Source organism: Tenrec ecaudatus, chromosome 14 (genome assembly GCF_050624435.1).
Source record: "Tenrec ecaudatus isolate mTenEca1 chromosome 14, mTenEca1.hap1, whole genome shotgun sequence".
NCBI classification, from domain to species: Eukaryota; Metazoa; Chordata; class Mammalia; order Afrosoricida; family Tenrecidae; genus Tenrec; species Tenrec ecaudatus.
Window position 1 is genome coordinate 10385632 of NC_134543.1, and position 288358 is coordinate 10673989.

The 288358-nt window shown below is 44.5% G+C and overlaps 1 protein-coding gene and 1 pseudogene across 3 annotated transcripts; one reads left to right on the plus strand and one right to left on the minus strand.

Annotated features, from left to right (window-relative positions):
* Positions 1–5974: 5974 nt before the first annotated feature.
* UNC79 (unc-79 subunit of NALCN channel complex) lies at positions 5975–240294 on the minus strand. Of its 3 annotated transcripts, XM_075531032.1 has the most exons (49): positions 240192–240294; positions 228478–228570; positions 221321–221376; positions 220291–220420; positions 182925–182989; positions 172459–172547; positions 171827–171867; positions 169535–169563; positions 155537–155769; positions 152630–152801; positions 150745–150975; positions 148625–148815; positions 147600–147723; positions 143578–143718; positions 140584–140805; positions 136643–136870; positions 132768–132909; positions 129300–129379; positions 129064–129212; positions 125566–125723; positions 121272–121453; positions 116812–117013; positions 116075–116254; positions 114584–114649; positions 104408–104694; positions 102301–102483; positions 101514–101676; positions 98892–99041; positions 97013–98200; positions 89101–89208; positions 84645–84761; positions 81264–81347; positions 76955–77057; positions 74285–74425; positions 70440–70478; positions 65473–65585; positions 65276–65361; positions 64073–64246; positions 61596–61664; positions 55164–55274; positions 45589–45693; positions 31821–31898; positions 27259–27348; positions 24805–24980; positions 23647–23833; positions 18274–18471; positions 16471–16548; positions 6915–6956; positions 5975–6402 (listed from the first exon to the last, which is right to left on the minus strand). In XM_075531032.1, exons 1-49 carry the CDS (start codon positions 240277–240279, stop codon positions 6202–6204), a joined length of 7563 nt encoding a protein of 2520 aa, XP_075387147.1. In that variant the 5' UTR covers positions 240280–240294; the 3' UTR covers positions 5975–6201. The 3 variants fall into 3 exon arrangements, with proteins under 3 accessions (XP_075387147.1, XP_075387148.1, XP_075387149.1); XM_075531033.1 differs by lacking the exon at positions 114584–114649; XM_075531034.1 differs by lacking the exons at positions 98892–99041; positions 114584–114649 and having other exon boundaries at positions 240192–240279.
* On the plus strand, positions 214079–214200 carry LOC142427128 (small nucleolar RNA SNORA42/SNORA80 family; annotated as a pseudogene).
* Positions 240295–288358: the final 48064 nt, after the last annotated feature.

Sequence of the window (288358 nt, forward strand, 5' to 3'; positions counted from 1 at the left end):
GTAAGTAGCAAATGACCAGGATTCGTGGCGCAGTGGGTAAGTGCTAGCTGCCAACCCAATGGTTGGATGTTCAAACCCATCAGCTCAGTGGGAGGAAAACGAGGCAGTCTGCTTCAGTCAAGGTGACGCTTTGGTGACCTCCCTCTCTCCATAACAGAGGGAGGGGAGGAGAGTGCACTGGGGAGATGGCCATAGAAGCCCAAAGGGATAAACCTGACTTGAATGGTCTAAATCTTGTCAGTTGATCCCCCCTCTGATGCATGCTGGACCTGATCTGGCTTTCAACATTTCCTGTAGTTTTGTGTTTTGTTTGTTCATATTGGGGTTTAAAATCTCAGATGTGTTACGTCATTGGGGGTCACTCTCTTAAATTTGTGTTATATGTTTTTCAGCATATGAAACCCAGGATTGATGAACCTAGAGGGGCAGCAAGTAGTAGAATAAGGGTTTCTGAAGGGGTACATGGGGGGGGGGGGAGCAAGGGGTGGTGGTGAAAGGGACCTGATGTCAAAGAGTCCAGGAAGGAAAACAATGTTTGAAAACAGATTGTGGTACCGACTAGACAATACTGCTTGATAAGATTGAACTAAGGAATAAAATGATATATGTATTAACTCTCTAAATAAATAAATAAATAATTTTAAAAAGATTATGCCTTGGAAAGCTCCTGGGGTGGTTCTGTCCTATAGGTTCTACTCCGTCCTGTACTCTGTCACTAGGAAGTTGAATCAACTTGTTGGTTGTGGAAATCTGTAATAGGAAGAACCTAGGCCAAACACATCTAGATTAAAGTAAGCATTCCTTCTTAGTCTCAGACCAGCTCGGGCTCAGTAGGTCCCAGTCTGATAGAGCTCATCATCAGTCTACAGTTCTTTTCCGTACAATTAGCAGATGAGATGGGTGTCAATCCCACAGATTCACACTATTATTTTATTATTGGCATATAAGTGCATTCCCAAATCCTGTCCTAACAAGAGTCCCTGGTGGGAAGGGCATTCAGGATCAGCCAACAGAGAGGCAAGACTGGGTTGCCAGGACTGGTCTCTCTCATTGCTCTTAGCACCTTCTAACCCAAAGCATGTTAACAGAAAGGGAGGAGGAGTGGACGTGTAGAGTGGAGCGCTGAAATGGAGTCCGAAGGTCTCTCGGCCCTACCTTTGCCTCACCATGGAGAACTTACCCAACCTTTGGGCCTCAGTTCTCACATGCAAAATGGGAATACTAATAATACCTGGCTCCCAGAAGGAGGTGAAAGGAGAAATGATAGCCTCTGAGAAGTGTCTAGGACCTAGTAGATGCTCACCAGTGGCGGCTACTGTAGTTTCTCCAGAATCCCCATCCCAGGATGTTCACTGCCTGCAAGAATTAGCCAGACTCTTAGGAACACCATCCCAGCCAGTGTTCCATGTCCTTGACTTGTAAAAAATCCCTTCCCCTACCATGACTGTCAGGATGCCCAGTGTGCCCAAGACACACACTATTTACAAATTCATGCTACGAAAGAGGTATGATACATGTCCCACAGTGTCCAGTGATGGCCAGAGACCCTGTGACCCATGAAAGTCCTCTTGGTGAATAAGCAATCTTCCTCAATCTCATCCAACGGGGCCTGAGCTTGCCAGGCAATGGAGATGGAGTTCATACAGCAAAGTGGCCTCCAATGAGACCCTCAGGGAGAGATTTGTTAAAAACATCCAGTGACAGGCAGAATGGCATGGCTTGTAAAGAGAAGGCAGACATTGGGGACTGGAAACCCTCTGTGACCAGGTTTGGGAAGCCAAGGCTCTCGTGGCTCTTGTCTCTGAAAGACTGACTGAAGTAAGCACCCAGCAAGCCTAGTGCAGAGAGCTCTCTTCTTGTGGGGTCTTTGGGAGGTGGCACCAGTCTTTCGAGAGGTCCACAGGCTATGCTTCAAGTTTCCCAAACTCCATCTCAGTCCTCAGCTCATTGAGCGCCCTCCATGTTACAGATAAGGAAAACCACAAGTGCGGAGAGGCTCCATCACTTGTCCAAGGTCACCCAACTAGAAAGAGGTGTGCACATTGTGGGGGGAAAAATTGGTCAGAAAGCAATCTATGCACCTGGTGCTATGGGCCCTTTCCACAGGTGGGGATCCCAGAAGGTGCTGTTCACACTTGGAAACCCTTAGGGCCCCAGGGGGAGGGACAGAGACTTTTTGTGGCCCTTTCCGGGCGGTCATTAGTGCTGGCCTCATGAGGCTCAGGCGGAGTGTCGACTGGACTCTGCGTTCTCTGTGCCACTGCCAGAGGCTGGTGTGTGGTTACAGGAGTGGAGATGGGCAGCGAATGGGAGTGGGCTCCTAGGTGTCAGGCCTCGTGGGCTCAAGCTTTGTTTGGCTCTGCTCTTCAGGAGTAGTAGTATGACCTTGGACAAGACCTTGGCTTCTCTGGGCTTTCAGGAGGCAATAAAATTCATGCTCGCTTGAATTGCTTGCTTACCATCTGCCAGGCCTTGCTTCCAGCACTTCTCTGAGTGACTTCCTTTGATGTTCCCATGAGACATAGTGTATCGCCATGGTCCCATCTTACAGAGGAGAGCGCACTAATCATGACACTGCAAACCCACCAAGCCACTGTTGTGTAGCAGAGATGGGTGGGTGTGGCTGTGTCCTGATAACACTTTACACAAGGCTGAGGCAGGGTGGGGTCGGGGCGGGGCGGGGGCAGGGCCTGTGGTTGGTTGACGCCTGGCCTAGTGACCACCTCTTGCTCCTGCTTGCCAAGGCCAATCCAGCCATACTTCTCTGCCCCTCGTTCCTTGACCCTCTTTCTTAGTGCCTGAGCCTGACTGGGAACCCTGGTGGTGTAGTGGTTATGCATTGGGCTGCGATTGACAGGGTCAGAAGTTCAAAACCACCGGCAACTCCTCAAGAGAAAGACTGGGCTTTCTACACCCGTAAACAGTTATAGTCTGGGGGTGCTGAGAGGAGGGCCGCTCCCTATGAGTCAGCATTGACTTGAAGACAGGGAGTTGAGTTTGCTGGGGCCTGATTTGCTGGAGAGGCTAGTGTGACATACACACGAGCAAGCCGAGGGCTCAGGACAAGTGAGTGAGCCCAGGAAGGGTTGGAGACACACTGGGTAAGCTGGTTTCTACTAGCCAGTGAAGTAGCATGGGTCAGCATGGCAGAAAAAGGGATCACCACTCCCAGGAGCATGGAGGAAGCCTTCCTTGAGCAGGTCAAAGATCCCAGGTTATGACTCAGGTCAAGGAAAGTTCTAGAAAGAAGAAAGCATGAACTCGGTGAAGGGCACATCTCCGGTCCATCCAACTAAAACCATCAAGTCTATTCCAACCCATAGCGACGCTATAGGACAGGGTAGAACTGCCCCTGTGGGTTTCTGAGACTGTGACTCCTTACAGGAGTAGAGCGTCTCAGCTTTCTCCCAATGAGAAGCCGGTGGTTTAGAACGGCTGACCTTGCAGTTAGCAGTTAGCAAATGCGTAACCAGGAGCATGTCGATACAAAGCCCTCTCAAAGAACGGAACTAAAGAGAAGGTGTTGAAGGTGTGGCCCTGGATACAGTCCACACTTCACCTCTGGAGAAGCAGGAGGTGGCTAACAAGGGCCTGGGTGCCAGGAGGGTAGGGGTGCAGGCCTGAGCCAGGAGAGGGAAGCCAGCTAGGCCTGCACAGCGAGGACTTCCTCCCCACTGGTTCCCGTACCCCTTCCCCTCCCCCCATAGGAATTCTCACCAGGAACAGGGATGTCATAGCTCAGTTCCTGCTGAGCCCAGGGGCTGGCTCCAGAAAGACCTGTTGCTTAATGGAATCCATTCCATTCCATAGCCACTAATTACACAGCGCTCCCTGCCGAAGCCTGGGGAGGCAGAGACAATCCGTACTCCCAGAGCTGTCACAGTTTACAAGGGAGGAAACCCAGAGCACCGCTCACCCCAAGACCAGGCCCAGGGAAGTGCAGCCAATCCTCCTCCCCCAAGCAGGAGAGGCCTGCTGCTTTCAGAAGAGGGGGTCCATGAAGGGGTGAATGTTTCTATCATAACACAGGGGCCCTCAGATGGAAAGCACCTGGAGAAGGGCGCCATGAGGGGCAGTGACAACACGGAAGTCTCACACACACACACACACACACACACACACACACACACACCGTGAGCTGGACTGGCACAGCAGGTGCAACAATCAGCTCAGACCCGGCACCGCTGAGAAGATGGTGCAGGAGTGGGTGGCTGTTCATTCCACTGCACACCAGGGCCGCTGTGATTTGAAGCTGACTCATGGACATCTCAGACAGCAATGCTGGTCCCCCGAAAGTGTTCATAAGGATGAAGTTCTGCCCCCTCCCACCCCACCTCTCATGTGAAACTCTGGCAGGGCTGAAGCCTGGTTTCCCTCCCAGAATCATTGTGGTAGTTACATCATCTGGTGTCAATTTGAGAGGATTCAGAGTGAAGGGGTGGAGTTTAGCATGTCAATCAAGTTGTAGCTTGGTAACCTCATTTGGAGGTGCTAAGGAGATCCATAGCTGACTGGAGACATTCCTGCTGAGAAGACACGTGGAGCTACACTAGGGCCCTGGAGCTGGAGGAGCCATGTGCAGATGCTGAGATGCTTCCCCTCTCCACTGGATCCACAAGAATTCCCACCCACTGGCCTGTGATCTTCCTGCATTCGGTATCCTTGCATGTGTTTCGTGAGTCTGAAGAGGGCTTTATAGACTGGTATGGGACTTGATCTGGACTGGGCTGGGATGTTTTCTTAATGTACAATTACTCTTGATATAAAGCTCTTTCTTATACATACATGTGTCTCCTAGGATTTTTTTCCCCCTAGTCTACCCGGCCTGACCCAACTTTAAGACGCTGACTCTCTGGGAAGGAAAGTGCAGCTTCTCCGTGAAGGCCAGAAAAAAGGGCCACACAAAGCAAACATCGGAATGCCTCAGCCCCTGACAGGGGACCCTCACCTGGAAACCAGCCTTTTCCTCTTAAATAACGGCCCTTGGCGTTCTCAGGGACCCGAGCGGTTTGAACAGTCCAGCCCCACTCTACTCTCACCCTCTAGCAACTGCTTGGTAAAAAATCCCCAGGCTCACAAAGAGGATACAAAATGTATTTAGTTTAATGGCATGTCCGTATGCAGCTTCGTTCAGTCTTCTGGTCAGTGTATTGCAGGGGGGCGGGCGGGGGGGGAGGGGAGAAATACTGTTGTGAATGGGTAAATGGTTCCAGAGAAGGGCCGAGGGCCCAGGCTGCTCTGCTCGCCCACTGTTCAAACTCACTGTCTGACACCCAAGCCCAGCTGCGGCGCCCAGTGCCCATGGCTTGTCGCTGCTGGGACTCCGGTGTCCAGTCTGTCGTCTGCAGTCGGACAGTGAGTTGTGTATACAAGTATTAACCAAAGACTAAATCGTATTATCCACAAAGTTCAAGTGGATATCGGAAAGCTGACAAGAGGGTACCGAACTCAGGAGGTTGGGGCGGGACAAAAGCGAACTAACCCCAACACGAAACGAAACGAAGAACACACCTTTGTCTTAAAAAGAATCAAACCCACTGGACAGTTTTGGGAAAGTGATTATAAAACAGTGATGACACAGGCAATCCTCCTCGGAGCTGGCCCAGGTTAACCCCTAATTCTAAGTGCACTTTGTAAGGTGTCGTGGGAGCTGCCCCTTTCCCAGGAGAATGACCAAAAAGTCTCAGGCGAGTGATGTTTTGTGTGTGTGTGTTTTATGTTTGTGTGAGTGTTCTGTGTTTCGTTTTATTGCACTGCCAAGAGTGGATTTTTAAGAAAAAACACTACAAAGGTTTCAAAAACCCTATTTATTCTCTATCATCAAAAATAGCAACAGGGGGGCTTATACAACTTTTCGGAGTACCCACCAGTCTATTTTGTTTTTGTTTGTTTTTTTTTCTGTTTTTTCTTAAAAAAAATAGAAGTTAGTTAAAGAAAAATGATCTGGTTTTTCTTTTGTTTGGTTGGTTTTTTGTTTTTCTTAAAAAATAATGTAAGGAAACACTTCATCAGAGAGCCAAGGATTCGTCAGAAATATGTGGAGCGAGAAAGCGTCTTGGGTGGCCTCTCCGGCCTTGGCACGTCTGTTACTAAACTAGAAAGAGACTATACAGTACCAGTGTGTTTCCCCCACCTGCGTGGATCCAAGTGTTAGTGTGAAACCCATTATTGCTAGACCAGAGGGCGGACACCGGATGCCGCTCACAGAGGGTAAAACTGAGAGGCGGCTTCTGAGGACTGAATCTCCACCTGGGCCATTTTGAACTGGGTGCAGCGTAGCCACTTGCGGAGGGCAGCCAGGCTGGCGCTGCTCTGTCCAGAGCCCGGCAGTGTCCTTAGGCTGTGCTGGTGCACGTTGTTCTGAATAGCCTGCAGGCGGAGCTGGAGCCCTGCGGAGAGGTGCTGTGAGGAAGAAGAGGCAGGGGTCAGGGGCTGTCTTCCCTCCCCCTGTCCCCACCCCCCTCCACCCCAGAAGCACCCACCCATGCTGCATCTGCTGGACCCAAAGGAGCCACACCCTCACCCCTGGCAGGGGAGGGGGGTGGGGTGACACACCAGCCCTGCCCCTTGGAGGATCACCTGTTCCGTGCCATTGAGTCAATGCTGACTCCTGGCCACCCTGTGGGGCTCAGAGGTGCTGCTGGGTGGGGAGCTTTTGGAAACAGATGGCCAGGTATCTGCCAAGGTGCCTCTGGGTGGGCTCCAGGCACCTCCCTGGGGACCAGCCACCTGATTTCAATCCTTCCAACTCTGGGGAGCATCTCCACCCGGCCTGCAGGTTGGAGTCCTCACACTCCACCCATGGGAGCACTCTCACCCCCTCTGACCTCTATGGCACCCTCTGAAGGAGGCTCAGCTGCCAGTTGGCCCCAGGGGGTGGGGTCAGGGGTGGGGGCTAGGGTGGGAAGCCTTACCTTGATGTTTGATTGAATCATTGGCAGCCACATGGGGATCAGCTGTGGGGAGAAACACAGAGACCCGGTTAATATTGCCGTCGGTGTCTCGCAGAAGCTGTGAGGAGACGCAGGGCAGCCCGAGTGCCTGGCACATCCTACCAGGAGCTCCTCCGGCAGAAATGCCTGCTGGGGGGCAAACCCTGCTCAGCTTGTGGCCTTTGGAGGTTCATCAGCGCCCCGTGAGGGCCTGAAACGCTCACTGTTGAGTGGGTGACAGGCTACTGGCGGTTCCCGAGCATGGGACATGACATGTGCGCTCAGCTAAGCAAACCCCGCTTTCTCCACGGGAGCGCTGGCTGGACCACCGGGGCCCTGAACGGAATGGAGACTCCATTTTCGGTGGTCATTCAGAAGCCATGATGGTCAGAGCGCCTCGGCCACAGGGAAGCACCAGTCCTGGTTGTGTTCGGCAGAAGCACAGCAAGGGCTGTCAGGTGGGTGAGGGGGTGGGGGTGGCACACCGACGGGCAGCAGGATCTGCTCCGGGGTGATTAAGGTGCTCAAATGCAAGGCATCTGGGTGGGGGTGTGGGGGGCTCCAATCAGGCCTCAGCCCCCTCTGAGACATGGGCCTTCCTGGGAAGCCACAGGTGGGTGCCTGTCAGCATGCCTCCAGCTGCCAGTCCACCTCTCTCGGTTCAGCATTCAAGGCTCTTGTACACCCCGCAGGCCAGGGCAGGGTGCAGGGCTCCCTACCGTGTGCTCTGCAGAGCTCCGACTTGACAGGGTTTGGGTGGGGTTGGGTATGTAAGCTTGAGAATGCTGGTTTCCCAATTCCATTTTGTCCCTTCCCAGACCACAAATATGTGGACGTGACCTCACACCATCCCCCTCGCGTGCCTGCCGACCCTCTGCACCATGAGCGGAGTCCTCCACTTTCCTCAAGACAATCCTACCCACGGGCATAACACGCAAAGACTGATGTCCTACCACGTGGAAGTGAGTCATCTGTGAGCAGTGACATGCACAGTCCTCTGCATGGGGCCGGGGGTGTCACTGAGATGGAGGCCACATGACCAGGCAGGAAAGGTAAATCCCTAAGCACACATATAAGAAGGTCGTGGAGGACCACAGAAATGACAGGATGTAAGTCCTCCCCCCAAAAAAAGATTTTCAGTTCTATTTTTAATTTTGAATACCATGTCCAAGGGAGAAGGGGAAGGGAGTGGAGAGACAGACACCAGCCATGTTAGTCTGGTTGAGCCAGATACTTGAGTGGTGGGTTTCATCTCCGAGATGGATGGGCCGAGTCTGGGCAGGAAGCGGCCCGGTAGACGGGCATGCCAAAGCTCCGTGGGAGGCCTTGGAGAGGGCCAAGGGAGCTGAAGGGGTTCACATGATGATGGCATTCTCTGGGGGGTCACGGGAAGAAAGTTCAGCCCTCTCCAGGCCACCCCAGAGGCTTGCCTGAGCCCCACCAGGAGACTGGGCTTGTGTTCCCAACTTAGCACAAGTTCTAAGGAGGGCAACGCTGTCCGTCATGAGCACAACTGTGCTCCCAGCAGACCACCGTGACTGCAGACTGGGCACCAGTGAAGGAGGGCGCTGCGGAGCATGTGACTGGCCTAGTGGGCAGGCTGCCTCAGGGGCCCGTGAGAGACCCGGGATGGAAAGGAACCTCTCCATCAGAGGCAACCGCTGCAGACGTGAGCAAGAGACAGCTCTGCAGGGGGGTCAGGGAAGAAGAAGTGGCGGAGAGGTCTGACCTGGGCCAGGCTAAGGGTGCCGTAGCAGAGGCCTTATGGGATGGGGTGGTTCCCTGGCTGGTCACAGTCTAGGCTGTTGACCTCACGGAATCCGTCAGCACATCATTGGTGCACCCGGCTGGTCACAGTCTAGGCTGTTGACCTCACGGGATCCGTCAGCACATCGTTGGTGCACCCGGCTGGTCACAGTCTAGGCTGTTGACCTCACGGGATCCGTCAGCACATCGTTGGTGCACCCGGGGACACAATACATTGTGTTTCTGTTCCTGTGCTTGTTTGCAAGGTGGGTCTGCTTTGAACATTCTGTTGGTGGCCCTGGCTTGTGGACTTGACCTCCCTGAGGGGTACACCTAAGCATTCCTAAACACAGCTCCCGAAGCAGCCAGCAAACGTGCTCCCTGGAACACAGACACTGTGTTTAGCTAGCTGGACCAAAACTCAAATCACCAGGAAATGACACTAGCCGAGAGGCAGGATGACAGTGGCTTGTGCCAGGGAAGGCCATGCTCTCTGGCCCGCAGGAGGACTGACTCATCTAGCCACTCTGCCTGGGAGCAAAGCCAAACTACGCCACTCTCCCCTGCTGCTAATGTCATGTCCCGCAAACAGCAAACCCGGGCGCCTCGGGCCTGCAGAGACCCACATTGACTGTTGATCTAGTGAACTTGGAAGCAGACGTACGTGCATCTTGACATGTGGGACTCTCCCGAACTAACCTCATACGAAGATTCCTGACAGGCCGAGGAAGGGAGGGGCTGGGAGCACTGAGCACTTGGGGCCTGTGCAGGGATACCATTTCCCAATGCGGTCTCTCGGCTTAGGGCCGATTTGAGGCAAGCAAAGGGAGCAACGATGTTGGTCTTCAAAGAGTTTGTGTGACTTCCCCATTGATGTACTGCCTGGCTATGTGATTCCAAAATACACCTGCCAGGGACTTTCTGGTTTGTGCTGCACAAATGACCTGACTGAAGACTTGAGGTTAATGTTCATTGTTATTGGATCCCGTTATGTAACCCAGCTGTCATCCTATTTTAGGACTGCTAGTTTGACTTATCGAATAACATTCATGCCAGGTCACTGTTGCTAGTGGCTCTACAAAGCTGTCATTAAGAATTAGATGTAATTTTGTTTGGGGCTTTGTGATAGATAATGAAGTTGGCTGGCATTCTTTCCTCTCCAGAAAAAAAAGATCCATAAAACTGCAGGATCTTAAAAAAATAAAATGAAATAGTTGTTTGTGTTTTACTAAAGTATGAGTGCCAGACTGTCCGTTGTCTTGTTTGTGATAGTTCAGGTTAAATGCCCTTCTGAGTAAACGGGATTCGTGCTTGCTTCAACCCTCAGATTAAAATTGGTTGTCAAACCTCCATTAGCTGTAATAACCACACATCTGGATAAATTGCATGAAACGATGGTTTTCAGACCAGGTGCAACAGGCAATGGAGGATAGAGACCAGTGAGGGAGAAGAAACGAAAGGTGGGCCCCACCATCCATGCCAGGAAAGTGTTTCCAGGTGGAGCCTGACAGTCTTTGTGAATTGAGGAGTGGGGGCTCAGCAGCCCAGGAGTCTAGAGCGTGCAAGGCAGGAAGCTGCAGAGGTGAGAGCTACATACAGAGAAAGGCCTCTGAAGGTCAGTCAAGGGCTTCTTGTGGGTCTTTGGCTGAGCACTGGCCAGGGCACATTTTTGAGAAGACCAAGAGCAAAGGAAAACCAACCAGAAAGATAGTAGGCACAATCCCTGGTGATCACGCAGGGCCAGGATGAGTTTCTGGTTCGACTGTGGGACTCTGTAATTCAGAGCGCATGCGGGTGAGCACCTGAAAGGATGCTGGCTCTGGAGTGAAGAAATCGCCCAGGACATCAAATGGTGCTACTAACCAAGTTTAATAGTCAAGGCTGAGAAGGATAACATGGTTTTTCAGTAACCGAACTATGTGACAGAATAATGTTTTAGAATCTTTACAGGAATACAAAAAACACCCAGCAGGCCAAAGAGTCACTTGCATAGTGTCAGGAATTCAATAATGAGGAAAAACATCCAATCAATAGAAGCAGACCCAAATGGACGCAGATGACAGAATTAGCAGAAAAGGCTATTACAAACACTTATATAATGACAGCCATTATGTAGTGATATTATATCATGATATATAATGGTGCTTCAAAAAGCTTGCAGGAAAACGACATTGTTCTTTACCTCCACTTCCCATGAGCTTTTGAAGCATCCACATATAGTTATTATTACTATATCATAGTTATAGTCTGCATAGCACTATAACCACATGAGAATTATCATAACTATAATTAAAGTCAAGAAGCTTGAGGAAATCTTGAGCGCAAGTTGGAGGCAAAGAAGATATTACTTGAAGCAAATATGAATGGTTCTCCAAATGTTATGAAAACTATAGACCCAGAGATGCAGCTTCAGCTAACCAAGAGCATGAAGCATGAAGAAAACTCCACCGAGCATCATCATCTGCACACCAGTGCTGAAGAACAACGATAAAGAAGCGAGCAAGAAGGCATTATGGAGACGAAACCTCTAGGCATGACACAGGTCTTGCTGGAAAGGAGGCGCACGAGCACACGGTGAGTCAGGAGCATCCTGAAATTACCAGCCTTTAATTCAGTACCCAGTGGAAAAATGCCTTTCAGAAAAACATGGCTGGCCCCACGATGAGACATGATGCCCCTCAGTGACCCATGGCGCTACAGGGGACAGCACCGGAGACACAGTGTGGGAATTGCACCTGACCTGATCCCACCACACCGAGGCAAAGCACTGGGGGAGTGCAGCGGAACAGCAAGGGAATGGAGTGGCAAGGTCCCCAGGGAATGCTGAAAGTGGACTTTGGGGCCAGGGCGGGGTGCCCCAACAGACTGGACTGGAAAATTCTCCTAAGGGCCAACAAACGATCCTTGAATTAACTTAAAAAAAATACCTTTCAAAATTGAACATGAAATGACAACTCGGTCAGATTCAGACAGACATACTGAGTGAATTCACTACCACTGAACTGATAGAAGAATTTTTACAAGTCCTTTGAGAAATTACAGATGACCCCTCATGTAGATGTAGATGTAGATCTACACAAAGGAGTGAAGGGCACTGGAGAGCTGCGAGTCCAAACATGGTGATAATGGCCAATCTGAGCAAAACCAGAGAGCTCGCTGCCAGTGAGTGGGTGGCAGCCCACAGCAAGCCTGTAGGACAGGAGAGCACTGCCCCTGCGATTCCAGGGGCGACAACGCTTTACTGGAGGAGAAAGTCTCATCTTTCTCCCAAATGGCAATCCAAAGGACATGTAATTTTTTAAAACTCTCTTTAAAAATAATTTCCTGCTTAAAGCAAAAATATGAACAATGTTTTGTAGAGTTTGTGATTTATTTGGAAGTAAATAACAATATTGCAAAGCCAGGGGGGGAAAGAAGTTGGCTACTAGAGGGTGCTTAGGCTCCGTAAGGAGCGGTTATTAAAAATAATAATTAAAAAGTGGCATATTATTTATTAAAGATAGATGGAAATATATAGTATATATATAAATATATAGTATAACATAGAAAGTAATGACTGAAACAATAAAATACTAAGATGTACATGCTAATAAGCCATATTTTTAAAAAGCACCCATTTCTAAACAACATAATAGTCAACATAATAGGATAAATCAAAGGGAAAGGTTAAAAGTCTTTTGAACTGAATGAAAATCATACTATATCAGAAGTTGGAGATATGTCTTATTGCTTCAAAGTAAGGCTTTGAAGGAAATACATAGCCCTAAACACCAAGACTAGAGAAGGAAGATTTCACACCAATGACCCAAGTTTCCATCTTAAAAATCTAGAAAAAAAGGAGGAAATTATATGTCAAACAGAATCATAAAAAATATTTAATTGACCCAAAATAATACAGAAAAGGAGAGAATAAGGAACAAAGACTACATGGGAAACAAGGAAAACAAGTAACATGTTGACAGATTTAAATAAAATAACACGTAAACCACATTAAGTAACAACGGTCTAAAATCCCCAAGAACACGGAAGGGGTCACCAGGTTGGATTCAGAAACAAAATATAACAACAGCAGAGCAATATATCAACTGGGGGTTGCCTAAAATATATATACGTTTTAAATATCAAGACACCAAGAAGTTAAAGATAAAAAGAGGGGTTGGGGAGAGGGGCACACTATCCTAACACTCATTTAAAGAAAACTTCCTACTCCCTAGAGCCGTGGATCTCAACCTTCCTCATGCCGTGACTCTTTCATACAGCTCCTCGTGTGGTGGGGACCCAACCTTCAAATGATTTTCATTGCTACTTCATCACTGTCATTTTGCTACTGTTAAGAATGGTAACCCTTTGAAAGGGTCATTGGACCCCAAAAGGGGTCACACGACCCACAGGTTGAGAACTGCTGCTCTGGAATGCTAGAATAAAAAGTCAGATACCAAAGGGCTGACAAGGAGATGGAGAAAATGCAATATCCCTACCTTGTTTGTAGAAATGCACAAGGGTACAGTCACCTGGTAAAACAGTCTGGCAATTCTTCAAAGCAACTAAGCCTAGAGTTACCATATGACCCAGAAATTACATTCCTAGGTTTCTATGCAAGAGAAATGAAAACATATGTATACATCGAGATCTGTTCATAAAAGCCTTACTCATAATAACTGAGGTGGGGGAAAACCCAAATAGCCATCAATAGATAAATGGATACTCCAAATGCAATACACTGATACAATGGAATATTTTTCATCTGTGAAAAAAAATAAGTGCTGTACATGCTACATCGTGGTCGAGCCTTGAAAAGAGGCGAAGTGAAAGATTTCAATGACCTACGGATTTGTTATTGCAAAGAATGGGAATTCCAGGAAGGCTCATGAACAACCTTCCATATGCAGATGACGCAACCTTGCTTGCTGAAAGTGAAGAGGACTGAAGCATTTACAGGATGAAGATCATAGACTACAGACGTCAGTATGGATTATAGCTCAATATAAAGAAATCCCAAATCCTCACAACTGTACCGATAGACAACAACAAAATAAACAGGGGAAAAAAACTGAAGTTGTAGAGGATTGAATTTTTCTTGGATCCACGATCAATGGCCGTGGAAGCAGCAATCGAGACATCACATGGTGTATTTCACTGGGCACATCTGTTCCCCGAGACCTCTCTTTAAAACGCTAAAGAGCCAAGATGTCACGTTCTGACCCAGAATGTGCCTGACACAGTGCATGATCTTTTCAGTGGTCTCACATGCATGTGAAAGTTGAGCAATCGATAAGGCAGCCCACAGACGAGCTGGTGCATTTGAACTCTGGTGATGGTCAGGTATGTAGACTTTAGCATGGGCTGCCAGAAGAGCAAATCTGTCTTGGCACAAGGACAGAAAGAATGCTCCTTAGAAGGAAAGGTACAGTGGAGACTTCTTCTTAAGTACGCTGGGCATGCTCATGGGAGAGAGCAATCCCTGGGAAAGCATGCTTGGTAAAGTAGAGGGTCAGCAGCAACAAAAAGGGAAAGGCTCCCGAGGAGATGAATTGATTGACACTGCGCTTTCGAGAATGGGCTCAAACACGAGGATTGTGAGGCTGGGGCAGGACCCAGCAGTGTTTTCTCTGCTGTACATAGGGGTGCTCACTTACCAAGAGAAAGGAGTCAATCACAAAAGGCTACGCGCTACATGAGTGCTATCATATGAAAGTCCAGGACAGGGAAATCATAGACATTAGTGATGGGTAAGGATCCCTGGTGGTGTCGGCAGTTACGTACTGGGGTGCTAACTGCCAGCATAGCAGTTAGAAACCACCAGCCTCTCCAAGGGAGAAAGGCGGGGCTTTCTACTCCCATAAAGATGTACGGTCTCAGAAACCCCCAGGGACCGTGCTACTCTGTCCTCTGAGGTTCACTCTCAGTTACTGAGTTCGGTTGGACTGAGTTGTGGTGGCAGATAGTGACCAAGACTGGAGAATCACCAACATTGGAAAAGGTACAAGGAGAGACAAGAAATAGACTCTGTGAGATGGAGAGGGAGGAGGTAAAAAGATAGAGAAACCAAGTGCTCATTTACTTATTGTTTTTTTAATTAATCTCACTGATAAGCAGAACCAACGGGGCAGTGTTTCATCATGTTGTAAGTCTACTCCCTCTTAGTTGGAAGCTACTCAATGATAACGAAAAGCAAGTATGTTTCTAACATCTCTGAGGAGATGACTCTTAGATTATTCGCAGACATTGTGTAATGATCTAGAACAGTAATGGTTGAAACAAAATTTAATTTCACCAGCGACCATGTCAATGACACAGCTTCTTACAACCTGCACTATGCAGATGACACAGCCTTGCTCGCTGACAGCAAAGAAGACTTGAAGCCATTGCTGGTGAAGATAAGAAAATGACAAGTGTTGAGTTTGGATTATAACTCACTGCGAAGAACACAGCTCACAACTGGACCCATAGACAGGGTCATGATGAATGGAGAAAGAATAGAAACTGTCCAGGACGTCGTTTTCCTTGCATTCACAAGCCAACACCCATGAAAGCAACAGTTAAGAAATCAAATGGTACACTACTGCCTTGGGCAAGTCTGCTGCAAAAGACCACTTCAAAATGTTAAACTTGTCCAGTTCTGCTTGGCGTGATTGAAATGTGGAATGATACGATATATGTATTAACTCCCAATGCGTAATAACAAAATTAAATAATATAAAAATAAGAAGTAAGAAAGAAATGACCACCAGCACTATTTAAAAGCAGGAGAAGGAGAAGGAGAAGGAGAAGGAGAGGGAGGAGGAGGAGGAGGAGGAGGAGGAGGAGGAGGAGGAGGAGGAGGAGGAGGAGGAGGAGGAGGAGGAGGAGGAGGAGGAGGAGAAGGAGAAGAAGAAGAAGAAGAAGAAGAAGAAGAAGAAGAAGAAGAAGAAGAAGAAGAAGAAGAAGAAGAAGAAGAAGAAGAAGAAGAAGAAGAAGAAGAAGAAGAAAGAAAGAAAGAAAGAAAGAAAGAAAGAAAGAAAGAAAGAAAGAAAGAAAGAAATGTTAAAAAGCAAGAAATGTCACTTGGAAGACTGTTATACCTGACCCAAGCCATGATATTTCCAATCAACTCATAAGCCTGAGAACCCCAGACAAGGAATAAGGAAGCGAGCAGAACAGATGCTTTGGAATGATGGTGTTGGTGAAGAGTACACTATGCACTTCCAGAACCAATCTGTCTCGAAAGAAATACAGCCAGGAGGCTCCTTCGCTGTTAGGATGGTGAGACTCTGACTCACCTACTGTGGACACATAATCAGGAGGGACCAGTTTCTGGCAAAGAACGTGTCATGTTTGGTAAAGCAGAGGGGGAGCCAAAATGGGAAATCCCTTCAAGGAGATGGAATGGCTCCATGGCTACCGCCATGGGCTGAAACACAGCAGTGGCGGTGAGGATGGGCAGACTCGACCCGGTGGCACCTTGCAATAGCCACCCCCTGCCAAGCCAATCATCTTCTTCTTCGGTTTTCTGGAGCTCTTTGGCAAGAGGGTGCACCAGATCACTTTCAATCCACTTTTCCTCGGCGATGATCTCATTACTTCTTGTGCAACATTTCCTCCCAGTTGGACATCTTTGACCCAAGTAAAGTTCACAGTGGGGGGAGCAAGGGTATAAAGCACCCAACAACTATTGGCCAAGTGTCGTTGTAGGAGCCTGAATTCTCCAGCCCCCCAAGTCAATTTAAAGCAGTCTGGTTTTTCCCCCTCAGCAAGTACGTGCCCCATTCGTTCCTAAGCAGTATGGCCTAGAAAAGCTGTAACATCTTCCTACCTTGACGAAAATGGTTGAATTGCATTCTTGCAATGCCTCCATTAAACTAATCACGTGGAGACACACCATCTCGACCATCTGAAACAACAAAGATGAAGATTCGTGTCACTCCCGGAAAACTGGAACCTTGGCCACTGAGCACCCAGGGCCTGTGTCCCGCCCAGCGCCAGTGAGGTCTTCCTGCGCCATGGCCAGAGGGGGACCACACATGGAGTGGGGTTTGCCTGTCTTAGAAGCTTTAACCCAGAAACAGAATTAGAAAGTTCCCGAGGCTCTGTAATCGGCATGCTTTGTTTGTCTGTCTCACTGGGAGTGGCTGGCGGCCCTGGGTATGGATCTCACTAATCTGCACTGCACACTGACTCACACCAGGGACTAAATGGCACCTGCAGCCTGGTTTCCGACTCCAGCTCCCTTAGAGCTCAAATCCTGTTTGCCTCCCGATCCTTGGGAGTGGCTGTGGAGTTTGTGGCAGACCTGCCTTCGTTGTTCTGCTCATTGTGGAGCAAGGCGGCCCTGCTTATGGCAGCTAACAGGTGCAACAGAAATGGCGTTGCTCTAAGAACATCCTATGGCTGGAATTAAGTCACCCCAACGGAAGCCCTGGTGACAGAGTGGGTTATGGTTTGGCCTGCTAACCACAAGGTCAGTGGTTTGAAACTGCCAGCTGCTCTGAGGGAAAAAAGACAAGGCTTTCCACTCCTGTAAAGAGTTACAGTCCTTGAAGCCCCTAAGGGCATGTCTACTCCGTCCCTCTGGGTTTCCTATGAATCAGAATGGACTCTGAGAGCAGTGGGTTTTCTGAGAGTTGAGGTTTTACCTGTCTGCTTCATATGGTTTAACAAGCTTCGCAGAATAAACCAAAATCAAGTTGTTGCTTTACCTGTACAAAATTCATTTGTGACACACTCGTGTGTGGCATCATGTTTTTACAAAGTTCGTGGACAACCAGCTCCTTTCTAACAGGCGACTGATCAGGAGAGATTTCGAGATGAGGCAGTATCGGTACCAACGAGTCAATGGTAATATAAGGAACTTCCTCTGTCTCGAGTCTAACTTTAGTATCTGAAGTTTCATCTTTAGATGGAAGTTCTTTAGTCCTGGAATCTAGGAGCCTGAAAATACAATGACCTCCACTGCAGAATGGCTTCCAACAAATCTTCACTTGCATTTCCCTCATGGCGAATTCTTTACATTCAGAGCTGCTTCACAACATCAGCACCAGGAAACATCAATAAACAACCAGCTTCGCTAAAGGGCTAGAGTCATAAGAAAAAACTTCTTAGACACATGGTCATTCGGTTCTTCCGGGTGGTCTGTTTCTCAAGGAGACCTGGAGGAGTCCCTCTCCGAAGGCCCTCATAAAACACCCAACTCACTGCCATTGAGTCGATTCCGACTCACAGGGACCCGACAGGACAGGGCAGCACTGCCCGGGAGTTCCTGAGACTGTCACTCTTTATGGGAGTAGAAAGCCTCATTTTTCTTCGAGAACTGCTCAGAAATGCCAAAAATCGTGTGAATCTCACTCCTACGCTTCTGACTTGAGCAAACCAAAGCAACACCTTCAAGACAGACATTTCGTTTCCCTTAGACCGGGGAAGCAAGATGATTTTTCCTGAATGTCCTGTCTACGTTGCTTCTCACTGAACGCCTATGACATGAGAACACACCATCAGTCTTGTAGCAATTCATCAATCCTATCTATAACATCCCAACAAAGGCCTTTACCAAGCAGACACGTCTTTGGCGATCCCACCCCCAGCCCCGCCGCTGCCCAGGAGAGGAGAGTCCTGCACTCACCACTTTGTTGTGGGCCATGAGTTGAAGGATGCTGGGAGTGACCCTGCTCCAGAACTCCAGCGCGGTCAGGATGGCCGTGAAGCTGAATTCGTTCTGATTCTGCACATTGGTAGCGACGGCGCTCTGCTCACAGTAGACCGTCCAGAGCTGAGCAAAGATGAAGGCGTGGAAGAGGGAGCACATGTGCAGTACCGAGGTCTGGGGGGGAAGAAGATGGGCAGCTGTGAAGCCCTCATGGGGGTGCGGGGGGGGGGGTGCAGCGCTTCATGGGGCGGCTGGGAGCCTCCCCTTCAAGTGGCCCAAGGCCGAGTTACCAACTCATGATTCATCACCTAAAAGCAATCTGCTCTCGGCTCCGGCAGTAGGTGTTGCTCTGAGAACAAAGCCTCTCTTCGAAGAGAAGGCACCTTCCATTGCAGAATAAATCTACCCACCCCCGGCCCTTTTAATGAAACTGACGTTCCCACTCCCAAACCGGATTCAGCAGACTAACCGTGGCACCGTTTTAGGGCGGTTCCTCATCTGGAGAATGGGGTGCCCTCCTCATAGAGCTGTGGCTCGGAGTCACCAGAGTGATGCAGGCGACAGGCTGGCCCAGCACTTCCTCACCAGCATCCTTTCCGATCAGCAGGGGCAACAGCACATCCTCTAGAATGAACTGAGTCGGCCCCAACCACGTGCCATACGTTCGCGGATCCCCTTTCGAGTCTCAAGGCATCCCATCTAGTTTAGTCATGAAAACAAAACTCGGCGAGGTCAAGTGACTTTCCTGTTGTTGGTGGTGTTAGATGCCTTATGGTTCATGTGGTTGCACTTTGAAGGCCTTGCGTACCTGCGCCCTCCTCACAATTGTGCTTAGGTTTGAGCCCACCGTTGCAGGCAGGGAGTCATCAATCCACTGCATCCAGAGCCTCCCTCTTTTTCACTGCTCCTCCACATAATTATGGTTACATAATCTCATGTCAACTTGATAAACAGAATGGAGGAGTGGAGGCGAGCCTGGCAATCAGGCCACGGCCTGATGATGCCACCTTGTGGGCGTGGCCTTCTCATGAGGATTCTGGGAACTTCCTCCCTTTCTCCCTGGAGGAGGGCCACACTCTCTCTCTGCTTCACCTTCCTGCTGTGCAGCCACACTCAGAGAGCTGGAGGAGCCAGCGCTGGATTGGATCCACAAGACTTTTCACCCACCAGCCTGTTGTCTTCCTGCATTCAGCATTATTGCAGGTGCAACGTGAGTCTGAAGAGGAATTTATGGACTGGTATCAGATGTATGGGCTGATATCGAACTTAAGGACTTGATCTGGACTGGGCCGAGCTGTTTACTTAATATACAATTGCTCTTTGATACAAAGCTCTCTCTTACACACAGGTGAGTGTTCCTAGTCAACCCAGACTAACACACCACACATGGTGTCCTCCAGGAACTGGTCACTCCTGATGACTTGCCCAAAGTACATGAGACAAAGTCTCACCATCCTTGCCTCTGGGGAGCATGCTGGCTGTAATTCTTCCAAGAAAATCTGTTTATTCTTTGGGCAGTCCGTGGCACTTTCAGTCTTCTTCGCTAGCACCACAATTCAGACGCATCAGCTTTTCTCCGGGGTTCCTTATTTAATGTCAGAGTTTCACATGGGTATGAAATGACTGAAAGTATCATGGCTTAGGTAGGCGCTCCTTGGTCCTCAAAGTGACGGAACGTCCTTGATTTTCAACACTTTAAAGAGGTCTTGTGTAGATAATCTATTAGCCAATGCAATGTATTGTTTACTCTTTTGACTGCTGCTTCCACGAGCATTGATTGTGGAGCCACACGAGATAAAATCCTTGACAACTTCGATCTTCTCTCGGTTTATCATGTTGCTATCACCCTATTGGTCCAATTGTGAGGATTTTGATCTGCTTTACAGTGAGTTATAATCCATACTGAGGGCTGCCATATTTGATCTTCATCAGCAAATACTTCAAGTCTTCCTCTCTTTCAGCAAGCAGAGTTGTGTCATCTGCATATCAAAGATTGTTAATAAGACTCCCTCCAATCCTGATGCCTCATTCTTCTTCATATAATCCAGCTTTGATTGTTTGGTCAGCATGCAGTTTGAACAAATACAGCGAGAGGATATAACCACGATGCACGCCTTCCCTCATTTTAGAGCATGCAGTATTCCCTTGTTCTGTTCACATAACTGTCTCGGTGCATGTACGGGGCCTGCAGGAGCACAATGAAGTGTTGTGGAATCCCCCTTCTTCTCAAGACTAGTCATAGTTTGTTGTGATCCACACGGTTGAATGCTCTGGTACAGTCAATGAAACACAAGTGAGCATCTTTCTGGTACTCTCTGCTTTCAGCCAAGACCCATCTGACATCATCAGTGATATCGCTTGCCCCATGTCCTCTTCTGAATCTGGCCTGCCCCTCTGGCAGCTGTCAATGTGCTGCTGTCATCATTGTTGGACGATCTTCAGCAAAAATTTACTTAGGTGTGATACCAATGCTATTGTTCTCTAATTTGTGCATTCTGTTGGGTTATCTTTCTTTGGAATGGGTGGGTACAAATATAAATCTCTTCCAGTCAGTTGGGCAAGGAGCTGCCTTCCAAATTTCTTGGCATAGGTGAGTGAGTGCTTCCAATACTTCATCAGCTTTTTGAAATATTTTCATTGGTATTGCACCAATTCCTGAAGACTTGTTTTTTTGCTAATGCTTTCAGTGCACGTTGGACTTCTTCCTTCTTGATCATATGCTACCTCTTGAAATGACAGAATATCAACGAATTTTGTGGGGTGCAGTGACTGTCTACCTATTCCATCTTCCCTTGATGCTTTCTGCATCCTGCAAGATTTTTCCCACAGAGTCTTTCAAGATGGCACTAAGGCCTAACACTTTCCTTTAGTTTCTTCAGTTTAAGATATGCTGGGAGTGCTTTTCCTTGTTGGTTTTCTAACTCTAGGTGTGCACGTTTCATTATATTTGACTTTGTCTTCTTGAACTACCCTTAAGAATTTTCTGTTCAGTTCTTTAACTTCATCATGTCTTCCATTTGCCTTATCTACTCTATAATGAAGAACAAGTTTCAGAGTCTAATGTTGCATCCAATTTCTTTATTTTTTCTTTATTTTTATAATCATTTGTTGGGAGAGCTTTTACAGATATAATATTTCCTAGTTCAATCACATCAAGCAATGCTGTACAATTGCTACCACAATCACTTTCAAAACATTGTCTTTCTTCTTGAACTCCTTGATATCAGCTCCCCTTTATCACCTCCCTCCCCCACCATTTCCCCCAGGAACCCTTATTTCTTTTTTATTTCTATAGTAGTTTTTTTTTGAGGGGTGGGATCGGTCATATCTTACACAATTCAACATATCCATTCGCATTCAATTCTGTTGTTTGATCCCATTGAGTGGGGTTATGTAGTCATCACTGCTATCAGCTCCCTATCCCCACCCCACCCCCACCATCTCTCTTCCTGTACCTTCAGGGACCCATTACTCTTGTTACTGCTTCTGATGGGTTGTCTATCTTGACTTTCAGGTACTGAACAATCTTAAACATACAAAGGAGCATTCACAAATCTAACATGATTAATGAGTAAACACCATAGTAGTAAGGGAAGGAAATATTAAATGACTAAATATTAAATGACCCTGGATTTATCATCCCTCCTGTGTGGCCCTTCTGAGAGGGACTGTCCAGTTATCTCATAGGAGGTGGGTTTGAGATCTCTACTACATCCATCGATTTGGTTGCTTGTTTTTGAACTTCGATACCTCTTCTTGTGGACACCTCATGATCACACAGGCTGGTGTGCTTTTTCAATGTGGGTTTTGTTGCTTCCCTGCTAGATGGCCGCTTGTTTAACTACAAGCCTTTAAGACTCCAGACACTGTATCTTTTAATAGCCGGGCACCATCAGCGTTCTTCATCACATGTGCTTCTGCACCCATTTTGTCTTCAGCGATCACTGATATCCACTTTCATCCTTTGTTTTTTTCTGTCTTTGGAATGACCTTTTGATTTCTTCATGTGTGATGTTCTTGATGCCATCCCACAGCTCATCAGGTCTTCTGTCATTAGTGCTCAATGTGACAAATCTGTTCTTGGGATGTACTTGAAATTCGAGTGGGATATAGTCAAAGTCACCTTTGGGGTCTCATGGACTGGTTTTCATTTACTTCAATTTCAACCAGAACTTGCATAGGAGCAATTTCTAGTCTGTCACACAGTCAACCCCTGGCCATTGTTTTAGCTGCTGATATTGTGCTTGACCATTGTTTCTTCCCACAGATGTGGGAAATTGGACCCATGTGTATCACATCTGGAGAAGTCCACATGTAAGTTGCCTTTTGTGTTGTTGGAAAAAGGTATTTGTAATGAAGTTGTTGATCTTGCAAAACTCCATCCGGTGATTCCCCAGCTTCATTTCTAGTGCCAACCATATTTTCTAACTACTTTTCCTTCCTTTCTGTTTGCAACTTTTGCATTTCAATCGACAACAACTATCAAGATTGCATGTTTGATCAATTTCAAACTTTCCAAAGGTCACACAAGGTTAGGGATCAAACACAGATCTGGGGCTGGGACTGCCCAATTCCTTCTTGCAAAAGCATCATTCAGTTCCCTTGGAAGTGTGTTCTATGTTAGCTCGCTGTTTACCCACCCTTTCTTACATCTCAACTGTCATCAAATCCACTGTGACCTCCCACTGTGACCTCTGGGAAGGGTCTGGGGCTCCTCTGGGCTGATCAGCACCCACGTGTCTGGCGTCCTGTGATGGCTCGTGAGTAATGCATGTCCTCGGTATACTTTATTGACTTAAGCATATCATCAGCGTCTACAATGTCCAAAAGGCTTCTATAGCGATAAATCCACCTTATCCTTCAGTGCGTCTCCCGAACGACTCTCTTGCTTTCATTTAGGGTATGCATGTATCTCTGGAGATTTGAGTTGATAAAAAATGAAGAATCGGAATAGCGATGTTCCCTCCACTTCCTCCCTGGTCCTAAAACCCAACTGACTGCAGATTTCTTGGGGTTTTATTCCAAATGATATGTCAAGCCTTTTATTTCTCTTCATTATTTTGAAACAGAAATGCCTAGGAAGCTAAGCCTTGCTGGTCTCCATCATTTATCTTCATCAAAGCAAGCCGTAAAACAATTTGGGGGTGGGGGTTGGAGTGGTGGAACTGAAGGTATCCTGGGAATTTAAACAACTTTAAATAAGGCATTAGCCCAGAGTTGCTTTCCTAACCTCCGCAGGAGGGCGAATGATAAGATGCTTTTTCTTCTCAGAAGAAACATAATTGGCTGATAAGGGTTTCCATTAGCAATTTCGATGCATATGGTCTTAATCCTGCAGGAATCACTTACCTTTGATTGCTCTGGAAATCCAATCAGGATGACGATGAGATGGTCTGCGATGTGGGAACCTGCATCCAGAGGTATGGGCAGGCAGGGGGAGGAGGCATTTGGACACACTGCATTATGAGTGAGGGAGCCCAGGAGCAGCCAAGACAACAGACGGATGTGGGAGACACACTCGATGAATTCTTTAGGCCTATTAGAGAAGAAAGAAGTTTCAAAGGGGATTTCGTGTTTCTTGTCTCATTGGGTACTCAGTAAATGCTCACTGAAGGAAGGGATTAAAGAGTGCTCCCGTGGGCAATGACAGAAAATAAAATGCCAAGGCAAGAGAGCGCCAACAAAAATTATGTTTGTGTTGTTTCTCATTTTAAGCCTGGGTTTCAGCTGCTTGAACAAATAGCAGCCTTTGGTGACATAAGCTGAAATATTCTGCCTCGTTCCCCCACACACCTGGGCGCCTCTCCCACTAGCTTCTCTTTCTAAATGCTTCAGCCTTTCCTCTTGTTAAAAAGTCCTCTGGCATCCCCGTGAGAGGAGAAAAAGAGGGACTATGTACAGCCCTCTGTGTCCCGGATCCCTGGTAAGTTTCTCCGCCTGACCTTCTCAACCCCAACCGCCAAACCTTGCCTCAACCAGGAAGGCCAACCACACAAAAGCAGAGGCTCAAGCCCCTTCTGAGTTGCCAACTGAACTATCTCCAGGTGGCTTTGGCTATCCCTCCCCTTCTTCAGCCTCACTTACAGAGAGGATCAGGGTATCTATCACACATCCTTGCAATCTAATGGTTTCACTCCTGCTTCTATTTGGTGCCGGCTAAACCCTAAGCTCCTTGAAGGCAGAGTCTGTGAAAGTGCTCAATAAAGGCCTGTTAATTTAACCAGTTGACATAAGAAATTAAAGCCACCATTCTAGGCTAGGGGGTTCATCATCCATTACAATGACTGAGGAGTTGATCCCAGACAAGTGTCTTCTGTTGGCCGTGTGACGCTGAGCACTTGTCGGCAGGAAAGTATGCAGAGGGACCTTGATTTCCATCTTCTTAAACAATCATATTCTACCTCCATATGCCTGATCTAGAGTCATCTGCTCTAGCTGAGCCCTGGGAAATTCCATGTCATGCCCTGCTTTATTTACACTCATTCTTGGGTGGTGGTGGTGTCTTACCCTTGCTGCATTGCAGACGGAGGATGATAGAGCCAGGGCAGATACCGAATCACAGCCTTATTATCTCTGTGGTTGCCCCTGGAGATCTCCATGGCTGCAATCTGGGCCAGCCCGACCTTGAGGTGCCCTCCAAACGTGTCTTCATGCAGCGGCTGCGAGCAGGTCTTCATGTGGCTCTGCAAAACCAAAGGGCATATTGCATTTTTCCAAAGTGCCTGGAGATGTTCCAGGTCACTCTTGGAGAAGACTAGGTTGCCATTTCCCCTGCATCACCACTCTTAGACACCCAGTGGTTTCTCGCAGCTCTTGGGATAAAGAAGGAAAAGGGGGGTGAGGGGGGAAAGCATCCTTAGCATTGTCTAGACTGCCCGGAACAAAGAAGCAGCTAGATTCTAGCTCCTATGGCCTCTGCCCTGAAGGCTTGCATCCCCACGGCTCAGCCACACCGGCTCGCCATGATCCCTCCCACCCCGGGCCATCCCTCATGTTGTTTTCTCCATCTAAATCCTCGCCAATAACTGCTTCCAATAACTATTCAAATGTCTTCACCCAGTAACTGCTCAAGCATCACTTCTGTGAGGATGCCTTCCCTAACCTCCTTGGATGGGTCAAATCTTCCGGTGAGAGGATTTGCATGTCAGGGTCAGAATCATACTTCTGCTTGCATGACATTTGGATCAAGTTTTGCCTCCCCTGCCAGGTGATATAGTAAAGAGGGCAGCCACTCGGTCTATTTTCTGTTCCGTGTTGTGTCCCTACAGTAGTGTCAGACACATCGTGGGTGCTCAGCGCATATTTATTAAATTAATTCACACCGATCTATTCGCTCAGGGTGACAGAGAAGGAAGAGCCTTGAACAAGGAGTGAAGAGACCGAGGTTCCAGACTCAGCTCCGCACTAACTAGTTTCCAGGCTTTGGACAAGCCACTTGCCTCTGTGCTTTGTCAGTCTGTTTCCAAAACCATGAGAGCATGGCTGGGTTTTCATTGCGTTCCCAACCCTGTGCTCATCGTGGGTCCCTTTGATGATCTTTTCCCGTGTTTTGAACGTGTCTCCGAAACAAGCTAACAACGTGAAGGATATAACTGTTTCTTCCTTTTGCATCAGCCTTGTCTAAGGACGGGTAGCCTGCTTCAGCAGTGAGTACCCAGTGTCCAATTCAAAGTGAGGGAGATCACTTACGAATTCTTTGAGCTAGACGTCATGAGAGAAGATCAGTTCCAATATCGGGTCTACTTGCTCCTTGACACTTGCAAATCTACCAAGCAACCGACACTCGGATCATCTGAGCAGAATCTGAAAGTAGGTCGGCAGGGAGGGGACCCTATCTGATGAGCTGACGGACTTCTAGGATCACTGGATCCCATGTGTCATAAAGAAATCAGTGAGGGCCAGGTTGCGATTTGGCTGCTCCTTGGGCCGGGTTGAGATTCGCTTCTGCCCTCTCTTGGGTCTGCTTCAAGTCTCTCAGATCATCGATCTCCAAGCTCCCTACTCAAGTCATGGCAGGACAGGTGACTTGCATCAGCACGTCAGTCCACCCTGCAAGGCAATCAATAAGCTCCTCTGCCTCACTTGGATTTTGCCCAGAGGCAAATCGAATTTTGTTCTCTCTCCTTTAAAAAAAAAATCTTTTGAAGATCACTTCAATGCAGAGTAAAGACAATAAAGGACTTGAGCCTGTGTAATAGGTCTTTTGACAGACCGAACACGCACTCCTCACTTAGCCACATGGTTAGGCTCCAAAGACCAAGTTGTTATGGGAGAATAGAGAATGACCTCATCAGATCACAACATAGAGGATGACGTCACCATTGCTGAACTGCGGAATTACATCCTGATCGTGGCCCAGCCAAGTTGACCCACAGCCCCAACCATCACAACCCGTCTTACTCTGGTCCAGCACCTTGGTGCATGTCATCCGTGCACAGACCAGTCAGGAACTGAGTTTTGTACTACCGTCATAAACGTGAAACGTCAGGGAATGAGATGGTTGATAAGGGAGGATTAGATGTGTTTCCCATCAAACCTAACAACGGGGTCTCTGTTAATAGATCTATTTTGCAAATGAGCAAATGGAGGCTCCGAGCAGCTAAGACGGCGCTGTGTGAATTAATGCGAAGGGAATGGGCTTGAAGCCGCTACAATCTTTAGCGGCTGACCTCACAGCCTTGGAGGGAGACTCGGGGTGCAAGGCTCGGCCACTGCAAGCCCGTGTCTGCCTTTGCAAGATGAGAAGCACACCTGCAGAGGGAGGCTGTGGGGTCTCCCTGTCTCCTTTCGCTCTTTGCTGAGCCAGGGCCCAGTTGGTTCAGACCCCCCATCTGGAGCTCATTCTGCAATGCCGGGTGCCTTCCCCGGGTGACAAGGGATGCCCCTACCATCTGCTTACTTCTCTATGGATGCCTCGGGGCCTTGTCAGCCTCAGACACGGAGGGGTGAAAGCCTTCTTACCTTCAGCTTGGTGAGCGTGTGCATGTCCGCCATGAAGTCCAGCACCTCACTGATGTACTGCCGCATGCACTCCATCGCCGCCGTCCCACACTGGAACACAGGGGACACTGCTGGGTCATCACGGGAGGGAAGCCTCCCCTCTCAGCCTCCCTCCAGGGATTGTCTCTCCGTGATGTCACGCTGCTGTCTACTGACTTGTTTCATTCCCTGAATCTCTCGCTCACGCGGTTCCCCTCAGCATTACTCTCTGATGGGGTTGGTTTGCACGGGCCAGTTTGGACAAAAGTCCCAGAAAGGTATGTGATGGAGGGCTGGGGACTAACGAAGGCCTAAAGGGAGGGGCGGAAAGATGCTTTTAGGCTTGTCTTTTTTTTCCTAGGTGGATAATCAGATAACCTGTTGGCTTGTTTTTAAACTGCTTGTCATTCACTGATGTCGTCGATGCAAAACCACTAGTAACAGAGATCGTAGAATTTGGGAGGGTTTTTACAAACTTGGTTATGCATTGTACTGCTAAGCACCAGGTGAGCAACTCCAAATCACCAGCTGCTCCATGGGAGACAGCCGAGGCGCCCCACTCCCCTAAAGAGCTACAGCCTCGGAAACTCATGGAGGTGAAGGGGGCGAGGACGGGGGGATTAGCTCTTCCCTGTCCTACGAGTTCTCCTCCATCAGTGTGCTGAGTCAGGGTCGACTCAATGCCAGTAAGCTGGGCTTGGCTTTTGACCACTTGGATCATCCCCAAACTCCCAGAATCCTTGATCACTCTAGGGAGTCTATGATGCACATAAAAGACCTGCCGCCAACGTCTCCCACCAGAGTCTGGAATCTTTTTCTACAGATGCAGATGTCATAAAAGTGTATGAACACCCCAGTGCTTGTAGATCCACTCACTCAGAACTTCGCCTCTAATACAGTGTCAGTTGACCACTGAGCAGACAGCGATAGTTCAATCTAGTTCTTGGAAGAGATTTCTAAAGGGGGTGGTGTGTTGAAGTAAAATGGCCATCTCTCCACACACACACTAGCAGCATGTTCGCAAAGTTCTAGAGAAAAGGAGCAACTACGTGCTTAAGAAAGCACACAAGCAAAAGAAGGCTTGTGAGGGCGGCTATGCGATGGCCTAAACCCACTGGCTCGGGCAATGCGGTGAATTTCGGATTATAAGTAAAGAAAAGGAAATGGCAGAGGTTGACTGCTGCCTCAGCGCATTGAGACAACACACCATCAGCCTGGGCCTAATGCGGATCAGGAGCAGGCTGGCTTTGGCCCCATCTGCAGACTGCTCCCGGCCCTCCCTAGCTGTATTTAGGAAAAGCTGGAACCGGCTCCACTTAACTCGCCCACCCAGTGGCTCCTCTCGTCCCACATTCATGGAACTCTGCAAGCACCCCTTCCAGCTCCCCTCCAATGTGACGCCTGTCACTTCCCGTGACAGGGGAACAAACGGCAAACGCAGGTGACGGGCAGCAGAGTGTTCCGAGCATGTCATCGGTCGCAAGGCTGCCTTCTTTTCATTTACATGGAAGGCAGGAATTATAAAAGGTTATTGTGTGCCTGCCCTTGGGATATCAGCCCTTCCGCTCAAGAAAGCAACTCCCCTCCGCTGCATCCCCTTCTCGCTGACCTTTCTCACATGTCTCGTCATGCCCACGGTCTGCGCTGGCATTTCTGGAAAGGGATTTGCTACTTTCCTAGCCAGGGCCTCTATGACTTCAACTAGGCAAATGCCACGGGGCCTAATTACCGTGGGCATTATTCAATATTTGGCTTTTCTGTTTGAATTCCCAGATATGAGAACGGGCAAGGTACTACCTGGTTACTACTGTGTAAGAGGCAGCAGCGGCGATGAATAAAAAGCCCCTCACCTCCCTCCCTTCCTGCCAGGATCATCTTGGGGAGACATTTACACTTAAAAGACAGAGAATGTAATTTCCAATCCTCCTTCTTTTCTTGTTGCTGCTCTGAATTTCGTTTCTTGCAAAGCATGAATCTTCTACCTTTGATGTTAAAATTTATCCATCATCCCTTTCAAGTTCTTTTAATGCATCTAACACACACATATGTATTTTTAATATGATCGAGACATTTTTCTAATCTACGTTTAAAATAAGTCCATCAAAAGCATTTTCCAAGCAAGGCTCTTAGGCAAAGCAGTCGCTGGAAGAACCCTCATCACTGGGGCTCCATCTGGAAGGCCCGCCCACATTCATCAGAATGCCCATCTGACCATCCACGAGCAGACAAGGAGCTTCTCTGTGCATTGTGTCGCTCGCTGTGTACTGGGATTTTTATCTCACTGCGTTCTTCATGGACCTCAAGTCAATCAAGATCCCTTAAGGATCCCAGAAATCTACCGTAAACCAGTCTGAAATCTAGACACAAACTTAAGAACCATAATAATGTTCATTACATATTCATTACAGTGGTAGACTACTAAAATCATTTAAATATTCAATGAGAAGCAGACTTTGTTGCTTTTTTGTTTTTAATAGCGGATGCTTCCTTGTCCCTTACCCTGTGACTGGCACGACGCTAATGCACTGAATCTGTATTCTTCTCTCATTTGATCCTCAGCCTATCCCTGACCATCAAAACAAAAAAAAACCCTGTTCCTGTGGAGTCCATTTCGACTCCCAGGCACCTCAGAGGGCAGAGTAGAATTGCCCATTTGGTCCCCAAGGTTGTAAATCTTTAAGGAAGCAGACTGCCACGTCTTTCTCTCCTAGGGAGCAAGATGTGGAACTGGTGGATTTGAACCTCTGCTCTCTTGGTGATCAGCTCAGTGCTTCCCCACGAGGCCACCAGTGCTCCAAACCCTGGTGGCTGTTGTTATGTGCCATGGAGTCAATTCTGGCCCAGAGCACCCTTAGAGAACACAGGAGGATAGTCACTGATCCAGGACCTGTACGGTCATCCATTCAAGCCCACCAGTCAGCAAGGAAGAAAGATGAGGCTGTCTGATCCTGTACAAATGTATAAACTTCAGAAGCCAGACATCGGGTCACAATGGGTCCCATTCAACTCGATGGCAGTGGGATCCAGTTTCCTCGGTTGTGAGTTTTACTAGAGTAGATCACCAGATCTCTTCTCCCATGGTGGGCTCCAACTGCCAGTTTGTGGGCTAAGGGTTCTACCAGGACTCCTTGGTATATGGTGAGTATACACGAGTGAGACAATTCTGGAGGATGGTGTGGCAGTCTGTGTGCGTAGATATTTACAGCCTTGAAAATCCTACAAGGCAATGCTGCTCTGTTCTACTGGGTCACTATGAGTCAGCATCAACTCAACGACAGTGGGTTTGGGAAGGCTTTCTATTCAAGGGGCCTTCAAAAGCGTTTGTGGAAAAATCATATTCTCCTTGGACTCATGCGTAGGCACAGGGAGCCCTCCCTGGTGGTGTCGTCGGGCTGCTGCTAATCGCAAGGCCAGCAGTTCAAATCCACCAGCCTCTATGGCAGAAAGATGAGACTTTCTCCTCCCGTAAAGATTTATGGTCTTAGAAACCGACAGAAGCTCTTCTTCGCTGCCCTGGAGGGTCACTACGAGTGGGAATCTTCTCAGTGGTAGTGAGTTTGATGCTTTACTTTGAGCAAAAGAACCGGAAAGTACACAACTGTCCAACTAGATGAGAAGAAGCAAACAAAATGCAAAACCATCCCAAAAAAAGAACAGACATTGAGAACAGATTTAATGAGAGTTTGTTTGTTTAGAAACAATTTTCTGATACTGGCTGGAGTTAACCAATTTGATTTAAAACAGAGAGGCTATACGTGTTTTTGTTTTGTTTTGTTTTGTTTTAAATTAAACTGTTTCCCTACTGAAAATTAAAGCAATTTCTTTTCAATTAACAAGGAATCTTTCAAAAGTTGCTGACTTGGTTGGTGTAAATTTGCCATCAATGAGCCATGATAGTTTCTTTATCTTAACCCTGCCCTGCGACTATGACTGGCACATTATACCAAACAGTTCACTAACTGGTCGATAATGAACTTTTTTTTTTTAATTCTTGAAAGGAAACAGTAAAAAGGAAAATAAAACACTGTGATGCTTATCTCCTTCTGGCTTTCATTAAATGTAATTGGTGAACTCCAGTCTGTATCAGGAAATCCTTTCTGGGGGGGACACTGATTTCATGAAATCTGCTCTCAATCTCTGGTCTTTGGAGGGTACGCTCTCTCTTCTTAACTGGCCATTTCTATTATATTCCTGTCCCCTGGAATTCAATGTTTCCAGTGGCAGGGATGAATTTAGGTCTTCCCTGGTGCTTTTTAAAATAAGATGCGAATGGGTTTTCGATCTGACAGTCTTTGTTCTATGGCTCGTTGGTGTATGATCCCACTTATAGGAAATAGGTGGATCAGGTGAGTGTCTAGGGACCACGGTTCACTGTGGTGACCCGGGGCGGGAGAGCAGGGTGGAGAAGGAGGTCTCACTGCTTCAGGAAACTGGTGGGAGCGGGGGAAAGAAGTGAATCAGGACACAGGCCCTAAAGACCTCTCTGCCAAGTGAGGCCGTAGAAAGGATGAGCGAGTGTGGACGACCGGAGGGCCAGGGCTTACCCCGGGAACGGAGGCGATCATCTGCTTGCTCAGGATGGTTGACTCCGCGAGTTTGGTTCCAGCGTCTGCACAAATGAACTAGTGAGAAATGGAAAGAATCGTTAGGTCTGAGAGCTTTGGGGGGGGGGGGGGTGGAGGGGTAGCAAATGCTTTACAGTGACATTAACTTGGCTTAAATCTGTTTGTGTTTACTTCCACGACACTCTGCCCTGGGGAGACGGGACTGGCTAATCACAACACAGCTCAGGCCTGTGAGGCATTCAGACTCATCACACGGGCATGACCACACAGGTCTCACAGTGCCCAGCAAGCTGAGCGGCATTGAGATGGACCCTGTAGTTAAAGAAGAGACAAATACACAAACCACAGCTCTGCATGGTCAGGTTTATTCTGAATTCACTCTCTTGCCAGTTCTCCTTGGCAATGACTATAAGGCCATACTTATGACAATTACTACCACAGACTACGGAGCCCTGGCGGCACAGTGGTGACGCGTTCGGGCTGCGATCCTCAAGGTCAGAAGCTCGAGCCACTCCTGAGAGAAAAACAGAGGCTTTCTACTCTCGTGACCAGGTGATGTCTTGGAAACCCGCAGGGGAAGTTCTACACTGTCCTACAGGGTCGCTGTGAGTTGGTCTCTGCTGCCATGCTGCCATGCAGAGTTCAGGGGCTCTGAGAGAAGCCCTCATCCATTCCACACCGCCCTCGTGCGGGAAGAGCACAGGGAAGCTGGGCAGGCTCGATCCCAGCCAAGTGAGGGGTGGGGTGGAGGTGTCATATGGGTTGGAGTAATCCAGAAAGCCCCAAGGAACCAGACAAGGAGCTGTGGGCCAAGGGACCGCTGCCGAGCTAGTCAGGGTTGTTGTGATGAGGCAGCCGTTTCTCGGAGCAGGTGGCTCTCTGTCATAAGGCTTCTGGGGGCCAGGAGTCCTTAGCCTTTTTGTTCAGGGCAAGAGCTGCCCTTCCAGCATGGGCAGCTCTGACCCTCCTTGCCAGACACGTGGGTGCTGGTGACTCCTGGGAGTGAAAGGGAAGCAGGCCCCACGGTCCTTCCACGCAGCACAATGGGCTGGGGCACCTCTCTCCGTTCTACCTTCACGTTCAGCTCCCTGCACCCCCCACGGCAGCTGCAGGGAGCTGATGAGTCTATCCCGCCGAGAACTCCGCATCCAGACGGTGCATCTAGCAAAGGAGGCACCAGATGCTCACATTCAGGGAGCCCGAAAGGTCCCCTGATTTCATTCAGACGAGCCCCCGTCTACTCATCTCGCACGGACCGGTTTCTAGCGCATGGAAAAGTCTCAACCTTGGCAAAGCCCAAGGGCGGAGGGAGAGAGAAAGATCCTTGATGAGACGGACGGGCACAGACGGCTGCAGCCCTGGGCTCCTGGTCTGTTCCGTTGTGACACAGGGTCCTCACGAGTTGGAAGAGACTTAGCAGCACCTAACAACAACAGCCATCTGACTCGGACTTATTTCCAACGTATGGAAAAGTGAGGCAAGAGGTTTGCCCAAGAGGAGGGAGAAGCAGCAGCAGGTGCTGCCATTTTCACCAACATCTCTCAGGAAAAGTTGCTAGGAGGAGAGGGGGGGGCAGGAAGAAGCCTCCCAGCCTCCCAGCAGAGACAGCTACTGAACATTGTTTCCCAAAGTTTGTCGTCAAAAGTGGTCGGAGTCTGCCTTCAAAGAGAAACTACGCTTCCCCCCTTTTCCTTATTTGTTTTTCACGGGTTTTGCTGAGCTGTCCCGAACACATCACACAGGTCCATTGCTCGATCCTATGAAGGAGGGTGTGCAATCGTCACCGCAAACAACATTGAAATAGTCCTTCTTCGTGTATCCACTGCTGTTGACGTCCCACTTCCTCCAAGCCCACCTGTTGTGCCCCCAGGTAAGTACTATGTCAGTTACTGTCTTCATCAACCCTGGCTTTCTGCTACAGAAGAACACACAAAACCCCAGTTCCCAGCCCATGCCCTCTTCTAACCTGCGCCCCCAGGTGGCTAGGCAGTGTGCCTACCTAGTGACCATAAACTGCATCATCCACCCATCAAAACATCTCAAAAACCATGGAGAGAGAGGTGGCCTCACTCCAGATGGGATCCGTTCCCCGTGTTGTGGGAAGAGTGAGAAGACCAAGTAATCTCTGCCATATCACAGTGCTTGGCATGCATCCCAGATCAACAGACAACCCTACCGGAGTTATTAGTGAGCCTTACTGGGGAATCGGATCAAGAGTGGGGTGCAAAGGGGAACATGTCTACATCAGAGAAAGAAATTATACATATTTTTCTTGGCAATTGTACTTCTGATGGGGGGTAAGACAAACCACTTTTAACTGAGTCCTCAAACCTCTGTCAGCTCATAGGACCCCCTATTTCTCATCCATTTATTTTGCACAGAACTCCGAGACTCCCCAGCTAAGACAGGCCACTGGGGACAATAAAGTGACCTAATGGTGAGAGAAGGCAAGCCCAGAGAACCCACACCCTTCACTTTAGTCGGATCTGCCCACGAAACCGTGACTGAAACCCCCAAGCCCCAAAGAGCCCTTGCAGGGCCTGGCTGGACCCTTGAGAGAAAGACAAGCCTTGTCAAGAAGAAAACACCCAGTGTCCCTGTCTGCCTTCAGCTGATGTCTGTCTACCTGCCATCTGCAGCGAAACAGCGACAAGTCTGCTGTCTGCATGGCTGGCAGTCGAGACGCGGGGTCAGATTCCAACGTCTGATTTGTGCTAACGCTCGCAAGTCAGAATTAATCAAAGCGTACCCTCAACGTCCTGGAGGTGCCTCAGACAGTCTGTTAGTATCAAAAGGCACAAAGGTACTTACTCTTCTAAACTCATCTATTATTTACGTTTCTTCATTGAATGTTTAACCCAGTGGAGCACATCCAATTCGCACCTTAAAAAGCCTGGCTATGCTCACTTCATCTCACCAATGACCATGAGCTGAAGAAAAAGAAATCCATTCTGATCTTATCACAATGTTCAAAACAAAGCCATTGCTGACACCGGCGGAGGAAATATTGACTGCCGTGTGGTGGGTGGTGGGTGCCACCAAGTGGGTACCTCCTCATAGTGACCCCAGGTCCACCCGAAGGAAACACTGCCCAGTCCTGCACTGGGCTCATCGTTGTTCTTATGCTTGAGCCGCTGTGTCAATCTGTCTCCCGGAGGGCCTTCCTCTTTATCTCCGCCCCTCCACTTTGCCAAGCACGACATCCTTCTCCAGGGATGGATCTCTCCCAATAACATATCTGAAATATGGAAGATGAAGTCTCCTATCCTTGACTCCAAAGAGCATTCTGGCTGTACTTCGTCCAAAACCGAGGTGTTTGTTTTTCACCGACACCATAGCATAAGTGAACTGATTTTTCTTCAGTCTTCCTTGTGCAATGTCTGACTTGCACGTGAATATGAGACCATTGAGAATACCATAGCTTGGTCAGGGGCGCCGTAATCCTCAAAGGAGCATCCTTGCATGTCAATACTGTCAGGAAGCCTTGCCCAGCAGATGCACCCAATGCAATGTGTTGTTTGACCTCTTGAGTGAAGCGTCCGTGAGCACTGACTGTGGAGCCAAGCAGGATGAAATCCTTGTCGACTTCAATATCCACTCTGTTGATCGTGATGCTAACTCCTGGTCCAGTTGTGAGGGTTTGGGTTTTCTTTACATTGAGTTTTCATCTATACTGAGGGGTGCGATTGTGGAGCTTCTCCACCAAGCCCTCCTCACTGTCAGCAGGCAAGGTTGTGTTGTCTGCATCCCGAGGGTTGTTAATACGACTTCCTCCAATCCTGATGCCTCTTTCTTCTTCAAATAATCTAGTTTCCCTGATTATTTGTTCAGCATACAAATTGAATAAGTATGGTAAGAGGATACAGTCCTGATGTGCATCTTTCCTGATTCCAAACCATGCAATTTTCCATTGCTCTGTTCACACAACTGCCTCTTAATTCATGTCCAGGTTCTGCATGAGCACCGTGAGGTGCTCTGGAATCCCGTTCTTCTCAAGGGGATCCATAGTTTGTTATGATCCACACAGTTGAATGCCTTGGGAAGTCACCTAAACATCTTTCTAATATTGTCTACCTTCATCCGAGATCCATCTGACAGCATCAATCATATCCTTTGTGCCATGTTCTCCTCTGAATCTGGCCTGAATCTCTGGCAGTTCCCCTAACAGGGTCCTGCTGCAGCCATTGTTGGATGACCTTCAGCAACATTTCACTCGCATGTGATATGAATGATATCATTCTATAATTTCCACAGTCTGTTTGGGTCACCTTTCATTAAAACGGGAGCAAATATGGATTTCTTGCAGTCAGCTGGCCAGGTAGCTTGTCTTCCAAATTCCTTGGCGTAGATGGGGAAGTGCTTCCAGTGCTTCATCAGCTTGTTGAAACTTTTCAATTGGTATTCCATGAATTCCTGGATCCTGGTTTTTGGTTAATGCATTCAGTGCAGCTTGACTTTCTTTCTTTAGCACCATGGGTTCCTGCTTGTGTTAGGCCAGGTGGACTAGAGAAACAAATCCAGGGACACTCAGATGTGTATAAGGGAGAGCTTTATATCAAAGAGCTGGTCTATATTAAGAAAACATCCCAGCCCCGTCCAGATCAAGTCCATACGTCCAATATTAGCCAATATGTTCTATACTAGTTCATAAATTCCTCTTCAGACTCACACAGCACATGCAATGATGCTGAATGCAGGAAGATCACAGGCCAGTGGGTGGAAAAGTCTTGTGGATCCAAGGGCGGGGGACACATCTCCAAGGCTCTGTCTGCCATCAGCGTGGCTCCATGTGGCTTGTCAACAGGAAGGAGAATCAGAGAGAAAGCGCGTTGCACCTCTAGGGAGGAAGAGACTAAGTTTCCAGAATCCTCAGGAGAAGGCCATGCCCACACAGAGGCATCACTGGCTGTGACCTGATTGACAGGCTAGACTCCACCCCTTCACTCATAATACCCTCAAGTTGACACGCGTTTATGTAACTACCACACTGTTCATACGCTACCTCCTCAAAAGTCGACTAGTTCTTCTGGTACATTGACTCTATTCTTTCCGTATCATTTAGACAGGAAAGAAAGAAAAGGTCAAAGTGGATGTCAGAAGAGACTGGAACTTGCTCTTAATCATAGATAAAACTCACTGCATCAATTTGATGCCCACTCACAGTGACCCTGTAGGAAAGCCTAGACCGTCCCTGTGGGTTTCTGAGACTGTGACTCATTTTGGGAGTAGAAAGCTGCATCATTTTCCCTCAGAGCAGTTAGTGGTTTCAAATGACTGGCCCTGCCGTTCACAGCGCAACTTGTGACCACTGTGCCACCCAGCCTCAAGTCCTAATCATAGATGTTTCCTGCCTCATTCCATATGTTGCCCATAGAATCTTTCAGTATTGCAACTCAAGGCTTGAATTTGTTCTTGAGTTCTTTCTACTTAAGATGTGCTGGGAGTCTTCTCCCTCGTTGGTTTTCCAACTCTAAGTCTTTGCACATTTCATTCTCATATTTGACTTTATCGTCTCAAGCTGCCCTTTGAAATTTTCTCTTCAGTTCTTGGAGTTCATTATTTCTTCCACTTGCCTAGGCTACTCTATGATTAGGACTTGAGACTGGGTGGCACAGTGGTCACAAGTTGCGCTGTGAACGGCAGGGCCAGTCATTTGAAACCACTAACTGCTCTGAGGGAAAATGATGCGGCTTTCTACTCCCAAAATGAGTCACAGTCTCAGAAACCCACAGGGACGGTCTAGGCTTTCCTACAGGGTCACTGTGAGTGGGCATCAAATTGATGCAGTGAGTTTTATCTATGATTAAGAGCAAGTTCCAGTCTCTTCTGACATCCACTTTGACCTTTTCTTTCTTTCCTGTCTAAAGACCTTTCGGTTCACATATGATGTTCTTGATGTCATCCCACAGTTCATCAAATGGTCTGTCAGTAGCATTCAATGAATCAAACCTGTACTTGAAATGTTCTTGAGTTTTGGGTGGGATATAGTCAAGGTGGTATTTTGGTTTCTCCAGGAGACTTGCTTCGATTTTCTTTCAACCTGAACTTACATATGACCAGTTGATCGTCTAGTCTGCTCCATAGTTATTCCCTGCCCTGGATTTTAGCTTCTGAGAATGATAGTGTCTTCTAAAAGATGTAGTCAATTTGATTTCTGTGTATTCCATCTGGAGAAGTCCACATGTAGAGTTGCCTTTTGTGTTGAAAACAGGTTATTTGTGTTGAACAAGTCCTTAGTCTTGTGAACGTCTATCATGTGACTCCCAGCTTCATTTCTAATCCCCAAAACCATATTTTCCAACTACCTTTCCTTCCTCTTTGCTTTCAACTTTTGCATTCCAATCACCAATAATGATCGGTGTATCTCGATTGTACGTCTGATTGATTTCAGACGGTAGGCATCGATTGTTGTGGCCATTAGGTATCATGGAGTCCATTCTGACCCGCAGCCACCCTATGTGCAACTGAAGGAAGCGCGGCCTGGTCCTCCATCATCCTCACAATTGTTCTTATGTTCGAGTCCACTGCTGGAGCCACTGTGTGAATCTATCTTGTTGAGAGCCTTCCTCTTTTTCGATCCCCTCTACTTTCCCAAACATGATGTCTTTCTTGCTGGAGAGGTTGGTTAAATTGTTTAATTTCTTCATCACCAGCTTTAGTGGTTGGTGCAGAAATTTAGTTGAGCTGATTGGATTTCTTGCATGTGGATAGTCATTATCCCACCACAGACAGCACTGTACTTCAAGACAGACCCTGGAATGTCCTTTCTGACAGTGAATGCAATCCCATGCCTCTTGATCCTGCCACTCCCTGCACAGTCTGCCACATGATTTTCTGCTTCAAATGGCCAACACCAGTCCATTTCAGCTCACTAACACCATTCATTTTTAATGACTTCCAATTCTCCTAGATTCATACTTTGTACATTCCAAGTTCCAATTATTGATGTCTGCAGCTGTTTCTTCTCCCTTGAGTCCTTCCCTAACAGCAAATACAAGTCCCAACGGCTTTCCTCCCACAGGCTTAACTCCATCGGAGTCAGTATGGTTGCCTCGACTTTGAGAAGGCAACACTTCCTCCATCATATTGCACGTGCCTTCTGTCCTGTGGGGTAATCTTCTGTGACGACGTTCTGCTTCTGTTCATGAAGGTTTCAATGACGATGTTTCCACGTTATCCACAGGGGCTAATTCCTCTGAAGTGAACAGTCTATTTGTTCTTTGTAGCCTGTTCTTAGTCTGTAAACTCTGCCCAAACCTGTTCACCTGTGTGTCAGTTTGTGGTGCGGCAGTGGCTTGCATGTTCCTTTGGGTCTTAAGGCTCTGTCGCTGGTGTTACAGTATCAACAGGGTCACTCAAAGTGAACGGATTCCAGCAAGACCTGCCTGCTGCAGAAGGAAGACTTCTTCTGTACTTTGAGAGCGACTGTGATAATGCCCTGAAAGAAGCACACCCCCGTGCATCTGAAAGAACAAGCGCGCTATCCATTATGTGTCATTACGTGATGAATTCATTATCGAAATGAAACCCAAAATAGTCTCTCCACCTCGCATTCCATAGAGTGATCGGATTATTACCAACTCAACTCATATTAATAGCCACATGTCAACAGTAACTCTGCAGATGAAAGAAAGCCAACAGCCATGTCTTTGTCCTCCAGCCCACCACTGCACCTACCTTTCAAAGAAAACCTTTCAGCAACACGATTCTCACCGTTTGAATAGACAGGCATGCCCCCACCAGGTGGGTGTGCTATATGTAAATTAGCAGAATGTCTACCCTTGACACTTAATAGGAACTTCGGGAATTCTTTTTGATTGGAGCTTAAGTATTCTCTATGGTTGATTTTAATGAGGATCACTCTATTATGAAGACTCTTTTAATTCACCCCAAGAAGATGATTAATAGCCAATTACACATAAAATTTCTTCAGCAAACTAGCAGAAAAGAACATGTTAAGAGATCTGCATTCCACCCATCCAAAGTGGAAAAGGGGAACCATATCTTGCAACTGGCCCTTTAAATTCCTAAGAATATAGAGTTTATCTATATATTGGCCAGTTCTTGTCTGTCTCCGTGTCCCTTTTTCTTTAAAAGCAAACAAAAGAAGAAAGACCACTCGAACGAGCCTTTGAGATGGCCAAAGTCGGGATCACCTGCAGGGCAGTGAGTTTGGTTTAGCGGGTGGGCTTTGTGTACGTGGAAACAAACTGGAATCCTGGCCGGGCAACCGGCCGGCCGCTGTGCTGTTGTTGTTTTTAGCCGGTTCTGACTCACAATGACCTTATGCTCAACAGAAAGCAACGCTGGCCACGCCTGCACCCGCCTCACAATGGTTGCGTTTGAGCCCCGAGTTGCAGTACGACAGGCTGGGAAATTCACCCTCGTGTCCGGCCTCCAGAAAGAATTCCCAGGAATTTAAAAATAGAGTGTTTGGCTCTGGTTCCTGCCTTGAAAGCCTGAGAACTTGGTGATGCCCCAGTTCCTTGAGAAAGCCTGTCATTGTGCTTGAAGAGGTTCTCTCTGGAGTATTTGATAGGAAACAAGCCGGCGTTTCTAAGTGAGAAGAGCAGACAGATTCCAACTCGGTGCGTCTACGACGAGCTCATCAAAGAAGTTAATAGAATACCATGGCTCCCACTGGGGTGAAAACAAATGAAGGCAAACCTAGTGTCTGAGCCACGGACTCGCTGCTCACAACAGGACTGGTGCCATTCACCACAGATCGCCTGGAGAGTTTTTCTTTCCGGATGTTTGCTTTCCTGTCCCGAGTTGCCTTTTCAGTGAAGCACATCCACCTCCACACCTCCACCGCTGTCAGATGGCACTTACTGACGTCTGTGAAGGAGGTCAGTATCTTCCTCCGACACACACCTGTCCATACCATACGCCTTCTCTCCCGGGTGCCAGGAGCTGAAATACCCTTCCGTGAAGAGAACAGCTTCCACGGTCCTCCAGGCTACACTCCTGGGCCTCAGAGAAGCTACCAGAGCCCAGGTTATAACTCCTCATCTACTGGGGATGACCTAGAAGACCAAGGTGATCAAGGACAAGAAAGGACCCAGAGCATGCTGCAGGAAGACGCACTCCTGTTGAGAGCAAGCATAAGGTGCTTCTTCTCACCCCAGGGGGGTGGGGGGGCCCCCCACACAGGACGTCTCTCCATGCGCAACAGCAGCAGTTCTCAACCTGCGGGTCCAACGACCCTTTCACAGGGTCGCCCGATTCATCACAGTAGCAAAATGACAGCGATGAAGTAGCAACGAAAATAGTCTTATGGTTGGGGAGTCACCACCACATGAGGAACTGTATGAAAGGGTCACGGCCTTAGGAAGGCTGAGAACTCCTTCTCTACGGGGAACTCCTGCTGCTTTGTAAGGTCTGTGCCCGTTCACTTCTCTCAGTCGTGTGAAGGGCCTCCTCCGAGGGCCTTTCTACAGCAGTGGGCTCGATGGCTCCTACTTTTTGAACTTGTGTGAACTTGGCTGTTTGCCCAACTGGAGAAGGCACAAACATTCACAGAGGGATCCATCCTGGGCAGGATCACAAGATACCCCCCAAATGAATCTTTCCAACCAAGATAACTTCACAACGTGTTTTTTGTTTTAAGTATGTCACTCGATTCCATGACAAATAGATATTTGCCCTAAAAAAAGGGGGGGGGTGAGGCATTTAAAATCACATAAAACACATTCAGAAGTATCTACTCTGGCCTTTTTTTTCTTCCTAAAGCTAATTTGTTTTTGTTATTTATTCACCTAACTGCAATAATCACTGTTTTCCTGGTTTCCCTGAGCCCTGGGTAATTTAAACTGTCAGTGTTCTCATGCTGACTTGTGACAAGTGCTTATTATGGTTGACTAATGTACTTCATAGAAAACCTGCCCCCAGCTGCAGCTCCAGCGTGGGGTGCTAGACCCCAAGAATATCAGCTACGTGGATCTGCTCTGCTCTCGAGGCACTGGGCAATTAAGGGGGACACTCCCTGGTACCCAGAGGGAAACACCAGCAGGACCCTGGGACCTAGTGTGCTTCCTGGTGGCACGACCCCAACTAAACCATGATCAGAAGCAAGAGACCCCAAGATGCATCAACCTGCTACACTACATCTCGCCAGGGCTGCTTCTCTGAGCCCACATCCCCTGCCCTCTCCTCCAAACCAGCGTCGATTCCATGCAGCGTGAAGGTCCAGGTCAAAGGTGCTTGTCCTCAAAGGTAGCGCTGCTGCTCGTGGGAGAGTGAGTCGGGGGATCAAAAGGCCCAGGGCATCCCCTGGGAGAATGTTAAACACTGTCTCTTCCATGAGCACAGGTCTTGTTCTTGGGACCGTGGGAGCCCTTTCATTCTGACTTCCTCCTGCCTGCCGTCCATGGCTGCGCGTCCCTGTCACGCTCGCTCTCAGAGAGCTTCCATACACACCCTGGGAAGCTCTTCTAAGGCGACGCAAGCTTCACCGACAACGCGCCAACCTCTTACTAAATCTTCAATCTGAGAAAACGAAATTCTAGCCCCAGTGATTTGTAGGAGACCGTGTGGGGTGGAGGCAGGAGGGGGAGGAAGGGGACACGTCAGTGGTGTGATTAAATAGTAAATAACAGGTGTTGTCCCGCCTCCGCCCTACTGAGTAAACTCTTGTCCTTCTGCACGTTCAAGGCCCACACATCCTCTAGTACATAAGCACGTCTTTACTTAGTACACTCCTCTCCTACTGTACACACTCTACCGGAGTGGGGTTTGTATGTTTATCAGTCAACTTCTCTGACCAGGCTGCAAACTCTTGGAGGCAAAGGGCCATGGTTTTGCCAGTTCCACTTCCCCAGCCCTCTGCACCACCCCTGGGCTTGGTCAGGAACTGCAATGGCTTCATGAGCTCCCTCCATCTCCCAGACTGAGTTAGCTACCTCCACCTGCTCAGGGCGGTACAGACAGCACAGGCTTTGACAGTTGTCCTTACACACCATCAGGACAGGGCCCATGCCCTTAGCATCTCGATAGACCCCAGACTTAGCCCAAGACCAATGCTCAAGAAATCCTTGCAGGGCTTGAAATGGTGCATAGGCGCTACAAGGTTGCTGTACATTTGTGACAAGGGAGGCAATTGGTAGAAAGTAGGATTATAGTAACATCTCCTCTGGGTCTCCTTAGGTCGAAAGATTAGAAGGGTGGAGAGAGATGGAGGCAGTGAGTGCGAGAAAAAAAAAACTCAGGAAAAACTGTTGGGCGAATCTGGACAAGTGGCACAAACAGCCCGATTAGGCTGCGATTCACGCTGAATACCGTAGGCTCTGGGTGCTAAGTCCCACTAGCAGATGCCGACTCAATCACTTACCCCAGCTGGGTGGCGGGGTCAGCCCCCTTAGGAGACCCACTGGACCTCCCTTCCTCTCAGCCACAGTCCAGAAGCAATGCCTCGTTATGGGCATTAAGTGAAGTGAATAGCTAAGTCAGCCTAGTGCCTGGCACATAGTAGATGCTCAGTTGATGCTCCCTTTACCTTCATCTCCCTGACTGGCACCCAAGTCACCCAAGACATCTGCTCCTTTCACTTAACCACAGCCACAGATGTAAGGCCTCCGAGCTGGGCCTTACTGTTCATCGGGGAGACCGGAAGAAGCTGTGACTCTGTTTACAAGGCTAGTCTGGCTGGTGCGCTCTCCCTGTTGGAGTTCCCAGCTCCCATCTCTAGATCCAGCCTCAACCCTGGGCTGGGTCCCAGGCGACCTAGCCCACTGCTGACTCCTCCGGCATTGTGAGCTTGCTTCGTCTCCACTCCGCCTTCAACCAATCATCATCCTGAAGTCCATTCTCTGTGGAGCTCCAGGCAAGGGCATCTGCCAGCACCCACTGCCCTTGTGACCCAGCTCAAACACCACAGCTTTCTCCCTCGCCTCTGGTGCCCCCTGTCCGCCCCGCCCCGCCGTCTCTCTCCTGTTCTCTCTCATGTAACTCACATAATAGCCCACCTCAGGTTATCCAAATCTGCTCACTCGCCTACGATGCTGAGCTAAGGATGCTGAGGCGGGAGAGCTTCAGTTCTCTGGAAGCAGCCCACGACCAATGACATCTTTGCAATTCTAGCCCCCAGGTCTCAAGCTCCCATGAATACTAATTCTCTGTCTCTCTCTCTCTCTCTCTCTCTCTCTCTCTCTCTCACACACACACACACACACCTAGCCCCCAGGCCTCGAGCTCCCATGGGTACTAATTCTCTGTCTCTGTCACACACACACACACACACACACACACACACACACACACACCTAGCCCCCAGGCCTCGAGCTCCCATGGGTACTAATTCTCTGTCTCTGTCACACACACACACACACACACACACACACACACACACACACACCTAGCCCCCAGGCCTCGAGCTCCCATGGGTACTAATTCTCTGTCTCTGTCACACACACACACACACACACACACACACACACACACACACACCCCTAGCCCCCAGGCCTCGAGCTCCCATGGGTACTAATTCTCTGTCTCTGTCACACACACACACACACACACACACACACACACACACACACACCCCTAGCCCCCAGGCCTCGAGCTCCCATGGGTACTAATTCTCTGTCTCTGTCACACACACACACACACACACACTCCTAGCCCCCAGGCCTCGAGCTCCCATGGGTACTAATTCTCTGTCTCTGTCACACACACACACACACACACACACACACACACACACACACACCCCTAGCCCCCAGGCCTCGAGCTCCCATGGGTACTAATTCTCTGTCTCTGTCACACACACACACACACACACACACACACACCCCTAGCCCCCAGGCCTCGAGCTCCCATGGGTACTAATTCTCTGTCTCTGTCACACACACACACACACACACACACACACACCCCTAGCCCCCAGGCCTCGAGCTCCCATGGGTACTAATTCTCTGTCTCTGTCACACACACACACACACACACACACACACCCCTAGCCCCCAGGCCTTGAGCTCCCATGGGTACTAATTCTCTGTCTCTGTCACACACACACACACACACACACACACACACACACACACACACACACCCCTAGCCCCCAGGCCTCGAGCTCCCATGGGTACTAATTCTCTGTCTCTGTCACACACACACACACACACACACACACACACACACCCCTAGCCCCCAGGCCTCGAGCTCCCATGGGTACTAATTCTCTGTCTCTGTCACACACACACACACACACACACACACCCCTAGCCCCCAGGCCTCGAGCTCCCATGGGTACTAATTCTCTGTCTCTGTCACACACACACACACACACACACACCCCGACTGGGCGCAATACAGCTGGCCTTTTGTCTGTCTGGGCTGGCGACCCTTTCCTTCTCTTCTGCTTCACCGAGATTTGACAGCCCACATCTGCTCACCCCACACTGAGGCCTTATTGCAGCCTTGACCCTGCCCCCAACTCCATATCTGCCCCCATATCAATCCAGCCCCACTAGTGTGAGGGGGCTGGTCGACCCACATACTGCATTGCGTATCTTTTAAAGACAGCCGGGAGGCTTCCTTCTTCTCCTTGTCCATCACAGAGTTAGGTCCCAAGAAGGAACAACCATAAATACAACTTTTCGGTTGGGCCAAGGGAAATGCCAGTGCGTTGTACTCATTAGCTCATGGCTCATAAGATAGTTCCTACCTTGGAGCTGAGACGGCTGGATGTATCCGTCTGCCCCCACCCCAAGGGGAGCCCCTGGGAGGGCTGAGAAGTGAGCGTGAAGCCTACCTGCACGAGCAGAAGGAGGTTGGTGTCTGGTAACGGAGACTTGAGCTTCAGGGCCTGCAGAAGTTCTAGCACGACACTCCGAGACAAGTAGGATTTATCCCGCTCCTGAAGAAAAAGAGAACACACGACGGCCAGTGGTCAGCACTTCAGTTAGGCTGGAGCGATGTCCAGAGGGCCCCCAAGAGCCCCAAGTCAGAAATCCACACCGAGACGTCAGAATAGACAGCAAGCTGTCCAAAAGACAGAAAACTGAAACTAGATCAACATTAAAAAGCATCGAGTGTGTGTGTGTGTGTGTGTGTGTGTGTGTGTGTGTGTGTGTGTGTGTTCGGAGACAGGGAGAACACCCATGGCTTAATGGGTAAGGCAAGCTGAGGCCGTGGTTAATTACAAGTTGATGTAGACGCATGGTGACCCCATGTGTGTAGGGCAGAACAGCACTCCTTGGATGGTCAAGGCTCGTGACCCTTCGGAAGGAAGCAGATGGCCAGGCTCTACTTCCTTGGTACCTCTGGGTGGGGTCCAACCAGCAACTTTCCAGTTAGCGGTCTAGCGATCAACCACGTGCACCGCCCAGCAACATCGAAATGGGGGCCCTCTGATGAGCTGCACTTATGGCTCAGCCTCCTAATAAGAGGAACGTGTTCGGTGACTGGTGGGGAGTTTGTTTGGGGGATTTTGAGCTCTTAAATATTAAAACCACAAGAGGTGCTTCTTACTCTCGTGGTGTCCCAGAAACTGCCCACATTAAACAAATGGAAAAGTATTGCTGTGAACACAACATGGTTTTAGAGCAGTGGGTCTCAACCTTCCCAATGCCGTGACCCTTTCACACTGTTCCTCATGTGGTGGTGACACCCCAACCATAACATTATTTTCGTTGCTACTTCATCGCTGCCATTTTGTTACTGTGATGAATCGGGCGACCCCTGTGAAAGGGTCATTCACGCCCCAAAGGGGTCCTGACCCACAGGTTGAGAACTGCTGGTTTAGCGGGTAATAGGAGTAGCTGTTTAAAGACCTGGCAGAGTAGGTTCCACATCGGGCTGCTAACTACAGGATCAGCAGTTCAAAACCACCGGCCGGTCTGAGGGAGAACTACCCGGCTTCCTACTCCTGGCAGGAGTTACACTCAAGGAGACCCACAGGGGTGGTTCGACTCTGTCCTGCAGGGTCCCTGTGAGCCTGCCAATGGCAGTGAGATCGTTTTGGTTTTGGTTTTTATTAGGGCATCCTCTCAAGCAGACTCACTTTGTAGATGGACTGTCTCAGCCATGCAGAGAAACAGGGAGATTGGAATCTATTCTGACCCAACCACCCTCTTTGTCACTTGTCACAGTTTGTCTTATTGGCTTCGCTCTTTGCACCACAAATAAACAGCTTCTCTCCCTTTCCTGAAAGTAGCCATGGCTTTAAACCCGATGCTTATGATTTCATGAACGTTTCTATCCTTTTACCCCTTCTGGGTACCTCCATTATAGGGCATATTGTTTTAACCAGGTTTCAAACTTCCTGAAAATGATACACCTTGTGCACTCCTTTCCTCGATGTGTGATTTTTCCCTACACTGTCTTTGCAGAATTGATCCCCATGGAGACAGGTAGCTCTAGTTCTCTCATCAACACTGTTGAATAATATTTCATTGTGAAATAGATCTCAACCTCTTGCTCTGTTCGCCCCTATGGACAGGATGTTAGAATGGTTTCCATTTTGTAAGCCTTTCGTTTGTTGATAAGCCTTCTTTTTATGGTGAAGCACTGCCTACTCTCGGAGAAGCATGTGAAATCGACATAGACAGTTAGATGGATGAATGGAAATTGAACACTCATGCCATCACCACCAAGGCAAGCACCTTCCGAAACGCCTGTGTGTCCTTTCCTGATGGGACTCCGTAACGGAGTCCCTGTGGGTCTGTTTCCTTTGTCTTGTCTCTCTGTTCATGCTTGTTCACAGTGTCTTGTCCCCTTGATGTGTCTAGTCCTTTGATTGGGGGCTGGAGGGCATGTTGGGAAATGCCTTCTAGAAATCAATCGGAGCTTGGAATGTTATCTGCCTTCAAAGAGCTTTCTGGGTTTTGCTTCCAGAGGTCTGAGGGCACTGAAGGGTCTTACTTTGTTTTCTCCACGTGACTTGACGCTGAGCTGTGTCCATGTGAGATCACATTAACTTCTGGGTGATCTTTACTTTGTGATGTGCCTGAGCCACGCCATGGGTGGAAACTGGCCATTGAATAAGAAAGGCTGAAGAAGAATCGATGCATTGACTTTGTGGTGCTAGAGAAGAACATTCCAAGTACCATGGACTTCTAAAAGGACAAACCGATATGTCTTGGAAGAAGACCAGCCAGAGTGCTCCCTTAGAGGTAAAGGTGGTGAGACTCTCTTACACACTTTGGACATGTTGTCAGAAGTGACCAGTGCCTGGAAGAGGACACCATGCTTGCTAACGAAGAGTGGCAGGGGAAAAAAAGAGGAAGGCCCTTGAGGTGATGGGTTGACCCAGTGGCTTTTTTTGTGGGCTCATGCACAGGAGTAGCTGTGAGGACAGCAAAGGACACAGGGCCACTGCGGGTGGGAACCAGCTCGGTGGCATTATCAGCAGCAACAACTCTTACTGAGCTCTCTTACATAAGTTCCAAAAACAAGTCCGAAGATGTTCTTGTAATCATGTCATCTATAAAAACGGAGAGTTTCATTCATCCTTTCTGATCTTTGTATCAGAAACCCTAGTGGCATGGTGGTTTGGTGCTAGGCTGCCAACGGAAAGGTTCAGTGGCTTGAACCCACCAGCCATTGCCAGGAGGAAGATGTGGGAGTCTGCTTCCAAAGAGACTCCAGCTCCAGAGCCCGAGAAGCGGTCCCACGGGGTCGCTATGAGTCGGAATCAAGTCAGTGGCAAGCAGTTCATCCTGGGTCCTTTTTCCTAAAGCTCCAGTACCCGGGTAAAGTGACAGTGATCATGGACATCCTTGACTTAGCCATGATTTCAAAGGGACAGCTGCTGGCATCTCACCATTAAATGCTAAACGTTTGGGGTGGATGCCTTTTACCAGGCTAAAGAAATTCCCTGCAATACCTTACTGGATTAGAAAGTAATCATAAATGGGTGGTGAATTACATAGAATACTTTTCCTGTATCTATTTAAATAAGGATATAAGGGTTTCTTTTTTTATTCTGGTAAGATAGTGACATTAACAGATATTCTAATATTTAAAACAACTCTTAATATTTTAGAAAATACCAATTGTATCTGATGCGTTATTTATGATGCACAAATTTAATATTATTCATTTGGACATTTTGCATCTATGAAATACAATTGACCTATAATTTTCCTTTCCTCTCTTGCCTTTCAAGATTCTTTGTACGCCTGTTGGATCTAATTTGCTTATTCTATTGCTGAAATGTTCTAAAGGCGTCTGAAGTTTCCATCTGCGTATTACAGGAATGATATGTCATAGCTGCTAATCCTATGAATACACAAATCTATCCACTGCTGGACCAGACAGCTTAAAACCTCCCTTGAGATTGCGACCATGTCGATGTGTCTTTGTCATTTTGTTCATTTGTGTGTGTGCAGTTGGGTAAACTCGGTGGCAGTGGGGATACAAAGTTTGAAAGAAACTATGTTACCAGACATATCCCTCAACAGTCTAAGAACTGCCAGATTTCCCAAGGGAGTTGTTTCCGGTGATTCTCGGCTTTTTTTTTAATGCACTTTCCTAAGATATCGTTGTAAGCCCCTCGTCTTTCAAACTTTCTGAATGTGTATGTGGTTTAGGTGCATTGCATAAATAACAAGGAGATGGATGTTTTTCCTAAATCCATGATGACAATTTCTGCCTTTTCAGTGGGGAGTCTAATTCGCTAATATTTATTGTGATTCCTGGAATAGCTCAGTATCTGACAATGTTTTGATTTTGTCCACAAGTTTAGATTCTCTGTGGCCAGTTCCTGGGGAGTGGCCAGCCTATTCCTTCGTAGTCCTGTCCTGTTCTTCGTCGGGGCGCTCTGCTGAGACCCATTCACTTTGGGTGGCCCTGCTGGCGTTTTCAATACCGGTGGCTTAGCTGTGAGTATCACAGTAACACCCCACAACATTCCACAGCAAGAGCCGCAATCCTGGGGATTTATTTCTATCGTCTTATTTGTGCTCATTCCAGCTCGTTCTAATGATTCTCTTTTGTCTTGACTTTTGTGTACTGATTTTCAGTCTACCTGTTTGAGACTTCTACATTCTCTTCCTGTTCTGTAGGGTCTGCACTTAAGTCCCTGGATGCACGGTCAAGACGTACTCATTTCCTCTGCTTTCCTTCTACAGTCGTGACCTTGTTTTACAAACACGTCAAATTGATCACTACTATTAATCCGACTTATCCTCTCAGTGATAACCTAGATTTCTATGTTTTGCCAATTTCTCTAAGACCATACTTTCATACATTTCACTCCTTCCTTATGAATTCAATAGTCGTCTTCCTATACTATATCTTTTTTTAAAAAATCATTTTATTGGGGGCTCATACAACTCTTATCACAATCCATCTATACATCCATTGTGTCAAGCACATTTGAACATTTGTTGCCATCATCATTTTCAAAACATTTTCTCTCTCCTTGAGCCCTTGGCATCAGCTTCTCATTTTTCCCCTCCCTCTCCCACCCTCCCTCACAAACTCTTGGTAATTTATATATTGTGATTTTTTTTCATGTCTTACACTGACCGATGTCTCCCTTCACCCACGTTTCTGTTGTCCATCCCTCTGGGAGGGGGTTATAGGTATACCATTATGATCACTTCCCCCTAATTGCCCTACCTTCCCCTTACCCTCCTGGTATGGCTACTCTCAATATTGATCCTGAGGGATTTATCTGTCCTGGATTCCCTGTGTTTCCAGGTCTTATCTGTACCAGTGCACATGCTCTGGTGTAGCCAGATTTGTAAGGTAAAATGGGGATCTTGATAATGGGGATGGGGTGGGGAGGAAGCATGAAAGAACTATAGGAAAGTTGCATGTTTCATAGGCACTATAATGCACCCTGATTAGCCTGTCTACTCCACCTATAGTATATCTTTTAAAAAACCCTATGGAGAGCACTATGGATTATTTGCTGGGCTGTTAACCAGAAGGTCAGCAGTTCAAATCCATGAGCAGCTCTCTGGTAGTTGAAGCTGTCTGCTCCCATCAAGATTTAATCTTTGAACCTCACATAGGGTTGCTATGAGCTGAAGCTGACCCAGTGACAATACATGTGGCTTTCTTGTGGTAATAGATCTTTAAGTAATAACCTATCAGGAACAAGTGTCCTTTCCTCCTAGGAGTATATTCATGAAGCGTTCACACTTAAAGGACAGTTTGTGGCTGCTAAAGAATTTCAGGTAGACAGTTAATATTTTTCCTTATAACTCTGAAGACATTTTACACGATGTTCTGGCTTCTGTTGTGCTGTTGAGGTTTTGTTGTCAGTCTGCAGTGTCTGTCCTCGTGGCTGCTCTTTGCACGTTTTGTTTTTGCTATCTCCCTTGAGAAGATACAGATTTCGGTTTCTTTTTAAGACTTTTAGGGGGTCACGGAGACTCACAAATCTGAGAATTAGTCATTTTCATCAATTCTGAAAATGAAAAAAATTCTACTCTTTCTTTTGCGATCCTTATCAGATTTATTCTCATTGTAGTCTTCATCTCTCTCGGCTGTATTCTAGACAGTTTCTTTAGATGTAATCTGCATTTCACCAAGTCTCTCTTTGGCTGTGTCCAATTTGCTACTTAACCTATCCCTTGAACTTTTTTTTTATCTCCCCATGGCTATTTTTGTTTCTAGGATTTCTACTTGTCCCAAACTTACTCGGCTCTTTGTTTTCAAATGACTAGAGCTAGTCTCACATTTTTGAGTCACTGTTGATATGCTTCTGTACAGTCATCTTTGTAGACTCTATTAGATTATTCTAATAATGGAACTCTCTAGGGGAATGATCTTGCTATTTCCTGACTCTGCTAATCTGCTTCACGGTGTATTGTTTCTGTATGTGCTTGATGACTTCAGATCACTTGCACTAGGGGAATGTTGTCGGGCCTAGGTCCAAGAGAGATCTCTCCACAGAGGTCAGAGGCTTGCTTTTGAGCTTGTCCTCCCAGACACGCGAAGGTCATTACTCACCACCAACACAGCTTTCTTTTGAGGTTGAAAGTTTCCAGAGCATGGAGGTGGAATCTAGCTCCAAAGCTTTTGAAGACAGGCCTGTGTCTACTAATCATCAAGGAAACCAAACATTTTTTTCTCCCTAGTTTACGAAGTGAGACAGACACTATTCTTCGTCACCTTCATACCATCCCCCCCCCCCAACCTCTCTTTTACCAAGCATATGACCATTCAGGGTTTCTGACATTATGCTGATGATAACTCACTTCCCACTCCCAATGGGAGCATTCTCAGCAGTTCAACTCTTTCTTCGGGTCTGGTCTTTAACGCTCAAGCCACCATGTCACCCAAACAAGCAGCTCTTCAGCCCCGGGCTGCTCCCCCATCTGACCCTCAGCTCACCACTCTGGTTCTCCCTTCCAGGCTTCGTTTTTATATCTTGCATTATTTTAAAATCATTTTATTGGGGGCTCATACAACGCATCACAATCCATCCATCCATCCATTGTGTCAAGCACATTTGTACATTTATTGCCATCATCATTCTCAAAACATTTGCTTTCTACTTCAGCCCTTGGTATCAGCTCATTTTTCCCCCTCACCTCCCCACTTCCCCCTCCCTCATGAACCCTTGATACTGTATAAATTATTATTATTTTGTCATATCTTACACTGTCCGATGTCTCCCTTCACCCACTTCTCTGTTGCCTATCCCCCAGGGAGGAGGTTATATGAAGATCCTTGTAATCAGTTTCCCCTTTCTATCCCACCTTCTCTCCACCCTCGGGTATCACCACTCTTACCAATGATCCTGAAGTGATCATCTGTCCTGGATTCCTTGTGTTTTCGATTCTTACCAGTACCAGTGTACATCCTGTGCTCTAACCAGATTTGTAAGGTAGAATTGGGATCATGGTAGTGGGCGGGGGGTGGGAGAAAGCATTTAGGAACTAGAGGAAAGTTGTATGTTTCATTGTTGCTACACTGCACCCTGACTGGCTTGTCTCTTCCCCACAACCCTTCTGTAAGGGAATGTTCAGTAACCTACAGATGGGCTTTGGCTCCCAATATGCACTCCCCCTCATTTACAATGATATAATTTTTTTGTTCTTTGATTCCTGATAACTGATTCCTTCAACACCTTGTGGTCACACAAGCTGGTGTGCTTCTTCCATGTGGGCTTTGTTGCTTCTGAGCTACATCAAGGCTGAGCATGATAGTGGGACAAGAGGAAAGTAAAAGGAAATAGAGGAAAGAACTAGGAGGCACAGAACATTTATAGAGGTCTAACTACAGGCATGTACATATGTAAATATATTTATATAGGATGATGGGGAAATAGATCTATGTGCATATGTTTATAGGTTTACTATTAAGGCAGAAGATGGACATTGGACCTCCACTCAAGTACTTACTCAATGCAAGACATTTTGTTCTATTAAATTGACATTCCATGATGCAAACCTTCCCTACACGATTGCTGAAGACAAATGTGTGCATAAGCAAATGTGGTGAAGAAAGCTGATGGTGCCCAGCTATCAAAAGATATAGCATCTGGGGTCATAAAGGATTGCAAATAAACAAGCGGCCATCTAGCCCAGAAGCAACAAATCCCACATGGAAGTAGCACACCAGCCTGTGTGACCACGAAGTGTCAAAGGAATGAGGTATCAGGCATCAAAGAATAAAAAAATCATATCATTGTGTGCCAACCTTCCCAATATGATCACTGAAGACAAATGTGTGCATAAGCAAACGTGGTGAAGAAAGCTGATGGTGCCCGGCTATCAAAAGATATAGCGTCTGGGGTCTTAAAGGCTTGAAGGTATACCTTGCATCTTTATTAAATTAGTTATCCATTTAAAACCATGTTTATTACATTTCAGCCAGCATTTCTGCTATCTGAAGTAGAACAGTTCTCAGGTTACCTTGCCTGCCTTGTGGCCAGAAGGGGGAAGTCACCAAAGCTCTTACTTTTTCAAATCTTTTCTTTGGATTCTATAAAGGAGGCAGCGCCATTAGATGACTCTTCTTTCTTACAGTTTCACACAATCTCTGAGGAAGGCTGGAACATGTGGATTGAAGCTTTCTTCAATAGTCATCTTGTGTTAGAGGAGTGAGGAAGGGAAGTGGGAAGCCACTAAAGTTATGATGGATTGGGAGGTGATATAATGAACGATGAATAATCAGAACTAGAAGTACTTGAATTGTGAATACTTTCAGTGTGCAATAGAGTAAGTGCAGACCAGCTGTGGTTTCTTTGCCTCCAAAAAATGTATAAACAAACATTAAGAAGATTAAGGGATTAAATTGACTTGTAAATATAGAACATATTTTCCCACTGTATTTGGCACAATCTCTTAGAGTTTTTTATTGCTGTTGCTGCTGTTTGCTTGTTTTTAATTTGAAAAAGAAAGGGTTAGTTTCTTAGGAAGGATTGATAAGGGTTAAAAAAATGTTAATGATCTTGGTAGTTAGAAGACAGACTGTCCCAGCTAGGGTAATCAATACGTAATAATCAGCAAGATCCAGGAAAAGTCTATCCTGGAGCACTGAACATGGCTGAACGGATGCAAGCTAATAAGAAAGTAGAAAAACGGTGTTTTCAGTAGAATGAAAGCCTTCTAGATTGAGACTTTTCTGAGGCAAATGAAGGATTTCTAGACGTGGACAACATGCACAAGAGAACATTGCGAACGTTTAACAGAGAACAACGGTTAAGAGCAACCCAGTTGGAAATCTAGAAGGTGGGAGGACAGTGTCTGCACATCGTTCTCTGGGGCAGCGACGCTAACTTGCCTCCTGCCTTCTGCTTTTCCAGAGGACAGTGTCTCCCAGCTCTGACCGAGCCACTGGGCAGGCTGCACTTCCCCACTTTCTCAGGCGAGGGGCGGGGGCTGACAAGATCGTGCAATAGGGAGACCATTATTAAGGCAAGATGACGGAAGATGTGATTACAATCTCAGAGGGCCAAGAGCCCAGAGGCGGGAGACAGACAGATGGCAAGAATTAAGGAACTCCCCACAGGCTTTCACAATTGAAGAACCATTATTTTTTCTACTTTGAGTAGAAAAATGATCGATGGTGGGTGGTGTGGGTGGGGGGTTGGGGAGGGAGTGTTGCCCACTAATCATGGCGTGGTGATCTTGAAAAGGCTCTGAAGTGGTCACGTCACCCATCATCTCCTTTCAGGTCGAAGACCTCAGCCCTTTGGAGCCCTCACCCACATGACCTTGGACGCTCAGAATGCACGCCTGTTGGCCATCACGTATGTTCTCATGGCTACAGAGTGTCTCTCTGATGAGATCCACCAGCCCTTAGTCGAATGGCTCCCTGTCCGGGCTTCGTGGACGCCATTCTCTGGCAGGGATCTGATCTGGCTTAGAGGGACTCTATTGGCCTTCCCAGTCTCCTGGGCCCCTCGCCGCACCCCCTCACCTTTGTGAAAGCTCGGTAGCACACGCCACACAGCTCCACCAGGTAGGCCAGCGTGAAGACGGCATTCTGAATCACGAAGCTGAGCAGTTTCGAAAACGGTTCCAACAAACTCTGAAATGAGAGCGGGGCCAAATGACAATCAGTCGCTGATTCCGCTGTGAAAGATGAATGAAGGAAGGGGCTAAAAGCCTGGTCAGACTTTCACCGAATGGGATCCTGCATTCATTCATTCATTAATTTTTGAGGACCGGTGGCCAGTGTTGTAACCCTGTGGGTTTAACGGAAGCAGAGCTGCATCTTCGTCAATGGGACAGCGAGCTGGAGTCCCTAGTTCTGTAGCCCGGGGTGGGAGGAGGACAGGGGGACAGGGCGCAGTCTGTTCTGCTGTATCATCATGTCATTTGCAAACCTACCTAACCTCAACCTACCCCATCGGTACAGCCACCCCCAAGAATCAAGACTGGGAGGTCTAAACCCATTTCTTAGGCCCTCAAAGCATCTCCAGGCCCATCAGATCCAGATCTTCCATATGCCATGGTGTTTCCATTGTGAGACAGGTAAAGGGTTTGTAGACATGGGACAACAGGAATAAGAGCATTTTGAATGTTGTCAAAGGAAAACAAACTCAATCTCAAACAGGCTGCCATCGGGTTGATTCCGACTCATAGGATTAGCTTACGTAGAACAATTCTCAAACTCCTCCTCAGGTGACTATGTCCAGGCGTGGTTGCCATCAGAATCCGTGTTAGCCCCTTGTGCTTCCTTAAGTCGTTTAAAAAGCACCTGCGATGTATCCGGCAGAAATAGATGCTTTCACGCAGTTTCTCTCATTGGAGTGTCTTACAGTCGTCCAAGGAAGACAGTGCGCTATGGTCGTTAAGGACACGGGCTCTAGAAGCTGGCACAGCTGCGCCCAAAGTCTTGCCTTTGAGATCTGGAGAAAGTTGTCCAGCCTCTCTGAGATTTCGTTTTCTCCTGTGTAAACTGAGGGCAAGAAGGGCTTCCATGCCATTCGAGGGGCTGGGGGACATAATGGCAGTCATGGGGGCAAAGTAATCGGCAAAAGGCTGTGCTCTGATAGTGTTTGCTACAACCTCCACGACTGAGCCTCTGAAACCGGTGTGTTCCTACACTGCAGGGAGGTGAGCAAGGAGGCCACTCGCAGAGCGGACAGCTGAAGACTGGCAGGCAAAGCTAAACGCCGAGACTTGTTCCCAGAGGTTGAACTGTTTTATGGAGAAGACAGAACTCTCAATTGGGCGCTGAAGACTCTGCATGGCCCATATCCCATGACTCCTCAAACTCTTTCGTCCTGATGGTCTGGATTACCAAAGGGATACCAGCTCCATGTGCAACTTGGGAAATGTAAGAGGATAAATCAGAAGCAATTACTTCTCAACATCTAAGTCTATACTCTTCCGAAGGCAGTGACCTAAATAATTTTTTAAATAATTAATTAAAGAAATAATTTTAAAAAAAAGATGAGGCTGGCTGCTCTGGTAAAGAGTTACAGTCTCAAGATCGTAAGGAGCGGTTCTACGCTGTGTTACACAAGGTCCATCCCAGGAGGAACCAGTGGGTTTAATACAGTTCCCAGGGAAGGGGCCGGTGGTGCGCTCACTGCTGGGGTGGGCCACGGCAACACAAATGTTGACTGCTCATTCCATCTCCGGACCTTTCCTGGGGCGCCATGGGGACATAGTGGATTATGAGTCGCACTGCTAGCTTCAAAGTCAGCTGTTTGAACCCATCAGCCGCTCTAAGGGAGAAAGATGAGGCTGGCTGCTCCTGTACTGATTCTCAGCCCCAGAAACTCGCCGAGGGCAGTCTGCCCTGTGCGGTGGAGGTGGAGTCACCATAGGCCCTCATGAACTCCGTGGCAGGGAGTTTGGTTTTTGGGTGAGCCCTTCCCTGAAGAAGTCAACAAGCTTGGCTGTACAGCACATCACAAAGGCGGTCTGGACAGTCTGAGGGGCTCGAATTGGGTTACTTTTCAACATTCTTTGAGGGAACAAAAGGAAGTGTGCAGGAAGAGGAGCAGGGCTTCAGGGTGGACAGAGTAAAGCTTCCTAAGGAACGTCCCAGGGGCCAGCCCATGCTTCTCTTAAAAAGGGAGCAAGTGCATTGTGGTGGGGATGGAAAATTCCTCAGGGCAAGGTTCCTGGACCTTTCCTCATGAATGCAGTGCTCGATTTTCTGGACAATTCCTCCTCATAATCCCTGTGCGTGTTCTGTGTCCACTAAGAAAATTTATCAAGATCACCCTTGGGGAACCGGCGCACAGTGGCCCTCATCTTCTGAGTTGGCCTCTCTGCCTCTAATGGAACAGGTCCAGCAGATCCCCTCAGAAACCACTATTTTGTCTGTACCTTTTTTTTGGGGGGTGTGTGGGGTAAGGCACCCAGAGGAGACGAAGGCAAGGTATGACCTTGTCTGCAGTACTTGTCTGCAGCCACCCACTGAGTCGTGCTTCAGAGAATTTTGTTTAGAATAAGTTCCTGTCTACATGAACTCTAGTAGCAGTACTACTGGAGTTGCCCTCACTCGGTGAAGTAAAAGTTACCCACAACTCCCCCTAGTGAAAATGTTTTGATGTATTTCTTTTTTTATGCACGCCACTTTCCTTAGTTGAAATCTGACACACACGCAATCTAGGTACACGTTTCCGCCATCGTCCCAAAGCAGAGCGTCCCAGTGAAACCTTTCCTATACCGAAAGGCAATTAGCAGGAATTTATATGGTAACTTTGAGCATTCCCAGACCCCAGAAATGACAACAACAAAAACAAATGAACAAGAGTGGCAATGCCTGGAGGGGGAGGGAACGTGGGATAGAAAGGGGGAACTGATTACAAAAATCTAAGTATAGCCTCCTCCCTAGGGGAGGGACAGCAGAGAAGAAGGTGGGGGGGGTTGGGAGATGTCAGACAGTGTAATATATGACAAAATAATAATAATTTATGAATGATGAAGGGTTCATGAGGGAGGGGGAGTGGGGAGGGAGGGGAAAATGAGCAGCAGATAGTAAGGGCTCAAGTAGAAGGTAAATGTTTTGAGAATGATGATGGCAACAAATGTACATATGTTCTTGACACAATGGATGGATGTATGGATTGTGATAAGAATTGTACGAGCCCCCAATAAAATGATTTTTTTAAGTTAAGGCAAACAAACAAACAAAAAAACAAATGAACACATAAAACCTAAAATAACACTAAAAAACCACCCAACTCACAGCCATTGAGTCAGTTTTGACTCTAGCGACCTTATAGGGCAGAACAGAACCGCTCCTGTGGGTTTCCGAGACTGGAACTCTTCACAGGAGGAGAAAGCTTTATTGTTCTCCCATGAAATAACAACACTAACACACAGGAAAGTAGGAACAGTGATAAATGCATACCTAAAGGAGAAATATATATATATATTAATATGAGGCTGGCTGCTCCTATAAAGAGCGACAGTCTCAATCCTTAAGGAGCAGCTCTGCTCTGCGTTGTACATGGGCCATCTGAGTGGGCACCGGCGGGATGGCAGTGGGTTTAGCAGAGTTCCCGGGGAAGGGACTCAGCCCCGGGTTCAGCCCCGGGCCGGCCCACAGCAACACAAACACCAACTGCTAATTTCACTTTTAGCCTTTTCCCGAAGAGCAAAAGTCCTCTTCGGATTCCCTTGGGTTAGTGCACGCAGGTGCTCAGGTGGATCCTTCCAGTGTGGGGTAACTGAATATGATGGTGGAGAAAGATTGGGGAGCAGTGAAAGGTTTCTGAACATGCAGCCACCAAAAAGGAATCCCAAACTGAATGCATCGGGAGTCCAAGGTGCTCTGGGCAGCACTGGGCCTTGTTGCAGAGTCCTCAAGCGCAAAGGGACCTCTGGAAAGCAGGCGGAGGGAAAAGCAGGAGGGGCCAGTCTTTTTATTAATCCACCAGCAAAATTTTCCAATATCAGTTAAATTTGGGGTAATCTCCCATGTTAATGGTCACAAAAGTAGATCAAACGTTACTATAGGGACATCTTAATAAGTACGTTTTGCATGACATTTGACTCTTCCTTACGGTCGAGTCCCAGGAAGGGCATGGTTAAATCTGAAGATGTGAGCATGTGTCAGCTTCCTTTTTTCTTGACTGATACGCAATGAAACTCATTACACGTCCCTTGCCCTTGAGGATAGGAATTACGTCTTGGACTTGTTCGAATCTCTCACAGACACCTGTGGGTTTTCCATCGGGACGGGACCCTTCGAAATGGTGCTGTCGACGTGGTATTCTTTGCTACCAGAGAATGCTGTTGGCTTGACACCCAGGCCCCGGGTATGTAATGCCTCCTTAGAGATGCAGTAAAGAGAGCCATGAGTTCACGCCGGTAGAAAGCCTTGTTCTTCTATCTGGGGAGCCGCGTGGTGCTGAGGCACACAGGAAGCCTAGCGGGTAAGCACACAGCTGTCACCCGAAAGGCTGGCAGCTTGGACCTGGCAGCTATGCAGCAGCAGAACGATGTGGCAATCTGCTCCCACAAAGGCTGCAGCCGTAGAAGCCCTCCGGGCCAGCTCTACCCTCTCTGTAGATTCACGAGGGTCGGCATCAACTCGCAGCAGTGGGGTTTGGGAGCACAGTGTTGGAGAATGGGGCACAATAAGGAAAAAACAAGGAGCTTAAAACCAAAGGTCCCTCTAAGGAAGTTTCAGATTTTCCACCAAGCAGCTCAAACGCTGTATGCCTCTGATCTTTATCCACCAATGAGCAGGGTAGACCAACGGAAGTCTATGCAACTTTCCAGAGTAAACATCTCATGAGTCTATGAAAGGGCAGTCGAGGAAAAGAGTTGCGAGAAACCACCTTTGTTAGTGAATTAACTAGTGCTATTAACTAGCTAGCAGTTATTAAATAATAATAATATTAATCGCCAGCACCACGTTCAAAGACATCGATTCTTCCTCAGTCTTCCTTACTCGGTGCCCCACTTTCACATGCATGCGAGACTACTGAAAATAGCCTGGCTCGGGTTAGGCATATCTTAATCCTCACAGAAACACCCTTGCTTTTAACACTTTAAGAAAGGCCTTCAGCAGCAGATTTACCCAATGCAATGAGTCGTTCGATCTCCTGACTGCTGCTTCCTTGAGCCTTGATTGTGGATCCAAACAAGGTGACATCGTTGGTAACTCCAACCTTGTCTCGGATTACGAGGTTGTCACCTAGTGCTCCAGTGGTGAGGGTCCCGGTCTTCTCGACACTGAGCTGCGATGCATGCCGAAGGCTGCGGCGATCCTGGGTCTTCATCAGCGAGTGCATCGAGTTCTCCCCACTTTCAACAAACAAGGCTGAGTCATCGGCACATCTCAGGCTGTGAGTAAGCCTTCCTCCGGTCCTGACACTACGTTCTTCTTCATAAAATCCGGCTTCATGATGAACTAGCAGCTGCCGTGGTCCCCGGAAAACCGGGGTGAATGAAACGTGGGGCTGGACTCGGTAAAGCGGAGGTTCACTTGGGGGTTCATCAGTGCAATTGCACATGTTAATTCTGAGGTCTCTGCCAGGCATCGTGAGATCTCCTACAGGAGGCAGCTGCTTTTTATTTAGGTGGAATCTTCGAGAAGGAGGTGTCTGCCACGCTGACCACCAGAGCATGAACCTTTTCGGGCGAAGTGCATGGCCTCCACAAAGGCACGGAGGTATGACCTTATCCAAGTGCATATATAAAGCACTTAAGACGGGGGCTGCCGCATGGGACATGTCCCACAAAGGGTGTCGGTGGCTTTTAATGATGACAGAGGTGATGATCCTAGAGGCGCACTGGGGACATGGAAATGGGAGGAGCCGACTGCACCCTGCACTGGAAAAGTCAGTGGTAGGACGTGACTTTCCCGTGCATCCTATTAAGGACGTCAGGCACTGCTGTGCAGAAAAATGAGAGTTACTCAAGATGTTTACAGTGAGGAATTTAACAAGATGGCTCGGTGGAGGGCAGAGGGGGCGATTAGGAAGCTCCCTTGTCTGGAGTCGGGAGGATGGACTGAGTGGCGGGACCCAGGCCTGGGACGTGGCGGTGGTCATGCCACCGAGTTGATTCAGACTCAAAGCTACCCTCTAGGCCGGCGAAGAGCTGGCCAGTTTCCTAGGCTGTAATCTGTATGGAAGCCTGTCTCCGGGTCTCTCCTGGGTGCATCTGAACCGCTGACCTTGAGGTTGGCAGTGGGGTGCTGACCTGTTACACCAACAAGCCGCCTTCTTTTTAAGGACTGGGACTTGGATTATTCAAAAGCGACAGTAGGAAGTCCCGGGCTCTTCTGCCTGGACACAGACCCACACAGGGGGTTGGAGGGAGGTTGAAAGCGCCCATGAGCATGCCAGACTGAGAAGGTCCCCTGGGTGGCCCGGTACCTGTGTTGGGTCAACTAACCCGCTAGATGTTGTTACCTGCAAAGCACACCTACCCTTGTGGCGTTCGCGGACGGTATCTTCAAGAGGCAAATCATAATCCTCAGACTGGAATCTAAAGAACACTGTAAACAAATGTAAAAAAAAAAAAAGCATGTCAGAGCGTTTCTGAAGACAACTTCAGCTTGATATGCTCCTCCAAACGTCTATTTTAAAGGAAAAAAGAACCTAGCACGTGACCGCCTCTCCACAACCATCCTGTGCCGTTTGCTCACATTGAAAAAAACCATTAGTCTCAGATTAAAAAATAATTCAATGGTTGCGCACTTAAATAATATTAGCCGATTCAATAGCCAACCATCGCTCCTCTGCTACCTTTTCCAAGACACAGATGTAAAATTAAACCAGACAGAAAGCTGAACAGATAATTGGATGAAGAGGTGGACACACAGGTGAATAGTTAAGATATTAATCATATCCGGCTCTAAAGAGGTACACTAGTTTGTGAAAGGCCTTGTTGAAAAAGCTTTTAAAAATTAGATCTATTGAGTACCATCTGACTTAGCAGCTTACATGGGGAATGGCTTCATCGGGCTATTCTCTATGTCTAACTGCTATGACAAGACCCGAGAGAAAGCAGGGGCATTTCCACACTAGACAATCATGCCTCCGAATCTAATAGAGTTCTAGTTTGACAAGCTGCCTTATCAAGATGTGTTTTTTAACGAGAGTATTGGGGATAAATGGTACAGCAAGAATTGGACATTCTTTAAAAGTCACCCTAGCAGGACGAAGTACCACCTCTGCGGCTGGATACTGCCTGAACCTCTTCACCATCACGCAAACTCAGTGCTTTCCAAGCAGCCACTGCTCTTCGAAACTTACCAGAAATGAATTTCGCAGGCTCCACTCAACTCGGCTAAAACAAGAACTTGGAGGGATTGAGCCCAGAAATCTGGGTTTTTATCAAGCCCCCTGGGGAACCTAAGATAAATGACAGTGTGAGAACTACTTCTCTGAATTGATAACTACAAAGAGCTATCATTGGCTTAGTATTAGTCCCAGAGTTTTTTTTTAAAGGGGGGTGGGGTGGATGGGGAGGAGATTAGAAGCAGTGCTCAGATACCGGATCCCACCGAACATGACTAATTCTCACATAAATGCTGAAAGTGTCCATCTCTCTCTTCTCTCTCTCTCTCTCTCTCTCTCTCTCTCTCTCTCTCTCTCTCTCTCTCTCTCTCTCTCTCTCTCTCTCTCTGTCACACACACACACACACACACACACACACACACACATGCTACTGCCACTGAATAGGCTCTGAGTCACAGCGACCCTGTATGGCATTTCCCAAACTGCCCATCTTTATGGGAGATGTTCGCACAGAGCGGTGCCACGTTCGAACTGCTGACCTTGCCACAACCCGCTACACCCTCACGACTCCCATTTCACAAGGCCCTTTGAAAGGGACCATTGGTCTATTTGATCTGCTGGTAACCCAGTGAACTGCTGAGACTTACTATACTGCAAATGGGGGGCTGTAACTCTCTCTGCCCACCAGGCCCCCGTAGTGTGATAAAAATCAGGAAACTTTGCCTTGAAAAGATGTGGTAAGACCTGACCACCCAGGCCTGCAATCCCCCAGAAGAACTATTAGCTGAGGCGGAGGGGCTGCTGACCCCCTTGGGGAAAGCACGGAGCTTTCCAGCAATCAAGGGTCTCCGTTCTCATTGTCACCTCACCTCACTCCACCTGACATGCAAGGTTGGGCTGGTTGCTACCACCTCTGCTTACAGCTGTTCACAGCTTGAAACCCTTCCAATGGGCCAGTGTCTGAGGTGAGTAAATACTGTGGGCCCTGGCACTTGCCTATAGGCATCTGGGCTTGCCACGTCTACCCCTCTCCTTGGCTTGCGGTGTGTTCCTACGGCAATCGTTGCCCTGGTTGGGTCCGATTGCGGTTCCATGGACCACCTGGAAATGTGGGCTCTGCGTTGCCCACAGGTGCATTTGCACAGCATGGTTTCAAATCAGCCCTCCTCGCTTGGCTCCAGAGACTCAGCTCTACAGGGAGAAGGGAAGCACAGTGTGGCAGGAGGACAGAGCGGAGCAGAGAGGTCACCTGGATCGTGCAGGCACTTTTATTTGCCAACACCAGCCATCGGTCCCCTTCAGATAAGTTCTCCAAGATTGACACGCTACCCTCTATGGAACACTAGGAGCAGATTCAAGTCATCCCCACCTGAGGGATAAGAACTTACTGCTGTCTTTCTGACTTTTTTTTTTAACCAATGGGAAGCATATTGTGAAGACTGAGCCCACACCGCTCATGGCACGTTGCTGTTCCGCCACACTTGGCGCGTTCTCTCGACTCAGTGGCTGTGATGGATGCCTGGAGCCCTTTAGAGTGCATCAAATCACCCAGCACCCTGCTTCTCGTCTTGGTCTCAGGACATCCATGGTCCCACGGGAACACCTGGAAACGTTAACACGGATCTGCCAAAGTGAGGACACAGGATCCTGGAATCATCTTACCTTCAGCGGTAAAACAGAAGGCAGCTTGGTAAAGAAGGTCTGAAACTGGTTGCTGATGGTGGTCCAGAGGCTACTAGGCGAATCCATGGGCAGAGCTTCCATGAAGGCGGCAATGTTTTCCAAACAGCGTATCATAGCACCCCCTGCTGGCAAATTCTTTTTGTTATTTAGACCCTAAAAACACAAAAGCATAAGCAATCAACTGCTGAGACCGCCTGAGAATTCGTGGAGCTACATGGCGAAGATCAGGGTCAAAATCACACGTTCATGCTGCTAACATTGTTCTGAGTGGGTGGCTCCCATTGGCCAGCCATACTAATGGACAGGAGGGACACTGAGGACATTTCAGACAAATTTAAGGCGGGGGAGATGAGTGATCTTTTGCTCAGGGAAGGAAGGAATGTGAGCAAGACATAAGAAGCATCTCCCAACAACCTACTATGCGCACCTTGGAGAAGGCGCAAGGATGTTTAAGATGCTCTGGAGAGAATCCCCATGGGGAGCCCTGGTGGCATCGTGGTTACGAGTTGGGCTGCTAACTCCAAGGTCTGCAGTTTGAAACCACCAGAGTGCTCCATGGGAGAAAGACTGGGCTTTCTACTTCCATAAAGTTACAGTGTCAGACACTCACAGGGGCAGCTCTACCCTGTCCCAGAGGGTCACTGTGAGTCGGCATCACTGGACAGCAGTGAGTTTGGAGGGATTTGGAGGGAGAGAATGTCCCAAACCGAAGACTGGAAGGAAGGTCTATGGGAGAAGCAGGTTCTCTGTCGTTCACCCCCAAGGTCGCAGAGAAAGCTAACCAGCAGTGCAAGTACAGAGGGGCTCCATCTCCTCCCCCAAACAATACCAAGTTTCAAAAGCCAACTGGTTCTGTGGAGGGGACACTTGCTCTCCCCACACCCACTGACTTGAAAGTGTCCAGCTTTGAATAAGAGCACCGGTGCTGGTGGTCTTTGATCAACTCCGACCCATAGAGACCATTCCGTACAAGATGTTGCCCCATCCTGGCTCCATCCTCACAATCTTTGGATGTTTGTGTTCCTTGTTCTGGAATAGGAATGCCTGACTGAAGTATTTCTATGCTTTGGTAATTTCCAAAGTAAATGACTTTCCATTTCTTTCTTGGCTACATGGAGTGGCAAGAAGAAATATGGCCCTTGAGCGCAACTGGGGCTCAGAATGTCGTTGAAGCAAACCTACCTCCAAGAGCTGGCTGAGTGCAGCGATTGAGCTCAGCTCATTGAAGTCCATCAGCGAGGTGGCTAAGGTCCGTAAAAAAGTCCCATCTGGAAAGTCAACAGGCAGATTTAGTAGAGGCTGGGGGTCCCCAGGCAGGGGCTGGGGGTCCCCAGGCAGAGCCAAGCCTGCAGGGACTGGCCCCACGGAGGGTGACTCACCTTTGATGGTGCTCTGGAACAGCTGTGGGAAGATGCCATTGGGCGCCAGTTGGTGGAAGATGCAGCGCAGGAACTGCTTGGCCACCCCTGCTGCGTTGCCAGGAACCATCATGCTGGGGTTGAGCAGGCACACACAAGACAGGAGATCATTTACTTCTCTCATTTTTTAGTTTGCACATCTCTATACCAATCGTCTCACAGAACGGCTCTTTGTCACTTTCATTGATACAGTGAAATGATATAGTCATCTCTAGTCTTCAGAAATGATACCTTTTTAGACAGAGAACCATGAAGTGCCAGCAATGTCCAGACTTACCCCAGAAAGGCCCACAGAGGAAGAAAAAAAAACAGCTCACCAAGCCCACAGGGCGAGAGAATGGCAGTCAGAACCAGAACACGAGGCGGGGGTCATCAGCCAGACCCCCGAGGAAAGTGCCTATGGCTGAGAGAGAGGGCTGTTCCGGGGGAAAGTGTGAGGAGAGAGATGTTCGTTCTTCCTACGAAAGTTGAGAAGATTTCTCGAGCGTGGGGCTGGCACTTGTAAAAGGACTTGATTTTGATAGATGCCGTTTCTCTTCTATCCCCAGGCCACCTCTGCATGTCAAAAATGGAGCCCTGAGATCTGTGTGTGGCCCTGGTCCTTACATGTATATGCCAGGAGAGATGTTCCCTGAGATGGTCAGGGGTTGGTACCCCAGGAAGAAGGACAAGGGAACCAACAGAGCCGAATGGGCACAGGGCGAGAAGTGCCCCTTAGCGACCTGTTGCTGCGTGAGCCCAGGTCTACACGGACATGCTGGTTCAAGCGTGTACGTAAAAATGTGCCCCGGGAAGATTGGCACAACCTCTGCCAGGGCTTCGACAAACTGAACAGAAAACTGAGGAGGAAGTTCTCACCGGTTTGTGATATGGGGCCAGCGAACCCCAAACCTCAAAGTAGCCGCTGTCCTTCAAAAAGAAAGGAAGGAGGAGAGGAAGAAAAGGGGGGCGGGGAGACCTCATGGCTGTGGAACCCAACTACAGAGAAAAGGATGGGCCATGGAAGTAGATGATGGCAAGCTAACACTACGGGGCATTTCTGATTAGGAACGTAAAATGAGAAGTTCCAAATTAAAAAAAAAAAGAAAGAAAAGTGTGGGACTGAACCTCATACTCTTGAGGTTCCAGATGTACTACAACTATTGAGTCTGGACAACTCCCAAGACTGTGAGCGTGAGCTGCTCTTCCAGCTGTGGCTGAATCCCCCGGAGGGCAGACCAAAGAGAGAGACTCACATTTGAGCACTACATGCCTTTAAAAATAAAAGAAGTATATAAGACCAAAAGGCCAACAGCTATTTCAAAGCATAGATGAGAATGTTTGGGTAGGGGAGTGGTGAGGAGAGCAAGAAGATGACGTAACCAGGACAGAAATAACAAGAATTTTGACACAGGGTAAAGGGTATAACTCCTATCATTGATCAGTATGGATCTGTGGAATGGGAGTGGGTTTCACTGTGTTTATCTTTCATCAAAATCAGAATTATCTTTTCAAGTAAAAAAGGATGCTGGACCACAAAGAGGCAGGGATCACCTCTAAGAAGATAGAATGGCTTCATGTTTAATCATCAGTTCATGGAACTCAGCAGATTAAAGGATGACAAGAGAAGACTAGCTAGGCGAAACAGTCGACAATCAATGGAGCAAATGCACTTGACTAAATTAAACACACATGCGTCATAAAAACTCAGCAAATTGGAGATCTAAGGACACATCTTCAGTCTAATAATAGGCTCCTACAGAGCGTCATCTGTAGAGAAGATAATCATCGTGAGAAAACAGTGGGGTCAGGAGCAAGCCAAGAGGACCCACTCTCACGCTCGTCTACTGGACCAAAGATGCAAGCCATGGCGGTGAGGCGATGATATAAAGATCAGAAGGGGAGAAGGCCAACGTCACCATGTACAGATGATGCCGGTTCTGAACATACAAAACCCACAGAAGTGTCCAAGCACCAACGAACACATTTCAAAGAACTAACGTGTGAACTTATCAAAGAGGCAACCCTCATCTGCATGGGGTTTTTTAAAGTTAGTGTGGAAATTCCATTATCTTTTAATACCCCTTTTGACCACAAACGTTTTGAAGCTCCCTCGGATATAAAATCCATTAAATATTTAGATACCAGCCACAAAACATGGAAAGTGAAATTGGTAAAAATTCCATTTGCATTAGCATTTTAAAAAACCCATAAATTTTCAATCCTGATAGAGTAGGAAGAAAATGTGAAACAGGATCTAGAATTTTTTTTTTTAATCCAGACTTACTGGACTGATTGAAAGAGACTCCCTTAGCCTATTTGAATCTAGCCCCTGAGGCCACCTTTCAGTGAAATAACAGATTAGCTTGCAAAAGAATGGACATCACTAGAAGACTGCTCCTTAAAACAGTCATTCAGATGAGCCAACAACTTTAGAATAAAAATGAGAAGGTAAGGAACCTGGAAAACTAGATTTATAGAAACAAGACAACCAGAGTGGAAATAATGAGTGGAAAAATGTCATTGAGCCATTTGTATTGAAATCAAGTGTTGACTAGAAACCTCTACAACTGTTGAGCCTAAAACAAAGTGAAAGTTGCTTCCTTTTTTTTTTTTAACCTCATCAAATTCTAGGGAATAAATTTAACCAAAGATGAGCAGGCTTTGACACTGACAACTACAACATGTTAGGAGAAAACTGTTCATTAACTAGAAAAGTCAATATTTTTAAGATTAAATTGACTTAGAGTTTTAATGTAATTCAAGCAGATTATTTGGGGGGCTTCAAAAACAAGATGGTTATTCCAAAATTTATATGGGAGCGATTTTAAAGATGGCCAAAGTCACACAGACTGATTTGAAGTCATCAAGACGGTGAATCAGGCTCAGGAAAGAGATCAACGGACCCATATGAGGCGCTCAGAAACAGACTTACATCCATACCTAGCATTAGAATGGTTATTTGCTTTTCAACGTGATCCAACAGGGAAAGAAGAAATTTTTTAACAGCGCTGAAATAATTGGATATCCACATGGATACAAAGAAATCCATCGAATCCCACTTCTGACACCAAAAAAGAAAGAAAGAAATCCAATTTCTGCTTCACACTATAAAATTCTTTTGTGATGATGGTTCACAGACCCCAACAGAAATGCTAAGGCCATAAGCCTTCTTGACTCTAGAGCAATCTAAAGGAAAAGCAGAAAAGACCTTGACAGCCTGGGAGTCGGCAAAGGATTCTTGAACAAACAATGCTCTCTCAGCAAAAGAAATAAAAGACTTGCTTACAAAAATACTTGTGGAAAATGCTCCGAACAGCTTTACGTACACTAGTCCCAAAGGAGAAACAACCCTGACGCTCATCAATAAAAGAATACACTATGGAACTACTCAGGTCTGGAAGGCTCTAGAAAAGAGAGGGGGTTCCTGGTGGTTTGCATGAATGAATTTCAAAAATATTATGCTTCACCAAAGAAGTCCTACACGAGAGGGTGTATCATGTCCAAAATCATTGATATGAACCTCTAGGGCTCCGCGCATATGAAGGTCTAGAGCAGACAAAACCGACGGTGGGAAAAACGGTCACAACCAGGTTCACTTCAGCAGGAGTGGAGATGGAATGGGGGTGTGTGTGTGCAAGGAGGGTTCTGGGAGTGTAGGCAGTGCCCTCGATCTGACAAGGCTCTGGGTTATACAGGGAATGTGTCCACATAAGATTTGTGTCCTCTCTTGGATGTAGATTTTACAGCGAAAGGAAAACTATCGATAAGAAATGGACCTTAACCTACCTGCAGTTAAGTTAAAATTTAGCGCTCTTATCATTTTATCTTCCTTCGGATCCATTTACATTTTTTAGCAGCTTCTGCTTCCTTTTCTATTGGGCTTTTATCTGGTTTACTTTGTTATTGCTGCTATTTTTAAATGCTTTTCTGCATTTGAAATCCAGGAGAGGTACATCGATAGACAGTTGCTAGAGTCAGGGTTCCTTGCGGGCATGGCAGGGGAGGTAGAGGGTAGATGGGAGCTATGAACAATGACTTCAAGAATGAAGAGAATGTTCTAAAACTGATTGTGGTGATGACGGCACACTTCTTCCTGATGAGACTGAACTATTGAATCGTATGATATGTAGATTATAAACCAATAAAAATCACTGGGGAAACATGGAATTTAGGTGAATGCTGACGTCTGTAAGGGAACGTACACGAATGTCCGCTGTCATGTTGGTCTTGTGGCTCCACTACTGGAGCATGATGCTGACATGAAGCTTTTGCCTTTCCTGTTCCCTGTGGAATGTTCTTTCCACGATTTCCCTCACTTTATTCAAATACCACTCCCTCGGAGAGGCCTTCTTTCCCATTACATCCCTCAAGCCACTCCCTAGCCCCTGATACGGCTGGATTATTTTCTTATCAGTTCACGTGAAGCGATAATAAATCAAATGGTTGGTTCTCCTGCTTGCTAATTTGCTTCTTGTCTACGTCCTCAACCAGGTGGTAAGTTTGTTGGGCTCTTTGTTAACACCCACCAGTCTAGCAGTCAGGAAACACTTGCTGAGGGAATGAATGTCAGCCAGGGCCTCCAGCACTCTGTATTTTCTTCACAGACTTAGCACAATTCACAATGATATATTTGTGTTCTCATTTTATTCGTCTTTGCCTCCCCGTGAAGGTAGTAGGCATCCTATCAGATCTTCCCCCTAATTCTGTCCCAAATACCTAGCACAGGGCCTGGCTCAGAGTGGGCTTAGAATTATTTGTGGCACAAGTAAAGGAAGGACGGAGGGCAGAACAGAAAATAAACACCTGAAGCCCCCCCCCCCCCATTCCTCTCTTCCTCCCTGAAATTCCGACTCAAGATCCAACTAGAACGAGCCCCGTTTCTTCCATTGGGTTAGAAATGAGCCGAACATGCGCAGGTGTCACATCAAGGTGAGGGGGGACCTTACCTTTCTGCTTGACTAGAAAAAGTAGTGCTGGATGCCAACCTAGGGAATAAGGTAAACAGAGTCAAAAGAACATCCCGGACTTTCATGAGGAGCTGAGTTTGCGCTCCTTCCTGCTAGGCTTGTGGCGGCTCAGGCTTAGATGTCTAATTGCTCGGACCAGGGACCAGGGCCCTCTCGGGAGTTCATCCCTGAAACCTACTCTCTGTACCCCGTCAGAAATTCCCAGGTCCACTTAGCATGAAGTTCAGTTGGTTTTCGGGCACCAGGAGAATCTACAAAAGGGCCTCTGCCATTTTGATCGAGGCTAGACTTTGGATCCACCTCTTCCCCAAACGATCTCCACTTAAAATCCACGACTTTGTACACGACTTCTAAAACCTAACTGCCAAGAAGCCATGAACTGTAACAATCTCTAATATAGTAAAAATAGGCCACAGATATTCACCTGCTGCTTGCTGGGTCGAATAATGAGAACACAAGTCCATTTTTATTGAACAATGTCCTTAAGTTATCATGATATAACATTTAAGTTTTTTATGTAAGTAGATGGCTGAATATGCTTGGAAACATTCTAGATATGAGATCATGTCGGCTTTGATGACTAAATTGGTGGATTTAGAAGAACGAGTTGGTAAGTGCAATCTGGAAGGAATAAACAAGGAGCACACTGCACATTTGCTTACTCCCTTAGGACTAGACACGTGAGTTAAACCAAGAGCCCGGTGGGAGAGGAATACAAGGCAAACAGCTCACTGCCACAGAGTCGATCTTGATGCACAGCAACCCCACAGGACAGAGTAGAACTGCCCTCTGGGTTTCTGAGACTATGACTCTTTATAGGCGTAGAAAGCCTCGTCTTTCTCCCTCAGAGCGGCCGAGGTGTCCAGCGGCCGGCCTTGGAGTTGGCAACAGAAATGCAGGCATGGCTTTCTTTTGCTTTGGTTATGGGGCTCTGTGCTGCTGATGACACAGCGACAACTGGATAAATGTTAGGAACTGAACTGAACCGCAAGGAGAACGTGAGGCTTTCTACTCCCAGAAAGAGTCGCAGTCGCAGAAACCCACAGGGGCAGTTCGACCCTGTCCTAGAGGGTCGCTATGAGTTGGTATTGACTCAGTGGCAGTGAGTTCGTTGTTGGTGTTTCAGTCTTTTAAATTTATTCCTCTCCAACTGAGTTCTTGGCTTCACTCATTCTTTCAATCCTTAAGAAAGTCTTAAGGGGTAAACAAATATCATCTTATTTCTAAGGAAATCTAGGGGTCCATTTCAAGAGGGATTTAAGTCAAGGCCAAGGTGCCTGGCGGCCCAGTGGGTGAGCTGCCAACTGAAAGTTCAGCAATTCAAACCCACCAGCTGCTCGGTGAAAGATGAGTCATTCTGCCTTCATAAAGATTTTAAACAAAAAAGCAAAAACCCTCATTGCCATTGAGTTGATTCTGACTCACGGTGACCCCATAGAACAGAACAGAACTTCCCTGTGGGTTTCCAAGACTGTCTTTTTAAATTCAAATAACTTTATTGGGGCCTCATTTTTCTACCATGGAGTGACTGGTAGTTTCGAACCGCTGACCTTGTGGTGAGCAGCCCAATGAGTAACCACTACACCACCAGGGCTCCGTCTTGGAAACCCTATGGAGGAAATGTACTCTGTCCTAAGTGTTGCTATCAAGTTGGTTTACGTAGAGAGTAGAATATGAACTCCCCTGGGAGACGTAGGCAGTCAACAGAAGGGTGGTGTGGAGCTCATGTACCCGTAGAACACAGTCAGGGGTGGGACCTGCCATCATGGGAGACTCACGTGAATAAAGGGTGTCTTCATGAGCCACTTTAACTCATCTGCTCTGTGTGGTGCAGTTCTTCCTTAAGGCACCCAGGGAAGGCGGGCCTTGGGGGCGGGGGCAGGCAGGCTCCATGCCTGGAAAGCTCTGATGATCAGACTTGGGTGCCTAGGAATTCCCGCCAAGGTGTTCCCTGCCCCCTTGTGAGTCGACCCAAACTCACTGCCATTGAGCAGTTTCCAAGATTTTAATAGATTTAAAAATTCAAACTAGAACCCAGTTACTGTTTTTCTCTTGCTTCTTAAACGCTGGGCTGTGACCCTCAAGGTGAGCAGTTCGAAACCACCACCAGCTCCTCGGGAGAAAAGTGAGGTTTTCGACTCCCGTAAAGAATTAGTCTTGGAAACTCACAGGGGCAGTTCTACCCTGTCCTAAAGGGTCGCTGTGAGTGGACATCAACTGATGGTAGGGAGTTTGTTCTGTTTTTCTCTTTCTTCAAACGTCATGTGTTTCCAGCTTAGCAGTTGACCAGGTTCAGACAAGGTGTACTCTTGCTATGTTAACACAAACTGAAACTAAGCCTTCTGCACATCTATTGTCGCAGAGATCGGCTTAGTTTTAGGAAATTATGACGAAGCAAAACAATAATGCTTTCTGTTTGAAAACGAAAATGGTTGAACCTGTAAACTGGCATTTGTTTTTTTTAAAAAGCCAAAAGCCACAAAAACCCTCAGCTCCACAAGTCGACAGCTGATCCAGCATGTGTTCTATAATTCTTAAAATGAGGTAAAAAAAAATCAAGGGCTTAAATGAAATGAGTCATCTTCTCTCACATATTAGTCACGGACTTGGATGAAATGATTTCTCTCTTCCCTACATGAGTCACTGACTTTGCACACTGGCTGTTTCTAAGAATCGGATGTGGGCTGGCTAGATTGGCCTTGACATCTTCTAGGGATAAAGCAGATTACAACAGGGGGGGGGGGGAAGAGGGAGATAACAGAGGCATGTGTTTGGGGGACAGGGGCTCGTTTTAAATGCTTGTCTGTTTGTCTTTCGTAAGTAATTAGCATTTCTTCATTAAGGGGGGAGGGAAAGGTTCCACTTTAGTGGTTGGTTTGGCTTGCAAGATTCCCTCTCCGTCTTTCCTTCAAGTACCAGGTATATGCAGCGGCCTCGTCTCACCTCCTCCCTGCAGGCCCTTTCCATCCTGAGCTTCCATACCCCTGACCCTGATTTCAGCCCTTAGCCATGCCCTGTCTCATAGGCTACTTCATGATCCCATACTAAACTGTGCTGTCCACAGCTGGGCCACCAAGTGCTTTCACACAACTGCTCCACCAGCATCAGCGAAATGCTTAGTGGACTCAGTTCACGTGGGACTGAATTCAGTCCTCTTCAAATGCCTGGACCACGGTTTGTTACAGAATTTAAACTCGTTTTCATGTCCATGAGACATATCCAATTCTAATTAGTGATCAACTACATGGAATTGCCTTAACACGAATGTCCTCAGAGCAGCAAAATGTACTTGTCACTCTGTAGGGCCGAAGGTCCCTTCCTCACACGTGGTCCTCACACGTGTTCATCATCCTTGGATCTAGGTCAGAGCTGGGCAGCCTGCTCTTGGTCCAGTTATCCCTGCCCATGGCAATGGCTGTAGTTTTAACAGCTCAGGAGGCATCCTCGAGATTAGAAGAATCGTCAGGGGCTAAGAGTGGGAAGAGCCGATGTGTATAAAGGCTTACTATTAACCAGGCGCTGTTCTAAGCACTTCTCCATTGTCTGGCTAGCTCATGTCCCAACTGGAAAAAAAAATAACAACAGCAGGTTTCTTAGAACAACTTTCTCTAGCTTCACTCTGTCCTGGACAGGACCTGCTGGGGATTCCAACCAAATGATTAACCCATTCCGTTTTCTGTGTTTTTGTTTTTTTAATCTAGTGTGTCCTACAAATCTCAAGCATGGAAAAAGGTGACTGGTGGTTCCCTTCTAAGATGGCAAGTTTGATCCCAAAATCTAGATGGCTCCTTTCTCCGAAGCAAACGAGGAAGCCAGGTAGTCACCTTCCCACAGACTGCATGATGTCCAGCAACAGCGGGGCCGCCAAGTCCGGGCTTAGGTGAGTGAAGGTGGACAGAACCACAATGGCCAGCCCAAGCGTTTCTTCATCGTATTCTTCCAGGATGGCCCCACAGTCGTGGCACCTGCACATGAAACACAGGGGGAGGGGGGTGCTTTCCATAAAAGCCAGCCAACGGTGTCAAGGCACAGCACACTGCCCACAGCCGTTTCTGGTGACTCTTGGAAGAGTTCTCAAAAGGAGGGAGGTCGCTCGTCGCTTTCTAAGAATAAAGAGGAGCCGCCAGTGCCACCAGCAGTCTAGACAAAGAAGCGGCATGAAGGCTCCTTTGATTACGGAAAACGCTCTTCCGACAAGCAGCTGGCCCGCTCAGGATGCATTACTCCCTCTGACAATCAGGGACAATTGACCTAACAGTTTGAGGCTTGTGGTCCAGGGCTCTGTGCGTGTGAAATGATTATTGGGAGTAATCAGGCACTGGGCTTTGTTTTTTTGCATTCGTCCAAATGTTTTGAAAAGAGCAGAAAAATGCCGGGGCACACACGGAAGTCTTTCAGATTTAAAAATGTCCCGTTTGAGAGGCGGGGTCGTGGCGTCCAGAGTACTCTAGAAGGCCCAGGGAGTCTGACTAGCCATCGCATCTCGACCTTTTCCTTCGATCCACTGGGCAAACTCCTCCTACCTAGTGACTTTCATCAGTAAGGCACAAATCATGCCACCCGCTCATAAGGACTCTGGTTTCTGATTGGCAGTGTCCTACTAGGAGCCCCGTGGTCCAGTCGGGCCACAGCGCTTGGCGGGCTGCTAGTCCCAGAGACGGTGCCACTAAAAGCATCAGCCACTCGGTAGAGACAGAGAAAGCTCCCTGCACCAGGAACAGGCTTCAGTCTTGGAAACGTGACGACATCGTTCTGCTCCGGATTGGATCACTAAGAGTGGGAATCAGCTCAGAGCAGTGAGTTTGACTGCAGTTTCCATTTAACTCCATCCAAGCCAAACCACCACTGCCAGTGAGCCCCCTGCCGCCAAGTCAGTTCCGACTCACAGCAGCTCCCTGGGTGAGAGAGCAGAACTGTCCCATCGTGGCTGTGATCTTTATGGAAGCCAACCACCAGCCTGTCTTCCCAACCTTTCTGGGTGAGTTCAAACCACCAACCTCTAGGTTAGTAGAAGAACACAAATGGAACCACCCAAGGACCTCCAACCAAAGCCAGAGCTCTTTCCCCCCACAGAGGGGCAGCTATCTCGAAGGCAGGGAGCGTCTCTTGGCCATCGCAAGGAAACCCAAGCTACGGTTGCTACCAGGATCTTCCATCGGAGACCCTCCGAGATATAGACAGAAAACAAGTATACACCTATAGATGAACTCTCTCTCCCAATAAATGTTTTAAAAAATAAGGACTGATAAACACAAAGAAGAAAAACAAGTGTGTACCAGGGCAACCAGGAAGTCGACTAGGAAGGACTGGGGCCTGAGGGGGGACACAACACGGGAAATTATACCACAGAAGGACCAAGAAGGGTCCTTCCCAGGCTCCTAAGTGCTGCTTGTGTGGACGTTCCAAGCAGCTGCAGCAGATGGACACTGAACATAGGAAGATGTATTCATTAATGACCTTTAACTGTGGGCAATCACCACGGGCACTCACATCAACCTTGTCCTCCTGTCCTCTTATCAGAAACCTACACAATTTGTCAACTGGCCATCTATACAGGAAGGCTTCTTGGTACAGGGGGATCCTTCCAAACGTAAAATCCTACCACTCTCCTGTTTCTCATACTCACGGGACACCCATCTATCTATGTGTTAGGCCATGTATCAAAAGCTAAGGGCTTCAAATGCAGAAGAAAGGGTCCCATTCCCCAAGGCTATCACAAGTTATTACAGAACATAAGTGTATAAACAAATAATGCTTTGGATATAATCGGAGGCATTCCAGCAGAGAGGAATGTACCGAGTGCTATAAAAACTCGGAGAATGGCATTCGTAATTCTACCACTTAAACTCTGCCTTAAGGTGGGTGGGTCTTGAAGCATGAATAGGAGTTCTCCAGGCAGGGAAAGCACAGAGAGGGCATGTATAAAATCAGAGAGGTGGGAACAGATCGGACATGGTCTGGAAACAGTGATGGGGCTGGGGGAAAGAGTTTCTAGTGAGGACTGATATGCCTTCCAAACTCAGGGGCCTTTTATAATAAGCTAAGGCATTTGGACTTTGGCCTATAAGAAATCTGGGGGGGTAGTAAAAATTAACAAGCTCAAGGGTGACAAAACTGGTCTGAGATTTAGAGAAGGACTTCTACTGGTAGGGTGGCATAAGAATCAAGTCTCATACTTATCCCCGCCCTAATATTTGGATGGATTTTATTCGCATGAAATTGTGTTTAGAGACCATCGATAAGTGGGTTTTTTTTTTTTGCACTTGCCCAAATTAAAAAAGGAAAATTCCTAGGTGGACGTAGAAGTTGCTGAAACAATATTGCGTTTCTAAAACCTTGGGCACTTAGGGCTACCCCCATCTGAAGGACAAATGAAGACTTGAAATCGAAGCCTGCCTTCTCTGGTGCTTCCTTAGGACCTGCGACCCAAGTCTAATTCCACGTCCAAGCCTAACTCGGCACAGGTGGTGGAGGAAATCATGACGTCAGCTTACTTGTCAGTCATCACTGTGGGCTGCTCGTCGGTGAACTCCTCAGGCGCCGGGACAAACATACTGACTATGCTGGGTGCTGACAGCAGGCTGGACTTAGTGGCTCCTGGGTAAGCAGCAAAGAGACAACTGGTGAATAGAGGTCTGTTTCCACGGGGACAGGAGAGGCCCAGTTCTCCTCTCCTAAACCTCCCAAGGCCACATGCAGAGGGGTATGAGCTTGCCATCCCAATTACATGGTAAAAAAAAAAACCCTCAATAATAAGCTAAGTTCAAGAAAGGTGCTGGCTGATTTGTTTCTGTGTGCATCTGATTTTAACAGGCCTACCTCCAGCACCCCTTTTACTTCTTGACTTTGAGAGAAATCAGAAAGTTCCAGTGTGCGAACAGGTACTAGGACAACGATGAAACATTTGGGGGGGGGGCAATCAGAAGGTTCCGGTGTGTGAACAAGGTACTAGGACAAAGATGGAACATGTGGGCGGGGGGGGGGTGGTAATCAATTCATGAATTACACCCTTTGATTGCTCCTTCTAAAAGATAACTAATTCGAGAAGGAAAGGTCCCAGAACTCCGTGCACCTAATCAAGAAGAGGTTGCGCTATGAAATATCAGTGCAGTTTTTTTCTTGGAGAAATAATATCATAAGCCCTTGGGTGGTTGGGGTGGGGGTAAGGCTTCTTCTTTTTTCCTTTCCAATTGAAGCATTCATGAATGAAATAGGAAGTGCTTTGAAGGAACCATCTAGTGACTCACTCCACTTTAGCGACTGATTTCATCCTGCATGGAACTTTGCCGTTTGGATGCCTTCAGAAACATCTGAATCAGGAGAAATCTGAATCGGAAATCAACACGCTGTAGCAATGAGGAAATGAGAAGGGTCTGGAGGCCATTCTCCATTGAAGAAAGCCACCAGCGCGGGGCAGATTCTCTGAGCGCCGTGGAAAGGAGGTGTTGGAGAAGAATCACGAGTGACTCTCTGTAATGGCACATGTCCTACCACGGAAGGACGGCCACTCTGTGTTCTTCAAAAGCAAAAGAAGGATGTAACTCTGAACAGCCATGAAAGAGCCTGTCCGTCAAGGAACCGGTACTTGATCACAAAAGGGCAAATATTATATGAGGCCACTGTGGTCAGAGGGGAAAAGACAAAAGCATGATAAACAGACCAGACCAAAGGGACAGAATGTGGAGATTACCAAGGGGGCGGAGAGGAGATAAGCAGTGGCCTGTTGATGGGCCTTCCGGTCAGTGAAATGGAAATCAGTAGCCCGCAAGACCGAGGAGAGAAAACAGGGAGCAGATGCAAGGTTAACTGCCGGGGGTTGTATTCGTAGTTTAAACTGTTGAATACGAAGTGGCTGATCTGAAATTTAAACCCCCACCTGATTGACAATGAAAATGTTTACTATATAAAAAAAAACAGGACTGGCGATTCGTTGCTGAGAGTGTACAAACAACAACGTGGCATGTTCTTTACTAAAATGGGGAAAGGATGACTACTCAGAGAAATGGTTTCCAAAGGATGTAAAAAAAGACTTTTGAAGCCCAGTCACGTAGGGATCATGAGGACACAAAGAAACAAGGTCTTGATGTCTTAGGGAGCCGGGATGCTTCCATGTGGCACACTCCCTTGTATGAAAAGCTACGAGATGCATTTATGAGAAGCACTGGACCTGGTGACCTCAAGTTACAAAAGAAGTCACGCGAGACTGTTGTTCTGTGATGTGCTCAGCTCTCAAATGGCCGTTCAAACGCTGCTACTGGGCTGATCAGCTGTCTCTGACAGTATTCTTTCGTAAGTACCACTCGTCCTGGGAGCATTAAAAGATATTTCGATCGTTTCAGAAAGAGGCTTTGTAAACGTAAGTACACATTGATTAACATCAGGGACTAACAAGAGCTGGCCAAGATCAAAGAAGACATGAGTGAGGATGAAGAGCAAGATGAGCTACATGAAACTGCTTCAGGGGACCAGAACCCCGAAAGGCTCGCTCTAACACTCCGCATTGGGAGAGCATCTTCAGACTACATCTACTAGATGACCAAAAAAATGCCTGCACTCAAAGTTAAACACTAAGCTCATCCTGCGCACGGTGTTAGGTATGCCATCCGGCTAGGAGCATTTTCAAAACCTTGGAGTCAAGGCTTGCAGTAGATGGTCAGTTATTCATATACCGTCATCAAACCAAAGTCCGGAAAAGTGAGAGAAGCTAGGTCACCTGTGTGTTTTCAAACCAATCAGTACCTAAATCAGATTGTATCCGTCTTTGCAACGCATACTAAGTCAACACCCCGTATTTGTCAAGAAAGAGATATTCTTAACAATGGTGTTGTGAGGTTGCTTTTTCCATTACACGGAACGTATAATGCAGCATTGTCGATAAAGGCAGACCGGTGAAGTTCCAGGGCATTGGCCCCTGTTGAGCAACGGTAGCTGAATCAGTAGGTTTTTGAACACAGCTCTTGAAGTGGACAGCAGGAAAAGGAAACCATACACCTTTCGGTACCGCTGAGACACAACGGGTCTGCCATTTTGCAGGCGTCCGGTTCTCGCCCAGTGGCTGGCAACAGTCCTAAAGCCACCACCAGGGCAGGTTCCCCTCCCGGAGGGACTCACAGTGCTCTCTACATTGGAACTGGGAGTGGAGACAGAGGGTTCTCAGAAACTCAGTAAAGAGGGGTCACCTTGAGAACCCAACTTCAAAGTGGGAGACGCTGACAACAGCCTTTGGGAGACATGAAGGGCAAGAAAGACCAGCTGTTGTTGCCAGGCGACCACCTCATCAATAGACTCTCCAATTTGTCCTGGAGGAAACTCACTGTCCATCTTTGTTCTCATTACCTCATTCCATTTTTGTTGTCATTCCCCAGGCACTCGATGAGGTTAAGCACGCACCATAGATTTTGTCTATCACTCGGGGTCCAGCCACCCCGACTTGCCTTCATAAAAGATTCTCCTTGCCCCGTGGATGAGAGGGTCTTACCTCGTCTGATGTAGAGGCTGAAACCACTATCCATGGCTAAAGAAATGTTAACAAATGCTGAAGATTAATACAATTCCTGGGGGAAATGAGAAGATTATTGTGCTCAGAATGTTCTGTAGAAGTGAGGATGGTGAGACTTCCGTCTCATGCACCTTGAGCGTGTTAATGGGATGGACCAGTCCCCGAAGAAAGACATCATCCTTGGCAAAGTAGAGAGTCAGTGAAAAAGAAGATGATGTTCAACAAGATGCACAATGGGCTCAAACGTCACAAGCGGGAGGCTGGTGCAGGACCAGACACTGTTTTCTGCGTTGGACACAGTATAGGTGGGATCTACAAGGAAACCAATGGTCTAGAAATAGGGTTGAGACAAGTCGGTCTGGTTGAATTAGAACTAGTTACACAATGTGTTCTGTTATATTTTGAATTGGAAAAAAATAAAGTCGTGTTCAACTGCCCATAGAACAATTTTTTGGGGGGGTTGTTGTGGGAGATTCTGATGACTTATGTTGGCCTTGATTTGTTCCCATTGTGTTCCCCTCACAGCAACGTGGCATCAAGAGCTGTACCCAACCAATGAAACACATCTGACTCACGGTGACCCTACAGGGTAGAACAGGGCAGAACTGCCCATAAGGTTTCCAAGATCATGAATCTTTACAAAAAACAGATGACCATGACTTTCCCCTGCAGAATGGTGCTGGGGGGTGAGGGAGGGTTCAAACTACCAACATTTTAATTAGCAACTTCAGAAAGCTTGGAAGGATACTTGCACCTATGGGCTTAACATTTTCGAAGGAGCACATACCAACTGGACCATGCTCAGAGAAGTAGACAGGCAGTGACCGGGAGAATGACAGCTATTTGAGCAATACTGAAAAACCCATGGATGACTAGTCTGGAGAAGGACAGATTGCAAGAACAAGACATGTGGGCTATTTTCAAATCTGTATTAGAAAAGTCCTGTGAGACCGAGCTTGTTTCCTATGGCTTCAAAGGTTAGGAGGAAGAACTTTCAGAATGCTGTGTACAACGATGGCTATCACCCACTCCCAGTCCATGAAGGTGTCTGAGTAGAGGTGGGACCCACTTAAAGGAGCTGCTGAAGAGCAGGGTCGAACACCCTCTCCTACCATAGTTTCACACAAATGATGCATGTGCCCGCGATGTCTGTTTGCCTGCCACACTCTCCCACCCTGCCAGGTACTTTCACAAGTGTGCTCTGCTGCCTTTTTCCACAGCAACCTATGTGAAAATATGCTAGCGGGCTCACACCCACCCCCGCTCTCAGCTCTGACCGCCTGAGACCCAGAAACATGACTCACCTCTCATTCGCAGTGGCTGCCCCTCCAGGTCAGGATTTAGGCATGTTGGCACATTACACTGGCGTTTCCCGGGCTGTATCTGTTCTGTGGACAAAGAGAGCATTCAGTCTTCAGTGTGGTCGCTTCTGCACAATTCACAGCACAGAGGATGTAACTGAAACATTTCTTGGGGCCGTTTGTTTGCTCATTGTCATCATTCTTCAGTATTGGCATTTAAAGGATACATCCTGGATTTTCAGGGTGTGGGGGTGGCTTGGGAGTTTCACCACACACCTGCCATTCAGGTCTATGAAATGTAATCAAAAGCAGGTGAGTACCAAAAACCATCCAAGAGAGACAGAAGGTCCTTCTCACAAAAAATTCAAACCCTGTATCTTTTGATATAAAATGAAAGACCAAGATCACACATACAAAGGAAATGTTTTAAGCAAATGGATAAATACATCTGTGATCACATAGGCAATGGCCAGAAAGATTATCTAGAACACATGCAGAACTGGTAGCAAGGAAATGACAGGCGTTTGATGGAGAAAGAGGGACCAGGACAAGGGGCGGGGCAGACATGGAGACGTGTGCTCCAGGAACACCTGTTGCTATGAAAGATGAGGCAAGGAAGCAAGTCACCAGATGTGCCCGAATGGAGAACAGGGGACTTTTTTTTTTTGTGAGTGCACCAAGTGCATGCTGAGGGAGTCAGCTATGACCCGGGTGTCAGACTGCCTTGCAGCGGGTCCACAGACCAGGTTAACGCTATCGAAGACCAGTGAGTCAATGGTCAATGTGTGTGCTGCACAATTGACATGCCACTAACATGGCCCTAGCACACTCATTGACTCTCCCTGGTCACAGGATCGGGAGATCCTTCGTCCAGCTAATAAAAACGAGACTACGCAGCTGAAGCTCGAGCAGGACTAGATGAGCCACGTCGGAGGATGGAAAAAACTCAACTGGAAGAAATTCAGACAGCAGGTGGATGGCAAGTGTTGAATGGGAAGCCAGAGCGACATGAGCAAAGTTGAAGTTGGTGGGAAAATTGAAAAGAAAAAAAAATTCATTAAATGGGCGATTTGACCTCACGGAGAAAGTTTACATAGAAATTCGGATTGGAAATTGAGATGGAATTTCCTTTGTATAATCTTACCGAGCCACTCTAGCTAGGTAGTGGTCATAGTCAGACTCTCAAATGATGACTTTAGGCTGAGCTGCTTCCTTACTGCAGATAAAATCATCTTTAGAGTCTCCAGGTCAACTTAAGACAAAGCCGGGCATTTAGTTATCAATGCTCCAAGACAAAGGGGCACGCAGGTGACACAGTGGCTCCTCACTGGGCTGCGAAGCTCAAGGTGAGCGATTTGAGACCACCCGCTGCTTCTTGGGAGAGAGACCAAGCTTTCTACTCCCATAAAGAATCAATTTCAGAAACCCAGAGGTTCAGCTCGACCCTGTCCTGTGGGGTCCCTGTGAGTCGGCATGGACTTCAGGGCAGTGAGAGACCCAGACAAACCTCCCATTCTCAGTTCCTTATACAGCTTCATCTAGGGAAAGAGGGGACCGCGTCCACTAGAGTGGGGGGAAACGACTCAATCCCAATCAAATCAATCAACCAAGCCTTGAAGGTGGTTTTCCAGCATCTTCCTCCTTTCCACCCTTACCTCTTTGGCATCTGGCCACTTTTGGACTCACAACCACCCTTTGCTTGGTAAAGTAGATCCATGAAAAAGAGGAAGTCGGTAGCAACGGCCTCAAAAAACACAAAACAAAACGCACTGCCATCGAGTGGCTTAGAACTCGCAGCTACCCCGTAGGACAGGGTAGAAGTGCCCCTGTGTGCATGCGAGACTGTTACTCTTTACAGGGTAGGGTGCTCATCTTTCACTGAAGATGAGGGTGCCGCGGGTCTGGGTGGTGCCCTGTGCTGTCGAACCTGGGCACTGCGGGCCGGGGCTGACTTGGGCACTGGTAGTAACAGTAGCCGCCCTTAATCCAGAAAGCAAAGAAAGGCATCCAGCCCTTCAACTGTTAGAACCCGCAAAAGAGCAAGTTAGAGTTAGAGTTAGAAGCCTCAAAAAGAGTCTGCTAACCTCAGCAGAGCTCGAATGAGACGTAATATTTAGGGTTCACTCTGCGGGAGTGAGTTAGCGAGACTTTTTCAAATGGCAAAATAAGAGGAAATCAAAATAAATAGTATGGCTGGGGTTGGGGGACGGGTGGGGGGAGAAGTGCCAGTATGCCGAGCTTTTGCTTTGGTGAAAATTAGAATTCCTGATCATAAAGAAGGATAGGAAAGTCATTTCAAATCTGAAAAACAGGCCCACTGCCATTGAGTTGATCCTGACTCATCGTGACCCCGTCGGGCACAGTAGAGCTGCCTCCGCTGAGTGTCCGAGGCTGTACCTTGTCACAAAAGCAGACAGCCTCGTTTTACTCCTTCGGAGCTGCTGCTGGGTTCCACTGCTGACCTGTCAGCTGGCAGCCCAGAGTGAAGCCCGCGATGCCGCCATGTAAGTAGAGGCCCACAGTACTAGGCACAATCTCAAATAGCCCCACTTAAGTGTTGGCCCGGAGAAGACACCATCGTAACCAGCTGTACACTTTCAAAGAGCATGTATATTGCAAAAGGGTTCTGCATCTCTGATTTCTCTCTCTCAACCGACCCATTTAATTTCAACAGAAAAAGGAACGGCAGGAGCTTCAAAGGGAAGGGTTGTGGGGGACTCGGGGCTTGAGGAAGTAAGTAGCGCGTGTACAGAGGATGGGCACAGGGTGCAGAACATGCAGAGGGACCGGGTAGAGCAGAGATGCCTTGGCCATCGGTTCCTACTTCACCATGACGGTGACATGCGGCTTCATCAGATGAGTATGTGAGCATGAGGGTGTTACTGGCCCTACTGCCTGAAACACACAACTCAGAGTTCCCAAACCTACGGGCAGGTGGAGCTGTCACTTAGCTGACGTCACTGTCATTAGGATGAGTCTCTATTTTCAGGTAGTCGATCACTGGCAAAGCACTACCATAAAACATGACCTCAGTAGGGGAATACTGATCATCTGGTGTGGTTTTTAAAACTCCCAGCACAAAATTAACCTTCCACTCTCCCCTCTACGCATTGCTGTCATTTCATTCCCAAATGAAGAACCAAAGATCTGGAATCTGGGTTTGGGGGGGGGGGGCTGGAAACAAACAAAAAAGACATGGACCAGACTGAATGGAAGAGCTTATGGCTCTACACACGGGAGATGCATGCAGATAGATTTATTAACTTATCTTTCCAACAACTGAAACCCAGAAAGTTTGTCCCCTAATGAAGGAGCAGGGCGAACAGAGAGGCAGTGGCATTAGCTAAGCTGAGAGGCAAAACAAGAAGAAAAAGCGTGACCCACCAGTGTCCCCGTTGCTGACGTTAAGGGGGGTGCTAGACTGCTGTTCCAGCTGTCGCTTCATTAATTGGCTCATTGTCAGAGGTCCCAGGGATCCCCTTTTCATCTGCCTATACTGAGCTATATGGAGGAAATTAGGAGATGATTACTCGGGGGGATTATCGTTCCACAGCATACAAAGGCTCTACACACCCACAGAGAATCCCAAATGAACCTTCATTAGCTACTTGCAGTTGTTCAGTTAATTGCATGCTCCAAATCCAAATGACAAGTGGGTGCTCTATGCTGTCCTGGATAAAGAAGCGAACGGTGCCTGTAAATGCTTTACCTCCTACAAATACGCATCCCAAGTACAACAAAACGATTTTTTTTAAACTTACAAACTCAGCCTTGTTGCAAAACACAACATCTGCGATAGATGGTGTTACTTTGATGGTGCAGCTAAACTTTCTCCCATGAAGCTTGGGAGGCTTCCCATACAGAGTTTCAGTCTCCAGTATATCCCATAAGAGGGGTGTGTGTGTGTGTGTGTGTGTGTGTGTGTGTGTGTATGTGTGTGTGTGTGTGTGAGTGTGTGTGTGTGTGTGTGTGTGTTTTAGGAGATCAACACATATCAACCCCAATTTTAAGAGAGCATAATCAAAGCAAATGAAATTATAAAATTATGTTAGTTGGAACCAACCCGCGATTGAGGTGGTCCAAAGACAAAAACACTTCGACTCCCAAGCCAATTCTGTTTTCCAGATCGGCTTGAGCTTCGTGAGCAACGGAGCATTAAGGAACATTCCACACGCATCTCCTTGTGCGTGGCTCTGTTTTACAAAACAGCCGTCCCATTTCGACCCTGCAATTAAGCCCTGACAACTACCCGACTGGTGCAATGTTGAGATATAAGCATGTCCAAGCTAGATAAACACTTCTCCAGTAGGCTGTGTGTCAGGAAGCTCCCTGCCTCCTCTTCTCCTCTTGCGTGGAAGGGCCCTCACCAGCCCCGGGAGCCCAGTATAACGGGGAGTGCATCTCTGTGTACCTTTTCGGCATGACCTCAAACATCTGGATAGTTGACACCTTACGTCTCTTAGAAGGGTGATTCAGAAACTGAGGCTACATGCCCGTAGAAGGGGCTGATGGCAAACCTCCAATGTTATACACAGATTTCACAATCACCGTGCCAGGGTTGCTCCTTGGTGTGATGTGAAATCGGTTGTAACATTATTGCAATGTTATTAGTATGCTGTTTGATTAAAATAGTAATCGCGACATGTTTAACAACAACATAATCAGTCTGGCAGACTGACCCACAGAGAAAGGAGTAGAAATCCTCTTGTCCTGAATCTTGGTGAATTCACTGAAACAAGCACTCAGAGGTTGGTAAAAAGTCCTTGAGTTGGCTGCTGATTGTTGCCACTTCACAATTCCAAGACTTGCTTGTAAAGCCAAGCTTCGAGTGAAACTCGTGGCAGAAATCTTGGAGAAGTTTCAAGCAATTTAAAACTCACAACATCTACCCAACTCAATCAAAGCAGGATTGAAAACTCAGATGATTGAATAATTTCCTCAGTTCTTGGTTGTTTTCAAAGACAGCTGAATTCTCTGAGAGTAAAAGCCAGTCATGTTTGCTCAGGGAGTCTGGCACCTGGCATTGTGCCCCCAAAAGCCCAGCCCTCAAGAGTTATTCAGACGCTACTGCTGGCGAGGAGTTCTTCCAACCATTGGTGGAGAGAGCCCAAAGATGCTTGAAGATACAGCCCCAAAGGCTAGATTCGATCATGGCTTGGGAACCTTGACACATTTGATACATGTATTGTATGACACATTGGACTAGCAGTGAGTCAAAAGCATGTGGTCTTCCTTTTTTCATATTACCAGGGACTCCTGGACAGCCTAGCTTTGAACGGCACGGATCCACTTCTACAGAAATTTTCAAAAACACGCCATGTGGCATTACTCATCTCGCGAGGGAATTGTGACCTCTCCTGGTTCTCTCGCGGTTGTCACCGTGGTGAGTGCAATACTTGAATAACACCCTGGGACCCAGGGGGAGTGCCGGTGGTGAGGTTGGAAGTGCTCACAAGAAGCAGAGAAAAGTCACAACACCGCCAGAGAAAAGGGAGTTGCTTGATACGTATTTAGGTCCACAGCTATTTTTTTCAGAAAAAATATTAATTCAGCGGAAGGACCATTCCAAAAAAAATAGAAATCCATGAAGCTGTGGCTGCAGCTACACCAGCAGGTGCCAAGACCTGGCACTTCTTTCAAGACGTTTTCTTGCTGGCTGGTATAGAACAATACCATTTTAGTTGGGTGCGGTATAGTGTAATACTCAGAACATACAGAGTACGCCTTCGTCGGGTGTTTCACCCATGAGGCTATTTGTGGTTGGAGTTAAGTTTTCGGTATAACAACAAAGTGACATACAGATTTACGCTGAGGTGGGGGTAGGGGCGAGCGATGCACACCCTACCCCTGTGTTGTTCATTGTATTCCTGTGTGGAATTCTAACTAGAACACATGCTTTTCACGTGTTTTAGATGACTCATGGCAAATGAGGAGGACAAAAAAAAAAAACAACGCCTGCCTGATTTTCTTATGTGGACTTAAAAATGGGCCGTGTCTCAAAAGGATTATGTCAGTGGGTCTCAACCTTCCTCATGCCGCGACCCGTTCATACAGTTCCTCATGTTGTGGTGACCCCCATAGGTGGGCGTATCTGCATGTGGGAGGACCCGCCTGGAGACGGATAGACGAGCAGTGTCTCGGTTCCTTAGACCATCGGAAATGTGGTCTTAGGCGACCCCTGTGAAAGGGCCGTTCAACCCCCAAAGGGGTCGCGACCCACCGGTTGAGCCCCGCTGGGTTAGGTTATGATGATAAAGAAGGACAATTGAATTCGGAATGATCTCCTTTTCTTACAAACAGGCATGACACTGTCCCTTGGAAACCATCTTAGAAAGCCAGCAATCTCTGCCACTTCTGAACCGGACCTATATTCAGGTCGTCCAGAGAGGCCAGTCCCCGGAGAAGGACCTCATGCCTGATGAAGCAGGGGGGCAGCAAAAAGAGGAAGACCCCGGCCAAGATGGATGGACAAACATAGGAGCGATTGTGAGAATGGTGCCCGACGGGCCGGTGTTTTGTTCTTGTGAACACAGGGTCGCAGAGAGGTGGGGCTGACTTGATGGCATCCACCAGCAGCAGTAACAGGCAGTCTGCGGCATGAGGAAGGGCCCAGCAGGAATCCTTGTGTCTATCATTTGGTTGTTGTATGGTTTTACCTGTGTGCTCTCCCAAGCGATGTACCCTCCCTGCTCTTTTTCCAAATCTATAAAGTAAGGCAAGAGTGCCTGACCAGTGGGTGTCCCTTTAGCCCAAGCACCTGATAACCATCTAGTAAATGGTAGCTACAGGTACCCTCTGGGACTGCAAATTCTTGGAGAGCAAGGGCAGTTTTGTTTATTTGCCTTTAATTCCCAGAGTTCCGGAGCCAACCACAGTGTCTGGCACCCAGCAGACACAATAAAGGGTTGCTGAATGAATGGATGCATGGATGGATGGATGGATGGATGGATGGATGGATGGATGGATGGATGGATGGATGGGTGGATGGATGATGATGTTCCCTACTACCAGTCCAGCATTTGGATTAAGACCTTTATCTGGATAGTTTGCTGGGATCACCCTCATTTCAAAAGATGACGACGTAAAAATTAACTCAATTCTTCAAGCAGCGCCTGCATTGAACGCAGCCCACAGAATGTGCTTCTCACATGTCACCTGGGCTTGCAGAGGACGCCTGTGCCTGTATCTTAAACTCTACCGAAAAGGTCCCCATCGACGCTAGTGTCTCTTCGTTGATCCTGTGGAACCAGAATGATGGCCTTATCTTCATGTCAAGGGGACCCAAGTGCCCCACGGACAATCTCTAGGCCGCGAAACCAGAAGGTGGTTTCACACTACCTGCCTGCTGCTAAACTCCATGCCATCACTCTGTTTGCGATCCAAAAGGGCTGAAGTCAACCAAGACTTTGGGACCGTGATATAGTCAACACATTACAGTCTGATCTGATGATCCTAGCAAAGCTTTGTCAGGGACGGGGGTCATTTGATTCCAAGGAACATAAAGGCATCCCATGTAAATCCTGCCATCGACAGTGCTTTGTTGCCCAGGCCTATCTCATGGATTATGCTCAGGCCAATAATATCTCATTTTATTTTACTGACTGATGGAATTCAGTGACCATTCACGAACAAAGCGGGATTCTTAACCAATCAGTAACCATGCCGACTGATCAAGCGCTTTGTGATCATGACCAGTGTGAAGCTGAGAGCCCACAACACGGTCGCCGAGGAAACCAACGCACATGGAAAAAAATCCAAGAGGTCTGAAATTGAAAACTATGCAGTAGATAATGGTCTGAAATCAACGTGTATGTGAAATGATCATCGGGGAAAAGCTTACTTGATATCGATGAATGGCTGCTTGCTTCTGGCACCCCTGCTTCTAACGTAGGGGCAGATGACGATTCGCGGGGCATTTCCAAAGTTGAAAGTCCTTTAGTAGCCAGATCTACAAAGAAATTTTATTCAAAACCCAAGACACTGGTTAAAAGCAAGTTTTGGAACATTTTCCATAATCATTTGTTTCTTATCAAAGACATCCATTCAAATCTTCAGAGACTTTCTGGCCCTGTTAGTCACTTCAACGGGATTCCATACACACTGGCTTTCCACAGCATACTCTACACGCGTGTGCCTCTTAGAGATCATTGAGAGCACACATGCAAAGCTAGGCTCAGCTTGCTCACAGCACGCAGCCCTGGACAAGCCGGGGGACCTGCCCGTGACTGAATGTCTTTCCACCTAATACTTAAGAGATGCTTAAGATTCCCTACATCATTCCACCACTCCATGTGTACTTGGCAATTTCTGCCTCCATTTTTACATCCTAGCCTAAATAGTAAATTTCTCCTCTAAGAAAACTTCCTGGATCCCTCCTATCAAAAAACTACACGCAGAACACCTGGTTGCTCTGTTGTATCATTCCAGAGTACTCTGCCCTTCATAACCTTTTCCAGACTTATCCCACCCTAAGGCAATCATATTTGTTTTCATCTTTACTACACAATAGGAAGACCAAACCCAAGCTCACTGCTGTTGAGTTGATTGTGACTCTGCTGTACAGAAGAAGAGCCCTACTCCGTGGGGTTTCTGAGACGGCTAACCTTTCTGGGAGACGGCCTTGTTATTCCTTTATGGAAAGGCTGGTGGGGGTTAAATTGCTGACCTTGTGGCCAGCAGCCTAAGGCTTCACCCTGTGTGCCATTCTTTACCTGGAATACTCACCAGGCCGCCCAAACTTGGAAAGCTTACTATTGACTCAGGGCATATTTTATTGCTTAAGCAAGAAAGTCATGTTTTAAAGGACCTCTCTGGAGCATATGTGAAAGGAAGAAAGGGAGATGTAGCCTTTGCTTCTATTGGCAGGTGTGGATGTAAGGTGCGTAACTGCTGCATATGATCTTGCGTTATTAACATCAAAAAGGGTAATAAGCTCTCTCACATTATTCCAGATAACTGATGATGGCACCTAGTAATTTTTAAAACATCGCAGTGGTTTCTCATCTCAAATATCCTAAAATTCTTTCTACGACTTCTGGCCAACTTCTGCAGCATGATATATTTCACATAGGGAGCGTCGTGCTAACCTGGAGCTACGACTGTGAGTTTCCATGATTAAACTGTGCTACAATTCAGGAACACACACACACACACACTCACATGCACACACACACTCACACGCACAGACACACACTCACCCACACACTCGCACACACTCACACACATTGCACACACTCACACACATACACACACACTCACGCACACTCACACGCACACACACACACTGCCACTGAGTCGATGCCGATTCATAGAAAGCCTACAGGACAGGGTAGAACTGGCTTTGTGAGTTTCTGAGACTGTAAACCTTTATGGGAGTAGAAAGCTTCATCGGTTTTGAACTGCCAACCTTGCCGTTGGCAAGCTCAACATGGTCTCCCTCAGCCAGGTGAATTCCCTTTGTCTTGTTTTCGTCCTGGGTAAGGCTTAACCAAGGGGCCACAGTTAGAATGGTCCTCATGCCGTTTCTGCCTCCTCCTTCTCGCACTGTCTGTTTGTCTTGCTGGGTTTGAGTGTGGTGTGGTCTGGCTTGGTTTAGCGGATTCTTGTTGGGTTTTGCCACGGCCCAAGTCACCACACGTCCGTACGTGCCTGCGATTTAAGTATGCAGGTTCTCTTCCACAACTGGATGATCATTAAATTTAATTCTATCAGGAATGAAAGCAAAATAAGTCCTAAGAGGGGACTTAGCAGACCCAATTTCCTGGGCATGGGTTTGGGAATGTGGGTTTGGGATTCTCGGGGGTCTTCTCGACAGAGAGGGTTGCCAGATTCAGAATTTCTAGGTTGCTAAAGAAATACAACAAAAGTTTCTAAAACACTCTTCCTTAGGCAAAAAGAATAACTCCTGACATTAAACTAGTTGAGTCATTCAGAAATTAAAGATTGAGTGTTCTTTCTCACTCAGAACTGCTAGCAAAGGAGGACCAGAGGTGGTTGACGGATGATGACGTCAAGGGACCCGCATAGAAAAAGAATGTGTGGAAATGGATTGTGGTCGCAAGTGGACACTTCTTCTGGACATGACTGAACTATGGAATGGTTTGATATATGTATTAATCCCAATTGATATCATAATAAAATATAATAATCATTTGCTTATCTTTTGAAAAAAAAAAGAATTACATTAAAATGTTAACTGACAAAAAATAATTGCTAGTAAAAAACCTACATCCTTAGCTCTCTAGTCTTGGTCTGTCTCCAGTTCTACGTGTATTGCTGATGTGCTGTCATAACTGCTCCACTTGTATAGAATGACACAGCTTAAAACGCCCTTTGAAGAATTCTCCGGAGGAGGCTGAAGAGGTTTAAAGTACTAACGTGTTGATTAGAACACTTCATGTGGTTTTCATTGTAAAGGCATGTCATGACTGTAAGAAAGTTACTAATAATTAGTAGTGGACCAAGAGCCTTCCAGCCAGACCATTGGCTCTCAGTGGTCAGTCATTTTACAAGGACTGACAGTTGTCTAAGGTTTAAGACAACAGATATTCGAATACAGCTATACATTTCAATAGTTCCATTCCATTTCTTAAATATATTAATGTGCCGGAGATGCCAAGCCATTGATTCGTTAACACGCCAGATGGTTGCCAGCACTCTCGGAGACGCCTCGGACACAGTCGGTGGACAAACCAGGCAAAACTGCTTGGTTCTGAGTGCTTATAGTGGTGAGACAGACCGTGATGAAGACACACAAAAGGTAGGCACTTCTTACGAGGAGACTTCAAACATTTGTGGGGGGGAAATGCCATTAAATAAGGATAATGAGATGTTTCCACCCACTGAAGCCCTCTTGTGTATGGTATGCTCGCTGACAAGTTCTTTGTAGAGGAGAACTAGAGAAAGAAATGAGACACAGAGATGTGGGGCGGGGGCGGGAAGGCAAAGCACGGGGCAGAGCAATTCTCCCTAGGAATTCCATGTTTGGTCAAAGCTTTGGAAGTGGGGAGCGAGTGAGCCATGCAGCTACCGGGGAAGATAGAGACAGTGGTGGGAAAGATGTTGCAAAGGTCCTGAGGGAGAAATACACAGGCGGTGTTCAAGAAACGCCCAGGAGAAGACGCGTGGAGGGAGAGCTGGACAGGAAGTGGGGACTCGGGAGGCCAGGCCCCTGTGGGGCTCCCTCAGGCTCAGAAGAAGCCAAGCTTTCACTTGGGAGAAAAGCCACTGCACCAAAGAGTTTGAGGAGAGGAATGAGGTTAATGTCTTGTTTCAAAGAACCCCTTTGCTTGCTGTGTCCACAGCTGGGAAGGAGCCGAGGGCAGAAGCAAGTCCACAGAGGCCGAGACTGGTGACTCAGACCAGGGTGCAGGTAGCAGCAGAAGTGTGCTAGGTTCCGCGTGGATTCTGAAGATGGGGGGGCGGGTGTTGAAGGTGTGACATGATAAGGGACCTGGGGGCGGGGATGTGCCATGAGGCTTGCTCTCTTGCCTCTCTGTCACCCTCAAGAGAAGAACACACATTCTTCACAGGTCCTGGGAGAATGTTGGGAAACATGAGAGGCAGGCTGGCTTCCCAGTCCACGTTTAGCCTGGCACAGCTGGTCCCCAGATGATGGACGGACTCTTGGACTAAATGAATGATTGCTGCTGCTTCCTTCTGAGCATTGGTGGTTCTCACGCGGTCTTACCCAACAGCGAGTGATGAGGAGACGGGTCACGGCGTTTGGACAATAGTTAAGGTCATAAGACCAGACGAGCTTGAGGACAAAGAGCAGACACAGAAGAGAAACAATCAGATCAAGGTGGCAGGGCGCTTCCTCCCGCAGGCGATGAGAAGGGACCAGCAAGAGAGACCAAGAAGGTGGGACCACTAAATCAATAGGAAACCAAAAGTGTGCTTCCTGGAAGCCCAAGAAAGTGGAACCAATGAATGGTGTCAAATATCGCAGCTGTGTTGGAAGAAAAGACTGCAGCAACGACCGTCAGGTTTAACTTGGAGGTCCTTGGCGACCGTGACAAGTGCAGTCCAGGTGGAGTCGAGTCGTAGTGACCCTCAAGGACAGAGCATAACTGCCCCACGCAGCTCTCAGAGACGCAAAGCGTCAGCAGAGCAGCGAGCCTCCGGTGTCACAGAGGGCACGGCACCTTCCCGGGAGCGATCTTGAGTGACGGGCCACATGCAATTGGAGGAAGTGAGTAGGGACAACTTTTTTCCAGAAATTTCTGCTACAAGGCAAACGCATCAAATTTGTTCCAGATTTTCGTGTTTTCTACTTTCTTTCCTATTAAGGTTTTTCCCTGTTTTGTTGCTGTTGTTGGTGGGGGGGGGGTGTTTTTTGTTTTTGTCTTCTGTGTTGTTCTGTATGTGAAATCCAGGCTAGGGAAACCTATAGAGACCGTCACTGGATGAATAATCTCCTAGGGGCATGGCAGGGGAGGTTTGGTGGAAATCAGAGCAAACATCAACGCGTACAGGGAAGAAGAAAATGTTCTGGAGTGGACTGTGGTGATGGGTGCCCGACTCTTCTTAATAGGACTGGACTATTGGGTTGTATGCCATGTGAATCACATGCTAATGAAACTATTTTTAAAGAGTTGGGGGATTGCTATCAAGAGCATTTTTCTTTTTAAAAAGAGAGGGAGATAAGAGTATGCTTTAAACTGAAGGGTCAAATCCTTAAAGAGAAAAAAAATATGAGGAGGAAAAATTTTTCTTTTTAAAAAGAGAGGGAGATAAGAGTATGTTTTAAACTGAAGGGTCAAATCCTTAAAGAGAAAAAAATATATGAGGAGGAAAAAAAATAAAGCTCACAGCTATGAAGGCTTTCCGAAGCTGTCCGTCTCCATGGAAGACCGCAGAAGAACTGGTGCATTGGAATCATGGTGCTGGTGAAGAGTATTGAAAAGTACCCTGGACTGCCAAGACAGCACACTAATCTGTCTCTGAAGAAGTACAGCCAGAAGTACAGCGCCTTAGAGACAAGCATGATGGGGCTTTGTCTCGTGTACTTTGGACATGTTAGCAGGAGCGAGAAGGACATCCTACATGATACAGTAGGGGACATGAATCGAAAAAGAGGGAAACCCTCCACAGACTGACACAGTGGCTGCAACAACGGGCCCACACAGAACAATCGTGGGGATGGTGCAAGACCGGCAGTGTGTCCTTCTGTTGTACATAGAGTGGCCCTGAATCAGAACCCCTAACAACAACAACAACAAGAGAAAACATGAAGTAGATGACAAACAGTGGGATCAACATGCTGCGTCCAGAGAGACGGAAAGAGATAGAGAATGTGAAATTGAGCTCATGCGAAGACTGCGGTGATTGGTGACAACAAGGTCTGAGTGTAGGCCCATGGGAATGAGGAAATGATGTTGGTGGAAGGGGAAATAATCACTAAAAAATATGAATTCAAGGGACGGAGGAGCCCAAGTGTCAGGAGAGTCATAGTCACTAGCATTGAAATCAGCAGAAATAAAGATAGGAATAATTTGGGGGTCGGGGGGCAGGGAGACAAGAAGAGGCAGGTGTCAAATTTGTCAACAGATGAGGAAGAGTCAGGGCTGGACACACAGTGCCAGAAAGAGTAGTGTGTGACACATGGTGACCAGAAAGATGAAGGAATGGTCTGGGCTGGCCATGGGGAATGAGGAAGACATCTCCCTCCTCTGGGTCCAATGGCCAAGGGCTATGGGGAGAGCAATGGCCTCAGGCAACAGCCAATCTTCCAAGAGGCTAAGAGGGTAACTGGCGCTATGAGAGGAGAGAGGTTGAGCGTTCACGGAAGAACAGAATATGAACAGATCATGGATTTCCCCCACACACAAATGTTCTGAAGCCCCCTCGCAGAAGAGGTCTTATTCATGAAGGATCGTGAATTTCTGAGAACACAGGAAAACGGTGTCAGGGTTTGAGGGCTAAGTGGAAGAAAACGTTTGCGAACAGACCATGAGCATGGCCGTGCAGCCCTCTGAGCGTGGACGCTGAAGGTCGTCTGGAGCACCCTGCAATGACCGAGAGAACCTGAGAGCAAGAGTCCCGGTGAACAGAAGGCAATCAGCTGGCAGAGTAGGCAGGGCAGGTGTCCTCCGGGCCTCCCTGACTCAAGCTGAGAGAGGCAAGGGAGTCTAGGGATTCTGAGGGGACTCTGAGCACCTGGGTCTCCTCTGGATGTGCAGCAAGGTTAATTCAGAGATCCCTGTGGCGGGAGGAAGGCACTTACAGATAGAAAATCATGATGTCAGTATAGTACCACCAACATTTTAGGGACATATGGATCGTAACGGTCAGATACTTGTCTGCCGTCTGGTAACACATACACTCCTACAAAAACCAAGTCCTCCCTGATAGCCTGGAGCACCATGCGGCAGCAGGATGGCTAAAGAAGGCGACACACGCAGCAAGCACACACACACACACACACACACAGCTAGGAGTAGCACCATATACCATGTGCGCCCACCCTAGAGGCCTGAGAGTCTCTCGTTTACCCAGCCCAATGCTGTCTTCTATCCAGCTGCGGCCACCGTGGCTCTCCACAATGGAAAAGAGCCCCAGCTTGCCAAGTGGGGTTCCTACCAGGGTCTTTTTCTGCTCCCCACTCCCACTCTCCCCGCCCACATGGATGGAGCATGACCCTTTCCAAGAACCCGAAAATACTCTGTAGAATTTTACAGAGCACCTTCTGGCTAGAAACATTTGGAGTTTCCCAAGGAATAAAGAGGGGGTGGAATCCATCCTCTTCAGAGTCTCTCTTGGGTGGATTGGTGGGGAAAAAATGAAACTGGAGTCTGGAGAACAGTCCTGTCTTGCTCCCGGTGACCTGCGACCCCGCCTCTACGCTCAGTGTCCTCTGTGTAAAACAAAGGGTTAGACTCAGGTCGCCAGGACCGTCACCAGTTCTCAATGTTCTGTGATCTACAAACCTACCAGCACCTCCTCCCTCATGACTGTTCCTTTGTTTTAGATCTGAACTGAGACATGAAAAGGAGTTCTAACTAGAACTACAGTAATACTTCGGAAGACTGTGTTTTAGGGTGAAGAGGCCTATTGGCTTGACATATATACATTTGTTTCTTTCTTTCTTTCTTTTGGAAACAGTGCCCCCAGGGAAGCGTGAGGAATGGCGCCAGGAGCAGGAAATGAGTGGGTTGAGGCCACATCACCATCGAGTGGTGCCCATCCATTCGGGTCCAGCTTTTTCACGGGCCTGCTTTGGTTCCTGGGAGCACAGACAATCCCCAAGACTGCTGGTCTTTGTTAAGTCTGTGTCATCAGCTAATAGACCCCAGAGTCTTAATCATCGAGTGAGGCCCTTCGCTTGTGTTGCTCCTTGGGACTCTGACAGCTCACTACAGACTAGCAGAAAGGAAGGACGGACAGACGGAGAGCAGAAAGAAACGCAAAGGGGCTCCAATGCATCGCTGTGGGTGTTTGCTCCGCTTCAGATCTGCAATATCCTGGTATGACTCAGCCATTGCCTCTTACTGCCAAGGGGGGTGGTGAAGAACTAGCTTCAGTGGTTCAAAACAACAAACACAAAAGCACTGATGGAGCCAGGAGAGCCGCATCTGAATCGGACATGCTCTCAGGTAAGCAGGCAGGATTCAGAGTGCTGACGAAGCTGTTATAATGTCACTCCCGGACATTATAAGATTAGAGCTGGACGCCGAGCCAGGGGCCATCCCCGACACGTAAGATGCACAAACTGGAGGGAAGGTCGGGGAGAAGAAGAGAGACACACTCACCTGGATCCTTCTGCTCTCCCAGTTTGTCTAGAATGTTGAAGGAAATGTCCAGGTACTCTCTCTGGATAGCACTGACGGCTATCTTTCTCTGTTTCCTCTGCCTCGGGACAATCTGAATCTTAAATTCGGACTCCTCCGCTCCCTCCTCTTCCATCTTCCTTTCGGAATTCTGTTCTGTGTCCGACTCAGCGCTGGTATCGGGCTTCTCCCCTTCGGTTGGATTCTCAGCGTCTTCCGGAACCTTCAGGAGGACCGTTTTGGCCCCTGAACTTGGAGTGGGCCCACCAGGCTTCCCTTCCTCCAGGCTGAGGTCGAGGCTCTCATCCATGGACATCTCGGCCAGGGCGAAGGACTTCTGAAGGAGGTCTCGTTTTTGCTTCAGCGTGAGGGGGCTGCCACTGGACAACTCGGACATCTCCTCCGCCATGGCTCGCGCTTGGGGCTCTGTGGGGTCTTCCAGAGCTAGGAGAGCGGAGTCCGGGCTGTTTCCTGAGTCCTTGGAAGCAAAGTCTTTGGAGCAGCCCTCCACGCTGACTCGCACCAGGGGCGTTGTGCCGAGGCCGGGGACGGCGGCAGAGGCGGCCACAGGTTGGCCAGGGGTGCCATTGTTCCCTTGCCGGGCCGCCTCCTCTTCCTCATCACTCTCCACTATTCGGAGAGGGGGGAGAGGCTCAAAGACAAGCGAGTCACTATCGGACGTGGAGACCACCGAGTGCTTCTCCGGGCCCGAGGTGGAATCCGAGGACAGGTCGATCAGATCCAGGTCCTCCTTGGGGGCCGGCTGCCCTGGAGAGTCTACCTGCACCTCAAACGTCTCCATACAGTTTAACCGGACCTCAGGGATGACCGGCCGACGGGCCTCCGGGAAGGCTTCCAGAGCGGGGTTCTCGGGGATCTCGGCGCTGGCCAGCCGCGAGGCTGAATTCTGCCGGGGCCGCGCGGGGTCGCTGGGTCTGTGCAGGCAGCAGGCTGCGGGCGGGGGAGGCTTGTCTGCATCGCAGCGCTCGATGCAGGACTTCCTGCGGTGCTCGTCTAAGGTGAACAAGAGGGAGTCTGCGTTCCCTATATCAAGAGATTTTTGTTTTAAAGAACGCAGCCTTTTTTTCTGAATGCTGTCTTCTCGCACACAGCGTAGCAGGCTGTCTTGTACTGCACCCGTGTCTCTATAGTCAGCCAGTTCTATGTCACCTGATTAAAACAGAAAAAGCTATAGCACTGTTTTACTTGGAGACGTCACCGTGTGTGTTTGTGTGTTTGTTTGTTTGTTTGTTTCCCCGCATCCTTGGGCAGACAATTGGCATACAACCGTAATCACGGGCCCAGCTCCACCAGAAGGGGGAACTGACTTTTCATCAAGTTCATTCTCATTCCAGAAATACTGACTAAATAAATAAATAAATCGATAGCCAGAAAACTGGGGGGGGGGGGGTAGAGGGAAGGAAAATAAACAAAATAAATAATAATAATAAATATTCATAATATTAAAGTACCCAAAAGGCTGTTTAAGATCTTATTTCCCCAAATCGAGCTCCGGGACAAATTCCACCGCTCTACACATGTGTGCACGGGCAACGGGGATGGGGTTTGGCCGAGAAAGGTCTGGAAAAGTGTCTTCGCATCGTGTGGAAGAGAAGCGAACATCTGGCAGCAAATCAAATCAAGCGATGGCCCCTCTAAGACAACCGTGACGTTCATGAGGTCTCTGTCCATTCACGTATATATATAAGCGTGTCTATATATATACTGTTTGTGCATACAGAGAGGTAAAAATCAACAGCATCGAAATGAGTAGTAACGCAATAAAATTAAGATTTCACCCCAAACAAATGGTAGAGTACAACATTTCTGCATAAAAATGACTGAGAGAAAAAATTCATACTTCTCTGCACATTCATCTCAACCGGCTGAGATTTCACCATTTTGCTGCCGCCTATCCTTTTCAATCTTGCAAAAAAAGTTTGAGACTCTTTATTGCAGCGTCCGGTGGGTGTATCATGAATATCAGACTCATCAAAAACACTATCTTCCTCTAATTGGGGAGAGAAAGTCAAAATTACACTTAAGAGGTTATTCTCTCTTAGGCTGTGTCTACACAAGCATTTCAGGGACAGCATTAAGGGGGCCACGTTTCGGGCAGCTTCTGCACCTGCCCAAGGCTGGCCGTGCCTCCACACTCCATCTGGGCTTCAAACTCTCGCGAGGCTGAGCGGAGCAACCTGTGGCAAGGGTGCCCAGCATTTCCCACCAGTCTGCTGGCGGCATTTTCCAAGGGGTATCTCCCTTAGTTCCCTTCCCGGGGAAACTTCCCCAGTGCCTTTAAGACAAGATGACCCATCGACGCCAGCGGCTTTTTCTCGGAGTGTTGGCCACTGCTCGGCATGCCCTGGCTTGCTTTGGGTGAATTTTCAGGCAAATTTGGCCAACGAACATGAAACGCAGTGGGTGGGGCTTGCCCTTTTCCAAAACTAGGCGCCTCGCTGGGGTTTGGGAACTGGTATAGACACAGCCTAACAGTACATGCACCTTATATTTGTGAATGCAAAATACTGTACTCTACACTTGGCAATGAAACACACAACACACAGAGGGGGGAGGGAGAGCTCAGGAAAAGCCACTTCTCGTCTCAAAAGCTCCACAGATGGTGATGGACTGAGAGAGTACACAAAGGAAAAAGAAAACCGAAAATAACATTTTCCTCCGTTTTTAAAGTACGACCCTGCTCTGAGAGTTTGCCTCTTGCCACTCCTGTGGATCCCAGAAGGACTCGCTGAGGACTCGCTGAGGCTCTGTAAACAAATTGGTCCCCTGAGAGCCTACGGGAGGGATTGGTTCTTTGTCCTCTTCTCTCCCCCTTTGGGCCACGTTTAAATCAAAGTAACTCCAAGAACACAGCGGTGAGAAAACGGTTGCCACTCTGCAACCCCCAAAGTTCAGAGTGTTGTTCTTTCATCCCGCTGGAAGGTCAAAGGACACGTACAAAACAGGCAAGGAAAAGCCACGGGATGCTTATGAACCAGCATCCCTGGGATTCACCTACAGCCTATGAAACAGCATCCCTGGGATTCACCTAGAACCCATGTCACTGATTCTCACTGAGATCACGTTGCTCAGCCTTTGGTCTAGGACAGGTGTGAATATGGTTATTTTAAGACTTCTTTGCTATGCGGGGAGTGCCCAGCAGAGAGTTCCATTTCAGGGGCGGATCCTGCCCTTGTGAACAGACTCTCCTGGCAAAGGACACTTGGAGCCGCAAGGGTTATGCAAAATAAACATCCTAGTCTTTTCAGTCAGACTGAAAAGCAAATGTTAAGGATCCTCCATCGTTTTAAAGTGATGTCACCCCCCCCCCAATTGAGCTGTCACCAAAATGAGAAACCCTATGTAGTTCCCAGGTTTTGACGGAGATACGGCACAATAATATGCCTTCTTCACTTCCTTCTTCAAAAATTTCTTCTTTTAAAAGAATACATTTTTTCCCCCGGAGCAAACCGTTCACAGGAGGACCATTATCAACCTGAAATGATTCCCTAGACGTACTGAATGGCAGAGCTGGAGACACCTCGGGATGGCACCTCCCACCTGATCTACACTCAGAGCGAAGACACCCGTCACATACTTCAAACAAACCTATGCAAGTTGCCCGCAGCTGAGGACCGACACTTACTAGAAAGATCCTCAGTGAAGAGCAGAAAGGCACCAGAACTGGTACCAGAACAATCAACTGGGACCTCTCAGCAATAAGCAAGCAATGGCATACGGGCTGCAGCCCAACCCTGCTGATAAATTTCCGGAGCAGAGGAACAGTCGAACCAGATCAGACGGAGCAGCCACCACAAAGGGTCTGCAGGTGCATGCCGTTCTCCCAGGATGGGATGGGCTGATGGGCACCTACAAGTTTCATAACCCCACCATGTCCACTAAAGACATACATTTTTCTTTTTTGGCTCTCAACTAGAAACAAACAAGCTGTTTGTGTTGTTGTTAATCTACTATGTCCTTTGGGGAGAGACTATGAATTGAAAAGCCCTTGATGTTGGAGATCATGTAACGCAAAATTGCCCCAGTCATCTTACATCACTGCATATTGACAGGCCGACTGGGAGTCCATCCCAATCCTGTGAGGGCAACCTGGAGACTGCCCCAGGGGCAGGCGCCTTGACTGCAGGCCAAGAGTTACTTCACAGCCCGAGCCAGACCCTCCCAGCAGGTGAGCACAGGCTTGCAGTGCAGTGGGCCCTAGATCAAACAGCAAACCTGTTTCCCAAACGACGTATCTTAAGACAACAGGCTTTGGAGTCAGTCCTATTAGCTATTTCTCTTGCACGTTCGTGTAAAACTTAAAAGCAGCAACATCCCTGGGCAACGTTTGAGAATTAACCACGTGATAAACTGGTTTGTTTGTTTTACCAGGTGACACTGGAGGACTTAAGAAAAGCAGGTGTCCAGACATGGATTACGCAGTCAAGCTAAGTTGGGGGAACAAGTCAGAGATGGAGAGTACCTTTTTCTTTCTCGCTGTATCTGCTTATGTTACTGTTGTCGCTGTACACAGCTCCTGCTGTGGCATGGGGCCTGCAGCTATGGTACTGAGCATTGAGCGTGTTGACCGTTATCTGAATCAGATGCAGTAGGACCTTGCTGATGTCGCAGTCTCGGTAGGGATACTGCTCGATAAAATCAAGGGGGGGAAGGGGATAAAATGGTTATTTTGATGAGCCAGCTGTCCCATCTGATTCCCCTAGGCTATTTTCCTCATAATCTCTTGGGGATAATATATATATATTATCTGGACAAGTAGAGATGTAGGTGCTTATGGTGGTCTTCTTGTTACCAAGGGCCCACTACCTTTCCCGGCAACTAAGTCCTCCTGAGCCAAGTCACCGACGTCATGGCATGCCATGCTTTTTCGAGGTAACGATTCGGCATAAACATTTGGTGTATAAGTACCACGTTAAGTATCTTTTTTTTGCCTCCTGACAGACAAAGTACTACTTAGATAAAATTTGAGACGTGGAGCCTGAGCAAAGATTTCTCCATGTCCTACAGGGACTCGTTCTCTCCGGTGAACCTGTGCCGACGACCCACTGGCAGGGTCTCACTTCCGATCCTCACTGCAGTAGCTCTTCTGCTTCTCACCACTAATCGTCCATCAGCAGCCTTCCTGGGAAGGCCCAATTAGCATCCTACGGGCAATTCTACACTTAGTTCTCCTGGGCATTTCCCTCACGCTGCCCTCCCTAAGAGAAGCCCCCACCCCAACCCTCAAGGAGTGGACCTCAGCAGCTCACCTTGTAAAGGATGACAAGCAAGGCCTTTAGCCACATCTGTCGGATGTGAGGCTTTAAGGACCAGAGGGAACAGCGAGGCGGCTGCTGGAAATAATGCCGTAGCTGAGGGCAAGAGCAGTATTTGAGCACCTGAACCACCAATGGGAGGAGATGTTTGCCCAAGTTAATGTTATAGTCCATAACCTGGAATCGAAAGGAAAATTCACCGTCGGGGGGAAAACACAAACAAGAGCCGCAAAGCCGAAGAGCATACACCGTCGTCCTTCCCGACAAAAACTGGAGCAAACAGATTCACGGGCATATCGCCAAATGGTCAGTCACCGCCGGCATGTTGGAGCAGGGGGTGCGCGCCAAACGTCAGCATGATATGTTTGTGGTGAGCTCTCTGGACACGTTCCTTTCCACTCCCAGCTATAGGTGCTGCTGTGCCCACACTAAGCATGCGCACACGCACTTAGCACGAGGAGGGCACAAGGGAGAGAGGGTTGATCTGGCCCGCTCTCCTTCACAGACACGGGTTTCAGCCGCGAGCCACCTTGTTATCTACATGTCAGGGTGCTAACCGGAGGGCCGGCAGTTCGATGCCACCAGCCTCTCTGTGGGAGACAGCCTCTCTATGATTATCAGCATCCGCTAGAGACGACGACATCGTACCACTTTGTTTCCCTGCGTGCGTGGCATTTTCATCTACCTGAGCGAATCACGGGGAGCAGCTATGGAATGCCTGCCTTGAGGCAGGCACTGAGGAAGGTGCTGCCCTTCCAAGATGCTAACTTCAGTCTCTTCTAAACAGCTTGGCTCCCAGTGAGTAAGCAAGCAGAAGCTGCCTTCTGCCTTGTGCCAAGATGGTTACTCAGTGGCAGGATTGTGAATCACATCTGGTCTTTCTAACCCCACGCCCTTTGCAGCAGTGGAGCCATTCTGGAAAGGGAGATTTGTGGCACGGGTTAGTGGGCACACCTGTGCCCCATGGTTGCATCACTCTGCTCCAGGACCCATATTCCCAAGGCATTCCCACACGACTCCATGAGGAACCTGTACACGGGTGCCCATTGCGGAGCTGCTCGGGACAGGGAGAAGTTGGAAGCAATGTATGCATCCATCACTGGGGGGATGAGGAGGTGAGCTACAGTGGATGTACCAGGGGGATTCCAAAAGGTGGGAGGAATGTCCCCTATCTTCTTTTTTTAAAAATCATTTTACTGGAGGCTCTTACAGCTCTTATAACATTCCGCACATCAATTGTTTCGAGCATATTTGTACCTATGTTGCCATCATCATTTCCAAAACATTTTCTATGTGAGCCCTTGGTATCAGCTCCTCTTTTTTCCCCTCCCACCCGTGTGAATCCTTGATCGATTATATATTGTCATTTTTATTTTGTATCTTACACTGTCCGTTGTCTCCCTTCACCCACACCTCTGTTGTTTGTCCCCTTCGGGGGTGGGGCTATATGTCCAACCTTGTGATGGGTTCCCCCTTTCTCCCCCTTCCCCCTCCCCGACTATCTCCCTACCCTCATGATAACGCTGCTCCCGCTGCTGTTCCTGAGGGGTCTATCGGTCCTGAATTCCACGTGTCCAGAGCTCGTATCTGTACCAATGTGTGTCCTCCAGGCTAGCCAGATTTGTAAGGTAGAACTGGGTCATGGTAGCGGGGGTGGGGGGAAGCATTCAGGAACTAGAGGAATGATGTGGGTTTCGTATTCCTTATCTTTTCATTCCATCTTTCCAAGAACATTTTTGAAGCCCCTTGGACCCAATGGTATAAAATACAACTGCTAGAAGCAGTAGACAAGCATGGACAAATCCTTGCATGACTCACTGAAGTTAGCTGTATGATTCACCCAACTCTCTTGACTTGAAGCCCAGAAAGGAAAGGGGGAGGGAGACATAGAAACCCAAATCCCCGTACTCCTTTCACAGAACCAAGCTGCTGGGCATCACTCATCATTCTGCTCCCCTCCGCCTACCCCTGCCAGATACCATGTAACCCAATGACAAGCCTTTATACGCAGCCAATGTTGGCCAACGTGGATTTAAGGGCTTGTGTGCGTCCACTAAAAACCTACTGGTGTGAGACCCCTGAGAGCCGCTGCTTGACTTACCTGGGCGATTCCTGCAATGAAGGCGTTAAAGCACGTTGACAAGCGCATCTTTTGAGGGGCAATCATGAAGCAACCTTCCTGTTGGTCGTACCCGAGCAAGACGTACAGGTGCCGCTTGACCGTGTTGAAGGCCTTCGCGCTACTGATGTCTGACTCCGCACTGCTCTCATCCTTGGCCATGAACTTCATGAGCACAGTAATCAGCTGGTGAACCGTCTGGTGGTCGATCCCAGCATCCTCTGGGAGCAAGTCCTTGATGATGTTGTCATTCTCAGGAGACTGTTGTCCTGTGGGCACAAAAAAGGTCGTCAGTGGGCAGCTTGCCCACCAGGAATTCACACAGACATCTCACTTAGCACCATTCTTTCTGCTTCCACTAAATAATCAAAGCGTCTGTTTCAGACAGGAAGTCAAAAGTAGGAAAGGCACTGTAAGACCCTCTAAGCATCCCTGTGGGGGCAGAAGTTCTGTTTTCACCAACATCCAAGCTGGTCAACAACTGAGTTCGTTTTCAGGAGGAAGAGGGGAGTGGTAACCAAAACAGGAGGCTGGAAGGCCCTGCTGTGTGATCCTCGAGCAAGAAAATGAACATCTCCATGAACTTTGACTTCTTCACACCTCGGCAAAGCCCTGTCCTCCGGCAGAGAGCGTCCAGCTCTTTGAAAGAGACGCAGAAGCGCAAGCATAACGCAGTCTCCTCAAAGCCACGGATCTTGAGAACAGCCACTGGGGATCCTGTTCCATGATCGGTCGGTAAGTCAGCTAGAACCCCACCCCCACCCCCCACCGTTCCATGATCTTTAAGTTAGCAAGAGCGGGGTAGGAAAAGTTACTTTCAAATCTGCAGGAAGAGCTGTTAGCAGTGCACAGTCTTTGGGTGATGTCGCCAAAGTCAGAAACCGCAAATGATGCGTCTTACTGTATGTGATGAGAAACATACAGGTGTGGGGAGGGGATCAAAGGAGAGAAGCATGGACCTTTGAAAACAGAGGAAACGCTACATGAAGGTGAGCTGAAAGTTCACGCATGAAGAGAAAAAACAGAACACCTGAGCCTTCTGTCTCCTCTTCATCTGATACAGAATTGCATCTGGGCTACACCCCCACCCCAAAGATGCCATCTCTAGTATTTGTCACAATCGGAAGTGGCGCCCAGTGGCCTTTGGCTTCCTGACCTTTCTGAGGCAGGGTCTTCTGGAGAAAGGAGAGGGAGACTTGCTCGTCTACATTTGTATTTTGAGACTCATTTCAAGCACCTGACGCCTGCTTGTCCTTCTTTTGCTTAACGACCTCAGCATTTCTAAGTTGAAAACCAAGTCGTTGCCAGTTGGGTTAGGCCAGCAACGCTGTCATCTCATCTCTCATCCCGAGAGGAAAAGTGGTGGTACATAAGGACACACTTGATCTACAAACCAAACCTCAGTTCCGTCCGTTATCGCTGTGGAATAATGTATGAGACGAAGGACAATGGGCTAATAGGCGGGGGCTCCACCTGGTTATGGGGAGAAAAATCTCACTGTCTTTGAGTTCCATTTCCCCATAACTTGTGGAAGCCCCCCTCCTATAGATCCAGGATCTCCTGAGCTCAAGTGGCAACATCTCAGTCTCCCCGGACACCGTTGAGAGAAGCCAGATACCAAACACATCTCTGGGGACAGGAAAATGGGTCATCTGTTCAAAAGTCACATCCTGAGAGGGGACAGTTGACCCTGAGCCACCACGCAGCAAATCAATTCGTCTAAGAACCCATCTGACACACTTCAGTATAACTCTGGGACACTAACAATATTTCTGTCCAGAGAGTCTGCTCATCATGAACGTATGCTAAGAAATTTGAAACAATCTATTTTTACCAATGGCGATTAGAATACAACCTAGAGATTGGCTTGTTTGCGATGTTTTGAAAGCAGAAAATGCTCAGTGAGCTGATGGTGCTATCATTATTGTTAGACCTGTATCAACCACCAGAAAACAGAGAAAGAAAAAAGGAAATCAACCCATGAGGACTATGTGCTTTCACCAGCTCTTAGAGAGCCAGGAGACCTCACAGCGTGTTCTAGCTAAATGTTGTCGATCAGAGAGCTGACCAACACTGGGCCCCTACTCAAGTACTCCCTCAGTGCAAGGGCACTGGCATTCCATGATGCTCACCTTCCCGACATGATCACTAAAGACAAAGTGGAGCATAAGCAAATGTGGTGAAGAAAGTTGATGGTGCCTGGCTATCAAAAGATATAGCGTCGGCGGTCTTAATGGCGTGAAGGTGAACAAGCAGCCATCTAGCTGAGAAGCAACAAAGCCCACATGGAAGAAGCACACCAGTCAGTGTGACCATGAGGTGTCGATGGGATCAGGTATCAGGCATCAAAGAACAAAAAAATCATATTATTGTGAATGAGGGGGAGTGCGGAGTGGGGACCCAAAGCCCACTTTTAGGCAACTGGACATCCCCTTACAGAAGGGTCTCGGGGAGGAGACAAGCCACTCAGTGTGCAGTCTAGCATCGATGAAACATACAACTTTCCTCTAGCTCTCAAATGCTTCTTCCCTGCCAGTATCACGAACCCAACACTACCTTACAAATCCGGCTAGACCAGAGCATGTACACTGGTACAGATAAGAGCTGGAAACACAGGGAATCAAGAACAGATAAAGCCCTCGGGACAAATAATGAGAGTGGCGATACCAGGGGGGGAAGGAGAAGGTAGGTACAAAGCGGGAACCGATCACAATGATCTACATATAACCCCCTCTCAGGGGGACGGACAACAGAAAAGTGGGTGAAGGAAGATGTCGGACACTGTAAGACATGACAAATTATCAAGGGTTCATGAGGGAGGGGGTGCAGGGAGGAAGGGGTAAAATGAGGAGCTGATACCAAGGGCTCAAGGCGAAAGCAAATGTTTTAAGAATGATCAGGGCAACAAATGCACAAATGATTTTTTAAAAGAAAGAAAAAACAAAACCAAAGAGCTGACCAATATGAAAATCCTTGTAGGCCCAAATGAAAAGAAATGCCTAGAAAGAATTTCGCCTTTTTTTGTTTTGTTTTGTTTTGCTTCCTTCCAGATGGTTATTCGATCACTAAAAGGAAGTGATTTAAGGCCAAGAATGTGACGGAAGGGTGAGTCTCCATCCCCTGCCAGGTTCAATGTGAAGGTAGCAGCCAATGGAGGCTGCTAACATTCTGACTTTACACCTCAGCCTTGGGAGGAAGGTGTGCATGAGAACAGAACACCCCATGCTGTGGAGCCAGCTCCAGAGCCAGGAGGCCTTGACTCCAAACTGGGGAGCAGGAAGGAGCGCTGGAGAGAGAATTGCACCTTTACCTCCTCACCTGAGAACTGAGGAACTTAGGGAAATGAGGATGAACTAGGATGCACACCTTCTATGGAGAAAATGAAGCTGTGATCTTGGGCTGAAGTATATCACAAGGCCTCTTCCCGTTACAGGCAGGTGTGCTTTGAAAAAGTGTGTGACCTTACCTTTCTCCACCACACTGCATTTCCCTAAGTGATTCCGTGTGGTGCCATACACACCCTGTTCTCATTTCCATGGTCTTCAGGTTGCAGCCAGCCTCCCCTACGTGGCTCTCCTTGAATAGCCAGTGGGGAGTGGCCATGAACTGGGTGATGGGGAGGAGGGATATTCATGGGAACTTTCACATAGTGTCGGTGGGGTGGGGGGTGGGCCATCCATTGCTCCTATAATTTGCTCTTCCAGTTGCGGGCTCTGTCAGACTAAGCTTCGCGTGTTGGTCTTTCTTTAAAATAAATCGAGGTTGCAACAGAGGCACTCTTCCCAAAGAGAAGTTATCTGAATCAGACCCTGGAGGAAAATGAGCTGCCGAAGAGCGGAGATGTCCTTCAGAACTTATAAAAGGATGTCACTGTTTCATTTCTCTGCAAAGGGCAGACACTGTTCGTTGTGTAGCTAAATACTGAGAATCTTTTCTCTAAGCTGGGGGCATTAAAGCACCGGGTAGTTTTGAATCCCAGCGGACGAAATTCCTATTTCTATTTGAATGCTGGAGGTGTAATATGCGAAGAGGTTTGATTTTATTATTTCGATAAAGAAAAATATAACCAAGTATTTTCCTAACCAAGAAGGCAGAGCGCTTGGACCCTAGCCCAATGTACAATGGGCCCATCACTGCGTGTCCCCTTGCTGACACAACTGATGGACACTCCTAGGTGTAACTCAGTGGGACGGATGCGGATGATTTGAAACCAGACAGGATCGGGATCTGCATTTCCACTCGGCTCTCCTATTGGTTGTCCTCCAAGGAGTCGCCCTTCCTACAAGCTGGACTGCTCGTGGGTCTAAGGCTGTTGCCGGCACCTCCGCCCACCAAAGCCCAGGTGGTTTTACTCACACAGTTCCCGTCACCTTGCCTGGTGGTCCTACCCCCTCATCACCAATTCTAGCCTCTGGGTCTGGTTTCCAGGGGCCATTCCGACCCCTTATTCCCACTCTCCTCTCCGGAATTTGATATGACCCCTAGAGTCTATGAGAGTTTTTTTCTCGACAGGAGAGTGGAACCGAGAAAGAATTCCTTCAGTGCCTCCTATCTCGCAGGTGGCAAATAACTAGCGTTCTAAGCAAGACTGCTGCTCCTTTTCTTATCCCCCTACTGTAGAATCCGACATATAGTACATGTTCATTATTAATAAATATATCTTTGATGGAACTGGGTTTAAATAAATCAAATGTTTCAAGCCTTCTCTTCTAGAGAGGAGAAAAACTGATGAAGGCCCCAACCAATAGGGAAGGGAAGATGGCTCCGTGCAAGCTGACTCACTGCCAAGTCAAAGAGCGACAAGTAGGTGGAGAGAGAAATGACCCCTTCCAAACACTTACTCGGTTGATCCAAACACAGTCAACAACTAAACGCTCTTCATGAAGTCCTATTATATTGGCAGTTCTCATTGCACTTGCCCATTGCGCTCCCGAGCCTTAGTACAGGCTACACCTCTGTTCACAGCATGTTAAAGGTTGCATGTGCCCACAGCCACAGAAGGAATGTAAGCTCAGGTCTGCGAGGAACTCCATTTCCCCGTAGGATCCCCATCCCTGCCTTCTTTGCCTTTGTCTCTTTCTACCCCACTGCCCATTGTCAGACGTCCTCATCCTACCCGCTTGGCCAGCTCTGGCTGAAAAGCCATCTGTGCACATGGCCTTCCCGATGCCAACCGGAGGCAGATGGCTCTCCTCCGGTGGTATCCGATGCACCATCGTGTCACACTGTCGCGCTCACTTCATATGGGCATCCCCTGATGTTTATTCTCCATCTATCTCCGTGACTTGACCCTAAGCAGATAAGACGGTCGAAGGAATTTCTGGTGGATCTTTGTAGCCCTCTTTCCTAGGACAGCAGGTGTCCAACAGATGCTGGTTGAATTTAAAGTGTCATCCCCCCTCCCCCCAAAATATATCACTCCAAACAAGAGAATTCCTATAACAGCAATTGTACCTGGTGCTGTGTTGGCTCTTAATGGTCTTAAAGACCAAAAGAACCCTACAGAGTAATTTTCAAACCTTCTAAACCATCTGTAGAAACAAACAAGGAAGTCCAAAGAGAGATGCTTTGGAACTCAAGGTGAAGTTCCTAGGAGAGAGGCAGAAAAGGTCAATTCCAGAGAGATCCACTGTTGCTAATAAGTACTGAGACCTTCTCTTACAGATACACAGCTGAGACCAACGATCCTTAAGGTTTCTCTGCAGGTGGAGAGGCACTGGGATGTCCAAGTCTCGCAAGGGATGGATGGCTCTGGACCAATCGGGGATCTTAACTGGGAAGGTCCTTTGGTCTGGATTCTCGGGGGCTTATGCACACTGCAGTGGGCCCAAGTGCCCAGGACAACTCTATAGCCAGGTTGGCTTTCTCGTGTCCTGCATGTCTCATGTTCCTCAAGAAGTGGTGGGAGTGGAAAGAAAGCAGGTCAAGTCTCCTGGACTCAGGTATCCGTTCTGCCCCTAATGAGTTAGTCATCTCTATGACCTTGAGTAAGCCACCCAGATAGAATTAAACTACTCCTCCGTGCCTCAGATTCTCTTTCCTGTCCATAAAGTGAAAGATAAAACTTTACATATATCCAGAGCTGCTGGGAAAAATTAAAGATCATTGGCATAAAAAATTCTACATTTCAGAAGTGCTACCATTCCACATGGAACTACACTGCTGGAGCCAGAGCCCTGGAGCTGGAGGAGCCACATGGAGACCCACATCAGAGCTGAGATGCTTCCACCACCACTGGATCCACAGACTTTCCACCCGCTGGTCTGTGATCTTCCTGCACTCGGCGTCATTGCATGTGATGCACTTGTCTGAGGAGGAATTTATAGACTGGTAACGGGCATATGGGCTGATATCAGACTTCTGGACTTGATATGGACTGGGCTGGGAGGTTTTCTTAATCTATTATTACTCTTTGATATAAAGCTCTCTTACCTATAAAAGAAAAAGTAGTACTATTACCATATCCCTGAAATCAAAACCGAACCATCAAGTCAATTTCAACTCATAGTGACCCTCCATAGGACAGAATAAAACTGTTCCTTAGGGCTTCCAAGAGTGTGAATCTTTCAAGGAACAGACAGCCTCATTTTCATCCCACAGAGTGGCTGGTGGGCTTGAACCTCCGACCCTGAAGTTCACTATCCAATGCTTAGTCCACAACACTACCAGAGATCCTTTTGCCATGTTACCATATACCTAACTTACTTTAACTCACTATTCTCAAGTCAATTTCAACTCACAGCAACCTTGTAAACAGTGTGGAATGGCCCCTGTGGGTTCCCAAGACTGGAAATCTTCAAGGAAATAGAAAGCCTGAGCTTTCTCTCACAGAGTGGCTGGGACTGCTGACCTTGCGCTTAGCAGCCTAACTCATAACCCGACACACCACCAGGCCTCCACTGTATACCTACGATTGTTTGATAACCCATTACAGGGAATAAGGAACAAGTTACCATAAGGTCGCTGTGTTCGCATGGAGTTGATCATTTCCTTGCGGGACTGGGCTGATATTAACCAAACCCACTGCTGTCTGTGGGACTCCAATGCCTAGTGATCTCTGGGACACAGTAGAAATGCTCCCATGGGGTTTCCGAGACGATAACGCTCGATGGGAGCTGGCAGCCACATCTTTCCCTCCTGAAGCCACTGATGGTTTCAACCCGCCAGCCCTTCACCAAGCACTTCAACCCCGGCCCCAGGTGCCCAGTTCTATCTGCTGCGTAGTATTCAGCCTGGGCGCTGGATGTCCAAAGACAAAGACTCCCATAGCAGCAGAGACGCTAAAACCTAGGTCCAGTCACAATTATACAAGTCAGGTGGTGGTGGTGGTGGCGTGCCATCGAGTTGCTTAGGATCCACAGCCACCCAATACACGGTGGAGGGAACCCTGCCCGGTCCTGCACCACGCTCACAACTGTGTCCACGTTGAGCTTCCCGGTCAAGCTCTCTGCTCTCCGTGCGGAACACGGCTTCTACCAAAGTGCATCCCTGTCGCAAAATCCCAGATCAGCACATGAAAAGAGCTTACATGGTACACATGACGGTGCTGTGCTCCGATTAACGATTGCCCCTGGGAGCAATCGGCTGGGAAGCCTGAGGGCCCAGTCTGTCACCAATAAGCTGCGACAGCGGCTCCTTCATAAGCACCTCCATTTCCTCTTCTGTAACACGAGCAGATTCCCGCATCCCTGATGCTTCCACCCTGAAAGGTTATCCGTCTGCCCAAGCGCTTTTCATGCGACGCCGCAAAGCCATCGGAGGAGCAGGCGCACGCTCTTCGTGAGCCGTGCACAATGCGCGGTCTAGAAAGGTCTTCTTCCTGTGGCCCCATGTGCCGTGATACGTAAAGGCTAAACCCAGAGAATCACGACGGCTCAAAGGTCTGCCTATGCGCCGTGGTCCACTGCCATCAAGCAGACTCCGACTCAGAGTAGAACTGCCCCACGGCGGTCTCTGAAACTGTCTGCTCCCCTGAAGATCTACAGCCTCGGGAGTCCGAGTGGACGTAGTGGCAGCGGGAGCCTTTTGGCTGGCAGCCGAGGGCTGACCCACTGCACCACCTGGGCTCCTGGTTCAAATGCGTAACCTTCCAAAACACTAGAAATCCAGTGCCAAGAATGCTCATCTAAACGTCAGTGGAAATGAAGCCTCGCACACCTTTAAAGGGCATCTGCTGCGTTTCAGGCTGAATCGGGGAGAGGGCTGGCACCGGGGAGCTCATGAGTGGAATCATGCAAAAAAGATGTTTGCGAAGCAGCATGGATTTTCCGCTTCTACTTAATGATGACTTTAAATCATTCTGCCCAATGTTCCAAGGATCTTGGCAGGTCTTTGCTTCCAAGTTTAAATAGTCACTGCCCAGTAAAACATAAAGCATAAAAAAACCCTAACTTTTAAAAATGCTCCCTAAGTGGGGGCGGCAGCCCTTCCAACCCCCAAGGAAACTTTGCAGAGAGTGGACCGTGGAAATGCTCTGCCTTGGAGTTTTCCCTCCACCTTGAATTGGCACGCTGGTCTTATCGGCCCTTTCCCCATCTGGCCACCTTTGATGAGATCCTTGGATGCCTGAAGGATTTCTCTTCCAAAGAGATGTCAGAGATGGTAAATTTGGTTCCACAGATAAGAATAATTCTGGGAAAAAGAGGACCTGATGCAAAGGGCTTAAGTGGAGAGTAAATGCTTTGAAAATGATCAGGGCAAAGAATGTACGGATGTGCTTTATACAATTGATGTATGCATATGTATGGATTGTGATAAGAGTTGTATGAGCCCCTAATAAAATGTAAAAAAAAATGATTAGGGAAAAAAAAGAATTCTGGGATGGAGCTTTCAAGTAAACCTTATGATGAAGATGAGGCAAATTGACTATAATTTATGACAATTGCCTCAGAACAACCTCAAAAGGGCCTCATGGAAATGGGAGGGGAGATGGGTTTCTCATTTTTTAAGAAGCTTGGGATCGGAAGTTCTGATTCTGACTTTTTGTTTCTGTTTTCAATCCAGCGCCGTGTGATGGGAGTGTGTGTGTAAAACCAGGGAGAGGGGCCCTGCCAAGTGGTTTCAATTCCCCTTCCCAGTTTTTTATAAAGCAAATGGGTTCTGGCCGCTGTCTGCCAGCTACGTTCATGAGCTCCAGAGTGCCCCCGCTCCTCCTCCTTCATCCCTCCCACCATCCCTCCCTCTTTTTCTACCTTCCTTTTTATCATCTGTACTCCCCCAAACAAACAAACAACAATGCACTGCCATCGAGTCGATTCCGACTCATAGTGAGCCTAGACGACAGAGTAGAACTGCCCCTGTGGGTTTCCAAGGCTGTACATCTTTCCGGAGCAGAAAGCCTCATCTTTCTCCCTTGGAGTGGCTGATGGATTCAAACTACCGAGCATGTGGCTAGCACCCTAAGTCATCACCCACTATGCCGCCCATTAAAAAAAAAATCACATATCCATAAATGGAAGCTGACATCCTACAGCAAGATATACAGGCCAGGGTCAACTGGTTTCTGTTGTGCCAATAAACAGGTGCTCCCAATCTAAATGCACGCTTACCAGCGAGGCATGGTACCCCTCACCTGGACAGCGTGTCGTCTGTTATCTCCTTGCCAGAATGCTACATGATCATACATAACATATCAGGAGCCATCCATCGACCATGCTGCTGTGACCCTACTGTCCCTCAACAATAGCAATCCTCCTTTGTCCGAGACAGAAAGCATGCCGACTTACAAAGAATCAGGAATGGCTAAAGGAATGAGTGGATGGCGGTGGCTCAAATGTGTAACTTTTTAAAAATGTAAATGAAATGTATGCTTGTCCTAACACAGATCTAGATGGACAGACATATTTATATGTGTAAATCCACATACAAATATCAGTACTATATGTAATTCTTCTCACAGTGACTCTCTGGGGAAAGGTGTACAATCGGGTAACAGGGTGCTTCTGACTGGACCAAAGTTATCTGGACCCAAAGTAAACTGCCAATATTCGAATGGTAAAGGATCGGTATGCCAGGGATTGAAACATCTTGGCCAAGACCCTTTGGAGACTGTAAAATTTGAAGTATCTCACTCTGGTCCAGTTAGAGACACCACATCCTTTACCTTGTCCACCTGTGATAAATACTTGCATAGAGCCCTTCAGCGTCAGAAGTACCCACCTGGTGTCTTTTCGGGTGTCCCACCGAGGGCTGGAGCAGACTGCTCATGCCTGGTCAACCTCACAGCTTAAAAATCAACAACAACTCTATTTAAATAAGCATTAAAGACAACTTGAGCCTAGAAATTATCACTATCCAGTGCTCACTGCATTGGATGCTAAGGGCATATGCCTGCTTTTCCCATCAGTAATCAACATTGCCTACATGTCTGTGTCACAAACGTTTGGGGGTTTTCTTACAACTTCAAGAACATCCTTCCATTTGACTTCTTTTCACAGTTGCCAAGATTGGCTTGTGAATAACAAGCAACAAGAAAATAACAATAAATTAAGGTTACGCCCCAAACTGGCCAGTTAGGTTATACAATAGCTGGGACAGTCATAGAAATCGTTGTAGTGTAGTCGATCTAGGAACTCCTTGCTAGGATCTAATTCAACTTCAACGAGAAGCTAGCACTACTACGGACTGCTCTTACACAGTCATCTGCATTTGTCTTTTCTCCCTGAAAAACCGGATTATCGATCATCTAAAGGGGTTTCCCTGCGCCTCCCAGGGCTTAAAATGCCACATTTCCATAGCTCGTCACAAAATAGAGGAAAATACAGTAAATCAAATCCTAGGTATGATTAAAAATAAGTAGGTTGCATAAGACTGTCTTGTAATAGATGCCAATGAAAAAGCAAACCTTCCCACTTCGGGCAGGATAAGAAACATGCTTCAAGGAGTGATTTTATTGATTTCATGGCATTTTAAAAATATATGTATATAGTTAATATTTTTACAGGTTATCCGTAAATTAAAAATTCACTCGCTCATTAAGGTGGCGACTTGGGCATATATATTTTAATTACATGTGATTCACCATCATTGTCAATCATGAGTTTCTCTAGTCATTTGTTCACTTAAGGAAAATGCTGTTCTCCTTTAAAAGGCAACATGAAGAAAGATCTTTAAGAAACAGACATCTATGATCATTATTTTTTTTAATGGGCAAGGAAGTTTGTTTTGCTGTTAAAAATTGACCTGGTGACATTGGGTGTGACATCAGCTTCTCCTCCGTCTACCTTTGCTTTTTCAAAAGCAACCAGGCCTGTGGTTTGTCAGGGGTGAGGGAGGGGTGGGGGGTGTTGGCTGCTTCTATCTTACTTGGGGGAAAGTGTCTTCTGAATCTCAACTCTGGCAAATGTATTCAGAAAGCTCTTGGGTCACAAGGCTAGGGGTGCAGAGCTGCATGTCCTAGGGTTTAGGACCAAATACCGCTTCTCCCGTTTATGCCAAGTGTCGGTAGATTGGCTGCCTTCTACATTCTGGAAGAGTCTACGGGTGGTCAGGCCTTGTGCTCCCTGGAGAAAGCCACCCGTGCCACCCAGTAAGCCCCAGGGAGACACCCTAAAGCCCGGTCTGCTGAAAGAGCTCGGGTGAACATTCAACATAGCCGCCTCGGGACGACAGGCAAGGGATGCGGGGGCAGGACGGGAGAAGATACTCAACGGATCTTGGAGGTTAGGGTTTCAGGAAGGGAGAGAGCCCTCTTGGATTCCGCAGGCCCTTTCACGCTGTCCTTCAGGGAGCGCACGCTCCTCTGGCGGTTTCTGGCAAAGCGAGCCCTCTTGATCTTCCACAAGGCCGCGTCGCTGAGGTTAGCGACGTTGGTCCTCACCGCGGTGATCGCTTTCAAGGGAAGCAGAGAAGGTGACGTTAATTGCCTTAGTGGACTCTGCCATGCAGCGCCTGTGACACAATCGCTCCCGGTCCCGTGACACATTCATCCCCCTGATGCGCCTGAACGCTCAGGACTGGTGCCCATCGTTTGTCTCTTTCGCCCTCAGACTGAACGATCCGGTGTTGTCCCTGCAGGCAGAGCTGGGGCACGGATCCAAACGCATGCAGGGGTGAGTTTGAAAGTGTGAACGAGTCGCACCGGGCTGCTGCCCAACCACATTAGAAACAGCATGACGGAGCGATGTTGACGATACACACCGTTCCTTACAAAAGGGTGGTCCTGGGCCCGCCAGGAAACGACAAGAATTCTGACCCCAGTGCCCAAAACTAACGAGGTCTACAGACTACGACAGTCGAGCCCGGACACGCATTTTAATGAACCGAGCACAGGGCGCCAAGTCACCCTCCAGACTAGGGATTAAACGGCATGCAGGGGATCACTGGCTTTTCTAGCAGGCAAAAGCTTAGGGACTGTAGCTTGAAAGCAAGTTCTTGGCTTTACTTACTTGTGGGAAAAGGAAATTCTTTGTTACAATCCAAATGTAGCTGAGCTTCCAAAGAAAGCGTCTCAAATCTATTGACAAAAAACTCCCAGCTCAAAGCAGGAATATCTCGTTTAAGAAAATGCAAGAGTAAAAGCTTACTCAATATTGTGGGTCGGTCTTTAACCACAGTATCGAACTGGAAGTCGAGACAAAGACACAGACCCTGGGGGAAGAGGGAAAAGATAAGTCAGAGATAAGCGTTATCAGTTACCGCAAAGCCAATGCACAGGCAACAAGGCGATCGCTCCCATCCCTGCTGGTCGGGTGAATGATCGACTCCTACACTAAGCTCGCCGCCTCTGGGAGGGAACCTGCACAGGAGGGGCTTCTCCTACTTTTGATTCTGAGTCTGAGCTAAATATCCGGGCTACCCGGATCCCAGTAGCTGCATACACTGGTTTCCTTCAAGCAAGGTGGGTTTAAACAGGATGTATCTGCAGCCGGAGGAAGGCTGCAGACAAGGTCCCTCTGGGGTGCTTTCCAACAAGAAGAAGAAAAAGTCCCATCAAAACAGTGGCTTCTGAGGGGACCTGCTTAAAACACAAAAAAACAAAACAAACCCTTCAAACTCGCCCGTCCATCAAGTCAACTCTGACTCACAGCCACCCTATAGGGCAGGGCTGAACAGCCCCTGTGGGCTTCTAAAGCTGCAAATCTCCACAGGAGTAGAAAGCCTCGTCTTTCACTGGAGGGGCAGCCGGTGGTTTGGAACTGCTGACCTTACTGCTAGCACCCCATCCTGCAATCCACTATGTCCCCGGGCTCATTGGGGAATCTACCGGGGATTCCTTGGGGAATCTCCATTCACAGCAGAAAGGCCGGCTCAGAAGGTTATGGGAGCAGGTTTTGGGGGGTCCCAAAGGGGTAATCGTGAGATCTTTTCTCAATGGACACAGACTATCACAGGGGCTTATTAGGACGACGTTTCCAGGGCATTGAGAACTGCCATTTGTGAGGGGAAAGTCACGGGAGACTTGGGCAGAGGCAAGTTGCTGCATCATGGCAGTGAAGCTGCTCATTCTTCCAGGGGAGCAGGGCTTTCTTTGGGAAACCTGACCCCATCCACCCTACCATACTGAGCTGGTGTCTTCAGACTTCTTTTTGTTCCCCAAGCTCAAAGAACTTTAAAAACAGGAACATGATTTGAATTCTTCAAAGATGCCCAGACTGCTGTTTCAACTTGGTATAACTTCAAAGAGTACAGAATTATTTTGGGGGGAGCAGGGGAGGGCAGTGTTAGAGAGATGGAGACTCCACCTTCAAAAGCACATAGACCTAACTGGAGGATATGTTGAGAAGCAATAACTTCACTTGGGGATGTTTTTATTGAATAATAGGGTTTATGATTTTGTAGCAAGACTTTTTGAATTTACTCACATTACTACCTTTTATTTTCTAATCCCATCAATAATAACCAGCTAACCCAAGTATCTTCAAGCCCGGGTTTCTTTTCTCCAAGTCTGTAGCATCCATGAAGCAAAAAAAGACATAGAAAGCTACATTTTGGGGAAACATAACAAGCGGGTCTTCAAGTTCGCTTTTGGTCTTACATTCTGTAATCCTAAGAAAATAAAGTCATCGTTTCTTCTCAGAACGTAAGTGGAAGGTAGAATTCCAAAATCCAAGTTGGAATGGATTGAGCAACGATTTCCCCAGGATAAGAGTCACTGTGCTCATTGTATTCACTGGACAAATACAAAGGTGTAACTCATCCTGTGCATCCTCGCATTCATCCAAGTCTCGTGTAAGGAGTGTCCCTTGTGCTCCAGGCCTGAACCAGGAGTAGTAAATACGAGGCCCGGCTGTTGAAAGCTCAACACTGCAGGATTCTCCAGAAAGCAACGGAGAGTTTCCCAAGGGAAAATTGGTTCCGTGCGCAGCATAACATTACAATAACTTTGCAGACCCCACGACGTGTATGCCCTTTATTCTTGGGCATTAAATATAGAAAGAACCTTTACGTTGGGTTGGGAGGCAGTGCGTACATATACACACAAACAGTTAGCATGAAATTTGAAGAGACAGCTAGGATTGGGAGGAAATTTGGCGGAACCCAATGTCTTGCGTAGAGCTGTAATACCCATATAGGTAAAGGATGTCTGCAACTGAGCAGCAAAACAACACAAACCAATCCAAAAGTGCAAACAGGACTCAACTAGACGCTTCAGCAAAGAGGATTTACAAATGGCCAACAAGCACGAGAAAGGATGTTCAATGTGATTCAACAAACAAACAAAATCCATTGCTGTCGAGTCTGTTCTGACGATGGCAACCTTCCAAGTCCTAGAGTCTAAGACCAAGTCGAGCTGCCCCAGCAGGTGTTTCCAGGCGGTCATCTCTCGGATGCAGGCCACCACATCTATCTGCTGACGAGGTGCTGGCCGGATCAAACCGCCGACCTCTGAGTTAGCAGCCGGGTTATTAATGGCTACGTCACGAGGGCTCCTGCTTTGTTGGTAAACTGAAACCACAACTGCCATCCAGTCTAGTCAGACTCACAATGACCCCACTCAGGCTTACCGACACTGTGAATCCCACTGGTGCAGAGAGCCTCATCTGTTTCCCCTGCAGTGACTGGGGGGTTTGAACCGCCACCTATGCTTAGCAGCCTAGTACTTAATTCACAGTGCCACCAGGGCTCATTTTGTTAGCACTCAGCCCGCAGCTGTTGAGTTGGTGCTAACTTACGGTGACCCTGTAGGACAGAGCAGACCTGTCCCGTTGGGTTTCGGAGGCTGCAAATACCTGCGAGAACAGACAGCCGCGTCTTTCTCCCCAGAATGGTTGCGGAAGTCAAACCTGGAGGCTAGGAGGCCAACGCATAAGGCACTAGGGCTCCTTTTCTTAGTCCTCCCGAAAAACAAACTCAACTGCCATCGAGTCACTACTGGCCAAGGAGTTCTGGCAGTGTTGAGGTTGGGCTGCAATCTGCAAGGTCGGCGGTTCAAAACCACCGGCCACTCCTCTGGAGAAAAACGAGACTTTCCATAAAGAGTTACGAGCCCCATAAAGAGTTACGATCTCGAAAACTCACAGGCGCGGTTGTTATTCATTAGGGAGCTGCAAGTTCACATCAAACCCATCATGTGGCACAGCACCCCAGATTCACTAGGATGGCTCTTAGCAGAGAAATGGGGAAGAGCAGGTGCAGCAGAGATGTGGAGAAGCTGAAACCACTCCCCATTCTGGTGGGAATGCAATGGTGTCGCTACGGTGGAAACCAACCAACCATCTGGCGATTTCTCCAAAATGAAGCAGGACTGCGGAATGACCAGATAATCCCACCACTCCTAGGGACACTCTATCCTCAATGGAATGGAGCGCCGAAGCGCAAACAGAACCCTTCCCAACAATGCACACGGCAGTATGCCTCACCCAGCCAGACGGCTGAAGCACAAAGTGCCTATCGCCAGAAGACCAGATACACAAAATCTGATCTCGCCACAGACAGAGTAGGACTCCGCCAGGAACGAAGAGGACAAAGCCCTGCCATTAGCACGGCAAGGAGGCACCTTGAGACCATTATGCTGAGTGAAATAAACCAGTCACAGAAGACAAACGCTGCAGGCTCACCCACTTCCATGAAACAGGCAGGCGTCTAGAGACAAAGTGCATTCGTGACCAGCAGGAGGAGGAAAGAAAGGGGGAACGGGAGTCATTTCACGAAGGAGCACTTTGCATACAGCGCCCTGAGAATGCAGTACCTATTGAGTAAGTGCTGTCTGTTTTCACAGGTGATATGATCTAATAATAATCATTGCCACATACAATCATTGGGCTGGCTTCCATGTGAAAACAGCAGATCGGGACTTTGGAGACCTCGATTCTAGTCTTGGTTCTCCTATGAATTTGCTCCGTGCCCTTTGATAGACCACATTACTTCCTTGAGGGTTGGTTTCTCCAACTACGAAATAAAAGGGCCAAATAAAATAAATATACAACTCTCTCCAAGTCTCCTATCTCATGTTAGGCTTCAGTTGGTGGTGCTTCACGTTCATATCTTATTTACCCCCTCATGTTTTGCTTGAATAATATAATTCATCCGAATTCTCTTAGAAATTAGCCTATAATGACACAGGCTGAAAGCACAGAAACCAGCAAAAGTCTATATAAACTAAATTTCAAAACATATATACATGTGTATATAAGATCGTCTGTAATCCTAATTTTAAAATCCACCCACCCCCAACAGGTCTATCACAATTCCACCTGTACAAAAGTGATGTTGGCATACGGCTTGTCTGAAAAGAAAGTAGAAGAAATCGAAACAGGGGCTAGGGTAATAAGATGTGGTTCTGGCCATGTTTTTCCCACTGTCAAAAAAAAAAACCATGCTTGGTCATGATCACGGTAAGTGACAATGAATGGCTGCAGGCACAGAGCATCTGCAGAGCAGACAGCACACAGTTGCCATGTGTCACCTGTAGTGCTGGCCTCTTTATGGTGTCCAGCAAGAGACCGGCTCTGGTGGCCACTGCCGGGTTGACGTCCTCCACAGCCGTCAGGAAGCAGCAGAAGGCATGCGCCAGTGAGTACTTCAGCAGGTGGTTTTTGGTCACTGAGTGAATGTCCAGAAATCTACATATGACAGCCACTTTTTCCACTGCAATTTAAAGGATAGAGGACCCAAGGGAGGGGGGGGGAGGGAGAGATATACATTTAGATAGTCTGAGAAGTGAATGAATGAAATGTTAACTCTGCCCTCCCCCCCCACACACACACACACGTGATTTTAAGCATCCAAGGGAAATCTGCAGTGCCATCTTCCCTAGTGTTCCAGTTCTACTCAGTACACTACTCTTCTTTCAGACAGCCATGATTTAGCTCTGGGCTGTCCTCCTTGTTCATTTGTTATAATTAGCTTTATTTAGAGATTCTAGAGAGAAGTATATGGGTGCCAAATTGACAAGGGTGTGCTGGGATGGATGGCTAACGTCTCGTGTCATCTTGGCTGGGCCAGGATTCTCAGTGGTTTGGCTAGGGAAGACCTAGCAATCCTCAATGAAGAGGTCTCCTCGAGGGTGCGGACTGCTTCCAATATAAGTGGATGCTATGGAAAAGCTAGCTTGCTTTTTGCTAGGTCTGAATCCTGCCTCTGGCTCATCGATCTCTGATTCTTGGACTTGAGCCAATGGCCTGCTGTGTTGCCTCCCAATCCTGGGAATCATCTGTGGCCTGCCATCTCACCTGCCAACTTTGGATTAATTTGCCTTGGCAGCTAAAAACCAGTTGCTTCCTGCTCACCATGGGTTCATCAGCCCCTGCACCTACGTAAATCAGAAGAAGCCTCCAACCAAACACCTGAACTGCAGACTTGGGACTTGACCACTTCCACAAGTATGTGAGCCATTCCCTTGACTATAAACACACACACACACACACACACACACACACACACATCCTGCATTTGACTTTAAGCTCAATTTCAAGCTATTCAAAGTGCTTCAATGCTCCTTTCTTGTGGTTATCCATGGAGCTCTGCAGGCCACTGGCCACTGTGGGAGGAAGGGAGGTGCCCATCAGGCCTGATTTTTGGTTCTAGACCCTTACCCCACTCCCTTTCAACTAGGTGGTTGAACAGCTAAGATGAACAAATCTATCTTGGAAAAAGTACAGCCAAAATGTTCCTTAGAAGCCAGGACAGTGAGATTTTTATCTCACATACTTCGTACGTATTACCAGGGGGACCAGCCCCTGGAGAAGGACATTCTATTGGGTAAAGTAGAGGCCATTGGAAAAGAGGAGGGCCTTCAATGAGGTGGGTTGATGCAGTGGCAGCAACAATGGGTTTAATACAACAATGATGAGGATGCTGAAGGACCAGGCAGTGTTTCTCTTCTATTGTATATAAGTATGCCATGAGCCGGAAAGAACTCAGTGGTACCTACCAAGCATCACCACCCCACTCCCATGTGCCCCAATGTGAAATAACAGAGCCACATGGATGCTTCCTGGGGCTATAGACGTATTACTGCTACAATATGATTGGAGTAGATGCACCCTTCTTTAGTAGATTTCTTATTAATTGAAAGAATATTCATTGCATTTTTGGTGAAATTTTACCAAGTACGTTAGGCTCTCATTTAACGATTTTAATGCAAAGGGTGTAGTGACAATAGTTATATTTCCGCTATGTCAACGTTCTCTTTAATTGCTTCTGCTTGTTCCATCTCCAGTACTCTAGTTTACTTAATTTGAAAACCTAGGTTTAATTATTCTAGTCACTCTCAAAATAAAATTTTGTGGAAAAGTTACAATAGCTAGTTATGCAGTATAATGGAGCGGATATCAGAATTAATTCCCTACAAATTATGTGCTATCATAACATCAACCACCACTTCAACTGCCACATGAGCAGTGGTGTTTCGGTACCTGGATTAACCTATTCTAGAAGACTGGAGCATCCTCTCTGTACTTCTCTGCACCATCGACTCTGGTGCTAAAAAGCCAACTCAGGTGACCTTACAGTCCCGTTCCCTCTTCTAAAAAATAATATGCATTTACCTGAGGCATCTTTATGCTCATAGACAGCTATATGGCATTCATCTATATTTAGGCCTTTTATATGTGTATATTTGGTCTCGTCAATTAAGAGCCTCTTGAGAGCAGGGATCTGCTTCCACATCTTTTTCATGACCCGTGGTGGCTTGTCTTTTGAGTCAGAATCGACTGCACAGCAATAGGCTTAGTGCCTCGAACATACACTGCTTGTTCGGGAATGTCGCCAACTCTCTTATTCTTAAAATGTGTATTAAGAACCTAAGGCACTTGTGAGGGGATGGGAGGAAATGAAAAGATGAATCAGAATCGCCCGCAAGGCCTGACGTTAAGAAGCAGATCCATTTAAACAGTGGAGACGGGGACAACTGTAAATGAGATACAATACAGAAAGGCACCGAGGCCTCTCAAGAGCTAGAAATAAGGTCTTGTAAGAGATCAAAGAATAGAGAAAGGCTCTCGGCGGAAAGGGCAGAGAAGGTGAGAATTGAGGGTGGCATTGGAAGGCGGATCAGACGCGGTTGGATCTGAACAAATCAGGAAGGGAGAGACTCAGATGGGGAGAACAGAACAGCCAACAGCTGGCAGGCGGGAAGCAGGAATCAGTGGGGAGATCGCCAGGACCTGTGTAGGCAGAGGAGTGGAAAACAAGGCCCCCAAAACTTGGGGAGTTAGTGGGGAGCTTCGAATGTCCACTTAAGAAGCCTGAACTCAATGCTTTCGACATCAGAACCCACTAAAGGTTAAGCTGAAAGCACCAGAGGTGGAGCTGTGAGCAGGCACGGATGCCATGCCGACACTGGAACGAAAGCTTGCTATGTGGCGGCTGTGGTCGTCGGGGCGCCCCCACTTCAGAGGCACCCTGTGTACAAAGAAGAAAACACTGCCCAGTCTGGGCCACCCTCACAAGAGCAGGTGTGCTTGAGCATTTTAATGTCTGCAGAGTGATGCTTCTCCCATGCACATGTGCACTGGACGGTCATTGTTGACGCCCATTCTCTACAGTGGCGTGGGCCGTCATAGCCGTCAACTGGCCCCTGCAATGCACGTGGGTATTAGAAAGATAGACTTCGTGGAGGTGGAACGGAAATCTTCGACTGTTTTTGCAAGCCGTTCAGAACTCCCGTCGTGTTCTGCTAAACCACACTGCGTGATCCTAACCCTGCTAGCTGTGCCCCTGAGAACAGGAATGAACGTGAGACCAGTAGATAAAGGACGGAGAACACACAGCGTCCTTCTCTAGCCTGGCCTCTGGGAACCTGCCTTTCTACCAGTGAGGCCCCAGATTTGGTCCCAGATGCTCCAGTAGCAAGAGTTTACAGCAGAGATTCTCAGACTTCAGTGAATTGCCTTCCAAGCTTATTTAAAATGTAGATTCTTGACCTCACCACAAGAGATCTTAACCCAGTAGTCTGGGGTAGGGCCAAACAATCTGTATTTTCAACACACCCCCAGTTCCTCTGATGCAGGTAACCTAACAGGTTGATCACCAACTTTGTCATTCACGCCGGGATCCATTCAACACTGAACCAGAGCCCAGTTAATGCCTGGTATGATGGTTATCCTTGTGCGTCAGCCTGTCTGGGCTATGGGGGCCAAGCAGTTTGGGCAAATACTAGTCTAGTCACAAGCAGATTATTTTTCATAAGGTGGATGGGTCCCAATCAGTTGAAGACCTTAAGGGGTAAAAAAAATGAGCTCCCCTTAGGTGGATCCTGCTTTCAGACTATAGATAGATATTTTTCCAGAACACTTCAGAAAACCCTAGTAGCCAGAACAGGCATAAACTGGACTGACCATTAAACCCACTGCCATCCTCCTGAAGACTAGAGGATGCAATACAACTGCCCCATGGGCTTTCCAAGGCTTCATGGAAGCACGCTGTCACATACTGCTCCCATGGAGCATCTGGTGGGTTTGAACTGCCAACCGCTCAGTCGGCAGGTGAGCACCGTAACTACTGTGCCACTAGGACTCAGTTACACGTATAAACCGGACTACCCTAAGAAAACCTGGACACGGTCACCCTACCTGAGCACTAACTACTCAACAACAACAGTGGAAATGCTTCCTCTGCGGTAGAGGGAGCTGAGCTTCGTAGAAGCACCCAAAGTACATGGCTTAACCCTTAGAAGGAAGGGAGGAAAACAGAGGGTCAGGGGTGGGTCCCGTTTCCCTGGGAAGCCAGGGGCCATCCGCAAGCTAACACACAGGTACCTGCTTCGAAGCGCATCTTCCAGTCTTTGCTGTTGAAGTTGCCGTTTATGATTGTCCAGAAGACGTCAGCACCATGAGGAAGTGACAGGGCGTGGAGGAGAAGGGGGACAGCCAGGGAGGACAGCTGGGAGAACTCGGACTTCACGACCCCCCAGAGGCTGAGAACCAAGAAAAAGCCACGGGGCTCGGTTACAGGCGCCAGGACAAACACCAGAGCAAGATTATCTTAACGCATAGGGTGGGCGGTAGCTGACAGGAATACATTTACTACAATCATATTTATCCACAAGCCTCGGATGCTCCGCCACGTTTCGCCCGTGTGGACAGTTCTGGTAATGCTTCTGTCCCTCAGGAATTATGATTATATCACAACGTAGAAAAACACTACGTAGCTGATACTTTAAACATATAAATTAAATAGTGACCTGTTCAAATCCAACTGTATGAATGTGACTATATAAATGGGCAGTGCCTGTTGAATATAAAGTAGACATTAGATACGTTAGGTGGTGTCTTGATAAGTGATTATTTTTCCTAATAATGAATATCAGGGAAATTTGATCGGGTTTGCCTGCCTGGCAGCCCATTCCTTTTATTCTGATGAGAAAACAGTTTTTAAAAAAATAACAAAACCCCTTCTCTCACAGTACTCTACACCCTGGATTAGAGAAAAAGAGCCTGTGTTGGTAACCCTGAAGATATCAGAATCCTATTTTCAGGGATTGTTGTGGACAGTGGGAGAGAAGGGATCTTTCTCCTGTTAAAGTCTTGGGAAGGAAAGGCTTTGGTGGTCTAGAGCCACCAGTGACCACCCCTTATAGCAGCAGCAGCCACCTGCCTGAGAAGAAGCCAGCATTGATGGAAATAAGTCAAGTGATGGGGCGGGAAGAAGGAAATGGAGGGAAGAGAGGGCAGAATCCCTGATGACATCTTTTGACTACCAGCCATCCCTAAAGCCAGATTACTATTAGTCAAAAATTCACCTGAGCTAGTTTGACCTGCCTATCAATCGTTACCAGAATAAATCTGAATATACATTTTTAGTAATAACATATTACCGGTTTAAAGGTTTTGATTCAATTATTTAAAGTACCCTATATTCTTGTTTGTGGTTGGTGAATTGATTGGGTGGGTGGCTGGATGGTTGGTTGGTTGAGTTTGATTGGGATTTGCAGAATGACCACTAATTGTTCCTTCAAACACCTCACAATGCATTGCCAAGAGCTCAGAGGAGCAAAACACCCCATCACGGGTTCACAGACGGTATATTGAGGTTCAAGTCACAAAAGCTACTTGTTGCTGAGAGAAGACTTTCTGGAGCATAAAAGGCGTAGCTCGCAAGCACGTCACGCTTCCTCTGAAGAGTGAACATCAGACCAATTTGAATCTATCCCCAGCCCTGCCACCCATCAACTTGTGACCATGAGCCAATTTCTTTCCATCTCTGAACCCCAAACATCCAAACAATGGTGTCTGGATCCCCAAAGCACCTTGAATGTAAGTCCCCTATGTCTAGGGTCTTTCACATTTGATTCCCAACCTATGTCTGCATCCTTAATTTCCATCACAGCCGAACAAAGCCCGTGGTCCTGGAGCCAATTCCGACCCATCACGACCTTGTGAGTTCCAGCCGCTGACCTTCCGGTTAGCAGCCAATTGCTTAACAACCGCGCCACCAAGTATCCATTGATTTATCTCTAGGAAGAAGTGAAACTGGCTAAAAAAGAACACACTGCAGGGAGAATGGATGAAAGCATGTGCCCGACAGAAAAACGGAGGCTCTCTCTCTTACTCTGAGGTCAGCTTGTTCTCAGGAGGTGCTAGGAAAGCTAGGCTTGTATGCTGACTCAGCCAGAGGGTGGTGGGGGTGGCTTTAGATATTAGGAGAAAGGAGAGAACGTTGGCCAAAGTTTGGTTAGCAAGCATTTTGCTCTGATTCTTCAGTGGGGACAAGACAGTTAAGCTGGCCATTTTGAGACAACAACCACAAATCGAGGATGTGCCTGTGTTGCAGGTAAACAAGGGGGCATCCATGAGTCTTCTCTGAATCCTAAGGGGAAGGATACTTCTTTAGACCACTTTCCACTTCCCAGACCACAAAGACGTCTGTACAGGGATTTCTGGACCATTTCAGTTTTCCAAGACCATGGGACTCAAGAGGAATTCAAAACTGTCAGGAGTCACTCTGTATACGTAGCATTCACCTCTCCTGGTTGAGATTTTTGGAAAACTCACTGCCATCGAGTCCATGCTGACACACAGTGACCCTTCTGGGACAGGGCAGAACCACCCCCTGTGAGTTTCCAAGACTGTAACAGTTTCCTGGAGAAGAAAGCCCTGTCTTTCTCCCTCGGAGAAGGCAGTGGTTTCGAACTGTTGACTTTTGCGGATCACGGCCTAACAGGTAACCACTACGCCGCCAGGGCTCCTGTCCAAATGAGCTTAGAAACTCCTAAAGCAGCTAGAAGAAGACCGTGTGGAGGGAGCACTCCCAGATACTGTTCAATGAGAAGGGAGCAAACAGGAGGGTTCACGGAGTTAACCGGAACCAATCGTTTGCTTTGGGCTTCTTTTTCTTCCACAAGGAGAATGCTTTCTGACTTCCAGGAGCAAGCGCAGCTTTGTAGCGCAGAAGAAAGCTCTGAAGATCTGCTCCCAGGAGGAGGGCAGGCTAGAAAGCCCCAAGGGTCTCTAGCACATTCTACTCTGTGCACGGAAACCCTGTGAGTTGCAATCCACTCAACAGCACCTAATAACTAAGGACCCCTGCTGACGCAGTGGGTCAGTGCCCAGGACTAACCAGACGATCAGTGGTTCCAACCCGCCCACCAGCTCCATGGGAGAAAGATCTGGTGACTGGTGTCCAAACAGATGAGACCCGTAAAAGCCCCACGGAGCAGTTCCACTCTGTCACAGGCATCGCTGATGAATCTGAATCGTCACTCAGATCCATCTGACAACATCTAAAGTCTCGACAGCATCTAACATTTCCAGGAAGCTTAGCACCATGGTTTGAAGGTTTTTCAAGAACAAAGTCACTGTATAAATCAGGATAAAAGTTTACTCTTATTCCCAAAGTGCCTTAGCGCTCTCTAAGACCATCCTTAGGAAACAAGATGTTGAGCTCTCTCGTTACAGCCCCATTGCAGGAAAGAAGTTGAGGGCGTCCTTACTCAATTCCACTCGGCAAATATGGGCGTCGTGTCTGCTGACATTTTCCCACGATCTGCCATGTTCTTAAGCCACTTGACAGCTGACAAGTTTAAGATAATCTTTATTTTACCATTCTATTTCTACAGTATCTAGCAAATGAAAACAAAACGATTCCTTGTATCAACATGATTAAAAATTAGACTAGCTACAAGTAATAAAAGAAATAAAAACAGCTGGGATGCCTTGGCTAAGGAATATAACCCTAATCAGCCAGTGAGGATTATTCTAACTTTAGTTTTCATAACTCAAGCCTCAGTTAAAAACAGAGTAAATTGTTACACGTACCTTGCAATCAACATATGATCCTGAATGTAGGCTAAAAATTGAGGATGATCTTTTCTAGCAATGTATAAACACTCTCCATGTAAACAGAGAATCTTCAGACAGTTGAGCATATTAAAAAGAATGTCTGGCTCTTCAAACTTAGCCATTTCCTAGGCAAAGAACCACAGAGTTACTGAGCTATTCAAAACAGCATTACTACAAGCCCCATACTCAAACACTTCAGGAAAAAAAATTACCTGGAAAATGGTATATATTAATCTCAAGGTTACTGGAAGTTGTTGATAGCAAAATTTTCTTTCGGTATCATTCTTTATTGCTGTGAAGAAATGATCACACACGGATTAGCATTGCCCCTCCCCCTTGTTCCGGACCCCAAACCAAGGAGTGCACGGAGCACGGTGACCAGGATTGGACAATTTGATCAGAGTCCAGAGAAGAGTCCTGATCAAGGGGCAACGGGATGCCGACCCAGGGGAGGCTGAGCATCGGTTCCCATGTTCACAACGTTTCTGGAGTGTCCGAGGATGAAGGAACCTCGGAAACTCTTACCCTGAGATAATCTTGACATCTCAAACCAAAAATACACCCCCCACCCTGGTTTTTAATGACAACCAATCAATCATTTAATTTAGCTAGTTAAAAAAAGAGAGAGATCTGCTTTGACCCTGATCCTCTTGTAAGAACGATGTGCATAGGGTGGAGCAGGCAGAGAAAGCCTGGCGGGCGGTGGATTCAGGAGGGAGGCAGGAGGGAGAGAATGGCTCCCACTCCACTCATGCAGTCCGAGTACACACAGAAACTGGTGAGTTGCTGTATGTTTGCTGTGTCTGGGAAGCCCCGGTGGCAGAGGTGGCATGTGGGGCTCTTGTGGAGAGGGGCCATTGGGTTGGTCCTCATCTCGAGTAACCCTAGCCACAACAGAAGGAAACACTGCTCGCTCCTGCACCAGCCTCACAATCGTTCCGATGCTTGATGCACTCGGGCCATCCCTCTCCTGAGGGCCTTCCTCTTTCCCACTGCCCTACTGCTTGACCAAACGCGATGGCCTTCTCAGGGACTGGTCTCGCCCGCCAACGGGTCCAACGCACGTGAGACGAAATGTCCATGTAAAAGCTGGCTTTCGAATCAGAAAGACCAGAGAAGAATCGATGCCTTCGAATGATGGTGTTGGCAAGGAATATTGGATATGCCACGGACTGTCCAAAGAACAAGCAACTTTGTCTTGGAAGAAATCTAGCCAGAATATTCCTTAGAAGCCAGGATGCTGTGACTTTGACTCATGTCCTTTGGACAAGTGAGCTCCAGGCTCTGGAGAAGGGCGTCATATTTGGTAAAGTAGAAGGGCGGTAACAGAGGAGGATTCTCAGCAAGAGGGACCGACACCAGAGCGACAACGATAGGTTCAAACACAGGAACACTGAGGGTGGCTCAGGGCTGGCTTGAACGTAGGGTTGTGACGAGTTGGGGCTGACTCGATGGCATTGGACAACAACAGGTTTGGGGGTACAGTCCCAGCCCTGCCATGAACTGCAGGGTTTGCGCTTCCAGTGCCCAGGCCTCCACTTAGATCTGTTGATGTAAAGGGGGGTCGGGGGTGATGTTGAGGGAGGGCAGAGAGGGAGATAAAATTAGTTTGTTTCTGATGCTCTGATACATTTCTGGAAGCATGTTAAGTATAAAGCACATAGAAAGAATGGAGACCAGCTACATGCCTGTGGACAAATCATTTCGGGAATCTGGGGTTTATTTGGGTGCAAAGTTAGAAGAGTAAGCTAGCCCAGCAGATTATAAACTCCCCTCCCACCCCACCCCCATGAGATACTTTGTCTTAAACAAGAATAGTCAGAGAACATCTTACATAGAATTCCAACAGATGAATCAGAACAAGACAGAGCTCTCTGGATGAAGCAAGGAGGCTAGGTCTTTACCATTTGCCCATATCTTTCAATCAACTGCCACCGGAAGCAACAACACAGAACCTTTCCACTCCCAAGAGGTACACCTTGAACTTCAAGGAAGCAGATGGCCTCGGGTGTGCCTTCAAAGTTCTAGCTTTCCGAGGTTTGCAGTAGTGTGAGCCAAGGCACGCGTACTCAATAGGTCCCTAATAGGACCCATTTGGGAGAGAAGAACTGATTGGTTATGACCAAGGATGGCGGGGTAATGACGTAGTTCCCAGAGTCCAGTCACGTCACCCTAGCAGCCGCCAGGAGCCACCCAAGACAGCCACTTACCAATGTCTGAAGGTATGGAACATGGAAAGTCCGTGTTGCCCAGCTCTAGTCCTGTAGGATGGACGTTCACGAGTGAGTCACCCAATGATTCAACACAGTGGGTGCCAGACAAAGACACCGCCCCCAAAATTTCCTCCAGATTCCCAGAGAACCACGGCTCACACCTAGAAATCAGGCTTTCCCAGAAGCCAGACAGTCACAGTCCGAATGTTTTTATTTCTTTTTTTTATACAGATCATGTTGGCTAGTCCATGTTCATGAGGGTTTGTGTCCAAAGGAAACAGCAGCAACAACAACAAAAACCCTACTCGGAAGTGCATTACTTAAAATTCTATCAATTATTTTTTCACATTGAATTATCGTTGATGAATTGGAGACTCCTCTCTTGATGAGCATTGCCATTCTGGATGATAGGAAGGTGAGCCAGCAGGTGCACCCTTGCCTGGAATTTAATTTAATTGAGAATGCTTGCTGAAGGAAGCTCCTCGCTGGGTGTGTATAACCGGGCCAAGAGTTCTGCTCAGATAAGGATGCTCAGTCCATGACTCTCTGAGGGACAGCCGCTTCCTGGCTCACCATGCTCATGCTGGACCAAGGATTTTCCTATGGTTTTACAACGTTAATACCCAGAACAAGGGCACAGTGTTGCTTTCTTCTTCTTGTGAAGGAAGTCTGCTATATGGGGCACTTGGACTCTTAAGAGCCATACCTGATTTAGGAGTGATTATCCATTCTGACACCTTGTCAACTGCCTCAAGCGGAGTCTGGGGACTCGGTGACCGTGCTTTGTTCTGCAGAAGAGTCCAGTTCATTGGAGGAGGTTCTTTCCCCTTGCACCCGGGTTCCAGCTGGTTCTTTATCACCCTTGGTGTGACCTTTGGACCAGCCTAGCATCTCGCTGTGCCCAGTTCTCACCCACAAAAACATGCAAGCCTCTTCCCTGCTCTGAAGTGGGCCAACCAGCCTTCAAGTCCCACCTGCCCCATGAGCCTGTTCAAAGCCTACCACCGGGAGCCCAGCAGGTGCATGGGCACACGTGTGTGTCCCTCCACCTCTGTCCTAAAGCACTCTATTGTAGCCAAACCACCCTGGGTGAGTGTGAACATTGTCAGTTCCCACTGTTCTGGCCATTCAGACCCAGTTCCCAGCTACTGCTCTGCAGACAATGTGACCTCTTTGCAGGAGGACAGGTGAGGCTAGCTACACTCACATGATGGATCGCTAAGGCTCACAAGCCCCCTGCTGTGGGAAAGATGCTCCGTCAACTCTGTTCCATTGAAACCACACAATGGAACTGCTTGCACCCGGAAGCTGGTGAAAAATGGTTCACGTGCAAGGGTGAGTGAAGGAAATCGAGTCTGGACTTGCCCAAGTTGAAACGATTCTAAGAAACCAAGGTTCTAGACATTCCAGCTGGCCAAACTGGGCGACGGACACCAGCCACTCCGCAGTTGGGCCAGGTTCACCTACCAGCATGTTCTGTGGGCTCAGTGCAGTTTCCAGGGTTCTCCTCGGGCTTGGCTGCCGGGTTGTCCTCCTCTTCGCCTTCCGGGCCGACAATAAAGTCCGGTCTGGAAGAAAGGAGGCTGTCCTCCAGACTGTCTGTGGGTTCCTGAAACACAGGTGACAAGCAGCTAGATGAGCCGTCCTTGAAGGCTGTAAGGAACGATTCCGTCTAGTTCAACAGGGTGCTGGGTGCCCGCTGGGTGCCAGGCCCTGTGCTGAACCCGGGAAGCAAAAGTGGGGGAAGGAGACCTCAGAGGAGACTGGAGCTTATTTTCCAAAAATGGTTTAAGGGCGTTTGTGTCAGCTCTTAGTGAAACAGGTTCATTCACCTGAAATAAATATGGAAAAATATCAACCAAAAAAAAAAACAACCCAAAGACCCATTGTCAAATTGTCTGAAGCCTACTCCCATCTCTGCTGCTAGTGTCCTAGCCCTGTAATCAACAACCCCGTCTGCCTTATGATTCTGCCCTGGCCCACTGTATTCCACGCAAGTACTTCGTGAGGAGGGGCAATAAGGGGCTTACAGAAATACACCAAGACCCAGTCCTGGTGCTCCAGGGAAGTCGGTCAAGAGAGCTAGTGATGGCGGCCACTTAGAATATCCATCTCTAGTTCGACTCCTACTTTAGCTGTCTTCTTGCTTTCAGAAACCATCTTCCCACACTGCCACTGAAATGCATACCCTGTGAGCTGGCACTTTCCCTCGCACCATTTGTTCAAGGGTGACTTGGCAGCCAGCGAGTCGCAAGAAGGCCCCGGGAGGAAAGACATGAGCCGCCGAGATCGTGGCTGTGAGGACTCGCTGAAGAAAGTCCTAGCCCATGACCCAGATGCCGAAGACGCGGCCCGGCTCTGAGGTTCCCTGCAAACAGGACTCCGAAGTAATTGGTAGACTGACTTTCCTACATTTTATCAAGTGAGAAGTTGCCAGCCCTGCCCTGACTCCTCTGTCTATAGCCTGCAACGCACATTCCTGCCTACAGTCTCTGGGGCAGCAGGGTCTGGCAAGTGCTGTGTGTTTTGCATACTCAGTATGCCCCCTTCATGCCCGCCTTCTCACCCACCCTACCCTCTTGACCTCGACTTCTCCCCGGAGGAGAGCTAAGCAGCTCCAGTGTTCTAGGCATGACCCTCTTTGATGGATGATCTCTTTCCCTTCATCCTTTGCGAGAGGAAAACCAAGTCATCTCTACCTTCATTTAAAAAAAAAAAAAGTTCTCAAAAAAAAAAAAAAAGTTAAGCACAGGACAAATGCCAAAGGCATCGCATTCATGGAGAATTGTTTGGGGGGGAGGGGCGGGGGGTCCGGTCCCTGCACACGTCTGCCTAGTGCCCCTTGTTTCACGTGGCAGTGTGGTCAAATCCAACACAATGGGAAAGCTTGCAGGGGGCAGGATAAAGGAACCTGCCCGCAGCCCCTGTCTCTTCCCTCCTTGCTCGCTCCTTCCTTTCTTGAAGGCGAAGTATCTGCTTCGTCGGCGGACTGTGTACGCACACACCAAGCTGCTGCACTTTTTCCTCCATCTGCGGACACCGCCGCCACCCAGGCCTCCCAGCTTCAGAAATCACTGGATACTGCTCACTCTTTTATCCTTCCTCTTCTCAAAATTTGGCACGAATGCTCCCTCCCTTTCTCAACAGTCTCCTACCTGGGGCCCTGAGCTCGTGTTCTCCCTCAGTTTTCCTTTGGGATCTCTGGCCCCTTCAGTCTGTTCCTTGTCTGTCTCTCCCTCTCCTTTATTTCTTTTTTTCTCCTTCAGCATGGGTGCTTCCCAGAATTCTAGCCTCAGCCCTCTCCCCTCCTCACTCTGAACACCCATCCTTGCTGAAATCCACACAGGGCTTCACTCATCCCAGACTGAGGACTCCGGACTTAAAGCTACTTCTGGCCTTCGTCTTAAGAACCAGATCCTCCTAGCCAACGTGTGGTTTAGGGACCACCACTGGCAGATCCACAAGATACCCTACATCTCACTCCCACCCAAAATTTGCTCCTCCTATTGCTCAGGGAAATCCTGACGGAATAGCAGTGACGGGTTCCGCTGCTAAGCAAAAGGATGGCCATTCCCACCTCCCAGCTTCTGCACAGTAGAAAGACATCTGCTTCCGCGAAGATTACAGCCGTGGAAACCTTACCCTACAGGGACCCTGGGAAGGTGGATCGATTGGATACCAATGGATTGGGTATACATTTTGGTTTTGGTTTTCGTTTGACTCCTGTCGTGATCTTCATCGTCGGCTCATAAGCCAGAAAGCACGGATTTGTCCAAAGCATTTCCTTGACTAAACACCAATGGACACCCAGTGTGGCCGCTTCTCCTCCAGGGGTCTTGCTGGGCTAGCCCCTCTTCATCCACACCAGCACTGCTCTAGCTCAGGCCCCATCTTCTCTGTCCTAGATGACTCCATCAGTCTTATGACTATGCTCCCGTCCCCACGGTCCGAGCCCCGCCACTGGAAGACACATTTCTCCAATGCATCAAGTTGTGTCTCAACCTTGTTTAAAGGTCTCCCGGATTTCTAGATCGCGAGCCAACACAAAATCTAAACTTCCTAGTTTAGCAAGGCTGAGTCCTTTGAAAGAAAAGATGAATATAAGATGGAGTCTATCTTTCCAGACTCGGTTTTGACTGCTTCCCATCCTCTTTCATGCTCTGGAAACACTGGACCTACTTACAGCTTCATGCCTGTATGATCCCTCCCCCCTTTTCCTCTGGATCATGTAAGCGCCTCATTTTCCAGGTCTGAAAAGTCCTCTCCCCTACTCTCTTCATGGTATTAACTCCCATTCCCCTTCACAGATAAGCTCTGGTGGCGCTTCTTCCAGAAAGATCTTTTTGTTTCCTACCTCATCTCTAAGCAAGTCTCATGGCCCCGTCTCTATATTCCAACAACTGCTTTGTACGCACCTGTTATAATGCAGGCCCCAGCCCCAGGCCATCTTACATTCATTTAAATGCCTTCGTGATTAGACAAAAGGCTACTAGACTTCGATTTCTATTTTCCCATCATCCATCATGACTGTTGGACAGTAAGAGCCGATGACTATGTGACAAGATCATGCTTTAGGCATGTTGTGTTGACATGGGTAGGAATAGTGAAGTCACGTGGGCCCAAAGTACTTAACCACCGAGAGGAATTATTTACCGCATATATCCAAAGTAAAAAAAAAAAATTGCTTTCAACCCTAAACAAGCAACGAGGAAGGAAAAGAAAAGATGGTGACTGTCTGCTCAAACAACTTAGATTCAACTTCTTACGATGATACAAGCGTATTTTGATGACGTATCCGCCTTACACAGAAAATATCCTAAGTAGGAAATCATGTAACTACTGTATGCATATATTAGCTGCTTCCGATTTGGATAATTTTCTTGGAAATCAGGGAATGAAAGCCACCAGCAAGGGGATGACGTTTTTATTGATTGCTGATGAAGTCCATCGGCTTTACAAACTGAGGTTACCCCAGAACTCTCCGTGTCCGTATACAACCGACTTACCTAATAGCGGCTACCTATATTATCGTATTTTCTATTATTTAAACTTAGTAACAGAGCTTTGCTGAGAAACTTCTTTCAAGAGGAGCGGTAATGCTGATATTTGTGAAAATTGCATGAACCGAGCACTTAACAGACCTCTGATAGTTTGGTTCCATCTCATATCCCTTTCTGGAAGCCTGATCTGGTGAAAGCAACAAGAACACTTTCTTTGAACACAGTCGCACGGCAAACTGAGCATGCAGCACACAATGATAGTGGAGGAAGACTCCGTCACATGAGCCGCCGCACTCCTTATTACTGTCATGCACGGGCCATCTCATCTCTTCAACTGCTTACCACCAGCCGACTTTCTTCTTTGGGAGCTAGTCTCTCCAGGAGTTCACAAGCAAGCTGATAGCAGAGAATACTCGACTGACATAAGTTACACTCCACTGCTTTCTCTTCCTTCTGGCAGGTGTGGGAGCCCCCCCAGGGGGCTTGGAAGACGTTGTTTATAATGGAAATAATGTCCTTGGACAAGCTGTGCTCTAACCCCATCGTGATTCCATCATCTTGTAACTCCATCTGAAAGACAGCCAAAAGAAAGCCAAAAGAGAAAAAAGAAAGAAATTTGGTCCCTTCATGAGCCAGCATTTCCCTGGAACATTCCGTGGGAGTAATTTCCCCTAACCAACAGCAATGTTAAATTATCTGAAGAAAATCACAGGCTTCCAGGTCATCATGATACAGTGCTTGCTATGGATTCACCTACAAAGAATATGAGCATAAGATAAAATGTGGAGCTTGATGGTTCCGCCATGCAGGACACTTAAAAGGAGAGGTCTCTTTGAATATCATTGTCTCATGAGATGTTGCACATTTGGAAAATTCTACGCCTCGCCTATCATTCAGAAATGTGTTCTTAAATGCTATTTCCTCCTAAAAGGAACCAGGGATCCTTGGAGAAATAGTTGATTCCAAGGCTGGGTCTAGGAAAACGGAAGGTGAGCTTGCGGAAACGTGTCTTACCATACATGAAGGAAGTGCTCAAAGAATGATGAGTGCGTGTAAAGAGAACACATGAGCCCACCTGAAGGGATCCCCTCCCCCACCGCCCGGGCAATAGGGGACAGTAAGAGCATCAAAACTCATCACAGTCATCAACTCTACCCTACTGCACAAAATAAGAGCCTATGAGTACATGTTAGTATAAGGAGGTGTCATGGATTGAATTGTGTCCTCGTGTGTGTGTGTGTGTGTGTGTGTCGCGCACGCGTGTCTCAACGTGGCTAATCCATGGTTTTCAGTGGTTTGGCAGTTATGTAATCAGGTGGTTTGGCAGTTGTGTAATGATGTAATCATCCCCCAGGGTGTGATGTGGCCCAGCCAATCAGTTGTAAGAGGCTTAAGGTGGGATACCACACCTTTATTCAAGTCCCAGCCCTGACCCAATACAAGATGAGGCATCGCCTTTTATCTAAGAAGAGATCAAAGCAGAGAGAACCCAGCAGAGATCAGAAAGACCTCAGGAGCACTGAGAACAAAGAGCCAGTTGGACATCCTTTGGATTCAGGAGTCCCTGCACCTGGAATGTCCTAAACCCTGGGAAAATGTTATGCCAAAACACTTAGAGATCTCCAAGCAACGCCAGGCCTACAAGTGTTGAGAAGAAACCAGAACTGACAAAGAAGATACATTTTTCTGCTAGAGCCAGTTCCCTGAATTTGGGCTCCCAGGCCACTAAACTTCGAGAGAATAAATGTCTATTTGCTAAGGCCATCCGTGTGGGATCACTAAGAAAGTAAGGAAGTAAGTCAATCTCCTCCTTCAGGAGAATGCATTGAGAAGAACTTATGGTTTTAGAAAATCGCCACTTGGGGAGACGCTCTCTCCTCCCTCCCTGTCCTCCCGCTCTCTGCGCAGGCCTGGCTGCTAAGGTCATGGCTGTCTGGGACGCAAATATTGGATGGAAGATTTTGCCACCCATGTGACTGATGCATCATCATGTCAGGAGGGAACATCTGAGCACGAACCAATGGTGCTTGGCTTTAGCCAAAATCCAGGCTCCAGGAAGTGAGTCAACACCAACCAACAAGCTGATAAAGCATGGGAAGCCGTCACTCACCTATGCCAGGAAATTTGGATGACAGCTCCTTGAACGACTTATGGGAAGAGAACGCTATTTATACCCCCTCCCAAGAAAGGTGACCCAATGGAGTGCGTCATTATAAAATGATATCATGAGTATCGCTCACAAGTACATTTTACCTGAGAGCATCCACAAACAGTGGAGCAGGTTGCTGCCACTGGTTCAGGTGGATTCAGAAAAGGACGTGGAGCAAAGGGTATCGTTACTGATGTCAGCTAGGTCTTGGCCGAATACAGAAAAGAACATAAAGATGGGTGCTTGTTTCTTATTGGCTACGCAAAGACACGTGACGGTGCGGACTATAACAAACTATGGGCAGCCTTGAGAAGAACGGGCATTTCAGAACATTTCACTGTGCTCCTGCAGAACATGTACGTGACTCCAGAGGCAATTGTGTGAACAAAACAAAGAAATATTGCAGGGGGTAAAATCAGGAAAGGTATATTCCAGGGTTTTCTTTCCTCACTATGCTTATTTGATCTCCGTGCGGAACAAGTTGGGAAGTAAAGGCAGCACACTCCTTAGACGCAAGGATGGCAAGACTTTGTCTTATATACTTGGGACATGTTTTCGTCAGAGACCATCAATTGCTTATGATTTGTTCCATAATTTTGTCTGGTTTTAGCTGCTGATATTAAACTTCTCCATCATGTCTTCCCACACACAAAAAAAGAAAAGGAAATGACCACTTGGCAATCATTTATAATTGCACCGTCATCCGTAAATGTTCGGACCAGTGGGTGAATGCCTACTAAGAAACATGGAATCTCCTCAGATCTCTCCACAACTTACCGGCTCACTCACAGAGGAACTCCGTGCCAGTATAGAGGAGGAATCTGGCAGAAATCTCCTTAAGGAAGTCATCAAAGTGAATCAAGTGACAAAAGTTAAAGGGACAGATTGACAACCTGTGCCTCCTGGCGTGAAGCCCTGAAAAGAACATGGGATAGCTCCTGTGGGATTCCTCCCCCCACCCCCAAATGTCCAGCCCAAACCAAGGCATAAGAAAACATCAGATGAAACCCGGATGTGTATCCACAGAGTAACCGGATGCACTCTTCTAAAGTAGTGGGAGGTAGTGGGTTACATGTTGGGCTGCCAGCCATAGATAGGTCAGCGGTCCAAACCCACCAACCATTCCGAGGGCGAAAGATGAGGCTTTCTGTTCGCATGAAGATTTACAGCCTCGGAAACCCATAGGGGGCGCTTCTCCTCTGTCCTACAGAGTCACTGTGAGTAGTGATTGATGAAACGATAGTGAACACACTTCAAAACGGTCAAGGACAGGAGTGACAAAAAATGACTAATGAATGGCCCCAGGAAAAGGAAGGCTAGAGAGAAAGGATCAATCATAGCAGGAGGGTATCCTGCTTCAAAAAGCATGTGTTTCCTTTGCTAGAAAGGTATCCTCATGGTAATTAGGTCAGCTAGATAAGATGCAATCATTTGTACCAATTATCATTTTAGTATTTGTATAACCATACCAGGGTTATGTGAGAGCATGTCCTTCGTTTTTAGAAAATGCAGACTAAAATGTTTAGGGATAAAGTTGCAAATTTACAGTTGACCCTCAAATGGTTCAGAAAAAAAATACGTATATACATGTACATTTTCACACATGTAGAGAAAGAGAAGCAAATGTGATCGTAGTACTAGCTAAGGAATCTAGAGGTGGGAGCTGACAACATTTCTGTACTATTCTTGCAATTTTTCTGTAAGCTCAAAATTATTTCAAACAAGGACATTATCAATGTCCTCCTGGACAGAGCATTTTTAACTTATGTTTCTAAATTTCCTGCAAAAAAAATCAACTTATGATATATAATAAAATCAGCTTTCCGTCACTAGAGAGTTGTATCTGGTCTTCCCAGAAATTATTATTATCTCATTTGTTTACCCAATATATTGATTGCAATGAAGCAAGCATTTTCTAAATGCAAGTCCGTTGTCAGATGGCAACATCACTGTTGACATACAAGTATTCATCCAAGCATTTTTCAGACTCTTTAGGAAATTCCCAAAGGAGTTTGCAAAATGTTTGGGCCATGCTACCCCACATCAGTAAGCCCAATAGACAAAAAGAAGCACTATGCAATGCGCTCCCCCATTCTTCACCTCTGGACTAACGTGAAGCTCAGGCTTCAGCTACCTGCTTCAGGAGAAGATCGAACATGAGGATGAAACAATTCAAATTCATCTCATCGTCTTCACAATCAAAGTCAATCGTCCTCCCTCCTGGGTGTCCGAAATTCTTGAAGGGGCTCCGAAATGGGCTCCTCACAGGACTCCGGAATGGGCTCTGGAACGGACTATGGAATGGGCTCAGCATATTGTGCTGAACTCGCCGACCCGGATCAGAGGCGACACTCACCTACAAGAAAGCACATCAGCACAAATCAGGGAACTTACACAAACCCGGATGTCTCTGTGAAGCACTTGACGGCGCTGTGGAAAGTGTTTCCAGCTGGTACAATGATTGTCTTCCCTACAAAATGGCCTCAGTATCGCCAAATACGGTGGACCGTCTCAAAATATAAAAATAAGAAATCATCCCATGCAAAATATCTGCCCAGTTGTCATGTGAATGACTTATCAGCGCCCTGAAGAATAAAGTCTACTGTATTTACCGTTACTAATTTTCATCTCATCAAACTTTTCCAATCAGACAAAGCTGTCTGAATCTGCTAGCAACCAGACCCTTCCCTGCCCCCCCCCACCGTCCCCCACTCCTCCAAAAAAGAGAATTTACCACAGGGAAAATATGGTAAGACAATTTTTATAATCATAGCACAAGATCTCAGACTGGCCTGACTCATTAGAGGAGAATGTCCTCAAGGGATTATAATTATTAAATTCTGCCAGGCAAACTTCATATATGCTCAGCCTGTTATACTGATTATACTTCATGAGCCTACCCAAGTCCCATTCCAGACCCAGGTCCCATTGGTCCGACTGTTTCTCTCTTGGCTCCCTGACTGACTGGCTTCCATTTGGGTTCAGGTGATGGGAGGCACTAGGAGAAGATTCAACAGTGGGAGGAAGGCGAGGTAGGAAGACTCACCCCACCCCCTACGCCGACTTATTCTGGTGCTGCACCCCTGACTCTACCTACATCATTCTTTCTAGACTTGCTCATTACTCTGTCAATAGTTAAAGTTTCCACTGGGCTCCAGAAGCACTCTCCCTTGACCCTCCAGTCATAGGGCAATAATATCAGATTGACCTATATGATGTATAGTTATACATATATATTACATTATAATATAATACATTATAATATAATATAAACACACACACACAAAGAGAAAGCCCTGTTTGATCGCACAGTTGTTAAAGGAAAGGGAGCCAGTTTGAACCCACCCAAGGCCTGCACAAGAGCCTTAATGAGCTGCTTAAAGCTCACAGCCTGGAAACCCCCACATAGCAGCTCTAGCCTGTCTCGTGGAGTCTCTTTATGTCAAAAGCCAACTTGTCAGCGCCTACCAACCACAAGTACACACACACACAACACATATGGATGCCACTACACACCCTTATCTGCTCCCTGAGCCTTCCTCACGACTCTAGAAGCAGACTCCTCATGAAAGTCCATCCCATCGTTTGGACCATCTGAGATCATTTCTGCAGCAGAACCCTGACTGGCATAAGCCTCTACATCACCCTCAAATCGTGTTTTCTCTCTTTAAGACCTTGCTCCAAAAAAACCACACTCGCTGCCACCGAGTTGGTGCCAACTCATATTGACCCTATTATAGAGCAAGGCAGAGGTGCACTTTGAAGTTTCCAAGACTGTGTAACTCTTTACGAGAGAAGAAAGCCCGTCTTTCTCCCACAGGCGGCTGGTGATTTTGACCTTTCAGCTTGCAGCCCACTGTCTGGCCACCATGCCACCAGGGCGCTTGCTAGTCACCGGAAAAGTCTGTGAGCAGACCTTGTAAGATAAAGAGGAAGCTTGCCTCGCTAAGGGTCAACATTCCTGGGCAGTCCAAACTAGCCGGTTATCTAGACTGCCACTTCTGAAGCTCATCAGGTCAAACATTTAGTTATCAAATTCGGGGAATGATCCCTTCCCTGACGTCTCACACAATTCCATGAGCATCAAATGATACCATTAATTGTGAAAACATTGTATAAAGTAATGAGCACCTCTATCAAGTGCCACACAAGAGAATGCACATTAAAGGTTCTAGAAGAAAGAGAGAAAGAGAGAGAGAGAGAGAGAGAGAGAGAGAGAGAGAGAGAGAGAGAGAGAGAGAGAGAGAGAGAGAGAGAACAGCTGGTTTCTAACGGGAGGATAAGAAAATAAGCAATGATATTTTTTTAAAGCACTGAGTGCTCTTGGAAACTATTATCCTCAGATCATGACTTCCTTTTCAAGCTACTAGATGTAGAGATATAAAGTAGGATGACAAGGGGCAAGCCTTTAACAAGAAGATCGTTGAGATCAGGTCTTGCCGTCCATCAGAGAAGAGTCCAGATTTCCAAACCCTGAGTGGGGTCTCGAGATGCCGGTGTTTCAGGTGAAACGCTATCGAGTTCCTGATCTCTCACAGAAAAAAAATTATCCAAAATGTTCAACAATTTTCATACACTGCAAGCAAGACTATATGGAATTTTGTCATCCACAAAACTACAGTGAGGCCCCCCACCCTCAAAAAGATGGCTCAATGACTCATGGTCACAGCGCCACTCAGTCACCGTCAGTTATTCTTGCCTCCCCAGACTCAACACCAAAAATAAACACATAAATGCACTCCCTTGATCCCCAAAGGGGAGCACTGGTCTGCCTGGGGGTGAGTGAAGCATTCTTGTTGATCTGGAAACTACAAAATGGAACAGGACTAAACAAGCATCTTTTCCCTTTCACCCAGGGTAGGAGAAAGAGCATCAGGGACAATTCAAAGGCGAAACATTCAAAGGAAAAAATTTTAAAACGGTTACCTATTGAATACAGATTATACCAAACCTACATTTAATAATATTTTCTATCGTTTCATATGATTTAGAGGTTAACGGAGATGCGGCCGAGTGAAGAAGCATTTTCAAAGATGTTCACGATGATGCCCATTTCAGACCCGGTCCAACTGACAAGGGATTTAAAAATCTTCGCAAGGAAGACAGAAACAGTGGTGGCAGCACTTACCCTTCGAGCTGCAAGGTTGCCTGCCAATTCGTTGGCTCTTGATTTTCTTTGATTTGCCAGTTCTTTGACCGAATTAACTCCATCAGAAAACATACTTATCAAGAGTTGAAGTGGAACCATGATATCTAACTCCGATAACACCTGAGGGGGGAAGAGCATAAATCCTTCCAAAAGAGATGAACTTTCAAACACAACAAAACGACATGGAACATTTCTTTTCCGAAGCCCATTATTGACATGAGGATTTGCTTTCTACATGTGGAATATCAGCACGCCCTTACGTCACCCTGTATGGTGAGAACAGCAATGTTATCACTAAACTGATCCTTCCCTGCCTCCCACCGTCAGGAAGTTGTCACGTTCTGTCTGTAATATTATCTCTCGACAGTTTTTCCTCTTCTCCACACTCTGCTACTGCCTCCATCCATCGTGTTTCTCCTGACCTATGGATAATCCTGAATAACCTTCTTATCCCCAGTTCATATCCTCTCTGATCTACGCTTTCCATTAACGAGAATGGCCCACCTGATCCTGTACTCTGATGACCCTGAGTCTCAGGTGTGCTTCTGGGTCCAAATCAAACTTCGCTGTCAAGAATTTTATGGAAATAGATGCCTTCTTTCAGACAAGAATAAATCTGTCCCTCTTTTCAGTTGTAGAGGGGAGAGAGGAGGAAACTCAACAAGATGGATTGGAACAGGGGCTACAAAAATGGGTTCAAATACAATAATGACAGTGGAGACAGTGCAAGACCATTCTGTTGTGCACCGGATGGACCATGACGAGTCAGAATCAACTCTGTGGCATCTAAAGACCCTCCCACTGTACTTGTCGAAGAAAGTATGAGGAAAAGACCATTTTCCACCCTTGTTTTGCCCCATGCTTATCACGTTTCTGGCACGTAGGAGTTCTATAAATGGCCTCACAATTAATTCATTGATTTACTCCCTCCACTGTATTTCCCACTCTATTCTGAAGCTGTGATTTAAAATCTTCAAACACAGCAAAATTGGGCCAAGCCCATCTGTGACTCTGGTGGGAGCAGGCATTTACAACCTTGGGCCTCACCCCAACACCCCCTCTTGCCCCCATCATGGCACAGCAAGAGAACCACTTTGTTTTTAACCCTTTCAGTACTCAGTAACTAAGAAGACATCAAGCCATCGGAAGAAGTACTGGCTTGTCCTAAAACGAGAGATGATCTTATCAATATCCATTATTGCTGGTGTTGTTGCTGAAAGGTGTCATTGAGTGTTTTGATTTAGAGCAAGCCTAATATTCCACAGAATGCAACACTGCTCAGTCCTGTGCCATCTTCGCAATTGCGGTGATATTGGAGACCATCGCTGAAGCCGCTGTATCAGTCCACCTTGCTCAGGGTCGTCCCCTTTGTCCTTGACCCTCAACTTGACTAAGCATGAGATAATTTCCTAATATCAGTCCCTCCTGATGCCATATTCAAAGTGTTGGGGACAGAGTCTCCCCATTCTTGCTTGCAAGAACACTCTAGCTGTACTTCTCTAGAGATGTACCTCTTCGTTCTTCAGCAGCCCGCGGGCCAGTCAATACTCTTCACCAGCACCATCAATCAAATTGTCTTCGGCACCTTTGTTCACCTTCCACGGGTGTAGAATGTGCTCATTGAAAATGCCATCACTGAAGCAGGCGTACCTTAGTCCTGAATCTGCCGTCTTTGCTCAGTGCAATGTCATTTAATTTCCTGACTGTTGCTCCCAGGATTGCTGATGGGGGATCGAAGTTAAATGAAATCCTTGACAATTTTCATGTTTACACAGTTTCTCTTGATGGTGCTCATTGGCCCTGTTGGTTAGACTTCTGTTTTCTTGCTGTTGGTGTGCAATCCACTCCGAAGGCTTTAGGGTTCACCAGGAAGCACCCCAGGTCGTGCCATCTGTTCCTCAAAGGCTGTGAGGAAGCCTTCCTCCAATCCCAAGGCCATGTGCTTTGTCATATAGCACAGTTCCTTAGATTGTCTGCCCAGCACAAAAATTGAATAAATGTGGTTAAAGGAGACGACCTTGACTTTAAACCACAGAGTGTCCCCTTGTCCTGCACAAGCCTCTTGGTCTAAATTCAGGTTCCACGTGATTCACAATGAACAATTCTGGAGTCCTCGTCCTTTGCAACGTGATTCATCATTTCCTACAACCCACACAGAGTCGTGCCTTTGCACAGTCAATGAAACACACACAGATTTATTTTTCGGGCATTCTCTGAGGGCAGCCACACTCCATCAGCTTCAGGAAGGAGAACACCATTCCGTGTTCTGTTCTAAATCTTGCTTGAATTCCTGGCAATGCCCTGTAGATGGCTGGTGCCGCTGTTTTTAAATTACCTTCAGGTAAATTGTACTTGTGTGTATATTACTGAAATTGTTCAATATTGGTCATATCTTCTTGGATCACTTTTTAAAATGAGCACCATTCTAGGTCTCTTCCGGTCACAAGGTCAGGTAAGTGTCTTCCAAATTTCTTAGCACAGTTAAGTACTTCCGGCAATGCATCCATTTGCTGAAACATCTCAATCGGTATTCTGTCCATTCCTGGAGCCTCGTTTTTCACCAAGGTTTTCTTTTCAGCCTTCACATCTTCCTCCCATATCAGTGAATCCTGATTATAAGCGGCTTCCTTAAAGTGGGTGAACATTAATTCTTTTGGGAACAGTGTTCTGTGTATTTTTTCCCCATCTTCTTTTGATGTTCCATGTATCGTTCATTATTTTGGCCCTCGAATCCTTCAATGCCCAACTTTCCCATGGGTCCAGCACACTCAGGTCTTCGAAGTAACACCCTCTCTCTTGAGCACCTAAGGAGATTTTTTGGAGTAGACCTGCCCTTTGCAATATGTCATTCAATTTCTTGACTGCCACTTCCATGAGCATTTATTGTGGATCAGAGCAAGATGAGATCCGTGACGATTTCCATCTTTTCTCCATTTAAACTCACGTTGTCTCCTGGTTCCGCTGTGAGGACTTTGGCTTTCTTTACCTTGAGTTGTAATCTCTACTGAAGACTGTAGCCCTTGGTCTTCACCGGCAAGTGCTTCAAGATCTCCTCACTATTAGCAAGCAAGGCTGTGACCTCTATTAATAAGCCATCCTCCGACCCTAATGTCAAATTCTTCTTCATATAGTCCAGCTTCTCGGATTATTTGCTCAGCATGCAGTTTGAATAAGTATAGGGCTCCCCAAAATGTTGGCACTCACAGGTCATCTGAACATCAAGGCTGTCCTCATTTTCTGAACGGATCAGACCTTGTCAGGTATTCAACTCTATTTCAAAAGTGTTTATTGAACATCTCTGAAACGTCTGGTACGTTCCAGATACTGTGAGGGAAAATGGGCTTCTAAGTTTAAGGACCAATAAGACAAGTCATGCTTGTAAGAGGCCCCCTCCCCCAATAAAATGATTAATTAAAAATAAAAAGACATACTCATGCAACTAAAGTTTGTCATCAGCAAGAACTGTAAGACTGGCATGGAAGACCGTGAACAGGTGAATCTCTAGGGACATGAGAAGAGGGAATCATGAAGTCCAATGGAAAGATGTCAAATAGCAGAAGTCTTCACGGGCAAAATAACTTTGAGTTTGACTTTTAAAAGCTTAACTTGGACTTCACAAGTGGAGAGAATGTCATTCCAGGCTGAAGGAACACCATATACTACTCCCGAAATCAGTACCATTTAGCCTCTCCAAGGAAAGGATTTGTTTTTGTAATACTAAAAGATGTATCAGCAACCCACAAAGCAGTTATTTAGCATGCACTGTTGGAAGGATATATAAATGTGTGGTCCATTAATGATAAACTATTGCTACATATATTGTAAATATGGCCATTCACTTACGACTCTATGCCTATGACATACTAGTGTACAAACGGTTCTCTGACGGCATGTGTGTTTCTTGACTATGTGCAATAAGGCCTTGCCTCTCTACCCTGGGAATCTAAATCCCACAGACTAAGAAGTATTGCCCAAAAGGATCGAAAGAATCATCCACTTACATGAAGCCAGAGCAAGGCTTGCTCCTGCACAGAGGAAGGGTATCCTGTGAAGCGACAACTGATAAAGCCAAACATCTCTTCCAACGAAAAGGGTAGAGGGCAGAGCTCAATGTCAAACATTTTGCTGGAAAACAGAGCAACGACAGTAAATGACCAATGGGCATGTTCTGGGGTCTGCTATTGAGACCGAAATATTTCTGTGTTCTGACCTGGTACCAGCATGCTTCCTCCCTTAAAGCAATAGAATGGTTTATATCATTGGAATAGAAACCTATAAAAAAAAACAGCCATCCCTCAGTATGTGCCAGGGGGTTGCTTCCTGCACCCCGACGGATACAAAAATCCACAGATGCCCAAGTACCTATAACGATGCACATCCCCCATATACTTCAATCATCTCTAGATTACTTATGATGCCTCTCACTGCCATCGAGTCCGTGGTGACAGTGTAGAACCACCCCTGCAACTTTCCAAGACAGTAACTCTTCCCAGGAGTAGAAAGAAAGGCCTTTCTCCTGCGCAGCCGCTGGTGGTTTCAAACTGCTGACCTTGCGGTTGGCAGCCCAACAGCCCCATGCCACCGATGCCAATCATAATTCTATTGGAAAATAATGTAGCATAGTGGTGTGTCTGCATGGTCTTCTGGGGAGCCCTGGTGGCCTAGTGGCTCGGTGCCTGATAGCTGTCTGATAGGTCGGCTGTTCGGAGGGAGGGAGGGATGTGGCAGCCTGCTTCCAGAGAGGTTCATAGCCTCGGAAACCCCACCAGGCAGCTCGACCATGTCCTGTAGGGTCACAATGAATCAGATTATACGCACATCAATGGGTACTTAGTATTCCACAGAATCTTTTCTGAATAAATCTAAGTCACCTCCTCATGATCTGTAATAACTATTTCACTTCCGCAGCTTCCAATTTCTCCAAAAGCTTCCTGAAAAGCCAGCTGATGGAAAACGGTAGCGTAGTGCCTGCCACACCAGAGGGTGTCGTGATGGTTGTGGTGGCGGCATTAAACTACTTACCCACCTTAATACTTCCCTGAACTCCTTCAGTTGGTTATCTGGGACTTCGGTTCGGATGGCTTCCAGCCACTCGGGCATAATGCACTCCCACACAGACTGATTGATCACATTGTAGGGGATCAAGCAGAGGATTCTGTGGAGACCTTCCTTCAACTGCGTCACCGTGCTGCAAGACTTATCCCAATATCCACCAACCTGATGGGATTTCCAAGGCCACCGGGAAACAGAACAAAACACACTCGTTACAATGGCACTGAAGGGCTTCCGCCAGGATATGAGTACAGCTGATCCATTACCCAGTCCATTACAGCTGAGCCCATGACCGAAGCTCTTCAGCCTGACCTTTTAAGAAGCCCTAAGCCGCAAGATCAATTGGCTATTTAAAAAAATTTTTTGTAAAGGAATGCGTAACTGCAGATAAGTCCCAATATTCAGAACAAATTAAGATTGGAACTTTTCTATGGCAGGCTTCCCAAATCACACATAAATTAGCACCCCAGATGCTTACTCTCGATGGGACCTGCGTATGATGAGAGCATTATTAGGTTCAAAGTTTGACAGATCCGTCCCACCAGGTGCAGCTCTACTTGGGCCACAGAGGAACGCAGATGTCCATTGCTGTACCTTTGCTATTGAAAACACTCTGATATGGAAAATGGGAGGGAAGAGAGTGATTTTCCCCTACACCGCATATTCTGCTATACTATTTTTATACTAAGAATTCGCCCGGGCTGGTTGAACCTGTGAGTTGCAAAGACTACCATTTTCTGTATGTCAATTTTCCATAGCAGACAAATAAAGCAACCAGGAACTTAGGTACTGTTTCTAAGACGTCCACAGATAAAAAGCCTCTGCCCTTAATATAAGCCCCGCAAGAGCAAAGGATTGACTGGTCTATAGTCTTGGCCATGGAGCACACAACTGCTGGGAAACTACCTTATTTTCAACAAATCCATTAAAAAAATAATTACATCTCAGATTCTAGACTATTACAAAGAACCAAATTGACCCCATTTTAAATCTCACTATCTCGTTAGTGCTATATGGACCAACACATGAGATGGCTCACTAAATAGTTTCAAGAAATGGCTACGTTTCTGGGATTTGTTTTGTCTTTGGCAGTTTGGGTCCAAACTCAGAAAAGCAAAAGACTGGGATGTTGAGAACCTGGGATGGACATGACAGATAATACCAATGTTTACCTTTCAAACAGGGCATGAGGGGGTGGGAAGAGAGACACGGGGACAGTGGAAAATGGATCAGCATAGTCAAAAATGCCAGGAAGTGAGCGCTTTCCATTATGCAAAAATTCAGTTGTCTGTCTGTGTCAGTAGGTGGCACCAAAGAAGTGAGCGTTGATAACTGCGCACACCACTGAATGTTGGGAGTTACGCAAAGGCTGCCCTGTGTACTGTTTTGTCACTAAATGTTTTATTTCAAAACCATTTTCCGCCGAAAACTGCCCCCACCACTTTTTGGAAAGTACAGAGAAAAATCACAAATTAAAATAAAATTTTTTAAAAACTTAGAAAATACTTTGAGGGGTCCCCCCCGCAGACTGTTGTCCAATACAGATTCTGAGTAATGACCTTGCTAGGGCAGACACAAATTATATTGTGTTCAGAAAATAGGGATCTTCCCAACTGCACAGCTGGTGAAATATGTCCGATCAGCCTGATAGCAGACAGGAGCACTGGGGCAGAAAGTCCTGCCCTTCGGCTCCAGAAAGACATGCAAATCCACCGGAAATGACCCTGGTTAGACCGTAGACTTTCTACAGGCTGTTGGCTAGACAAGGGCTGGGCTTCCACACACTCCCCCAAAGCTTTCTGCCCCACCAACCCCTGATTCGGTAACAAAACTATTCAGTAACTTCAAGAAACAATGCTTTCTTAAAACATATTCCACAAATTACCCTGCCATCCTTCCCCATCCCCAACCCACATCAAAGCAGGACATTGCCCGAGATGTAGTGACTCTGCTGAACTCATTTCGCTGTCTTGACTAAAATCAGGCGTGATGTTCTCCGACAGTCTGCATAACACCCTCACGACCAAGGTGGCCCTTTTCCACACCCTGTCCATCTCTCCAACGAGGAGGTTCAAGAACTTGGCGTCCACTTACCCTGGCAAACTCCATTGGTTTGGGAAGAAGGCACATGACCATGACATCAAAGCGAACATCACAGACTGTCTTCAGCCACTTGGTGACAAACTGCGGCTTCAGTTTCTCCACCAAACTTCCAACTTCATCGTCCATCATGTAGGCCGTGGAGTGAAACCACTGAAACACCATGGCCACCAGCCTGGCCAAACTTTCCGTCGGCGTGTTCTCGCTGGGTGTGCAGAGGCTCACCTACAAACAGGCAGATCAGATCCCTGCTTCAGCCTCCACCCGTCCTCATAGGATCACTACGTGGCCGTCGACAGGCAAATTACAGAGCTCCCCCAAATGCGAAATAGGCAACATGATCAATGATGCAGGAGAGCTTATCCTGGAAAATGTCACGATCTCTCCCTCCCACCAGCCTCTTCGTCTATGCAATAAACACCAGGCAAAGACAGGTGTCCACCGAAACCCGAAAGCAGAGAGGATGCCTGCGAAGGCCTTTGCGTGATGACATATCAGACAACTACCATGAGTTTATATGAGACATTTCTGTCCGCAGCCCCGGGCCCCCCAAAATAGCCTGTCAAAGAAGGCAGGAACCCTAAAATAACACCAATGAACAGTGCTTGCCGAGAGCACACCCAGGGCTGGGGTTCGGGGGGCTCGATGCTGAGATGTTATGGGGTGTTTGCTCCTCAGGGAGCCTCATGGCAGAGCAATGCAAAGCCAATGATGAACGCTAGTTCCATTTGGGGACTTTCGGCAAAGAAATGACAATTCTCATTGGATTACTTTTGGGTATTGAAAACCGCTACTCCCGTAGGGCCCTCGTAAGGATGAAGTGGCGGAAAGTGACCTTCGGACACAGAGAGGGCCCCTCACGAGCTAACATGGGGTTTCATCTGAAAGGCGCTATTTCATCTTCAGTGGGAACAGTTGCCTGCGCACAGCTCGGTTCTAAAACGGTCGCTGCCAGCTGAGGAGTTTACACCACTCATAATCCGGCTCTCTTGAATTGCAGGCCCCCGATGCACCACATTATAGACCGCTCCTCGGCCATTCCTTCATTCAGAAATAAGTGCTTTCTCACGCTCCGAATAAACGAATAAATCATGCACCGCCGCCTCTGCCTCCAAAGGGTTCACAGTCGTGTCGGGCTGCTGGACGACACGCTCTAAGTAGCAAGACTTAAGACACGAGCGATGAAGCGTCAGTTTGGTAAAGGCCCCTCCAGGAGCCACGTGAAGCATTAAGAAAAGTAGCAGCACCCCGGAGATGCCCTCCACATGTTCCCAAGCAGCCTGGCAGGACGGTCCATTCCGCCGGCCTGGCACCGGGGCCGGTGCGTTTGGGCTCTGCTGATGGAACCCATCACCCGCAAGCACATTCCTTGCTAAAAAGGTCAAGCTGGTCAGTTTGGCTAGGATTATTATGGGGCTCCTTTCAAGCATTTGCCAGGAACATACAAACGCTCCGCAGAGACTAAGCTTTGGAGGGGAAACGAAAAGATTCCGAGACAGATAGGCGTTGGGGTGTAAGTTTTCTGTCGATAGTCTTAGAGCCACTGTTGAAGTGGCCACCCTAGCAACTCCCCACGGGTGTCCTGCCCAAAGGTCTGCTTCGACCACTCTAGGATCCAATACCTGGAACTTCCTTAGAATCACCTGGGAGAACTGAAAACACAGGAGAGTCTGGTCTTATTTGTCTGCTGAGGGGTGTGGGCATTGTTTTGTTGTTTGTGTGTTTGTTTGTTTAGCGACCTCGAAGGTGCAGCCTGGGGTTGAGAGACCCAGCCACAGTGCTAAGGTGAAGTTTGCCCTGCTATTAAGCAATTCCTCATGGCTGCAATTCGTGGAATGACAGGTAAGAAAGTGGAGAAGAGGTAACGTCTTTCCCTTACTAAGAACCATATTCCGAACTGACTGAGCAGGCGCTGGTCATGCCTGTCGTCATCCTTGTTGTCAAAGTCCACGTTGTCCAGGGAGTGGTGGGAAGACGAGAGGCCCAGCTGCCTCCGGCGATTCAGTTCGTATTCCCGCTGCTCGGCATGGAATTCGGCTTCTTTCAGTAAGCTGCAAAAAAAAGGGGGTGGGGGGGGGAATTCTGTGAGTTACATGAGCTCAGAACATGCGGGTCACAGCCTGTTCAGAGCCTCGCGAGGGTGCTCAAGCGTCACTCAGGGCTCTCTTATTCATCGGTACCGGTGACTCCTGGGAGCATGTTTCCATTTCCTCACTGCTTGGCACGGCATCTCGATTTCAAAGATGAACACACCGAGGCAAGAGGTGACTACTACCCCCAGGCCCTGGTGGCAGAGTGGATGGCGAGTTGGGCTGCCACCACGAGGACAGCAGTTTGAAACCACCAGTCACTCCAAAGGACAAAGCTGAGGCTTTCTGCTTCCATCCCGAGCCACAGTCGCGAACGCCCGCAGGGGCGGTGCCACCCTTTCCTGCAGGGTCACCGTGAGTCAGCGTCGACTTGATGGAAGTGAGTTTCCTGCCATTAGAAGCAAGCAAAACGGAGGCCTTGCGGCTCCTTGTCTGCCGACCATCTTGCCAGAAGCCGGCGTGTGCATTTCTCTCTTGAAGCTGTGTGAACCAGCACACAGCATTAAAGGGCTCCAAAAATAAACAAACCGTGCCTAGTCCTGTCAGCCTGCTGTAATGCCCAAGCTCCAGAACCAAACTCACTGCCATCAAGCCGAATACAACTCCAAACGCCCCAATGGGACAGAAGAGAACTACCTCTGTGGGCCTTGGAGGCTGTAAATCTGTATCGGAGTAGAAAGCCTCATCTTTCTCCCTCCACGTGAAAGGTAGCTTTGAACTGCTGACTTTTCGGTTAACAATCCAACGTACAACCCACTACCCCACCCGGGCTCCCAAGAAATGGCTACAGGACTCTTATTGATCATATTTGTGCACCTACGCAGTGCACCCACATAAACAATGCATGTGTCGCACATTGGAAATTAACCCACAGGCGGGTTTCGATTTGAAAAAAAATAAAAGTACAACTTGCACATTATTTGTATAAAAGCACAATACTAAAAATGATAAAAATGGAACTTACAGAGCGGGAGGAAGAAGCACTAGTGGCATGCTGTCACTCCCCAAAAAATTCTGGATGTCTAGTTCAAGTTACAGAAATCAAACATGTGTTTGAATAACCCCAGAAGAGCCAAATTAAAGATAACAGGGACCGCAGTCTGAGGAGACCGGGTGACATAGTGCTTCTGCCTCAGGCTGCTAACTGCCAGGTCAGCAGATTGAACCCACCAGCAGCTTCTGGGGCGTAAGGCGGGAGTGTCTATTGCAGGGTAAAGAGTTAGTCTCAGAATCCCACAGTGGGAGTTTGACCCTGTCCTGTGGGGTCACTGTGAGTGGACATTGACTCGATGACAGTGAGTTTGGTTTGGGAGTTTAGATATGACAGGGGTCTGACCAATTGGGGGCTTTGCTTTCCTTGTGTAGTTCTCATCTGACAACCAGCTAATATCTCCCTGATGTGCGTTTCTGTAGAGAAACATGGAAAACGTCATCCCTATCCTTAAAAACGAACCTTGTAGCATAGAGTTGTACATACTCACCTCAATCAATATTACACAAAAGGACAACTCCAGAGGTTATCATGCTTCAAGCTCACCCTTTCTGCCACGTGACAGGAAGAGTCTACCCTGTTAGCCTGCAGCCTCCAGGACCAGGTTACAGGGGGCTCTCCTGGACACGCTGGCAACTTCTCCTCACTGGCACCCCAGGCCCACCCCTCCGTGAGGAGCACCTCACCTCATTCCCTGAGCATCTGTTAGGTAGCTAGCTGAGGGACAGGGGGATTGTCCCTCCCAGGTCTGCAGAGACCCTTATAGAGGAGGTCGGAGGGACATCAGGCAACCATTAGACACCTATGAAGACCCCAAACGGAGCATTCTCATCCTCAAGACAACCCTCCAGCCACCCTAATCAGGTGGGAGGTACACCTGGGCGCCCAAACTAGACCCAGGCTTATGACATCATCCAGGTGGGCTTCACTCAACCAATGGGGTCAACCAACACTATCACCCACACCTCCTCAGCCAGAGGTTTGAAATAGACTGGCTGTGAGAAGGCTGCTCTCTCTCCTTCCCCTGCTCCTGGCCAGAGGCAGGGGAGGGTGAGGGTCTTCCTCCTCTTGGCCCACATGCTCTCAGCCTCTAGGGTTCTTGGGCTCTGGCCTCCCAGGACACCCCCAAGCTCTGCACATGTGGGTGCTATTTTCGACGTGGTTGTTTTGTGCCCAGTTGTGGACCCCAGCGTGGCTTGGCACGCTTCCCAGAAATAGCATGTACCCTTTTGAGACTATAAAACCTGAAACTTGTCCTGTCCTTCATAAAAACTCACTTGGATCACAAAACATGCTGCAGTGTGCATTCTTTCAGTGTGCGAAGCCAAGAACCAAGGTACAACCCACCCCAGGCACCTGACACATCCTCTCAGCCCCCACAGTGGAACGGAGCCACATGCTTGGGCTTTTCCCACCGCTGCTAGGCCTGAGTCACTAGAAGGCACTCACCTACTCCCACGTGCCTAGCACAGCGCCTGGCACTTAACTGGCAAGTGATCGCAAATAAAATGACTGAATGAAGGAAATTCAAGGTCGTCGCTGCAGCAGCGTGGGAAGGTGAGTGCCAGGCTGAGGGCCTCTGGAGTTGACGTGTATGAGTGCATCACAGTGTGAGAAGTCAGCTCTGAGTCAGGGCGGGAGGTTGGGGGTGGCGGGGTAGAGGGGGTTTTGGGCAGGGCCAGCTCTTTGCCAAGGACTGGGTTACCTAATGACGGCCTCCACAGCGCAGACCAGCTCCTCCGCGCCACATTCACGTGTGTTGATGGGTGGGGGCGAGGTCTGGTAGAGGTGCGTCTCCGACGACGCGGCCCCCACTTCGTTGCTGTGATGGTTGGAGTGACATCGCTTGCAGTATCGAACAGGTCTGTTTCCATGACGATCACAGCACCCTGCTGAAAAGCAGGTGACAACTGCCCTTCTCACGTGGGAGCTGCAGTTCTAGAAGCAGAAAGTGAAGCCCATCAAGCTGGATGGCTGAGGTCAAGTTGGTTAGTATTTGGCACAAATGGAAAGGTCACCGCCACCACCACCACCACCACACTGACAGCAGTGCCTAAAGTGCTACTGGTTTCCCAAACCGCAGCTAGAGTTCAGCCACCGCTACAAACTGAGGTGAGGAGCATTCCTGTCGGTGTGAGAAGTGGAAATGGTCTAAGTCTCGTGGACTGGGTGGGGAAGCCCTCTGGGAATGTACTTCAGAGGCAGAGGAAGGAGAGCCTTTGGGTTTCTTTGAAGGTAGTGTTTCAAGAGTTTTAAGGGGAAACCTGAAGACAAAAGGACTACTGAAACAGAGACCCCATGAGAGCACAGTACCACATAGGCAAGTAGGAAAGGGATCGTCTTGACCCCAAAAGAGACGCTTGAAAAGTCCTTCTGTTGTTGTTGTTGTTGGGTTCCCTGGAGTAGGTCTTGACTCACAGAGACTCACAGAGACCCCATGCACTACAGAAAGAAGCCCCGCCCTGTCGGGCCACATCCTCAAAATTGTTCTGATGTTGAAGCACACTGTTACAACCACTGTGTTGATCCAGCATATCGAGGGTCTTCCCTCGGCACTTATTCTATCCAGCATCGAAACAACAGAATTCCACCACAAGACAATTTTCCTTTGCTCCATTCAAAGCAAGGTGGTGGTAGTTCAAGGGGGACGCTGTGCTGATGCTTCCCCACCCCACCCCCCACTGCAGAGGCCTTTTGATCCCACCAAAATGCGGCTTGTGATGACTTTCAGATGCTGAAGGGCAACAGAAGGAAACACCCAAACTCAGGAACTACCCCTTAAAGCAGCAGCCACTGATGCCAGTAGCAGGCACGGGACCGCAGCATGACGTGATGAAGATGAGAAAAGTAAGGCAGCACGAGAGAGGCTCCAACATTCACTGGGCTGTCCTCTGTGCTGGCCTGCCAGCAGGCGTCCGAAGGAACATGGGGCACAATTGGACGAGTGGGCAGAAAACCCTCCTGAGCCCCTATAAGATGTGTCCCCAGCCTCTTAGATAGTGACCATGGATTCAATGTTACGTATGGAGTGCTTTCCAGTCTTGCAGCAGCATGCATAAAGTTGCAAGGACCCCAGGAGCGTAGTCTGTAAGCCACTGTGAACCCAGAGTTTGGCAGGGGGTTGATAACCCCCCATTGCCAACAGCTAGAAGAAGGCAGGCACAAAGCCTACATCCAAGGAATATAATCCATGTCACCAATAAGGACCTGTAGAAATTGTCGCATCTGTGTAAGCTTGACTGGGAATATTTTCAGTGACAGGAAAATAAAGTCTCAAAAATAACCCCCCCAAAAAATAAGTTGCTACTGTATTGATTTGCCTCTGGGACGACTTATTTTAACACAAAACTCAGACGCCACCTTGTGTGTCTGCACAAGGCTGCTAGCTCCGGATACTCGCATTTTCTGAACAGGTCTCAGATAATCAAATCATAAAAGCAAGACTTAAATACTTCGGCCATGGGAATGCTCAAAATCTCCATGTCTGTGTGTGTTTATTGTTTGAAGAATTATCGATTTTTTTAGTCATTTTTATTCACCTGATTTTTAAAAGCACTTGTTAAACTCAGTGTGTTTCTTTGGCATCTGAAGCCCTTATCTTCTTCATGATCTTAGCAACATGGAGACCACCTTCAGGGGCATTGGGGGGCTAGTTCAAGTCACATGAGGTTCTGTTTTCATTTATTTGTTCCCGGCTTCCCAGTTTACACTGTACTATAGTTTATTACAGATGCAATAGCATTTGCAAAAAGTTTGAAATATTGTAAGAATTATCAAATTCGGACACAGAAACATGAAAAATGGTGCAGACAGACTTGCTCACGGCAGGGTACAACAAACTGTCAATGTGTAAGAGCGGGACTCTATGACTAAGAACAGGGCACCAGGATGTGAGGAAGGCTATTGACAACCTGCTGTATACAGATTGACACAACCTCGCTTTCACAAACTAAGGGAGCCGTGAAGCGCTTGCTGATGAAAGTGAAGAACTGCAGCCTTCAGTAAGGAATGCAACACATCGTAAGGAAAACAAAAATCCTCACAGCTGGACCGAGAGACATCATGATAAACAGGGAAATGACTGACATGGTCAAGGATTTCACTCCTCTGGGATGCGCAATCAATGCTCGTGGGAGCAGGAGTCCAGAAATCAAAGAGCATGGGGCACTGGGCCAATAATGCTGTGTAAGACTTCTTCAGAGTGGTGAAGTGCAAGGATGTCACTTAGAGGTCAAAGGTGTACCTGACCCAAACCAAGGTATTTTTCATCAACTCACTTGCATGTGAAATTTGGCCAATGAATCAAGAAGACTGGAGGAGAATCGATCCATTTGAATCATGGGGTTGGTAAAGAATATTGCAAATACCAGAGGCTGCCAGAAGAACAACAACAACAAATCTGTCTGTCTTGGAAAAAGTACAGCCAGGATGTTCCTTAGAAGCCCGGATGGCAAGACTCATTTCATGGATTTGGGACATGTTGTCAGGAGAGACATTCCCTAGAAAAGGACATCATCATGCTTGATAAAGCCAAGGGTCAGCACAGAAGAGGAAGCCTGCCTTCAGTGAGGTAGATGGCCACAGCGACAGCAACAATGGGCGGGAACAGAGCACCAACTGGAAGGTTGGCACAGGACTTACTCTTCCTTGTGCAGAGAGTGGCTTGGAGGAGGTGCCAACCCAAGACCCTCCAACAACAATGATGCTCAGTTTGGGGGCGGTGTGTTTCTACCACAACTGAAAAAGAAATTGTCTTCAGAAGGTGAACTCTGCCATTCACAAAACCCTAGAACCTGTGGCACTGGTTTGAGGACCTGGTAGCAGATAAAAATCTAGAAAAGGAGTAAAAAGATTAATGCTGCAGACGAAGGAGTGACAAACGGACTGTTGGTGCGGAGTTAAAATAGGCAGTGAGGAAATTGCCATTGGCAGTGGGGAGAGAACTGGCAAGACTACTGCCTTCCATCACCAACGGAGAAAATGAACTTAGTAAAGTTGGAGGTGTAACTGAAGAGATTTCCAGACAGAATGCTGTATGTGCCAATTTGTTCCTGTTAACTCAGTGTGACAGGTAAGGGAAGAGAGAGAGAAGCCAAATAAAGAACCACTCAATTGGCAAGCAGAAGATAGAGGAAATACAGGAAGATATGCCAAGATGTGGCACATCAGGGCAAGGTAGCAGAGGCAGTCCAACCTAGGAATGTTGGCAAATGGGCTCAGCTGGGACCCTGACCGGATCCAGACATGAATATGAACATGTGACTTGGGCTTCTCACACTGGCTCATTCCTGAGCACATGTTTCAGGAGAACCAGCAGGAAGTGCCATTGCCTTTTATGACCCAGACTTCGAAGTCACACAGAGTCACTTTTTTAAAAATGTCTTTTTATCATTGTGAATTAGGTCAGGGATTTACATTTTAGATCATCCACTTTGCGCTCAACGGTTCGAATCACTCATCACTATCCAACCCTACATTCCACCCAACTCCATTCCCACTTTCTCCTCTCGCTCTTATGGACGGCGCTCCTTCCCTCATTCCCTCATTCAAGTCAATACCCGGCAGCTCTCTCGTCTGGTGCTTCATCTCCCCACCTCTGTCCTCCCTTCTGTGGGAACCTTCAAAGTCAGTTCCTTTTGGTGTGTAAGTCTTTGTCTTGGTTTCTATCCTTATGTAGCCGTCTCATACAATAATTGTCCTTGTGTGATTGACAAACGTCGCTCAGCATAACGTCCTTCATGTCCATCCATGTCATGAAGTCCATCATGGTTTCATCATTGTTTCATTTTTTTCACAATATATAGGGTTTTATTGTGTGTATGTCCCAAATTTTCTTGATCGATTCTTCCACTGATGGGCATTTGGTCTGTTTCCAATGTCTTGCTATTTATTGTGAACAGTGTTGTGATGAACATGGGAATGTACATGTCTGGTCTTGTGTATACACAGAGTCACTTCTGCCATACTTTATTGCTCAAAGAAATCACACTGTCCTAGTTTCAAGGACGAGCAACACAGTCAAGGCCACCCGTTGACAAATAAAGAATGTCATATTTCCATAGCCCTCTGGGAAAAGTTTACCTGTATTTCACCCACGTGGTACAATGCACTGATTTATTCCCAAGAAACCCCAAACCTCACTGCCTCAGCTCTCGTAGAACAAGGAGCATCACCTTTGCGGTGCCCTCTCCAAACTCCTGGCTCACAGAATCTATTACTATGCTAACACGGTCTTCGCTGCCCTGAAGTTTGGAGTCGATTGTTCTGGAGAACTTAGAACAGAATTTGGAATCTGGAAGTGAGGTGTGCTCAGAATAAAAACCTAAAACACGAGGCAGCGGCTTTGTGATGAGGCAGCAGGTAGACGTCGGAAAGGTCCCAAGGAGATGGTTAGTGGAAGGAAGAGTGGCCTCAGCGAGGGCCTAAAGGAAAGGGAGGGGATATTATTGGAAACTGGGGGACTGTGACGGTAGTTATCAAGAGGTGGGAAGTCTGGCTACAAGCTTGGTCGGGGGTGGGCATTAGGAAATGGACTTGATGAACTAGAGAGCTGTTATTGCTGTCGTTAGGTGCCACCGAGTGGGTCCCGACCCATAATGACCGTGGGCACAACACAACCAAACACTGCCTGGTACTGCGACATCCTCACAATTGTCTCCATGCTTGAGCCCATTGTTGCAGTCAGCATGTGAACTGATCTCATTTAGGGCCCGCCTCCATTTCATCAGTTCTCAACCAGTGGGTCGTGACCCCTTTGGGGTTGAACGACCCCCTCACAGGGGTCACCTGATTCATAACAGTAGCCAAATTATGGTGATGAAATAGCAACAAAAATAATTTCATGGTTGGGGGGGTCACCACAACTTGTATTAAAGGGTCACGGCAGTAGGAAGTTTGGGAACCACTGCTCTGTTTCACTGCCCCTCTACTTTACCAAGCATGATGTCCTTCTCTAGGGACTGGTCTCTCCTGACCACATGTCCAAAGTATGGAAGGCAAAGTCTCACCATCTTTGACTATAAGGAGCACTCTGGCTATACTTCTTCCCAGACAGATTGGTTTGTCCTTTTAGCAGTCCATGGTACTTTCAATATTCTTGTCTAACACCACAATTCAAGTGCATTGACTCTTCTTCAGTCTTCCTTATTCAATATGCAATTTTCACATGCATATGAGGCAATGGAAAACTCAAAACCATGGCTTGAGTCAGGTGCATCTTAGTCCTCAAAGTAACATCCATCCTTGTCAACATTTTAAAAAGGTCTTGTGCAGCAGATTTACCCCATGCAGCGTGTCATTTGATCTCTTGACTGCTGCTTCTGTGAGCACTGACTGGGGATCCAAGCAAGACAAACTTCTTGATAACTTCAACTTTTTCTCCATTTATCATGATGTTACCTACTGGTCCATTTGTGAGGGTTTGGGTCATCTTTACATTGAGCTGTAATTCATACTGAAGGCTGTAACCCTTGATCTCCATCAGCAAATGCTTCAAGTCCTCCTCACTTTCAGAAAGCAATGTTGTGTTATCTGCATATTGCAGGTCGTTAATAAGCTTTCCTCTAATCCTGATACCACCTCTTTCTTCATGACATCCAGCTTCTCTTATGGTTTGCTCAGCATACAGATTGACTGAGGATGGTTAGGACATGCAACCTGGCACTCACCTGTCCTTATTTTAAATCATTCGGTGTTCCCTTGTTCTGTTCACACAACTGCCTCTAGATATAAGCTAAGTATAATTTCAGAGTGTTGCAGCTATCACCTGGTTTCCTTTGGTTACCCATGTAGTGAAAATTTGAGAAGAGAGAGAGGGGGGATAAAAATGAACTAGAATCTAGAGGTGTGATGAGTTCAGAATCTTTTTGTCAGGCAGTATAGGGTTCACATGATAAGAAAAATTGGGGGACAAAGATTAGAAGTATGGTGACTCAAAGGCAGTAAAATCCCACACGAAGAAGTCAGAATTGAAGATGATACCGATCAAAGACGCTTGGATGGACAAAAGGTCTTCTAAGGATGATAAAGGTACGCCAGCATCATCACAGAGAACCCTAGGTAGAAAAGAATGTGTCCCAAAGAGACTTGTGCATTTTATTATTGTTCAATGAAGTGCTTTATAATGCTTATAAATTGATACATAAAAACCCATAGAGTTTTTAATGGATTTATACTAATATGGGCTGAAAGAATCAAATACCAGGGAAACACTGGCCTTCCAAACCTTCTATGAGCAAGAAGTGAGCTGAGAAAACTGCTCAGTGGGAACCGATAGACTACTTTCACTGGGGAAGAAAGGACAACTCAGGAAAAGAATCAAGACCCCAGAAGGTGGACAAGAGACACGGCATCAACAGAAAAGTAAGAGACACCCTGACTAAGGAGCAGGCACACATACCCAGCTAAATTTTAGATCATGAATCCATGATGATGTGTCCCTTATTCCCTCAATGTTTACATATTTGGTAATTAAAAGGAAAGCATTTTATTGTGAATTCGGTGGGGGGTTACAAACCAGATCATCATTTTTTTTTTACATTCAACAACTTACTAACCCTTCCAAAGCACCCCCGATTTGTCTCCCGGTCTCCCTCTTAGTGGATGTTACTTTCTTCCTCACCCGAGCGAAGCCCTAGCTATCATCTAGCCTTTTACTTCTCTTTCTCTCCCTCGTCCTGTCTCCCCTGGTAACCATCTGTTTCACTTTGTCGGAAAAACTTTATCTTAATTTAGGTTTTTACAGCAGTGGTCTCAGGTAATTGGTGAACTTCATTCCATATAACCATCGCAAATCCATTCCCTCTGTCTTTTAACTCGTGTCTGTCTAGTGTAGTGGCCCTATCCTTGTTGCACATGGGCTCTTAGCCAGACAAACAACTTACCCCTTTCCTTCATAGGTCTGCTCATCAAGGAACTAAGCCCAAGGCCTTCACTCACACATGAACCTGGTTTAGATGAGATGTTAGCCCTCAAACCAGACTTTTGCATGTGGGGAGAAGGTAAATAATTTGTGATGAGAGGATGGTTCAAAATACTCCTCCTATTGAGAAGTGGGGTTTAATTTAAGACCCCTCAAATTTGGATGGGCTTGTGGCTGCTTTCACTAATAGAACATGGCAGAAGTGATACTTCTGTGACTTCGAGGCTATAACATAAAAGCATATGCCGTTTCTACAAGGATTTCTTGGAATGTTATTTATTCAGAACTTTCTAAGTGGGATGCATCTCTCATAACAGTGTGACGATGATGTGAAAAGGCCAAGTCACAGGGCCAGCCCACGGTGTAAGTCTCTAGTCAACAATAACACCAGAACCCAAGCCGCAAGTCATCCCATCTCATTGACCAAACGCATTGCTGAAGAAGCCTCCCAAGGATTCTATTCCTGGGTATTTACGTCTTCCAGACAAATCCTCAAAAACCACAAACAGGAGATAGGCACTCTCCACTGTGTCTACCATGACTCCCTGTCTCACAGACTCTGTGAGTTTAATACAGTGGTTATTGTTTAATATTGCTAAGCTTTGAGTGATTTTTTTATGCAGCAATAGTATCTCCAATATGAGCACTCTCAGCCCCTGACCTAGCACCTGGTCTGCTCTTTATTATCAAGAACCATCAATTCAAAAAAATATATAAGCAATAAAATATTTTTCAAAAAGACTCTTCTTGGGTCAAAGTCTAACAATTGTTGTGGCTCCCACTGAGTTTTAGTGGTACATTTGTGTATCGTGGACTTTCCAAGAGAACAGACAAATCCTTTTTGGAAGAAGTGTAGCCAGAATGCTCTGTCGAAGGGAGGATGGTGAAACTTTGTCTTATGTACTTTGGACCTATTATTAGGAGAGTCCAGTCCTTGGAGGAGGACATCATGCTTGATGAAGTAGCAAGTCTGTTTAAAAAAGGAAGTGCCTCACAGGGATGGATTGACATAGTCGCTGCAAAAATGAGCTCATATAGAGCAACAATTTTGAGGATGGCACAAAAATGGGCAGCGTTTTGTTCTGCTGAACAGGGGGTCTCTATGAATCAAATCAAAGGTGCAACACCAAATTACCGTCTGTTTGCACATATGTGGTCTTAGCTACGTGTATTTATTTCCAAAGTAAACTGGAGTGATTTCTCTTAGATTCAGAGTCATCTGAGCATGGTTGTCAAATGATCATTCTAGCTGCTTGATTTCACTTTTGGAATCTTAAACACAAATAAGAAATTCCAAGGGGTCACATAAACTAACATAATTAAAATAAATCAAGGTCTGTTTCTTTTTTGAGTTTGCAATGCTGATAGTGTCATTTCTTAGTGCGGACGCACTTGTCTATTGCAGAAGTATGCAGTATCAAGCGAAATGGAGACGGAACTGTGCCAAAAGAGTGCACTGTTCCGGAACTGTGCCCACCAAATGTTAGTTGGCTGTACTATGGTGACCTGAGTGCTAGTTGGTGCTGGAGGCTGTGCCACCTGGATTTTCAATAACAGGTTTGAGCAGAGCTTCCATACGAAGAGAGACTATGATGAAGAACCTGGCAGTCTACTTTTTTAGAAGATTGCCCAGTGAAAGCTGTATGTATCAGAGTTAAGTATTAACAGGTACTCAAAATACAACTGGGGAAGAGATGCGTCCTCAAAACAGAGTCAACATGGATGGAATACAGCATGGGAATCTTAACAACATGGACAGGGACTATCAGCATGGATTTCACCAGACGGGATATACAGGAATCAAACTGACAACATCTGTGGGGAAAGACGATGGAAACGCTCGCGATCAGCTGCTAAAACTAGGCCAGGGGCCAACTGCGGAACAGACCGTCAATTGCTCCTATGTCAGTTCAGGTTGAAGCCAAAGAAAATGAAAACCGGTCTCTGAGAGCCTTTAAAATACAAACATGAGTCAATCCCACATGAATTTCAAAAACATCTCAAGAACAAACTTCAGGCACGGAATATTTATAAGACCTGATGCACTGAGGGATGACATGAATAACATCATACACAAGGAAAGCAAAAGGCCATTAAAAAGATAGGAGAGAAAGGAAAGATCCAGGTGAGTGTCAGAGAGACGCTGAACCTTGCTCTTAATCAGAAAGTTGCTGAGGCACATGGAAGAAATTGTGGAGAAAACAAGCTGAACAGGAAATGTCAAAGGGCAGCTCAAGAAAATGAATATAATGAAATGTGCAGGAGCTAGAATTTGAAAACCAAAAAGTTAGACCATTTTCAGCATATCTGGAACTAAAAAACAAAAACCCAAGGGGAAAAAAATATCAAGCCTCGAGTTACAATCTTGAAAGAATCTATAAGCAAAATGTTGAATGATGCAGAAAGTCTCCAAAGAAGATGGGGAAAAATACAGAGTTGGTGTACCAAAAGGAACTGGTTGCTAGTCGCCCATTTCAGCAGGCAGCAGATGAGCAAGACCCTATGGTACTGAAGTGAGGTATTAGCCACAAACAAGGCTCCAGGAATGGATGGAGCACCAACTGCAGTGGTTCAACCACATGATGAAGCTCGCAAGCACTCACCCATCTGTGCCAGGAAATGTGGAAGACGGTTGCTTGGCCAACTGACTGGAAGAGATCCATCTTTGTCCCCATTCCAAAGAAAGGTGACCCACCAGAATGCTCAGAGTATCGGCCAATCATTGACATCACATGTCAGTACATTTTGCCTAAGATTATCCAACAATGGTTAGAGCGGAACATTGACGGGGATCTGACAGAGGTTCAGGCCAGAATCAGAAGAGGGATATCATTGCTGCAGTCAGGTGGATCTTGATGAAAACAGAATACCAGAAAGATATTAACTTGTGTTTTATTAACTATGCAAAAGCAGTTAACTGTGTGGCTCAGAGCAAACGTAGCCCTGAGAAGAGTAGGAGTTCCAGAACACTTCCTCAGGCCCGCGAGGAACCTGCACATGGAGTCAGTTGTGGGAACAGAGCCCAGAACACCGCTGTTACTGTAGCTGCTGGGTGCAGGTACCTGGGGCCCGGTGCACAACAGAAGGAAGCACTGCCCGGTGCACCAGGCTCACAAGTGTTTTTATGCTTCAGCCCATGCTGCAGCCTCTGTGTCACCTATCACATTGAGAGCCTTCCACTCTCTTACCGCCCCTCTGCTTTACCAAGCATGCTGTCCTTCCCCAGGGACTTGTACCTCCTGACAACATGGCCAAAGTATGTAAAGCAAAGGTCACCGTCCTTGCTTCTAAGAAGCACTTTGGTCACACTTCTTCTGCGACAGATTGGTTTGTCCTTTTATCAGTCTGTGGTACCTTCAATAGGTTTTGCCAAAAGAGTACTATGTGGTTTACAATCAGGAAAAGCATGTGATAAAATTCTATCCCCTCACCAGACTTATTCAACCGGTATGCTGAGAAAATAATCAGAGAGGCCGGATTAGACCAAGGAGAGTGCCATATCAGGATTTGAGAAGGCTTATTATCATCCTGTGATATAAAAATGACACAACCCTGCTGCTGAAAATGAGGAGGACCTGGAGTACTATCTGGTGAAGATCAAGGACTGTGGCCTTCAGTGTGGCTTGCAATTACTAGACCAATAGGTAGCATCACAACAAACGGAGAAAAGATTGACGCTGTCAAGGAATTCATCTTGCCCGGATTGTACAATCAATGTTCATGGAAGGAGCAGTTGAGATCAAATGACACATTGCCTGGCGTAAACCTCGCTAAAGTATTGAGAAGCAAAGAGGTTCCTTTGAGGTCTAAGGTGTAACTGACAGTTTGCCTCCTGTGCACATGAACGTGGGATACTGAACAAGCAGAGCTTTTGAGGGAGGGAAGGTACTGGCGAAGAACATTGGAAGTGCCATGGACTGTGAAAAAATTAGCAGACATATCTTGGAAGAAGTAAAGCCAGGATGCTCCTAGAAGTAAGGATGGCAAGACTTTGTCTCACATACTTTGAACACGTTATCCAGAGAGGCCAGTCCCTGGAGAAGGAAAGCATGCTGGGTCAAATAGAGCATCATCAAAAAGAGGACCCTCAACAAGACTGACACAGTGGCTGCTGCAACAATGGACTGAAACTAACACCCATGATGAGGAAGGCGCAGAACCGGACAGCGCTTCACCCAGTGGTACAGAGAGTTACCAGAAGTCAGACCCACCCAGCCAGCGTGTCACAACCACATCTCCCCACGGTCTGTTAGTTGTTTTGCTGTTGTTCACTGTCATTGAGTTGGCTCCTGCTTTGTGACAAAGCTATGTTCCATGGGCTCAAACCACTGTGATCCATTGAGTTTTCAATGGCTGGTTTGGGGGAGTAGATCGTTCCTAGTCTGCCTCAGCCTGGAAGCGTCTCAAACCTGTTCAGCATCACAGCAACAGAAAAAGCTCCAGTCAAGTGGTGGCGAAGGGTGTATAGCGGGCCGATATCATGACTTTTAGTTCACGCTGTCTCTGTGTTGAGAAACTTTATCCAAAGAACTTGACCAGTGGTCAGACTGATGTAGATCAGGAGATATTGGACTGCAAGCCTGGTATCATAAATAGATAAGACTTTGGGGTCTCAGTAGGTCTCAAGTCTATTTTTCAGACAAAAATAATATAAATAATTATGTCCAGAGGGTGTACTGTGGTAGATTAAATATAGCCACAACATTTCTACAGCTCCTTCTAGAAAGAGGAGGATTTTATTCCCCCACTTCTTGAATCTCACTTGCTTGTGACCAATGGGAGACAGCAGCAATGGCATTGTGTGACTTCCAAACTTCAGTCTTCAAGAGACCTTACTACCTCCTTTCTCACTCTCCCCCAGAACCTTCAGACGTAAACAGGCCCAGGCTACTCTCCTGGAGGCTGAGTTGCCTCGTGGATAAAGGAAAGCTTAGACACCATCAGCAACCCAGCCATTCCAGCCACCCCAGCGGAGGCGCCAGACACCACCAGCCTGCCTACTCACCAACTGGCTGCAAATGCATAAGTGAGCCCAAAGGAGCACAGCAGAAACACCAAGCTGAGTGTAACAGCCAACCCACAAAATTGTGAGCAAAGAAATGATACTGTTCTAAGACTCTGCATTTAGGATAGTTTGTTATGAGAAAGCTCTCCAATGTACCCAACTGAACCTTCCCAAATAAGTTTAAACAATTTGCATAAAGTTACATAGGGAGGTAGAAATAGAACTGGCCATTCCCAATGATCTCAACCAAATAATGTGAATCTCTTTGCATGATGTGATACTATGGTTCTACATTTAAACTAATAGGATAAGCAAATAAGATGGAAATGAGTTTGGGAAACTATTACAAAATGCGGCTAAAGGCATCTGGGGTCTTAAAGGTTTGACGGTAGACAAGCGGCCATCTAGCTCAGAAGCAACAAAGCCCACATGGAAGAAGCACACCAGCCTCTGCGATCACAAGGTGTCAAAGGGATTGGGTATCAGGCATCAAAGAACAAAAAACCATATCATTGCTAATGGGGGGGGGAGTGCAGAGTGGGGATCCAAGACCCATCTGTAGGCAACAGGACAACCCCTTACAGAGGAATTGTGGAGAGGAGACAAGCAAGTCAGGGTGCAGTGTAGCAACGATGAAACATAAAACTTTCCTCTAGTTCCTAAATGCTTCCTCCCCCGCACTATCATGATCCCAATTCTACCTTACAAATCTGGCTAGACCAGAGGATGTACACTGGTACAGATAGGAACTGGAAACACAGGGAATCCAGGACAGATGATTCCTTAAGGACCAGTGCTGAGAGTGGCGATACTGGGAGGATGGAGGGAGGCTGGTGTGGAAAGGGGGAACCAATTACAAGGATCTACATATAACCTCCTCCCTGGAGGATGAACAACAGAAAAGTGGGTGAAGAGAGAAGTTAGGCAGTGTAAGATATGACAAAATGATTATAATTAATTAATTATCAAAGGTTCCTGAGGGAGGGAGGAGTGGGGAGAGAGGGGAAAAATGAGGAGCTGATACCAAGGGCTCAAGTAGAAAGCAAATGTTTTAAGAATGATGAGGGCAACAAGTGTACAAATGTGCTTGACACAACGGATGTATGTATGGACTATGATAAGAGCCCCAATAAAATGATTAATAATAATAATAATTTATAATACAAAGGAAATATATTTCAAAAGTGGTATTCCTTGAGAAACTATGGTAGTTAATCAAACAAAGATCAACTATGTGACTTTAAAAATACGTGGCTAAAGAAAATTTTAAAGAAGGGCTCTTTAGCCAGAAAAAGCATTGCTTGGCTAGAGAAATCATCTTTACATATAAATGACCATTTCCTATATAGAGACAGACTGGTTATATCTTCAACATCCATTTGCTCTCCACTTCAAGAAAATTGAGTTGTTGTTTTGTTTGTTTGTTTGTTTGTTTTCAGTACATAGATACATAGATTACTAGAGTTAAGTCACATACATTTTACTGTGATTCAAACCTCTTTGCTATTAGACCACTTTCTAAGAGGTGCATGTGTGTTTTTAAATGAGATGACTTACCAAAACCATTGTGCATAAAATGGGTGAGCAAAAGCAGAAATGGACGTACAGAACACTTGGACACAGTGGTGTAGCATGCTACATTATTCTTTTTTCTCTCACAGATACACCGACATGGACACACTGGGAAACCATGGTGCAGAAATGAGGCAGATGTCAATGGATGACGTTACTACAAACACAGCAAATCATGCCCCAAAACACAGATGGTTTGCTCTTACCTTCTTCTGACATATAGCAGATATTTCAGCTGTAAGGGGAAGGTATAAAAACATCAACATAGAAAGAGAGCCCGTTTTAAATAAGGGCAACCATGAAGGGAACAGGGTTACGGTAAAAACCACTTTAGGAAGATCGTTCTGCACTGGGCCCAAACAGTTTCTTGTCAGTAAATTGACATCTACTTCTGGTGACTTTTATTTTCTCAAAAGGCACCACAAAATATCTCTTTCTCATACAGTAGTAGCAAGTTTAGGGTTCATGACGAATAAAATAAAAATACCTGCACACTGTGTTACTTATTCTTAGAAGTAATTCAACCAACCTTCTCGGACTTGACTTAGAAATCCAATCATGTTAAAGTCAAACAACTCTAATCTCATCTCCCTCCTTTACAGAGTACAAAATCAAGGGTTACTATGGTTGAATGACTTCTTCCATGTCTGTTAACCTTAGAGGCAGGCCCAGAGCTAAGTTTCTGGATGCTATGGTGGCTGCTTTGTATTTTATTCTATAATACTGATTTATCATGATCTATTAAGAGTTGCACCCTGGGGATGATTTGACAGATCACACCTGAGAAAAAACAACTTGGACTCCTTACACTTGAACTATCAATTCATATCACGTTTAAACAGTATAAGGCATTTAAGAGAAGGCAATTTCAAACCCATGGTAGACCAGTTAGAGAAAAAGTGTCAAACATTGCCTACATAAGGGATTGACTTTTTAATGAGCAGAGAAGAATTTGCTTTAGTGAGCATATTGATTATAGCCATAAAAAATTGATGCTGAAAAAGATTTGCAAATAGGTTTTTTAAGAATCTGTTAACACTTCTCCTGAAACTACAAGTGTTAATGAGCCCAAAACTTATTTATAGTCTAGGCTATGTTATGTTATTAAAATGGTTAAAAGTAAATATCTCCCACATCCTGTGTGGAAATAATGGATCAGTGGATTCCAATCGATGAAATTTATAAATCGGTTTTGAAAATGGTTTTGTATAATTAATGACTGACATCCTAGAGTTTATCTTAAATAAACTGAACTGAGTGGCACATTTCTAGATAAATAATAAAAAGTCATTGCCATTTTTCTCCCAAAGATTAGTAACATCTGCCAAAGATAACCAGGATTCTTCAACATACCCGATAAGGGCTTTACCGCAGAACACTGGAAATTCACTAAAAGCATCATCTAATTTTAGGGGGAAGAGGTACCTTTGACCCTACAAACCCAAATATTTCACAGATACTCATAGAAATGTACAACTCTCTTTGAATGAAGTAGAAGCTACCTTCTTGCTCCATTCTACAAATGGAGAGTACTAACTAAATCAATTCTTCTCTTCTGGTTGACATGGCCCAATATTTAGAGTCAGGCTACCAAAAAAACATAGTGTAATGGTTATACTTCAAAGATATTAAGGGAAAAAAGTTCACAGAATTTAGCTAACCTAAGGGTTTTACCTTTTTTTAAAATAGGACATGTTGCAGGATTTCTTTTAGAATCTACAGGTCAAGTTTCTTCTGTAAGCCTGACCTGTATAGAGTATGCCCCATCTTTTCCCAGATTTCATCTTTCCTTTACTTTTCTGGGTACTTTAATTCAGGGGTTAGAGTACTCCCTGTGTGCAGAAGAGTGGTCTGTCGAGGAACCACTAACTTCTAAGCCATAGTTTCAGAACTCTAAAGAACTTTAAAAACATTTCACTCTTGTCTTTCCATTGAGATAGCTAGGGATGCTTTAGTCTCATTTTTCCAGAAGGGTGGTTGAGGATCAGAACAATTCAATGGTTTCCTAAACAAACCACAGGAGCTAGTGCTAATGGGGATAAAAGTCCATACATCATTTCTTTTTCTACTGGTGGTTTTCATTCCCGTTCCTGTCTGGCACACACATCCTTGTTAACACCTGTTACCTGTACAGAAAATCCCGTAAGACATATGAGAGGGCTCCAAAAAGTTAGTGGGAAAATGGAATTGGAAGATAAAAGAATTTTTTCCATGAGCTTTTGGAAGGCCTCTCCTATGTTTCAGAAGATTTTGGTCACAGGGGATCAAAATCCAACCTCTACCCCCCTTTCAATAGAGATGCTACCTCATTCTTCATGATTAAACATGTGGGTATATTATCAGCAAAACATGGTCATCATGCTTTATATCAGTGAGTACTCACAGACTATAAAATATTGTTACTGTCTGTGTGGAATAGAAGAGTACAAACGAAGATAAATCAACCTTGTCATTAGCCACAATTACACATTATTCATCCTTCCTGAAGGAAACCATACCTTGTGGCAGAAGAACATCAATCAGCCATTCACTGTGGTCTCTATAAAGAAAAACAAAATGCATTTTTGAGCTGCACTAAAATGTTAGGTTACAGATGAATGTTTATAAGCTGTGTGCCATTTCTGAAAGGCTTTTAATAGAAAGCCAGGGTAATTAAGAGCACTATCATGAAAAGCTTTTGAAATGTCTAATACACCCCAGCTAAATGATAAATTATAGACATTTCATCATATCCAGTTATCTTTAAGTGATACTTTCCAGATGTCAATTAAGCCAACCAAAATATGCACGATTTGTACCAAGCTGAGTCTGATTCTGTGAAACGAATGAGCAAAGAGAGTCCATGGTGGGAAACCAGTCTGATTTTTCTCCATGACTCTAATAGGGCTATTCAAAACCCAAGCTCCTCGGGTAGATGGAATTGTTTTCTCATGTATAGATAAATACTGTAACTTTTCACCGCTGAAACCTCCCAAATGCAAGCTTTTTGTACAATAACAACTAACCTTGATAAGAACACAGACTCGTGGAAAATGTGAGTGATGTAACCGATTTAGGTTTAAATGAGCTTCCTTATCGTCTCCTTGTTGCCCTATTTATTTTCCTTTTCGGCAATGACCTTGGTACCTACCCTGCGATCCGCTGGCTGCATTCTTCACAGAGATACAACGGGGGTGGTTTGTCACCCAACGCTACTGACAGGGAAGGGTCTATGCACATCTGAAACACATTGAAAAGACAGAATGAGTCCTCCTGCCACTGTAAAGCCATCTCTATACCATGAGCACACGTGGTTCCATAACGACAGACTTGCAAAATAGTCTCAGAAGGAAAGAGGGCTACATACTTTACATAGAACCCATTCTCCCTATAACTGATGTTTCCTGAACTGCCACATGGGGTGGGGTGGAGGTTAATATAGTCACCGGGGGTGGGGCGGCTTCATGTCTCTTGTTAGTTGCAATTTCAAGTACAAATAGTGCCAAGCAATCTATCCTCACTCAAGATAAAAACTTGTCTGGTTCAATAGTTGCTCAAATTGGGTGTCTGTGACTTAATATGGCAATTTGTTTCCCCAAAACGCACACATGAGTGTTATCTTCTTTCAGAAGAGGAAAATGTATTATGGAGATTCAAAATGATACCAGACTACTGATGCCAAAATGCTAGAGCAATAGCATGTCTTGCTTTTCATGACGGAGCATTTCAAAATGTTAGTGTTTTATTGAAGTGGGTGCCTCGCGGCTCTGACTCCAGCGTCTCAGTTCTATAGCAATCAGCCAGCGCTTCCTTTTCGTGCTGGCTTATTATTTTCTTCCAGACATGAGCTGTAATTCGATTAACTCTACTATAGCTTCTTTAGTTGTTGGCTTGTTTTTATTGTTTGTGGCTGCATTTTCAGTAGCCTAAGCACAAGGATGAAACGTGTTAAGAGTTAATCAGGATATGTGAAATATCTGGGTGCTTGAAATCACCTGAGCAAAGCATGAAGATGATTGGCTGAATGTTGAACTCTGCCTCAGTTTACATTTCTCTGATTCACTCATCAGCTTGAAGTCTCTTCCTGCCCTTGAATAGATAACCAGTCATGCTGTAGTTGCAGGCCTACCTACACTCAGTCAGCCTGTGACACCGTCTCTTCAGAAACTACAGCCTGTCTTTTCTTCCGTGCTTTCACTGGTTTGAAAAGGGAAATTACCAGACTGGAAAAGCCAACCGCCCTATCATTTCAAGTTAAAAACATGAGTAGTTTGAATGATTGAGAAGAGAAAAGTTGAGATTGCTAAATTAAAAAAAATTAACCCATAATGATGTTTCAAATGACACATTCCCTGATGTTAAAGGTCCAGTGTAAAATTTTTCCTTAGATAAATGCAATGTTCTCTTAGTTACAATGAATGTATACACCCACACACGCACACATATCTGTGTGTGTCTGTTAAATTAGAGATTGGCTAACTCTTTTTCTGTAAGTGGCTAGAAATTATATGGTTTGGGGCTTTTAATAATAAATAAGGGGTTCATCAGTTTCTGTTGCAACTACTCAAATCTGCTATTGTAACAAGAAAATAGCTACAGACAATCTATAAGCAATTGAGTATAATTAGGTGACAATAAAACTTTATAAAAATCTGTAGTAGAGCATATTTGGCCTGTTGGAGCATACTTTATCAATCCCTATGTTAAATAAACACCTGGGTTTCAAAGCATTTACAAAGTTCTCTTCAGATATAGCCAACAAAAATCAAAAACATAGCAAAATGTAATGAGCTGTAACTCCTGATACAGTTCCACTTTTTAATCCAACCATAACTCATCTGTTACCTAAAAAAGTGTGTGTGTGTGTGTGTGTGTGTGTGTGTGTGTGTGTGTGTGTGTGATTGTTACTTATTGTAACAAAATGGGTAAAAATTTCCTATTTGGAAAAAAACAATATTATCTGAGAGGTATAGCTCACTAATAATAGAAGATTGATTCATTGATTTTTTTTTAGGACTAAGCCATTTCCTGCCTAACCATTGGTCAGTTTGTTACACTATGAAAGCTTGCATATGGCTGTGATCCTGTAAGCAATGTCACTGGTATTTCAAATACCAGCAGTGTCACCCAAAGTAGACTGGCTTCATCAGAGTTTCCAGACTAAGACAGACTAGGAAGAGAACCTGATGACCTACTTCAAAACACTGGTCATTGAAGCCTTATGACTAGCCACGAAACATGGTCTGATATAGTATAGATGATAAACACCTCATGTTCTCATCTCAAAGGTACTCACAATACAATTGGGGAGAAGTGTCACTTCAGAGTCAAGTGATCCTTAATCATGGATTAAATAATGGATGGGGAAAGTATTCAGGAACTTTATTTGCATGTGTGGAAGTTTTCAAAATTAGAAGAAGTCGCTGAAAACATTTATTAATACGTATACCACAGAACATATACATGTGAATCTAGAAAAAGTAGAAATTGTCACATGTAAAATGGAATGCATAAAAATCTATGTTCTAGGCATGCGAAAGCTAAAAGGCCTGGTAGGGCCATTTTGAATAGGACATCCAGATGACAGATAGAAAAGCAATAATGTGACATTGCTCCTCTCCAACAAGCACTTTTCAAGATTGATTCTGAAGTACACGGCTGTCAGCGATAGAGTAATGTCCACATGCTTACAAAGAAGATTAGTTAATATTTACACACCAACCACCTAATGACAAAGATGAAGAAATTGAAGAATTCTACCAATTTTTGTAGTCTAAAACTGATCAAACACACAATGAATTACTGGAGATCGGAGTGAGAAAATTAGAAATAAAGAAAAAACAGTAGTTGGAAAACATGGCTTTGCTGTTAGAAACAATGCCAGAGCTTGCACGAGAGAAATTTCCAAGACGAACAACTTATTCATTGAAAATACCCTTTTGCCACAAAATAAACAGCAACTACACAATTGGTCCTTTCTGGATGGAATACACAGGAATTAAACAGATTGCATCTGCAGAAAGAGATGATAAAAGACCTAAATAGCATCAATTAGAGAAAAGGCTAGGAACCAAGTGTGGAACAAATAAGCCACCAACTTTTTCTATGCAAATTCAAGTTGAAAGTGAAGAAAATGGAGAGTTCTTATGATAGTTAGGTTTTATGGCAACTTGGATGGGCCAACCTTCTCCCAGGATCGGATCTAACACAGTGTGGTCAACTTCATGATGGGATCTGCTGTGAGGCAGCCAAGCAGTTGTGGGGAGCATGTTGTTGTTAGATGCCCTATGTACAACAGGACTAAACACCGCTCAGCCTACACCATCCTCACAATTGTTCTGATGTTTGAGCCCATCATTGAAGTCACTGTGTCAATCCATCTCCTCTAGGGCCTTCCTCCTTATCATCCCCCTCCACTTTAGTAAGCATGATGTCCTTCCCCAGGGAGAGTCTCTCCTGAAACATGTCGGCAATTTATGAGATGAAGTCTCGCCATACTTGCCTCTAAGGATCATTCTGGCTGTACTTCTTCCAAGACAAATTTGTTTGCTCTTTGGGCACTCGGTGGTACTTTCAATAGTTTGGACAGCACCAGAGTTCAAATGCATCCATTAGTCCTTATTTAAAGCCCAACTTTCATATGTACAGGAGGCAAATGAAAATACCATGGCTTCAGTCAGATTTATCTTAATCCTCAAAGTAGCATCCTTACTTTTCAACACTTTAAAGAGGTCGTGAACATCAGATTGACCCAGTTCAATACATCCTTTGATTTCTTGACTGCTGCTTCCATAAGCAATGATTGTGGGTCCAAGCAAGATTAAATCCTTGACAACTTCAGTCTTTACACAGTTTATCATGATGTGATCTATTGGTCCAGTTATGAGGATTTTTGTCTTCTGTACATTGAGTTGTAATCTACACTGAAGCCTGTAATCCTTAATCTTCATCAGCACATGCTTCAAGTTCTGACTTTCAGCAAGCAAGACTGTGTCGTCTGCATATTGAAGGTTGTTAATAAGCCTTCCTCCAATTCTGATGCCACATTCTTCTTCATATAACCGAGCTTCTCTGATGGTGTGTTCCGGATAAAGATTGAATAAGTATGGTGAGAGGCTACAACCCTGATGCACAACCTGCTTAATTTGAAAGCATGCCGGATTCCCTTGTTCTGCTTGCACTACTGCCTCTTGATCCATGTACAGGTTCTTCATGAGCACAATGTAGCATTCTGGAATTCCCATTCTTCATAATGCTATCCACAGTTTTTTATGGTCCACACTATCAAATGCCTTTGCAGAGTGAACAAAACCCACATAAATAGCTTTCTAGTATCCTCTGTTTTCAGCCAATATCCATCTGACATCAACAATGATATCCTTTGTATCAAGTCAGCTTTTGAATCTGGCCTGGACCTCTGGCAGCTCCCCTGACAATGTACTGCTGCAAACATTGGATGATCTTCAGCGAAATTGTACTTGCATATGGTATCAATGATATTCTTCCATAATTTGCACATTCTGTTAGCCTACCTTTCTTTGGAATGTGTAAAAATACCACTCTCTTCCAGTCAGTTGTCCAGGTAGCTGTCTTGGCATAAATCAGTGAATGTCTCCAGTGCTTCATCAGCTTGTTGAAGTATTTCCACTGCTATTCCTTCAATACCTGGAAACTTTTTTTTGGTTAATGCGTTCAGTGAAGCTTGGATTTCTTCCTTTAGTACCACTGGTTCTTGCTTATATCCTACCTCTTGCAATGGGTGAATGTCTACTAGTTCCTTTTGATTCAGTGACTCAGTGTATACTTTCTGTCTTCTTTTAATGCTTCCTGTATCATTCAATATTTTGCCCATAGTATCAATAATGCAACTCAAGGCTTGAATTATTTCGTGACTTCTCTCAGTTTGAGATATGCTGAGCACGTTCTTCTATTCTGGCTTTCTAACTCTGGTCTTTGTGTATTTCATTGCAATCTTTTGCTTTGCCTTCTTGAACTGCTCTTTGAAATTTTCTATTCAGCTCACTGATTTAATCATTTATTACATGTGCTTTAGGTATGCTATAACAGCAAGCTTCAGAGTCTCTTACGACATTCACTTTGATTTTTTTTCTTTCCTGTCTAATGACCTTTTGCTTTCCTCATGTATGATGCTCCTGATATCATCCACAGCTCATCAGGTCTCCTTTCATTAGTGTTTAATGAGTCAAATCTGGTCTTGAGATGTTTTTGGCATTTAGGTGCAATCGGCTGAAGGTCATATTTTGGCTCTCATGGATTTATTTTCATTTTCTTCAGCTTCAACCCGAATTTATAGAGGAGCAATTGATGGTCTGCTCCACAGTGAGTCCCTGGCCAGGTTTAAGTTGCTGATATTTAGCTTCTATGTTGTCCTTTGCCCTGGACATAATCAATTTGATTTTTATGTATCTCATCTGGATATACATTTTAGCTGTGGATATTAACTTCTTCTTCGTCTCTTTTCACATGTGTAGTCGATTTGATTTCGGTATATTCCATCGGGAGAAGTGAACATTTTGTTGTTGAAATGGTTATTTGAGATGAGCACGTGATTGGTCTTGTAAAATTCTTTGCATGAGATCTCCAGCTTTGTTTCTTCGGTGAAGTTATTTGGTCCCGGGGATTTTTTTGTTGGTAATCCCTTGATAACCTTGTCTATTTCTTCTGTTGCTACGGATCTGTTGAGATTCTTGGCATCCATCGAGGATACTCTAGAGATGGATTGTTTTTCCAAGAATTTGTCCATGTCTTCCAAGTTGTTGAATACATTGGAGTACAATCCTTCATAGTACTGTGTAATTATCCTGTTGATTTCATTAGGATCTGTTATCATGTCCCCTCTTTCATCCCTTATTCTTGCTATTGAAATGTGTTCCCTCCTTTCTTTGGTTAGGTTTACCAGTGGTCTGTTGATTCTGTTTATCCTTTGAAAGAACCAACTTTTAGCAGCATTAATTTTTCCAGAGTCTTTGTATATTCCCTCTCCTGAATCTCAGCCCTGATTTTAATTATTTCTTTTCTTTTGCAATTAGTGGGATTGTCCTGCTGACTCTGCTCTAGTTGTTCTAAATTTTGTGCCAGCATATCAATCATGAGTCTCTCCTCATTTCTCAGATGTGCATGTATTGCTATGAAACTTCCTCTGATAAATGCCTTTGCTGTGTCCCATAAGTTTTGGTATGTCATGTGCTCATTCTCGTTGGTTTCTAGAAATTTCTTAATTTCATCTCTGATCTGTGCCAGTACACACTCCTTTTTCAGTAGAGAGTTATTCATCCTCTAATTGTTTTCCCTTGTTTTCTTTGTCTTCCTTTTGTTGATTTCCAGCCTTATGGCACAGTGGTCAGAGAACGAGATCTGTATGATATCAATGTGCTTAAATTTAAGTAGATTTGCCTTATGCCCCAGCATGTGGTCTATCTTCGAATATGTGTCATGCGTGCTTGATAAGAATGTGAATTTTTTTAGTACTTGGATGAAAAGCTCTGTAAATATCTATCAGGTCAAATTGTCTCGTAGTGTTTAGATCTCTAGCCTCCTTGTTGAGTTGATTTTCCTGTGATCTGTCTTTCTCAGAGAGTGGTGTATTGAAGTCACCCACTATAATTGTTGAGACTGTGATTTATTTTTTCATCTTTTGAAGTGTTTGCTTGACGTATTCAGTGGGTCTCTCATTTGGGGAGTATATGTTTACAATGCTTAGTGGTTCTTTGTCTACCATTCCCTTAAGCATTATATAGTGTCCCTCCTTATCTCTTTTTATGGTTTGCACTTTGAGGTCAATTTTATCTGAGATTAAGATTGCAACCCCTGCTTCTTTCTCCAGCCTTTAATTCTCAGGCTATTTTTGTCTGTAGCCTTGAGATGTGGGATAAGAAATATCATTGCTGACATCAAATAGATCTTGGTTAAAAGCAAGAAACAAAAGAAAGATATTTGCCTTGTTTTATTTACTACGCAAATATACTCAAATTTGTAGATGGTAAAAATTGTTAATTTTGCAAAGAATGAGAATTCCAGAGCCCTTTGTTATGCACTAGGAGAGCTCCAATACAGACCAAGAGTTGGTGGTTAACACAGGACAAGTAGATACTGCCTGACTTAATATCAGGAAAGGTGTGTGTCAAGGTTATATTACACTGGTTAACCTGAGGAAATAAATTTGAGAAGCTAAACTACAATCTATATACACAGGGGACTTCATTTTACTTGGATCCACAATCAACACTCATGGAAGCAGCAGTCAAGAGTTCAAAAACACTATTGCATTGGGAAAATCTACTATAAGAGACCTTTTAAGTGTTAAAAAAAGAAGAAAACGATGACATCTGACACTTTGTGCACTAAGGCCGCTGTGATCCAAGCTATCATCTTTTCAATCACTTTATATCCTTGCAAAAACCTAGACAAGCAGAAGGAAGATCCAGGAATAACTGATGCCTTTCAATGATGACGTTGGCAAGGGATATTGCCTATACCTTGGACAGCCAGAGGAACAGCAAAGCTATCTTGGAAGAAGTAAAACCAGAATACCCCTTAGAAGAGAAGATGTTGAGAGATCGTCTCACATAATTCTGACGTGGTACCAGAAGAGACCAGGCTCCGGATAAAGGCATCGTGCTTGGTAAAGTAGTAGGCTGGTGGGAAAGAGGAAGAACATCACTGAGACGGGTGGACGCAGTGGCTGCAACAATGGGCTCATACATAACAAGTGTGAGCCTGGCGCAGGACAGGGAAGTGTTTCATTCTGTTGTGCACACGGGATCACTATGAGTTGGGATGGGCCCAATGGCACCTCGCCACAACAGCCTCGATCAGCATCAACTACACGGCACCTAACAGCAACAGTAGCAATCCATTTCCCCAAAACTCCCACGCACCCCAACAGGGCCGCCTTAACATCAGTGCTGCTACTTTACCCCTTCCTCTTCTTTCCAGGGAGTCAATGAGACCTCTGCCAGGTGGAATCTCTTCATTTCACTCACAAGGAAACAATCCTAGAATGTTTAAACTGTAAAGTCTGAAATTAGCTAGCTGACCTGGTAAGTTACTTAATTGGCATGACCCATAAGACCTGTGCCTAGGAACTATATGGACCTTTTTCCACCCAAAGAGATGAGAAATGTTATTCCAGGATCATTTTAATTTGCATGTCTTTTTGTTATGATTGGGTTTGAGTATTTTGTCACATTTTAAGGGGGATGTACATCTATTTTGTTAATTATGTGTATAGCATTTCCCAGTATCTCTACTAGATAATTAATCTCATTCATTTATGGAAGTTCTTTGTATAGTAAGAAACTGGATCTTTGTTTGCATAATAAGTTGTAATTTGTTTTTCATTTCTTAATGCGTGTTTTTGGGTCCTGTTCAATTTCCTATTATATAGAAATTATTCATTTATTATACTAGTCAACACACACACAGACGCAAGGTTTGTGGCTAGAAATGTTCTATTCTCCTGCGAGGCCAATTCACATTCATATCAACGTTCATATCCGTACTCATCTCTGGCTATCACATTTTAAAAACACTATTTTTCTGTTTATATGTAACACATGCCTAAAGCATAGACAGGAAAATGATACCATGAAAAAGGAAATTGAAATAACTCATAAGTCCTCCATCTAGATGCAATTATACTTAACATTCTGATGAGAATTGCCTGTTTTTTCTACCGTGAATATGAATATACACCTATACAATTTTCCAACAAAATGGGCGCAACATTCCTCTCACTTCACATGATGTTGTCCGCATCTGGACACCCATGCTCTGTCATATGGTGTTAGTACAGGTTTGGCGAAGATTCACTTTGTAAAGGAGAAACATTGCTGGCTCAGGTACACAGTAGTAAAAAAGATGGTCCCTGCACAGGGTCTCTCTGAAAGGCATCCCTGTGTGCCCTGGCAGATGGTACAAACTGAAAATAGAAAAGGAGGCTCTTTAGGAAAACTGGGACTTAGAAAACAGGAAGGTTTGGCCTATCCTGGAAATCTGACTCTGGAATTCAGTACACAAGCAAAGTGAGGTGAGCCCAGGGGAGTGGACTGGGCTGTTTGCCTAGAAGAAGAGAAAAACGAATTTGTGATCATTTCCACAAGAAGGAGGCCAGAAAGCATTACTAACCGGGATGCCAGAGGGCTCCTGGGAATGCAGCCTGATCGAAAATCAAGGAAGACAACCTGAGAAGCCAGACAGAAAGGACTTTCTTTTCATGTCTGGGTGAACCCAGGGAAGAGGGAGGCTACCACTGAGGCAAAAAGAAGAAAGAAGGGATGTAGAAACTGAAGAGGGAACCACAAACGTCTCAGCATGAGGTAAGAAGTATGAGCTCCACGAATAATGAGAACTTACACATGCTTGGCCCAAGATATCTTCATGCTGGAGAAAAGTATCCTTGAACACCAAAAGGCTACTGAAGTGCAGCAGAAGGTGTAGCTGATAGAAAGGGAAAGACCTACACTTGCCCTTATCTGTTCTCTTCCAATATAAACTCCTTCCATTTGGCTTCAAGAGAAGCAGAGATTATAGTACTATAGGGACAGCCTGTGTTAGTAACATAGCTAACAGGGTAATTACTGGTCTACCACTGTCATTTTTGGTGTGGGGCATGCACTTTTAGTTCTTTTTTATATGTACTATATTGCATTTTACCCTTTCGACTTTGTTTCTTTAAAATGATAGTATTCTTTTTCTATTACTAGGTAACCTCAACAGTATACTTATTTACCTATAGGATATACAATTAATCTATAGAATAAGGGAGACAAAACTCCCATGGGTATTTATGATGTAATAATTTGTCTTAATCTAAAAATGTACCCCATCTTCAAAATATAAAAATTATTCCTTGCAAAACCACCGTGATCTATGTGATTTTCATTGGCTGACTGTTCAAAGCACATCAATAGGTCTTCCTTGCGAGTCCATGTCTGAAAATTTAGCTGAAATCCATTTATCATCACAACAACACACATCTCCAATGGCAGACAAGCGTTGACCAGAACACGTCTCCCACACTGAAGGTGAGAACAGAACCATTAAATCGCCAGTGCCCTCAGTCACACGTTAGGTACCCCTACTTTGCAGCAAAGGAGCGCTGACATGGCAGTGGCTAAGGGGCCCGGCTGCTAACTGAAAGTTGGGCAATTCCACACCTTATGTTCTGCAAAAACCTAAGGAGTGGTTTTCATCTCTCCTATATTGCCACTGTGTGTTGGAACTGATGTCAAGGCAACACATTTGTGAGCCATGTAGCACACACATGACACCAGGAGAAATTCCTCGAGTCTATTAGCTCACAGAGAAACCTGTTCAGACTTATCTAAGGATTTGACCAGGGTTATCCTGGTGATTAGATCAGTGTTGCCCCTCACTTGCTATGAACTCATAGCCCATTATTTATTGCTGTGGCTTGATCCAATCTGCCAAGGTACAATCGGATTGAACACAGAGGTTTTAGAGACTGCTACAGAGAACACGTCTCTGCTTCACAGAGAAGAAGCAATGCCACCTACTCCATTTCATATTGCAATTTACTTCTGATATTTGAACCATCGAGAGTACAATATGACAGCAGGTCTAAGACTACAGTACCTTCACAGCTGGTTTATTAATTGCATTGTGGCATTCGATGTGCTGGCAGTGGATGGGATTCCAGGCTGTAAAGAAAGCAGAGATGATAAATACTTCTTTTTAAATTACCCACGCCTGACTAAAAATCAGGAGATTCTTTACTCTTCCTCCCCTCCCCCAAGAGGCTCCCCAGCACATTAAAAGATTCTTAAAAATCTATACACAATTCAAAAATGGGATACAGATATCACAAGACCACCTGCGTCCCTCGGGGAGAGACAAGCTGAAATAAGGTATTCTACAGAGAATCATAATACAACATCACAATAAATCCCTAATGGCTCTCATTCTCTGGCTCCGCATGATTCTTCCAACCTCTCGGTTGAGTGGGTTCATCTCACAGAAGAGGGCGTCAGAGATAAGAAGGTTAAGTTCCTTGCTAGAGTCAGAGAGTTAGTGAATGGCAGGCTAGGGAGCTAGAACCTATAGTTCTTGCTGCTCAATACTCTTCTCACAGCATCACACTATGCTATGCATTCTAGATCTTGGCACTAGGAAAAACGGCAGTTATAATAACTAAAATGAATGGTAGCGCATTCTCCTCCATTCTGCCTTCCCACTCCATCCTTTTAAATATGGAGCCTGAAAAGTTGAGTTACTTGCCAAATTGAAATGCTTCTCTCTCATTTCTGGCCCACACACTCAACTTAGCTCGGAATGCATACAAAATGAGGGCAAGAGGCAAATGACCTGGGATCAGTGAGAACCACAACCAGCAATCATCATCAACCAAATGAGGAGGTAGCCCAAAGCTAAGTACTAACAACATTCCATCCTAAGTGCTTGAAAGTGGGCATTTTCTACATTGTTATAAACTAGCTGCTCTTAGAGGAAGAGCACTAGTGACGTTGTGGATAATACTTCAGCTACTAAGCAAACGCTCAGTAGTTAGAAACCAGCAGCAGTTCTGCCAGAGGCGGATGAGGCTTTCTTTTTTAGAGTTTTATTAGCACTTCATCCGCATGTCATACAATTCAATAGTTCAATCATATCAAGAAGAGTTGTACAATCATCACCACATTCAATTCCAGAACATCTTCTTCCTTGTACTCCTTGTTATTTGAGTAATTATCTTATTTTTTAATCGGAAGTTAACACATATATCCTATCATTCTATAGCTCAATCACATCAAGCAGTGTTGTACAATTGCTACCACATCAGTTTCAAAACATTCTCTTCCTTCCTGGACTCCTTGACATCGTCTCCCTTTTATCTTCCCGCCATCACCACCACCACTGTACTCCCCCCGCACCCCGCACCCCCACAGAAACCCTTATTCTACTTGCTGTCCCTATAGGTTCATCAAACCTGGAATTCACATACTGAAAAACATGTAACACAAACTCAAGAGGGTGACCCCCAATGACAACACATCTGAGATAACCCCAAAATGAACAGCAACAATATATATAATATAATAAATATATTATAACAATAATATAGAATATCCATATAGTTACATGTGTGTGTTATATATATTGAAAACCAGATCAGGTCCAGTGTGCATCAGAGTGGGGAACAAGTGACAAGGTTTAAACTGTTCGAGTCAGGTTTATCCCTTTGATCTATACTTGTCTCGCCAATGCCCTCTGTTTAGTAACCACTTTCCTCCCATTGCTCTATCATGCACAGAGGAAGATCACCCGAGACTAATTTCCTATGTGGATCCCACAGACATATCTTGGGCTCCCACGGTCACCCACAGCCTTCTGCAACCAGATTGTCACAATTTAGACTCTGACACTATTCCCTCAGACTTCAAATTATATGCTTTACAATTCTTCGGTGACTGATGATGGCGTGCTTCTTCCATGTGGACTCAGTTGACATCGCACTTAGATGGCTGCTTGTTTGGAGACAAGCCTTTAAGACCCCAGATGCTATTTTATCTGATAGCTGTTATCCCATAAAAACTTTCAGTCTCAGAAACCCACAAGGGCAGTTACACCTCGTCTGGTAGAGCTTCTATGAGTCAGAATGGACTTGATGAGAGCAAGGGAATCTTATAGGGCTATGATTTGCCTAAGAGGAAATAAATGACTGTGTGGATAAAGGATGACATCATGTAAGCATAGGCAAACCATTTCTTTAAGATTCCTTTCTTATATGTGGAAAATTCAAGACTTTTTTGGTTGTTTTACTACCCCTTGTTTTTGTGCTTATTATTGTCTCTGCTTGCCTATCTAGATAAGATAGACAGGATAAGCAATCCAGAGGAGAAAAGAATGGGACCATTGTGGGATATAAAAAGAAGGCATTCAGTTGCCACACTAATGTCTGGTCCCACCACAGGTAGGGCCCACTCCCTGTTTTAAGGACAATGAGCTACTTCCTCTAAAGGTTTGCTGGCCATTAGTCTGGTCCCTATAGGTGGGGTTCACACCTTAATGATAATGGTATGTATGGAGAGCCAGAGAACAGGTCAAACCTGCTAGGTGACATCCAAAGTTAGGCTGTCATCCTGAGTCTAGGATCCGCCCATCTTGTCACATGTGTGCCCTCAATCCCTCCCCTTCCTACTACATGTATACTCCTAGATCATCCCCCTCTCGTTGCTGTATAAACTATAGTACAATCCAGTCCTGTGACATATGTCTTTACCTGTAATTAGGGGGCTTGCATGCCCCCCAAATATATATATAAGCCTTGGTTAGTAATAAAGTGGCTCTCTCCTCTCCCCCATCCTCTCTCCCATGCTCTCTCCACCGGTCCTCATTCCCCTGTCCCCTCTCCCTTTGTCCTCCTTTCCCCCCTCTTCTGCCCTCTCTTCTCCCATCTCCACATGGACCACCAAGCAGGGCTGAGGTGAGCATGCTACCATGAAATGTGTCTGACTACATTATTGCACTCTCTCTTCTATCTCTCCTTATTCTCTATGACTTTATTATAGAATCTTATAGTAGTGGTTTTCCTATGCTCTATCTATCCATCTATTGACAGTACAATTGCACCTATCAAACCTGTGATTAGTTGTGGGGGACTGGCCTTCCCCCACAACCCATGGTTCACAGGAGAGGGAGAGGCAGAGGAAAAGAAGTGGTTGTCAACAAACCCAGGGACAAGGGAACAACAAGAGATCTTAAATTGACTGCAAGGAGGGTGTAAGGTGACTTGTAGGGCTTGACCCAGGGCAATGTAACTGAGAGGAATTACGGAAACCCAAATGAAGGCAGAAGAGGCTAGTGGGACAAGAAGAAAATAGAGGAAAGAACTAGGAGGCAAAGGGCATTTATATAGGTCTAAATACAAACATGTACATATGTAAATATATTTATATATAATGATAGGGAAATAGATCTACGTACATATATTTATAGATTTGGTACTAAGGTAGCAGATGGAGATTGAGTCTCTACTCAAGTACTCCCTCAATGCAAGAATACTTTGTTCTAATAACCTGGCATTCTGAATACTTTGTTCTAATAACCTGGAATTCTGTGATGCTCACCTTCACTGACATGATCACTGAAGACAAAATGGATGCATAAGCAAATGTGGTGGAGAAAGCTGATGGTGCACAACTATCAAAAGATATACCGTTTGGGGTCTTAAAGGTTTGAAGATAAACAAATGGCCATGTAACTGAGAACCAACAAAGCCCAAATGGAAGAAGCACACCAGCCTGGGTGATGATGAGATGTTGATAAGATCAGGTATCAGGCATCAAAGACCCAGAACAAACAATCATATTGATGTGAATGAGGGGGAGTGTGGAGTGGAGACCCAAAGCCCATCTGTAGATAATTGGACATTCCCTTACAGAAGGGTCACAAGGAAGAGACGAGCCAGTCAGGGTGCAGTATATCACCGTTGAAACATACAACTTTCCTCTAGGTCTTTAATGCTTCTCCTCCCCTGCCCCCCACCCCCCGACTATCATGACCTGAATTCTACCTTACAACCCTGGCTAGACCAGAGTATGTACATGGGTACAGATAAGAGCTGGAAACACAGAGAATCCAAGACATATAAACCCCTCAGGACCAATATTGAGAATGATACCAAGAGGGTAAGGGAAGGGGGAAGGGGCAGAAAGGGGGAACTGATGACAATGATCTACATATTACCCTCTCCCAGGAAGACAGACAATAGAAAAGAGGGTGAAAGGAGATATCAGTCAGTGTAAGACATGAAAGAATAATAATTTATAAATTATCAAGGGTTCATGAGGGAGGGAAGGTGGGGGAGGGAAGGGGAAAATGAGGAGCTGATATCAAGGGCTCAAGTAGAAAGATGATGGCAACAAATGTACAAATGTGCTTGACACAATACATGGATGATGGATTGTGATAAGAGTTGTAAAAGCCCTCAATAAAATGATTAAAAAGAAAGAAAATGCAGAGTAACAAGTTTTCTTGAACAAGTATGAAAATTTAGAGAAAACTATTGCATGAGTTTTAACTAGTACGTGAGTTACAAATACATGTCACATATACTCTATTCTTTCTATCCCAAACTAGTACAGCATTCTTTCTTGCTGAGGCCAGAAATGGTGGTAAAATCTGTCTCAACACTGAGTTACTATCAGAAACAAAGCTCACTGCCATCAAGTCGATTCCAAACCATGTTGTTACGTGCCATCAAGTTGATTCCGACACATAACGAGTTTATGCACAATAGGACGAAACACTGCGCGCGTGGTCCTGTGCCATCCCCACAATTGTTCTGAAACCCATTGTTGCAGCCACAGTGTCTGTCTGTCTCCTTGAAGGTCCTCATCGTTTTTTTTTTGCTCCTCTCTACTTTAACAAGCACGATGTCCTTCTCCAGAGACTGGTCTCCCTGACAATAGGTCCAAAGTATGGAAGACGAAGTCTCGTCGTCCTTGCCTCTAAGGAGCACGCTGGCCTTGCTTCTCCCAAGACAGATCACTTTGTTCTTTTGGAAGCCCTGGGTACGCTCGGTCTGCTTATCCAGCACCACCATTCAAATGCATCAACTCTTCTTGGTTCTGCTTTATTCAATGTCCAACTTTCACATACCTGTGGTACAATGGAGACCCCACGGCTTGGGCCAGGCCCCTCTTAGACCTCAAAGTAACTGCCTTGCTTTTCAATGCGTTAAAGTGGTCTTGTGCAGCAGATTTACCCCCATGCGATGCTTCATTTGATCTCTTGGCTGATACTTCCATGAGCATTGATTGTGGATCCAAGCAACTTCAACCTTTCTCCAGTTGTCTTCTTGGTACCTACTGATCCAGTTGGAAGATGATTCTGGTCTTCCTTACCTTGAGTTGTCATCCACACGGAAGACGACAGTCCTTGCTCTTCATCAGCTAGTGCTTCAATTCCTCCTCACTTTCAGCAAGCAAGGTTGTGTCATCAGTTTATCAAAGGTTGTTAATAAGCCCTTCTCCGATCTTGATACCACATTCTTCTTCATAGAATCTAGCTTCCCTGATGATTTGCTCAGCATACAGATTCAACAAGTATGGTGAGAAACTACAACCCTGACAACTTTTCTGATTTTAAACCATCCTCTATTCCTTTGTTCTGCTTGCACAACTGCCTTGTGATCCATGTACAAGTTCTACATGAGCACAATGAAGTGTTCTGGAATTTCCATTCTTCTCAAGGTTATCCATAAATTGTTATGATCCACACAGGCTAATGGTTTGGCATAGCCAAAAAATACAAGTAAACATCTTCCTGGCATCCTCTGCTCTTAGCCAAGGATTCATGTGATATCAGCAATAACGGCCCTTGTTCTATGTCCTCTTCTGAATCCAGGCTGAACTTCCGGCAGCTCCCTGTCAATGTACCGCTGCAGCTGGTGTTGGATGATCTTCAGCAGAAATGTACTTGCATGTGGTATCAATGATATTCTTCTACAGTTTGAGCATTCTGGCGGGTCACCTTTCTTTCTTTTCTTTATAATTTTTTGGTCACCTTTCTTTGGAATGGGTACAAATAAGGATCTCTTTCAGTATCTGTCTTCCGAATTTGCTGGTATAAAAGAATGAGTGCTTTGAGTGCTTCACTCGCTTGTTGAAAGATTTCATTTGGTGTTCCATCAATCCCTGGAGCCTTGCTTTTGCCTAGTGTTTTCAGTGCAGCTTGAACGTCTTCCTTCGTCACCATCGGTTCTTGCTCATATGCTGCCTCCTCAAATGGTGGCATATCGACGAGATCTTTTTGGTTCAGTGACTCTGTGCATTCTTCCCTCTTCCGTGAATGCTTCCTGCACCACTCAATATTTTGCCAACAGAGTCTTTCAATATTTAAACTTGAACCTCGACTTTGTTCTTGAGTTCTTTCAGCTTGAGAAATGCCAAGCGTGCTCTTCCCTTTTAGTTTTCCAGTGGTGGGTCTTTGACTATTCATCACACTATTTGGCCTTGTCTCCTGGAGCTGCTCTTTGAATCTTTCTTTTTATCGTTTTATTGGGAGCTCTTACAGATATTATAACAATCCATAGTTCAGTTGCATCGAGCATAATTGCAAAATTGCTGCCACCATCAGTTACATCACATTTTATTTCTTCTTGAGCTCCTTGATATCAGCTCCTCTTTATCATCTCCCTCTCCCCACCCACCCCCAGGACCCCTTATTATTATATGTTGTTGTTGTTATACTAGTGGATCAGTTCACCTACAGTTCTGTTATTCTTTCCCCTCAAATGCGATTATACTGACATCATTGCTATTAGCTCCCCCATCTCCCCCTCCCCCTTCTCTTGCTACACTCTCAGGGAATCATTACTCCCATTACTGTTTCTGAAGGGTTATCTATCTTGGCCTTCATATAACGAAGGTTCTTAATTATATAAATGAACATAGGCAGGTCTAACACGATTGATGAGGTAAAACAAAGACCATAATAGTAAGGGGAAGGAATAATAAAGAACTAGAGGATAGTTCTGTGTTTCATCAGTGCTTACCTGCACCCTCGATATATCATCCCTGCCATGTGGCCCTACTGTGAGGGACTCCCCAAATATCTTATATGTGGGTTTCGGGTCTCCACGTTGTTCATGGTCCTTCACATCCTTTTTTGATTATCTCAAAAAATAATCCATTTGATTACTTGTTTTTGAACTTCTGATACCTCTTCCCATTGACACCTTATGATCACAAAGGCTGGTGTGCTTCTTCGGCCTTGTTGCTTCCCTGCTAGGTGGCCGCTTCTTTACCTTCAAGCCTTTAAGTCCCAGACGCTATATCTTGTAACAGCGTCAGGAAAGTGAGCATCACACAGTGTCACATATTGGAACAACTGTCCTTGTACTGAGGTAGGATTTAGTAGAGGCCCAAAGTCCATCTGCTTTCTTGTTGTATTTACATATATACATATATATATATATAAACATACACACACACACATAGACAAGTACACCTACCTTGACATATTTACATAATTACATATACATATATCAATATTTACACCTATATGTAATTTTTACATTCTTCTTCCTTCTTTTTCCTTTCCTCCTGCCCCGCTATCATGTTTACCCATCGTTCACCTCTCAGTAATTACTCTTGGATACACTTCAATTGATCAAACATGACCAGGAATGCTACACCTTCTTTGCCATCAATTTTAGATTCCTTGTTATTCCCCTGTCCCTGTCGTCATTGACTCACTGCTCCCCTGTCCTGTGTCGTCCTGTCCAATGCCCCCTACCCCAACCTCATAAACATTGGTCCCATCACTATTTCCTCAGGATTGCTTATTCTGCCTCGCTTATATAAGCACCAAAAGAGAAACACAAAATAAAAACAAGAAAACAAAAGCAACAAAAAGAAAAAAGACCATACAGATAGTTCCTAATCTGTTATCCTCACTCAAAGTAGATGAGTATCTCTTTGCTAAATAGTGAGCAGGCCCTGTTACAATCCATCAGTCCAGTCCCCATTTCTTTCAGGTTCCATATCATGGGACGCGCTTACCTAACAGCACTTGTACCCTTTTCGTCCTCGGCATCATGACCAAGAGGCATGCCTCCTTCATCATGTATTCCACCTGCCCTAGGTATTCTGTGATTAGGAGCAAGTTTCAGAGTCTCTTCTAACACTCTGATCTTGTCTTACTTTCCTGTCTTTAACGACCTTTTGCTTTCTTCACGGATGTCCTCCCACAGCTCATTAGGTCTTTTGTCATTAGTGTTTAACGAGTCTATAACGAGTCTCATGTATTTCTGTGACATTCTCAAAATCCATGTGGGTTAGAATCAAGGTTGTATTTAAGTTGCCGTAGACTTGTTTTAATTTTTTAGCTTTCACCTGAAATTATATATGAACAATTGATGATCTAGCATGGTTTAACTCCTCATACTGGGCTTCTTTATCTTCTCTTACCAGAGATATAATCAATCTGATTTTTGTGTATCCCATCTGGAGAAGTCCATGTGTATAGTCACCTTCAGAGTTGTTGAAATATATTTGCTATGAACAAGTTGTTATCTGGAAAAAGTCTGTCCCAGGATCTCCAGCTCATTTGTTATCACCAAGATCACATTTTCCAACTACTGTTCCTTCCTCTTTGTTTCCAACTTTTTCATTCCAATTGACAATAATTATCAATGCATCTTGATTGCATGTGTTATCAATTTCAGACTGAAGATGTTAGTAGAATTCTTCAGTTTCTTCTTCACTAGCTTTTGCGGTTGGTGCATAAATTTAAATTTGTATTGATTGAATTTCCTTGAAGGCAGATCGATCTTATCCTATCAAAGACAGCATTGTACTACAAGATTGATTTTAGAGTGTTCTTTTTAACAATGAATGCAACAGCATTCTTGGTTGTGTTATTCCTGGCATAGGAAGTCATATGCCTTTCTGATTCAAAATGGCCAATACCAATCCATTTCAGCTCTCTCGTGCCTAGGATATCGATCTCTATCTAATCCATTTAATTTTTGAACACATAGATCCATACTTTGAACGTTCCAGTTCCAACCATTAACAGATGTTTCTCCTTACCTTATGTCATGGCCTATCCGCAAATGAAGATCCCAAAGGTTCCATTCCCATAGGCTTTACCTGACTCATGTGACCACAGTCAAGTCCATTCCAAGAGAGCAGCTCCTCTTCCGTCACATTTCAAGTGTCCTCTGACCTGAAGGGAACATCCGCTGGCCCTATCGTGGAAAATGTTCTGCTTCCGTTATTTAGGGCTTCAGTATCTGACAGTGTTTGAAGCTATGCATAAAACTGTCGGCACTCCTTCCTCCAACGTGCAGAACAGAGTCCGTCATTGTCTGTTCTTAGTCTGGAACTCCACTGGACCCTGTCCCTTTGGGTGACCCTGCTGGCATTTCAAATACCAGTGGCACAGCTTCCAGTATCACAGCAATATGCAAGCCACCACGGTACTGCAAACTGACTGACAAGTACCGGTCCAACTCCTAGTAACCCTATTTAAAGTTGGCATAAAGGGTAAAATCTGTCCACTGATTAACCCTAAGTTAGCACATTATGAGAATGTTTGCAGACTGCATTATAAATATCAAGAAGATGACACTGATACTTGTAATTAGGAGTAAAATTCATGTACACACATGAGGGCAAGTGAAAATAGTACTGCTACAAAAATCATATCAACTTTCATTAAACAAAAATATCAAGCTATTACTTCTTGACATAGTCTCCATTTAGGGCTATACACTTCTGTAAGAGACGTTGCTGTCTGTCTAAAAGAACTCCCTAAAGAACTCCACGCTCTGTGATTGACACCATCTCAATATGGCTGTTTGAGCATCCTTGAGGCACCCAAATTGTGTTTCTTTAAATGTTCTTTGAGTTTGAGGAGCAAAAATATGTCTGAACGGGGCAGGATTGGAGCTGAAGGGTGGAGAGGGTATGGTTTGCCAATGAACTTCTTATAGGATAGCTCTTGCTACCCTCAAAGAAAGAGCAGCTGCCTTTTCATGATGGAGAAAAAGTCCTTGATCCTTGTGAAATTCCAAAATCCAGTCATCATTACCTTCTGAACTGACCTCTCTGTCTTGAATTTATCTGACCCAGACACCCCGCCTCTAAGCCATTGTTTCGATCGGATCTTTTTTAAGGTGCCCCAATGAGACTAAGACTGAAAAAAACTTGTCCGCAGCCTTCAGTTGACACCGAGAGATGCATAAAAATGACTTGTTTGGAATAAGCTCATGTGTGTATGAACTAGAACCATACTAGAAAGACTTTTTGACTTATTCTCAGACACCAACAATTCAGAATGTGCACCAGCCAAAACACTTGAGACCCCTGCTGTTCTAGACATGAATGCTATAAAGGTGAGTGGTGGGGATATTCTGGGGAAGACATAGCAGTAGTATAAGTTTTTTATTGCATTTGTCCAGAGTGGCACTGAGTTAGGAAGAAGTTGTCAGAAAATCTATTTAAGTTCATTAAAGTCATATGAGAAATTTTTTAACTAATGATTCTTAGTTTTGGCCATCTATCAAAAATCACCTGCCAAAGTTTAAAAAAATACTTATCTCTAAATAGATGTTAAAGCTAATAACTTAAAATCTCGGGGAATAAAGCACAGATAGTTATAGTTGGGAAACTATCATTTATTCTGATAGAAAGGCAATCGATAAACTTTATCAGTTGGCAAATATTATCATCATAATGAACCCCTCCTCATTCAAAATGTGGTAACAAAAATTAGAGCATAAAACTAAAGCAGAAAAATTTTTTTTAAAAAACCTAAAGCAGGCAAGAACCATGCTTCCAACCTTGATAGAGTCATTGAATTTGTCTTCCCACCATGACCAAACTGACAATGGAAAGTACATATAAAACATTTGTTCTTAGAAAATGGACTACAGGTGCTGCCGCACAGTGATCCTTGAGAGAGAGACTCGATGAGCTCTTACAATCTCTCTACAATCCAGGCTGTCTTCCTGGAAACAATTTCCAGACTTTCAACCTAAAAGCAGAAAGATACGGTGGTTTCATTGCGTTGCGGGAGAAGAAATTGGAGTTGGGAGAGGCACCGTGGCTAGAATTGGCTGCATGGAGTAACAAAGAGAAGGGAGATATGCAAAAGAAAAAGGTCTAGCCATCTGAGTAGGAGCCCTTCCGAGTCCTTGACTTCATATAAACTGAACAGGTACAAGGTAAAATCCCATGGGCGTAGGTAAAGCACAACTAGGGGGGACCTGTAATGTAAACAAATCCTAGGGTTCACATAGGTCTGAGAGATCATCAAGGTAAGCCAATCAGCATGGAGGGAACTTGTCGAATACCAGGAGCATTCAGGAGAGACTCCAGGTGAGTTGAATCTTAGACATAGGCCTATTCTAGGCTTAGAGAAAAGAGGACTCTTGGCTCACCCTATCAAAACTCAAGAGCTTTGCAAAGATCAATTGGATCCACAAGTAACTTAACTGACTGCCAAAACAGGCACCAACACACTTCAGTGCACTTTAAAGAGAGATGATCAGACATTCAACAGTGAAATATGCACATAGTCAGTCTATCATGCAGCCAAACTGTCCTGGATGTTTAAAAATGGAGGGGAAATGTTAGGCATAACCAGGGGTGGAAGGAGTGAATATAAACAAACTTGGAAATTACCGAGGTGAAGTCCTTAGCAGACAACAAAGTTGAAATATCTTCAAAGGGAAGATATACTTTATAAGTACAGTAATTAGCAAAGAATTTGAAATATCTTCAAAGATATTTCATTGAAGATATTCAATCATCAATGAACATAATGAAGAGATAGATGGAAGAAAGAATAAAAGAAGTTCATGAGACTTCTTGAAATAAAAGACAACACATAATTTAAAATGTATCTAATAAGCCTAATAGCAAATTAGACATTTCAGAAAAAGACCAGTTATCTGCAAATTAGAGGGTTTAACAACAGAAACTTTCCACACTAAAGCACCGAGAGGAAAGTAAATAGACCTTTAATGAACTGTAGGCGATGAGAGGCCATAGAAAGGATAAGTGATCCAAGCCCCAAAGGAGCAGAAAGGAGAAAACATTTGAAGAAACATGGCCAGAAATTTTCAAACCTGATGAAAACTGCAAACCCACAGATGAAAGAAGCTCAAAGGCTCCAAGGAAAGATAAGCGAAAACCACATCAAAACTAACCATAATGTTTGAGAACCAGTGACAAACAGAACACACGAAAAGCAATCAGGGAAAAGAGAGACATATTACTTGCACGGAAACAAAGATAAGAATGATTGCTAATTTCTTATCAGAAATACAGAGGATATTAGCGAACACCTTTTGTAAGCCTGTAATTCATTTCACGTGTATTTTGTGATGGTGACTGTGGAAGGGTCAGGTATTTGAAGAAAGTCAAAGCTGAACTACTTGTGACCTTAAATAGAGGTAGAGTGATCACGTGCATTGTCAACGCAAGACTGTCAATTAATTGCCAGAGTTACTGTGATGTCATTGCTTTTGTATTATTATTCAAGTTCAGAGAGAGTGAGTTTTGACTATAAAAATGTTTTACTATTAAGGATGTAAAAAATAATCTTGAAGTTTCATGTGGTGATGGCACATGGCTGAATGAACACTTTGCGTATTTGGTTATAACTATTCGGGGCTTTTCCATAAAATACCAATGAACTAGGAAAAAAAAAAAGAACTCAAGCCAGGCTGAAGGAAAAGCATCACAAGAAAGAAACTGAAACGGACACAAAGAATAAATAGTCAAATATGGTTGATAATGATACAAAAACCCTTTTACTTATTTTAAATTTTTGTTAAAATATTATTTAATTTTAAAACAAAAATTATAGCAATATATTGTAAGGTTAATAGAAGTAAACTATTTGATAACAAGAACAGAAATGATGCGAAAGGAAAGTGCATAGGATTCTTGTAAAGTAATAAAATATTACTATATTTCATATAGAAAGATGTTTACTTGTGTTTCATTGACTGTGAAAGAAAGGCATTTGACTGTGTGGGCCATAATAAACTTTGGGTGACCTTGAGAAGAATGGAAATTCCAGAACACTTCGTTGTGCTCATGTGGAACTTGCACATGGATCACACGGCAGGTGTGCAAGCAGAACAAAGGAATAGAGGATGGCTTAAAGTCAGGCCAGGTGTGCATCCAGGTTGTGTTCCCTCACCATACTTGCTCAACCTGCATGCCGAGCAAATCATCAGGGAAGCTGGATTCTATGAAGCAGGATGTGGTATCAGGATCAGAGAAGGGCTTATTAACAACCTTTGATACACAGATGACACAGCCTTGCTTGCTGAAAGTGAGGAGGAATTGAAGCACTAGCTGACGAAGAGCAAGGACTGTCGCCTTCCGTGTGGATGACAACTCAAGGTAAGGAAGACCAGAATCATCTTCCAACTGGACCAGTAGGTACCAAGAAGACAACTGGAGAAAGGTTGAAGCTGTGAAGGATTTTATGTTGCTTGGATCCACAATCAATGCTCATGGAAGTAGCAGCCAAGAGATCAAATGAAGCATCGCATGGGGGTAAATCTGCTGCACAAGACCACTTTAGCGCATTGAAAAGCAAGGCTGTTACTTTGAGGACTAAGAGGGGCCTGGCCCAAGCCGTGGGGTCTCCATTGTACCACAGGTATGTGAAAGTTGGACATTGAATAAAGCAGAACCAAGAAGAGTCGATGCATTTGCATGGTGGTGCTGGATAAGAAGACCGAGCGTACCCAGGGCTTCCAAAAGAACAAAGTGATCTGTCTTGGGAGAAGCAAGGCCAGCGTGCTCCTTAGAGGCAAGGTCGAGGAGACTTCGTCTTCCATACTTTGGAAATGTTAGGAGAGACCTGTCCCTAAAGAAGGACATCATGTTTGGTAAGTCTGAAGGGCAGTGAGAAGGAGGAAGGCCCTCGAGGAGCGGGATGGACACCGTGGCTGCATCAAAGGCTCAAGCATAAGAACAATGACGAGGATGGCACAGGACTGGGCAGTGTTCCGTTCTGTTGTTGCACAGGTTCAATATGGGTCGGAGCCAACTCCATGACACTGAACAACAACAACAATAAAATATGCTTCCCATGAGGAACACACTCAAAATATAAAACAGAAATAGTTATAAGTCAACAGATGAACAAGTAATACCATGCATATACTATTGGTGTTATGTGTTACTGAGTCAATTCTGACTCACTGAGACTCTGCAAAGCAGAGTAGAATTAGCCCATAGAGTTTCCATGTGTGTAATCTTTATGGAGTCGACTCTCCCACAGCAGAGGGCAGGTCCAAACTCCCAAACTTTGGGATAGCAACCAAATGTTTAAACTCCACCATATCAGGACTCCTTGGGTTAATCATAGGAAAGTTTAAGTATCTATATAAATATAAATAAAATGGCTTCAATGAAAAGAAACTTAACAGGGCAAAGAAGGATATTTTATGATGACTAAAGATTCCATTCATCAAGAAAGCATTACAATCATAAAATTTTGTGCATCTAGTTATAAACCTTCAAGTGACATGAAGCAAAAGCTGACAAAATTGAAGGAAGAAATATACAATCCATAAATGGAGTTATAAATTTCAACAGTTCTCACTCGGTAATTGATAAAACAAGCAGATATGAAATCAATAAAAATAGATGACTATATAAACTTCCAAAACAACTAGACCTAATTATTTTTGACAGATATTTCTACTCAATCACTGTGGAATAAACACCCCTTTCAACTGCATGTGCAACATTTGCCAGGCTAGACAATATTCTGGATGATAAAGTGAGTCTCAAACATTTTGGTGGGGCTAAATAATAAAAACATGTTATCTGGCAACAATGCAATTAATCTAAGAATCTGATAAAAATCTATCTGGAATATGTAAAATATTTATTAATCTTAAAACCCACTTCAAAATCATTCACACATCAATGAAGAAGTTACAAGGATTTTTTGGAAATTATTCTGTACTGAAACTCACCATAAAAAAACACAATTTATTAAGTTTGTGAGATGCAAATAAAGTAATGCTTAAAGGGAAACTTACAACTACAAATGCTTATGTTAGAAAATAGAAGTCCAAAATAAATGATCTATGCTTCTACCTTAGATTTAAAAAATGAACAAATGAAGTGTAAAATTAGTAGAAAGAAAAAATACATGAAACATCTAACAAAATAGAAAACAAACCTTAAAAATCAAAACAACCCAAAACTAGCTTTTTCAGAAAGTTCAATAAAATTGAAAAGTGTCTAGTTAGCCAGGAGATTTTTTTTTTAATTCACTGCCATTGAGGTGATTCAGACTCAATGGACAGGGTAGAATTCCCCCTATGAGTTTCCAAGATTGCAGCTCTTTAATGGACTTCTGCAGAGTAACTGGTGGGTTTGAACTGCTGACATTATGATTAGCAGTCCAACACCTAACCATGAGCCCACCAGAGCTCCTTAGTTAGCCCAAGGAAGAAATCAATAGAGAAGACACAAAATGATATATCAGGAGTGAAAGGTAGGACATCACTACAGAGCCAATAATTTTGACAACTATGATGAAATGCACACATTCAGTGAAAGGCAAAGTTACAAAATCTGACTCACTAAAAAGTGTAAAACTTAAATAGCCCCACAACCATTTTAAAGAAAGTGAATTCATAAATCAAAATTTTAAAAAAGGAAACCCCAAGCCCTGATAAAGATACTGGTGAATTCTACTAACCATTTAAAAAATAAAAAAGGAAAATACAAAGCCTACATAAACTCTTTCAGAAAATAGATGACAAGAAATCTCATTTTATGAAGCCAGAATGACTCCATAAACAAAGCCACGTGAAAATATTACAACAAAAGAAAATTAGACCAATATCCTTTATAAAAATAGAAATGAGAATGCTTAACAAAAATATAGCAAATTGAATCTAGCACAATAGCATAGGATAATGATGTGGGTTTTGTTTGTCCCAGGAGCATGAGATTGCTTTAATATTGCAAATCAAATCAATGTAATTTATCATATCAACAGAAAAAATGGGAAATCACATGACCACTTAGTCAGTAAAGGACAAAATGGATTTTATGAAAATCGATACCCATTCATGATAAAAATTCATCAACAATTTAAAATAGCAATTTCCTCAATCTGATAAAAGGCATCTAGAAAAAACTTACAGCTCACATTACATTTAATGGTGAACGACTGAATACTTCCCCTAATGATCAGAAAATAAATAAATAAATAAATAAATAAATAGGACTGTCGACTCTCAGAACTTCTATTCAATGCAGAATGAGGTACTGCAAGGGGAGGAAAAAATAAATAAAATGAGATAAGCACGAGAGGAGGTAGGAAAGAGAATGGAAGAAAAGGAAACAAATTAAAGAGGAAAAGAGAAAGTATCTTTATTTGTAGCAGGCATAACTATGTATACAGATAATCTTAAGAAACCTACTTTTAAAAAGCTACCAAAACTAAGGTTAATTAAACAAGGTAGCAGGATAAAAAGCCAGTCTACAAAAAGTAATTGTAGGTCTACACAGTAGTAATAAACAATTATAATATTAAATTGTTAAATATTTACAATAGCACCCAAAATATATTAGGAAAAACTTTAGCACAATATCTACAAAACTTGTGCATTGAAAACTAATAAAATTGCTGAGAGAAAAATTAAAGACTTTAAAAAATGGATAGGCCATGTTGATCAGAATTTAATAGGGAGAAGATAATTCTCCCATTGAACTCAGTGCAATCCCAGTAAAAAGTTAAGCAGATTGTTTCACAGAAACAGACCAGCTGGTGCTAGAATTTATTTTAGAATGAAAAACTCCTAAAACAACCAAAACAATTTTGAAAAGAATACATTTGAAGGGTTTAAGCCACATGATTTCAAGATTTGCTAAAAAGTTACAATAATCAAGGTAATATAGTATCAGTGTAAGGAGTTTAGAAATACTCAATTGTGGTCAACTGCTCTTCAACAAAGGAGCCAAAGCAATTGAATGCCAAAAGAAAAACATTTTCAGCATATTGTAGTGAACCAACAAGATATTCGTATGGAAAAAATGGTTTAATCAACATTTAATTACCACCATATGCCAAATTAATTCCAAATGGGTCAGACTTAAATCTAAAAGCTTAAACTAGAAAACTGAGAGAAAAAATAGGAGAATTTCTTCACAGCCTTAAGACAAAAGAAAGAACCCTAAAATAAAATTAAAGACTGATCAAACAAAATTTATCAAATTTCACACTTTACTCCTAAAAAGACCTAAAAAGAAAAAGTTCCTGATTGAGAAAACATATTCATAATACATAAACTTGATTAAAAGGCTGATATTTTTAATGTAATCAAATAAGACAAACAACCCAATTGGAAAATGAGCAGATTTCTTTGAGCATTTTACGGTATATCAAAAGATTTTATTTTAAAAAATCTTTTTTTATAAAAAGGATATAAAAATTACCAATAAACACCTAAAAAGATACTCACTGCCATTAGTCACCAGAGAAATGCAAATTAAACAACAACGTGACATTATTAGCTGGGGCAGATTACCCAATAAGCAAGGTAAGCACGGGTTTATTTTTGCTTACTTACTAACCTGTAGTGAACAATTTCACATCTGAGGTGAAAAACACGTGAAAATGTTGGGTACTGTAGTGAAACCCATGTAAAGTGTTCATAGGGAAGCACAATGCAAGGTGAGCACGGACGAACTTGTACTTACTTAGGAATCTATAGATAACAATTTCACATTTTCCCCACGTTGAAAGTTCTACTTCAAGATGTGGCTGTCGTATTTGCCCCTTTCCCAAGCCCACAGCACAGAAAGCCCACGCTTGCTTTGCTTACTGGTCACTCAGTCCCTGTCAAGGATTGTCCATTCGAAAAGAGGTTTTAATTCTGTAGGAAAGTGTTGTGGGGATGAATGAGAGACAGATGACAATCGTGGGGAAAATGTGAAATTTTCAATACAGAATACTAAATGCGTGCAAGTAAGCCTGTGCTTACTTGCTTATTGGGTATTTCCACTGTTCTACTGAACAGTTCTCTGATGGCCTAAAATTATAAAAATGAACCATCTCCAATGCTGACAATACCAAAAATCAAATCCACTGTCTTCGAATTGATTCTGAGACATCGTAACCCTTTAGAACAAAGTAACTATTGTTGGCAAGAATATAAAACAATTGGGATACTAATCCATCGCTGGAGGGAATGTTACAATCACTTTTGAAAAACTATCTGCACAGTTCTTGTAAAAATTAACTATGCACGACCAGATGACCAAGGTGCCCTGGTGCCACTGCCGGTTAAGCTCCCAGAAAGAGAGCTGAAGCTGTCTGTCTTGTAAATTTGTGCATGCTTGGAAACCCTGGACGGGATTGCTGTGACTCACAACTGACTCAATGGCAGTGGGCTTTTGAACTATGAGATCCAACATTTTCACTCCTGACGTAGTTATCATGAAAAACAAATGTATATTTCCACCAACACAGATGAATAATGAACTAATGATGATATATCCACAATGCAACAATAAAAAGGAGTGATCTCTATAGCAACGTGGATAAATATTTAAGACAATATGCTCAGCGAATGATGCAGAAACAAAGATGGTACATATCCTATGAACCAATTTAGATGAAATTCTAGAAATGGCTACACTAATCTATAATGATCAAAGGCAAATCAGTGGTCGTCAGGGTGGGTGTGGACTGATTGCAAAGAGGCGAAAGGGAACTTTCAAGGGTGATGGAAGTGCTCTATACCTTGAATGTGGTGTTGCCGACAGGGACACATATATTTGTTGAAAGATATCACGCTGCACACTTAAAATGAGTGCATTTTATTAGGTAAAAATTACATTGTTTTGTTTTTTGTTTCTAAGGAAAAAATGGCATACCAATCAAAAATGTATTTTTGCAAATGGAAAGGAACCAATATAGTGAAGCAACACATACCTGGAAACCATATGCTCAGAGTTTCAAACGATTTCAGAAAATGTGTAACGTCTGCAGTATGAGGAATAAAAGCAATAGGAGAATGCCAAAAACATTCAGAGTGTGGTTGAAGTGAACAGAACTGGGAGGAAATGAACTTGGAAAACAATAATAATAAATGTAACCAGTTAAAAAATGAAAAATCTTCACTTAAAGCAATAAATAGCATAGCTGATTTTCAGGAGTATGGTGGGGAGATCAAGCAAGGTAGAGCGGAAGCCAATCCGAAAGGCTAAGAACATAAAGACAGAGATAACTATATATAAAATAATGCTTATCACAGCTACAGAAAACAGAAATATGGCCTAAGCATCACAAGTATTTCAGTGTGAGTCAAAACAATTATAAGAAAAGTAACAAGTTAAAACTTGATTTATGAGAAAGTTCCTGAAAAGACCAAAAGGGACCTAATTTAAAGATGGAAAAGGCACTTGTTATTACAGGCAAAGTTAATGAGGAGATGCTCATATCCAGAACATTTAGAAAACATTCTTTTTAACAAGTGAATAAAGTCTCCAAGCATTAAGGAAAGAGAGAGAGAGAAAAAAAAACTCTTACAAAAGACAAAATCATGTTTGTCTAAGATTTCTCTTCTGTAACTCTAACTGTCAGAAAACCATGAAGCACTATTTACATGTTTTTCACAGTGAATCAGAGGTGGGTTCCTTTGTTCTTCTATGAAGCAATAAAAAGACATTCTCTTTTTTTAAAAGAAGTTCTTAAATGTGCCAACGCTTTAAAAAAATATGACCTACATTCCATGGTCAAAAATATTACACACAAAAAATCTGGTTCCATTTCCAGAAATGACCATTCCAGCGAATATTCCTGCTGAGAAAACAACCAAAACTGGATGGGATCAAGCAAAAACAACCATAAAGTGTTATGGGAAAATCATGAGTCCATGATCAAAACAGAATGCAACTTCAAGAAGTGAACCTGGGATTGGAAGCTCTCTTCCATCTTTACCAATTTATTTATCCACTTCTGAAAGATGAGCAGAGGTTTCTGTAGTCATAATTTAATAAGAACAAAATTCAATTTAAAAAAGGAATAGACTTACCAGTCTGAAAAAGACTGGAGAATCCCATTAGATTATGACCTAAAACAACCTTCTAACTTGGAGCAAGAGAGGTCTCCAAGAGAGGTCACATTTTAGCCAAACAATAAGCCAAAACCAAACAAACAAACCAAACTCACTCCCATGAATCAATGCCGACTCAAGCAACCCTATAGGGCAGGAGAGAACTGACCCTGTGGGTTCCCGAGACTATAACTCTCCCACTGCTGACCTGGCAATTAGCAGACAAACACGCAACCCCTACACAACCAGGGCTAAGCAAGCAATAGGCAGGCCCATACAACGAACGATAGTGCCTCTGGAGAATGTGCTTCTTAGAACAGTCAGCTAGATGGGACCAAAAGGGCACCATTTGTCCAAAACCAAAGATGAGAAGGCAGGGACACACAGGGAAATGCGACAAATGGAAACCAGCCAGGGAGAGTGGGAAGAGGATTGCAAGCAATGTCACTAAACAATGTATCTATGCGTCAGTGACTGGAAAACTAGTGAATATGCCAACTTTCATCTGAAGCACAATAAAGTGTTCAAAAAATAAATGACAAGGTGCTCAAAGAAGACTTGTACTAAATTTCAAGTCTTGCTACTAAGCTGAAGTACTTAAGACAGTTTATATAATGGGGTATCCCATCCCCCCCCCAAGAAAAGCTCCACTGGGCGGAGCTTTAGTAGTACGCATTTATCCTGCTGCAACACTAGGTGAGAGTTAGTGCACCCAGTGGCATCGCCTGGGAAGGTTCTCTCTGGTCTCTCCGAATTTTTTCGTAAAAGCAGTTTCACTTGAACCTCGCTTTTTGTGATTGCAGATTTAAGAGAACAGCAAAGGCTGTGAAATTTTGTTCCCTGCTAGGGAAAAATGCCACAGAAGCCATTGTGATGTTGAAAGCAACTTACAAGGACACCACTAGAGGGAAAATTCAGGTGTCTAGGTGGTTTTTCATTTCAAAAAAGGTGAAATGTCGATTGATGACAAACTCCATTCTGGACATCTATCAGCTTCCCAAATGGATGAAAATGTCAACAAAATGCACGCACTTGTGCTCAAAGACTGATGACAGAACACTGAAGAAACGGGGAAGTTATCTGAACTACTTTGGAGCTCAGTCGGTAGATTTTAATGGAGGATTTGGGAATGAGAAGGGTCTCTGTGAAATTGGTGCCTCAGGTTCTGACTGACCAGGAAAAAGAGTGTGGAGTGGAAACATGCCGTGCTTTAAAAGAACAGCTCCTAAGCAACCCAGACTTTTTCCCAAGGTCATTACTAGTGATGAGACATGGTGCTATTCTTATAAACCCCAAAGCAAACATCAGTCAAACCAGTGGAAGACGCCACATCAAAGTTCAAGAGGATGCTTATTTGGTTTTTTGATGTGAAGGGGAGAGCGCCTTTGGAGTTCATTCCACCAGGTAAGACTGTTAATGGAGCTTTCTATTAGAGGTTCTGAAAAGATTGGGAAGCAGTGTGTGACCAAAATGGCCTTATTGGTGGCAGGCAGGGTGCTGGTTTGCCACCACAACAATGCACCTGCTCATACAGCCATGTCAGTGCGCCAGTTTTTGGCAAAAAGCAGCATGCCTCTCTTGACCCACACACCTGACTCACCTGACCTTGCTCCATGAGACTTCTTTTTGTTTCCGCGAATGAAGGGGGACATGAAAGGACAGCGATTTGACAACATAGAAGAGGTGAAGAAAAAAATGAGGAAGGAGCTGTCAGCCATCCAAACACATGAGTTTGAAAACTGTTTCCATGAAGGAATCGCAAATTTGACAAATGTATTAAGTGTAAAGGAGACTACTTTGAAGGTGATAAGGTTGTTTTGTCTAAAAATTTAAATATATAGCTTTGAAAAAAATTCTGCTTTTGGGTGGGGGTGTACTGTCTTGTACTAATTTAAGGATAGAGATATAGATCAGAAAAACAGACTACAAGTCCAGAAATATACTTACACATACATGATCAGACATGTATGTAATTCAAAGAAAACAGGGCAATATTTTCAATAAACTGTGCTGGAATAATTCATAGGGAAATAAATTAACCATAACACATGCACACATATATACACAAAATTAAATTTCTTTGATGGATCATAGACTTACATGTGCAGCATAAGCTATAAATCTTCTGAAAGAAAACATAGAACATCTTTATAACCTTTACCCACTGACATTGAATCAACTCTGACTCATAACAACCCTCGATCATAATCAGAGATTGTAATCGTTAACAAAAGAAGAAAGGCTGGTTTTTCTCCCTCGGAGGGGCTGGTGGTTTCGAACTGCCTACTTTCAGATTGCAGTCCAACACATAGCCACACTACACCTTAGAGAGGTAAATATTTCTTAGACAGAACATGAAAGGCATTAAGTACATAATAATAACAATAAAAATAAAAGTTACTTTAGTAAAATAAAAACAAAATCATCAAAAGACAACAAAACAGTAATATATAAATTGGATAAGGGACTCATCAGATTGCAAAAATAACAAAATAATAACTGCATATCAATTATGAGAAAACAACCCAATTAATGAATATACATCAGGTATGTCATAGAATAAGATATATGATCAATATGAACACTCAAAGATACTTAACATCAGCCATCTGGAAAATGTCAATTAAAACCACACACGCGCACACACACACACACACACACCACCAAAATGACTGAAATTAAAAGTCTGGCAATTGATAGTGTTAGCCAAGGTATGGAGTAAATGAAAATCTCATATGTTGTTGGATAAAATATAAAATAGCATAATCAGTATGGAAGGGAAGGAGTATACTGGAATGAGTAAGTTATGTTAATAAAATATTATTCAAAACATAGCATAATCACTTTAAAGGACTTTTACACATTTTAATAAATTATATGACCTAAAAAAATCTACTCCTAGATATATAGCCCCCAAAAGCAATACATATGCCCACAATGAGAATCATACATAAAGTTCATAAACCAAATCCTACCAGCTTGGCATTGATGCCAACTTAAAGTGACCCTAGCAGGGCAGATTAGAACTGCCTCATAGAGTTTTCCTGGCTGTAATTCTGTCCATAAACAGATTTCTACCTCTCTCCCACAGAGCACCTGCTGTCTGAATGGCCGAGGTTCTGGACAGCAGCTGGATGCTTTAACCATGGCAACATCATGGTTCCTACTTTAGCCAGAGTCCAGAAATTGGAAACAATCCAAATATATATACATCAATGGGAAGATGGAACAAATTGTGGCATGTTCATTCAACAAAATACTTATTCGAGAATAAAAAGTCCAAAGAAAGAATACAAAGACTTCTAGGATTCTCAACAATATGAATTAATCTCATGAATATTAGGTTGAATCATTGAAGTCAGACACAACAGCACATATATTTGATCCCATTTATATGAACGTGAAGAGGAGGCAACACTAATCTATCCTGGTAGCAATGATCGGTACAAGGGCAAAATAGTGCTGCCTGGAGCGGAACTAGAATGTCATCACATACGGGTTCTATGTAATGCCATGGCATAGTACCTTTCTATTTGTCAGGACGATGGTTACCTGAAGGGTATATATTTCTCTAAATTTATTCAACTGTATACTTTATATACATATATATCACATGTAAAATATATCTTAATTAAGTACTTATTTAGCACTAAATAAAGCAAAAATGCCTATTTTCCAAAATTGACAAAAGACACAGAATCAAAAAGTACTATGACCTTCCCAAAAGACAAATATAAGTAATACCATAACTAACTATATCATGGGTAAAGCTTCTAGAAGAATAAAAATAAAGACAAACATTTTAAATGATGAGATCAAAAAGTACCATCAAAAGAACATCAATAACTGACAGCTAACTTCTCAACAGAAACAATGAAATGAAAAGATGATATATCTTCAGAATATGAAAAGATAATTGCCACTAATTTAGAATTCTATACTCACAAAGATAAAGATGGAGTCATAAAATACTCAAATGCACTCAGTACTCAATCAGTACAAGAGAAGTCAAGGAAGGAGTGCGGACAGAAGGTAAATATCCCTTAAAAACTAAAGATGAAAAAAGACATTTTTAGACAAACACAAACTGATAAAGTTTTTTCCCAGAAGAATAGTGCTGAATAAAATATTACAGTCATATTCTGGAGATTAAAAAGGTAAATTTTGGATGGGAGCTTACAGATACAGAAAGGAAGAAAAGAAAGATAACCTAATGAATGCAGTAATAATGATGCTTTGTGGAATTATAAGACAATACTGCTGTGTGGCACAGAGACGTGGCATAGAGGTCAGGAGGCTATAAAAGAAGTTCATATTTTCTAAGCATTCTATAATTTTATAGTAGACATCAATAAGTCAAGAATGCATGTTATAATCTCTGGGGTTGCCCTTAATAGTAGAAAACGGAACAATCCACTAAGATAAAGATGGAGTAATAAAGTATTCAAATATACTCCATCAATACAAAAGAAAAGCAAAGTGGATGGAACACAGAAAAGGCAGGAAAAATAGAAAGCAGCACACAGAAAATGTGGACTTAAAATCAAACATAGCAATAATTATATTATATACATATAGATTAAATAATTCAGTTAAATGATAAATATTATGAAAATGAGTAAAAAAAACTATATGCAGCTTACAAGGCACACATGATATATAAGAATGCCAAAGAAAAAATGTAAGTAAAGAATGGAAAGTACTATACCACACAAGCATTCATGGAAGCTAGTGTCATATAAATATAGATGAATATGACCAAGCAAAAATTAAGACCAAAAGCATTACTGGAGGTAAACAAGATAAAAATCCTAAATTCAAAATAAATATAGGCTAATCCTAAATTTTATGCATCTGATAATACAACCTCAAAATATATAAGGAACTATACAAAGAGAAACAGGCAAATCTATAATCATATTAGCAGATTTTAACCCTCATATTTCAGTAAATGCTAAAGAAAGTAACACAAGCTCATTAAAAATATAGACAATTTGAACCACACCAGTAACAAAATCCATTTAATGACTCGTGTAGAAGCCTATATCCATAAATGCCAACTGCAATCGATGCTTCAAGTATATAAGGAACATTTACTAGATTGACCATATGCCTGACACTACAATATCATTTAAAAATTTAAAAGGCCAAAGAATGAAATAATGCAAAGTTGCTACCTGATCCCAAAGGAATTTAGCTATAAATCAACACGAAAATCCTAAGTGGGAAAATCCCCATGTATTTGGAAATCAATCATTTTTCTAAATAACTTTGTGTTTCATTGATTACGCAAAGGCATGCAACTATGGGGAGCATAACAATCTATGAACACCCTTGAGAAAACTGTAAGTCATCATTGGGCTCATGATGAACTTGTACATGGATGAAGAGGCAGTTGTGCAAAATCAGGAAAGGTGGGCATCAGGGTTGTAGCCTCTCACCATACTTGTCCAATCTTTCTGCTGAGCACGTCATCAGAGAAGCTGGATTAGCTGAAGAAGAATGCAGGATCCCTAGTGGAGGAAGGCTTAACAAACTGCAATCTGCAGGTGACACACCTTGCTTGCTGCAAGTCAGAAGGACCTGAGCACTTGCTGACGAAGAACAGGGATTACAGCATTACAACTCGTTGCAAAGAAGACACAATCCTCACAAATGGACCAATAGGCAGCATCATTATAAATGGACAGAAGATTTAAGCTGTCATGGATTTTTTGGTCTTGCTTACTCATGGATGGACACATTGCTTTAGATAAATCTGCTGCACAAGATTCTTTAAAGCATTGGAAAACAAGGGTGTTACTTGGGATCTAAGGGGTGCCTGACCCATGCCATGGTATTTTCAATTGCTTCATATGCATGTGAACATGGGTCCTGGAGTAAGGAAGACCTAGGAAGAATCACTGCATTTGAATTATGATGCTGGAGAATATTGAACGTGCCATGGACTGCTAGAGAACAAACAAACCTGGCTTGGAATAAGTGTAGCCAGTAAGCTCCTTAGAGGCAAAGATGGTGAGACTTAGTTTCTTAGTCATGTACTTTGAACATGGAATCAGGAGAACCCAGTCCCTAGAGAAAGACCAGTCCCTGATAAAGTGGAGCGGTAGCAAAGAACAGGCAGGCCTTCAACGAGATGGGTTGACACAGTGGCTCCAACAATGGGCTCCAATATAAGAACAGTTGTGAGGATGTTGCAGGACTGGGTGATGTCTTACTATGTTTTACATCAGATCACTGCGTCGGAACCAACTCGATTACAACTAACGCAACAACAAAGAAGAAACCCCAAAAGAACTAACTTAGACATTGGCATAATGTAAGAGGTATAATAAGGCGAGCTAAGAAAACAGAAAGCTTAAAGACTTTTGGAAAGGAAAAATCAAACTGCTATTATTAATCACTAATACACTTATAAACATGAAAAATGAACTAAAACTACAAGTCAATTATTAAAAGTAAAAAGAGATTTAGCGAGGTTTCTCAAAGCAAGATCAATATACCAAATGTAATTACATGTCCATATGACAACGACATCAATAGAAATGTAAAATCAACAGGTGTAATACATAGGAGATATAGTTTGCCACAGAACCCTATAAAACACTACTGAGGGAAACTATAGAAAATCTAATAAAAGCTATACCATATTCATGGATTGGAAGACTTGGTAGTATGAAGATGTCAGTTTCCCAATTTGATCTACAGACTCAAGTCAATTGCAATCCCAATCCTAGCAGTTTGAATTTATATTTGTGCTTGTTTAACTTAACAAACGCTTTACCCTAGCAAAGAGCTAGAAATAGATGATAAGTTCTTGAAGAAGGAGGAGGGAATGAGAAGATGAAGAAACAGGAACAGGAAGAGGAGAGCAACAACCACCACAAGGTAGTGGAGCTTGCACTTTGGGATATCAGAATTTATCATCGAGCTAAGCAATTAGGACAATGTGACATTGTTAAAGGACAAATACATCAATTGAACAAAATCAAGAATCCAGAAACATAAACTTTATTAAACAGATACTTGATTTATGACTAAAATGGTACTACTGAGCAGTAAAGAAGAAAGCTGTTTTCAGTTAAGTGTTGAGCTAAATTTTAAAACACTAACAAGGCAAAATCGTAGCCAACTGTGGAAGAAAATATGAAAGATCTCTCAAACACTATCAATGGGAGTACAATACAACTGCTTTGGAAAAGTGACTATCAATCAATGTTGACTATAAGAGCTCATGGGAAATAATGGCATTTTTTCACTCATTCTTTTAGTCTTCCCATATGCATGCCCTCTGATGCAGCAGTCCCAGACTAGTCATTGACCTTGCAGAAACTACACACAGTGTCATTCGATTTACATACAACTCAAAAGCAGGAAAGTACGTTATTTGTTACCTATGGAATAAACCAAGCCAAGCCCACTGAATAAATTCTGACCTGTAGCAACCATCTATAGAGTTCCCAAGACTGTAAATGCTGCAGGAGCAGACAGCCTCATCCTTTTCCCACACAGTGACTAGTGGGTTTGAACTGCTGGTCTTGTGGTTACCAGGCCAACGCTAGTGTGACCCTAACCCACTTCCATTGAATCAATTCCAACTCAAAGAGACTGTACTTAATCCTACAGTCTTACTGAACTTCCCATAGGGTCTCCAAAGCCATAATCTTTAAGAAGCATATTGCTAGGTCTTTTCACCTGCAGAGTCACTGATGGGTTAGAACTTGCAACCTTTCCGTTAACAGATAAGCACCTGTCAGAGGTCCTTTAGAGAATGGAAGGAGAAGGAAGATAATCAGGAGAACGCACATAGTGGAAGATGCTTCATGAACAATGATAATGTGTGCATTTATATGTCTACATACTAGTACATGCATATACACACAGGTTAGATGAACACAAACTCAAGATCATAAAAAGATGGTAAAATATTAACAACTCAAAATGAGGAATTGTAATATAAAAAACAGTTATATCTTCTCACACTGAATTTAAGAATCCAAATGTACTTTTGTGGGACTAGATAACTGGCGGCCTAGAGCGAAGTTGACCTTGCAATGCTACCATGCAATTGCATTCTCTGGTTTTGTGGCAGTTGCTATGCTGGAAATGCATAGTTTATGCATTATCTTTCATCCCATAGCTTAAAGATTTAACCTATGATGTGTTTTGCTAACAAAGTCTCAATTATTTACAAGTTAGGACACTATCACAGCAATTTGTTGAAGATTGTATTTCTCCCCCACAGAAGCATCACTGTGTAGAACAGCATATGGCTATTTTCATTAACAATTGAAAGTAGAGTGTTTTGCATCTTTAAGAGTTATATTTAATGGCAAAAATAATTGAAGTAGCTGTTATTGATAAATACTATTAAACCCAAAAGAAAACGATAGTATAGATCACAAAAGCTCATTATTTGATTTTGTGCCTAAGACCTGGGAATATTCCTGTTATAGTTGAGAGGCAATACGCAATTTACACACATACAGATAAATATAAATATAGCAAGCTGTTAACAAATGCTGAATCTTGATGGAGGACCTATGAGTATTCATAGCATTCTTCTTCCAACTTTTCTGTATATCTGAAAGTTCATAATGAAATGTTGAAGAAATTATACCCAACGTTAACAATGATTGGGGGGAGGGTATTAGTAATTTTTCTTACACATTTCTATGTGTATTATGAGCAAATTTTAATATGACAAAAACTAGTGTCTAAAAATAAATCACTGAAAAATATATAAAAACCACTCCTCCCTAAGAAACCATTTCATCTTGAGCTTCCAAATCCCATAAAATATTGCCTCAATATAATTTTTATTATTAAGACTATTTGAGATTGTAAAGTCATACAAATACTGATACCCTTATTATTAAAGCAATTCCAAAAATGATATGTTGAAATTAAAACCAAATTAAAGAACTGAATTATTAGAAGTAGTATCACATCCTTATAATACAAAAATAGTGGTTATCAATTAAGATGATCTAGATTTAAATATGAAATCTATGCCTTATAATTTGTATTAATTTGCACATTATTTAAACTGTATCCCACTCCTTATTTTATAGAATTGAAATAATACAGGTTACATCTTAAGCTCCATCGCTGGTCTGTCAGTTTGTCTCACTGTGCTGACTAGCATGTTGCTGTGATACTGGAAGTTGTGCCACTAGAATTTCAATTACCAGCAGGGTCACCCAAGGTGAACAGGTTTCAACGGAGTTTCAGGTGGTAAGGTAGTCATGAAGGGCAGCAAACAGGCCTAGAATTATGTAGGCTTTTTGTTTTTTTTTTGCTTGGTTTCTTTCTTTTCTTTTTATTCACTCTTTTGTTTTCTTTTTGTTTTGTCTCTGTTGCTGTTGTTTTGCCTGCCAATATAAGACAGGCATGGGAAGCAAGACCGAGGAGAAAGCAACAAAACCGATGAGTCCAGAGGGACTTGCAGGGGGAGAGGGGAGCAGTGAGCACACAATGCCATCGACAGAGGAACAACTAGGGAATTAAAAACCACAACAAGGAGCATGTAGAGACCCTGGGGGTGTCGGAGCAACAGCAATCTAGCTAGAGGAAACACTAAGAGGCAGAAGAAGGGCGAGCATGGTGGTGGGGCAGGAGGAAGGTAAAAGGAAACAGAGGAAAGATCTAGGAAGCAAAGCTATGGAGAGAGGTATAAACATAGGTGTGTGCATATGTAAATACATTAATTCATAATAATAGAGGTATTGGCCTATGTACATATATTTATATGGCAAGACACTGAGGTAGTGGATGAACTTTGGGACTCTGCGCAAGCCCTCCCTCAACGCAAGAACACTGTTCGAACAACCTGGCATTCTGTGATGCTCACCCTCCCGACACAATTGCTGAAGGCAAAATGGGTGCACAAGCAAATGTGGTGAAGAAAGCTGATGGTGCCTAGCTATCAAAAGATAGAGCATCTAAGGTATTAAAGGCTTGAAGTTAATCAGCTATCCAGCAGAGATGCAACAAGGCCACAGGAGAGAAGCACACCAACCTGTGTGATCATGTGGTGTTGATGGAATTAGGTAACAGGCACCAGAAGACCCAAAACAACAACACACACACACAAAAAACATATTGTTGAGAATGAGGGGAGTCAGAGCAGAGACCCAAAACCCATTGGTAGGCAATTAGATATCCCCTCACAGAAGGGCCACAAGGAAGGGATGAGTCAACCATGGCGCAGTATAGCACCATGAAGCACACAATATTCCTCCAGTTCTTTGAGGCTTCCTTGTCCCCCACTACCATGACTCCAGTCTTTCCTTTCAATAGCTAGATTGGACAGAGCATGGACACTGGTACAGATAAGAGCTTAGGACACACAGAATCCAGGTCAGATAAACCCCTCAGGAACAGAATGGGAGTAGTGATAACAGGAGGGCAGGGGGATGTGGGGAGAGGAGGGGAGGAAGGAGGAACCAATCACAATGATCGACGCATAACACCCCCTCCGGAGGGGGTGGGGACGAACAACAGAAACGTGAGTGAAGGGAGACTGCAGTCAGTGTATGATATGAAAATAATTATAATTTATCATTTACCAAGGGGTCATGAGGGTTGGAGGGGGGTGCTGATACCAAATAGAAAGTCAATGTTTATAAAATGATGATGGCAACATATGTACAACTATTCTTGATACAAGTGATGTAAGAGCCCCCAATAAAATGATTTTTTTAAATAATAGTCTATGAAGAAAGAATGAGCTATCAAGTTCTGAAGAATCAGCCCCTGAAAATGTATGAAACATTGTCAGATATGGAGCCCGAAGATGGGGTGCTCAGGTTGGAAGGCACTCACAATAGGAGTGGAGAAGAGCAGCCTCTGCAAAGGAGAGATGACGTCATGGAGTGGATGGAGTGAGACTTCGGGGTCTTTGTCTGCTGGCAGAGCACGACTCAAAATGAGAAGGAGCAGCTCAGACATCGGATAATAAATGGAACGTGGAATGTATGATGTATGAATCTACAAAAACGAGAAGTGGTCAACAATGAAATAGAACACATAAAGCTCTATAACCTAGGCATTAGGGAGCTGAAATGGGCCTGGATTGGCCATTTTCAGCCAGACAATCATATTGTTTACTATGCAAAGAATGACAAATTCAAGAGAAATGGCATCACAATTGTCGTCAAAAAGAGCATTTCTAGGTCCAATCCCAAGGGCCTCTCACAGTGTCCCATGCAAAAGCAAACTGTCACCCCAAACCATTGCCTGGCTTTACCCCCGTGGGCTTCAGGCACTGAAGTGGGTTACACAGTGAAGGGAAAAAAAAGCATTTCTAGATCTATCTTGACGTACAATGCTGTTTGTGACTGTTAAAAATCTGTATGCCTATCAGAAAGATCAGTAAAGACAACTATCACTGAAATCCACACACCAAACATGAAGGCTAGTAATGAAGAAATTGAGAAAGTTTACCAAACTCTTCAACCTGAAATTGATCAACAAGCAATCAAGATGCATCGAAAATTATTAGCAACTAAAATTGGGAAGTTGGAAACAAGAGGAGGATCAATAGCTGGGAAGCACAGCTGGCTGCGGCAATAGAATGAAAGTGCACATCGTATCATTGAACTTTGCAAGACCACCTATTTCTTCATTGTCCCGACCTCTTTTCAATAACACAAAGAGTTACTATCCACACGGGTCTCACCAAATAGAATGCACAGGAATCAAAGGAACTATATCTATGGGAAGAGGTTAAGGTCTTACGTACTTTGGACGTGTTGCAGGAGAGATCAGTCCCTGTAGAAGGACATCCTGGTTGGTAGAGGAGATGGACAGCAAACAAGAGGAAGGCCTTCAAGGAAACGGATGGACACAGTGGCTGCAATAATGGGCTCAAGCACAGGAACAATTGTGGAAATGGTGCGGGACAGGGCAGTGTTTCGTTCGATTGTGCATAGGGTTGCTGTGGGTCAGAACTGACGCAATAGCACCTAACAAGGACAACATGGGGGAAAGCTCAGTATCATCAGCAAAACAAAGGCAGGGGTTGGAAGAAGTCCTTAATTGCGGGACAGGAGAAGCCATCAAATGAGCATCTGTAAGATCAAGTTGATGCTGAAAAGTAAAAGAGGTCCACACACACAAATGTTATATAGATAGATATAGATATAGATTAGATAGAGATAGATAGATATATCCTATGTCCTTATGTATATCCCGCCTAAATTCGGAGACTATCTTAAGAACAGATTTCACATATTAAACACTGAGGACTAAAGATCTCAGGAGTTGTGAATAGCATCTAGAATATCAAACATGAATAAAGCAAAGTGTTATCAAAAATATAGGAAAGAAACCAAAGAGCAAAGTGGGTGTCAGAAGAGCCTCTGAAATGTGCTACTGGATATCGAGTAGCGGGAGGAAATGGACAGCCAGAGTGTCAATCCACCTCTGAAGGAGGCAGGCCCTCACGGAGAGGGACAGACACCGGGGCTGCGAAGGAACGATCGTGAGGATGGCACCGGAGCGCTCGGGGCTTCCTTCCATTGTGCACAACGTCCCTATCAGTTGGATCTAACTTGATGACACCTAGGAAACAACCACAAAGGAAATGGGAAATGATGAAGTAAAGAACTGAGCATAAAACTTCAACGAGCAGCTCGAGAAGACAAGGCACCATGATGAAATGTGCACAGACTGCGGTTAGAAAGCCACGAGGCAGAATATGCGCAGCATATGTTAAACTGAAGAAACACTTCAATTCTAGAGTTGAAATACTGAGGGATTCTCTGGGTGCAAAAAAAAAATGAACAATGAGGAAACATAAGATCAGGTACCAGGCATCAAAAGACAGAAAACCATATCATTGTGAATGAGGAGGAGTGTGGAGTGGAGACCCAAAGCCCATCTGTGGGCAACTGGACATCCCCTTACAGAGGGCCTCAGGGAGGAGACGAGCCAGTCAGGGTGCAGTGTAGCACCAATGAAACATACAACGTTCCTCTAGTTCTTTAATGTTTCTTTCCCCCCTCCCCCCACTATCATGATCCCAATTCTACCTTACAAATCTGGCTAGACCAGAGGATGTACACTGGTACAGACTGGAACTGGAAACACAGGGAATCCAGGACAGATAAAGTCCTCAGGACCAATAATGAGAGTAGCGATACCAGGAGGGGAAGGGGATGGTGGGGGATAAAGGGGCAACCAATCACAATGATCTATATATAACCCCCTCCCTGGGAGATGGACAACAAAAAAGTGGGTGAAGGGAGACATCGGACAGTGTAAGACATGAAAAAATAACAATAATTTACAAATTATCAAGGATTTGTGAGGGATGCAGGGTGGGAGAGGGAGGAGGGGAAAATTAAGAACTGAAACCAGGGGTTCAAGTAGAAAGTAAATGTTTTGAGAATGATGATGGCAACAAATGTAAAAATGTGCTTGACCCAATGGATGGATGGATGGGTGGATGGATGGGTGGATGGATGGATGGGTGGATGGATGGATGGATGGATGGGTGGATGGGTGGATGGGTGGATGGGTGGATGGGTGGATGGGTGGGTGGGTGGATGGATGGATGGATGGATGGATGGATGGATGGATGGATGGATGGATGGATGGATGGATGGATGGGTGGGTGGGTGGGTGGATGGGTGGATGGATGGATGGATGGATGGGTGGATGGGTGGGTGGATGGATGGGTGGATGGGTGGATGGATGGATGGATGGGTGGATGGATGGATGGATGGGTGGATGGATGGATGGATGGATGGATGGTGATGAGTTGTACGAACCCCTAGTAAAATGATTTTTTTAAAAGAATATGGAAAGAATACTCAGAATCATTGACCAAAAATAAATGGCTGGCGGTCAACCATTTCAAGATGCAGCATCTGATCAAGAGCTAATAGTACTGAAGAAAGAAGTGCAAGCTGCACTGAAGGCATTAGTCAAAAGCAAGACTCGAGAATTGATGGGACACCATCTGTAATGTCTCAGCAAGCGGAGGAAGCATTTGCTTATGTATACCAAAACTTGGCCAATCAACGGGAGGAGAGCTTTCTTTGTGCCCATTACAAATAACGGTATCCCAACACAATGCAGAAATTATCGAGTGATATCATTTAGTACCGCATACAAATAAAGTTTTGCTGAACATGATCGAATATCAGCTATTAGAACATATGCCAGAAATTCAGGTAGGATTCTGAAAATTAGTTGGCATGTCATTTTGCTAATGTCACATGGATCTTGGCTGAAAACAGGGAAAACCAGGGAGATATTTCCTTGTATTTTGTTGACTGTGCAAAGGCATATGTCTGTGTGTCCACAATAAATTGTGGACAACACTGAAAAGAATGGGAATTCCAGAACACTCCATTGTATCCATATGGAACCTGTACATGGATCAAGAGCACAGAAGAAGGAAATACTGTTGATTTAAAATCAGGACTGTCGGAGTTATAACCTTTTACCATATTTGTTCAGTCTGTATGCTGAGCAAATAAGCCAGGAAGCTGGACTACTTGAGGAAGAGCAGGGCATCGGGATTGGAGGAAGGCTTATTGACAACCTGCGATATGCAGATGACACACCCTTACTTGCCGAAAGTGAAGATGAATTGAAATACTTGCTGAAGAAAATCACAATTACGGCCTTCAGTATAGGTAACAACTCAGCGTAAAGCACACAGAAAATTTCACAGTCGGACCAATACACAACATCATTATCAATGGAGAAAAGACTGAAGTTCTTACAAATTTCATTTTCCTGGATCCACAAGCAAAGTTCATGGAAGCACAGTCAAGAAATGAAATGAGGCATTACATTGGGCAAATCCACTACACAGAGCCTCTTTGAAGAATTGAAGAGCAATGATGTTAGTTGGAGGCCTAAGGAGCACCTAGCTCAAGCCATGATGTTCGACTGCTAGGAGTAGAGACATTATCCTATTACAGATAGCACTGTATGTCAAGACAGACCTTGAAACGTTCTTGTTTCTGAATTGGCCATTCCTCTTGAATTTGTCATTCCTGGTATCATAAACCATAAAATTGGCCAACTCAAAATGGCCAACGCCAATGCATTTCGGTTCACTTACGCCTAGGTTAGTGATTCTTATGTGTCCCATTCATGTTTTATGATTTCCCCGTTTCTGTGCATCGTCATTCCACACTCAGATCCTTCGTGGATGTTTCCAGACGGCTCTTTGTATTTGGAGCTGGGTTCCGTCAGCAGATGAAGGCTCTGGAAGATTCACTCCATCAGCAGCGTTCATGTCGATTCTAATGTCAGGAGGCAGTTCTTTTCTGGTCGTGTTTTCCAAGATGAGGGACTCGTCTTCCGCCCATTTCTGACGACGTTCCACTGCTGTTCATAGGTTTTCCAAGGCGAACCTCCCCGAAGTCAAAAGCCTCCCTCGTAGCCTGTTTATAGTCTGAAAACTCCCTTCGATGACTCTGCTGGCACTTGAATTACTTCCACCTCTAAAGTAACACGTAAGTCACCACAGTACAACAAACCAAGAGACAAGTGGTGGACATAGCAATTGCTCATCAAATAGTTATCAAATAAACAAATTCCACTTGATATCCATCTGGATAGCACTTGGGTGTTTATTGTAGAGATCTTATTGGAAGGGGTTGCGGTCATTATTTCAGTCATTTCACCCTTTATTCCACTAACTCTTCCATCTTTTAGGTGCTTTTAAATGTAAACAACCCACTTAGCAAACAGAAACTGTCTCTACTCTCAATGACACCAAACACCAATAATAGTAACTCCTGCCAAAAATATAATTATTATCACTAAGGTCAATGGAATATATTCTGAGTTTAGACTAAGCACACCAAGTACCCCCAACAAAAATTAAAACAAACAAACCAAAATAAAAAACCAGGTTTTAATGTCTCTAACATGTCTCTTTAACATAACACCTTTCTTTTATCAGGAGCATACAACAGACCACTGAATCCAGTTAAATTTCCTTAGAACCACCTAAATCAACAAATACATCATTTCTGATAACACCAGTATATAATCTCAGAATACTTTATAATATAAACAAATCTTGCAAACAAATTCACCTATCCGGATTCAGAAAAGTAGGCATACTAATATGGGGGGGGGATGGGGAGCAGGAGTTAAGATCTCAGAGGACGTCTAAGTAGGACAACTATGACACACACTTGTCTGTGGAGCCCCTGAAAGGGCGTGGGGCAGGCAGGGACCACTGAACAATTTCCAATAACCATTCAAGTCTCCATCATGAGATCATGATTCAAAACCCACTGCCATCGAATCAATTCTGATTCATAGCCACACTGTAGAGGATTTCCAAGATTGTAAATCTTTAAAGAAGCACACAACCTCCTCTTTCTCCCACACAGAGGCTGGTGAGTTTGAACCATCTACCCTGCAGTTAGCAGCCCAGTGCTTCACTAGGCAAATTAAGACTAATGGGTTCCTATTTGAGGACTTCCAGGTGTCAAAGCAGACTGAGATCCTGCTCCATTGAGTTTAGAAATACTGCCATTGAGTCAACTCCAACTCAAAGACTCTGAGCCCATCATAGACCAATTTTCATCTGCAGAAGCAAGGACGATGTTGTAATCTTCATGTAGCACTGTCATGTGTTTAAGTAAGAAACTAACAGATTTAATTTGCATTTTTTGAGCTGAGATTATGATTAATGTATTTGAAAGATGGGTGTCAGATGTTTGGGCAGAGACACAATTTCATTGCTTGTTATTATAACTGGTATTTCTGTAGCAATGTTTCTGCATAGGTTGCATCCTACATTCTATAATATAGAAACATCAACAACAGCCTAAATCCTGGGTTTGTTGGCTAGTCAGGTGGATGATGAGTTTGGAGGTTTTATTTTTTTTTTAATTTCGGTGTGGAGATTGATTTTTGTTTGCTTGGCAAATGGATGTCTTTACACTGAAAGTCTAATGTTAATTTCTCAGTTATTAATAAACCCAATACTCATCAATTGTTCTGACAAGGTTGGCTACTATGAACCAGTGTTGTTGGGAAATGCTCCAAGTCTTCCTGTTAGAGAAGAATTAGCCATCCTGGGTTTTGGTAAACAATGAACCAAACTGCAGCATTGTGCTCTCTCCTTGCATCGGGGTAGGAATTGATGTACAAGAGTTCAATCCATAGATCAATTACATAGCAAATTGGACTGGGACTTCCATAATTTGCTACAGTGTTGCGAATGTTTTTAATTAATTATTTTGTGCACCACATCATCTGGGAAGAGATTTTGAACACGTTCAAAAGCAAGATCGAGATAAGCAAGTAGATTTAAAAGTAAGTAAAGAAATTGGTGAGACAAATGGGGCATAGAAGTCAAGGTAGGACATTCCGGAGTAAGTTTCTTCTTACCTGTGTACTGCAACCCCCTGTACTCGCTTATTGCCCCAGGAGGTTTTAAATTGGGCCAGTAGTGGAAAAGCATTTGCACAGCCGGCGGTTTCACTTGGGAAGGACCATAGGCTATCACGTATAAAAGATCCTAAAGGAAATATGAAACAGGTTTACTTAGCATCAGCAAATAAAAGATCCTACAGGAAATATGAAGCAAGTTTACTTAGCATCAGCAAATAACAGTACAGGTCGCTCCTGCCACAAACTCACTACCGTCCAGCTGCTTCCGACGCATAGTGACCCTTTAGGACGAAGTAGAACTGTCCCTGTGGGTTTCCAAGACTGAAATTCCATACGGGAGCAGACAGCCTTGTCTGTCTCTCAGGCACAAACTGGTGGACTCAGACTGCTGGCCTTGCAGTTTGCACCAATGTTTAACCCACTACTACATTAGGCCTCCATGCAACACCTGGATGTGGGTAATTTCCCTCCTCTTACCAGGCTAGAAGCTCTTGATCCAGGCCAGCCTCACAGAGTATCTATGAAGCTCTCTGAATTATTTCCTATGTACCTGTTCTCTGTACACAGCCTCCCCAAGCAGAATCCAAAAGTACACTACCTTCTAACAAACAATTTTCTAATCAAATTGATGTTAAAATTTCATAAGAACATAAACCACTTAGTCAAATACTGCATTTAAAAAATAGATTTGCTTAAAATACATTGCTCAAGAATCCACATCTCCTCTTCAAAAACAGGATAAATTCTTAAGCAACCTTTCAAAATATTTACCAGTTAGGATAATAATAATAATAAAAATTCCAAAAAGAAGATATATTCCGTGATTATTTTTCTGTAAACACATTGTGTTCTTAAAGTATCATTTCTCCCCTAGATGAAAAAACAATTTAACCACTAAATGAGGAATTATAGGACCTGCCACACAAAAATAATAGACATCATTAAATTGCTTTAGTATGCAAACATGTTTTACTATGTTCTATAAATTAAGTTTGTGGCTATGATTTAAATGTGGCTCAAAACTTACTTTCCAGACTTCTTGTTTATACTTCATGAGACATTCCAATAATTGACAATGATACACTGTAATAAAGAAAATGTAATTATCATGAAATATAAATACAGAGCAAAACATTTCTTTAGATATAATGAACTACATTCATATCACTTTTGACTGTAATCATTAAGTTAGAATGACTTAGTTCCATATATTCACATTTTTTAAACTCACATAAGCCCTCAACTTTATCAAATTTTACTCCAAGATCTTTGAAAAACATTATATTCATCATCTTAATAAAAGAAATGTTAAGAAAAATCTCTAGAAATCATATTTATACAGCATAAATTTATATCACTATAACCAAGAACTACTTAGAGAGAGAAAAAATGAGTCCAATAGTATCAAATCATCATTATAATAAAAGTTCACATTTATTGAACATTCATAATGTTTCAGGTATTGTGCTAAGAGCTTTATATGTATGATTTCAAAATCACCATATAAAGTATTATTCCTATTTTGCGGTTAGGAAATTGAGACTTAGAGGTTAAAAAACTCACTTAGGAGAGACAGAAGCAAGTGAGAGATTTACAGATCAGAATCGAAGTTTTACTGTTTGACCCCAATTCCATCTTGCAGAGAATTTTTTAAAGCTACACAACAGCAGGTTTCCTTTTTTGGTCTCTGCTTACTTGAGGAGGAGCGATACATTCAAAATAGTTTGACGCCTGTTTGATCTCTTTCCTAATCTAGCAACCAATCCAATTATGTTTATTACGCCAAAGGTCTCACTTTGTTCAGGAATGACCTCCGTGTCATGCCATCCACTGGGCATTTTTTAAACTTGTGCTTGACTCTTTCTTTCTTTCTTTTTTGGTGGGGGTGGGGGGTTTTGAAACTATACAGACAATAAGTATAATAAGAGGTTCTGGTGGGGGTATAGCAGGGAAGGTTTTGGGGGGAGGCTAATGGGGAGCTGATACCAAAGAGTAACAAGAAGGAGGAAAATGTTTCAAAACTGATCGTGGTAATGCTTGCTTGCACAACACTGCTGGATATGATTGAATTATAGAATGGTGTGATGTTTGGATTGGGTCCTTATAAAATGGTTTGGAAGAAAAGAAAGAGAGAGAGAGAGAGAGAGAGATTGGCCTTCTTTTAGATCAGTGGTTCTCCACCTTCCTCATGCCGCGGCCCTTTCATACAGTTCCTCATGTTACGGTGACCCCCCCCCCCAACCATAAAATTATTTTCGTTGCTACTTCATCACTGTCATTTTGCTACTGTTAACCCCCAAAGGGGTCCTGACCCATAGGTTGAGAACCACTATTTTAGAGCCTCTTTTTTTAGTAGATAACACATATCACAACCCAACTAATAATACAAACTAGAAGCTCACCAAATCCAATATGGGAACAAATCCTCTCAGTTCTAGTTCCTGAAGACTTGTCTAAGGCATCCCCCTTGCTCCTTGTCAGTCACTCCTTCTGACATGCCGAGACAAACGTTGCCACTTCCTTACAGGTCAGTCTATGCCTCTTCTGCCTTCTGTTTCATCCATTTTCAACAGCAGCCAGGGTGACACGCCTACCCACTGACACCCGTTTGAAAGTGTCCCATTCACCTTGGGAGAGAACTCCCCAACAGCTGAGCACAGCATCCTTCATGCTCACAAACACTGTAACTGCTCTCCTGTCTGACCTACAATTACCCTGACTTCTCAGATTCACTGGTGTGTGTGCCCGGCTCCCTCCTACACTACTCTCTCCATTCCACAGTCTTAGTCGTGACTCATCCCTCCATTCTCAGACCAAAGTTGCTCCTCAGAGAAGCCTTCTCTGACTCTGTCCTCCCCACCCCCTGTGGTATTGTACAGGTAGTTTAGAGCAACAGTACAGAACAATGATAAACGACTTGTACATGATTCGTGTTGTTATTGTTGTTTGGGGTCACCCTGGCTGCATTGCTAATGTCTGGGGTTGGTAGGGGACGCAAGGGCGGGCAGTGTGTCCAGTCGGCTGCCATCAGCGGAGGATGTCCTTGGAAACGGACTTAGCCCGGTATCCACCGTCCAGGGAAGAGCAGAGCTGTGCTCCAGATGTCCGGCCGGCTATAGATCCCCGGCTGACTCTCTTAATACATGCGACGTCCAGCACAACATGCGTCTTCTGAAGCACGTGTCCCGGGAGAAACTTGACATTCACTTCTACTGTTGACTAGGTCTTTGATTTTTCTCCTTTTTAATATTAATGATGTTTTTCCATTTTCATGGAAGCAGCTGGCTATTTATTACTTTCTGCCCAAAGTTGACTGCCTCTCGGTTGGACTGTCATGTATCTACACTACCCCCTCTATTTACTTTGTTATTGTCGTCACTTAAAAATCCTATCTCTGGACCCCTATTTTCAGTCGCGTGAGTTTAATTTTCAGTACTTCTTGGGGCGGGTTTACTTGGATGTGGTGGTGTCGTGTGATGTCTGCTGTTTGTTGTTGATTCTCTGTCCAAAGACCTCCCCTCGATAATCTTTGGAAGATTGGTATTGTTTTGACAAATTCCTTACATTTCTCCTCATGTAGAAATGCTCTTATTTCTACCTCATAGGTGAGGGCCGATTTTGCTGGATATTAGATTCTTAGTTGGCAATTTTTTTTCTTTCAGAGTTTTATATATTTTGTCCTATTGCCTGACTGCCTGCATGCTTTCTGCCGAAAAACAGAATTTAATCTTATCAGTTCACTTATAAGTAAATAAATTTTCTTTCTTTCCCAGAAGTCTTTCCTGGTCTCTGATATTAGAAAGTCTGACTATGCGATGTCGTGGTGATTTCCTGCAGGGCTCTTTTCTGTTTGAAGTTCTTTCAGCTTCTTGAACAGTTTTGTTTTTGTGTCCTCTCCATGTTCATGATGTTAGGGAAGTTGCCTTCAGCAGCTCGGTGGTTGTTTTTTTTTTCCGGTTTGTTTCTTCCTGTCCTTTAATCCCTCTCAGGCACGCACGATGCCTCTTGTTAGCGTCCCACATAATTCTTAGACTTTCTTTGGACGTTGTTGTTCGTCTCAGGGATGGTTCGTGTCTATGAAAATCCCAGGGAAGTACCAACGACTGGGAAGCAACTGGACTAATGCTGGGTTTTCATGTTCATGCCTCCTTGACAATTTCCCACACAAGCCCCACTCTCGAAGAGCTTCCTTCGACTTCTGCACACATCTCTGAGAAGAGAGTGATTCCTTTCTCATTTGCATCATTATCTCCACGTTCACGAATTCAGCTTCCCATTGCTTGAATTAAATCGCTTTGCTCTTTCAACATGTTATCTATTTATGACACCTTCATATTAACCTTCTGGATTTCTATTTGCTGCTTTTGTATGTCTTTCAGGTGCTTGTGGTTTTTTGGGTTTTTTTTAGATTGCTCTTGTAGTGTTTTCCTGGGCTTTTTTTCCCCACATCTCGTCGAGCTTTGTCCCCATCCCGTGAAAGTATCAGAGAGTCATTCTGCTGCATTTTGTTCTGGGAGCTGCACGGCCTTTGACTCCTCAGAAAGATATTTTGGTGCCGTATGTCGGTCACTGGTTTGCACCATTCTGTTTCTTCATATGAACTGAAAGTGTGGTCTCTGGGACATCATGTTGATTTTGTATTTATTCTTCTTTGTTGACCAAGTGGTGATGTAGTGGTTGGTGACCACTGCTCACGGAAGACATGTCGCCATAGGTGGGGCTGGTGGGGGTTTTTTGGTCACCAGGGGGTTGTGGAACCTTAAGAATGATTCACTCCTCTTGCACCAAGGAAAATACAAAACCAAAAACAACAAATCCAGACTGGCTCTTGATGAAGGCCTCCATCCTGCAGTTAACTTCTGGGGCTGCCAAAACGGGTGGGCCTTGGTGGTAGTTCCACCTCAGTTGGGGCTGTGCTGGCAATTTATCAAAGCAAGGAAAACAAACAAGAAAAACCCCAAACAGCTCTTACTTGCTTCAGCCCCAGGGTACAGGGGGACTGGGTCCTCCACAGGAAGATCAAAGCCTCTGCTGCCACTGCGACATGGACACCACACCCACCAGACACCACACCCACCACACCGTGTTTGGGTTGAGAATCAAGGAGGTGTGGGGAACCTAGGACAATTCTGCTCTCCCTTCACCAGCCCCCTGTGCTGCGTGGCAGTCTCGCCTGCACTGCCCCTTTTTGCCTGCACTCTTGGTCCCAAGGATATGGAGGGGAGGGTGCAGGGTGCACCGGGGGGGGTCCCATCACTTCTTTCTTCACCCAGCAGGTGTGAGGAGCAAAGGGTCCCACCTTTCTTGTTGTCAAGCAACAGAAATCGCTTTGCACGGTTGGAGCAACTGTTCATCTCACCGGTAGTCACTGGAGAATTTGGTTTTTCCCCTTGCTCTTTCCGTGTCAGTTCCACTCTGTGATTTCTGCTGTCGGTGTTCAGTTCACTTATCTTTCTCTTCTCGGATTCAGGGCTCCAGGTGTGTCCTTTGCATCTGTGTTTTCACAGCTTTGTTGCAAAAGTTGGTGCTGTGTGTCTGGCTAGGCTGCTATCTCGCCCAAAGTCTCTCCGTTCATTTTTATAATTCATTGGTTAATGTCTTCTTCTTCAACCAGATCATAAGCTTCATGAATTACAAGCAGTCGTCAATTCTGTTTCACTAACCACAGAATCCTCGATGCTGGCTTCCAGTGGACACCCAAGAACTCTTTGCTGACCAGCTAGTCCTCAAGAACTGGAATCTTGTTCCTAAGCCATCACCAAATTCTCCGATGTACCAGGATCCTTTTTCTTATGTAGTGCCATGCCCCATGAGTTTACCATGCAAACGTTGCTCAGAGTGGTAAACTAACTGACCCTGGGGCAGACCTGAAAAGTCAATGTATTTAAACTGCTTCTTCCTTCCAGAATATTTCATCCATACTAGCCATTAAATTCTATCCATATTTTTAAGACTCATCCTGAGCTCAAGTGGCATGACCACTTCATAGAATTCTCTTTCTGATGAATTAGCACTTAGCACTGTCCATAGTATTTACTTGGCATTCCTGGGTGCTGCCAACAGTTAACACCCTTGGCTGATCATTGAAAGGTTGGAGGTTCAAGACCATCCAGGAGTGCCTAGGAAGAAAACCTGGAAAGCTATTTCTCAAAAGGTAGCCATTGAAAACTCGGTGAGCACAGTTCTACTCTGACACACACGGTGGGGGGAGGGGCATCGTAAGTCGGAATCAATTCAACAACTGCCACGGGTATAAGATTTATTTGATACTTTTCACGTGGTTCCCTTCAGTGTGAATTAACGATTTATGAGTATTCCCAATTTTCCAGCGTGGAGACAAGTTCCCGTGTAAACATCTTATCTTAGATTCCTGTGTGATTTTCACAATGTCTAGTGCAGAGCCGTGTGCAGAGCGCGTGCTCAATGAGCTTCAACCTTGATGCACAACCAGCTACAGGACCACGTTGCTACTTGTGGCTTCGCCCAACAAAAATGTCCGTCATAGAATAACACGCTACACTGTTCGAACCGAGCGTGTTCCTAGTGAAATTGTTACTTCTGAACGGTGTCCCATATCATCAGTTTAGTTTTGTGTCCGAATACAGAAACTGGTTATCAATGTACCCCCATGAACAAATACAGAATTCTGCTATCTGACCTCAATGGTTTTCCAGCGAAAAGTTCAAGTCCATGAGGAAACTGGCTGATTTTTGAGAATTTGGAATGTGGCCATCATTGTGGTAGATAAGGACTCTGCATACATCAACTGATTTAATGTTCAAAATAACATTTTAGAGGTACAACAAGAATATTTCCACTTGATAGATGAAATTAACCTCAAGGAGCTTCTAGAACTTTCCCAAGGTTATAATAGCTGCCAGTTATTGGATGATCACATATAGGAACCTCCTCTAACTTCAGATAACATATAACTTCAACCCCCAGCATTGTGCCCACCCTCCGTGACGGCCTTCCAACGTAGCAGTGAAGACCAAATCTATGACACGAATTTCATTAACTGGATTCCAAATGAAAGTGTTTGGTTTCTTCTCAGAACACAAAACATAATAAGTGTAAATTACATTTGATGTTTTTCAAGCCAGACAGTGTGAAATATAAGGTATAATTTTCCATAAAATATATTCATATATTTAATAAAATTCATATAATAATAAAAGTTACTGATAATGAATAAGATGACACTCAAGGCTCACAACCCTTAAGATTTTGAAATAAAATATATTTTGTGTGTAATCAAATAGAAGGCAAGAAGCAGTACCACAAAAATTTGCTTTCTTTAAAAATAAGCAAAAATAAAGGAGACGATGTCAAGGAGTCCAGAAAAAAAAACTATTGGAATCTGAGTGTGGCGGCAATTGTACGATAGCGTTTGACATGATTGAACTGTGGGATGATATGATATATGTATTAACTCACAATTTAAAACATTTTTTAAAAAACAAAAACTGAATTTATCTCTTAACATGGGACTCCAATATCCATCATCAATTATGTGAATTAATGAAGATCAAATAAATCAAATCAATAAAAACCCACTTGACATCACTTAGTAATCAAGGAAACACAAATTAAAACAATGAGGTCTTATTTTTCATCTGTCCAACTTTATATCATGTGTATTATAATATTCAGTGACTCTAGGGTACAGAGAAACATACACTTTCATATACAATGTGTGAGAGTACTTAAAGTTTCCATCACCTTTAATTGAGTATTCCCTCATTCATGAATGCCTTCTAAAGAAGTAATTATAAATACTGCAAAAACTTATGTGCAAGGTTACTCATGCAGCACTGTGATAGAACATTTGCCAAAATATTAACAGTGCTTATCTTTGACTGTTCGAATTGCAAGTGGTTTTTCCATTTACAAGACTGTAAATCTCTATAAAAGCCTCATCTTCCTCCCTTGGAACTCCTGGTGGTTTTGAACTGATGACCTCAAGACCGGCAGACCAACATGTAAAAGCTAAAAGCCAGAGGCGAGGGAAATCTACTTTAAAAGTCTGTTTTCTAACCTATTGCTACCTAACACAGGTTGTTCTAACAATTATTTATTCAAGCAAAAGAAGTCCTTTCCCCATGAATTCTTACACCTGATTGCTTAATGTTTTGCTTAATTGGTGATTTGGGAATAAGTTAATTCACTCAAACGTCCACTTACCCGGATTGGATGTGTACTGCATTGCGATCATTAACATGGAGGATGCAGAGAGATTAACGTGGGCAGGAACGCCTTCTCGCCTGGAGGACCCCACTAAAACCAAAATTGTTTTGATTAGACAGTTTGCATGTGTACTTACTATTTTGTATAGCGCGTGAGAGCTGGGAAGAAACTTTAATAAGTTCCAACCAAGCCAATGGATTTCCACACAAATAAGACCACAAAATTTGTACTAGCAAGCAAATGCTATGTTGTCATCATCAATAGCCAACATTCAGTGGGAATCAAAAAGAAAAGGGAAATTGCTCAAAGGTGACATATTGGCTGGTTCCAGTTAGACTTAGATGTGATCTCTGCTCCCATCCAGGTGGAAAAGGAAAAGGGAATTTTTCTATGTCTCCAAATATATGGGCCTATTGAAATGTATCCTATTAAGACAAGTAAAAATAAATGGGTTTGAAGCCCAACTCAAATGTGTCAACTTTTTGAACTCTAAAAGAAATAGACAACTTTAATATAGAGATTATTAATGTAGCTATACCTACAACTTATGAAAATAATCTATCAGTTTAAGAATTCTTTTCCATTCTCACATACTATTAAATAGTTTTAATCATGAAACCTTCATATGTACCTCTGTCATCACTGTCTTCATCATTCTGAGAACCATTTTTTAGAAATTCTTAGAGCCTACCATCTTCACAGACATCTGTCTTCTTTAAAATAAAGCACTTTTTCACTAATGCAGATAGATTAAAATTTAGCATCTTATCATTTGTTTCCCCTTTGGATCCACTCTTAACTTGTTCTTTCTAATTTTTATTATCTTCCAGTCTCTTTGCAATTGAGGTTTTCCTGTTTTATTTTGTGTGGGGAGGTTTTTGTACGATTTCCTTGATATGAAATCCAGTATAGGAAAATCTATAGAGGCAATAACTAGATTATTCCTTTTGTAGAGCGATGGCAGGGAAAGTTGGAATGAGGAGTTCATAAAAGTGAGTACAAAAATCAAGAAAATGTTCTAAAATTGACTATAGTGATGATTACATCAGTCTTTTTAATGCATTCAAGCCATTGAATTGCATGGCATGTGAATTACATGTCAATAAAACTGTTAAAACTTAAAATAAAGAAAGCACTTTTTGGATCTGTGAATAATGCTATTATTACTGGATAGTTTGTTCTAGACCACGAGCATTTGGTCAGAAATCAAGTTAATTTTTTTCAAAGCTCATCTCACAGCTGTCAGAGATGATTACAGAAGCAGAAGGAACTCTTGTAGACGGGCTTGTGTGAGAAATTGTCAAAAAGGCATGATCGTGAAAACGCAGTCTCCAGTTCAGTCTCCATCAAGTCCATTCTGCCTCCAGAGGATTTTCATGGGTATACGTTTCTGGTACAGATCGCCAAGCCTTTCTTCCAAAGCACGTTTGGGTGGGTTCGAACCACCAACCTATTAGTTAGAAGCGACAACGCTCAACCATTTGCACCACCCAGGAGTCCCTATAGAGAGTACAGAGCTCTCAAAAAAAAGGCAACTATCAGCTTTCTATAAAATTTTCACATGGCCAATGCATTAAAAAAAGCAGATAATCACAAAATCTGACTTTAAATATTACATAGAAGTATGATATATGGAGATAATATTTCATCTATACACAAAAAGGATAAGGTAACTTATAGCAAATCACATGTACAACAGAACCATGATAATACTAGATAATAATGAGTCATTTTAATAAAGTGGAGAAGACAAAGTAAAATTAGCAATTTTTTAACATAAAGTACCTTAGACCTCAAGTACAGCTTGGCGGAAAGAGAAAGCACAGAGTTAAGCTGTCGTTCCTTCTACCGCTGTTGACTTTCTTAATCACTTTCTGACGGAGCTCGGCTTATCAACCAAGCAGGCGGTACTCAGGGAGACAAATTAGTTTGGCTAGATAATGCAAGTAATTATTAATAACTATACAGAGCTATAAAGATCAGTTGACTGCTCATAAATAGGGAAAAGATAATGAGTCCAAGAAAACGAGCTTTGAACCAATCTCAAGTACACAGTTCAGTGTTTTCAAACTCTAGACAAGAAACTTAGTCAAATGCTGCTTCCTGGGGCACATCCACTGCCACTAGTTTGGGAAGCAGAAAAGTTGCGTGCATAGTAAGCATATCTGGCGATTCTGATGCAAGCTAGCTTTAGCCCTCTCTTTCCTACTCCTTTAAGAAGGCCTACGAGAGGGGTGAGAAATAAGAAAAGAATTGCCCAGTAAGGTGCCCAGGCGTGCAAAGAACAGTTACAGGGCTTCTTAACCCCTTCTAGAATTAACAAAAGTCAAGACTGAGATATACTCAAGAAACATATATCCAATATCGTTAGCCATTCCTTCTGGGCCTGGGGTGCTTTCACCTTTGTTTAAAATCGCCTCAAACCCTTCAGGAATGAGCCTGTCCAAACATGGAAAAGGCTGGTAAGGAAGGACTGAGCAAGGATCGTTGTCCTAGAGGCCTAGAAAATGGGAGAGATGCCCGACTGTCTCGGATGATGTCGATTAAGTCTATCTGGACAATAGCCCAAGAGCTCAGTGACCTTTGGATGTCCCTTCCGCCCCTGCATATAACCACGCTCTCCCTCGAGTATGGTCAGTTATGGAGCCAAATGTGCTCCCCTGGCTCCAGCTCTTGGTAATTGGCTTCCGTGCTTACATAAACAGACACTGTCTTGCAATTTCTCAGCCTTCTGACAGACAGACAACATCAGCACAATTTTAATTTAATAAACATGCACAGGCACACATCATTTATTGAATCTGATTAACAAGGCATGATGTAAACAGATGTGCAGCTTGTCCCTCCGAGGGAGTAGAAAGCCAAAGATACATGAAATTGAAGGAAGGAGAGAATTCATCAAAATAAGAAAACTTTACATTTCATACCATGCTCAGAGACTGCAAAGAAATGTTTTCAGCCCTAGCCTCTGATCCCCCAGAAATACAATCTTCCCACTAACTTCTCTCTCCCATGAACAGTAATGATACGTTCATCTTGACTGTATTGCTATTTTCTATTATACTATCATGTTCAGTTCAATCTCGAGTTTCACAAAAAGTATGTAGATGGTAAAAGAGCATTCGATCAAGGGGAGATCAAATGATTCACATGAGATCGCCAACCTAATTCTTAAGACTACGGCCCAAGTCAAGTGTTCTAATCACTGATCCATTTAACAAGTATCATTTCAATATCCCTTCTGTGCCACACATTGTTCCAGATCCGAGGACGATACCATCAAGTAAGATGAATAAGTTTTTGTCTTCATGGGACTTAGATGCTAGAGCTGTCTTGTCCAAAATGGTAGATTCTGGCCCTGTGTGCTGCCACCTATCAGTCCATTTGCACACGTCAGTGGCTTGCATATTACTCTGATGATGAAAGTATGTCACTATTATTTCAGATTCGGGTAAAGTCCCCATGGCACATAGGTTTCAGTGGCACGTCCAGACTAAAACAGACAAGGAAGAAAGGCCTGGAAATATCTGCTTCAGAAGCCATGTGTTGTTGTGTGCCATCGAGTCTGTTCCAAAGCGAACAAAGCCCCGCCCGGTCCTATAAACATCCTCACCATCATTGGGCTCGTGCAGCCACAATGTCAATACATCAGAGGGTCTTCTTCTTTTTCTCTGGCCTCTTACCAAGCATGATGTTCTTCTCCAGCGACTACTGGTCCCTCCTGATCACATGTCCAAAGTACATGAGACAGTCTCACCATCCTTGCTTCCAGGAAGCATTCTGGATGTACTTCTACCAAGACAGATTTGTTCTTTCTTTGAAATTTCTTCACCAGCACCATAATTCAAATGCCTTGATTCTTCTTCAGTCTTCCTTATTCGAGTCCAGTTTTGGAAATTGGCCAGTGAAAATGCTATGGCTCACAGCAGAACACTGTTTGCTGGATGACATCTTTGGAAGGCATGCACAAGGCAACCAAACCCATCAACCATCATGAAGACGAAGCAGGACCAAGTAATGCTTCATTCTGTTAATCATATAGTCACCAGGAGTGAGCGCCTCACATGGCTATGATCATCGAAATTAATTAAAATCAGATAAGATTTAAATGTCAGTTCTTCAGTCACACTAGATGTACTTCAAGTGCTCAGTAGATAATGTGACAAATGGTTAGTGTATTCAACAGCACAGGGTTCTACAGAGCATTTCCGCCATCACTGAAAGTTCTGTTGAACAGTCACAGGCAAGCAAAAAGGACAAGCAGATGCCTGTAGCGAAAAACACAGTAAGGTAAAGGGATAGCCAGAAAGTGGGCAATGATCTTCTCTTAAGCTAGCGGGGAAAGAAAGGGCATCTGGGGGGGGAAGTGCTATTTGAGCGGAGACCTGGAGAAAATGAAGGAGTAAGTCATGTGACTCTGGGAAAGGGGCTTTGAGACAGGGAGGGAAGAATGGAAGTATGTTTGGTGCCTTCTAAAAACTGCAAAACATCCAACCTGGGTGACGCAGAATGGGAGTAATGAAAGTAGAAAAGCAGGCAGGGGGCAGAGTGTAGACACCCCTCTGGGCCAAATAAATAATTGGGTTTGATTCCTCAGTGATTGAGAAGCTTCTGCATGGTTTTGATGGGACACGTGGCACGGTCTGACTTACACAGTCGAAAGGTACTGCCAGCTCTTCCGTAGAGAAGACTGCTGGAGAACTACAAATGCAAGCAGGGAGGGCAGTTTGTGAGCTATTTGGGGTGACTCAGATGGGAGACAATGGGAAGTGGTCTGAATTGGGATGTAATTAGACTTGAACTTAGCCAAAAGGCCAAGAAGTGATACATTGGGATATATTTAAATAAACCCCACTCGTCTTGTACTTTTTCAGGGAGCAAAGATAGGGTGTCACCTAGAAAGAGGAACCCTAGACAACTAGTTGGGCAGGTAGCTATCTTCCAAAGACATACTTGGCATAGACAAGTGACCACCTCCAGGGTTGAAACATCTCGATTGGCATTCTGTCCCTCCCTGGAGCTTTTAAGAGCCCTGGTTGCACTGATGAGTAAGCATTGGGTGACTAACCTCGAGGTTGAAGGTTTAAACCCGTGCTGTATGACAGAAAGAGGAGGAAATGTCTTTGCAGAAAAATCCTATAAAGATTTATAGCCTCGGAAACCCTACCTTGGGTCACTGTGAGTCAGTATAGAATCAATGGCAGTGGGTTTGACTTTTTGTTTTGTTTTATTAAATACTTTTATTGGGGCTCTTACATCTCTTATCACAATCTATATATTCATCCAGTGCATCAAGCACATTTGTACATATGCCACCATCATCATTTTCAAAGCATTCTCTTCCCACCTGAACCCCTGATATCAGCTCTCCATTTCTTCCCCCTTGCTACTCCACCCACCCTTCCTCACGAACCCTTGATAAGTTATAGATTATTTTTTCCATATCTTATATCGTCCTCCATTGTCCCTCACCTACTTTTCCATTATTCATCCCCCTGGGATGGGGTTATAGATGGATTCTTGTGATCAATTCCCCCTTTTCCCCCAACCTCCCCTCATCCCCCTGGTATCTCTACTCTCTTTGTTGGCCCTGAGGGGTTTATCTATCCTGGATTCCCCATGTTGAGGGCTCTTATCTGTAGCAGTGTGCATGTTCTGGTCTAATCTGAAATTTAAGGTAGAATTGAGGTCATGATAGTGGGGGGAGGAAGCACCAAAGAACTAGAGGAAAGTTATGTGTTTCATCGGTGCTATACTGCACCCTGACTGGCTCATCTCTTCCCTGTGAGGGAACGTCCAATTATCTACAGATGGGCATTGAGTCTCCACTCCATGTCACCCCAACACCCCCGCCATTCACATTGGGTATGATTTTGTTCTTTGTTTTTCAGTGCCTTTAGTTCAGCTTCGATTTCTTCTTTCAACACCATTGATTACTATGCGCTCTTGTACCACTCGTTCTGTTGTACAGGGCGTCTCTATAAGTCATACTGTTTTTCACTTACCTCAGCTTCTTGGATTATTTGCCCAGCAAAAGACTGGATAACTATGGTTAAAGCTTACGACCTCTAAGCACACCTTCCATGAGGTTAAACATTGCAGTCCCTCCTTGTTCTTTTCAAATGACTGCCTCTTGGTCTGTCTTGAGTTTTCACACAAGCACAACGAAGTGTGCTGGAATTCCCGTTCTTCACCATGTTCTGATCCACGGTCAAACGCCTTTGCATTTGACAAAGACAAAAGTAAGCATTTTGCCTACAGAATCCTTCAACTTGAATTTCCTTGAACTTGTGGAGTGAAGTTTTTCTTAAGTTCTTTCAGCTGGAGAAATGCCAACCATGTGCCTCCCCTTTGGTTTTCCAACTCCTGTCTTTGCACATGTCATTAGATTTTCCTTTGTCTTCTCATCCACCCATGGGGATCTTCTCCTCATTGCTTTTATTTTCTAATTCCTTCTACTTTCTGTAGTTACTCTACATTCAAGAGCAAGTTTCAGTCTCTCCTGACATCCGTGTTTCTCTTTGCTTTCTTTCCTGCCTTGTTAATGGCCTTTGGTTGTCTTTACATAGGATGTCCTTCGTGTCATTTCACAACTTGTATGGTGTTTGGTCATTCGTGTTCAATTTATCAAACCTGTTCTTGAGATGATCACTAAATTCAGGTGGGATAGACTAAAGATCATGGTAAAAATATCTTCAATTTCTTCATTTGGGACATTAGTGGTTGCTAGGCAAATTTGAATAGTAGTTGTATTTACAGGTCTTCCTTGCAGGCAAATGGATAGATGAGTATTATTCGATCACTGACAGGAGTGTACTACTCCGCATCACACAATAACCAAAGGTCATTTCTAATATTATTTCATGGGTCTTCACAACAAACACTGGATTCATACTGTGAAGGATATGATTTTCATCAGTTTACACCTGAGTACTCTAAAGCTCACTGAAGTTAGGAGATATGCTGACAACTAAGGAAATAACATGATAACATGAAGCTCCTTGGATCCCTGCTCCAGATTATCCTCCACAAATCAACCCTAAAGCTCACGCAGAACATAATGTCCGCCTTATGAAAATTATCATGAGTTAATGAAACAGAATGGACATATTAATGATTATTTAAATACCATTCATATATTGTGCTGGTTCTTCATTATCTTTTATCCTATGAACTATTAGTCTTTGAAATGCCATAGATCATAGGCACCCTCAGTAGTAGCAAAATTCAAAGTTATCCATGGTCTATTAAGTCTTATTCTTGTTTTTAGAGGAGCCCTGGTGGCACCATGGTTAAAGTACTCGACTGCTGGTCAGAAGGTACATGGTTTTAACCTCCCAGCCTCTCCACAGGAGAAAGGTGTTGCAGTCGGCCTCTGTGAAGATTGCACCCCTTGGAAACCCTTTGGGGCAATTCTGCTCTGCTCTACAAGGTCACTAGGAGTCAGAATGGACTTGATGGCATGGGATTTTTGTTTTGATTTGTTTTTTATTGCTTTTAGGTCAATGTGAAGGTCTGAACCTTTATGTTTGTCTGCAGGTAAGTGAATTTTTGAGAAAATTGAAGTTGGAGAAGAAACTGGATAAGGCCTCACAGATCCATGACACAAGAAGTATAAATTCTTCCAAAATACATTAGAAGGAGGGAGATGCTCAGCTCTATTATAACCCTTAAAATAATGCCGCCTCCATCAGTTAGTGTTCATTTGTAATCAGCGTTTTCTGCGCCCTGCCGAAACATCCTCTTCCAAAGATCCCTGTCTCAGTAGAGCACACAAACCCCAGCTCTTCCGCTGGAAAGAGAGGTGTTTCCGTGGTGAAATGCAAGTTACTCTTTTCAGTTCTCAGAAATGTCTTCATATGACTTTTATAGAGAAAGCATAGTTTTCACATTGTGAATACAAAGTATACCTTCTTTGCAAAAGGAGTTAAAAACAAAAACCCAAAGGAAAAGTTGCAATAAAGAAGCTGGATTCTTGTCTGCAGAACCTCAAGAGGTGTTACTTGCAAATAAAGAGATAGCACTTGGTTTGTTGGCAAAAATAAGTTGAAGGACACATCTTACATGCATGCAGACCTCTGGATCCGAAGGCGTTTCCAATACCTCATCTGACCCGCTTCAGAAGCCAGGACTTCCCAGTGCCTTCCTTTGCCTTGAAGTTTTGATTTGGCTGACCTCCCCCCTACTGTGTATCGCCTTCCTCTGACCCCAGGATAATGTATGTCTACACAGGAAGACACTGGGAGCGGTGCAAGAGTTAAAGGCAAGCAAAGGAAATACTGTCATATACACCACTCCGTAACAACAGCAATAAACATAATCTACAAGTCAATACACAGATTGACACACAAGCTGAACAAGAGTGGGAAGAAGCGATGGGGCTACAGTCAATCTGCACACAAGGTGGACAGCGGATATTTCTAGATACATATGTTACAAATACCTCCGTGAAGGCAGGTGATCAAAGAGGGGGCAAAGTTACTAAAACTTCTTACCCTAACTAAACACCTTGAGGCTATGCCTAAGGACCCAGGATCCTAGTCTCAGAGGATACCACGGGTGATCAGCATACCACAGTCCATAAAAGCCAATTTTTTCATCCTACTTTAGGGAGTAGAGACTGGAGTATTGAAAGCTCATGAGAGCCCATGGGAGCAGCAACTGTTGATCTGTCCTCATACAAAGCCAACAGCAGTGAAGAGAGTCAAAGGCCTCTGGAAACAAGTAGCCCCAAAGGCCTCAGAGACCATGGGAACCTCAGGTCCCACGCCCGGAGACAGAAGAACCGGAGGGTACCACTCTGAAAGAGATCGCAGAAGAGGGTCCTGGCGAGAGTGGGAGGAAAATATGGACTGAAATTCAAAATGATAAAAATGATTCCATCTTCTGGTTAGAAAGAGACTGGTGGAACACCCCCAGATCGTGAGCCTTAGCCACACTTTCAGTCCCGGAACGGACTTAATTGTCAGTCAAACAATAAATCAGTCTATAACGGGGATCCGTGGTGCCAGGAAGATAGTACTCCTTAGAATAGTCAACCACTTGGGATCGAACCGGCAGAAGGATAAGAAATGAAGCAAGCAAACAGGAGACGCGGAATGAATGACGGAACACGCGTGCATTGCAATCAATGACATGGCAAACAGCGGATGAACCGTTCAATGGAAAACCGATCTGATCTATAAACCTTCACCAGATTCCCAAGGAAGCATTACATTGTGAACAATGTCATTCACAATAAAACGATGTGTTATCTCGATATCTCAGAACTTCACGTTCAGGTCCTCCGTGAGAGTCAGGTAACACCCACAAAGCTGCCCATGCCTTGACAGGTGGCCTAGAGCGCACGACCCCAAGGGGATCAAAAGTCTTTCTGCTGTAAAGTCTTCATGAAGTACTCAAGAGTACGACACCCTCTTATTCTAACGCTTAGTCCTGGAATAAAAATAATCTGGAAGAAATTAAATATCCTTCTTCGTGTTAGCCGGCATTTCTAGACATTGAAGCAACTACCAAAAGTGGATACTTTAAAAAAAAAGTGGATGCAATAGGCAGGCATAGATGATCAAATCAACCCATTATAAACCAGGATTCACTGGATCTGGGCCTTCATATCTACCTTGTGAAGTAACAAGGACAAGAAAGAATACGTGGGAAATTTGGTAACGTTTCATCCTAAGGGCTGGTGCCCCATTGTGATGTTGAAGATTTCAAGATGGCAAAGATGTTCCTGCCACCTTTGAACCGCCGGCATGGTCACAAGAAATGGAAGCCTGAGCTTGGAAATTAGAACCAGAGCAACAAAATAAACAAATAAACGAGCTCAACTCCTACATTAGAAGAAGTAGGTCTCACATAAAAGAAAGTTGATATTATTTAACCTAGACTTATTAACCCCAAAAATAACCTTAGAGACTGAACATTTTCCCCAAACTTTGCCTTTATGGTTAAAAAACAACGAACCAGTAGGATCCAGAGGCATGAAGTCGCCACCTGTATATACCTTGAAATGAATGACAAATTACAAACACCAAAAGTAACACAAATCTTACAAACTCAACATTGTGCTCTCAGTTTCCTAAAGGGCACGTGGTCAAGCAAGTAAAGTGTCTCTAACTTGACTAGAAAGTGGGGTGGGGGTGGGGGGAAACCTGTGTTTCTAAGTAGAAATTAGTAATAAAATGTGAAGAATTAGATTTCCAAGTATCTCAATACTTCATCAGTCTAAAGTAAAACTTCAAGGGATATATATATTCCCCAAATTACTCATTTATAGTTAAGATAAGGGGGTACACTTAATTAGATTGATTATTATAGGTATGGGTCTCCCCTGTTATGCTTTTTTTAATCCTATGCCTAAGCCTACCAGTTAACAACACTAATAACATGACTGCACAATTCTAAGCCTATAACCATAAACAAGTGCCCGTCTTGACAGTAAGGACACAGAGAACAAAAAGAGAACGATCTAATCGTCTATTGCCTGCACGGTGCAATCAGTCTGCTAATTTGCTTCCACTCTCTCCTAATTTAGACAGCAGTCACTCTGTGCTGGCATCCAGGAAGACTACAATTCCATGGCTGAAATTAAACGTGATTATTAAATAAGTAACTGGAGATCCAAAAGCGCACATGCATACCCACTGCTACTATGAAGCAACAACGTTAGTGCGAGCATAAAAAGATGAAATTAAAATGGTGACATGATCCCTAGGAGTGGAAGGGGCCAACAAAGATAATTTTATAGAACAAGAGTTGGAGGGAAAAGGAAGTCATTTAACAGGTACTGAATCCTAGGCACGATGCTAACACCTTATTCACGTGCTGACTTAGTCACCTTGATTATCCCAACCACCCCATGCGGAAGCTATTAATATGTTTACGCCACAGGTAAACAGAGAGACTCAGTTACACAGCTAGTCGGTCTCAGAGCTCATGGGAATCCAGATCCAGCTAACCCCTTAGCTCATTCTCATTCCTGACAATCCACGGAAGCATGGGTTAATTCACAGTCCATCTACTTTAAAAGATAATTTAGAAAGCTTTTGATCATGAGCACTGCCGTGCCCATTTCTTTTCTCTTTGCTATTCTCCCTGGAAAAGCTGCAGAAAGAAGCCCATCAAAGTGAATGGAAATCCAAGCAGTGCCATGCTAACAGCAGGGACTTGCGAGTGAATTCCAGGCTTTAACGTTAGCAGTCTTTAGTGTTGGCAGGCTGGTGCTGTCATCACTCATCACTAAGGTTTCAAGTCTGAGAGCTGCTCGGCGTGACACTGAAACCGAGGCACAAGGGTCGGGACCCGAATCCAAATCCTCTACTGCTCCTTTCGTCACGTCCGACTACCTCCGGATGCAAAAAGCAAGAATCTTCCACATCTGAGGCAACACTCTCTCCACCTCCGTTGTTTGTTGGTTGCTTTTGTTTTTGTACGTGGCGAAAGATATCCCTTATCCGTAGAAAACACATACTCTGCCTGGATGTGTTCTTTCTTCCTACTCCACAAGCACAGGCGATGCGAATAAAACAATTGCGAGGTAAAACTGCTGTTTTCATCTCCTTGATTTTTACCAGAATGTCCTTTAAATCATAGCATGTGTGCACCGCACGTGATACCATTAGTCTCTGAAATCTAGAGGCCATTACAGGAAAAGCAGTTCCCGTTACAGCAACGCATAAAAATATTCCAGTAAAAGGTAAAATTGAACTTACATATAGCCATGGGTAGAAAAGATGTGCTAAGATATTCAATAATATCCTTGTGTAGAAATGGAGGGAAGGTAGCTAAGGTTGATATCATCGTGTAGGGCAAAGTACTCAGGAGATCGTCATTGAGAAAGGGTAGCAAACATGTAGTTGTATAAAATATTGACTGTCCAAGATCTAAAAAACAAAATCGAGTAATCAGTCACTGAATATTTTACTATCAGAAAGATATGCTCATTTTATATGCTAATGAGTGGTCTAAACTATCATGGGCATCGATTCCTTCCATCCTAGGAAGAGTTCTGAGACAGACTACTTGGTGTGCGCTCCGCTGCTCAATAAATGACCGATAAGCACATTTATATAAATGGCTGCCACCTAGCTTTCCCTCAACACCTTATCAATGGTCAGCGATGCTTGGTATTGACGTAAGTGCTGGGCTTCCTGAAATGGAAGCGCTTACCCTCGGAGCGTGAATCTTTCGAACCACCATCTCCCTCCCATGCCAGCGCTCTTACCTCCATTCAATCCATGTCACACGACATAACCGAGGCACCAAACGTGCTAGATCATTTGCCCACTGGGATTTTAGAACACGGATGCAGGACTCTAAATAAAGCCAGGCTACTTCTGCCCCATCAGCAAAAGTCGCATGTTCCTGTAACTGCAGTTGGGGCCACCAGGCGATGGCCAGCCCAGCAGTCCATTCAGAGTACACGCAAGTAAGGAAACACAACTGATGCTCCATGCCCCACATTGCTTTACCATCATCTTCCCGTCAACGTTGGCCAAGTGGAGAGAATAACAGTACCTGCCTGCCGACCGTAGAAGGGTTGTGAAGAGATTTAAATGGGACTAATGGAAAGTGCGCTACATAATACAAAATGTGTGCTCCACGCTAAAAGGTCCTGGATACAGTGGGAGGAAAATGTGGACTGAAACTAACTAAACATCATTTTTAAAAACATGTTTACTGGTCAGATCGAGACTGGTGGGACCGTTAAGTGAACCTTTATGTCCGGAATGACCTCGCCCCCATGGCTCACGTTTCAGTAAAAGCAGAGAAGGGTCTGTCAGAGGAGCAGTAACACCAGGGGAGGGCGACATACCCAGACTCGTCAACCACCTGCTCTCAAAAGGGCAGCACTTACCCAAGGCCACAGGTCAGAAGGGACAGGAAAGGATAAATGAAAACAGGAAACAGGGAGGAAGTGGGACCCGGATCGTGAGGCTACTTGTGGAGTTGCAATCAATGGCATGAAAGAAAAGGTGTCTGAGTGATTGAGTGGAAAACTGGAAGCCCTCTCAGTAAACCTGCACTCAAGTCACCATTTAAAAGGGTTTTTTAAATGTGTGTACCGTAAAGATTAGCTGTTGTTTTATGATTACATTGTTATTACCTGCACCTAGTGTTAAAATAGAGGACATTAAAAAACAACAGCACCTTCCTCATGCTTTGAGGGCAATTAGACCAAAACCCATTACACTGAATAGATATTTCGAGGGTCCAGCATCCTGGCGATGTTGTGGGTTCGGCGCTGGCTGCTACCTGCAATGGTGGTGGCTCCAACCCAACAACCACTGCGTTGGAGAGAAGACGAAGGGTCTACTCCCATCAAGACTTACAGTCTCAGTAGCTCTATGCTGTATGTCGGAATCAGCTCAGTGGTCATGGGCGTGGGGGTCAGGAGGCTGTACCTGTATATACACAGGTCATTAGCCAAGGCTTGGTGATGAAGACCGGTCATCGCTTGTTGCATTCGCAGATCATAGGAATCTAATTACAGACCGTTTATCCTGAAAAGTACCCGAGAGCCTTCTCTGGATCACTTACTCACTGCCATCTAGTCATAGCTGCTTACAGGGATAGAAAGTCCAGTCTTTCTCCCAAGTTGCTGCTGGTGGTCTTGAACTGCAGACCATGTGGATCACAGTCCAACTCTTAACCACTATGCCACCAGGGCTCCCAGCTTTCATATAGGAAACTAAGGCTTGGAAGGGGAGAAGTGGTTGTCTGCGATCATCTGAGAACTTGTCGTGAAACTGCAGAAAGCACACAGCCTAATTCTCTTCCTTGGTGCCTTATGGACCTCAGTGTGTGGGCGGTGGGGGTGGTGGGGGGAGGTGCACAGGATCTAGCTATGGTGCAGTGGTTCCCAAACACAGTATGCCACAGAGCTTGTCCGAAATCCTGGTCATTATAATCCACCCCTCAGTGACCTGTATTCAGAAGTCCTAGGATGGGACCCAGAATTCCATGTTTTTAACTTTGCAAGTTCCCTGGGTGATACTAATGTTCTTCAGACCACCCTTAGAGACCCGATTCCAAGGCACAGTCTGATGTGCTGTTTCTGGCACACTGTATAAATAACAGTGAAGAGTGAAAGTACAAAAGAGTTGTAGCTAGAAAAGCAAAAATTTCAACCATTCCCCAAGTTGCCACAATTTCCATATGAATTGGAAGTAAATGGGCTGTGATGACCAAAGCCTTCGTCTTCAACCAGGAGACCTGGTGGCACAGGGGCTAAGTGTCGGGCAGCTACAAAGATTGGCATTTTGCCACCAGCAGCTCCCTGGGAGGGAGAGGAAGCAGTCAACATCTATAAAGGTTTACAGCATCAGAAGCCCTACAGCACATTGCAGTCGGCTTTATAGAATTGATGTGAATCAGGATGGACCCAATGGCCAGGGGTTAGATTTGGTTACGTCTTAAACAAGGGCCTTTGAAAATAGGACTGCTCCTCTAGAGCAGTGGGGCATCTCAGATGGTCCACAGCTCAGTGAACTCAGGACTGGGAGACAAAGACAGGGAGGTGTTGGGTCACTGACAAGCTCATGACAGCCTTCTGTGACAAGATTTCTCTCACCCAAGTTCGCAGCTGGGATGGAAGCACAATGAAAGTAGCTAGGTTTAAGACGCTACAAAAATAAATAAGTAAACACGGCAAGCAACTTGATACATTTGCACATTTTAAAATTTCTTCATAACACAGAATTACAAACATAAGGGAAAAACAACAAGCTCAATAGGCATCATTTTTCAATATGTGGATGAAAGTAAACTTTTGTAAACTTTTATGATTAAGAATACATTGTACTAGACAAACCATTCGGCATTCTCTTAGGAACGTAACTACAAGGCGAAACGACCCCACCAACCACCCATGCCCCCCCGCCCCAATTCTAATTTTTCTCTATAGCGAAACTGGACTTATAACACTTCCAAGGGACCAAGCTGTCAATACTTTAAAGTTAAGCAAATAATGTGCAAAAAGGACATTTTCTGCCTCACCCAAAACCCTTTTTATTGGATGGTTATCCATTTCGTTCTCTCAAACACAAGATTGGGTAGTTAAGCAGTGGATGGTTTGATATCTCCCTCGGGGGTTAGGAGAATTTGGTGAGCAAGCCAGAGAATGAATTTAACCAAAGACATCTAGCAGAAAGGGGAAGAATTCAGGAGAGAACAATGCCCCGGTGCCCATTCGAAAGCACCAACCCATGCCGCGCAGAGCGGATAGCTCTGGGCAGCACGTCGTCACTGCAGCGGACAGCCGTGTGCCACTCGGAGTTCTCAGAACTCCCTCCGCATTTAACCTCCTGAAACCAGGAGAAACTGAGCCCCAGGGAGATTGAGTGATTTGTCCATCATCTCAGAAAACTAGCCAGTGAAGGGAAGCCTGCTCCTCCAGCTCTGCCTCTTCCTTTTCCGTGGGCCCGGAGGTCAGGTTCACAGTCTGAGTCCCCCATGGACAAAGCAAGCAAGAGTCTGCCGGGCAGGCAGATGAGGAGGAAAGAGATCATCTATTGTTAGAGCCTTTCTCCTCTCTCCAGCTCCTTCTCCCACTTGGGTACCATCTCCCTGACAACACAACAGCCGGCAAGGATAGGCGCGGGAACCACAATGAAGTCTAAGGATTATTAAAAAAAAAAAAAAAAAAAGGCTGAATTCGCAGGAAGACCTTCCAAGTGACTGAGTATAGTAACAACTTCGGTCTCCAAGCCCCTGGCTCAACCTCCATAAACACCCATGTATCTTTCGTAGGTCTCAATGAGATGCTCACCGTGTTGGCCATGCTGTAGTAAAGGTACTAGATCCAGGAGAGTCACCAAAGTCACGTAGAGGCCTTGATAGTCCAAAGAAGGGTAGTCTGACAACTGAGCATCACGACTTTGCGGGCCGCGTTCGGAGGGAGCATCTCGCAGGACGCTGTAAAGGAGGGAGCGAGTAACAGTAGGGTTGATGGAACTGACCTGCGGTCTTAGAGATGGGGTGAGTGGGAATGGCACAGGAAAAAGACACATGGTCATGGGCACTGTCAAATTGGAGGCATCTTGGTTTTCCTTCTTCCCTGTGCGGGACAAAATGCTGTTGGGGGGACAAAGGAAAAAAAGAGACAACAGAGACACAAAGAACAGCACATTACATTGAAATGACACTCTAAAACAACAAGAAAACACCAGATACGCCCCATGAGATGCATGTGCCACGCCTGCAGCATCTGCCAATCTAGCGCCGGGCACGTAGCTTCACGCGCCCAGAGACCGAGCACTCCAGGTCGATTGGTGGGAGTGTCAGTGCATCTCATGTGTTATCTGGTTCATAAGGAGCAAAAATATAAAAATGCATGTTTCAGTGCCAAACCCATGTTTTACAGTTTATCCATTTTAGTGACGGAGCGATTCCCTGGGAGTGAAAGCAGTGGCTTTGTCTAAACAGGAAGGCTGTTGTTTGGGGGGATTTTTTTTTCCCCCTAAATTAAAGGGAATTTTCCCAAGAAAGGATGTTTTCAGCAAGACGGTTGGAATCTGGCAAGTAAAAACATGCAAAATATAGGTGTGGCACTTGCAGAAACATGTTTTAGCAAAGAATAAACATGTGTGTTTGTTAAGAAAGTCTTAAAAATCACATGTTTATTGCATCAAAATAATGTCTATATGTATATTATGATACTGCTTCATGACATTCTGTCAGTATCATTTGAGATAATGAGGTTTAAACAGGCATATGAATTTAGAAATAATATATATTTCTAAAAGGTTAGCTAAACTACATTGGAGAAGCTAAAAAATAATATATAGTAGATGGTCTGCAGCATGTTTGTGAGCTAATGGTGATGATTATTTACGTGTGTTGTTTTTTTTAGTTTTGCATGTTGGGGAGGAAACATTTTAATTTATGAATACAAACAGTGGTTTATTAAATAGTTACTTTCAAAAAGTCTAAGAACTAAAGCAAGCAGTATCTGTCATGAAGCCGAACCTCGTACAGAATGATCTCATAGGCTACTGCTGCTACTTACGTTATTGCTCAACAAAACTCACTAAAAACTAAAGAAAAGATCATTTAGAACATTAACAAAAAAGTTTAATGGGAATAAAAATAAAATCTAGAAATAAATTGGCTTTCTTTCAGCCTTAAGTTTTACAGAAAAGCTTTGGCAGGAAAAGTGATAAAGCAGAAAAGTTAAGTTAAAAATAGAAGAAATTGCTGCTTAGCCAAGTGTTTATTTAGTTTTTTTAATTAGCTTACACTATTTATCATTAAAGACAATAGCTATGCATTATAAAGATAATATCTGCTATGCTTACAAAGGGCTTTTATAGAGAATACTATGTTAATCAAAATCGATAACAATTTATAAATGCTTCTTTACATAAAAATAACCTCATTTTAACGCTTAATCTATCTGCATCAAGCATTACTAGGTTCTTAGTTAATGATACTACATTTACAGTTCTACCGTGGGGTGAAGAATTGGTTAGTGCTGGCATGCTTGCTAATGTTGAGTTTACATTTATCTTTATTTACTCTTACTGCAAAGAATGTTACAATGTAAGAAAAATGACTACATGCTTTTTATTATCCATGTGCCTAATTTACCTCAATTTCCTTTGTCTTCTGTTACCAAATGTCCAAGGGAAAACAATTGATAATAATAAAGATAATTTCAGAAAAAAATTAGGAAAGACTTCTTGGCAAAAAATAATGCTAAGATTTAGTGTAATTGTTTTGGTTTTTGTTTTTACTTTTAAAGGGATTTAATTTACCTCTTTTGTGTGTGTGATGTATTTGACTTTATAAGCTTATACTCTACAATGGAATAATATCAACATTCCAGTTACCCCTGCCTGCCTTCATCTCTTATAAATATCATCAGCTTCTACATCAGACTTTCTGCTTGTCTTATAAAGCTCAATCACTCACACAGTACCATCTGTAAATGTGAGATCCCTAAGGAGATCAGTCACCTAGCACGACTCCCATTCTCAGGGCTCTACTCCACCAAAAATCCCTTACACTCACAATGGAGAAACATCCAATCAAATTCAGTCCTTAACAGCCTACTGCCAACATCTTTTCAAAATTATAAGATGTGGATCTTGACGAATAGCATTTTGTCTTAGAGAATAAAATCTATCATAAATGAATGCTTTGACATTTAAAATAAACTCACTACTATGAGTCAATTCCAACTCATTGCCACCCCAGAGAGCAGAGCAGAACTGCCCCAGCATGGCTCAGGACTGGGCAGTGCTCTGTTCTGTGGTGCACATGATCGCATGAGTTGGAACCGAGTTGACAACACCTAACAACAACAGCATCCTTGAACTCGAATCCAGTGCCCTTTCCAGATTTGTCTTTCTGGTGGAAATACAGTACATTATTGTCCTTATATATAAATTAGTATGTCTCCTATCATTTCTCCAAACCAAACTCATTGCATTGACTCGATTCTGACTCGATGCAACCCTAAAAGACAGAGTAGAACTGCTCCGGGGAGGGGGGAGGGGTTCTAAGACTGTAACTCCTTAGGGGAGTAGAAAGCCTTGTCTTTCTTCCCGCAATGTGGCTGGTGGCACAAGTACTTTCAAGTTCACTCTGGGGACACTCCTGTGTTCCCGTGATAAGCACAACAGCTTCATGCGTGCAGGAAGGGCAGAAATGTCAACCGTGAAACAGTAACCTCTCTCTCTGCCTTTACATTGAAAAAGTAGGTGAGGCTGAGGGGGAGACATGGCTGAAAATGATTTTCATGAAATCAATTTGAAAATACTGTTCATGTGTTAACATAAGGAGATGTTTTCATTTGTGGAAAAAAAAGTAAGGGCTCATGAATCAATGTATAATGTATTGTGATTTTTATGACATTTTGTGAAGCTTATTCAGAAAAAAAAAAAACTTGCTTCCCCAACCATACTGTCTAACTTGGGAATGAGCCAATCATGCTTTCCTCAGAAATTCTTTCCCAACGGTCCAAAGACCAACCCAAAAGGAGTATGGGGAATGCCTTGCTCAGAAGAGTTAGACCCAACTTGTCCCCTTCCCTCTTCCCTCGTGAGATCCTCTCAATGAAGCATGGGCTCTTCCAACATCAAGCGTAGGCAGAGAAGAGGGCATGAGAGGAAAGATGAGAAGTTGCCCGGAAGTATGTACAACATAGGAAAAATTAATGCCAACGTAAGCTTTCTGGAAGACTCTGAATTCGACCTTTCAATGGGATCTTTGCCCCGAACCGAATCTATTCACTTTTCAAATCAACATGTGAGGAAGATATTTCTATTTTGCCCAAGCAATTAGAAGTGAACGATCCAATTAAGATGACTGAACAGTGCCTAGACTCTCTTTTAAAACATAGTGAACCTTTTCAGAAGCGTTAGCAGCAAGCAACTCTCCACAAATTTAATGATGATGTTGTTTTAATGGTTTGCTCTAAAGAGAGATCTGAAGAAATGAATTCCAAAAGAATGTCTGACGTAGAAGGCACTCGGGGGGGGTACCTTTCAGTGTTCTGCCCGGTCAAAGGCAAGATATATAACAACAATCTGCGATCTTTCAAGTCGGAGCCACAGACTGTCTGTCATGTAACATGAACAAACTCCTCTACAAGAATGAGAGGATTAAGCAAGATGATCCCAGTTGTTTCTTACAGAGCTAAAAAGCAAACAAAAAACTCTGTGAAGTTGTGTTAAAACACAGGTCCGTGCTCGATTACAATGAAGACAAGTCAGCCTTCAGTTAAAATTTCACCCAGCACTCCGCTGCACTTTGGGAGTAAGTCAATATTCCAGAAGGGCCCCCACCTCGAAGGGAGGATTGAACGAAAAGGCAAGTCAGTTCAGCAAACTTCTATTGATCCCTTTCGATGTGCCCCACCCTGCTCTGGGCCCAAGGGTGTCCTAACGTGACCCAGCAGAATAACACACAGAACCTGCCTTCCATGAACCTAGAGTTCCAGGAGCCCAGCACGCCATCGTCTATCCCGGGGTAAGTGGACAATGAGGAGGACCCTGTGCCTGCTGGGCAGTCATTGATAATCCATGTACTCTCTCCACTAACGAGCTTTGATAGCACACGGATAGGGGCTCAGCTGCTAACAGAAAGCTCAAAACTCTGAGCCCAGCGGAGGTTCCACGGAAGAACGCCTAGTGATCTGCTCCTAGGCAGCCCCTGTCGGCAATTCTGTGAGTCAGAGTCAATGTAACAGCACACAACAACAAACTCTCCCATGGATTCGATAAATTGCGATTAAACGCCTTGGCGCGTGTGTGTCCAGGTTCACTGTAACTGCCAACCCTGGCCAATCATCTGCAACTACTTGCTGAGTAAGGAACGGGACTGTTTGGGAATTGAAGCGCTGTTCACTGTAGGTGTCCTGAACACTCACTCCCCTTCTCCTCTCAACCTCAAAGAGAGGTGAAACTACTCTATGAACTCAGTCAGCGCCATCGATCCCCAGGGGTCACACCAAGTTTGTAATAACCAAGCGGGCCTGTGATATGATAAACAGTACTACTAAAGAAAATCAGCACGGAACGGACTTTTTGAGAACATGTGCTTCAGAGTAGAACTACCTCACCTGCCCCATGTCCACTGCGTCAGTTCCGACCCACAGCAACTCTACAGAGCAGGGTGTCTGAGCGTGTCGGTCTGTACAGCAGCAGATTCCTGCATCCTTTCTCCTATGAGCAACTGGTAGACTCAAACTGCCAACCTTCCAGTTATCAACCTACTGCTTAACTTGCTATGCCACCAGGAGTCCTTTCGTGGATTAGGACAAACATGGTAAAATTCTGGTCCCATCACTTGTTAGATATGTAATATTGGGGAATGCTCTTAACCACTCTGTTCCTTAATTTCATTATCTGTAAAGTAGTCATAATAGTATATTCAAATACTAAATAGCATAAATAGTATATTTCTATTCCATCCTAAAGGGTCGCTGTGAGTTGGCATTGACTCAATGGCAGCGAGTTTGGTTTTCTTGGGTATAGAATTGTTATGAACTATCCAAGGAGATGGTACACAAAAAATGCTTGGTTACTGCATTTCATGTGTATTTACTATCGTGACAACCTAATGTTGATATTTTAATTACAACTGTAGCTAGTATTACTGTGGCAGTGACATCATCTCCTGTCAACTTGTGAAGGGGTGGAGTCTAGCCTGTCTATCAGGTCATAGCCAATCATGCCTCTGTGTGGGCCTGGCCTTCTCCTGAGGATTCTGGGAACTCCTGCCGTCCTCCCTGGAGTTGGGACACACACTCTCTCTGCTTTGTCTTCCTGCTGACAAGACAGATGGGTCCACAAGACTTTTCACCCACTGGCCTGTGGTCTTCCTACATTCAGCGTCTGTCATTGCATGTGTTGCATGAGTCAGAAGAGGATTTTTTAGACTGGCATCGGACATATGGGTTAAGATCAGACTTATGAACTTGATCTGAACTGGACTGGGATGTTTTCTTAATATACAACTGTGATTTTATATAAATCTGTCTCTTATACACATATGTGTGTCTCTGGATTTGTTGCTCTAGTCAACCTGGACTAACACAATTACCATCAGTAACAGTTGCCGATGTTGTCTCCTTTTCTAATTGGACTCAAGCTGAACTGTGTAGCATCTTCTCGAATAGGCCACATTAACAAGCTTCTTCACTACCAGTTTCACCATTAAAATGCTATCATCCAATGACTATAATCCAATGACCCATTGTTCAAGAAAATGGAACCTTCATGTCTTCCATACACGCTTTTCTTACAGACATCGAGTCGACTCTGACTCATTGAATTCCTAGAGGGCAAGCTAGGACTGTACCCATTTCTGAGACTATGACTCTTTACAGGGGTAGGAAGCCTCATCTTTCTCCCGAGGAGTGGCTGGTGGTTTTGAACTGCTGACCACGCAGTTAGCAGCCCAACACAGAGTCACTACACGCCTAGAGCTCCACGCATGCTTTACTATCCTAAATTTCTTCGTTGTTTGGCACAATGACTAAGACCTGAGCAAAATGCTCTGAAGTGCCAACTGGGGTGTCGCAGTTTCTTTGCAAATGGAAGTCACAATCTGCTGCCTACTGAACAGTGTCTCTCACATCGAGAACCTTCAGAATTTATAATCAAGGAAAGTACTTCCCCTGGAGAACCTTGACCTCAAATTCAAGAGAACTCTCATGAAAACAGAATCGGATGCCTTGACTTATCTGTATCTGATTATAAGTAAGAAAACTGGGCTAATGATTTCACATTAAAGGGAAAGAAGACGTCCTTTTGAAGGATCCTAAACTCACTATGCAAGTATAAGCTCTATTCATCTGACAAAAAGAAGCCCTTTGATAGAGAATACAGACAGACAACTACAAGTCTAATGAGCGAAATATATTCCAGAGGCAAACTAGAAAACATGAGGTAGCAGATCTGCAGAAGACAGCTTCTTTGGAGAAAGCATTCAGTCCTTCGGTCACTGAGGAGATCCAGCACCACTGCAGAGACGTGGGTTCTTTACCAGCCCCTGAATGCCTTCTTGTCCTCATCGTAACTAATCAATGAAACATTGGCTGTCATTAAGCAAAAAAACACCTGCAGCTCCACACCGACCTTAGATTTCCTAAATCTGGTTTGAGATAAGAAGATCGGCGTCATAGAAGGCACCAAGCCCTGGAATTTAGTGGAAAGTGAGGTGTTCCTATTTCCTATGGTTGCCCACCCCAGAGATTTCACTCTGTCCGTGTCATTTGCGTTCCCTAATGAGAAGTGGGGGGCAGATTGGTCCCTCTTCTCGAGGGTAGTTGTAAAAGCGTTCCCACGCTCTTAGGGTCCTCATTCTAGAGAAGGAGAGAACTTCAACATCAAGTGTAAAGCCCGTAACACCGGACGTGTTACAAAGATTAAAATTCATAGTCATTACCATAGCTTACACTTCAGGAAATAAGAAATACTCCTGATGAGAGAAAAAAATGCTACCAAGTTATGACTCTCTAGAGGAGCAAAGCTATTTCCTATTCCGAATATTAAACACGACATAGTCTCTGTCTAACCCCATTCCAGATTACTGGTGTCATCTAAGTCCCATCGTTTGATAAACCTTTCAGAAAGGCATTTGGTTGAGGAAAGCAGACACTAGCTGCACATCCCACTTGTTTCCAATAGGCCCGTGGCCTCAGCTGCTAACACACCCTGAGGACTTGAGCCCAGACTCTTCTGGCAGAGCCGGAGAAATGGAAGGCCCTTTGAAATGTTCAGTTCCAAAAAATGTGGGCCCCCATAAATTCAGCAGTACTACCTAATAGTTCTTTCAAAGACGAGGATATGTTAAAGCTTACCTTAACAAAGTCTGAGAAAAGTATTTCAGGGTGTTTGCAATATCTGTTCCTGAAGGGACAGGATAAATGTTGTGAAGAACCCGGTTATGATATTCCTGCAAGTATCGGATCTTGGAAGCAACTAGATAAAAGCAAAACAAGAAAAGAAGGATCGTCTTGTAATATGCATTAGGCAGAGGGGTGTTTGGTTAGTAATCAGACAGTGGATCTTAATCACTAGTTTTCATGTAAATTTTACTAGGTTTCCATGACAAAATTACAAAATACTTCCAACTACTTATCGCTATGGTCAGTGCACAAAATTATTTTCAGTTGTCTGGTTAAAATCCCATTCACAAATTACTCATTACTTTTTTTTAATCACTAATGAAAGCAGCAGTTCAAATGCTTTTATAGTTCTCAACTTGGCTCATTATTAGCAATATGGCAATAGATTAAAAAAATATCTGCACCAGAGAATTTTATTTCATATTGGTTAACTAAAACTGAAGGAGGAAACTCAAAGGTCTTTCTTAAAAAATTACTGCAAAAGAGGGAGTCCACTGAACAAAAGCATCAGTTGCAACCAGGTTTTTAACTCCGTGGGTGATCATGGAAGTATGAGAATATGTTACGAGATTACTGTGGTGGGTATTAAGTAAGAATACAATGACAGTGAGGTCATAAAGATATTTTAAAATGAAGGTCACATCTCTCTTCCAAAGGATTTCACAAATTAGAAAACTTCCTAATAGCTCCCTGAGCTTGGCTGCCCAGATCATCTCCAGATTCAGGAGCGACGGCATAGTCATTTACCCTCCTGCACCTACCTGCGGTCACCACGGTCACCAGCATGGTCCATATTTCTGACCTGACTTTGGACCTGGTGAGCGGCCCAGTGCTAGTCATTCTTCTTTTCCAATGCCAAGGAGCCATGATGATCAGCTTCTCTCAGGTCTCCTCTTCCACAGAGTTCTCAGAACTGTCCATTTGTCCTTTCCATCTTTAAGGCTACCAAGAGAGCCGCTTGGGTGGTATGACTCACAGCCAGCAGTTAACAGAAGACATATCAAGTCCTGGAGAAGCAAGACCTTGCTGGTCCCAATATCCAACCGAAATTAGCTCCTGGATGAACTCTAACTGAAATGCTAGTTTAGGCAACTTAAATAAAGTCACAATGCTTTTGATAGGGGGGCGGGTTGTAGAATCTCAGAATGTTGACCTTCCAGAACTGGAAGGGTCTCAGAGACTTTTATCGGTATGCACTTCATTTTAAAGATGAGGAAATAAGGTACAGGGGTCATTGATGCCAGAACTAGGTCTAGAATTTAGATCTCTTGAATCTTTCCACTAGGACATACTCCTCAGAAAGTGATTCCAAAATGAAGTCAGTATGCATAGAGTGGATTTTCATGTCATGGCGTCAAGACAGTTGGCAATTGGCAACTGCCATCCAATTAATCATTGATTCTAAACCCTGCACTTGCCAGGCTGGTCTTCCCTCCCTTTTTCTGCTGTACCACATCTGTAACACGTTGGGCATTTTTCCCACCCCACTGTTTCCCCCGAAAAAGTCTAGATCACACGTAATGACCTCTTGAGTTTTGGATAGTACATCAGTTCTGAAAAAAAGTAGTAAGTTTATGTCCACGTCTCAATTTTAACCCCATAACTGTTTGATCATAAATAACTTTTCTCTTTTTTTTGCTGAGATAAAATAGAGCTAGGCAGTGCTTTGAAGTGGTTCATTTATATCATCAACCAAAACCCATTTTCTTAGCAGTGTTTTTGGTCAACGGTTCTTTAAAAAAAAACAACCATGCTACAGAAAACCCCACATTAAGATCTAATTCCCAAGTTTTAAATATTTGAGGTATTTGGCAGGCCAGCACAGACTTTCTGCCCATCCTCCATCCCAATAATGCTTGGGTACAGTGATCTTCCTCAGGCTGTAATATTCAGCAGGTCTCTGTAGAGTATTTCTGGAATTCCATTAATCATTCCACCACCTAAAAAAGACGGCGATGAGAGTGCACGGTCTGTACAGTAAGCTCAAATGGAGAGAGAAATGTCCTAGATCTCGCAACTAGATGGTTTGCTCATAATTCAAGAGCTGCAAAATGGACACTCTCTAAAGACAGCGAGAACGCTAGTGTTGTAGCATGAATGAAGATTTTATAGGTCCTTCCATGAAGATGCAGCAGTAGATCCCTTCCAAGCATGCAGGACAGAGCAGAGGCTAGAGCAGGTGTTTGAATGTTTTACAAACTGCACGTTGTATTGTCATTTATTTGCTTACCTCTTTACTTTTCTATCCCAGATTATACATTTCTTGAAGGCAGAAACCGTATCTTTGTTGTCTCTTTTCCCAAGCACAGCACACTGCCTGACACTTGCGGGGTACTCAATATATTTGTAGAATAAATTAACACTTCAATAATAGCACTTACCACTTGGGATCTATGTGTGCATTTCCACACATAAAGACAATAGCGGATGGGTAGGGGTGGGGGAGGAAGTACTGAAGGGGGAACAGAGACAGGGTAAGCCAGTGAGGCGTCATCCAAAACAACTGACAGAACAGGTTGGAAGAAATGTCCGAGCTAATCGGTGCCTGGGTGAATGCCCTGAAATCTGAATAGATAGAGATTGAACTTCCATGCAAAACAGCCAGCAAGGTCCCTAACATACAGTAGAATTGTAATTGTGCTAAGGATTTAAGTGGCACTCATTTACAAGTCGACAGTTAGACAAAGGAAGTGGTCTTTTGATTGCTTAAGAAACCCATTTGACTACCCAACAAACTGATCCCAGGATAGATTTCTTGTGAGATAGCTGAATGTTCTTTCAGAAACCGGGGTAAATAGACAGATAGGATGTAAACTAATCATCTCCAGCTTCACCTCACCCTGGGGCAACACTTCTTAGTTAAGGTCTTTCTTCCACTCTCTTTTCATCTCCTTTTTCATCCCTTCCCCATGCTCCTCCCAATTCACCTAAGCCCACCCCTTTCCTTACATTTTAAGAACACAGAAACTGTCTTACAGGAAATCTTACATGCTCGTGAATAAGAATGAAGAGTTTAAGCTCTGAGTCAAATAATTGGGAATAAAGATCTTGGCCCTCTCCCCACAGAGCTCAGTTCCTCACCATAGTACTAGCCACAGAAAGCTATGTGAAAAAGAAATCACTTTATTTTATATTTCCGGGTGCTCTTCCAGCCGTTTATTGTTATTTACAGTTGGTGTTCAACACAAATCAATTCCATAACATGGGAGGTCACCATGAGCGAAAGCATAGATACCCAAACTCAACATACAACCCAAACCAGATGTACAGAATTCATAGATGAAGCAAAGGGGAGTGTTCGTTCACACACACAGTAGCTTGAGATCTCTTGGATCTGGCTGCTCTGGTGTGGAGATTTCTTAAGATGGGGGGAAATGAGTTTGGTTACCACAAAACGACTACGTTCAAATTAGATTCTGGGACGTCTAAGCATCAGTGCATGACCAGGCGAACAAAAGACTCCACGGAGTGTGCAGGCTAAAATGATGTCTATGCTCGGAGACAGTTGTTGAACTAGTTACTTTCTAGAATGAAGCCCACCGTCGACTTGGGACCAGGTTCTCCCCATCTAAAGCTACTGACTGATACAGAGAATATTCCAAATGTGACTTTCAGATTCATAAAATAGTTTTAAAGTATGTACACAAAGAATATAAACGTTTCTGTGAATCTAATACAAGTTAGCTTCCAGTTTTCACTTCCCACATCCTTGATCTACATTGTTTTTGGCTCCTTCATATGTTTTGATTTCAGATTTCTTTGGCTGTACTTTGAGAGCAGATGAATTTTCACCTTGTATGAAGAATTGAAGCAACACAGAAATAAAAAGTAGTATTTTGAAATTAGCCAAGGTCAATGCACATCCTACGCTTTTAAAATTTTTTTAATGTATTATTAATTAGGAGTTAATACATATGTCATATCATTCCATAGTTCAGTCACATCAAACAATATCATACAATTGCTACCACCATCAGTTTCCAAATATTCTTTTTCTTCCTGGACTCCTTGACATTGTCTCCCTTTTAAACCCCCACCCACCTACCACCCACCCCACCGAAATCCTTATTCTACTTGCTCTCCCTATAGGTTCATCAATCCTGGGTTTCATATACCGAAAAGCAAGGAAGCATGTATCACAATCTCTGGCGCTCTTGTGGGATGGGAACACATGATTGAAAATGCCTACCATTTGATGTAATAAGTGCATAAGCAAAATTTACTCATAATGCTTGCACTTAGGCTACATCACAGTCCCTCATTCTCAGACACACATCAATGACATAAAAAGCCAAATGCAATGCCAAGTCCGAAACCTCAAAGTCGGAGAGTCCAGGTCCCAAGAGAACAGTGACAGGTCCATGAGGGAAAACGTTCCTCTAGAGGAAACCAGCCTCACGTTAGCACTGCTGCCACAAAGCATGGAGGCGTCACAGGAACATCTGCCATGGGAAGCTCGTTCTAATGCACATATAAGCAAAACCATGGGAGCGTTTAAAATTGCCTAATCATGTTACAGTCTTGGAAACTCATTGGGCCAGTTCTACAATGGCGTACAGGGTTGCGGTGAGTCAGCCTAGACTCAACAGCAGTGCGTTTGTTTTGGTTTGGTTTGGTTTGCTTGTTTGTTTGGAATCATTTTAGGGCCTTATAGACTTGATGGGCAAAGTGAACATTGATCCTCAGTCTGGCTGATCCCTTATCTCTTGAAAAGATAAGACCGTTTGTTTCATTGTCGAGATTTCTTCATCCACATTTAAGGAAACCATCCCTTAATTTGGGGTTGTTGAAACTCTTCCTCTTGCACATGAGACTCCATGCCCATCACAGTGGCACTCGCCATCCCGTCGCCCTTCCTGGGCTCCTCACTCAGTGAAACTGGAGAGTCTCAATGGTTTCCGTGTCCACAAGAGAGGGGTGGAACAGCAGATTCAATGGCAATCTGAGTTTGCCTTGCCACGCCGGGCTTTGAGCTACCATGTGATTGGGTTGAGAAGATGGGGGAAACAGAGAGGTTTCTTTGCCAGAATCTCCTGGCAGTAGAGGTGTCGCAGGGAGAGCAAGACCATGAGGAGATTGGCTGCTCACTGCAGGGGACCTCCATTTTCCTTGGGGGTGGCACTAGGTGGGTTTGCGGCAGCTGTTACTTGAGGGTGCGATGGTAGTTATGTCATTGGAATAAATCTGTACGGGGAGCAGCAGCCCAGCCCAAGCCTGGCCTCCTCCACCGCCCTGTTCACATCCCTGGGCACCACATCCTGCTGGGTGCTTGCTGGGAGTGTAGAGAATCGCTGACCAGAGCCAACAGAGAAAGGTGGAGAGGGCAGCTGGTCAGCAGGGCACTCACACCAATAAATCACTTTTACATACATCACTTCACATGGCACCTATTACATCATTGACATATAACAACTCATGGCACCCCAGCAGGCAGAGCCGAACGGCTCCTTGGAGTTTCAGAGACTGCTCATCTTGAATGGAGCGGGCAGCTTCCTATCCCTCCCATGGAGTGGCTGGTGGATTTGAGCTGCCAATCTTGGCAGTTAGCTTCCCAAGGTTTAACCCACTGTACTACCCAGAATCCTTTATTCAACATTTCTCCCTGACAAAGAGTCGATTCTAACTCAAAGGAACCCCATAGGACATGGTAGAACTGCCCCTGTGGGTTTCTGAAGACCATAACTTTATGGGAGTAGAAAGTCTTGTCTTTCCCCCATGAAGCAGCTTGAGGTCAATAGCCCAATGTACAGCTACTCACTACACCACCAGGGCTCCATTGAACGTATAGTTGATACAAAACACCCATTTCTCATCACATCCTCTCTCCTTACCAAACACCAATCCTCCCATAGTGCTCTCAAGTGACCTGTAGTCTCTCCAACAGCATTCATCTCCCTCACTAAAGCATTCCCACCAACATTCAAATACATTCTAGAATCTGTCTGATTTAAAACAACAACAACTCTTCCTGGGCCTTATAGCTACTCCAGCTACTGACCTCTCTTCACATGAAGAGAGTTATACACACGCTTCCAGTTTTTCATCAATTCCTATTCATTTTTCTAGGAATTCCAATACGGCTTCCACCACCTCTGTGACTGCACTGAACTCACTTTTCCAAGATCAAAAGCCTCCATTGTTACCAAGTCAAAAGACATGTTCAGCTCATTTCACTGGGCCTATCAATGCCTTTATGGCTGATGTCGGATGGATCTTGGCGGAAAGCAGAAAGCACCAGAAAGATGTTTACTTGTGTGTTTGTTGACTGTGCGAAGGCGTTTGACTGCGTGCATTACAACAAATTATGGGTAGCCTTGAAAAGAATTGGAATTCCAGAACGCTTCACGGAGCTCAACGTAGGACCTATACATGGATCAAGAGGCACTTGTGTGAGCAGAACAAGGGAAACAAAAATCAGGAAAGGTGTGTGTCACGGTTATATCCTCCCTCATACTTATTCCATCTGTATGCTAAGCGAATACTCAGAGGAACTGGATTATATGAAAAAGAATGAAGCACCGGGGACAGCTTATTAACAATCTGCAATACGCAGACGACACAACCTTGCTGGATGAAAGTGAGGAAGCCTGGAGTATTTGACGATGAAGATAAAGAGAACTTGCAGCATTTGCTGGGAAATAAGCATTTGCAGCCTTTTGTGTGGATTAAAACTCCATGCAAAGAAGAACAAAGTCCCCACAACTGGACCAATCGTTAAGGAACATCTTGATAAATGGAGAAAAGATTGAAGCTATCAAGGGTCTCGTCTTGCTGGGTTCACAATCAATGCTCATGGAAGCAGCAGTCAAGAGATCAAAAGACGCATTGCCTTGGGTCAATCTGCTGCGCAAGATCTCTTTAGAGTATTGAAAAGGAAGGAAGTTAATTTGAGGACTAAGGTGCCCCTGGACCATGCCATGGTATTGTCCATTGCCTCACCTGTCATGTAAGTCACTCATGCAAAATATTCTGAAATCCATCCTTAATCACCCTTCTTCACTCCTTCTCATTCCCCCAAATTCAATCTCTCACTATTATTGATCTATTATTGATATGACCTGCAAAATATATATCTCCAAACTTTCTTCTGGTCTACATTTTCATTGTCATGAAACAACACCATCTCTCCTAAATGATTCTAAATTCTCCTAGCTTATCTTTCTGGTTTTCTCTTATTTTATTAGTTTTTTTTTCTCCACAGAGCAGAAAGAAATACACTTTTATAATGTAAACTGTACCATGCTGTCCTCTGTTTAATAGCTGCAGTGAATGCCCACAGAATAAAATTCAAAATCCTTAACCTAACAGTCAAGGTCCAGCCTGCCGGTCCAGCCGCGTGTCATACCACCTAAGTCGGGTACACTGACTTGCACAGGATTTTGAACACAATGGTATTTTATGCCTCAAAACCTTTATTTGTGTTTGCCTCTTGCTAGAATTCTTTTCTCCTCCACCTCTCGTCAAACTCACAAAAGGACTTCAGACAGGAGTTTCGATGTCGCTTCCCATAGAAGGTCTTTCCGCGTTGCCAAGAACCATTGTGAAGGTGTGCACTGGCTGTTCCAAGCAGGAATGTCGCCCTGGAAGCTTGGTGGGGTGGGTGGTAGGTGGGTGGGGGTTTAAAAGGGAGACAATGTCAAGGAGTCCAGGAAGAAAAAGAATATTTGGAAACTGATGGTGGTAGCAATTGTATGATATTGTTTGATGTGACTGAACTATGGAATGATATGACATATGTATTAACTCCTAATTAATAATACATTAAAAAAAATTTAAGCTTATTATAATAAAGCGGAGATGAGGTTTTCCAAAATGGGGGGGGGGGGCGGGAAATACATGAATAGCAATGAGTTAAAAAAGAAAATGTTCTTAAATCGGTTGTGGTAAAGATTGCACAACTCTCTTTGATATGGTTGAATTACTGAATTGTATGACATGTGGATTAAGTGCCAATAAAATTTTTTTTTAAGTTTCAGATTTTGTAGCAGATTTGCCCCATCCAATATACTGTTTGAGCTCCTGACTGCTGCCATTCATGAATGTTGACTGTGAATTCAAGTAAAATGAAATCCTTGACAACCTTAAAATTCAAAAAATAATAATAACAATTAAAAGAGTTAGTCTCAGAAACTCACAGGGGCAGTTCCACCCTACCCTGTAGGGTCGCTATGTATCAGTCTTGACACGATGGCAGAGAATTTGCTTTTGTTTTATTAAAATAAAAGCAAATTTTTCAGATAAGTACAGTGAAGCATTCTTTCCACTTGAGACATGATTAAAGAACTGAAGAAAATAGGCATGCCTCGAGTTACCATGTTAAAGGACTCTGTGGGCGAAACGTCGCGCATTCAGAAAGCATCAAAGGAAGATGGAAGGAACACAGAGTTACTTGTCCAAGAAGAACTGGTCAGCAGTCAACCATTTCAAGAGCTGGCATCTTATTAAGTCCCAGTGGTGCAAAAGAATGAAAGAAGTCAGAGCTATTTGGAGGCACTGGCAAAACAAGGCCCCAAGGCTTACCAGAATTAAAACATTTTAACAGGCTGATGAAGCACTGGAAACGCTGGTTTACACCAAGAAATTTGAAAGACAACAACCTAGTCAACAGTCTGGTAAAGATACATTAGTGATGCCCATTCCAAAGAAAGAAAGGGATTCAGAAATTGTTGACCATATCATTAGTAGGACATGTAAGTAAAATTTTGCTGAAGATAATTCAAAAACAGTTTGGAGCACTACATCAGCAGGGAGTTGACAGAAATCCAAGCCATATTCAGAAGAGGGTGTAGCTTAAGTGATATCATTGCTGGTGTCAGATGGATCTTCATTGAAAGCCTAGAAAAATCAGAAAGATGCTGACTCTGACTTGTGGTTTTGTTTGTTGTTGTTGTTGTTTTGACAATGCAAGGGCAGTAGACTGCGTAGCTGATAATAAACTATAGACAGCATTGCAAAGAATGGGAATTCCAGAATACTTGTGTTCTTACAAGACCTGTACATAGACCAAGAGGTAGTGTTCACAACAGAACATATAGAGTTGTGGGGGGGGTTATAGCCTTGTACCATATTTATTCAGTCTGTCTACTGAGCAAATAATCTGGGGGGAAAACACGCAACTGGACTATCTGAAGAAGAAGCTGCATTATGATTGGAGGAAAGCTCATTAACAACCTAGAGTATGCAGATTCCACTAGCTTGTTTCTTTAAGTGAATAGAATTTCAAACACTTGCTGATGAAGATCAAAGACTGCAGCTTCAAGATGTATTGCTACTCAATTGTCATGAAAACCAATATTCTCACAACTAGACCAATAGACAACCTCATGATACACGAAGAAAGGATTGAAGTTGTCAAGGATTTCATTTTACTTGGATCCACAATCAAAGCCCATAGTAGTAGCAGCCAAGAAATCAAGTTACATATCGTACTGGGTAAATCTGCTGAAAAAAATCTCTTTAAAATGGTAAGAAGTGAAAATGTCACTTGGAAAACTAAGGAGCATATGACCAAACTGTGGTATTTTCATTCATCAATTGCATCACATGTATGTGAAAGCGAGACAATGAATAAAGAATATCAAAGAAGAATTTATGCGTTTTAATTATGGTATTGGGGGGGGAGGGAAGATGTGTCTTGGAAAAAATACAGCCAGAATGCTGCTTAGAAACTCCTTGGAGAGTGAGACTTTGTCTCGTGTATTTTGAGGCACCAGTCCCTGGGGAAGGACAAAGCAGAGATGAAGCCATCAAGGAGATGGATTGATTGACACCATGGCTATAGCAAGGAGCTTAAACATAGTAGTGATTAAGCGTGTGTCCTTGGACTGAGAAGTGTTTTATTCCATCATACACAGGATGGCTATGAGTCAGAATTGACAACAACTAGCAACTAGCAACATTAAAATCCCCTAAAGACCCACTCAAGTTGTGTGTAATAGGATAATATGTATATGCATACAAGGAGATCCAGTCAACTATTATTCAAACGTGTGCACCAACTACTAAAGCTAATCATGAAGAAATTGAAGAATTCTACCAACATCTTCAGTCTGAAATTAATCATGCATATAATCAAGATGCATTGATAATGGCTGATGATTAGAAAATCAAAAGTTTGAGAGAGAGAAAAAGGAAGAAACAATCATTGGAAAATACGGCCTTGGTGATAGAAATGAAGCTGGCGATCTCGTGACATTATTTTGCAAGACCAACAACTTCTTCAACACAAATACCTCTTTCAACAGCAGAATGGCAACTATCCTCCTGGACTTCTCCAGATAGAATACACAGAAATCAAATTAATTACATCTGTGGGAAAGACAATGGAGAAGCTTAATATCAGCAGCTGAAACCATCAATTGCTTACATGTAAGTTCAGGTTGAAACTGAAGAATCTTTTTTAAACCCGTGAAACCAAAATACAATCGTAAGTATATCATACCTGAATTTCAAAGCCATCTCAAGAACAAATTTGCTGCATTGAACACTAATAAGAAGACCTGATAAACTACAGGATAACATCAAGAATATCACCTGTGAAGAAAGAAAAGTTCATTGAAAACACAGGAAAGAAAGAAAAAAATCAAAGTGAGTGTTGGCAAAGAGAAACTTGCTTTGAAATAAAGAATAGCTAAGGCTAATGGGATTAAAATGATGAAGTAAAAAAACACCTGAAGAGAAAATTTCAAAAGGCAGTTCACGAAGACAAAGTATTATAATGGCATGTGCAAAGACTTAGGCTTAGAAAAACTAAAAAAGGAAGAACACATTCCACATAACTTAAACTGAAAGAAATGAAGGAAAAAAGTCAACCCTTGACTTTCAATATTGAAAGAATCTATGGGCAAAATATTGACTGATGGAAAAAGTATAAAAAGAAGATAGAAAGAATATAGTCACTGTATCAAACAGAGCCAGTCGACAGTCCAACATTTCAAGAAGTAGCATGTGAAAAAGAAGCAAGGGTCTCGAAAGCAGAAGTACAAGCTTCAATGAAGATATTAACCAATAACAGGTTCCAGAAATTGACAGATTACCAATTGAAATGTTTCAACAAGATGATAAAACACTGGAAACACTCATTCGTCTGCCAAGACATCTGAGTGACAGCTTCCTGGCTAATTGCCTGGAAGAAATCCATATCTGTAACCATTCCAAAGAAAGGTGGCCCAACATTAGGCGCAAATTATAAAACAACATCATTGTCATACATGACAGTAAAATTTTGCTGATGATCATTCAACAGTGGTTGCAGCGGTACATTGAGAGGGACCTGCCAGCATTTAAGCTGGATTTATAAGAGGGCAAGGAACGGGGATATCATTGCTGATGTTAGAAGGATCTTGGTGGAAAGCAAAGAATACTAGAAAGACATTTCCTTGTGTCATTGACCGTGTAGTCATTTAAGTGCATGGATCATAACAAACTATGGATAGCCTTAAGAAATATGGGAATTATGAACACTTAATTGTGTTCCTACAGAAACTGAACGTGGCTCCACAGGTAGTTTTGTGAACAGAACAAGGGAAGACTGCATGCTCTAAAATCAAGAGGTGAGCACCAGGGTCGTATCTTCTCACCATACCTTTCAATCTGTATGCTGAGCAAATCATCAGACAAGCTGGAGCATATGAAGAAGAGCGAGGCATCAGGATTGGAGAAAGGCTTATTAACAGCCTGCAATATGCAGATGACACACTCTGAACGTTGGAAGTAAGGAGGAATTGAAGCACTTGCTGATGAAGGTCAAGACTGCACCCTTCAATATGCATGACAACGCAGTGTAAAGAAAGATAAAGTTCTCACAAATGGACCCATTGGTGACATCACGGTAAAGGGAGAAAGGATTGAAGCTGTGAAGAATTTCATCTTGCTTTGCTCCACCAGCAATGCTCCTGGAAGCCGCGGTCAAGAGATCGAATGGCACATTGCACGGGAAAATTGCTGCACAAGACCTCTTTAAAGCATTGAGAAGCAAGGACAGATGTTACTTTGAGGACTAAGGTGTGCTTGACCCAGACTATGTCTTTGTCAGTTGCTCCGCATGCCTGTGAAAGTCGAACATTGTATAAGGAAGACCAAAGAAGAGTGCATGCATTTGATTTATGATTTGGGCAAAGAACATTGAAAGTATCATGGATTCTCAGTTCTGGCTAGACCAGAGCACGTACACTGGTACAGATAAGAGCTCACGACACATGTAATCCAGGTCAGTTAAACCCCTCAGGTACAGAATTGGGAGTATCGATACCAGGAGGGTAGGGAGAAGGGGGGGAGGGAGGAAGGGTGCACCGATTGCAATAACTGATGCATAATCCCCACCACCACCACCAGTGGAGTGAACATAGAATTGTGGGTGAAGGGAAACTGCGGTCGGTGTAAGATATGAAAACAATAGTACTGTAATTTATGGTTTATCAAGGGGTCACAAGGATGGGAGGGAGAAGAGATGGGGGAAAGAGGAGCTGACACCAAGGGCTCAAATAGAAAGTAAGTGTTTAGAAAATGATGATGGTAAACATATGCACAAACGTCCTTGATACAATTGATGCATGGAATGTTATAAGCTGCAAGAACCCCTAATAAAATGATTTTTTTAAGTATCATGGACTACCAAAAGAACAAGCAACTCCGTCTTGGAAGAAGTCCTGTGACATGATTCCTTCGAAGCCAGGATGTAAGACTGTCTCGAGCACTTTGAATATGTGAGCAGGAGCAACCAGTCCCTGGAGAAGCCCATCATGCTTGAGAAGGAAGAAGGGAAGTGATAAAAGGTGGGCTTCACATCCACATGGGCTCAAGCACAACACGTGGGAGGAGGGGAGAGCCCAGTAACATTTCACTCTGTTGTACATAGGGTCGCTCAGAGTCAGACCCCACTCAACAACGCCGAACAACAAAAGCCTGCCACTCAGACAACCACAGTGGGAATTTTAATGGATTATACGTTCAGAGATTTTTTTTCTGCATGAAGAAGTATTTGCAGTTATTGTATTTATAAATGTATACATTCATACTGTATATATTTTATAAAGTTTGAGAATCTGCTCTTCTTTACCAGAAATACATTTGTGTATCATTGTCTTAATGGTTTTACAGTTTTTCCATTATGTAAGTCAAAAACTCCCATTCAGTGGATGCCAACTCACGGGGACCCTATAGCACGTGGTAGAGCTGCCCCTGTAAACTTATTACAGACTGTAACTCTTTACAGGAGTAGAAAGCCTCATTTTTCTCCCAGGAAGCAGTTGGTGGTTCCAAACTCCTGAACCTGGGGTTAGCAGGCCCACATATAACCATATGCCATGAGGGTTTCCATTATGTCAGTGAATCGTAATTTATTTCACTATTTGTGTGACGTTGGGTTTTGTTTCATTAGTCTCTTCAATGATGCAAAACAATTCTTTTAGATATGTGCATACATCTTTAATTATTTCCAAAGAATAAACTTTTAGTTGTGGAATTTCTGGGTCAAATCGAAAATATTCCTTTGAAATCATAATGAGAATTAAGAAATGGCCATGCAGACAGTACCTAAATTCATGCCAGCATTGTGTATTCATGAAGTGTGAACAATAGCAATGTTGATCTAATTCCCACTTTCTACCAGATGTACCATGTGCATTGTTTTAAATCTTTTATGAAACTTTGCAAGGTAGTTAAAGTTGAATAAACCAAAGCTCAAAAAAAGTGCAGCCATGCTCTTAAATGTTGGAACTGATGACTTAAGCAGCTCTGTGCCATGTTTTCCCACCAGACCACATTGTTGTTCTTTAATAATTTTTTATTTCTTAGTGATATTCAACCAAATGGATACACCATGAAATATTTTCGACTGGCATTTAGCTTAGGTTTAATATTCCACTGAGTAGCACTTTAATTGAAGGGAAATATTGAACTAAATCTGTTTCTCATTTATTTTACAGAATACAAAACAAAATATGCCTAATTCACAAGTTCTATATTTTTCTTCCTGAAGATCCAATCCTTCAAAGCCTGTATTAAAAGCCACACCATTCATAAAGTCGTCTATAGACTCTAGATAATCTCAATGCTCCTTTAACTGGAAATCCAAAGCCACTTATGTGTATCAAAAGTTGTGTCACTCATCCTATAACTGTATCGGTGAACTATAAGCTATCCTAGATTGTTTCCATTTACATTTATGTTTGTAAATCTAGTTTCATAACAACACATTCAGATCTTGAGGACCTATATTTCATTGAAAACTTCCTTTGTCAGAGTGCTAAGTCTATAGCAAATATTTCAATAATAACACGGTGGCTGAAATAAATTGAAAGTTTACAGTGGTACCATTTAACACTTATTAATATTCTTTAAGAATCTTAATATCACTTAAGCAAATAATCTCAAAAATGTCTGTATACCATGTCAACAATGTAATACCATCCTCTTCCATTTCTTTATCTTCCTTTCATCTCTCATATCAACATAGTCCCAGATAACCATTTCTTTCCGTTAAAAAAATAAAACAGTCCTATCAAGACAATTCTCATAGTGACACTCCATAGAGTTTCTGAAGCTTTGCAAGCGTCTATGGGACCCTAGAGCCTCGTTTTCCTCCTGCAGAGCAGCTAGTGAGTTCCAACCATGCATCTTAAAGTCAGGAGCTGTTTTATCTGTCACTAGCATTTCCACCAGGAGCTCTGGTGGCGTAGTTGTTACGCATTGGGTTGCTAACTGCAACGTCAGCAGTTCCAATCCATGGCCCAGTCCTCGGGAGAAAGTTGAAGCTGTCTATTCCCTTAGAGAGTGACCGTCTCAGAAACCCACAGGGGCAGTTCCACCCTGTCCTATAAGGTCGCTCTGAGTCGGAATCAACTCCATGACAGTGAGCTTGTTTTGTTTTTATTTTATCATTTCCACTATATTCATGTTTTTTCTTCACCTAGACCATTCTGATTTATCTTTTCATAACTTGGTCCCCAACCATGCTGAGCAGGGGTCACCAAGCAATCATGCGGTCCTGCAAAGAGTGTGAGTTCCCACCGACAGCCGTGTGTGTCCTCAAGCAAATCACATCCTATCTCTGAGTCTCAGTAGTTTGGCTTGGATGGTTGGTTGGTTTGTTCCGTTATTGTTAACTAAGAAATTAAAGTGAATACTTCTCCCACATTTTTTGCAAATGCTGGTTAATAACGTTTCAAAGTTGCTAGCAAACATCCTAGTTCTACCTTATTCCTAAGTGGTTTCTTCTTCCACTACATAAAATCTAAGTCTCCATGGATTTCTGGTCATTAGCTCCTTTCAACCTATTCCTCTTCTTTTTTGGTCTAAACTTTCAATAGAAAGCCATAGACATAAGTCAAGCCTACTTGGACAAACACCACATTTTTGGATGGTTATAAATATTCACACACTGTCTCAAGTAAAAATCGTGCCTGGTACCTTTTTAATTTCACCTCTTGGTCACAGAATCAGTAAGGAATCTAGATGTCTTTCTTAATACCCACTGAAGATCGGTCTTTATTCACTATTTTATTCTCTCTCAAAATGTATTCATATCCAGTGGTGTCACTTTCATGGTCTTATTGGTTCTACCTTGAAATAATCTCTGAAATAAACCCCTCTCCATTCACAGTGACATCACCTTAATTCCCATCCTTTTGCCACATCACATACAGAATGGTCTCTCAAAATGCTAACCTTCCACACTTCCTGCTAGTTGGAATCCGAATAATTAATCAACAGCACATAGAACCCAACATGAAGGAATGCCTCTCACCTGCCAAGCTTCCCTTTCCCCTCTTTTCTACTTGTCCCACATTTCCAAATTGCAAACACCCCAACTCCCAATCCTCTTATCTTTCACAGTTCTGCACATCTGATGCTCTTTCCTGAATGCGACCATGCTTCTCTGCTATCCAGCCAACTTCTAAGCATTCTTCAAAGCTCAGTTCTAACCACTTCCTCCGCACACAACTCACCCTCCCTACCACAAGGGGCACAGCAGCCAGCGCTTCCCCTATTACACCACTTAATACAAACACTGTAATTATTAAATCACTCGCTGTCTTTTCCACTAGGTCATCAGATCTTTGAGGTCAGTATTTAATAAGGGTCTGCCGCTAAATAAATGCTTGACAAGTGAATAAATGAAGTCACCTATCGCACGATTCTTGGTACAAGAAGGATTAGAATTCACCTTCTTTTCACAGACTGCTCTTAGATCTTAGGCATGACGTGGGACTTAGTTCTACCTCTTCTTCCTACGGCTTGTAGGAAGCAGTCACATGAATCACAAGAACTATTTGTATCACTTTCTTACAAATCTCCCATTCCACCACTATCCATTTCGGGGGTCCGGGATCTCATGGAAATTTGATCGAAGGGATGAGGAAGGAATTGTGCCTGAAAGGATGGAGTGAGAGCAAGGAGCACCTACTCGGAGAGTAAGAAGGGCACGCAGAAGGCCTCGGTAGGAGGGGAACAGCTGTCTGAGGAAGTGGGAGTGGCCTCCTGCTCACAGGACAAACAGGACCCAGAGTCACAACAGATAAACTTTCCTTATTCTCAGAGTCTGTCCTGGTTGAGGAGTAAAGCTAGGTACCTCCAGGCACAGAAGAGGGAGGCTCCTTTCATTAGAGGCACATTCCATTAAGAGAAGTAGAGGTATGAAAGTAATGACCATTTATAATTTATCAAGGGTTCATGAGAGAGGGAGGATGGGAGGGTGGGTGGAAATGAGCTGATACCAAGGGCTCAAGTAGAAAGAAAATATTTTGAAAATGAGGATGGCAACATGTACAAAAGCACTTGACACAATGGATGGATAGATGGACTGTGATAAGAGCAGTATGAGCCCCCAATAAAATGATATTTTTAAAATAATGAATAAATTTTAAAATTTTTAAGAGAGAGAAGTAGAACGTATACAGGACCTTAAAAAAAGAAAATCCTAACTGCCATCTAGTTTCCCCGAGAGGTCAGGTGAAAAGTGTCCCTGAGGGTTTCCAGACTGTGCCTCTACAGGAGTAGAAAGCCCTTTGTTTCTTTCTTTCACTGAGCAGTGGGTGATTTTGAACCGCAGCCCCACGGGTAACCAGTAGGCCACCAGGCCTTAGCACAGTGAAAACTGGGCCTCTGAGCATTCAGAATGAGTGAGGCTTCCTTCATCAATTGGTTAAGGACCACATCTGCAGGTGGAAGCAACATCTGCAGGTGGAAAGCGCCCGGACTGCCTTCATAATAGACACAAGTTAAACCCCTGATTCTGTTCAAGAACTCAAGCGAGGAGGGCTTTGGTTGAAGGCTACTGTTAGAGAGATGAGAATTTGGAATCTTGTCTGACAGCTGTTGAAGCTAAAATTCTAGTTACTTGTATCCCTTTTAGCCCATTACATTTAAAAGCCCTCGTTAATTTAATCGCCACGTTCCTGTTGATCCTTTATTTTTATATATCGTAGTTTGGGAGGTTTTGTTTGTTTGGTTTTTATTATGGCAATATCAAACGCACAGCCAGAGAGAGGAAAACGGAGTGACGCGCCTGTACCCATCACTCGGCTTCAATGGTCATCAATCTCCTTCAGTTCTGTGTTCCTTTTGTTATTGTTTCTGTGTTTGTGTTGTTGTTGTTTTGGTTTGGGAGATGTGCTCTTTGGGGGAGGGCTTAGGCATTTCCAGCAAATCTTTTCTTCGCATATCACTTCCCTTATAAATATTTTAGTATAATCTGGAATAATACTTATTAGCATAATCACAATACGGTGAGCAGGCCTAACAAGATAAATAAAGCTCTTAATATCGGGAGCCAAACAAAAGTGGTGAGGGGCACTTTCTAAGTGACTTGAGCATCTCATCATCCCCTTCCTTTGGAAACCAGCACTGTAACCTGCACTCTCCCAGCTCCTTAAAGAGTCTCTATGTCCACTACTGCCTTGTCTCAGCTTCTCCACGACTTTCAGCACGTATTTCATTCTGCAATTTGGACTTTTCTACAGCTAGACAGGAGTTGCCTCAACCCTTGCCCCAACAATTGGAGTTTTTTGCCAAAACAACAAAACTTTCATTCTACAGATGGACAATGGAAGAACAAAGAGTACCCCAAACACGATGGAGGCAGAGGACGACACTGAGAAGATGTGCAAGGGTTAAAGCAACAGAGGCAAATACTGTTGCCCAGTCCTGTAGTAACAGCCATCTACACACAGATGCAGCCACACACGCGGTAAGAAGAGAGAGTGGGAGTACACTCACAAACATAGCTAAGTTGGACAGAAGGCATTTGTACGTGAGTATCTTTGCTGAAAATATAATCATGGATGTGGTGGATTGCATAAGGAAGAAAGGTGTGAAGACGTCTTTGGCATAACCAACAACCTTCAGGAAGGAGCTGCTGGGCCTAAGGGCTCAGAACCACAGACTCGGGGATACAAAAGTCAACTGGCATAAGATAGTTCACAGGAAAATGCTCCAACCCTACTTTCGTGAGTAGTGACTTGGGTCGTACGGGTACAACTATTGGTCTCTCCCTTGGGTCGTACAGGTACAGCTATTGGTCTCGCCGTATCGTGGTCTAAATCATAACCATCTAAGGTACAACTATTAGTCTCTCGCTACCTGAAAAAAATAAGAGTAAAGAAAATCCAAGACACATGGACGCAATTGGTCCAGTGGTCTAATGCACCACCCACATTTCAGTGTCCACAACCCTGAGACCAGAAGATCCTGATGGTACCCACAAAAGACCCACCTGGCTACCACTACCAAATGCTCTGAAAGAGATCACATTAGAAGGTCCTGGATGGAGTGGGAGAAAAATGTGGACCCAAATTCAAAATAATAAATAAAAAGACCAAGCTTGCTGGTCAGATCAAGACTGGCAGAACCCACCCCCAAGCCAATGGCCCTTAGCTTCCCGGAAGTCTGGAAATGAACTAGTTCCAGGTGCAAGTTTCAGTCAAACTAACAAGTCTATGTTGTGGTTGCTGGGTGGCATCAAGTCGATTCGGATTCGTAAAGACCCTCTGTACAACAGAACAAGACACTGCCTGGTCCTGTGCCCTCCTCAAAATTATTTTCATGTTTGAGCCCGTTGTTGCTGCCAGTGTCTATCCATCCTATTGCGAGGCCCTTGAAGGTACCAAGCAGGATGTCCTTTGCCAGGAAATCGTCTTTCCTAACACATGCCCAAAGTTCGTGAAACCAAGTCTCACCATCAAAGGAGCAATCTGGTTGTACTTCTTCCAAGGAAAATGTGTTTGTTCTGGCAGCCTATGACACCCTCACTATTCTTCACACACACTCATTCAAATGCATCAAGTCTTCTCTAGTCTTCCTTACTCGCAGTCCAACATTCACATGTATGTAAGGTGAATGCAAAATTCGTGGCTTGGGTCAGGGGCACCATAGTCTTCAAACTGGCTTCTTGCTCTTTGCCACCTACAAGAGGTCTTGTGCGGCAGATCTACCCAATGCAACGGATCATTTGATTCCTTGACTGCCGCTTCCATGCACATCAATTGTGGATCCAAGAGAAATAAAACCCTTGGCACCTTCGATCATTGCTCCACTTACCATGGTGCCTTTTTTTTTTAATATCACAAGGAGATTTAATCCTCGGATTAGAATACATCAGTATTTTTAATGTGCTTAATTATTCTGTGGAAAATTATCTTCATATAAAGATATGAGATAAAGTTCTTTTTACATAAGGTGTGAGATATAGAACATTTCTTGGGAATCATCTTTACTAAGTGTCATTTATTTATTTTTAATCATTTTATTGGGGGCTCATACAATTCTTATCGCAATCCATATATACATCCATTGTGTCAAGAACAAATGTACATTTGTTGCCATCATCATTCTCAAAACATTTGCCTTCTACTTGAGCCATTAATATCTGCTGCTCATTTTCCCCCTCCCTCCCCACTACCCCCTACCTCATGAACCCTTCATCATTCATATATTGTTATTATTTTGTCATCTATTACACTGTCTGACGTCTCCCCTGCCCTCTGCTCTGCTTCCCTCCCCCAGGGAGGAGGTTATACGTAGATTCCTGTAATCAGTTCCCCCCTTCTACCCTACATTCTCTCCACCCTCCAGGCATCGCCACTCTCACCACTGGTCCTGAAGGAGTCATCTGTCCTGGATTCCCTGTGTTTCCAGTTGCTATCCGTACCAATATACATCCTCTGGTCTAGCCAGATTTGCAAGGTAGAATTGGGATCATGATAGTGGGGGGGTGGGGAAGTATTTAAGAACTAGAGGAAAGTTATATGTTTCATCGTTGCTACCCTGAACCCTGACTGGCTCATCTCCTCCCCACAACCCTTCAGCAAGGGGTGTCTGGTTGGCTACCATTGGGCCATGGTGTCTCTTGATCGAGTTTCAAGGATGTGCGTCTGTAAGGGGAAGAATAACACTAGGGAGGTATGTACATCTTAGAGTAAGCAACCATTTGAGATAGAGAGGGCCGCTTTTACCCAGGGACAAGGTTTAGCAGCGTTAGGAAAGAAGAAAGAATGCAAACAGGGAAACGCAAGGAGGAAGTGGGATAAGTGAGGATACACGACGGATACTGCCATCAAAGACATGACACAGAATGTGTGTGGACTGTTGACTGCAAAGCTCACCTGCTCTGTGATCTGTCACCCAATTCACAATAAAGATTTTTTTTAGATAAAAGAAAAAGAAATGGGCCTAAAACCATTCATAAAATTGAAATCACAACCAAGGCCATGGTTCACTGAATTCTAGCTCACCTACTTACTAGCTATGAGAACTTGAGTAAAGTAATTAACTTCTCTTGGCCTCAGTTTCCTCACCTATAAAATGGGACAGTGAGTTCTAATTCACACAATTGTGTTGGACTATTAAAGGGTCCACACTTTAACTATTTAACATGAAGACTGGCACATTCTAGAAATGAAATAAGTACTATAATTAACAGTTACATGTTAGGCTCTTCTTCCCCTGTCCTAGGCCAATGTTCCATTTCTCAAAATGGAATAACTTTGAAGTAAAGAAAAACCACCAGTGATTTTTTTCATCAATAAAATCATACATGTAGACAATCTATCACTGCCTCTGATACTGAAAGCTGATTATTTATTCAGAGACTCACCTCTTTTAAAGAAATACGAAACAGATACTCCTAGTAATAAAACTACTCAGAAATGGAGATGTGGGGAGAAGAATGCAACAAGGCATCGTGAGGAAGTTCCAGCAGGGAAGCAGGATGCTTTGTAAATTCCTGATCAGAGGATCATCCACCTCTGTAACTGAAAGGGAAAATCCCTATGAATGGCTGTATGGTGGCGATCACAGTACTGGAGTCACCTGCCAATGAATGAGGGCAACCTTTGCCGGCCTCTCTCATCTGCTGAAAGTGACACGTAACGTCTGGCCAGCACAACGAAAGCTAACGAAACATAGGTCTGGAAGCTTACAGGTGTGTTGAGTGCAGCTATGCAATATTGTGGCATCTGACAGCTTGTTTGTTTGTTTGAGGGCTCATTTGAATGCTTGGGTTTTCTAGGTGTGTGCCATTCATAGGTCTTGAAGAACTCCTCGTATATTGCCTTCGTAAGTTGTTGAGCATGTAATTTGTAAAAGGCACTAGGCCAAGAGAGGGGGAGGTTTTAGACAAATTAAGGAGCAGAAATGAAAGTAAAGATAGTGTTGGAGCGAGGAGGGAGAGAAAAAAAAATAAGGAGCTGACACCAAGGACTCAAGCAAAAAGCACATGTTTTGAGAATGAGGATGGCAACAAATGTACAAATGGGCTTGACACAATGGATGGATATGTGGATTGTGATAAGAGTTGTATGAGCCCCCAATAAAATGATTTTTTTAAATAATGTTTCTAGTTGTTCCTCAGATGTTGAATGAACACTTACAATGTGCTAGGCACTTTGATGTGCTGGTAAAACAACAATAAATAAGATACAATATTGCTTTTCTTAAAAACATATACTCTCGTACCCTCTAGAAGGGCATGAACATCACAATAATATTTTTTTTAAATTTGGAGTGTTTCTGTGTGCCAGAAAATATAAAAATAATAGTAGTGAATTATCATTATTGTGATGATCTCCATATTTCCTAACAAGAAAGTGGGCTTAGAGAGTTATTACCTTTTCCAAGGTCACATGGGTAATAAATGATGGATCCATGTTTTTATGTCAGCTATTAAAAAACAAAACACTTACAGTAGCTGCTCCCACTTCAAATTTTTAACCCATAATCATATACGTGTGTGTGTGTGTGTGTCTACAATCACTCAAGTAGCTTTCACACATGAGACCTAACCACTTGCCAATAGGGAAAAAAATCTAAACATGGAAACACTTAATTTTCCAGAGATGGGGTAGTTGCAGAAAAAGAAAGAGAAAAATCATTTAATCAAGTCAAGAGAGAAGGTTGCTATTCTGACTTCTATTGCACTATTGATCAAAAGAGCTCATGCTAGGAACTGTGAACGTCAGATTCATTTCACGGTGGGATGGAGACAGTGACAAAAGCGGTGAATTTTCTACAAGTTGCTTGTTTTTCTGGATGTCAGTGATAAGTTGAGACAGAATATAGAGCCCCATCTTATCTTCACATAAACAGGAAGTCCAGTTATACATGCTTGTTTAGGGAAAAAATACTGGGCAGCTTTTTCAGATCAAGATTTTTAATTAAAAATTTAAGAGGCCAAATTTTCTAAGCACCTCTTGGAAGAGTGACTCACAAGCTTACGCTTTCTAGCTGGCAGGACAAGGCATCAGAATACTTGAAACGGCAAAAGGGGGAAAACCAAGAACATTTGTGATTTTTTTTCGAAGAAATATAAATACAGGCGTAAGAATTTCGCAGGTGAAAACTGGAGAGAGTTTTCATTTCTCATTGCTGTATTCAGTCAGGGTTTGGAAGAACAGAGGATCTTTGGTGGAAATGACAGAATGGCAGTCAGATACAAAGAGACTGGTGGTTGTCAACCATTCTTTAGTTACCACAGCTGAGTGCAATAGTCACGATATACCTGCAAAGCTCCGGCCATGTAATCAGTTAGTGCGCGCACATATGCAATATACCTGAATTACCAGTCGTCTTATCCAATCAACGTGGCTCAATTTCCAAAGAAAATGATTGATCTGAAACTAAATTGTACTCACTAAGAAGACAAAGACAATCTCAAGAACTGTCTAGATAAAAAGATTCATCCCAGCCAGCAGTGTTCTGAAATGTCTTCCGTGGACAAACCTGGGCAACAGGTGAGGCCATCCTGTTATGTGAAAGCACGTTCTCTTCCGTGAAAGGTGCTAAAGTATCAAATCTAGTTGAGATTCATGACCAACCGAGAATTAGAATTCAGATTTTCTGTGATTTACAACACACAACCTAACACTCCAAAGTAATCTCATCTATCACCAATGATGTTTTCCCTAATGCAATAAAAATGGAGCAATTAAATATAAAATTATAAACCTTTGGAAACTACTGGGGGAAAGACGAGATTTTCTACTCCCGTAAACAGCGACAGTCTCAGAAACCAACAGGGCAGTCCCATCCTGTCCTGTAGTGTTGCTGTGAGTTGGAATAGACTCAATGGCAGTGGGATTGTTTGTCTGGTTTTTGTTTGTTTGTTTATTTGTTTGTTTAGGACCATGCATAAAATTCTCAGAAATAAGATAGGTAACATTTTTATGAGAGTAGAAAGCCTCATCTTTCTCCCAAATAGCAACTACCTGGTGGTTTTGAACTGATGAGCTTATAATTAGTAGGCCAACACCTAAACCACTATGCCACCAGGGCTTCTGATAGGTAATATTTTTTAAATGCTTGTTGTGTGCCAGGCTCTTATAAGCTTCTCAGCAATCCTGTGAGATAGGTGTTGTTTTTATTCCTCTGCTCTCCCCCCTTTTTTTCAAATAGATGAGGAAAATGAAGGAATTGTTATCCACTTTTAATCTTCATATAAACAAATAAACAAAAGAACTCACCGCTTTCGAGTCAATTCTGACTCATGGTGACCCCATATAGTTTCCAAAGCTGTAACTCTTTCCAAGACCAGGTAGCCTCATTGTTCTCCCACAAAGCAACTGGTTGGTTTGAACCACCAACCTTAATGTTAGCAGTCCAATGTTTAACCTACTGCACCACTAAGGCTTATTACTACACAAATATCGTTTTCAAGGAACCCACAAATATTTGACAATCAACTCGATGGCAAATACTGAGGCTATCACAGTGTGAGAGACAGTCACAGTCCCTAATCTCAGCGGGTCTCACAGTAAAGTCCAAAAGATGAACAAAAAGGATAACAAACGTTTTCCCAAAATCTGAGAAGTAAATTGACAAGGGGTTAAAATAGAGGATAGAGAAGGAATCGGGGATGTCTTCTTCATATAAATTGGGTTGGGAAGGAGCTGATACCAAAAGGCTGAGATGAAAGGATAGGAGATTCAGACAAGTGGACGAAAGGCATCCTGGCTTAAGACGGAAAACTCAGCAAATCACCTAAATTACACATTCCTAAAAGATAACTAACTTCAGCAAAGGGAGTTTTTTTTAAAAAAGAAGGAATTGAAAAACAGTCAGGAAACCATACAACAGAGTAATTGTGGAAGCTTGAAAGCCAATAGATAAGTAGTAACTGTCTTAGCAACCATAGACAGTCAAATCCCGAGCCAGCAGTGAGGAACGTGGAGGGCCAACTGATCTGCACCACAGACGCCTGCAAACGCACAGACCGGGAGGCACCATCTGGCTCCACAACGAGAGGCTAAAGACAGGCAGAATGGTCTGCAAGCTGCTTGAAAAGCAATCGGCTCCCTTGCGAAACCTGACCACCCTCCCTAACTCAGCGCACCTTACTATAGACAAAGGTGAGTCAGATCGTGTCGCTACTTAAGGCTCATACATGGACAAGTGTAATCCACACAAAATATGTTTAAACATGTCTCTGTGATCAGTGGATATCTGCAGACAAGTACTCTCAGCAAAACGCTTGTTTTAATCTGGTGGGCTGTCTTCCTCCCTGTGTTGGCTGGGTAGACTAGAGAAACAAATCCATAGAAACTCATATGTGCATAAGAGAGAGTTTTATATAAAGGGTGATTGTGCATTAAGAAAGCATCCCAACCGAGTCCAGTCCAAGCCCATAAATCCAATATTAGCCCATACGTCTGATACCAATCTATAAAGTCCTCTTCATGCTCACGAAACACATGCAATGACGTCGAATTCAGGGCAATCACAGGCCACTGGGTGGGAAGTCTTTGGGTCCAGTGGCGTTGTAAGCATCTCAGCGCTGGCAGGGGTCTCCACGTGGCTTCTCTGGTGTCAGAGGTCTGGTTGCATCAGGGTAGGTCCCTGTGGCTTCTCCAGCTCCGGGCACAAACGTAGTTCCATGTGTCTTGCAGCTGCAATGTCTCCCAGGGAGTCAGTAGAGAGAGAGAGGATGTCTCCCGCCTCCAAGGAGTAAAGACCAGAGTTCTCAGGAGAAAGCTTTGCCCACACAGAGGTCTCATAATATGATCCGATTGACAGACTAGACACCACCCCTTCACTCTTAATCCTCGCAAGTCCCAAATTGACACCAGATGATGTAACCACCACACACCCCCAAAAAAGGTCCAGAGGCTTCGGAGGGTATCTGCTGGGCCAATGAAATTGAAGTCAGTTCAGAAAGCTACGGAAACCGTTTGGGGGAATTTCAAAGAGGTTATCTCGGTAGGTTTCCTCTAAGGATTCAGAAGGATTGCTGCAGATGATTTGGAAGGAGATTTAAGAAAATAAAAAACTACATTGGTTAGGAAAATCATGACAAGATATTTTTTCCCATCACAAGACTGCACCTGGTTTTTCTTCTAGGGTACCCAGAGCTGTCCTCTGAGAATTTCACTGAGAAACCTTACCCCATCCTCCTCCCAGCCATGTCTTGCCCTTCAGACTTTTTGTTGTTGCTCCTCAAACTCAAAGACCATTGGAAAGGGGTATGATTTGAGTCCCGCCAGGATGCCAAAACTGTCATATGACGCTGTATAAATCAAATTGGGGGGGAGGGGTAGAGAGATGGAACACCACCTTAGAAGCGTATGAACGTAAATAAAGGATATGTTGAGAAATAATATCTTCACTAGTTGATCATTTCATTTAACAAAGGTCGCTATTATTTTGTTAGAAACTGTTAGTAAGTAAAATTCTCAAATAAGTGTTCTACTCTTTTGTCTACCGTTTGTCTGTCAATTTGTCGTCCTGTGGTGGCTTCTGTGCTGTTGAAGCTGAGAGCTGTGTCTCTGGTCGTTCACATCCCAGCAGGGTCCCCCAAAGTGAGCAGGTTTCCGCAGAGCTTCCAGCCTCAGGACAGACAGTGGGAGGGTACAGAAGAGGGCACTGAAACCGTCTGGATACCAAGGAAACATTGTCAGTTACTGAAAGCCTTATTAACAGAAGCAGAATACTGTCAGAGACAATGCCAGAAGATGAGCCCCTGAAGTCAAAAGGCACTCAAAATATGACTGAGAAAGAGCTGCTTTCTCAGAGGAGAATCAACCAAAATGGCTCAGATGGAGCGAAGCCTGCAGGAATCAAGCCTCTGGGGTCTTTGCTGACAAGGTGCCCCTCAAAATGAGAAGAAACAGCTGTAAATATCAATTAATAACTGGAAGTTGCAATGTATAAAGAATGAATGTAGGAAAATTGGGAGCCACTAAACATGAAATGGAACACATGAAGTTCCATATTCTATGCATTAATAAGCCATACTGGGCTAGTGTTGGCGAATCTGAATCACAAAATCATGGCTTCCCATGCTAGGAATGACACTCAGGAGAAGTGGCTTTTCATTCATCTTCAAAAAGTACATTTCAAGATCTATCTTGATGTACAATGATGGCTGTGATCGGATTATATCTATCAACATACCAGTCCATACAATAATTATTGAAATTTGTCATCAACTACTAAAGCTGTTGTTGCTAGATGCCACCGAGTTGGTTCCGACCCACAGATTCATTCCACGGTGTGATGGGGAAGTGACAAGAGCAGTGGGTTGCAGTCTTCAGTGTGGGTGACAACTCACTGTAAAGAAGACCAAAATCCTCACAACTAGACCAGTAGACAACACCTGGATAAATGGAGGAAAAGGTGATGTTGTCAAGAATTTTATCTCGCTTTGAGCCACAATCAATGCTCATGAAAGCAGCAGACGAGAGATCAAAAGACGTGCTGCAGAGGGTAAATCTTCCGCACAAAACCTCTTTAGTGCTGAAAAAAATGCTTCCTCCCCCCACTCTCATGATCCCAATTCTGTCTTGCGGATCTGGCTGGATCAGAGGATGTACATTGGTACAGATGGGAACCGGAAACACAGGGAATACAGGACAGATGACCCCTTCAGGACCAGCGGTGAGAGTGGTGATACCTGGAGGGTGGAGGCAAGGTGGGGTAGAAAGGGGGGACCAATTACAAGGATCTACATATAATCTCCCTGGTGGAGGAACAACAGAAAAGTGGGTGAAGGAAGATGTCGAATAGTGGAAGATATGACAAAATAATAATAATTTCTAAATTATCAAGGGTTCATGAGGGAGGAGGCGTGGGGACAGAGGGGGGGAATGAGCTGATATTAAGGACTCAAGTAGAAAGCAAATGTTTTGAGAATGATGATGGCAACAAATGTACAAATGTGCCTGACACGATGGATGTATGGATTGTGATAAGAATTGTATGGGCCCCCAATAAAATTTTTTAAAATATGAAAAAAAAAATAAAGTGCTGATAAACAAGGATATCACTTCGGGGACTAAGGTATGACTGACCCAAGCCGTGATATTAGATTTCCAATCGCCTCATTTGCAGGGGAAAGTTGGATATTGAATAAGGAAGACTGATGAAACATCGATGCATTTGAGCTGTGGTGCTAGCAAAGAACATTGGAAGCACGGCAGACTTCCAAAAGAACAGACAGATCTGTCTCAGAAGACGGAGAACAAGAATGTTCCTCAGAGGCAAGAATGGCAAGACAAGTCCCTGGAGAAGGACGTCTTGCTTGGTAAAAGCAGAAATGCAGAAGGCCCTCGACCTGATTGACAGACGCAGGGGCTGCGACAATGGCCTCAAATGTAAGAACAATTGTGAGGACGCTGCGGGACCTGGCAGTGTTTTGTTCTGCTGTGCGCCCGTCGATAGGGTGGCCGTGAGCAGGCATCAATGCGGTGGCACCTCAAAACAGCAACAGTGTTTTGTAACGATACTTCTCACTGCCCCTCATATACCAGAGAGACTCTGGAATAGAGGAGACTAAATCGGTTGCAGGCAGAGGTATCTTATCTACACAAGACGGTATCCAGAGGTTCTACGGGACGTGAAAACTGAACGCATGCATCCCAAGACCTCAGCCAACAGACCTTTATCCTCCAGCCTGAGGATGGGCGGCCTCTGTTTTCTCTCTTTCTTTCAGGGAGTTTGACCAGTCAAAGAGGAAAGATCGGAGTTTCCCTCCCAAAAATAAACCTACATGTTCAAGTCAGAGTGTTAGTCAGGAGTAGAAAGTAAAGAAGATCAGCCATCTCAAGAAACCCTCTAACATGAAAGAGCAGTAGAAACTGAAAAGGCAACTTAGAGAAAGAAAAGGTATGTAAGAGGGGGAAAACCTGCTTTAAGTCTATTATTAATGTCCGTTATAGATTTAATTATTGGTTCATTCATGGGCTATGGGTTGGGCTGCTAACTATAAGATCAGCAGTTCAAATCCACCAGCCACTCCATAGGAGAAAGATGAGGCTTTCTGCTCCAGTAAAGATTGATAGTCTTGAAAATCCACAAGGGCAGTTCTATTCAATGAATCAACATGAAGGCAAGTGAGCTATTGAAGTTTTAAACCCTTGCATTTCTGAATGTGTCTTGCTTGGAAATGGGATTTTTGTTACCATTTAAGGTAATAAGGTCATATTAGAGTATGTTCCTAACGAAATTCCTTCTAAATGGAATTTTTTTTTTTAGGTTAAAGCTTTTATTATTTTTTAATCATTTTATTGGGGGCTCATACAATTCTTATCACAATCCATACATACATCCATTGTTCCAAGAACATATGTACATTTGTTGCCATCATCATTCTCAAAACATTTGCCTTCTACTTGAGTCCTTAATATCTGCTGCTCATTTTCCCCCTTCCTCCCTACTCCCCCCACCTCGTGAACTCTTCATCATTCATATATTATTATTATTTTGTCATATATTACACTGTCTGACGTCTGAATGGAATCTTATCAGGAAGAACAGACATGTAAACAGTCACACACGGGAAAGACACCATGTGAAGACCCATCTACACGACCAGGAATACCAAGAGATGCCCAGGACTATCAGAATCTACCAAAGCAAGGATATAATTGGACCAACCCCTTGAATTTGGATTGCTGGCCTTTAGAACCATAAGACAAGTCTCCGTTCTTACCATCCACGTGGCACTGTTTCGTTGTGGAGGCTCTAAGAAACTGCAAGGTTGGTACTAGAGAGTGGAGGTACTATTCTAAGAAATAACTAAAAAATATGTGTTTTGAAATAAGGTAATATAGTGTGTAGAAGAGTTTGGAGGTGCTTAAGAGTAAAAACCTAGATTGCCTAAAAGCGACAGTTACTAAAATTATGGACAATTAAGGGCAATGATTGTTAGGAAAGTTTGAGGAAGCAGAGAGGAAACTGTCTATCGTTATGGACAGGATGTTGGTTAGATGTGCATCTGGTGAGGTCGTAAGAGGAAATTATAAGCATGTTATTGTACACGTCATGAAAGATGGTTCTTACTATAAAGTGCCAAAAAGCACATTGTAGTTTCATATGTTGTCTTTATAGGAGATAACATTTTTAAGTGATGAACTTGGACATCTGACTCCACAAATTTCTAAACAAAATCTTGATGAGGGCAGTCTGGCTTCTCTTGCTGCTATAGTAAAATACGGGGGGAGAGACAAATTGAGGCGAAAACTGTTAAAAAGATACCAGAATTGGAGGAGTGAATTGGTATGTTGGTTTTTTTTTTAATTAAGAAAGCAAGCTCTGGAGAGACTGCAGGGTGTAGCTGGGCACCCTTTGCTAAAACCAATCATCCTTTCTGCAGATTCAACCAACCATTTTAGCAGAAACGTTATGAAGTGCTTTGTTGGTGTGTTTATGTTCACCTCTTAAAAAAAATAAAACTTTTTCGGGTGGTTCAGGTGCAAGTTTACAGAGCAGGTCATCAGATACAAAGCAACAACTTCTCAGACCTTCCACTGTCTCCCGTTTCCATCGCACCCCCATCTCCCTCGTGTTGAGTACTCTTTTCCCCTCCCTCCAAATAGCACCTGTCTGTCCTCTAGCCTGTGTTCTCCCTTTCTCTTCCTCCTTCTCCCCCAACTTGTGCTAACCATCAAAATTTGTTTCTTTTAGTTTTCTTGATTTTTTTCCCCATATAAGTGGTCTCATACAACATTCGTCCTTTTGTTTTTGACTAATTTCATTCGGCACAATTTCCTTCAAGTTCATCCATGTCATGAGGTGTTTCACAAAATTATATATATATAAGTATTCCATTGTGTGTATCACCAAAGTTCATTTAACCATTCTTCCTCCGATGGGCATTTAGACGGTTTCCATCTTTCTGCAGCTGTGAATGGTGCTGCAATGAGCCTGGGTGTGCATGGAACTGTCCGGGCTAGCTCTGACTTCCTTAGGAAATATACCCAGTAGAGGGATTGCTTGGTCATGTGGCATTGCCATTGTCATACCTCTCTCCACGCTGGCTGTACACTCGCAATCTATCAAGGTCTCTCCACACCATAGTGCTACAATATTTGTAGTTTTCTCGTTTTTAAACCTTGCTAACAATGCTGGGATGAGGAGGTATCTCATCACTGCTGTAATATGTATCTCTCGCCTGGCTAAGGATCACAAGCATTTCTTCTTTTAGCGGCTGCAAAAAAAATGTCTTCTTTGATGGAAATATTGTCAGTTTAGAGAGAAAAAGTAGAGATTGAATGCAATGAATGGGAGTTGTCTGTGTCCTAAAATTCTATCGGAAGGAAATAGGTTGGTGGCGCTATTTAATTTTGTTTATTGATTATTCTTCAAAAGAAGGAGATGACAATCCGAGGTTCAGTTCAGAGACCAACATGACTTCCACCACGAGCACAGAGATGAGACCAGCACTTCCTTTATCCAAGAGCACTGGGTCACAACCTCGGCTTCACAGAGCCCCCAGGGGTGAAACAGTAGGACCCATGACCAAGGCCAAGGGACTTCCATCCATGGTCCAGACGGCAGGTTCAATAGCCAACTTGAAGGGAGGGGCCACCATCCCTATGGATTTAGAGAACAAAGGATATTTTCAAGCTTTGAGATATAATAAAGTTTATCCTATCGAATTATAGGCTTGATTGGCTTCTTCCTTCCCTCCGATTTTGCCTGTGGTGACATGGGTCCTCGTATGTGCTCCTTTGCCTCCGTTCTTTTGAAAAACAACCTGAGAGATTCTGATGGACATAAGCTCCGAGGAGTTATCTTGGCTCTAGTTTTCTACTCCAGCAGGTGTGTTACGCTTGTCCAGATGGATGGGCATCTCCTTGACTCACAGTAACTTTAAGTTAGAAGGAGACCTAGTGGCACAGAGGTTCCTTGGGAATTATCTCCTCTTCATAGCAATGGGATAAAAGAAAGTACCAAAGGAAGTACCCTCACTTCAATTTGACCAGAACCAGAGAGTAAAGGCTAATCACAAGCTGGGTCTACAAGGTTGCTACGAGTCGGAATCCACTGCTTGGCAGTGACTCTGGTGTTTTGGTTTGGGTTCTAAAGTTTAGCCAAGTTTACCAGACATGAATCTTCAATACCAGTGGGTGTGGTTTAAGTATTTTAAAAAGAGTCCGTTTAAATATGTCGTAACGGTGGTGGCCAAATCAGAAACCAGCAAGACAGTCAAGTTCTTTGAGGGATAAGATGTGATAGTGAGGGCATCTCCCCTACACAGAAACACCAATAAATCCAGAGGTTTCCTTTGAAGGTCAAACTGGCAACTGCTGGGAATCTAATAAAAAGTGTCAATCACTTTGCAAAAAAAAAAAAAGAGAGACAAACACAGAGAGAGAAGAGAAACCCACAGTTATGACCAATCCTCCTTGCTATAATTATAGGAAAACCTCGTTTCACTTAAAAATATGAGCCACAGAAAATACCATACCAACTTATTAAAAAATAGAATAAATCATTGACATAACAGACGACGACTATTACCTAATATTTCAAAATAAGCTGATTTTTAAATTACTGAAATTGTATTATTAGAGGCATCGACTAAAGAAAAGGAAGATTTTGAAAAGGAGGGTGAAAGAATTGGAGCGGACTAGAAGTAAAAGGAAATAAGTTATTTTTAATTAGAACTAAACTAGTGGATACATAGGCATGACTAAGGACAGTGAAGGATGCTAAAGGGGGAAACATAGCATGCAAAAGAAGAATTCTTAAAAAGGAAAGACATTAAGATGGCTCCGAGTGCACAGTTTAGAGTCAGGAAAGGTGCGTCAGGGTTGCCCCCTATCACCATATTTATTCAACCTATTTGCTGAGCAAATCATCAGAGAAGCTGGGTTATATGAAGAAGAATGCAGCATCAGGACTGGGGAAAGGCTAAGTAATCTGATATGCAGATGACACACCTTCCTTGCTGAAAGTGAGGAGGAATTGAAGCACTTGTTGATGGAGATCAAGGATTGCAGCCTTCCGTGTTGATCACGTCACAATGTGAAGAAAACAAAAATCTTCACATCTGGATCACTAGGTAACATCACGATAAATGGAGACAAGATTGAAGCTGTTCAAGAGTTCATCATGCTTGGATCCACAATCGTTGCTCATGAAAGCCACACTCAAGAGACGACACGTTGCACTGACTAAAGCTGCTACACAAGATCTCTTTTGAGTGTTGAAAAGCAAGGATGTTATTTTGAGGCCCAAGATGCACCTGGCCTAAGTCATGATATTTCCAATTGCCTCCTATGCATGTGAAAGTTGAACATTCACAAGGAAGAGATGAGACAGTCAGGGTGCAGTATACAACTTTCTTCTAGCTCTTTAATGCTTCCTCCCTCCACTATCATGATCCCAATTCTACCTTACAAATCTGGCTAGACCACAGCATGTATGCTGGTACAGATAAGAGCTGGCAACACAGGGAATCCAGGACAGATAAACCCCTCAGGACAGTAATAAGAGTATCGATGGATACCAGGAGAAGAATGGGAAGGTAGGGGGAGAAAGGGGAACTGATCGATCACAATGATCAATGTATAACCTCCTCCCAGGGGATGGACAACAGAAAAGTGGGTGTGAAGGGAGACAAGGATAAGACATGAAAAAAAATAATTTATAAATTATCAAGGTTCATGGGGGTGGGGAGGGAATGAGCTGATACCAAGGGCTCAAGTAGAAAGAAAATGCTTTTAAAATGATGATGACAATATATGTACAAATGTGCTTGACACGATGGGTGTATATATGGATTATGATAAGAAGCTGCAAGAACCCCCAATAAAATGATTTAAAGAAAGCAAGAAAGTTGGACACTGAATTGATGCATTTGAATTAGGGCGCTGGCAATGAATATTGAAAGTACCAATGACTGCCAAAGGAACAAACAAATCTATCTTGGAAGAAGTACAGACAGAATGCTCCTTAGAGGCCAGGATGTAGAGACCTCATCTCGTGTACTTAGGACATGTTGGCAGGAGAGACCAGTCCCTGGAGAAGGACATCATGCTTGGTAGAGTGCAGAGGCAGTGAAAAAGAGGATTGATTGATACAGTGGCTGCAACTATGGGTTCAAACAAAGCATTGTGAGGATGACAACTTGTATCGGAACTGACTCCACAGCTAACAACAGCAACAAACCCTGGCCAGCAACCTCTTCATCTCATGGTAAATAACTATAAAACTTGGATATAAAATTTTAAATCGACAATCTGAAATTATAAGAGAAGGAACGCAAGTAGATAGACTCAGCTATACCATTTCCCGTTGCCTTTAGCCTGGGGCTAGTAGAGTTCATCTAGCCCGCTCAGTGATACGAACGGGTGTGCAAAACCCACGACTTTTCTGTTCTAGGAAACCAGGAAAGAAAAATTATCAAATGGAAAATCTACAATGAGTCAGGGATCCCACGAGAGAAAGCATCAGACTGGGAAACCCCAACCTCTGAGTGTTCCTGAACCACACAAGTACAAAACAGACACAAAGCCGTGCAGCTAAAGGTGAAATACCCAAATATCTTAAGGAGCATAAGCAAAAATATGTGTGCAGTCCAAACTCAGTCAAGAAATGTTTCTACTGAAATAAAGGAAACAATATTCCCCAGAGGAAAGGAAGCAAATACAAAGTGGTTGGGACACGATCCAGAATTCCCCAACATATGAAGAGCTAAGGAAATGAAACACATTCTCAAAGGAAATCAATCTCCTCTGATGCTGAGATGAAACAGATATTGGAACTAACAAACAGGAATTTTAATGAAAAATACTATCCCTATCATAAATAAAAAATATGTTTCCAATGAAATTCTCAGCAGAGATATGGGAAAACACAGTGGAAAAACAGAATTAACTTCTAAAAATAACAAAATAGAAATTACAGAACAGAAAAATGTCATTTCTGAAATGAAAAATTCACTGGATGGTCTTAGACCAAAGAGCATGATAAACAAAACAGTGAGTGAATTTAGATTCGGTTAATAGAAAGTATTCAAAGTGAAGACCAGAGGAGGGCGAACGTGATTGGGAGCAAGTAGATGCTCAGACGTCTGCTGCATTAGATCAAGCAGTTAAATGTGTGTATAAGTGGAATACCAGAAGGAGAGAACAGAAAGGGGCAAATAAATATCTGTGAGTGTCATGGCCAAAAAGCTCCTAAACTTGAAAAAAGGAAAAATGTTCAGACTCAAATGGTAAATAAATACATAGAAACCTAGGCCATCGGAGCCCACAAGATACTCAAACGATTGAAAGCCAAAGGCAAAGAGGCAAGGAAGCACCAAGAGACAAACAATATATCACAGATATATAATAATCAATGACTGAATTCACAGCTGAAGTCGTGAATAGAGTGAAGCAACATCTTTAAAGTACTGGAGGAGGGGAAGAGAAAAAGCACTTGAAAAACACAGATAACTAAAACTGACCTAAGAAATAAATTGGAGGGAAGGTGGGGGGAGTTCTCTGCTAATTAAAGAAAATGAATTTGAAATTTTAAACTTTTCAAAATAAAAAAGAATCCAGACCCTGATGGCTTCGATGGAAAATTTTACCAAAATTTTAGGCAAAAAATTAAATCAATTCCACAGGAACTCTTGAGAAAATCGGAACATTTTGAACTCATTTTGTGACTCCCAAGACAAAGATATAAGAAAAGAAAATTTCAGTCTTTATTATCTCTCAGCTCCTAAATCTCTTGTGAACATAGATACAAAAAGCCTTTTCAAAATATTAACAAATTTTTTACATCCTCATGTTTGTATTTCAGATGGGTAAAGATAAATCATCATAGCCAAAATATTAACAAGTTGAACACAACAATATATAAAAAGAACACACATTCTGACCAAGCTGGATTTATCTCAAGAATGCAAAATGGGTTCAATATGATAAAAGGTTCAAAACTTGTTACATAAGATTCGGGGCAAGGCAAGGATGTCCGCTCACATCACTCTTGCTTACCATTATTCTAGATGGTCTAGACAATTACGTAAGGCAAGATAAAGAAATATAAGGCTATTTTTAGTTTTATTCTCAGATCCCATAATCACGTCTGTTGACTGTGGGTTAAACATTGGGTTGCTAACTCACAGGCAGCAGTTCAAACCCACTAGCTGCTCTGTGGGAGAAGATGAGGGTCTTTGCTCCTGTAAACATGTACAGTCTTAGAAAATCAGAAGGTCGCTGTGAATTGGAATCAACTCAGTCCATGGTAGTGAGTTTGGGATAACACACACAAAAAAATTTAGTTGCTAGATTAACATGTGAAAAAGCAGGGGTGCAGGATACAAAAGCAATACACAAAAAAAAATCATGTATTTCTATATAGTAACAACAAGCAATTAGAAATTAAAACATTTAAATAACAATTTAACCAAAATAATGTAAAGCAATAACACCAGAAACAACAAAAGATAGGGATCCATTTCAGGAGAGATGTGACGACTTAAGAACATCCCAACAGAAAATTAAGCAAGATCTAAATAAGTGGACTTATACAAAGGGCTTCAAAAATGTCATGAGACAAGGAACTGAAGTGATAACAGAATGTTTCCACTAACTATGGAAGCGCCTCATGTGTCAGTTCCAAGAACTGGAAATCAACCTGGATAGGATAGCAACATTCCCCACACCAATCTGCAACAAATACACTTGGATGGGAGTCAGGGAGTGGAGATATCTGATTTTTAAGTTTATATGGAAAGGCAAAAAAAAAAAAAAAAGCTAAAAACAGAAATGGATGACTTAAACTACTTGAGTTCAAGATTTACCATAAGTTTAA

Bases quoted from the DNA above. Each gene is read 5' to 3' on its own strand.
- UNC79 (XM_075531032.1), bottom strand. From the start codon at position 240,279: ATGATATCAACCTTAGCTACCTTCCCTCCATTTCTACACAAGGATATT. The intron at 172,548-182,924 runs GTACTGTAGTCT...AATGTGTTTCAG, and splicing joins TTAATAAACCAGCTGTGAAG to ATGTGCATAGACCCTTCCCT. The intron at 147,724-148,624 runs GTGGGTAAGTAG...TCTGTTTTCCAG, and splicing joins GAGTTCAGGGAAGTATTAAG to CAAAATGTTTGACATTGAGC.